Source organism: Bubalus bubalis, chromosome 7 (genome assembly GCF_019923935.1).
Source record: "Bubalus bubalis isolate 160015118507 breed Murrah chromosome 7, NDDB_SH_1, whole genome shotgun sequence".
NCBI lineage: Eukaryota > Metazoa > Chordata > Mammalia > Artiodactyla > Bovidae > Bubalus > Bubalus bubalis.
Genome location: NC_059163.1, coordinates 45,355,910 through 45,636,011, shown reverse-complemented (window position 1 = coordinate 45,636,011; position 280,102 = coordinate 45,355,910). Strand labels below are relative to the sequence as shown.

Sequence of the window (280,102 nt, the reverse complement as noted above, 5' to 3'; positions counted from 1 at the left end):
CAAACTATTGTGTATAGAATAAATAAGCTACAAGGATATATTGTATAACACAGGGAATATAGCCAGTGTTTTAAAGGCATATAACATTTAAAAACTGTGAATTTCTATATAATACTTATATAATACTGTGCATCAATTATACTTCAATAAAAAATATTGTACATCAATTATACTTCAATAAAAATAAATAAATACTTTCTACTTAAAATAGCCCAAATTTACCTTCTATTGCTTGCCACCAAGAACTCTGGAATGTTTGATATTTGAGATTCTACTGGTGAATGAATGAACAAATGAAATGATACTACAGTTGTCTGCAGATTTAGGGGAAAGGTCAGCAACACAGTGTCTCGCTGGAGTTGGCTGGAATGCGGGGGGCCATATCATTGACTGTCACTGTTCACTGGCTTCCTTGGTTCTTCTCAGTGTAGTCTTAGCTCATGGCTCCCTCGTTACATGTCTTCTCCAGTAGACAGCCAGACTGATGTGGCTGCTCAGGGCTCCCATGGCTATAAAAGCAGAAGCTACCACAACTTCTTAAAATTTAGGCTCAGAAAGTGGCATCATATCACCATCACTGCATTCTCTAGGTTAAAGCAAACCACAGGCCTAGCCCAGGCATAAGAGAAGGGGGAAGCATAGAGGGCATGGCTTCCAGAGAAGGTACAGTTCACTGGGGGCAACTTAGTACCAGGCAAATGGAGTATGTATAAGCAAAGTGCTACGGGACTGAAAGACCACACTAAGTATTATGAGAAATCATGACACTTAAAAGTATAAGAGGTTTTCTTCTTTCCTGGTTTTTGCTGCACTCCCTACCTTCAAACTACTGACAACAAAAACAGCTGTTACAGTAGTAAAATCTAATAAATTGAAAAATATAGGTGTAAAAAATAGTCAATGTTCATATACCAAAAACTGAGAAAAGAAAGTATATCAACTTGAAACAATACAGAGTGTATATATATATATATATATACATATATATATATTATTCTACATTGGAACTTTGTTCACTTAAAAATACTAAATTAAGGAAACTAATTTGATAAGTAGATCCTATCTTTGACAACATTTTGTTATGATTCTCAGTATAAACGAGTGAATGGTGTTAATGTTAATTACATCACAGACTAAGTTTTTAACCCACCAAGTATATTTTGATCTTTTTTCCCAGAGGTCTTTTATAAAAAAACCCAAAGTAGGACATCTATAGAAATTAGAAGAACATCGATATTCCTTTAATTAATAATTATAACAGGCATTAGGATGTGTTTCGTTCTATAATTCCTTGTAAAAGCATCTGTTGCTCCTATAGGAAGTAAAGTATGGCTGTTTTCCAATAAAGTGTAATAGACAAGTTTCTTAAACAAAATATAATCTTTAATATAAGACTATCCACAAGCTCAGTAACATAAAATGTTTTCAAATATCTCCTGTATATTCTAAGGACTGCACTTCATTACCTTTGTCACCCAATAAATCCAGACAATAAACATAATTATTTCTACATCCAATAATAAGCATTGATTCCCAGACCACAGGAGAAGAGAAAACTTCTCCAGGAAGTTCATACACACTTTGCAACTGTCCACTCTTAGATTCCAAGATCCACAGTTTCCCATCAGTAGATGCTGCTGCCAGTAACATTTCACTGTTATGGTTGTGGTTACGGAAAACAAAAGGCGTTGAATACACTCTTGCAGTAGTTTCAAATTTCCACTGGAGGTGACCTTTCATACTACAACAGTAGATAAAGCAGTCATGAGAACCAAAAAATATTTCTTGCTCTGATGCTGAGGTACATGGGGATGAAAAGATTGGTTCATTGGTAGAGAACTGCCAAACCTGAAGGGTGATAAAGGCAAAAACAATTCATTCATTTCAACAATTCTGTAGATTAAAGCTTTATGAAATTCTTAATAAAATGTGAGAGATGTAGGCTACTGAATGGTAAATATACATAGAGAAAATAATCGCTTTCTCTGAAAAGTAGCACCCTCAGATTAGACCTCTGTCCCAGCGGTAAAATCGAACATAAAAAACACCAGTGCCCTTATTACATAAATCACCACTAGGCATAATATAAATTCATTTCAAACCTCATCCAAAAGTTATTACTAATATGTTCAGAGACAATGATTTCTAAGATAAAACTGCACTGAGTTTCCAGTGTATCTTATTAAAAATTGTATCTTACTCTAGTCTCCTGATGTAGGAAGGAGGAGCTAAGTAAGCTGAAAAGAAAAGTTTATGTGCAATAAGTTGAACTAAAGCTTTAAACAAAGAGCTATGAGTTGTGTGTCTACACTGTAGATACATACTATTTGCTTATTTCAAAGCTACTATAGATTACCCTGTCAGCCAATATTTTAAAACACACAGGAAGACAAGGCCTAAGTCTAAGGTAATGTCCACAAATCCACAGTAGCAGCAAAATTTAAAAAGTGGGTATATTCATGATACATGGTGTGTAATCTCAATTTTCTTCCTGACTTGAACAAAATTACTTTAATCTTTCTTTCGCTTATTCAGAGAAGAAAAAAAAAAAGGAGTAAGAACCTTTGCCTCTTCTAACTATTTAGAAATCCAAAGGTGAGAATATATACAAATTACTTTCTAAATAAAAAATATTAAGTGAACTTAATAAAAGATTTCATCACAGGACTTCGCTGGTGGCACAGTGGATGAGACTCTGCCTGTCAATGCAGGCGACATGGACTCGGATCCCTGATCTGGGAATATTCCACACGTCGCAGGCAGCTCAAGTCCATGGGCCACAACTGCTGAGGCCGTTCTCTAAAGCCCTCAGATCACAACTATTGAGCCCCTGAACTGCAACTACTGAAGCCTGAGCGCCCTCGAGTCTGCTCCTGAAGAAGAGAAGCCACTACAATGAGAAGCTCGCGCACTGCAACAAACAACAGTCCCGCTCACCACTAGGGAAAGCCTGCACACAGAAAGGAAGACCCAACACAACCAAAAGCTTAAAAAAAAAGACTTAAAAAAAAAAAAAAGATTTCATCACAAAATAACTGTCACACAGAACAAAAGAAACTGCTAGTGTATAAGGGGCGAAAGCAGAATAAAATGCACCCAGACGCAACCATAGCCATCAATGGGCTAACCTGTGCTGAAGCTGGCACACTCAAGTCCACAGAATGATCCTCAAATCAAAAACACAGACGTGCCATAGTCACTTGTGGGTGAAGAAGTAGAGATTATTATCCTAACGAAAGATCAGGAGCCTACCCTGCTCCCCTGATCACTATACCCTGAACACAAAGTTGAAGACGGAACCTCCATACAAAGTACATTGGGTTCTGTAACAGATTTTGGTTTTCATAGAAAAAGCAGGGGTTTATTTCAATTTTCACAACCTGAATAGAGGCTATAATTAAGTTGGCTAAAAAATGGTAACATTTTTTACATTGGACAAAGAGGATGGCAAAATTAAAACAATGGATAGAATCTTTTAAATCTATTAGAGCATCATTCAAAAATTTAAAAATCCACGGGCTAACAATTAAAACAGAACTAGCTTTCAACACGATGGGTCAAAAAATGTTGTATAAAATTTTACTTTAGTCGTCACCGACTATTATGCTTTTGACAAAGATAAGTAAAACAGAACTAGACATTTTTTACCTGTTCTCCAAAGTGAGTAAAGCAGAGTAAATTTCCATCTACACAGCCAATAAAAACATACTGTAGGCAACACCGTGGAGAAGAAAAGAGTGGCTTTCCACAGGAATGTTTCCAAAGTCTGTCCCCAGTGGCCTGGCATGGGCAAAAGGTAATTCATAGCATTTAAATCATACTACTCATCAATTACTTTTATAAAACAAATTCATAAACCTCCCAGGGGTAACATCAGAAAATGCTACAGTAGCATGCTGACTATTATAAGTGAAGCTTCTATATTATAGCTTGATTATAAATGAAGCTACTGTACATATACAAAAATTAATGAGTGCTATTTATGAGAACTGAGATAAAAACCTGCAATAAAACCAGGAATGAAATAACTAGCACATAAACTCTATCCTTAGAATGGACACAAAGTTCTTGATAGAACTGAGAACATTCTGCCAATTTAAAAAACTGATAAAGGACATAACACAGAACTTAGATTTTTCTCATCACTCTAGACTTCACGTCAATGATTTTAGTGAATTCTGATCCAGTACTGTGTGGACTGTATCTAGTTTAGATCTACTTCGAATTTTCAGAATTCTAAGCAAAAGTAAAAAATATTAAAGAAAAATAGGTAATAAAATCAGTAAATATTATTTTATGCCTACAGGATTTATAGCCAGTAAAAGTCCTCCCAGTGTAGCAAAATACAAGTGAGATGGAATCAGGCTCAAACAAGGAGAAGAAAAAACAGTTCCTCCACATTTCGACTTCCAAACACACTTCTTTTTCTGTAAACAAGAAAGTAAAATTTTAAAAGAGCAAAAAAGAAAGCAAACTAATTGGTTTCTGAGGGTGAGTCACAAAATCAATATATCCTGTCCCTTTTAAAGTTACGTTATGTCTATCTCGTTAATATAATTTTATGTTTTTAGTATAAAAGTAATACATACTTACTGTGGAGAATCAAGTTAGTATAAAAAGAAGGCAAAAGGCAATACCCAGAGATTACTAACATTTTAGCATTTTTGCCTTGTGATCTTTTTGGCACACACACATACATACAGTTTAATATACCTGAGATCATTCTGAATATCATACACTTTGTATATAATTTAGCTCACTTATTCTGTAAAACTTGTTAAATATTATTGGATCATATCCCATATGAACATAAAATACTCTCTCTCTACCCTATTTGTAACTAATTTCTTGGTAGTATAAATAACTTGGAAATAAGATATTCTGGTGCTTACATTTATCCACGTTTCTGATTATTTTGCCACGACAGATTCCTAGAATTTTACTGAGTCAAAGGATATGAAATTGTTACCTATTCAAATTGTCAAACTGTCTTCCTCAAAAGCTTACCTCCCACAACTCTCATCAGCATTTAATGTTACCCTCTAAGCTAATAACATTTGCTTCTCTACCTTTAAAGTTTTAAATTTTCATTCCTTTGATTCTTAAACATTATATAAATTTATATACATTTACTAGCCATTTCTTCTTAAGGGTCCTGTCCATTTATATCCTTTGTTGAATATTTTTCTATCTGGACCTTTATATTTTTCTTATAGACTTATATTTACTCTTCATTTCATTTATACTTATGAGCTTTAACTATGTCATATTTGTTTCAAAAATTTTTCCCAACTTTTTCTTTTTAATTTTATAATTCTTAAATTTTAAAATTTTATGTAATTGGGTTCTTATATAAAATATCTTATTGATATTTTTGTGATTCTCTTCTTTCTATTGTCAATAGTAAATTCTAAGTTCTTTATATTTCAAAACTCTGAGCAGCAAATTTGTGAAAATTTGGTAAGGAAGTTAAAAATATCTTAAGAGATTAAGGCTGTTAATTAATCCCTTAATCTTCCCAGATCACAAACTTGGAAAATAGTTAATACCTGCTCCCCTAGTCAGCACCACCTGATAATTTCATGCTCTTCCATTTATGCTTATGGTGTAAAGCTGACAAACTGAATTCTTACATATATATCCAAAGCGTATGCATGCTGGTCATGAGATCCAATGTAAAGAAGTCCTGTGGTTGGATCCATGGTTGCTGAGCTTTTGACAGCATCCTCAGTACTAAACATCCAGTATTTTTCTCCACTATTACTTTTCAGAACATAAACTAACCCATTATAACAGCCTGTTGGCAAACAAAATATTAAAGATGAGATTCAGATATGTCACTGGAAAATAATTCTTTGGTTTAAATCATGACAACATATATTTGATGCTCTTCATGTGTACTTAGGCTTTATGTTTGGCTCAGATTTACATTTCAGCAAAACAGAAATGAACAGTAACCAATTATGTAAAAAAACCTTTTCAGTAAGTACACCTTACATTTTCAAGGTACTGAGAAGTGCTTTACTGCCAAGAAAACAATGAACATGAGCATGCCGCAGCAGAAAGAGGCTGTGCCAGACCTGGATTCAGATCTTGTCATGGCCATCCTTTGGGCAAATCATCTAGCATTGCTGGGCCTCAGATTCTTCTTCTGCTGAATGTGGATACAACTACATCCAGGGTTATTGTGATAATTAGGATAAATGCCCAGTACATAAAAAGTGTTCAATAAATGCTAATATTGGGACTTCCCTGGCAGTCTGGCCAAAAAAAAAGGAAATGCTGGGCTTCTCTGGTGGTCTAGTGGTTAAGAATCTGCTTGCCAATGCAGTGGACACAGGTTCCATACCGGGTTGGGGAGGATCTCAATACCACAGAGTAGCTAAGCCCATGCGACACAACTACTGAGCCTGTGCTCTAGAGCCTGGGAACTGCAACTACAGAAGACCATGTGCCCAAGAGCCAGTGCTCCACAAGCGAAGCCACTGCAATGAGAAGCCTGCACACCACAATTAAGAGTAGGCCCCGCTCACTGCAACCAGAGAAAGCTTGTGTGCAGCAATGAAGACTCAGTGCAGCCAAATAAATAAATAAATCTTAAAAAGAAATGCTAATATTAACAATATGAATATTCACTGGAAGGATTGATGCTCAAGCTGAAGCTCCAATACTCTAGCCACTTAATGTGAAGACCCAACTCACTGGAAAAGACCCTGATGCTGGGAAAGATTCAAGGCAAAAGGAGAAAAGGATAGCAGAGGATGAAATGGTTAGATGGCATCACCAACTCCATGGACGTGAATCCGAGCAAACTCCAAGCAATAAGTGAAGGACAGGGAAGCCTGGCGTGCTACAGTCCATGGGGGTCACAAAGAATTGACCACCACTCAGGAACTTAACAACAAATGTTTACTGACCTTTTATCTTATGGAGGGTACTACTGTTAGAATTTTATTCCTATTAACTCATGTAATCCTCACAGTGAAGTGTGACTATATGCACATTTTATAGAGGACAAAATTAAAGCACAGAGAGTTAAGTTATAGGAGAGTTATGGGCAAAACTACTCAGGTAGTGTGGCAGAGCAAGGATTTGAATTCAAGAAGTCAAGCTCCAGAGCCTGTTGTCTTGACAACCATAGTAGACTGATTTTTCCAAACTGCTGCTTGAATGAGAAGACAGAGCAGGAGTCTCTGACTTACTGTGGCCAAAAAAACCCTCCAATTGGAAGTGGGAATGGTCAAAATCTACAAAGTAAAGATCACTCAAGTTTCTGGAGTGCATGTAAGTCAGGGGAAGTGAAATCTAGGCATTGGCCCAACACTCTGGGTAGTTCCACCTATGATTATAACCACTGCTGCCCACTTGAGGCTCAATTTCCAGAGTATCTGCTATACTTTCTTCTGGCAGTTACTGCTCAGAAGGGAAAGGACAGCCTACTTAGTGAAGATGAAGAGAAATGTCCTATATAGTGGAGTACACCAGGAATGGCACCCCACTCTAGTACTCCTGCCTGGAAAATCCCATGGACGGAGGAGCCTGGAAGGCTGCAGTCCATGGGGTCGCTGAGGGTCGGACACGAATGAGCGACTTCACTTTCACTTTCACACCAGGAATAGCTGGTTAATGAGAACATTCTTTGGGTTTGGCTCCAGAAGAAAATGTTTTGTGACCTTAGGTTAGGCAAAGATCTCCTGGATATGACATCAAAAACAGGATCCATAAAAGAAATTATAAAGTAGACTTCATTGAAATTAAGAACTTCTCTTCAAAAGACACTGTTAAGGGACTTCCCTTATGGTCCAGTGGTTAATACTTCAGGCTTCCATTGTAGGGGGCATGGGTTTGATCCCTGGTCAGAGAACTAAGATCCTGCAAGCAGGGACAAAAAGCAGATCAGTGGCTGGTGGTAGGGATAGGAGGAGGAATGACTATAAAGTGAAACACAAATTTTTTGGAGTAACGGACTCTTAATTGTGGTAGTTGGTTACATGATAGTATGTATCTGTCAAAATACAGAACTGTATACCACTGTGTATAAACCATACAGTAATAAAAAAATAAAGTGATAGTTACCAACACTGAATTGGATATTTGAAAATTGCTGAGAGTGAATCTTAAAAGTTCTCATCCCAGGAAAAGAAAACAATAACTGTGTCAGGTGATGTAGGCTAACTAGACTTATTGTGGTAATCATTTTGCAATATACATACACATCAAATCATTATATTGTATACCTTAAACTAATAAAACGTCATATGTCAATTACATCTCAATAAACCTGGAAATTAAAAAAAAAAAAAAAAAGGACTAAGTGACCACCATGCGCCACAAGCTTTGGGTAGACACTTGGAATGCAAACAATAACTTCAATGAGCTGACTTTCATGGACTAGGGACTACTCATATTCATATGTATAACTGAAAGTTTCCTGTAGCAAAATTCTGAAAATACAGGTTTTCAATAGGAAAGGATCAAACTTAGATTCAAGTAGATCCTAGCCAGGATAACTTAAGTAGGAAGATATATTCCTAAGTATTTAGACTGTAAAGCTTTGGTAAACAGATTCCATGAGCACTAAAGTAAAACTTAATGTAGTTTTGGGGAGGGGTAAAAAGAAAGTGATAGTCAAGGAGACATTATACTTGAACCCCCGTATCTTTGTAAAGTAAAAGTCACCTGCACCTTAGGGAACGGAGTAGCAGGTACTAGCTAACACTCAATGAGCACTTAGTCTGTCCCTGAAAAAGAAAGTAAAAGTGTCAGTCGCTCAGTCTTTTTGCAATCACATGGACTGTAGCCCGCCAGGCTCCTCTGTCCATGGAATTCTCCAGGCAATACTGGAGTGGGTCAGCATTCCCTTCTCTAGGAGTTCTTTCCAACCCAGGGATTGAACCCAGGTGCCTTGCATTACAGGCAGATTCTTTACTGTCTGAGCCACCAGGTATGTACTAAAGGATTCACAAGCAATTATCACATTTAATCCTCTCAGAAGCTCTATGATCATTGTGGTAGTTTTAAAATATACCCACATATTCTTTGATACTCTTCCTTTCAAGAGGTGGAGCCAATTCCCCTCCCTTTGAGTGTGGGCCAGACTTAAATGATGTGCTTCTAATAACAGAATAAAGCACGAATTATGATTTACAACTTTAGACACTAAAAGTACTGCATTTTTCCTCCCTCACTCTCTTGGGTCACTCAGAGAGAAGCCCATGGGGCAAGAAACTGAAGCTTCCTGTCAAAATTCAGCAAAGAACTGGTCTTGTGTTAGCTGCACTGTAAGCCATCTTAGAAGCAGATTTCGCCAGCTCAAGTCAAGCCTTCACATGGTTGCAGCCACAGGAGAAACCCTGAGCCAGAACTTTCAGCTAAGCTCCTCCTAAATTCCTGATCCACACAAACTGTGAAATAATCAATGTTTACTGCCTTAAACCATTAAGTTTGGGAATAATTTGTGATGCAGCACCATGTTTTATTTATTATGCCCATATACTCATGAGAAAACTGAAGTTCTAGGGAGTTCCACAACTTGTTGAAGGTCACAGAGCGGGTAATAGCCTTAGAGCTAGGTTCAGACCCAGAAACTCTGACCCAAGGCCCACACTGTGAATTAGCATGTAATTATTATTCTTTGACAGAAACCAAACCCACTAAACACAGGTTTTTCAAATTTAACTTGGCTCTACTGGTATTTTCAAATGGTAATTCCATTTAACTCTATAAACCTCAAATTCAGAAACTTACCCACTACAATAAAGTTTCCACACTTAGATACACATGCTGAGGATTCAATGCGATCTCCTAAAATCTGTTCCCATTTCACCTTTCCAGAGTAAAGATCAACTGCTATCATTCTATGAGAATGGGAGCCAATGTACACAGTTGCAGATGACTTATCAATAGCTGGTATTACAACCAGAGGTGAAGCATCCACACATTTGCCTGTGTCTGACCTCCACCTCACACGAAACTCCATTTTCTCAGCCCTAATCACAGGTGTTTCCTCTTCAGAAACTTCTACAACACAGGATGGATCTTCTGACTTCCCAATAAGAGGTGGAGTATTTAGGCTTTCTCTATTTTGAATGTCAGTCTGTGAATTTAAATCAGAAGAATAGGTTGAAGGGCAATGTCCCAACTTAGTTAAATACCTATCAGTATTCAAAGACAAAATCTGATTCCCTCTGCTCAGTGCAATAAAAGCATTGATCTCCTTGTCACAATTTAAAGGCATGACAGTTTCCTGACGTAAAGATTTTCCACTGGTTTCCTCTTGAGTAACATTGCTGAATTTTCTTTTCATGGCATGATTCTTGCTAAGTGTCAGATCTTTATCTGAAAACACTGTTTGAAGGATGTGATTGTAAATCTCTAAAATAGAACTGCTGAGAATAATTTCCAGAAGCCCAGGTACTGATGTGCCAACAAGGTTTTCAATCTCATTGAGGAGCCGTATGGATTTCAAGGAATCTCCACCACTATTTAAGAAGAGTGACTCATCAGGAATCTTCAAAGCATCTTCTGAGAGACTCAGAACAGACTACAGATTGGAGAAGGGAGAAATACATTGATGTTCAAGGCCTAAAATCAGCATTTACACTAATATAAGTGACAGTACTTACATTAATGAGATGAACACAAAACACACAAAATAAATTTTAACATGATTTTCTATATAGTAAAGGAGACCCTCATCATCCTACCAACGGTGTGACAAGCCTACCCTAGGACTGCAAATTATACTTCCCTTTAGAGCAGTTTTCCTACCCATACAATAAGAAATGAAATTATAAAAACATCTGATTTACTAATTATAAAACCCACAAGATAATAACATCTGATATTTCTATAATATAGGGATAGTTATTTTCATTAACTTCACATATATATATATCAGAACTATTTTCCACGAATCTAAAAATGAAGTGGATAATACTTTTATTTAGATACCCTCTATTTTTCAGATAAGACTATACAAACACATCCTTCTTTAAGAAAACTCTGTATTTTAAGAAAAATTACACTGACCTATAAATCAAAGGTAAATATATATATATTTCAAAAAAGTTTTTGATTGTTTTATATATATATGTGTGTGTGTATATATTTATATATATATATATAAATAATATAAATTCCCTTAAGCAGAAACATACACATCATTGAAACTTCTGGAATAACGATGTTAAAGCCTTTATACCACAGGCTGTGGTACAGCAAGATTGGGCTATTTTTTCTACTCTGACAAGTGTAACTGTACTCGACTACCTTGCTTACGGAAAACTTACAGCAAGAGAAGTTTTGTCTACTTGTGCCTTTTATGACTACTACCTCACTTCTAATAAATCTCTATATGGGGAGCTTAATCTAATCTTGCATTACAGAACCTAACTTTTATTTTAATACAGATTGAATAAACAAAGCTATGCTACTTAACATCTGGACAGCAGTTAACATTCTTAGAAAATTTTATCAGACTTATTAGGATGCTACATTCCCCGAAGATATACAATGACTTCTTTATAACAACAAATTTGTATCTTAAAAGCTGTACCTTCCACAAATGGTGTAATTTTTCCCAAAGTTCCTCTTTTCCACTGAGCTTACACTCAGACTTCAAGTCTCTGTAGTTTAAATATATCTTATTTAACTCAGAAACATCAATTTTGCCTTAATATAAAAGAAAAAACCAACTTTTAAATTTCAACTTGAACCCTTCATATCTTCATTAGTCACAATAGACACATTTTTCATTGTTAAGGTTAGAAATCCTATAGAATAGTTTGTCATAGATAATCAATAATAAAGAAAGCAGCCCATGCTATCCAGAATGTAGTAAGTATCAGATAAGAAAGGAGGGGCTAATGGTCATCTCATTTAAAGAGTTAAAGAAATAGTACTATTTACTAAGCAATTACCACATTTTGAAATAAATATTAAAGATGAAATTGGGAAAGTAATAGAATTTGGTGATTAAGAGTACATGTTTTGAAGTCAAACAGTTCTCAATAGAATTTCAACTCTAGCAATGTGATTTTGGGAAAATTACTTAACCTCTTAAGCCTTATTTTTCACATCAGTAAATGGGAATAATACCAATTACTCACAGGATTTTCTGAGATAAAATGAATTACTTTTACAAAGTATTTAACAAAGGGTCTACCACAATATATATTAGTATTACTTATAACGATAAGGATTTAAGTGGTCTTTAAACTAGTTATGAACACAATTACAATCATTTGGCACTGAAACAAAGCAGCTTCAAATTATTTTACCATGAGATGTAAATGGCAGAGAATTAATTAACACAAGCTCATCTGGGATGGCATGACTTGGAAGATGTTTCTGCAGTTCTTCAAAGATGTGATCCTTTACTAAATCATTTTTAGTCACCATGAACAAAATCAATTTTTCCTGGTTATACCATGTAACTGCACAAGACTCCACTTGTTGAAGACCTTCAGCAATCTATGAGAGAGATTATCCAAATCTGCCAATGAGGACATTTAAAAATAAACTTCCTAAATGCTCTGAAATCAACAAATCAAATTCTGGAATTCCCTAGAGATTTAAAAAAAAAAATATTTCCTACCATCACTATTACCAGCACACAGGGTTCTTAATGTTTTCCAAAAATGATAGCTCCCAGAGCAAAATAAATTTACTTTCACAGTTATAAAAATCCATTTTGTCACTTATTTTAAAAAAAAGACAACTCTCTTCAACCTGAGAGTAAAGTACACAATGAATTATCCATGTCTTCTATTGTAATTCATCATTAATACAAAAGTCTTAAGTCTAAATAATACTGATAGAGAACCCTGGCAAAGCAAATTAGTTATGGCTGCCTCTAATACCTATGTATGTTAATAGATATTTAATATTTGAACAGTTCTACCTGTTGTACAAGTTCTATGTTAAGACGTTTGCCATGACGTTTGATCTGACTGTCGTTTCGTCCCAAGAAAAATATCTCTCCATCTTTCACAGTCACAAAGTCTCCTGTGGCTCTCATTGTGCCAAGTGGTACCGTCACTTCGCCATCGAGAAAACATACTCTATTTCTGCCACCTTCACAAGATATAAACACCAATGTAATAAAAATATTTCGGGAAAATTAAAACCATGAAATCAGAACATTTTCAAAAGCTCCATTACTAAGTTTAAAAGTTTTAATATATATATAAAATTGGGGACTCACTTTTAAATGTTATCTGATAAAATTATATATAATAACAACCTAGTAAAATAAGCAAAGTGATAAAATTTATTTCTAAAAATATATATGTGATTAAAAACATTTTAAAAATAATTTTAAAAATTTAAATATTCTAATTAAATAAAATCAGGCTATAAACAGAAATACAAACCACCAAGTTACAGTTCCCAAATTGCTTTTCTATCTTCCCTTAGAGTATTAGACACAGTTATCTAAAATAATCATGTAACTTATTAAATGTTTCATTGACTGTGATGAGATTAAAAATTACCATCACTGAAAAAGAGTACTAGACTTAAGAAAAACTGAGGAAAGAATAAAAACACAGACTTTTTTCCTTGGAAAAAAAAAAAATCATTTCCAATCAACAAATGTAGAACAACCTAAAAATACTTGGCCATTGCCTTCTTGAATTGTGAAACCATTAGTATCTCTGACTTCAACTACTGTTCCAAGCAGTGGGAATCCCAGTTGTACAGGCAATTCACATCTATGAAAACACAACAACCCAAACCAAGTTTTAAAATTCTCTCTTGAATAAAATATTCACCAATATATTTAAATCACATTGTACCAAATGAAGAAAAAAAGTTTCTGTTATAATTCAAAGACTGCCAAGTGGAAAAGGTTAGATGGAAAAGTTATCTGTTTAGTTTACAAAAAGCTTTAGCAGAATCTGTAGTATCAGTTTTTTGAATTCCCAGCATAGAATTCTAGATAAAATAGTGTTTCTAAAATAATGACTCCAGTGCCTATCAAAAACACTATTTGTGTTAAGATACTGGAAAAATACCCTCTCTCTACTCTTCGTAGTAACTGAAACCCGTACTTCAAAGTAGAGTTAAGAATCTTCTCTGGAATCCTGTAGAAAGTCGCCCAACTTGATACCTCTGTGATGCCATAAATATTAAATATTTGTGTTTTATTGCCCACTCCTCTCCAGCTTTTGAGAACAGTTAATGATGGAAATGCTTCACCACCAAGGGCCAATATGCGAAGAGAGGTATTGGTGGATAAAACAGTTGACTTGATGAGCTGAGATCCAAATCTTCTAAGCAATGTTGGCGTTGCCTGTAAATATATCAAAAATAAACTACTTTTTTCCCTTTCACTTCTTTAAAAAAAAAATGTAGTAATTAGTTCAAAGTTTAACATTCGGAGCTCACATGGAAATTAAGGCTGTGTTAACTAAATGGCAAATTGTATTTGGAAACCTACTGAAGCAGCATTACCTTTTTAATGTTGATATAAATTTGCTTTAGTAAAAAACTTAAGCACAGTATTGTTTCATTATGCAATTTATAGACAAAAAGGTTTAAAGATAAAAACAACAAAATCTATAAAATCAATTTACATTTCCTCTTTCATTATTTCTATGTAGAAAAAGTATATTAAGTGTTTTTAAAATGTGCTTAAGCAGCACAATGAGTAAAGACTTTAAAAAAGAACTTCATTAAGATAATACTGACATATAAATTATACATGTTTAAAGTCTACAAATTTTGAGATATATTGTTGGTGAAACCGTCACCACAATCCAGATAAAGAAAATATCCTTCAGCCCTAAAATTACCTATGTACCATTATAATTCTACCCTCCAACTGGACCCCTCCTCCAGCCAACTGCTGATCTATTTTTTGTCACTTATAGTCAGTTGACATTTTTTAGAGTTTTATAAAATAGAATCATACAACAAGTATTATTATAACCTGGCTTCTTTCATTCTGTAGTGAGTGAAAATGCCTTGTGATTCATGATATATGTATCAATAGTTCATTCTTTTTTGTCTCAGTCTATTCAGGGTGCTATGACAAAATACTATAGATTGGGTAGGATATAAACAACAGAAATGACCCACTGACTTGTCTTATACATGCAGATCTGGACTATGTAAACTACCAATATGTCACTTCAATGTATAACTTTTTGTCTCAAAAATGTATGTAACTGTGCTTTGACTTCTAACAGGCAGAACAGTCCTCAGATCTTTCTGAAAAACTGTCTCCTGGGCTATAATTCTCAAGCTAGCTCAAATAAAATTCTCTATTTCTTAGATTGACTAATTTTTCATCAACACATTTTATATTTCCTGAGACTTGTTTCATGGCCTAGCATACACTCTATCCTAGGAAATGTTTAATTTACTTGAAAAGAATGTGTACTCCGAATTTGGTGGATAGTGCTCTGCACATGGAATTTGGCTGAGAAGGTTCAAGTCTTCTTTATTGTATGTGCACTGATTTCTGTCTAGTTTTTCATTTAATTACTGAAAGTAGGGTATTAAAATTTCAAACCATTGAGTCAATTTGTTTTTCCTTTTAGTTCTGTCCATTTTTGCTTCATGTATTTGGAACCTCTAATTTTAGGCAAATATCATCTTGTTTATATAACAATGTACTTCTTGATGTACTGACCATTTTTTATTGTTATGAAATGTTTTGTTGTGGATTTCTTGTTTGCTTATTTGTTTGTAACTTGCCGGGCTGAATGTGAGTTCTGTCTCCCTTGTGATATGTGGCCACTAATGTTGCTGCTTAGTTGACTTTTAAAATACATATTCAGGAATTCCCTGGAGGCCCTGTGGTTAGGACTCGGTGCTTTCACTGCTGTGGCCCAGATTCAATCCCTGGGGGGGGAACTAAGATTCCACAAACTGTGTAGTACAGCCAAAACATAAATAATAAAATACATATTCTTATTTTCAAGTCTTACTTCCTTAGGGTCACCTTGTGTCTATATAGCTCAGAAGTCAACCAATGATTGGACAGATTGTCCATATAGATGAATCTGGGAATGGACTGCTGTTGGTACTCAGTCACCAAGTTGTGTCCGACTCTTTGTGAACTGCGGAAAGCCAGGCTTCCCTGTCCCTCACCATCTCCTGGAGTTTTCCCAAGTTCAAGTCCATTGAGTCGGTGATGCCATCCAACCATCTCATCCTCTGTCGTCCCCTTCTCCTCTTGCCCTCAATCTGTCCCAGCATCAGGGTCTTTTCCAATGAGTCGGCTCTTCACATCAGGTGGCCAAAGTATTGGAGCTTCCAGCTTCAGCATCGGTCCTTTCAATGAGTATTCAGAGTTGATTTCCATTAGGATTGACTGGTTGGATCTCCTTGCTGTCCAAAAGACTCTCAAAGAGTCTTCTCCAGTATCACAGTTCAAAAGCATCAATTCTTGGGCGCAGTGCCTTCTTTATTCAAAATTAAGTCATTTTCAAGTCTAATCCAACTTGTATTTTCCATGGGCCTTTTTATATCTCTTATGCATGCAAAAAGCCTCAGTATTAGCCAGCAATGTGTTTGCCTCCTCACTACTGAAACTTCAGGCCACAGACTCCCAGTTTAAAAACTCAGCAGTTTTTAAAAACATAACCACTTTTCAGATAGTTGTATGTCTATAGTTGATTTCCAAGTGTGGAAATGGCTATTTTTGTCAATTTTCTCCAGCTTTATAGTTGCTTTTTGGGGGAGACGATTTGCCAGTCTCCTTATTTGGCCATAGTCGCAGGTTCCATGTAAGTATTTTTAAATGGCTTCTTTCAATAAAAGCTAAAAGGACAACCTGAGTTTTAATTCAGGGAGGTTATTTAAGGTTATGGCATGTCAAAATATTTAAGTAGTAGGTTGACCCTACATCCCAGCATGTACTTATTGTTAAGTCAAGTTCTTAACTGTCCCACCAAGAGTCTTATCATAAGGAAAATCTCCTGTCAAAATGATGGCTGAGGGCTTCCCTGGTGGCTCAGTGCTAAAGAATCTGCCTGCCAATGCAGGAGACCTGGGTTTGATCCATGACCCAGGAATATCCTACATGCTGCAAGGCAACCAAGCCCATGTGCCACAACTCTTGGGCCTGTGCTCTGCAGCCTGGGAGTCGCAACTGCTGAGCCCATGTGCTACAACTACTGAGGCCCACATAACCTACAGCCCATGCTCCGCAACAAAAGAAGCCACTGCAATGAGAAGCCCACGCGCTGCAACTAGAGTAGCCCCCACTTGCCACAACTAGAGAAAGGTCTGGCAACGATAAGACTCAGAACAGCCAAAAATAAATAAAATCATTAAAAAAAAAAATGATGGCCAATGGTTCTGTTCTCCATTTTCAATAAGGTGAATCTGAAATATTCTGGCCTAATTTCTAGTGTTAAGTATAATGTCAACTTTGAATTCTATACATGAACACACAACTATCAATATTTAGCAAGGTAAAGGACAGTAACACTTTTCAGATACTCATATAAACGGAAATTATGAATTTAGTGGCACAATACAACTCAATATCCTTTGCAACCAATCGTCACAGGCATAAGAAAACAGGACTTAGCAAATGACAAGGGAAAAAAAGCAATTAGAAAATGTTACAGTTTCTTCTAAATTGTCTAAGTAGAAATTCATGTAAAAATGCAAAACACTTATATTGACAATTTGGTAGCTAGAAAGCTAAGATTCTGCTCTAAAACGTTTCACTTTTAAAAGGCATTAAATTTAAATAATGTAACATTTTTACCCAGAGTATGCAAAAAATGCCCAAATATACTTTAGGTTTGTGAGAAACCAAATATTGAGCCTTTCTTGACAAGAGAAAACTCCTTACTCCTGAAATAAAGAGGTTCTTAATTTCCTCAAACAGTCCATCTCACTTTAGGGCCTTTCTCCCCCACAATAATTCAAGATATTCTATTTTTTCAAAATTTTAAAACTTTAATAGCATATATTCTCTTTGAAAGCTTTTAAGACCCTTGCTTAGTATCCACTTAGATTTGGACAAGGTTATTAGCAAATAAAATCTATACAAGGAGGCCTTACAAACTCAAATGTGATCTGCTAATAATACTTCAAGTATATACCGTGAGTTATATCAAATCACGATTAAGTTATACGTGAAAACTGCTGTATTTTGGGAACAGAGTTAGTAAGTATGTATCCATTTCTCAGAAGGATCTATGATCCCAAAAGGGTTAAAAACCAATGCTAAAGTAAATTTATCTGAGACTGTGCTAAAACATTAAGCAAGGGCATCAGATTTAAAGAGGTGGGCTGCCGTCTATGGGGTCGTACAGAGTCGGACACGACTGAGGCGACTTACAGCAGCAGCGGCGGCAGGAACACACTGATGACATACAGGGAAATGTCCTTTCCTAAGTAACTGTCACTCAAATCTATGAAGGAACTTACAGGTTTTATACTCCTTGAATTTTATAGGAAAATAAAAGCTATATTAAAATCTTGCCCAGGTTCACAGAATAATTCACCAACAGATGAGAAAATTTATATCACTGATACCCAGCAAGCCACATTGCTATAATGATTTCATTTATGTATCTATATCTATACTTATATATGTGTATGATTTTTTTTAATAGGATGAAAAACACATTGCCCAAAAAGGAAAGTCAGCATCAAATTTTGTCTCTGGGGAAGAAATTTAATGTCCTCTCAAGTCTCATTTTTAGAATTTTTTATCATGATCTGCATATAATTCTATTAATTAACCACTTACAATGAAATATCTTAAGGCTAGTGTACCAGTCACATACTTTCAGATATATTTTTAAAATCTTTTAAAATGACAAATTTTAAAAATATTTGTTTTTTTAGATTAATATAAATATACTGAGGTAAAAATCAGAAAATCTATATTTCTAAGTCAATTATAATTTAACTTACTTAAAACCAATTTTTAGTGGGATACAAAATAAATTCAAAACTTTAAGAAAGGAGAGGCGTATCTCGACAGGTCTGAGTAAAAGTCGAGTTCCTTTAGTTATTATAATATGTACAAATTGCATAGTAAGAGAATTTTCTACTAAATAAACAGAATTGATTTTTTTTTCATTCTCAAACAAAAAGTGACATCATCAGGTGACAGCCCTTGATAATCTAACTAGATTACCATGAATCCACTGTAAAGAGCTATAGAAATACAAAATATATTCTAACACACTTACAATATTGAACAATGATAGACAAAACATTTTATTTGCTCATAAAATGTACCTGTAAAATAGTCACTCTGTGATGGGAAAACAGAACAGCAGCTAATTTTGATGGGACCATTTTGACAGAAGTTGGCACAATAAGCAAAGAGGCACCACTTGACAAAGCAACAAATATTTCCACCACAGAAGGATCAAAGGTCAGAGGTGAAGCCAGAAACAAAACATCCTCATGAGTGATTTCAAAAAGCACCCTAAGGCAGGAGAGAATGTAATTATGAGAAATGCCTAATGTTTAGTAAACATATATCCTAAAAAAGTATTTATGATCATTAAGTTTCCAGATATTAGCCTGATTTATTTTTCTCTCTTAAACAAAATGGTGCTATTAATTCTAGAACTCTTCTTTATAAATGTAAGGGTTAAAAGCCATTTTAAGCAATATCTACTCTTTACTATGACATATTTTATGCACTTAGGCACTACTTGGAGGGATTTTGTAGATATAATTAAGGTTCCTAATCATCTGACTTTAATCAAAAGGGAGGTTATCCTGGATTGGCTGGCTTTTCTCAGTTGGAAGGCCTTTAAGAGAGTGTTTAGGGGACTCCCCCAGAAGTCCAGTAGTTAAGACTTTGTGCTCCCAATGCAGAGGGCATGAGTTCAATCCCTGGTCAGGGAACTAAGATCCTGCATGCCACACGGCACCGCCAAAAAAAAGAGAGAGAGAGAGCGTGTTTAGGCTTTCTCTGAAAAAGAGACTCCACAGAGCAGCTGGGTCAGCAATTATTCTCCCTTTCCCCCGGATTCTCTTTCCTGACTTGCCTGTGGACAAGCATAGGTCTACTGGGTTCAGTCTATTCACAATCACCCTTTCTAATTGTCTACCCAATGGACTTCAGTCTTGATACCCAGCCTCTACAAGTATAAGTAAACTCCTTGTAAGAGATCCCTGATAAATCCTCCTGGTTCTGCTTTTCTGGTAGAATCTTGACTTACTCTATACTACATCTTCAGTGATGATCAATAGAGACCTGACTCCCTTTTCTCATTATTTGGCATTTTTTCTCAGTATCTCAACAAAGAGCAGAACAAAATATATGTGGTAAGGATATTACTGAGCATGGATGGTCAGTGATGAGATGAAGACACTGCTTGAATTTAAAGACAAAAAACTGGCAATTCTCTGGCAGTCCAGAGGTTAGGACTTGGTGCTTTCACTGCTGTGGTTGGGTTCAATCCTTGGATGGCGAACTAAGATCCTGTAAGTCACTTGGCACAGCCAAGAAAAAAAAATTAGCAACAAAAAACTCACTCTATCTAGAATTAGGAATTACCTTAACTTCAAAATATCTTAAAATATGGTATTTGTGGGGACCCACTTGGAACCCCAGAGTTGGTATAAAAATTATTTCAAGCTGAAGACATTTTGGCTTCAACAGATGCAGAAAATAGCCTTCTTGGAACTTTCCTTATCTGACTGACAGCAGAAACCTCTGGGGAATGAGACTGCTATAAATTCCATCTTCAGGGTGACTTTTACTCCCAGAAAGTGCACCAAGAATAAACCTACCATAAACCCCCTGTACCCTCTACAGGGGACTTTTATGGCCCCGAAGATGATGAAAACTATTCTCATGTGCACAGGTCAACATTACCACAGTTTATCTCCTTTTGTCTTTCCTAAAGAAACCTATTTGTATTTCCCATAGAAGCCTTTTCTCCCCCTCCCTTTCCCCTACTGTTATGTAGATAAGCTCCAATTTTAACCATTTCTAAGGAAGATGTATATCCACCCAGTACTTTAAATATCATCTCTTTCTATCTCATAGTATCTAACTCCTTTACCATATTTCTTCTACTTGATTATCCAAACCAATCCTCTCCACCAATTCTTTATGTCCAGCCTACAACTCTCCCATCTAAAAGCTAAGGAAAAAAACTACACCTTCCCATAATTCTTTCATTTCTATTAAAACTAGTTTCTAGAAAATAACACCTTATTTTTGCTGTTTCCATATCTTTATCCCTCATTTTCTTATCTCTAGCCTGTATAGTCTTCAGCTCTGGGCATTAGAAGCAAAAACTCATTAAAGACCAGAACTGTCAATTACAGCGGACACCTCTGCAGCATTTAACCATTCCTTCCTTTTAGATCTGGGCACAGAATATGGCAGCCGCTAGATACCAGTGCCTACTGAGCACTAATAATGTAGCTGCTCCATACAGAGGTGTGTAAAGTGTAAAATACACTCTGGAACTTGAAAATAACTAGTGTACAAAAAAGAATGTAAAATATCTCACTAATAATTTTTATACTGATTACATATTAAAATGATAATATTTGGGGTATACTGAATAATATTGTTAAAATTAATTTCACTTTTTACTTTTTAAATGGGGTTGCTAAAAACTTTTTAATTACATAAAATTCACAATGACATAAAATTACATATGTGTCTCATGAGGTTTCTAGTTCTACTTCTGTTTCCTCCTTCGATTTCCTAAACTACTTCTCTCTGTCTGGTTCCCTTCCCCCTCTATTTACAGAGATTACTTATCTCCCAGCCCTAACAGTAAAACCAACTCCACAATGCTACAGGAGTAAACTTAATGAAATGCAAACTTTTTAATGGTTCCTTATTACTTTTGGAGTAAGTTCAAACTTCTCCAACAGAGGACATCAGGCTCCTGCCCCTCAGGTCATAAGTCTCCTGCTCTTCAGCTCAGACCCAATGCACTCTAGCAAGCCAAACTCCTTTCTCCCATACCTCTGCCAGTACCTCTGCTAGGAATGTTTCCTTTCTTCTTATTAATAATTAAGAAGCAAATTTTCCAAACATATCATTTGCTATTTGGCTCCAGGTCTGGATCAAACGGGTAAAGCCCTACTCTGCAGAGAACTGAGGTTTAGATATAGCTGAAACAAGAGACCCAGGTTACTTAGGACTGTCAATAGGAGCAAGAGTTATAAAGAACAGACGGTTCAAAACTCATTTTTTCCTTTAAATTTCAAGTTCTGAAGAAGGATTCTAAGAACAGAACTTACCGAAAATGCTGGATGTTTGGCACTATACATGCATGAGGGACTCTGACAATCTTAGGTATCCCTGTAGTGCCTGACGTGTGGAGAACATAGGCCAAGCAGTGCTTTTGCCTCACATCCATGTGCTCTTCTGACTTTTCTTCACTGCTGCTCTCAGAATGCATATTCTTTGTCATCTTTCCTTTTTCATATTTCTCTTTTCTATCATTTAGCACCAGGCTCACCTCGACATTTTTCCAGTGAAGTCTGAAGAGTACTAGGTCATTATGTTCTACTGTAAGCATATCATAGTTCAATAATGCTTCATAGGAAGACTTGAATTTCTGTATTAAATGGGGAACAAAGTTTATTATTATATAGTTTAATATTATATAGAATATTAAGTTTAATATTCTACAGAATACTGAGTATTCATTTACTGATTTAGCATGACCTTTTTTTTTTTTTTTTTTTTTTAAGTATAACTGACCTTTGAACATGGGTTTGAACTGCACTGGTCCACTTATATGTGGGTTTTTCCCAGTAAATACGTATTACTCCATCTGAGTTAGATGAATCTAGGGATGTGGAACTACAACTGTAAAGTTATAGGTAGATTTTCCACTGAATGGGATTCGGCACCCCTAATCCCCAATTTGTTCAAGGGTTAACTGCACTTGCACTTTATCCAGGTATAAAAAGAAAAATAGAAATCTCCAAGAGTAAAGTGCTATCCTTATTTTAAAACTCACCTTTAACATAGAGACACAAAAGCACACATCTGCAGTGCAATGTGATGTGGTAATGAAATATGCTTCAAATGTGAATGAAAACAGAGAAGGCTGACCTTAACTTGCCTGGAAGGTCAGAGATTGATTCTTCATATGTAATGTCTGTGTTATAAACAGCTATTCTCCAAATAAAGAAAAGGGGTATTTAGAAAATCAATAAACAGTGCCTGACCTGACAATGTTGATGTTAGAACAGTAAGCATTCCAATAAGCTGCAAAATTGGGGGAGAGAGAGATGAGTAGTGCTGTTGACCAGAGATGAGTTGCTAATCCTTAATAATAACTATATCCTCAAAACCAAGGAGTTTAGATCGTAATCTGTGATAGGATCCAACTGAAAGTGGCAATAGCATAGACTAGACTTTGCTTGTCAAGAAGAGAATGATATGCAATTCTATAAGTGAGTGCCTTTAATGAACTTCCATAACAATTCAGATATGCTTACTCCTTGGAAGGAAAGTTATGACCAACCTAGACAGTATATTGAAAAGCAGAGACATTACTTTGCCAACAAAGGTCCGTCTAGTCAAGGTTATGGTTTTTCTAGTAGTCATGTACGGATGTGAGTTGGACCGTAAAGAAAGGTGAGCACCGAAGAATTGATTTTTGAACTATGATGTTGGAGAAGACTCTTGAGAGTCCCTTGGACTGCAAGGAGATCCAACCAATCCATCCTAAAGGAGATCAGTCCTGGGTGTTCATTGGAAGGACTGATGCTAAAGCTGAAACTCCAATACTTTGGCTACCTGATGCGAAGAGCTGACTCATTTGAAAAGACACTGATGCTGGGAAAGATTGAGGGCAGGAGGAGAAGGGGACGACAGAGGATGAGATGGTTGGATGGCATCACTGACTTAATGGACATGAGTTTGGGTGAACTCCGGGAGTTGGTGATGGACAGGGAGGCCTGGCGTGCTGCAGTTCATGGGGTCACAAAGAGTCGGACACGACTGAGCGACTGAACTGAATATCTGCCTGAAGAGTCTGTTGCAGCAGAAATGAATGGAAAGGGCCTATGAACAAAGAATCAATAGAGTCTGGTGACTTTCTGGACAGGGAGTGAGCCTAAGATTGCTGAATTTCTGGCTCAGTTATCTGGTAGATGGAAACAGATTAAAACAGAAGTTTCCTTTGAGTATATCTTTTTAGGTTGATAAATAGCAGCTTAATGAAGTATAACATGTTTTCACAATAAAGAAATTAATATAAATGAGAGGAAAAGGTCACAACTCAGGAGCCAGCAGTGTTTTCCGTTTGTACTTGTTTTGTGTTTATTAGGTAGAGTGTAGTATGTTCTATAATGTAAAAAAAAAAATTAAGGCCCACATATTCTTAAGACCAAGCTCAAACACTGTTCTCCATTAAAACTGTCCTATCTCTACTAGGTTATGTATACTTCGCTTAGGGTGATATCATATTATGTAGACCTTGCAAGTACTAATCTTTTCTCTGCAACTATAAAAGCAACTGCCAGGCAAGAATCCTGTCTTAGGTTACTTTCAGATACTAATAATATCCTCCCAAACACCCTGTTCTAGTGCAGGCTTTCTCAATCTCAACATTACTGACATTTTGGACCAGATAAACCTTTGTTGGGGTTGTACACTGTCGGATTTTGAGCAGAATCCCTGACCTCTACCCATCAGAAGCCAGTACCATCCCCTTTCCATCATGATGATAAAAAATATCTCGACCGGTCAGAATGTTTCCTGGCATGTAAAATCATGGCCAGCTGAGAACCACCACTCTAGGAGATCCTGGACATACAGTAGATGCTCAATAAATACTTCTGATTGCTCTTGTGTTAACTGACGGAAGAACACTTACACCACCATGAAAATTATGGAAAAGGAAGCAAGGTACTTTTTACAGGGTTTGTTATGTATCCAACTCCTTCCTACATGCAGTTATAAAGACTAGCTTGATATTGACAATTAATTCTTCCACCCAACCACCCCATCTACAAACCTTTCATCAAAGCTGTTTAAAAAACTGAACCTCACACTCTCATTTTAGTTTTGCTTGTGTGTGCGTGCGTGCTCAGTTGCTTCTGTCATGTCCGATTCTTTGAGACCCTATGGACTGTAGCTCCTCTGTCCATGGAATTCTCCAGGCAAGAATACAGGAGAGGGTAGCCATTTCCTTCTCCAGAGGAATCTTCCAGACCCAGGGATTGAACCTGGGTCTCCTGCACTGCAGGTACATTCTTTGCCGCTGAGCTACCAGGGAAACCCTTAGTTTTGCTTATCAACAAATAACCAATTTGAGGAACAGAAAACTGTGGTCAGATAACCATACATGTATATTCAGAAAATATTTATTTACCAAATTAATACTCACTGTCTCTTTCTGGAGGCCCTACTCTAATACCTATTATTCTATAGGAAGCCCCCCATATACCTGAAGCTCTTGAATTGTCTTACTGATGTACATTACAGATACAAATGCATATATACACAATAGGTGAAAGGCATTTAAGTTACTCTCAAATATAAAATGATTCATATAGGAAATGGTAGTAATAGGCTAAAATGAATATATTTTCTATAATTTTTTCCATGGTAAGGCAATATTTTATAAACAAAAAATGAAGAAATAATAATGAAACATGGGCTGCCCCTTGCTTAACATATAATACCAATTTTGCACCTAGGCAGTGTTTCTTGACTAGAAGTGACTCTGGCTGGCAGTCACTTAAAAATTTTAAAAATAATATATTTAGTTTCCCAGAAAGATCTGACCTAAGTGCCAATCTCTTTCTCAAAATCTAAGCTCAGATACAGTTCTTTAATGTTGCTGACTACTGTAAGTTGGCATAAAGATACAAAGATAAACATATCAAGTATTGGGACTTCCCTGGCAGTACAGTGGTAAGACTCCATGCTTCCAGTGCAGGAGGTATGGGTTTAATTTCTGGTCAGGGAACTAAGATCCCACAGGCTACATGGCCAAAAAAAAAACAAGTATTATAAAAGTTTCCTTTGGAAACTTTGGAAAGAGAAAGTAAATTCAAGGCAATTCACAATTCATTATTATAAGGGCAGAAGATATGTTCATGTCATTGAGGTTCTCAATGGAGCGTGGATGGTGGAGGGTACCTCCAAGGGACATTTGGCAAAGTCCAAAGACAATTTTGGTTGTTACAATTGAGGGGTGCTACTGACACCTGTTAGGTGAGGCCATGGGGTTACTAAACATCTTATAATGTAAAGGACACTCCTCATAACAAACAATTATCCAACCCAAAATGTCAACAGTGCTGAGACTGAGAAACTTTGCTGAATTAGTGAATTTAGAAATCAAGATGGGGATGGGACTCCCTTCAACTGAAAAGTAAATAAAACACATTAAAAAAAAAAAACAAACTTAAATAGCCACACTTACACTTATATGCACTTTTTCAACAAGGATATACTTCAGATTACATTTTTTCATAAAATGAATTGATAATGCTGGTGGTGAATCTGGATCAACAGGTACATAAGCAGCAGGGACTTGGAGAATTCTAAAGAAACAAAGGACAGAGTCAGCACAGGATATCTGTTGAAAATAATCTTACTTTAAGATATCAAATTTTCAGTTCTAAAAAATCTTACCCTAAAATCCAAGAGGGTAAGTTTATTGTAGGATGGCAGTAGAGACCAATTTCCCGAATTCCTTGAAACTCACAGTGTAACAGCAGAAAATTCGATAATGCTGAAGCAGCATTAATCACAGTCTTGTAGGTATAGTAAACTGGAGGCTGGTTGTTACATTCATCAAAACATACAGCTATTTTATCTGAATACAGGGAGGCAGCCTGATGCACCAATTCCTGAAGAGTCATTTCACTGATGCTTATCTGAACATCACTGGTAGCAAAGAACTCGACCTATATCAAGAAATGTTAGGGGAACAAGGAGTTTCATCGAGTTTGTTGCCGGGTGGGGGGGGTGGATGTTTGGAGAAGAAATTCTATATAATCACTCCTCATAAAAATGACTATATCAAAGACACAATTAAAGAATCACTGAACTATGAACTGTGTATGGTAACTTTGCTGAGAACAACAGGGTTGAAATTTTGATACAGTCAACCTAATTCCCTGTCAGAACTGGAAGCAAATATGAGAGGGCAATTGTATATACACAGATGAGGATGAAACAAGTAGAAATGCAGAATTCTCTCAAAACAGACCACACAGTAGAAAAGAAATAATAAGTAAATTATTATCCAGTAAAAACTAAATTCAAAGTACCATATGCTTAGTTTTTTCATTTTTCTTGTTACAGGTTGATTAAAATAATTAAAATCCTGTACGGAAACTTTGAAAAAGCTAATTCAAGTGAAGTCTGCTTTTAGGAACTGAACGAAGGTGAAAATAAAATCAATCTCTGATAGAAAAAAGAGAAAAAAACCCTTACATTTATCTAATTTTAGTCCTCTCTATATAAACTGTGATTATTATTATTAATATATAATACTTTTCAAAGGTCACAGCAAGTCACTTTTATAACTGTTAAGAACTAAGCTCTTCATACTCTAGTTTGAAATATATATATTTATAACATATATATTATACACACACACACACACACACACACACACACATATTGCAGGATCTTAGTTTCCCAACCAAGGATCCAACCCAGGGCCCCAGAAGTGAAAGCACAGAACCCCAACTACTGGGCAGCCAGGGAATAGCCTCTAATTTGATTTTTAAATTGCCAATAAATTCATTTAAATTTAGACTCTATAATATTACAACTCAATAAAGTATTATATCAATACAATGTTCTTTGAGCTTCTCAATGCAGGTCACATAAAAAGAAAATGTGAAGCTGTATTTCATCAAAAAAAAGTTAGGCATGATTGAACAATAACAAAAACCTCACAACTGTCTTATTTGAACTTATTTTCCTACTGATTCATCCACATCATTTAATTAATATCAGTTAGAGAAAATAAAACATTACTAAAGACAGCAAGGGACTTCCTTTGTGGCTCAGCTAGTAAAGAATCTGCCCGCAATGCGGAAGACCTGGGTTCGATCCCTGGGTTGAGAAGATCCCCTGGAGAAGGGAAGAGCTACCCACTCCACTATTCTGGCCTAGAGAATTCCAGAGTCAGACAGGACTGCACAACTTTTACTTCACTTCTAAGAGAGCAAAATGATAACTGCTGAAACCCATAGGTTTGGAAATACTCTGATTTCTAAACACAAACTTTTAAATATAAAATATTTGCAGTATTTTTAATAAGCTTTTCTACAAATACTTGCTCTTTCTGTGATGCACAAGATAAAATGAATTCTTTTTAAAAGCCATTTTTATGACAAATTACAACATTTACTATACATATCTATACAATTAATACATTTTTTAAACTTTCAATTGCCAGTTTTCTCTTTAAGAGAATTAAGGCCAAATCTATTCTTGTTGTCTAAGGTTTTCGTTTTCATTAACTGAATCATAAATACATTTGTTTCAATAGAGGATGCTAAATGGATGTCCAAACATTTCTGGGACCACAGAAGAAGGGGGAAAAAAAATTGGAAACTCTGGTAAACAGATTATGTATGTAACGGGATCATTAAGTTTTAAGATACTTGCAACTTTATGTCAATAGAGGCTGCTATTGAGTCATGAGAGGTCTTAGGGACTCTTGTAGGTTACTGGTTATTTTAAATACTGATAAATAACCTAAAAACTTTATTTTCCCATATCCACCGGCTTCTTAACGTTCATGAAGCGACTACGATGAATAATAATGCACTTTTTACCTTTCAACACGTTTTTCCAATTGCTTTTCGAAATCATGCTATTAAGAAAAGCTACCTTACATTTGAAATAAGGTGCAGAGTCTAATGCAGGGTGAGTGGAGAGAGCACAATGGTCAAGTTTAATCTTTGCACCACTCTATCCCTCCAGACACCACTACTTCAAATCCGAGGCCAACGCTAGCCCGGAAGCTAAGCAAACCTGTGTGCAGCCAGACCCAGATGTCGCCGTACTTCTCCTCCCTCACACATGTCCCTACTGGATACCGCCTCCTGTCGAGACCCACTCAGAAGGCCCAGAGGTGAGAGGGTAGCGGGGAGGTCTGAGCCCATCCGGACCTTCTCCCGCCAGCCCAACCCAAGGCGTCACACACAGCGAATAAATCAGTAACTCCCAAGGTTTAAATCTGGCCTAGCCTTCCGAGATGTGAATGGCCCGGGTTCAGCCGTAATCTTCCGCGTCGCCTTGCTGACGTCACACGAGCGACCCGGCGCAGAGAGCGTCACTCTGCCCCGCCCCGCCTCTTCCCCGAGCTCCGGAGGCCTCTGCCAAAAAGAGATGGCATTTTGCTGCTTGTTCTCATTTCAAATCTCCACTCCAGTCACGTTGGATTTTGGACATAGTTTGCGAGGACTTTGGAGTTGAAACCCTTGGAGTCGTACCCTTTCATACTTGCCAAGAAACTCGGAGCGAGAAACTTTAATTCGAAGCAACTGGCTCCTTGTTCGCGATGTGGCTGGCTAGAAAGAGATCGCTTGGAGTTGATGCTAAGAGCGATGAAATCACTGTGAAATACACGAGTGACTGGACTTCATCCACTGAACTTTTTAAAAAAAATAATAACTTGTCCTATCCTGCGGGGGACTATGCAGCAATGAAGCCTGCAAACGGATTCCTTGTCATAAGGCTGACATTTTAATCGGAAGAAGTGCATTTAAATGAAAACTAAGAACATTTCTGCTTTCAATAAGAGTTATATAGAAAACAGGTCTCAGGCAAGAAAGTTACTTAAGTTACTTATGCTCCTGAATAGCAGTCTTTTTTTAGAGGAGTTGGAGGCATGTAAGTTAATTATTAAAAATGTCAGGAACAATAATGGTGATTTTAAAAAAAAAAGATACTGTGCTGGTAGCAGAGAGGAAATAGAAACCGAGTTCCCCTAAAACCAACTTCCCTCACTGACATAACTGACATAACCTCCCTCCATAACTGTATTCCCTATCTTGTCTCCTCTGACATCAATCTTGGGCTGCTGCTGCTGCTAAGTCGCTTCAGTCGTGCGACTCTGTGCGACCCCAGAGACGGCAGCCCACCAGGCTCCCCCGTCCCTGGGATTCTGCAGGCAAGAACACTGGAGTGGGTTGCCATTTCCTTCTCCAATGCATGAAAGTGAAAGTGAAGTCGCTCAGTCGTGTCCGACTCTCAGCGACCCCATGGACTGCAGCCTACCAGGCTCCTCCATCCACGGCATTCTCCAGGCAAGAGTACTGGAGTGGGGTGCCATTGCCCTCTCCGATCTTGGGCTAACTGAATACTAATCAACCAGAGTCAGATGACTGTGTGTGTGAAATTGCTCAGTCATGTCCGACTCTTTGCGATCCCGTGGACTGTAGCCTACCAGGCTCCTCCATTCATGGAATTTTCCAGGCAAGAGTACTGTAGTGGTTTGACATTTCCTTCTACAGGGGAATCTTCCTGACCCAGGGATCGAACCCAGGTCTCCCGCATTGCAGGCAGACGTCTTACCATCTGATCCACTAAGGAATGCTATTTTTGATAACATCATTAATGTACTAAAATTGCTGTTGCAGATATGTATACATATACATATATACATGCACATATTTAATGTAGGTAGGTATATCATCAGTAACATACAAATTCAGGTTGTTTCTCTAGGACAAGATGAGCTCACAGACCTGTATCACCGGGCCAGGGAATTTTAAACTGCAGACAACCTGACTCACAAAACCAGATTAAGAAACGGTGGGGCTTCCCTGGTGGCTAGTGGTTGAGAATCTGTCTTGCAATGGAGGGGAGGTGGGTTCTATCCCTGGTCAGGGAAGTAAGACCCCACATGCCATGTAGCAACTAAGCCTGTGTGCCACAACTAGAGTCTGTGCAAAGTGAAAGATCCCACCTGGCGCAACTAAGACCTGATGCAGCCAAATAAATAAGTAAATAAATGTATTTTAAAAGTTAGAAGATGGTGATTAATCCCAATTTCTTTGTTCTTGCCCTTTAAAACATCCCTAACTTAAAGACCAAGAAGGGGTGCATCTGACACCTGTCTCCCATGCCCTTGCTTGGCATCCTGCAAATAAATCCTTAACTTTGCTGCAAACATCTGCTGTCAAAGAGTTTGGCTTTCTGAAGCACTTTCCCAGTTACAAACTGATCGGGGTTTTTGTTTTGTTTTGTCCAGGGGAAGGACTGAGGAAGCAGCCTTGTATCAACAAATGATGATATAAAGGAATGAGAACACAATGCTCTTGTGTCCTTAGGCATTGGTGGCAAGAAACTGTAGCAGTAATCGAAGTAAGAGATACCTCCACTTGCCCATGAGTATGTACCACCCATCTTTTATTTGGTGTGTGTGTGTTGAGGGGGTGGGGAACAGGGTCAGATGTGTATCTTTGCTTCTATATTTGGGACTGACACCATTATCCACCCAGTGAGTGGCGGAGAGAAAGCCTAGATACCCACCCACCCACAACTTCTTTTTACCCTGCTGTATGCAGTTAGATCTTCTGTCCTCCTGTCCCCAGTCTCTAGACCACTGCCCAGCTGGCCATATAACCCATTCCAGATTCTTGAATCTCCATTCCAAGAGGTTCTGAATTCGTCATCTACTGAGGGAGGGGCCTACAATCTGTATTCCTCCCCTGCCTGCCATCTGCATTTTTAAAATGCTAACTTCTGCTCTCTTACTTCAGGTGCTCTTGTTCAGCTTTTCCCTTAAGCTGTTCCAGTCTTGCGTGGCTACAGTAGGATAATTTAATTATCCTACTGCTACCTGCCAGGGTAATTTAATTCTGATATTAATGATAGCTTGTTTGAGTTTTTCTTCCCCTTTCAGTCTCTATTTCTTCTGTTGCTTTTGGACTCCTATGTTAGAGGCTTCCACAGGTGTCTGGTAATAATTGATTATTTAAAATGGGACATTTAAAAGCTGATTGAAAGTTCAGAGTCCGTGGGATATGTTTTTTGAAAACCAAATGAGAGAAAAGGGCTGCAGAGGTTGGGAGGAGGTCTCAGAATTCAGTATAAAAATTTTCAAGTGCCTGATGTCCTCTAATACAAGGACTGTTTTACTCTCTCCCAAATAAAAGGGCTTTCAGAATTGGGCTTTTAGGTTGATGGGTGGTATCATAAGGGTATAATTCATTCCCAAGGGAATTGCCAATCCTTTTAGTTACCCTGTTTATCCTTATGTGCAGAAGCCAGTTTCTCAGTTTTTTAGGGCCCTGATGTCTCAGTGGTAGGGGAAAAAAAAAATCCACCTGCCAATGCAGGGAGGGTTCAATCCCTGGGTCAGAAAGATCCCCCGGAGAAGAAAAGGGCAACCCACTGCAGTATTCTTGCCTGGGAAATCCCATGGACAGAGGAACCTGGCAGGCTACAGTCCATGGGGTCCTAAAAGACTTGGACACAACCTAGCGACTAAAACAAAATGATGTAAATAGTATTGTTTACTGGCTTTGCTCCCTGCTGGTTTAGTCTTTCAGTTCAGTTCAGTCGCTCAGTCGCGTCCAACTCTTTGCGACCCCATGGACTGCAGCACGCCAGGCCTCCCTGTCCATCACCAACTCCCGGAGTTCACCCAAACTCATGTCCATTAAGTCGGTGATGCCAACCAACCATCTCATCCTCTGTCATCCCCTTCTCCTCCTGCCCTCAATCTTTCCCAGCATCAGGGTCTTTTCAAATGAGTCAACTCTTTGCATGAGGTGGCCAAAGTATTGGAGTTTCAGCTCTAGCATAAGTCCTTCCAATGAACACCCAGGACTGATCTCCTTTAGGATGGACTGGTTGGATCTCCTTGCAGTCCAAGGGCCTCTCAAGAGTCTTCTCCAACACCACAGTTCAAAAGCATCAATTCATTGGCACTCAACTTTCTTTAGAGTCCAACTCTCACATCGATACATGACTACTGGAAAAAACCATACCCTTGACTAGACAGACATTTGTTGGCAAAGTAATGTCTCTGCTTTTTAATATGCTGTCTAGTTTGGTCATAACTTTCCTTCCAAGGAGTCAGCGTCTTTTAATTCGTGGCTGCCATCACCATCTGCAGTGATTTTGGAGCCCCCCAAAATAAAGTCAGCCACTTTTTCCCCATCTATTTGCCATGAAGTGATGGGACCAGATGCCATGATCTTAGTTTTCTGAATGTTGAGCTTTAAGCCAACTTTCTTCTTTCACTTTCATCAAGAGGCTCTTTAGTTCTTTTTCACTTTCTGCCATAAGGGTGGTGTCATCTGCATATCTGAGCTTTTCCAAATCATCTGAGCCCTTTGCTTTTGGTTTCAGAATTTTATCCCTTTCTATCCTTGAGTTTGTGACCCTAAAAAATCCTTTTACTGTCATTTTCAGGGGGTCTAAGAGGAAGCAAATGTAGAAGCAATGTTTAAGATACCATTTTTACCTGGTAATCTAGACTGATCATTCTAAAACATACATCAGAGCAGCCACAGCATTCTTAAGAAGCTTCAGTGGTCTCTCATTGCCTACATGGCATTCAGACTCTAGTAAGGCAAGTGAGATAGTTCATTATCTTTCTAGCCTAACCTCTCACAATTGACGACTGCTTCCTCACCCCACGCTCCACAGTCCCCACACCTGGTACTGTCAGATCCAGCTATAATAAGACCCTAGTAAGTCTTCTGGGAGAAGGCAATGGCAACCCACCCCAGTACTCTTGCCTGGCAAATCCCATGGACGGAGGAGCCTGGTAAGCTGCAGTCCATAGGGTCACTAGGAGTTGGACACGACTGAGAGACTTCACTTTCACTTTTCACTTTCATGCACTGGAGAAGGAAATGGCAACCCACTCCAGTGTTCTTGCCTGGAGAATCCCAGGGACGGGGGAGCCTGGTGGGCTGCCATCTCTGGGGTCACACAGAGTCGGACACGACTGAAGTGACTTAGCAGCAGCAGCAGCAAGTCTTCTGAGCCTGCCAAACCCTTATCAAGTTTCCACACCTGTGCTTCGGCTGGGTCACAGGCTAAAAATCCTTTCTCTCTCCACACTGGCTCAATGAACAGTTACTCCTCTTATGGAAACACAGCTTCAACATTGCCTTTCTTCAAACTTTGTATGAGAATTTAGCTATCCTCCTCCAACCCCCATCCCAAGAACCTAGCATACTGCTGGGAGCGATTGGCCATGGTCCCTGAGTGTCCCTGCAAATTCTTACTAAGTATGCAAAGAACACAAGGTACTGACTGCTTAGAGTGATCAATCTTCAGAGCTGAGGTAATGTCTTCCCCAAGTAGCAGGCTTGCTTCCACTTATTGTAAAAAGAATGAATCCCCCCAAACTTAGTACTCCTTTCCTGTAACACCACCCAGTTTGTGTGCAGACATCCATTTATGTCTGCCTCAGTCACCCAGGGGGACTTTGGAGGCTTGGAGAGCCATCAGACAGGATGCTCTGGCCACAAGTAATGAAATTCTCTAGTCTTTGACTCAGGAACCTCATGTGCGCTGCCATGAAACAGTAACAAGTTACCTTATTAGCTTTTAAATAGGGCCCAAGCCTAGACCCCTCCCAAACTGTGACTTAACACTTGTCGTAGATTCTATAGCAGCTGCATTGTTTCCAAGTCTGACCTAATTTAATCCCTCTTGACAGCAGAGACTCATGTGTTTTGCACCTGTTTCCTGAGTATCTTTTTATTCTTCTCCATCTACTACATGGTTCCCATTCCTGATAATCAAATACATACCCCAGTATTTTGCTGATCCTTTGCACATTTATTGGTACATTCCCATTTCATTGCTTCTCTTCACCTACTTCCCAACTCATCTCTCAGTTGACAATGTCATTGTTTCTTCTGAAAATAAAAATTATTTCAAAAAAAATTTTGAAAGTCCTTGATCCTACCCTGAGACAAGGTTAGGTCAGTTATGTGCTCCTGTAGCGTCATAGCCCATAACACGGTTGGGACTGTCTTGTGTGATTTATTCTAAGGGAGCTCAGCTGCTCAGTTGAAGTCAGAGGAAAGAGTGACGGGTGGTTGAGTTCATTCAGGCTCGGCACATTTGCCTGGTGACTGAAAAAACTGGAAGGATGAGGGAAGTCAGGTTGTTTGCAAGAGTGAGCCCACTAGAGTTCTCTAGAGAAACAGAACCAATGGAATAAATGGAGCTTAAGAAACTGGCTCAAAGAATTGCAGGGGCTGGCAAGTTTGAAACCCAGGGCAGACCCCCAGGCCAGAAATTCAGGTTAAGAGTTGATGTTGCAGCCCTGAAACAGCTTGGAAACTGGCAGGGTTTCTAGGCTGCAGGCCCAAGAATTCTAATTCAGGAAACTGCAATCTGTTCTTAAGGCCTCAACTGACTGGATGAGGCCTACCCACACTATGGAGGGCAATCTGCTTTACTCAGTTTACTGATTTAAATGTTTATTACATCTAAAAAATACCTAGACAGGTGTTTCAACAAACAACTTGACACCGAGAGCCTAGCCAAACTGAAACATAAAATTAACCACCACATCTAACATATCCATCACTGAAGCCAAACAAGCAATTTTCAATGATTGAGGAAGGGTGCAAGGACCAACCTGGGTCTCCTGTGTGTCATCATTTTCTGTTTGACATAGTGCAGTGAGAAATTCCAAAACAGTTAAAAGAATCGATTCCTGCCATCCAACAACTGAGCTACAGATCAGATCAGATCAGTTGCTCAGTCGTGTCTGACTCTTTGCAACCCCATGAATCGCAGCACGCCAGGCCTCCCTGTCCATCACCAACTCCCGGAGTTCACTGAGCCTCACGTCCATCGAGTCAGTGATGCCATCCAGCCATCTCATCCTCTGTCGTCCCCTTCTCCTCCTGCCCCCAATCCCTCCCAGCATCAGAGTCTTTTCCAATGAGTCAACTCTTCGCATGAGGTGGCCAAAGTACTGGAGTTTAAGCTTTAGCATCATTCCTTCCAAAGAATTCCCAGGGCTGATCTCCTTCAGAATGGACTGGTTGGATCTCCTTGCAGTCCAAGGGACTCTCAAGAGTCTTCTCCAACACCACAGTTCAAAAGCATCAATTCTTCAGTGCTCAGCCTTCTTCACAGTCCAACTCTCACATCCATACATGACCACAGGAAAAACCACAGCCTTGACTAGACGAACCTTTGTTGGCAAAGTAATGTCTCTGCTTTTGAATATGCTATCTAGGTTGGTCATAACTTTCCTTCCAAGGAGTAAGCGTCTTTTAATTTCATGGCTGCAGTCACCATCATAAGAAGACAATTTCTGCACACAAAAACAAGCTTACATTAAGGTTGCCGTTTACTCTGAAGTGTCTGTGCAGTTCTACTGTTGAGGGGTCTGGATTTTCTCTTTGGTCAACAAGAGGGCCGTTTCTCTTAGAGAAGTTGACTATACCTACTTGAAACCCAAAGAAGTCATGAGAAACTCACCGATGCTCTAGGGCAAGATTCTGAGAGGCAATGATACTAATATGATTAAGTGGATTAAGTCTGTCAAAGCACACTTTGCTAGATTCCAGGGAAGTAGAGATAATATCTAAAATTGGTACAGTAAGTAGTATGAGCTAATTATTTAAAACATACAGAGATTAATGACAAAAAAAATATTTAAAATGTGGATGCACTATAGAAGACTGGAGATGGCCTCTGCTTTCTTCACTTTAACTATATGCATCTATTTTTATTGTTTTTGTTTTTTAGAGGTAGGACCCTGGTGTCTTTAATTTTTGTGATTTTTTTTTTGGTCCATGCTGTAAGGCATGCGGGATCATATTTCCTGACCAGGGATTAAACCTGTGCCTGCTGCAGTGGGAGCTCAGAGTCTTAACCACTGAAGACTGATAAGTCCCCTGGTATCTTTATTTTTAAACAGACTGTTTTTAAAGCAGTTTTAGGTTCACAGCAAAACTGAGCAGAAGGTACAGAGTTCCCATATGCCCTCTGTGCTGTGCTGTGCTTAGTCTTATCCAACTCTTGGCAACTCCACAGGCTGTAGCCCACCAGGCTCCTCTGTCTATAGGGATTCTCCAAGCAAGAATACTGGAGTGGACTGCCATGCCCTCCTCCAGAGGATCTTCCCAGGGATCGAACCCAAGGATCTCCTGCATTGCAGGTGGATTCTTTACCAGCTGAGCTACCAGGGAAGCCCCCCATATGCCCCCTACCCCTACATATAATAACCTCGACTGTTATCAATTTTCCCCCCACCCCGAGTGGTCCATTTGTTACAGCTGATGAACCTACACTGACATATCATTATCACCCAAATTTTCTAGTCTACATTAGGGATCATTCTTGGTGTCATATGCTCTATTCAGTTCAGTTCAGTCACTCAGCTGTGTCTGACTCTTTGCGACCCCATGGACTGCAGCACGCCAGGCTTCCCTGTCCATCACCAACTCCCAGAGTTTACCCAAACTCATGTCCATTGAGTCGGTAATGCCATCCAACCATCTCATCCTCTGTTGTCCTCTCCTGCCTTCAATCTTTCCCAGCATCAGTGTCTTCTCCAATGAGTCAGTTTTTCACATCAGGTGGCCCAAGTATTGGAGTTTCAGCTTTAGCATCAGTCCTTCCACTGAATATTCAGGACTGATTTCCTTTAGGATTGACTGGTTGGATCTCTTTGCAGTCCAAGGGACTCTCAAGACTCTTCTCCAACACCACAGTTCAAAAGCATCAATTCTTTGGTGCTCAGCTTTCTTTATAGTCCAACTCTCACATCCATACATGTCTACTGGAAAAACCATAGCTTTGACTAGATGGACCGTTGTTGGCAAAGTAAAGTAATATATGATTATATTATTATGGATATATATTATAACCCAATATATTCTATAGGTTTGGACAAATATATAATGACATTTATTCACCATCATAGTAATACAGAAAATAGTTTGACTAACCTAAAAATTTCCCCTGTGCTTCACCTGTTCATCCCTCTCTCCCCACCAACTCCTGGCAACCACTGATCTTTTTATGTCTCCACAGTTTTGCCTTTTCCAGAATGTCATATAGTTGGACACATACAGTATGTACTCTTTTCAGACAGGCATCTTTCACTTAGTCATAGCCATTTAAGTTCACTCCATGTCTTTTCATGGCTTGACAGCTCATTTATTTTTAGGACCACATAATATTCTATTGTCTGGATGTACCACAGTTTATTCATTTATCTACTTTATTTTTATTTTAAAGAGTACTCCATTCCAACAACACACAGTTTGAAAATCTAAGCCTCCTCTTCTGTGACACCTTCCCTATTCTGGCTAGTGTTCCCCAGAATTTGGCCACTATCTTAGTGCTTACTTAGCACTGCATTTCTAACTATTTTATTCATCCCTTCTACTCCATCAGCAGTTTGCCTGGTTCATAAGAGATGTCCTATTATTGAAATGCCTGAATCAGCGAAGTAAGATATAACTAGGTGATGCCAAGAATGGATCCTGAGTATGACTGTCACTGTGCTGTTCACCATGATATACTACCTAAAAATCTTTATTTAGAAAAAGTATACACACATATTTAGATGTACTCATTACATGTATTTGTCACCAATGCATCACAAGGAATTCACAAAAAGTAGGCTTAGTTTAGTCCACAATATACATTCTGTGAAAACATATTTCTCATTTTCTCTGCATCTTACCATACCTATATAAATTTAAAGCAGCTAAACAACATTTGAGATTACACTGATATAAAACTGTAATTCACAGTTTAGAAACTTGTGAAATAAAAGGTCATGGTGGAGAAAGAGTCAGAAATCTGTAAAATTACTCAAGTGTCACAGTACCATTTTCTTTTCTAAAAACATCGCAATAAAACCAAAAACTATGGAAAACACAAAAGTCAAATCAGAGATTTTGGTTTAGTACTTTCCCTGAGTCTCTTGTTTTATTTAAAAAAAATCAAATGTAAAAAACGTAAGTAAGGCTAGTTCAAAAGCGACCCAAAGGTCTCGCCTCCTCCATGGTGCCACTAAGAATACCTTTAAGACCAGAGGCTACATACACAAATGGGCCCAGGGCGTTATTCAAATGCCAGCTTGCTTGTGTCCCCAGCACAGGGTTATGTGGCCACTGCTGCCTGCCACATACGGGCTTAAAGAGCTGCCAACAGTTTCTCTTGCCTGCCATGACACAACATAGGAAACTAAATATGGAACGAAGAGAAAAAGACTATGGTTATTAATAAATATTATAATTCTAGGTGGATTTGGACACTATGTACACCACATCAAGGTCAGTTCAGTTCAGTCAGTTCAGTCGCTCAGTCGTGTCCCACATCAAGGTAATGCACCTAAAAAAACACTTTTATGTTTTAAAAAGCTTACATAAGCAAGGGCTTTGGGCAAGTCACCTCAGATGTTAACAAAGTTAAAAAAAAAAACCTTAAAAAACTCTAATTCATTAGATCTCAGTAAAGTAGAATAAGTGGTAAATTAATGAGTCGATGCTTGGAATGAGATGAATACACTAAATGGAAAAGGTTGTTGTCTCCTTGATCCTTAAAACTGGCCCCTACAGTGTTTCGACTTGATCATCTCATTGCATACACGTTTGAAAGTGATCAAGCACTTCATTAAAAGACACATAATCCAATGAAGGATAAAACATTTGTTAGAATCTAAAAAAATGTATCTTTTACTTCAAATGTACTAGGTTACTTTCTGTGCTTCTACCATAAGGGCACTAAGTAGTATGGATCATATTAACACTTTCTAGTCAAATGTAGAAAAATTTTTTGCACAGACATCTTTTTACAGTCAGGACATTTCAGAGCTAGGTGGCAAACTGTGTCCCCCTTTTGAAATCTTGACTGCAGACCAACAGCCAACATTTCAAAAGCTAATTCACTGTCTTAACATTGGGAGGTGGAATGATGGCTCTAACACCAAAATAACTGCTAGTTATTGAATTTAATAATATAAACACCTCATCGCACAGGTGAGGAAAGTGAGGCACAAAAGGTTTTTTTTTAGAGAACTGTAGATGATAGATAACTTTGGGGTATAATGGATTCAAGTTTAACTGAATCTGATGTATTGAATCTTATGATATATAATGAACAAGGAATTCACATGTCCTGTTTGCATCTAACACCCTAGTCTAACCTCTTGCAAACTCTTTAAAGCATGGACCTGGCAAATGACACTTAACCACTTGTTTTCTCTAACCAAGCTAGCTAATGCTTGAGAGAAAAAAACCAAACAGAACACATATTGTTGTATGAAATGCAATTAGCAATGTTCAATTATGAAAATATTCCATAAATGAATTTCAATAACTCTTAAACATTCCACAAAATTTCCTAAGAACCTGTGAGAGTATAATACCTGGCAATCCTCTCTAAAACAGAAATTCACCTATCTGCTGCATTACTGCTGATGATCTGAAATGTACATAATCTCTAAAAAATAACAGTACTGAATAAAACTGAAAGGATCACCCAAGTTCCTACATAATACCGAAGTATTTATCCAGGATTACTGAATAAATCATAGCAATTTGGTATCCTTTTCAGAAAAAAAAAATCTCAAAACTTACAGCACAAGCATTTATTGTACCAACTGAGTAACAGTAAATGAAGGTATAACCACTACAGCTTCTTCACCAACTTTTTTGACCTGAAATATCATGTCTGCCTCTGGCAGCTACCATTCCAATTCCACAGGGTATTTTCCAGTCAGACAAGCTGTACAATGATCATTCTTTTCAAAACATTGCAGACCATTCTCATTTTCTTGAATCATAATATCTTCCTTTGTACAATGACCATTGTTTTCAAAACATTGCAGACCATTCCCATTTTCTTGAACTGCAATGTCATGCTTTTTCACTCTCTGTTTTTTCAATGTTCCTTCTTGTACAGATGAAACCAGTCCTTCTACTGACAGATACACAACACTGTTTGCTCCTAAAGGGGGAAAGAGGGGGAAAAGGTCATGACACTTCCTTTGGAAAGGAAGAACTGTCTAACAGAGAATAGTTACAAACAGAAAAACATAAGCCAGAATAAAAATTTCTCCTTTAGCCTCTCTTTTTTAATTTATTTTTTTTTAATTTCAATTATTTACTTATTTATTTGCTGCATGGCTTCTGGGATCTTAGCTCCTCAACCAAGGATTGAATCTGGGCCCTCAGCAGTAAGAGCTCATAGTCCTAGCCACTAGACTGCTAGGGAATTCCCTCCTTTAGCCTCTCTTAAAATAAAAAAAGGAGGGTAGTGGTGGTGGCTGGAGCATCAATAAAACACAGGATCTTTATTATTTTTTTAAATTTTAAATTGGAATTTAAGGGATAACATAATTTAAAATAGCACTGGAGAATCTGTGTCTAAAATGGATTCAATGGGCTTCAGGAGTCAGTTTTCTTAAATAATAGATTTTGAAGTCAGGAAGATCTGGATTCACATTTAAGCTCAAGGTCATTTACTTTTCCCAGGTCTGTATTTTTCATCTATCAGATAAGGGAAATACTAACTATAGCATTTTCATATATTATTACAATAATATAGATATGGTCCTGGCAAAGAGTGAGTGTTCACAATGTATCAGTTGCATAATGTTCAAAATACTTAACTGGTAAGGTAGAGACACAACCAGGCATGACCAGTCAAGAGAAACACCAGCCGTAAAGCAATGAATGTGGTGGACATACCATACATGGATGAACATGTAGATGATATTTATAGTTTATACTTCACCTGAATTTGAAAGGTAAATGTCTTCCCAGGATGACCTCCATCTGCAAGTCTTCTGACCTCATTGTTAATGATGAGTCTACACAAGCTTTTCACTTTTGATTTGTACCCACATCCAAATTGTTTTATTAGAAATCTGTGGTGAAAGTACTTGTTTTTCTTCTGATCTGAGCTTCGGGAGATGTGAACTGATATGCGGCTCTCTGCTGTGAAAGCCCTTCTTCCTTCTCCTCTAAACTCACCTGGCCTAGCTCTCTTATCACAGCACTCACTATGGTGTCCATATACACCAGGCACTCCCACTGTTCGTCTGCTCAACATACATAACGTCTTCTTTTAACAAATATTGAACACTCTTTTTCATGAAAAGTGTAAAGATTGATAAGCTTGGATTTTCTGTTAAAAAATGAATAAAGATCAACGTTTATAGAAATTTTGATACCTACCTAGGTAATCTGAAATATGCTCAAATTCTGGTTTATTGGCAATAAGCTCTTCTTTTGTTGGTATGTTTATTCCCATGAAGCATGGATATCTAATTGGTGGTGAAGCTACGCGAATATGTACCTTGGAAAGAAATCATTTCATGCATTTATTAGTTCGACATTCACTGGAAGAACAATTATGCAAAATTCTGTCACTGGCAAATGCAACATAAAATTGTTTTATAGAATTTTTAAAAACATATGGGCAGCAAAGCACACTACAAAATTTCTTTCAAAATAATAGGTAGAAAAAAATTATGTGATATACACACAGACCTCCAAGTGTTAAGTCAGAATTACTTTTAGAATTAACATAAAGAATGACCAAGAATCCTACTTGAGGAGCCCTGTTCTAGACCCTAAAGTGACCTGGACACGAATTCTGAAATGTTAGCCACTTTTAAAGGGCTCTTCATACAGAGCTTCCCATTGTTTCTTTCTGTCACCTACTGACAAGGACATTTCTTTCTTCTGATCTCTCATTTTTCATTTATTACATTCCTAGGACCACCTTCATTTTTCTAACACTTGAAAGGAACTTTTGCCTACCTCTTATTTTACCATTTTATTCGTAAAAAGAAAATAACACCTACCAGGATATTTAAAAAAAAAACAAAACCAAAAACTTACTATTACAAAGAGCTGTGTTTGTCTACTTTTTTTAATCTATCATTATTTTCTGACTTTTGTCAGGAAAATTTACAAAGCTATAATCAGTGTCCACATTTACTTTTTACCTTTCTTATAACAGCAAAGATTTCCCCATGTTTAGCAGTCTTTATAGTTTTTAATGGTTGCATTGTATTTCATCATACTGATGTATCAATTTACCAAATCATTTCCTGCTGGTAGATATATAAGCTATTTCTAGTTCTTGTATTTATTTGTGTCTTATTCTTTTTTTACTATAGTATGGGTGATGAACTAACTTTACACTTCTTTGTCTTCATTACATGATTTTCACAGAATTCCAAAGAGAGTATCATAATCATAACTCGTCATTAAAAAAGGCTAGAAATCTTAAGCATAATTATCTTAGACTGTCATATTGCTTTCTATATCATTTTCTCCACAATGGATTTTATTTCTAAATCTGATCAACTATTAGTAAATGACACATCTCATTTAGTAATATGAATTACTGAAGTATTTAGTTAGAATAAGCTTTGAGATTTGATAATATAACCCAATGGGTCAAATTATTACACTAGGACTGCTTCTACATCTTCATAAAAATAGTCATCAATATCCTACAAATTTAAAAGTATTCTATTTTGTGATTTGTTAGTTTTAAATTAGGTTTATAAAAATTTTAACATAAAATTTTACCAATTTTATCATATTGTAAATTATTGGTGCTTTAGCATAGGTGTTTTAATATTACTTACCTCTTTTGCACCAGATTCTTTGAGTAACTTGATTATGGGTGAGATGGTATTGCCTCTCACAATTGAATCGTCTACAAGAACAATTCTTTTTCCTTTAAAGTTGTCTGACAGTACTCCAAATTTTTTTGCAACACCAAGTTGTCTTAACCTCATGTTTGGCTGAATGAATGTTCTTCCTACATACCGGTTTTTACATAGCACCTCCACGTATGGAAGCCCACACTAAAAGAGAAGGAATAAAAGGACAATGAGCAGTACATATATGGAGAACGCAAGGGCCCTGTTTTCTCTAGGTCATGCTTCCATTAGAACATGTCTGTAAAAATTTTAAATGCAGTTATAATTTTGAGCTCTCCATCATCAGATTACAATTTTCCTTCACTATCTAAACTGTAGGGAAGACAAGGCAAAAAGAAAAATTATCAAAAGTTTTCTACTTAGTGGGAAAACAATTCATTTTACTAGAATTTGTAATGTTTCTTTCTTACATATTGTTATTTCTCTCTCTTGGAAGGAAATGCTAAGAATGTGAACACATGACAAAGAATAAATCACTATGAGAAAAAGGAACGTATTGTATGCATATTATTTCTTTAAAAAGTTCATAAACTGAACTTCCCAACACAATGAATGTTGGGTATTATACCCCAGAATCACTATAATTATATAATCTACTTGGTTATGAAAAATGCAGTTAAGCATAGTACTAAGAACATTATACAAAATTTTAAAAAATAGCTTTATTACTACCCACACTCAGCAGGAAAGAATACACCAGTGGCTTATGAGGGTACTTTAAAATAAGTAAATATTACCACTAAACTCAATAGATAGTATGATGTTATCTTTCTAAAATGAGGAGATCATTCTCCTCCTCTTTGGGTGAATTTTTTATGGATCCACTAAAAAACAGTGCCACTAAATGAAAAGGCTGGAAAATAAGTAACTCTTGTAAAGAAACAATGTCTTTTTCCTTACTCATAAATTGATGAGTTTCTCTTTATATACATGAATTTCTAATCCCAGTGCTAAATAAGCAGTTCACTGTGTGTTAATGAAGAGAAAATACCTTTGTTGCGTAACCAAGAGCAGCAGGTGTAGCGGATTCTGGGACAGTGCTAACCAAATCTGCATCCACAGGGGCTTCAATGGCCAGCTGCTGACCACAACGATATCTTACTGTGTAAACCATCTGGTCTAGAATATTTGGAAAAGGAAATAGATTTTTACTTAGTATAATATAGCCCAGCATATCATTATTGGAAGAAACTAGCTTGTTAGAACTCTATAGAATTGAGTACCAAAAGAAAAGCAAGACAAAAAACACTAAAGTGGAAACTCATAAATCAGAGGGAATTCACTCTTAGAAAAAAAAAAAATTAACCTCGGGATTCCCCTAGTGGTCCAGTAGTTAAGAATTCAACTTGCAATTCAGGGGACGAGGACTCAATTGCTGGTCAGGGAACTAAGATGCTGCAGAGCAGCTAAGCCCGTGCGCTCTGGAGCCTTCATGCCACAACTAGAGAGCCAGGCTGCTGCAACGACTGAAGCCACTAGACAGCCAGCGTGCTGCTGAGGCTGGCATGCTGCCCCAAGAGTCCATGCACCACAACAAAGATCCCACACGACATAGTGAAGCTCTGAGGGGCCACAACCAGGACCCGAAGCAGCCAAATAAATGTAAGTTAATTAAAAAAATTAACCTTAATACATAGCTAAAAATTATAATCTTTACTCCAAAAAGGAAAAAAATCTGACAGTCAGAGGAACTGTGATCTTTTCACAACGTATAACTGTGCCTTCAAAGCCTTTGGGCCCAAGCACTTTCTTGTTTCAATGAGATAACAGATTTATATCAATATAGAGATATTTTACTTACTTTCAAATATACTATCTGGTCTTGCAAAATAAACATATTCAAAGATGCAGAAAGCCATTGCGTTTCCTTCAGACCTTGGTATAATATCAAGAGTTTGGATTTTATGTCTGGATATCTCCACAATTTCTCCAGGCAAGACTTCACGGTAATATCTTGGGAAACAATGTTAAAGGAGACTTGAAGTAAACCAGTCCTTAAGGCTAATTATCTATTATAAAGTGCACAGAGTCCCTTTCCTTATAATGGAAAAAGGGTTCAATTTAATATAAAGTCTATTGGCTTAAAAAAGAGAGTATTCCTCCAACAGTAATTTCTATAAATCTGCTACCCTACACTTGAATTTAGAATTTTAAAAAATGAAAGTCCTGCATTTTATTGATTTGTAACAGAATGAAGGTTAAAGAGAACATTTTTATCCTGGCTTAAATTTTTTTGCTCATAACTATTCCTTGTTGAGGAGATTCTTCCTTTCTAAAATAAGTCTCACGGTATTTTGAAAACAAGATCCCAGTTCCAGGATGAGAAGGTACTACTGGCACGTTATAGGGTTTCCCTAGTGGTTCTGTGGTGAAGAATCTGCCTGCCAATGCAGGAGACATGGATTCGATCTCTGGGTTAGGAAGATGCCCTGGAGAAGGAAATGGCAATCCCCTCCAGTATTCTTGCCTGGGAAATCCCAAGGACATAGAAGCCTGGTGGGCTACAGTCTATGGGTTCACAGAAGTCAGACATGACTTAGCAACTAAACCAGGACATTAATGTTAGTGCAACTGCTGAGCACAATGTACACAAGAAACTGCATTTAAAAGCATGTGTTCTTGCAGACATCAGAAGCAAAACTTTCAGGTAAAAATTTTTTTAATTGACATGGAAAAGTTACGTTGAATGCTACAAAATTTACCTTGCACCGATAGATAAAAAGCTACAAGATTCTGAAGACACCACCCATCCTTCTGTTTCTGATGTTTTTTTTCCTGTAAATCACAAGACAATCAATTCAGTTATTGAATTCAAGACATTTAAAAGAGGCTACCTATTTTAGGAGAACAGTTAAACACCAATTTATAAACCAAAGAACTCAATCACTATCCATGACTATGACTTTAAGAACTCTTCATTTGACTAGTACCAAAGATAAGATTGCAAGCTTCCTTCAAACAAAATGATTTCATGGCTTGAATAAGACATCTGACAAGTCAAAAAGAAAATCACTGAAATCATACTGCACAAATGAAAAAGCTGGGCAAAGGATATGAATAGGCCGTTCAGGCAGGACAAAACAGGAATGCCCATTAAATGTATTAAAAGTGGCTCATCCTCAGAAATAGTCAAGGAAATATACTTTAAAAACTAAGTGCCAAGACTTCCCTGGCAGTCCAGTGGTTTAAAAGTTGGTGCTTCCAATACAAGGAGTACGAGTTTGGTTACTGACCAGGGAACTAAGATCCCACATCCTACCTGGAGTAACTAAAAAAGAAGAAAAAAATAAGTGCCACTTCTTTCTTTTTTACTTAGCTTTTTTATTCAATAAGTTCCTAATACCTAAAGATTTCAGGGTGTGCCAACAGTAGGGCAATGACTTGGAAAAGCATTATGAAATTATTGTATTTCTTTTGACGTTCATTACCTTTATCATTTATATCAGAAATAGGAATAAGACGACCAATGCATAGAGGACGATTTCCATAGGGATCTCGGACTGCATAAATCACATCTTTGTGCATTATAAGCAGAGAATATGCCGTGGGTGCTTCCTTCATTAAATTTTTAATCCTGGAATCAGTTAAATAATTCAATGAATAATTTTCATTATAAACGCATGCAAGACAAAGGTCTCATTATCACAGCTGCAAGCTCAGTCTACTTTTATAATTACCTAGCTACCCAGTCTGGGGTGTCATCTTGTTCCTGAGGAGGGGTATAAGCCAGTAGCTGAGTGATCATTTCACTATCAGAACTTGTTGACAGACCAATACCATGACGCAGAAGCTATTTAGAAAGGAGAAAAGTCATAATCATTAGAGGGGAAACTTCAACTCACTCTTCACCCAAGAGCCTGCCATCACAGAAAGAGATCAGATATTGTGTGGATGCTGTTATGAAATCCTGCATTCTACCAATGGTAGGTATATATATCTAATAATGTACTAATAATATACTGTATATCTACTGCTGGAGGCAATGGGAAGTCTCTGAAGCTTTTCAAACAGGGGGAAAAAAAGTGCTTTAGGAGGTATACAGGAAAGCCTTTGAAAACTAAGTCTAGAGGAATGTAGACCTGCAGTAGGTAGGTGGGGAGGCAGATGGGGACAGCATGAGGGTTTGGGATTGTGGTTCTAACTTTTTCAGTCCACTCCTGACAAACAGGACACATCCCCATAAGAGTGGCACACTGCAGTAGGGACTTTCAGCCCAGGTTTGCTGGCGGTGGTGATGGTGGCTACCTACCCTCACTGATCAGCCCCGATGCAGTGAAATGTGCTGAGATGAAGCTGAGTACCAGCCTAAGGGGTTAGGTCTAGAAATAATGAACAAGGTGTTGTTTGTAATTGAACTTTTGGTGGTGATCTCTAAAGAGTGAGTTTTAAAATAATTTTTACTTCATATTTATATTTTTGATTGAATAAAAAATTTGTTTTCATTTCATAGCAAAAAACTGTATTATTACAATGACAATGCCAGAGCCTAAGAAGAGGGTAGGACAAAGTTCTGGGAATAATTCAATCAGTTTTCCAAATCACTATTCCAAAACAATGCATCAGAATCACCTCAGGAGCATATTACACTGCAGATTAAGCCACCTCATTCCCACCCCAGACTCTGGGGGGAATATCTTAGAATTTGTAATGAGAACAAGTACTCCGCATAATTCTGTTACAGTTGTTCTTTGCAATTAGGTAACAGGTGGCAACAACAAGATAATACACTTTACCAAGATCCTCCATACTTCTTTTCAATAATTTATCACAATCATGAAAAAAGCATTAAAGAAAAAACACCCTTACCTTTTTCCTTAAGCGCGCAGCATTAACTAATTCGCCATTATGTGCCACAGCTATTTTTCCATGAAGTGTTTCAACAACAAAGGGCTGGCAATTTTCTAATTCACAGTTTCCTGTTGTGGCATACCTTGTGTGTCCAATTCCAAGATTTGAAGTATATAATTTCTTCAAATTGTCTTCAGTAAATACGTGATTTACAAGACCCATTCCCTTGCAAAGTCAAAATAAAAGCTCATCTTAGGAAAAAAAACACTAGTAGCACTGTTATTGGAGAAGGCAATGGCACCCCACTCCAGTACTCTTGCCTGGAGAATCCCACGGACAGAGGAGCCTGGTAGGCTACAGTCCATGGGGTCGCTAAGAGTCGGACACGACTGAGCGACTTCACTTTCACTTTTCACTTTCATGCACTGGAGAAGGAAATGGCAACCCACTCCAGTGTTCTTGCCTGGAGAATCCCAGGGACGGGGGAGCCTGGTGGGCTGCCGTCTATGGGTCGCACAGAGTCGAACATGACTGAAGTGACTTAGCAGCAGCAGCAGCAGCAGCAGCAGCACTGTTATAAGCTTCTGCTCAGACAATTCCAAATTAGAAAACAAAGTTCACTTAATTTCCCTGTGCTTCAGAATTCTAATCTTAAAACAAAACAAAACAAAAAACTAACCTAATTGTAAGAACTGTAAAGCATTAAAATATATATCTGTGGTGGAATTCATATAACAAAATTAATCATGCTTGTTTTATAAGATTGTTGTTTAGTCACTAAGTCGTGTCTGACTCTTTTGCCATCTCATGGACTATGGCCCTCCAGGCTCCTCTGTCCATGGAATTCTTCAGGCAAGAACACTGGAATGGGTAGCCAACCCCTTCTCCTGTGGATCTTCCTGACCCAGGGATTGAACCCAACTCTCCTGCACTGCAGGCAGATTCTTTACCTACTGAGTCACCTGTTTCATATGATGCTGCTAAGTCACTTCAGTCGTGTCTGACTCTGTGCGACCCCAGAGACAGCAGCCCACCAGGCTCCCCTGTCCCTGGGATTCTCCAGGCAAGAACACTGGAGTGGGTTGCCATTTCCTTCTCCAGTGCATGAAAGTGAAAAGTGAAAGTGAAGTCGCTCAGTCGTGTCCGACTTTTAGCGACCCCATGGACTGTAGCCCACCAGGCTCCTCTGTCCATGGGATTTTCCAGGCAAGAGAACTGGAGTGGGGTGCCATTGCCTTCTCCGTTTCATATGATACTTCTTGATAAAACATTGAAGAACAGATGTACTAAGTGGTAACATTTGTCAACTATAATCAACTAAATTATAATTTTAAATTCAAAGTATGTTAAAGTATTCAAATAAATGATAATTTGTCTAAGTCAATCTAGCAAATTATCACTGGGAGAGAAATGCACCATAGAAGAACAAATAAAAACGTTGACCCTTGAACAATACAGCTTGGACTGCACAGGTCCACTTATTCATGGATTTTTTTTTCCAATAAATATATCAGAAAAAAATTTTTGGAGGTTAGCCATGATATAAAAATACAGTGAGCCATGTAGCCTAGAGTAAAAAATTTAAGAAACTGAGTATGTCATGGATGCATAAAATATTTGTAGATACTAATCTATTTTATCATTTACTACCATAAAAATATACAGAAACCTATTATAAAATGTTAACATTTATCAAAACTTATTCACACAAAAAACACAAACCATAAATGGTGCTATTTGCTTTTTCAAGAAATGTAAACAAGCATAAGGGCGCAGTATTAAGTAACTGCATAAAATGAACTGCAGTCCATACTGCACTACTGATATTATTTTGGAGCCACCTCCTGCTAATATTGTGGGGAGTTCAAGTGTTGCAAGTATCCACTTGAATGCAAGTATGCCATCTGATGTTAATCACCTCTGGGTGAGCCACTCATCTCTACGTCAAGTTGCTTACTGTAGTGAAAAGTCTCCTCTCCCAGTTATTGAGTATTTGCTTCGTGTTCAGTGCAATACTGAACCTTGAGTACCACCACAGGACTCATACAAAGCGACACTAGTGACACTGGAAGTGCTCTCAAGAAGTAAAGCCGTGACTTGACAAGAAAAAGGTGCATTGCTTGAGGTCTACAGCTGTGGTGGCCCTGCCATTTCAAGATAATGAATCCAGCATAAAGACCATTGTAAAAAAAAGAAAGGCAAACACATGAAGCCATTGTTGCAGCTAGACCAGCTGGCACAAACACTAGGTACTTTTTGCGAAACACTCTTTTATCTCATATTGAAAATGTAGCTCTTAGGTGGGTTCAGGATGGCTATAAGAAAGGCATACCTATTTAATAAGATTTGAGAAAAAGTGTAGTTATTTAAATGATGACAATGCAAAAGGAAGGTGAAGGATCTAAAGCTGGAGAATTAAATGTCAGTGAAGGATGGCTGGAGATTTTTAGGGAGAAGTTTGGCTTAAAAAATATCAAGATTTAAGGCTGGAAAGGATGGACTAACTCTCCGGTTTTATGCAAATGCAGTAGTGTTTATAATTAGGACTGCCCTTATCTACAGGTTTCAAACCCCTGAACCTTGAAGGCAAAGGATAAACAGCAGCTGCTAGTCTTCTAACTCATGATTGAACCATAAAGCCTGCACAACATGAACTCTTTTTCTGGATTGGTACCATTCACTGATGCTTTATTCCTGAAGTCAGGAAGTACCCTGCCGGTAAAGCACTGCTTTTTAAAGTTCTGTTGATATTGGGCAATGTCCTTGGCTACTCAGAACCCCGTAAGTTCAACAGTGTTGAAGCCAAGTGGTTGAAGCGATCTGCTTGCTCCCAAACACGACATCTCTCATTCAGCCTCGATGTCAGGGGATCATAAGGACTTTCAAGGCTCATTACACATGGTACTCTATGGAAAGGACTGTCAGTGCCATGGAAGACAACCCTAACAGAAAGAACGGCATGAAAGTCTGAAAGAATTACACCACTGAAGATGCCGTTGTCATTATTAAAAAAGCTGTAAAAGCCATCAAGCCTGAGACAATAAATCCATGCCAGAGAAAACTGTGTCCAGAGGTTGTGCATAACTTCACAGGATTTACGATAGAACTAATCAAGGAAATCATGAAAGAGATTGTATATATGGCAAAAAATTAAAAATAACTGATGGAGATGAGTGCTTTCGAACCAGTGCCAGGTGATGAGGAAGAAAACATGAAAAAAGCAGTGCCAGAAAACAAACTGACATCAGACAGTCCAGCAGAAGGGTTCTGATTGTTTAAGACTGCTTTTGACTTATTTTATGATATAGACCTTTCTATGGGCACTAAACTAAAGCAAAGGGTAGAAGGATGGTATTGTACAGAAACATGTTTAGAGAAGTAAAAAAGCAAGTAAGTGAGACAGAAACTATGACGTATCCATCAAGCTACACCCAGTGTGCCTGCCTCCCCTCCCACCTCCACTATCTCCTTCCACACCCGAGACAGCAAAACCAACCTCTCCTCAGCCTACTCATCATGAACGATGACTACTAGGATGAAGAACTTTATGATGATCCATTTCAATTTAATGAACAGTGATTAACCGTCATATTGTACAGTTAATAAAGTTATCTTATTGTGGACTGAGTGACTTCACTTTCACTTTTCACGTTCATGCATTGGAGAAGGAAATGGCAACCCACTCCAGTGTTCTTGCCTGGAGAATCCCAGGGACAGGGGAGCCTGGTGCGCTGCCGTCTATGGGGTCACACAGAGTCGGACATGACTGAAGTGACTTAGCAGCAGCAGCATTGTGGATGTGTGAGAGGCTTTGTGAGAAAATCTAATAACTCTATGGTGAAAACCATATGGACATTTTTGTGTCAGTACCATCACCGTCACCTAAGCAGTCAATGTGTAGAACACTATGTGCAAGACTGGTGTTAAGGTGGATAGCCCAGCCTTACATTGGCATAAAGTAATGATATTTTATAACAATTCACTTATTAGTGTATAGGCTAGGCAACCAAAAAGCAATCATATTGCTATTTCTTTGTTATCAATGCATGAATTTTTATACCCTAAACAGGAATTTTTTCACATTATCTTTTCATTTTCGAGGTCTATGTTAGCAATACGTATACCGTCTATTGTGTTCTGTACCAACTTAAGACTATACTAACATAGATACTGACAACTTACATTATAAACAGTCAACATAAGCTTATTGTACCAACAAAGACAGTACTGTACTATAATTTCTATTCCTTATGATTTTAATATTTTCTTTTCTCTAGCTTACTTTATTGTAGAACACTATATACAATACATATGACATACAAAATAAGTTCCTATACTGTTAAAGGATCAACTATGCTTCTACATACAAATTATTTTTATTCAAAGTCCCCCCCTCCACCTCTATATATTAGCTGTCTTCTGACTATTGTTACTTTTATCATCAACACTTTTCAATGTTTAAATATACCTTGTGTGTTTTGAATGTGGGTATCGAATTTCCATCACTGGTCACAATACCAGCACTCTCCTGACCCCTGTGAAGATAAAAAGGTGTCAAACTGTTAAATTTACCTCAGTGATAAATTTCTTAATGGATCTTATGGAACATGCTTTTCTCAATAACATCCATGAACTCAGTCTGACACATTAAATGCCACTAGCACCAGGGCCACTTCCACTCACGATGATGACAATGATTAGAAGAGCAGATGAGACTGAGTTATGACTAATAAGCCGGCACTGTCTTAAGCATGTATACGAATGATCCAATTTATTAGGCTTTCAAAACAATCCAACGAAGTAGTAACTATGATTACTATTCACATTTTACAGATAAGGACAACACTAAAGAAACAGAATTAACTCATCCAGTATCACACAGAGAATGGTGGCACGGCCAAGATTAGGACACAGACAACCTGACTTCAGACCCTGTGCTTGTAACCTCTTTAATAGGTGACCTCTAAATAAGGTTGAGTATGTAGATATAAATTAAAAGCCCCAAATAAAATAGCAGGTAAAATGTTTGTGGGTACTGGAATCATAACTTTTTTTTTGTTTTGTTTTGCTTTTTTGCACTTCCCAAATTTCTTCTGACAAATAACTATCTCTTTTTTCATCAGAAAACAAATGCTGCTTCAAAAAGCCCTAAGCTGATCAGGCACTCTGTATCTCATTTCCTGACTTAGTGCTATCAGGTGAGGATACAGAGAAAGCCAGAAGCTAGGTTTCTAGCTCAGTAGGGTAGCACACTGGTAAGACTTTAAAGCATCTGCACCACGGTGGAGTATAAACTCAAAAGATAAACTAAAAGCTCCACTACTTAACAATTTTTAGTAGTTCTGAACATGTGCTATAAATACTAGGTGTGTGTTAACAAATTTTTGTTCCAAAGAATATGTATCAGGGTAGAAATAAAAGTAAATCTCTACCATATATACATTAACAATTACTAACATGATTTATTTGGTAGAAAGGATCTTTTCTAAAATTATAATAGGCATTTTAATGACAAGAGAAACTACAACATTAAATGCATTTGCAAAGTAAAAATCTAGAAAATTAAAAGTGAAGTAATTTTGCTAAATTACCAATGCATTAAATACCATGAACTATTATGCTGAAAACAGACATGCATAATACTATACATCCTATACAACTGAATAATTTGTGACTTAAGATTAATTTATTTGGTTAAATCATGTGGTCTTCGGTTAACCAATGTCAGAAGAACTAAGTGATTCATATCAGAGGGAAAAAAAATACCTTAGTCACAAACCTTTGTGGCAGAAAGAACCTCTGCCAACCATTTCCAAAACAAACAAGCAAAAAATCAACAATCATATACTAAATTAGAAATAAACAAACACAAAAAAGGTTTTCTTTCCCTTTTGTCTCAAGGGTAATTTGTTCTTTAAAGCTGAAATGAGTAACCTCAGGGATCTTTTAGGTCCAGGCTTCTTTAATCAGGAAGCCTGCTTATTTGGCAGGTTCTCAAGTTACTCCCCTAGGGCAGCTTGAACCAGTTAAACTAGATCCTTTCAGCTCTTCACAGCTTATTGACAACCAGCCGTCTGGTTTCCTAGGAAACAAAACCTTGGCTAGAAATAGTGAATCATTTCCAGGTCACTTTCAACATGGAGAGTGGAGCAGGAAAGCACTGGACTGAGGAAGAGGTTAAAGCTTTGCTAAGTGTCTGGGCAGAAAAAAATATACGAAAACAACTTTATGGAACACTGAGAAATAAAGGAATATTTATTTACATTGCTAAAAGGCTGCGAGCACTAGGAGTATACAGAGATTGGAAACAGTGCCGGGCAAAGTACAAAAATCTCAAATATGAATACAGAACAGTTAAATATGCCCTCAACTCTGGAGACAGCTCTAAAACTATGAAGTTCTTCCATGATTTGGATGCCATCCTGCAGTATGAACCTGCCACACCATTAACAGAGGAAGATGCAAATGACATGTGCCTGGCAACGCTGAGCCCAAGTGCAGCCCCAGAGACCACCGAAGGTAAAAAGAAAAAGTACCATTCTTTTGTTTTTACCTAACAAACTGAAAGAGAACCAGACTTCTGAGTTCATATGATAAATATAGCCTGAAATATCAAGGGTAAGAAAAACAACTGACCTGTATGTATATGCTATTTTGCACAAGGTAAAAATTAATTTTAAAAAATAATTGAAATAATGCCACCATTCAAAAAATCTGTAAAATAAAAAAAACAAACACATTAAAATGGTACCAACTGTTAATGCCAACTGCTCCTTACTCATGTCTGATATGGTTTTTGGAAAATAGATTGGGTTCTGAAAGTATTTTTAATCTTAATTTTATGAGTACTGAAAAAAATATATAGGTATTGCTCAACTGTTGTTTTCCCAGGTCCAAAATAAGACAGAACTTTCTGCTCTATATTAATGTTCCCACTTTCCTAAATTTATAAACAAAAGCACTAAAATACTAGTAACTGATAAAAATGTCATTACTAGTTTGGAAGAACATCTCCATTTTAACAGAAAGTAAAACATAGATTTGATAGGTTAAATTATTTATGTTTAAATGATTTAAATACTGACATACCTTGAGGATATTGTGCGTTGGGTTCTAGATCTCTGCAATAAAGCAAATATCCCAACAAAGCCAAGTCATACAGACTTTTTGGACAGGAAAGCCTGGCGTGCTGCAGTCCATGGGGTTGCAAAGAGTCAGACATGACTGAGAGACTGAACTGAACTGAGTGTATATAAAATTTATATTACACTATACTGTAGTCTAAAAAATTGTACATACCTTATTTAAAAAATACTTCATTGCTACAAAACACTAACCATCATTTGAGCTAACAGTGAGTTGTAGTAGTTTTCATTTAAAAAAAAAATTTATTTTGGCTGCACCAGGTCTTACTTGCTGCACTCATCATCTTTGATAGTCGCAGCATGTGAACTCTTAGTTTCTGCAGATGGGATCTAGTTCTCTGACCTGGGGTGGAGCCCAGTCCCCCAGCCACTGAACCACCAGGAAGTCCCAGAGTTGCTATTTTTAGGGCAGAGTTGTTTAGTTCAAAATCTGTGCTGTTGTGTGTGCTGAGTTGTTCAGCTGTGTCAAAATCTGTGGTATATACTGTCATTTCCCCCTTATATATGGTATAATCTACTACCTCTTCCCTGCTGCACAGCTTGTGGGGTCTTAGTTCCTGAACCAGGGACTGAATCTAGGCCCCAGCAGTGAAAGAGCCAAGGCCTAACCACTGGGACACCAGGGAATTTCCTACAACCAATTATTTTTTATGCAATTTACAATTATCCCAGTAGGATAGACTACCAGAAGTTCAATTTCCGGTCAACGTGTGGGGTATGATTACTTTGAAACCTATTACTAAAGTAACTTCTTTCCAAAAGAACTGTACTTTAACAATGAAACTGTACCTTTTGTAGAAGGGGGTGGTGCGGGGGGAGACTTTGCTGATTTAATAAATAATGGAGTATGCTCATCTGGGGCTTCCCTGGTGGCTCGGTGGTAAAGAATCTGCCTGCAATGTAGGAGACCAGGGTTCGATCCCTAATCGGGAAGATCCCTTGGAGAAGAAAATGGCAACCCACTCCAGTATTCTTGCCTGGAGAATTCCATGGACAGAGGAGCTTGGTGGACTACAGTCCATGGGGTCACAAAGAGTTGGACACGACTGAGCGACTAACACTTATTTACTTACTATGCTAATCTAATAAATGCATAGCCACATATAACAGTGTATGCAATCAATAACTGTTTACTTTGCATTTAATTAAAAGTGCTGTGGAACATTTTATATATATTTATTCAATTTTATGAACTGACTGTTCATGTCAGTTAAGGTCTTAGAAAAATTTGCATGACTTCCTTTCACCTTACAGTTTTGGCTGATTTTTATTTCACCCACAAAAGTCAAAAGTTTTAACATAGTCAAATAGCTTCTTTTCTAAGGCTTTAAGTGAAGTGAAGTGAAAGTCGCTCAGTCGTGTCCGACTCTTTGCGACCCCATGGACCATACAGTCCATGAAATTCTCCAGGCAAGAATATTGGAGTGGGTGGCCTTTCCCTTCTCCAGGGAATCTTCCCAACCCAGGGATCAAACCCAGAGCTCCCACGTTGCAGGCGGATTCTTTACCAGCTGAGCCCCAAGGGAAGCCCTTCTAAGGCTTAGAGAGCCCTTCTTTCTCCATTTCTGATTCATTTATGACATCTTCTGGTTTTTCCAAGATGGAACCAGCAGAATTTTTATTGGTGTATGGTAAAAAGAAGGCAAGGAAGTGAATGTGTGTTTTCTACTGTTGGGATCAACCTGTTTCATGCAAGGCGTCCTCTTTCAAGGACAGAGGATCTAGTCCCTTTTGTTAGGTAGCAGGTAGCTTGACTAAGCCTTGGGAAAGGACTCTAAGAGGCTTCATCTTCTAAAAACTATAATCATCCTCAATCTCAGAATACCTTTGGCCTACTGCTGCTGTACCACATTCCTTCAATGACCAATTTCCACTCTTTCCCTTTTCTTACTGTATACAAATGCATTAAGAATAATGATTTAAGGGTTTCGATTTAAAATCTCCACCGTGTGGGTCCCCTGCATACAATTTTGGGATTCTTGCTAGGAACGATCAACCTGAGGGAAAAAATTTCCTGAAGAAGGTGGAGAGAGGTATTTCTTTTTTGCCCCCACCTGTATGTTCAGCTCTAAGACCTTTTCAATAAACAGAAGCAGGCCCTAAAGCAGATAAAAGAATAGTAAGCCCTACCTTTCCTTGCTGTTCTCATCAAGCTCAGTCGATAAATTACCTGAGGATGTCAGTATCTTTTCTTCTTCTCTCTAAAGAGAGTTCTTATGTAATTTAAGATTTTTATTTTCCATATTCCCAACTAAATCAAAAACATTCCCTAACTGCAACTTAGCCTCAAATAATTGTGAAACTCAACTTTAAAATGACAATTTTTAAAATCATGTGCATGTGCTTTGTGCTAAGTCGCTTCAGTTATGTCTGACTCTGTGTGACTCCATGGACTGTAGCCCACCAGGCTCCCCTGTCAAATGGGATTCTCAAGGCAAGAATACTGGAGTGGGTTGCCATGCCCTCCTCCAGGGGATCTTCCCAACCCAGGGATTGAACCCATGTTTCTTATTGTCTCCTGTACTGGCAGGTGGGTTCTTTACCACTAGTGCCACCTGGGAAGCCCTTTTAAATTTATGTAACTATGCCACTTTAATTGAATTACGGGCTTCCTTTGTAGCTCAGTCGGTAAAGAATCTGCCTGCAATGTAGGAGACCTGGGTTTGATTCCTGGGTCGGGAAAATTCCCTCAAGAAGGGTATGGTAACCCACTCCAGTATTCTTTCCTGGAGAATCCCATGGACAGAGGAGCCTGGTAGGTTCCCAGTTCATGGGGTTGCAAAAGTAAGACACAACTTAGCGACTAAACCACCATGCCACTTGAAATCATTGAGACTTCCCTTATTTTTTACTTTTCTCTTTTAATATAAGAATCCCCAATATAATCTTTAAGATGATAAACAGTATTCCTTTTCTTATTCTTTAATGGAATACCTTGTAATTATAGTGGTAAATAGTGATTTTAAGTGAATGTTTATGATATTAAAATCATACCTAACATTTGATCTCATTCATGTAAAATATAATGCTAATTCTGTTAGTAAAACAGCATTAGAAAAACATGGGAGAAGGCAATGGCACCCCACTCCAGTATTCTGGAAAATCCCATGGACGGAGGAGCCTGGTGGGCTGCAGTCCATGGGGTCGCCAAAAGTTGGACATGACTGAAGCGACTTAGCAGCAGCAGCAGAAAAACATATGGAAATGATATAATCAAGGAGGGACATCTTCATCTTTTAAGGTTGGCAGGGTTCTTTTACTTTATCGCATTGCAGGATTTCTCTTTCACATTACAGTATCACTTAAAGGGCCTACTATGTTGAGGCACCTAAAATACAAAAATGAAAAAATATCTCACTTTAAAGACACAGTTTAACTTGAAAACTAACTGCGACCATCCTCAGAAACTTCAATGCTTGAGGGTGCTCAAAATGTCAGAACAGAATGGAGGAAGTTAGATTTCTCTTTATATACACAGATATTTAAACTATATTATACCACTATTTTAAAAAACATCTATCATAAATCTATGATCCTTCATGAATATGATCATATTCAACTAAAACTATTAGTGTTATCAGTTGTTAATCCAATTTTAATTTTCCTTGGCACTTATTTCTAAAAGGAATTCTCTCTTTTCAGGCAAAATGTCAGTTACATCAGAAGACAAGGAAGACATCTCAGGAAATCCTTTACTTTTGGTTTCTCAAGTCAGACCAATGGAACTAGGTAGGTATGGTACAGGCTGCTCAAAAATATAATGAAACTGATCTACATCAAATTGGAAAGTAAGACTGATATCAAATCTGAGAAAATGGGTGATTTTTTCCTGGTAGAAATACTTTGGAAATATTAGCTTCAAATCCCCAGTCTTTATGCTTTAAATATAGTATGGAATCTGATGGCCAAAATTACACATAGTAAGTGTGGTACTTAATATTTAATGAGCATATGACTTCAGCTATCCTGGAGGCTAAGAAAAGTAGAACTTTACATATGAAAGTAAATCATATAAAATCCATAATGAAGTCAAGGATGATTTTACTCACCCAAAAAGTCAACATAAGTCCCATTCTTGCTTATAAATTCTTACTGAAAGTTAATGCAAGTGAGGAAAAGTGCTTATTTGATTCAAGATGAAAAACATCTTAAATTTAAAACATCTTTAAATTTTTTTTAAATAAGAATGTCTTAAAATTAACATTTAATTTAAGATGAAAACCATCTTAAAACAAAGACATTAAACACAGCACAAAATAAAACACCTCCGTACCCAGGTAAACACTATGGTATTTTTTTTTAATGACTAATGTTATAGATGCTGAGGTCCAAACCACCTTTTTATTAAACATGAAACCTGAGTAAAATAATATGGTTGTGAAATAACTAATACAATGTCAAGAAATGTCTTTATCGTAAAATGAGTTGCAAAACTGTGCAGAGATCTAACACAAAGTTATTAAAGGATTTATAACTAAGTGGAGAAATTCTGCCTAATGCATTATGAAATTTCTGGCACATTTCATTAAAAGGATATAATACTTCACTTAAAATGGCATTTGGTCTTTAACCAATGGGACATCTTTTATATTCACAAAGAGTTAAGAAGCACCGATTATTAATGTGCTTCTTCTAAGTCCTTCATTCATGAATAGTCTTGGCTCTCAATCCTGAACTGCACACTAGAATCACAATCTGGGGATAAAGGATGGGGGCAGTAGTGTATAAAGGCTTCTCCAGGAGATTCTGACATGGAGCAAATGGAAATCATCAGATACAGAAAAGGCATGGGGAGGAGATAAATTGCTCACACTTATGGAAAAATTGTCTTCAACAAGCTGTTTTATACATAATTATATTGCTTTAAAGAAGTAAATATTACAAAATTATATATTCAACTTTCGCTATACACTGACATTAATCCCACATACTAAAGGAGCAGAATGGAAGAGAAAGAAATGCTAAAGAAGAAAGATGATCAAGATGTAACTAATTAAAAATACAACTTTATTAAACTCAGTCACCATCACAATAAGGAACAGATTCACGTTCTGTACTTTGATTTCCCAACTAGTTTAAGACAAAAGCTACATTATAATTTGCATTCCATTTCCCATAGAGAAAATTACTATCTTTAGTAATGTTGCATCCAATTATTTATCTTGTCTGATATATGTAACCCATATATCTCTTTTCCTCCCCACCCAACACAGGTGACTCTACAGCAATAATGGAACCCCCTAATAATTCAACTGTCATTCCAACTGTAGCAAATGAAGGAGGAAAACACTGGACTGTGCCAGAAGTCAGGGCTCTAATAGGCATCTGGTCTGATCAAGGAATACAACAACAACTAGAGGGAACAATGAGAAATAAAAGGATATTTGAACAAATTGCTGCCAAGCTTCAGAAACTTGGAATAGAGAGAGATTGGAAGCAGTGCAGAACAAAGTACAAAAACTTAAAACATGAATACAAGATTGTAAGAACAGCTAGAGACCTAGGCATGGCTAAAAGCATGAAGTTTTTTACTGAGTTGGATGCTATTCTGGGACACAAGAAAACAGAAAACTCACAACAGGAATCCCAAGATGAAGAGCAAGCCACAGGATGTGCCCATGTAAAGATGGAAGAGGATCAGACAGGTAGGAAAGCAAAGAAAAGTAATCTTAACATCATGCTACCATACAGAAAAATGTCAATAACCTGAATATAGTCTAAGGTAAATGGCAACCCACTCCAGTGTTCTTGCCTGGAAAATCTCATGGACGGAGGAGCCTGGTGGGCTGCCATCTATGGGGTTGCACAGAGTCGGACACAACTGAACTGACTTAGCAGCAGCAGTCTAAGGTAAATAGGTTTTACTAAATGAGATTCAACAAGCTAACTGCTCAATTTATCATGAAACAGATTTCATGCAAATTTGATCAGAACACAGAATGGTACCGAGTTACACAAAACAAGGAAAGAAAATTGGATTTCTAGAAGTTTAAAAAGACCAGTTTTACAGAAGCAAAAATAAAATTCTTGATGGCAGAAATTAAAAAAAATTTTTCATATCAGTTGTGGTAAAATTGTGAGTAAACAGAAAAAGTGCATTGAAAAACTCAGAAAAATACAAAACCTGTGAGAATGTGAGTTCTCTGAGGACACATCATAAAATTCTTCAAAATGAGTTTAACCTAAAGAATTGAGATGCAATTTACACAAAGACATAACTGCATGAAATAAACTGCATGCATTCTAGGCCAGGAGTCAGGAAATACAAGTTCTACCTCAGTCTCTGTGGAACTCTGAACTCAGGAGTGCCTCCTTCAGATTTGCTATGTAAAATGGTGGAATGGACGAGATGTTATTAAAGACCTCAGTGGCCACAATGTTTCTAGATCTTAATATCAGCCTTAAATGACACAGTCTTAATTCTTTATTTTTATTCTTAATTAAAGGATAATTACTTTACAATATGATGATAGTTTCTGCCATACATCAACATGAATGAAGTCCTAATTCCTAAAAGTATGAGTGGGAAAAAGAGGGAAATGACAAAAAGTTAGGATTGGGAAATGGTGGTGAGAAGTCCTAAAATGTTTCACTACAAAACAAAGAAAGAAACTGGTCTGCTAGAAAACTATACATCTCCTCCATTGAAATTAAAATATAAAATAACTAGTGATCAAGTAGCCCAAAAGCAATGGCATGATTGTGTTCATACAGTAACTACTGGAGATGCAGGTGAACATAATCTTGTCAGTTTTATGTCAAGACCTAGTTCAGTTCAGTCAGTCAGTTCAGTTGCTCAGTTGTGTCCGACTCTGTGACCCCAGGAATCGCAACACGCCAGGCCTCCCAGTCCATCACCAACTCCCGGAGTTCACTCAGACTCACGTCCATCGAGTCAGTGATGCCATCCAGCCATCTCATCCTGTGTAGTCCCCTTTTCCTCCTGCTCCCAATCCCTCCCAGCATCAGAGTCTTTTCCAATGAGTCAACTCTTCGCATGAGGTGGCCAAAGTACTGGAGTTTCAGCTTCAGCATCATTCCCTCCAAAGAAATCGCAGGGCTGATCTCCTTCAAAATGGACTGGCTGGATCTCCTTGCAGTCCAAGGGATTCTCAAGAGTCTTCTCCAACACCACAGTTCAAAAGCATCAATTCTTCAGCGCTCAGCTTTCTTCACAGTCCAACTCACATCCATACATGACCACTGGAAAAACCATAGCCTTGACTAGATGGGACTTTGTTGGCAAAGTAATGTCTCTGCTTTTGAATATGCTATCTAGGTTGGACATAACTTTTCTTCTAAGGAGTAAACGTCTTTTAATTTCATGGCTGCAGTCACCATCTGCAGTGATTTTGGAGCCCCCCAAAATAAAGTCTGACACTGTTTCCACTGTTTCCCCATCTATTTCCCATGAAGTGATGGGACCAGATGCCATGATCTTCGTTTTCTGAATGTTGAGCTTTAAGCCAACTTTTTCACTCTCCTCTTTCACTTTCATCAAGAGGCTTTTTAGTTCCTCTTTACTTTCTGCCATAAGGGTGGTGTCATCTGCATATCTGAGGTTATTGATATTTCTCCCGGCAATCTTGATTCCAGCTTGTGTTTCTTCCAGCCCAGCGTTTCTCATGATGTACTCTGCATATAAGTTAAATAAGCAGGGTGACAATGTACAGCCTTGACGTACTCCTTTTCCTATTTGGAACCAGTCTGTTGTTCCATGTCCAGTTCTAACTGTTGCTTCCTGACCTGCATATAGGTTTCTCAAGAGGCAGGTCAGGTGGTCTGGTATTCCCATCTCTTGAAGAATTTTCCACAGTTTATTGTGATCCACACAGTCAAAGGCTTTGGCATAGTCAAGAAAGCAGAAATAGATGTTTTTCTGGAACTATCTTGCTTTTTCCATGATCCAGCAGATGTTGGCAATTTGATCTCTATTTCCTCTGCCTTTTCTAAAACCAGCTTGAACATCTGGAAGTTCACGGTTCACATATTGCTGAAGCCTGGCTTGGAGAATTTTGAGCATTACTTTACTAGCATGTGAGATGAGTGCAATTGTGAGGTAGTTTGAACATTCTTTGGCATTGCCTTTCTTTGGGATTGGAATGAAAACTGACCTTTTCCAGTCCTGTGGCCACTGCTGAGTTTTCCAAATTTGCTGGCATATTGAGTGCAGCACTTTCATAGCATCATCTTTCAGGATTTGAAATAGCTCAACTGGAATTCCATCACCTCCACTAGCTTTGTTCGTAGTGATGCTTTCTAAGGCCCACTTGACTTCACATTCCAGGATGTCTGGCTCTAGGTCAGTGATCACACCATTGTGATTATCTTGGTCGTGAAGATCTTTTTTGTACAGTTCTTCTGTGTATTCCTGCCACTTCTTAATATCTTCTGCTTCTGTTAGGTCCATACCATTTCTGTCCTTTACTGAGCCTATCTTCGCATGAAATGTTCCCTTGGTATCTCTAATTTTCTTGAAGAGATCTCTAGTCTTTCCCATTCTGTTGTTTTCCTCTATTTCTTTGCATTGATCACTGAGGAAGTCTTTCTTATCTCTTCTTGCTATTCTTTGCAACTCTTCATTCAGAGTTCCAAACTCTGCTTATATCTTTCCTTTTCTCCTTTGCTTTTCGCTTCTCTTCTTTTCACAGCTATTTGTAAGGCCTCCTCAGACAGCCATTTTGCTTTTTTGCATTTCTTTTCCATGGGGATGGTCTTGATCCCTGTCTCCTGTACAATGTCATGAACCTCCGCCATAGTTCATCAGGCACTCTATCAGATCTAGGCCCTTAAATCTATTTCTCACTTCCACTGTATAATCATAAGGGATTTAATTTAGGTCATACCTGAATGGACTTCCCTGGTGGCTCAGACGGTAAAGTGTCTGTCACAATGCGAGAGACCTGGGTTTGATCCCTGGGTTGGGAAGTTTCCCTGGAGAAGGAAATGGCAACCCACTCCAGTACTCTTGCCTTGAAAATCCCATGGATGGAGGAGCTTGGTGCAGGCTACTGTCCATGAGGTCGCAAAGAGTTGGGCATGACTGAGCGACTTCACTTTCACTGAATGGTCTAGTGGTTTTCCCTACTTTCTTCAATTTCAGTCTGAATTTGGCAATAAGGAGTTCATGATTTGAGCCACAGTCAGCTCCTGGTCTTGTTTTTGTTGACTGTATAGAGACTTATAACACCAGATGTTTAGTGACCTAAGACTAAAATACGTTTAAGGATGGGGAATCTAATTACAGAAAAATAAACAACCACAGTTTTTAGTATCAAGTTCACTCTAAAAGGGAAAATACTATATTAGAGCTTAAAACATAGTTCTAAAAGTAAATAAAAAAACACACCGCCATATATCCCACTGTATTTATACAGTTATTGCTGGAGATGCAGTTGAAGATGCCTTGGTCAGTAATATGTCAGAAGAGCTGAGAGAGACAGATATGAGGCAAAGCCCTTGCACAGGTAAAACAATATTGTTTTTATGTGTGTGTGTATATAATGAAATACATGTTATTACAAGATGCTGCTGCTGCAGGTTGTGTCACTGCCAAACTCATATGTTGGAACCCTAATCCCCACTGTTACTACATTTGGAGATGGGACCTTTGGGAGAAAATTAGGTTTAGATGAGGTCATAAGGGTGAGGCCTGCAGTATTATGATGGTTTAATATACTTATATACATTGGGCTTCCCAGGTGGCCAAGTGGTAAAGAAGCCACCTGCCAGTGCAGCAGAGGCAAAAGACGTTGGTTTCATCCCTAGGTCAAGATGATTCCCTGGAGGAGGGCAGAGAAACCGACTCCAGTATTCGTGCCTGGAAAAATCTCAGTCAGAGGAGCCTGGCGGGCTATAGTCCATAGTGTTGCAAAGAGTTGGACATGACTGAATGCACACACACCCATTATATACATTATATAATAGCCACAACATCTAACATGTTATTATAAGAACATATACAAGTATGTTATAACATTATACAGTATTGTTGGATAATATTCACATTTCCAAAATGCAGAAATGGAAGGTGGAAATTATTAATGACAGTGAAGGTCCCTGTGGCTGCTGTTCATAGCAGCATCGGCATCATCTAGGAACTCATTCAAAATGCAAATTCTTGGGCCCCCTCTAGAACCAGAAATTTGGAGTGAGTTCCAGGAGTTCCATATGTATTTAAGGTGATTCTGATACATGTTGAAGTTTGAGAACCACTGCCCTGTGGTATAGGGCACTTAGGGGATGCAGAGTGTGTTTCCTCTCTGATAGTTTGCCTTTTAGACAAAATTGAGGGAAGAAGGGTGACCAAGCTTCTAAGCAGAAGCCTAGCCATCATAGACCTTGTGCTAGTCTTTCAGTCCAAAGCTTCATGCAGCACTGAAAAGTTTAAAAACCAATTCTGATCCAAAAACCAGGTGCCCCACAGTCTTGGCAAACTTCACATTAAAAGCTCAATGGAAGAAAAGGAAAGCGGCTAGAACACTCAGTGACAGGTGAAAATGGAGAGAAATTAAGGAGACTAACCAAACAGGAATGTGCAGCTGACTAGTGGGACAACAAAGGTAAAGAAAACTCTGTGCTCCTAAGGATTCTAAAGGAATAACTGCAATGACCCTTTGTCACTGGAAGTTAAAATCAGATTCCCACATACAGTGTTTAATAAGAAAGAAAGGTTTCCATGAAAAAAGTTTAAAAACTTTAGAATATCTTTATCATTTTTAAATCTTAAATTTTTTTTAAAGATTTTTCAAAAAAAATTCAGAAGATTAAAGCTCATTAGTCCTCTGGAGAGCTCACTTAAACACAACAACCTCAGTATAACTTCTTTTATGTAGAAGGAAAATATTAAGCCAGATGTAAACTGACAGGTTTTAAAAATGGTACATTTACATGTTAGTATGGAATATATCTAGAAAATATGAAACAGGATGTTTACAGTCATTTTAGAAATAACAGTATTTTAAACTTTCAAATGAATATAAAAGTAAAGGTATAAACCCACATAGATCCCAGCAGCTAAATATGTAAGAAAACACTATATATATACTTCATGATGCACAAGTTGCTAGTCCACTACTTGGAAGACTGTTATGTTAAGCTTAAAGACATGGATATCTATCTTTAGAAAAAATCAGGTCAATAGGTAGAGGTCAGCTCATTTTATTTTTATGTGCTTAGTTGCTCAGTCATGCCTGACTCTGCAAACCCATGGACTGTAGCCTGCCAGGCTCCTCTGTCCATGAGGATTCTCTAGGCAAGAATACTAGAGCGGGTTGCCATGCCCTCCTCCAGGGGATCTTCCCAACCCAGGAATCGAACCCAGGTCTCTCTCATTGCAGATGGAGTATTTACCATCTGAGCCACCAGGGAAGCCTATTTCATTTTTACATTTTACTAATAAATATTGTTATCGGAGTTGTCATTGCTCCAATATTGTTAACATTCACACTTGGTCATAAAACTGATCTCCCCAAAAGTAACACTTTACTATCTTAAAAGTATACTAAGCTTCTTCTTCTTCTTCTTCTTTTTTTTTTTTTTTGTATTTCAAGTAAAAATTCAGCTAGAGCTATGGACCCCCACATTCCAGATAACTAATTAGTTTCCAACTTAGAACCCCTGTAGATTTTGGTTTAGTATTATGTTGTAGAGTGGATTCAAGCTCCTGTATTTTTAGAGAAGATCATCAAGCATAGCCAAGGTGTCATGTTTTTAGAGAATAAAACCAGCAGAGGGCTGAAAAGAGTAACACATAAGATTCAATTTGATTCCAGTCAGGAGAAAATTAGCTACTTCAAGTAAATTATCACTTAAAATATGTATGACCAATGAAATAGGAAGAAGCTAATCACTGGAAATTATCATAGAACACTTAGGCTCTATTACAATAAGTAAAAGGAAATGATATCTTGGTATCTCTAATTTTCTTGAAGAGATCTCTAGTCTTTCTCATTCCATTGCTTTCCTCCGTTTCTTTGCAAAGTGAAGGCTTTCTTATCTCTCCTTGCTATTCTTTGGAACTGTCCATTCAGATGGACATATCTTTCCCTTTCTTCTCTGCCTTTCTTTTCTCTTCTTTTCTCAGCTGTTTGTAAGGTCTCCTCAGACTACCATTTTGCCTTCTTGAAAATTTCTTTTTATTTGGGAAGGTTTGATCCCAGCCTCCTGTACAATGTTAGAAACCTCCGTCCATTGTTCTTGAGGCACTCTGGCTATGAGATCTAATCCCTTGAATCTATTTGTCACTTCCACTGTATAATGCCAAATGGCCTAGTGAGTTTCCCTACTTTCCTCAATTTAAGTCTGAATTTTACAATAAGCAGCACATAATCTGAGCCACAGTCAACTCCTGGTCTTGTTTTTGCTGACTGTATACAGCTGCTCCATCTTTGGCTGCAAATATAATCAATCTGATTTCAGTGTTGACCATTAGTCCATGTGTAGAGTCATCTCTTGTGTTGTTGGAAAAATGTGTTTGCTACAATCAGTGAGTTCTCTTGGCAAAACTCTGTTATCCTTTGCCCTGCTTCAATCTGTACTCCAAGGCCAAACTTGCCTGTTACTCCAGGTATTTCTTGACTTCCTACTTTTGCATTCCAATCCTCTATGATGAAAAGGACATCTTTTTTTGGTGTTAGTTCTAGAAAGTCTTGTAGGTCTTCATAGAACCATTCTACTTCAGCTTCTTCAGCTTTAGTGGCTGGGGCATAGACTTGGACTTCTGTGATGCTGAATGGCTTGCACTGGAAATGAACTGAGATCATTCTGTCATTTTTGTGATTGCACCCAAGTACTGTATTTTGAACTCTTTCACTGACTATGAGGACTAATCCATTTCTTCTAAGGGATTCTTGCCGACAGTAGTAGATATAATGGTTATCTGAATTAGATTTGCCCATTTGTTCACTGATTTTTCAATTCCTAATTGACTCCTAAAATCTATTCCTAAAATGATTTAAACAAGGTAGAATACTTCAATACCTTGGTAATCAGGCCAAAGTCACTGCTTTCTAGTATAAGACAGTCACAGGTAGATCAACTCTGGCTCCAAGCGGTGGTTTGTTGTTGTTCAGTCACTAAGTCATGTCTGACTCTTTGCAACCCCAGAGATGGGCACATATATTCTATTAGAGGCCACTCTTATCATCAGTCCAAAAATCCTATGTGAAAGGCTACATGGCTCTTTTAAGAATAATCAAAAGGAAAAGAGTTCTATTTTCCTTTTGGCTGTAGTAAAATGTATTTCCAAAATTAAAATATTCACTATCCTGGCAATTTAACAAAAATTAGCAACATGATGGCCAGCAGAGGGCATTCAAATATCTATTGTTAGTATCTCAGGTGTGCCAAGCATCTTGTTTTCTCCAATTCATTTATTTCTTTTAATAGACTGAAGATTCATCTGTAGTTTTCTTTAAAATGGAATGTTTAATTACTTCTGTATATTTTGCATACATTTGAATAATCTTAGGAGTAAAACTGCTCACTTTGCAACCCCATGGACTGTGGCCCGCCAAGCTACTCTGTCTATGGGGTTTTCCAGGGAAAAATACTGGAGTGGGTTGCCATTTCCTCCTCCAGGGGATCTTCCTGACCCAGGGATTGAACCTGTGTCTCCTGCATGGCAGGAGATTCTTTACCACTGAGTCACCCAGGATGCCCAGCAGTAAAATTATTATATAAATTAATGTACTTTAGTCATATGAAACAACATTGAGAACCTTTAAAAAATTAAAAAGCTCAGACATAGGTAAGCTGATAAATTTAAACAGTCTACTTGTTAATTTAAAAAGTATAATTTCTATAATTCTTACTGTTTATACTTTAATCTTTTATTTTTTATTTTTTTATACTTTAATCTTTTAAAAAGCTGTGACAAAATAAAGCTTATGGCTGGTCTTTGCCCCTAGCTCCTGGCACAGAGTTTCAAAAATCTTTGGAATTTCTAATGGTAGAAGTGTCTTTTTGTTTTTTGTCTTAATGATAGAACTTAGTACATACTGCAAGTGCACACACACACATTCATAGATGAGTACAAACAAGATTCCTACATCATACTGGGGGATTGTAACCATGTATCTTTGAATTAACAGAATATTATGGTTTATAAAATGTTGTTGTTTAGTCACTAAGTCATGTCCAACTCTTTGCAACCCCATGGACTCCTCTGTCCATGGGATTTTCCAGGCAAGAATACTGGAGTTTGTTGCCATTTCCTTCTCCAGGGATCAAACCTGTCTCCTGCATTGGCAAATGGATTCTTTACCACTGAGCCATCACGGAAGGCAAAGTGTAGAAGGGATCGTTATTATTTCTTACAATTCTATGTGAATCTATAATTATCTCAATAAAATTTCAATTAAAAGACAAACAGTAGATTAGGGAGCCCCCGGTTGATGAAGCACAAGCTGGAATCAGGATTGCCGGGAGAAATATCAATCTCAGCTATGCAGATGATACCACCCTTATGGCAGAAAGCAAAGAAGAACTAAAGAGTCTCTTGATGAAAGTGAAAGAGGACAGTGAAAAAGTTGACTTAAAACTCAACATTAAGAAAACTAAGATCATGGCATCCGGTCCCATCACTTCATGGCAAATAGATGGGGAAACAATGGAAACAGTGACAAATTTCATGGTGACTGCAGCCATGAAATTAAAACACACTTGCTCCTTGGAAGAAAAGCCATGACAAACCTAGACAGCATTTAAAAAGCAGAGGTATTACTTTGCCAACAAAGGTCCGTCTAGTCAAAGCTATGGTTTTTCCAGTAGTCATGTATGGATGTGAGAGTTGGACTATAAAGAAAAGCTTAGCACCAAAGAATTGATGCTTTTGAACTGTGGTGTTGAAGACTCTTGAGAGTCCCTTGGACTGCAAGGAGATCCAACCAGTCCATCCTAAAGGAAATCAGTCCTGAATATTCATTGGAAGGACTAATGCTGAAGCTGAAACTCCAATACTTTGGCCACCTGATGGGAAGAACGGACTCATTTGAAAAGACCCTGATGCTGGGAAAGATTGAAGGCAGGAAAAGTGGACGACAGAGGATGAGATGGTTGGATGGCATCACCAACTCAATGGACAAGAGTTTGAGCAAGCTCTGAGAGTTGGTGATGGACAGGGAAGCCTGGCGTGCTGCAGTCCATGGGGTTGCAAAGAGTCGGACATGACTGAGCTACTAAACTGAACTGAACTGATATGGCTCTAGAGCACAACCTGTCATTTGAAGTCTTGATATTGCTAGAAGCTAAACTTCATCCTAGTCTCCTGGTCCAAACATGTCCTTCATAAGAAGATGAGGTCCTACCCTGATGTACATCTTCACACACCCACTGCGGCAATATGTTTACAGCCCTCTATCTATACTTTTGCCTCAAGGTTTATTAATACAAACCATTGTCTAATTGTAGAATAATCATTGCAAGTAACTATATAGACACCTATACTTACTAACATAGAATTCTTTTTTAAAAATGTTCAGTGTATAGGGAAGTACAGCTGAGACAAAAGAACACTACCATAACGTTGCTATACTTCAACATAGCAATCCTGAACATACACATAGGAGGAGGAGATTTCCCCAAATTACCAACAGCGCGGTTGTAAACATCCTGAACATATACTGGTCCACCAGGACAAATTCCTGTTACATTTACCATGCTAAGCATTTTAAGTTCCTTAAAATGTTAATCACTGTCTGCTTAATACCTCAATATAAAGACTGCTAAAACCACTTTAGAGTCTTTTATTCCTTTACATGTAGTGCAATAAGGATTATTCTTAGTTACAATGAGGACTGAATGAAAAAAAGAGCTGTAAGAGCTCTTTGGCAAGCATTAAAATGTAACGGTGAAAGCTGTTAAGGAAATTAGGTCACAAACCACTTTTATACTTTCAAACCAAGCTTCCTGCCTTGTGACTTTGAAGGCAGACTACTTTTCAACATTGTGTTGGTGGTGAATCCTCTTAAGGCCATCTTCAAATCTGGTTCAAGATGGCAAATGTTCTTGGCTTTGAGGTTACACTTTTGATGCTGGGATCCAGGCTTATTACGTTTTCAGTGTAGTCTTCACCTGCCAAAGTGCATTAGGGTTCTGTGAACAACACTGAAATTACTACTGTCTTTGTTTTCTGACAGAGGAAGACACTGCAAGTAATGCCTCAGATGAGGTGGGCGGCCCCACAGCACCACACGGTATCCCTGGGTCAGGTAAGGGATCTAAATTGTTGAATTTTAAATGTTCTTTTGATTTTTAAAGCCTAATATATACCAGTTGAAGTAGTTATAGGGAAGATGTCTACTATAGATGATCCCAAAGGCCTCATTATATTGAATACCTGAGTTGGTAGAGTTTATGGTAGGGGAGTAAAGAATTGTCTATTCCGACTTCTTACTAAAAAAAAAAAAAAATATGTAAATACCAAGACACTCTGTATTCATAAATATGCAATCAAGGATACCTGTTGATGAAAAGCAGGTAAATTATTCTCACTAATACTGGGGGTTAATCTGTCTTATTTTAAAAACTTTGAATGTATGAAAAAAATTTTGATCCTTATATTGAAATTCTCAATGCTTTACGTCAGTCCAGTTTGCTTTAAATGAATGATACTGAAATACAGGATGTATCTAATAATTGTGAATCATATTGATTCATAGGAAATCATATTCCTTTAGAAGATACTAAAAGTCATTTACAGATTATAATAGTGAGTGACACAGGCTGGAAAACACTGGTGTGACAAGGAGGTCAGAGCACTTATAAACATATGGTCTCATGAAAAAATTAAGCAAATGCTTGAAGGGGGCCACAAGAAATAAAGAAATATTTGAGGAAATTGCCAGAAGATGAATGCAGTTTGGAATAGACAAGAGACTGGAAACAATGTCATACCAAATACATAAATTTTAAATTATGAATACAGAGTTTTACAAAAGAAAAATGTCAACCCTCAAAGAAAAATGAGATTTTATGAAGTTGATGGCCTCCTAAGACAACCATCTCTCAGAACTGCCAAATGGAAACAAGGTTACTATGTAACCTTGGAATTAGACTTTTTAAGGTGAAAATTCTATAAACCTTCCTCTTTGTATTTAACTTAGCAAAAAATTCAATAATAAATTCCTAATACTATTTTATGTTCAAATGGCTCCCTAAATTATTATAAACCATATACCTATTAAGTCAAGAATTTCAATTTCAAGCCTTTCCTAAAGATTTAGGAAAGATTAGTACCAAAATCTGTAGAAGGCAATGGCAACCCATTCCAGTGTTCTTGCCTTGAGAATTCCAGGGACAGGGGAGCCTGGTGGGCTGCCGTCGATGGGGTCGCACAGAGTCGGACACAACTGAAGCGACTCAGCAGCAGCAGCAACACCAAAATATTCCTAATTCTTAAACTCTTTCATCTGTCCAATCACTTAAATATTCTAACTGTAGAATACTTGAATGCTTGCAAAACTAATGCACTTTTAAACAATGTCATATAATGACTATTTTCCTATGTTCTCTTGTTTAAGAATTATTTGAAAATCATACCAAAAACCCAAGAGAAAAGAGCATCAAGAGAAAAGCACTTGAAGATGGTAAGAGTCTGAAATATGCCAACTTTTCCCACACTGATTAAAACTTCTGTAGCTTTTTCCTGATAGATGTTTATTCTTGTCCTTGACAAATCAAGACTATTATTTATGAGCTGTGTGAGAGCAAAAAATGCTGAAAAATCATTTCTTTCATAGCTTATTAATAGGAAAGTAACAAAGTAAACAGAAACTTTCCCACGTCAAATTTCTGCACAATTATCTATCCTTAGCCTTTAAATTACACTTTTCTGTGACTGCCATTAGAATACTAGGATGTAAAAGGAAAACCCCCACAAAGTAATAAGTTCTGAATTTTGCTTTTCTCCAAAGGTAACAATGGCCATAACTTTTTAGTAATTCTACAAAAACTGAGAAGCCAGCTAATTATGAAGCTGTCATTCCAAACTGACCCATTATAAGTAACAGAAAAGGTTACTTATAATGTGGGTGCATGCTAAATGTCTTCAGTCATGTCTGACTCTGTGTGACCCTATGGACTGAAGCCCACCAGGCTCCTCTGTCCATAGGATTCTCCAGGCAAGAATACTGGAGTGGATTGCCATGCTCTCCTCCAGAGGATCTTCCTAACCCAGGGATCAAACCTGCATCTTTTACATCTCCTACATTGGCAGGCAATTTCTCTACCACTAGCACCACCTGGGAAGCCCAACCTAATAATAATAATATAGCATAAAGAAAAACAAAGACTATAAGAAAAGGCACTGGTCTGAGAAACAGAAAACCTAATTTTTCTAGTTTCTCTTTACCCTTAAAATTCAACATGGAGCAAATGACTGCATCTCTCTAGATTGCTAAAATAATCCAACTTTAGCATTTTATAGATTTATAATTGATCTAATTGTTTTGAGTTCACATAAATAGTTGAAGACCTCAGTTTTTACAAAGTGAAGACACCTGTGCACCTACCACTCAACTCAAGATCTAAAACACTACCAGCACCCTAAAGACCAGACCCCCCCCACTTCATTAATTATCCTGTTAGCCCCCATGCGTCCATGCTAAGTCGCTTCAGTTGTGTCTGACTCTGTGACCCTATCGACTGCAGCCTGCCAGGCTCCTCTGTCCATGGAATTCTCCAGGCAGGAATATTGGAGTGGGTTTCCATGCCCTCCTCCAGGGGATCTTCCCAACTCAGGCATTGAACCCGCATCTCTTACATCTCCTGCATTGACAGGTGGGTTCTTTACCACTAGCAGCACCTGGGAAGCCTGTTAGCCCTGGTAAAAGTTATCAATGTTCATTACCATAGGCTAGTTTTATTAATAGAATCATACAATTGTCTTTTCCTTTAGTATGTATTTTGTAATGTCAAGCTTCTTTCACACAGCATTGTTTGAGAGTCATCCATGATTTTACTTGCAGCAGGAGTAATAGGAACATACATCCCTCTACTTTCTCTATCCAATGTTCCCAGATTGGGGCTACTAAGAATAATGCTGCTATACAAATTCCTGTGCATGTCTCCCATACTGTTGAGTACACACCCAGGAGTGGGATGCAGGGTCACAGGGTATGCATATATCCAGGTAGTGTTCTAAGCACGTTATATATTAATACATTTAATCCCTACTACAACTCTCTGAGGTAAGTGATACCATTATCCCCATTTACAGAGGAGGAAATGGAGGCATGAACAAGTCTGCTCTGTTGAACCAGTTGCTCTACTGCCTCTCTGTGGGGGCAGGGACCATCAGCCTCGTGTAGCACAGTATTCCTAGTGTCAACCACAGGGCCCTGCATACACACAGGACGAGCTCAACAAATATTTTTTGAATAAAGTATTAGAGAATAGCAGGACTCCACTGTTCCCCAACCCTGCCCAACAACACTTATATCTCACGAAAGCTGAAAATTTTATTCTCCATTTTTTGACATAAATTACAAATCAGATGAGTTGCCTCATGTTTTCCTTCTCTCAATGCCCTTTAATGGATGTGCGACTGAAAAGGGAAACTGCTAAGGATTAACCACACGAAAGTACCATTCCCAAGGCACTGACTGTGCACCGGACCTTTAAAATATTCAAGTCTAGCCCAACAGGTGAGAAACAGAGTCAGAAATTAGACTTTCCCAAGATCAAACTATTACTAGGAAACCTAGTAGACTTCAAGTCTTATGTTAAAGAGGCTATTCCCAACACTCACCAAAACGACAAATCAGTAGTACCTTAAGATCCTTGGGGGATAAGTCACTTTTCCAACTAAGGGAATGTAAAACACTAGAGGAATGTAACATATTTGGCTATTATTTCTAAGAGATAAAAATAAAAAAAGTTAACCCCAGCCTTAATATGGCAATTCAAAGCAAGTTCTCTGATAATCTACTCCTGGGTTTCCCAACAAACTAAATGAAGACAACTGGAAACAAATTCCATAGGTTTGTCTGAGTGCATCCCTCCTCTCTACCTCCCAAGTGCCTTTCTAGTGATACGTTATATACTTTTTGCAGAATCAGCATCTATATCTCTTAAGAAAACTGCTTCTGAGACCGCTGCAAATCAGTTTCCTCAAAGAACAACAGAACCAAAAGATTCTTCAGAATATTTTTGCAGTCAGGAGACTCCCTACGTGACCCAACTTCATCAGGTAAATGTCATAAATTTTTAGAAAAGGTATGAAAATGTTTACCAGTTGTAGGGTTCAGTTCCTAACACAGGAAGATGATAATTCACTTGAAGGGCATTTTTGTCCCCTAACTAACTAAGGAAAGGCTAACTAGCTGATTCATGTGATAAATGTCTGAAATTTTAGTAATTCCTTTTATGGAATCTTCAAATATGTCCATGTCATTCTAGTCTCCATTAACTGGGACTGTGGTTTAAAGATAAAGATCTCTAATCTACAATGGGGTGTATGGTTTGTCCCAACTCTGCAAACCTCAGAACTCATTGATGTTTAAGCCCGAAAAAGTAATTGATTATATTTATCTGGCATAAACAAGCACACACACACAGCTTTATAGCTGAAGAGGACAACCAATTAGCTTAACACTGAAAATTCCCCCTGACAGAAAGCAGAGCTATGGTATAAATCTGCAAATAGCCAGACTACTAAAAAAGAAGGACTTCTGGATGAACCCATCTGGATTAAGCATCCAGTGCATGACTGTCTAGTAATTGATATTCCATTTGTTTTTATATATAAAATACATAACACCACAACATTCAGGGGTTCTGTCATCCCTGACACTAAATATCTATGCCTAAGAGAGAACCAAAAACAATGCAAAAGTGACAGACATTTCAGTTTCTAGAGCCTTCTGCAACAGATCACCACCAGCCAATGTACACTGTATATAACTAATTCTATATTAAATTATAACAACCCATCTAGGCTTCAAATTTTGACATTCCTTGATTTACTGTCAAATGAAAACATTTTTTGAAAATTTATTGAAGTACAGTTGACTTACAATGTTAATTTCTACTGTACAGCAAAGTGATTCAGCTATATTTATAACAAACATTCTTTTTCATATTCTTTTCCATTATGGTATCACAAGATATGTAATATAGTGTCCTGTGCTATACAGGAGGACCATGTTGTTGTTATCCATTCTATTAAAAACATTCTTTCTTAATCTTTCACCCCTACAGCAGCAGATTTTATCTTCTAGACATAAAGAAGTTTCATATTCTTAGAATCAGTTTCCCTAATGTATGAGGACTTTTGCTAATTTAAAATTGTGAACTGGATAGGGTTATGGGCAAGAACCAGCGCTCTCAAAGAATCTTAATGATTCTATGCCTGCTGCTGCTGCTGCTAAGTCACTTCAGTTGTGTCCGACTCTGTGTGACCCCATAGACAGCAGCCCACCAGGCTCCCCCGTCCCTGGGATTCTCCAGGCAAGAACACTGGAGTGGGCTGCCATTTCCTTCTCCAGTGCATAAAAGTGAAAAGTGAAAGCAAAGTCGCTCAGTCGTGTCCGATTCTTAGCTACCCCATGGACTGCAGCCTACCAAGCTCCTCCGTCCATGGGATTTTCCAGGCAAGTGTACTGGAGTGGGGTGCCATTGCCTTCTCCGGATCCTATGCCTACACAAGGAAAACTTAAATGGTTTTCCACTAATGCTTTTCTTCTCCAGAAGCTATTGAGTTTTTTGCCACTGTTACTGAAAGTATCACAAGGTCAATCTTCAACACCACAGTTTAGCAAATACTTGCTCTGTCAAATAAGCAGCCTGATAGAATCCATTAGGTTTTCTCTATCATCATGTAGTAATCACATTTTTATTGCCCTTCAGTTCAGTTCAGTTCATTCACTCAGTCGTGTCCGACTCTGCGACCCCATGAACCGCAGTACGCTCGGCCTCCCTGTCCATCACCAACTCCCGGAGTCCACCCAAACCCATGTTCATTGTGTCGGTGATGCCATCCAACCATCTTATCCTCTGTCGTCCCCTTCTCCTCCTGCCCTCAATCTTTCCCAGCATCAGGGTCTTTTCAAATGAGTCAGCTCTCCGCATCAGGTGGCCAAATGATCTCCACATCATTATTGCCCTTAGCTTGTATCAATATTATCTAATTTCATTAATTCTTTCACTTAAAAGCAACTGTAGATAAGTGCATATAATTAGGAATAAAGTTATTCATAAAAAAAATTACCCTACTTTTCTTTACACACACATTTAAATAGGAGATATTGGGGATGAACTTTATGAGTTAACTAAGAAAGTAAATAGTTAAAAAAAAACTCAAGGTCAGTCTCATATCTTCCTCACAGACCACCAGGCAACTCTAAAGATCCCTTGTGTTTGTACACCTCTTCCCATGTCAGGATATCCAAAATAACTTCTGTGAAGAATGTTATAAACTCACGGTGTTATGGAGTTCCATATGAATAGCTTTTAGTTTTTCCTTGGATTATATATATAATCCTCTCAATAACATTAATGTATTTTAAAATAAGATCTCTATTATGGTCAACCCACAGTTATCCAAAATTAATTCAAATTAAAAATATTCTTTTTGATTCATCCTAGAATTTTAAATTACTCTCAGCTTTTAGTAAACAAGGAATATACAAGATGTGAAACTCAAACCCAACTATTCTGGATCCTGAAAAAAGCAAAAAGCCTACTTCTACTTTAAGTTTGGTGGAGGGAAAGCTAATCATTTGGAATGCATTTATACATATTTCTCCCATATTGCTGATAAGTGTTATCACCAAGTTCCTTAACTGTTCTAGAAGTTGTTGCTGAGGTATCCTCTTATGGAAACTGTAATATTTTCAGTGATGTCAGGCTTAGGTTTATATTTCTTACCCTTAAGAAAACTGTTTATATTAAAACTTAGTTCAGTTAGTAGGAAATGGAAAGATCACAGAAGCAAAGTTATTTTTTAACTCAAAGGATCTATCAGTTTTTCAAAGTCAGTGTGTATCTTGTCATACAGGTTCTCTCCCTCTTTTAAAGAAGGGAATTATTTTGGCATTTCCTTACTACTAATCTTTTCATTCATTATCTAAAATGTTTACCAAAGAATTTTTTGCACATTCATTATTCCTCCGTGATTGGATTATTATCTGTTGGAATTCATGAGATCTAGAACCGGTAGTTCCTTTTGAACATCAACCGATTCAGCTTCCCCGGGTTTGAATCCTTACATTCCCATAGCTATAACTTCGTTCAAATACAGCATCTGCCCAATAGCTCTGCTCTTGCAAACAAAAGCTTGTGGTGGTTGCAGGCTCCCCGCGAAACCTCAAAGTGTATTGTAGGTCTAGGACTAGCAAACACCCCACACAGTTCTACCACAAGAACAGCTTCAGACTCTGGGAGATCAAAACGCGCAAGCAAACAAGGAAGAACCTCGACTGGGCTAGTCCAGCCGACTGGAGCCTTACAATCTGGTCAGATCCAGGAGGGGTGCACTACACCGGGAGCTCGGAGAGCCCCTAAAGACCGTTAAGGGTGGCGGGGGACAGGCTGAAGTCCAGGGAGACAAGAGAGCCCTGGCGCACGCCTTGGCAATCTGGTGAATGCCACAGGAAGGTACCAGTCCAGGTAAGAGAGAGGTCCGGCCCCTAGTTCTCAGGCGTCCGCGAGATCGCCAACTCCGGCCGCGGGAAGCGGATAGGGCAGATGGAGAACACGAGCCGCCATCCCCACCCCTCACCCAGTCGCTCACCGGTGCTGCAGCCCCACGAGTCCCAGAGTGACCACATGTGGTACGTCTAGCTGCGTGGGCCACTCTCCTGAGGCGATGCACCCGAACACGCCACATTCCTCTCGGATCCCTAACTCCTCCAGCTCCATGTCGCCGCCGGAAGCACGTGGTGGGACCCGCCGCCGCGGCAGGGTTCTAAGCACCAACCAGTAGACTGTTCGGCCTGCAAGCCTCCGAAGGTCCGACCGGGTACAGCTGCTTCCTTCGCAGCGGCTCGACCCTCGCTACTGCGGCGGCGCGTGCTTTCCCCTGAGAGGGATTTGTCTCCACCCCCTCCACTCTGCCCCGCCCCTCCGGGCTGGCCAATGAGCGAGGACGGAGGGCGAGGCCCCGCGGTTGAGTGGAGGAGTGACGGCCCTGTGGGGGTGGAGCTAGCCCTCCCCTGAGGCCTGTGGGAGGATAATTTTTCCGCATGTGCATCTCTCCGTTATTTTCTAGCATCCAAGACGGAGGTACTAGAACTAACGGGGTTAATGTCATTTCTCTCCCAGAGGATATACACTTTGTATGTCCCTCCTCATATGCTTTTCCCCGAGCCGTCACTACTTGGTATGCCCCAACTTCTGAGCCGCTCTCTCTGGCGAGGAGGGGCCCAGTCAGCGAGCGGCAGAAAAGTGGGGAGGGGCCGCCAGTGCGCGCCATTTTTCTTGCCAAGAACTGCGCCCGCGCTGGGCGGGGCGGGGGAGCCCGCGTCGCTGCGCCTGCGCGGCGGGAAGCCTTGCTCCGGCGTCCAAGTTCTGGGTAGGTTAGGGACCCGCGATATTCCGTGGCCGCGGAGATGTTCGAAGAGACCCGGAGGGGGCGCTAGGGGTCACGCGGCCATGCCAGGGCGTGCCTGTGGGCGGTGCCTCGCTCCCCCGCCCCGTGAGCCTCTCTGATCGCGTTTCTTTTCCAGAGTCCTGCGTCTCTTCCCAGCGCGGCCGAAACCCTCAGACCTCTCCGGACAATGACGGCAGTCGAAGGTGAGTTAATTGGCGTCCGCAGGAGTTGGGACTCCACGGTCTTTCCGCCTCTCTCACGCTGGCCTGTGCGCTCTTCTTGGCTCCCCACGGCATCCTTCCCCGGACTGTGCCCCGTCTCCCTGCATCCGCCTCTCTAGGCCACTGGGCGCGCGGGCACGTGGCCCTGACGCTGCGCAGCCGTGCGTTAGAAACAAAGCGCTCCGGGGCCTTCGAACTTTTTGTAACATCCAGAACTTCTCGTGGAATGAGGAAAAGGCGCAAAGGGTCATTGGAACGAGAGATGGCCAGAAATTAGAGAGATACCTGCAAATCGCGTTTGCAATAATAGGTATTGCAAAACAAACGCAGGAACATCTAATGTTGATTCCCGAAACCAAAGTCTTGCTTTTCCCTTTAGGTTAATAATAGCCTGTTTCAGAAAATTAATAACTGAACCTTCTGAGGATTTTTATATTTCCTGTCTAGATTTTGTTTTTAGCCATTTTATGCCAATGAGAGTTTCAAAGTGAAGTGAAAGTGAAGCCGCTCAGTCGTGTCCGACTCTTTTCAAAACCACCAGGCAAAAAGTTTATTGCTTCACTTTGTATTTATCATGTTACATATTTATAATCGTTTTGTCCATGCGTGATGAGGATCCTCAGGAAAGATAGTTTGTGCTATTTTTACTGCTAAATTATATCCAAAGTAGTACCATTTCAACGCATAAGCAATATAAAAATTGTGATTTTTGCGAGTTTAAAAAAAAATATTGAAATCCAGTGTGTATTTTACACTTACATCATCTCAATTTGGAGTAGCCACATTTCAAATGTTTCATAGGCACCTGTGGCTAGTGGCTGTCCTTTATTGGACAGCACCATCCTAGATGTTCTTATCTCTTTGCAGAAGTTCTGTAGTTTTCAGTACTCTTAAATTTCAATTCCATGAATTATTCTCAGTCCTCATCAGCCTCTTCTGAATTCATCTATGAATTTATAGCAAGCATTTTGGCACTGGTAGCAGTTGTCTTCTATGATGTTATGTTATTTCTATTAATGGATAGAAAAGCAATTAGGTAATAAATAATGATTCAGGGGATTCCCTAATGGCCCAGTGGTTAGAACTCCATGCTTCCATCGCAGGGGGCAGTTTGGCAAACTAAGATTCCACAAGCCACAGTGGGATGGCCATAAATAAATAAATGCCGATTCAACTAAATTGAAGGGAATAGCATTGGGTACAGACTTCTAACCTAGGCACCATCCTTAACTTTCCATATTTCCCATATTGAATCAATTGTTATTAAAACTTTTACCTTGTAAATAGCTTGAGTCTTATCCCACTTTTTTTTTCTTTAGCCCAGGTTATTTGTCACCTGGCTTGCTACTACAGCATCCTAACTGGTCTGTCATTTGGTGGTTTTCTTCCACCCAGCCCTGCCTCATCTCATTCTCCACACAGCAGCCATAATGGTCTTTGTAACAGACGTCTGCCATTTTACTGATGTGGTTAAGCTTTATGAGGTCTAAACTCAACCAGCGTGGTTTGTGAGACCTGAAGGATGAATAGTGGGATGGAGGGGGAGGAAACAGTGTTCAGGGCCTATGGAAGAGCATGTCAGAAGCCTGAGAGGAGGATTTAGAGATTACAGGAAGTTAGGGTTCTCAGTTAAGTTCAGCCACTCAGTTGTGTCCAACTCTTTGCGACCCCATGGACTGCAGCATGCCAGGCTTCCCTGTCCCATCACCAATGCCCAGAGTTTACTCAAACTCATGTCCATTGAGTCAGTGATGCCATCCAACCATCTCATCTTCTGTCGTCCCCTTCTCCTTGCGCCTTCAATCTTTCCCAGCATCATGGTCTTTTCCGGTGAGTCAGCTGTTCGCATCAGGTGGCTAAAGTATTGGAGTTTCAGCATCAGTCCTTCCAATGAATATTCAGGACTGATTTCCCTTAGGATGGACTGGTTGGATCTCCTTGCAGTCCAGGAGACTCTCAAGAGTCTACTCCAAAACCACAGTTCAAAAGCATCGATTCTTCCGTGCTCAGCTTTCTTTATAGTCCAACTCTCACATCCATACATGACCACTGGAAAAAACCATAGCTTTGACTAGACTGACCTTTGTTGGCAAAGTAATGTCTCTGTTTTTTAATATGCTGTCTAGGTTGGTCATAACTTTGCTTCCAAGGAGCAAGTGTCTTTTAATTTCATGGCTGCAGTCACCATCTGCAGTGATTTTGGAGCCCAGAAAAATAGTCTGTCACTGTTTCCATTGCTTCCCCATTTTTTGCCATGAAGTGATGGGACCAGATGCTATGATCTTAGTTTATTGAATGTTAAGTTTTAAGCCAACTTTTTCACTCTCCCCTTTCACTTTCATCAAGAGGCTCTTTACTTCTTTACTTTCTGCCATAAGGGTGGTGTCATCTGCATATCTGAGGTTATTGATATTTCTCCTGACAGTCTTGATTCCAGCTTGTGCTTCATCCATCCCAGTGTTTCTCATGATGTACTCTGCATATAAGTTAAATAAGCAGGGTGACAATATACAGCCTTGACATACTCCTTTCCCGATTTGGAACCAGTCTGTTGTTCCATGTCCAATTCTAACTGTTGCTTCCTGACCTGCATACAGATTTCTCAGGAGCCAGGTCAAGTGGTCTGGTATTCCCATCTCTTTCAGAATTTTCCACAGTTTATTGTGATCCACACAGTCAAAGGCTTTGGCATAGTCAATAAAGCAGAATTGATGTTTTTCTGGAATTCTCTTTGTTTTTCAATGATCCAGCAGATGTTGACAGTTTTGATCTCTGGTTCCTCAGCCTTTTCTAAATCCAGCTTGAACATCTGGAATTTTAACAGTTCATGTACTGTTGAAGCCTGGCTTGGAGAATTTTGAGCATTACTTTACTAGTGTGTAAGATGAGTAATTGTGTGGTAACTTGAGCATTCTTTGGCATTGCCTTTCTTTGAGTTGGAATGAAAACTGACCTTTCCCAGTCCTGTGGTCACTGCTGAGTTTTCCAAATTTGCTGGCATATTGAGTGCAGTTAGGGTTCTAGGAAGGGAATAAAGAAATCTGAATTTGGAGTGCTAAGTTAGTGCTACATCTTGGAAGGACCTTTTAAACCTTGTCAGTGAATCAAGACATCACAATAAGAGGATGGGGATTCATCCTCTGAATTATGTACCCTGCAGATGTAGCCATTGAGCTGAGCTGGTAACTGTTGAATTTAATGGTTATCTTCACTCCCTGTTGATGTGACCTCTGCCCCTTCTTCAGGTTTATCTCCTGCCTTTCCTTTGGACTTCTCAGCTGCTACCCCCAGCCCCTTCTCTGCCCAGCAGGAGTGTACACATACACACAGTGTTGCAAACTTGCTGAAGTTCTGCCATGCACTCCCTCACCCCCTGGTCTTCTTTCACTGCCACTCCCTACCTCTTGACCATTCCTTGGATCTCAGCCTAACCCTCACTTTGTTCTAGATGACAGAAGTTAGGTTAAGTGGTCCTGCTGTGAACCTGTGGTCCCATAGTCTCTGTATTTCTCACATTATACTTATTATGATGGTTAATTTCAGCTTCTCTCAGACTCTGGCCTCTAGAGAGCAGGAACATGGTTTACTGGTACATCCTTAGTACCTGGCACATGGACACTGAAAAATGCAGATGCTGAGAATGAGTCAATGTTTTGGAAGAATGAGGGGTGGTGATTTCTCCTCTTGGAAATTTTAAGTCCTTAAACTTCCATTATCCCTGATCTTCATCAAAATCATTCTTTCTAATGACCAAAGTCTACTTTTCTTTAAGTCTGATGACCTGCATCAATTGGATGCTCTTGTCCTTACTTCACACAGTTTTCTATAACTGTTAGTGAGGAGAGGGGTTCAAGGGTGGGGGGTAGGGAAGCAGGATTAGAATAATAGAAGTGCTTCCAGGTCCATTGACTGCAGTGGATGGAGGTGGCTCCTCTTGCACATCGACTTGAAATCAAGAAGACCATCGGGCTGAACTTGCCCATTTTGCTTGCCATGGAAAACAAAAGTCGGGGAAAATACAGCATTTTTCCTCCTGCAAGCTATTTTAGTTAATTGTATTATGAGTATATATATGAAATTACTAGTGTTGTCACATTAATCTTAATGTGTCTTAACTAATTCTACTTCAGTTCTACTGTGAGAGACAAATTGACAGTGGAAAGAGCACAACATAACATTAGATATCAGAAGACTTATGGTTTTTTCTGGCTCTGCCATTTCTTAACTATGCGGCATCTACCTTTTTGGTACTTAGTTTCCTAATCTGTATCAATTTGCATAATTGTAATTCTTGACAAAATTGTATGGATGAAATGTGATGGTGCGTTAAAATACTTTGTAGGGTATAAGGATCTATGCAGATGAGTTAATTTTTTATTAAAATTATTTAATTGCTCTGTATGCATACTGATTCATTATTCTAGATAATTTAATCTTCTCGATTATCTTTTACACGAAATTTCCTGAAATCTGATGTTTCCATTTTATTTCCACAGTACTGAAGATTGGTAAAAAACTCTATGAGGGTAAAACAAAAGAAGTCTATGAATTGTTGGATAGTCCAGGAAAAGTCCTCTTGCAGTCCAAGGACCAGATTACAGCAGGAAATGCAGCCAGAAAGAATCACCTTGAAGGAAAAGCTGCAATCTCAAATAAAATTACCAGCTGTATTTTTCAGTTGTTACAGGAAGCAGGTGAGTGGCTCTCCTAGTAGCCTCCCTGTTTGTGTCTCTCTCACATATACTTACTGGTCCTTTTTATTGGGAAATGACATTATTTGCGTTAATAAGATGTTGATTATCAGTAGATTTTTTTTTTCTGGTTGTTTTAGGAAGCAGGTAAGTGACTCACCTCTCATACACACCTCTCCAATCTCTTTAAGGAGGTTATTTGGATTAACAACGTGTTTGGGGATGCCTCGCATGCTATACTTATTTAAATTAAACCAGAAATTTAAATACCACTATAACACTTTACTTGGTTTGGAATTACTAAGTAGTATCATTTAGTTGAGAGGAATTTCATCAGTTTGCTACAGGTTTTGTCTGGAATGTATATCTTCTCTGCAACTTTCCTCTCCTAGGACATCTTAGGAAAGGCTTACCTATGAAGGAACTTAAGGAACTTAACCTGTGAAAGAAGCATATTCTGGTGTTTGGCAACTCTAATTGATTAATTTAATCCCTAAAATTCTGTGTACATAAATTTGCTCTGCCCCTTGGAGATAGTACAGAATTTCAAATCAAATCCCTCTTCCATTTGAAAGCCCTGAAAAGTAATTGAAGACTACAACCACACCTTCTCATCCTGCCATTCCTCACGTGAGGGATTTGAACTAGATCAAAGATCTCCAGGGTTACCTCCTACTCTAGACTGTTTCCAATAGTGAAATCTATTCGAAAGATGAAATCCAGATCAAAACATTCTGTGGAGGGCAATTGGAGTGAAAGAAACAAGATAATTCAAGTTAAATTCTTTCCATCAGCATGGAATAGGTTCTTGAGTACTTTTGCCTTTTCCAAAGTACCCTGTTTCCCATTTTTAATTACTTTGACAAAAAAATATGTTTAATTGCCAACCTAAATTGTCACCCATATCATAAATCGCTCTATACATTGAAGGTAAAAATACTACATAATTTTAAAGCACTTCCCTCAGTTCTTAAATACTGCAACCCAGGATTTTTACTTCATGGTTTCCTTGAGTGGTGGTTTTCCAGTAACTGAGTAGATTTCTAGAGAAAGCATCAAACTAGTGTTAGGTTCCGCTTGCAATAAAGATAAATGATCCTTTGATCTTTTTTTAACCTCACAAGTTAGCTCCTCCCCATACATGTTAAAATTTTTTATAGTTGCTTAACACTAAAATCCCATGGATGGAGGAGCCTGGTGGGCTGCAGTCCATGGGGTCGCGAAGAGTCAGACACAACTGAGCGACTTCACTTTCACTTTTCACTTTCATACATTGGAGAAGGAAATGGCAACCCACTCCAGTGTTCTTGCCTGGAGAATCCCAGGGACTGGGGAGCCTGTTGGGCTGCCTTCTGTGGGGTCGCACAGAGTCGGACACGACCGAAGTGACTTAGCAGTAGCGGTAACAACACTATAATTTGTTAACAATATAACTGGCTTCTGTATCCCTATAGTAGTATGTAGCTATAGGATTAAAGCAATGGAAGATATGTACAGGCCCGAGTTCTTTTATTTGTTTATTTAATAAGACACCATTCAGTGTACTTGCCAGGGCTTCAGGAGGGTGAATTACGGTGATGCAGTTTGACTCTGAAAGGCCTGCATCCAGCTGGGAAAGTTGGTCACACAAATGAAGTACTCCAGTAATTATCTATTTAGCACATGGAACATACCTAAAAGTTACTTGGTTCACAGAAAGTGTGGAAAGGTGCTTTCCAGGTTTTATGTACTGTGAAATTAAGGCAAATCTAAAAGTTTTTAAAATTCATAACAGATTATTAGTTTTAGGGCACAGATTAAGAGTTCTTTTAAGCCTTAGTTCTGCTTTATTGACTATGCCAAAGCCTTTGACTGTGTGGATCACAATAAACTGTGGAAAATTCTTCAAGAGATGGGAATACCAGACCACCTGACCTGCCTCTTGAGAAACCTATATGCAGGTCAGGAAGCAACAGTTAGAACTGGACATGGAACAACAGACTGGTTCCAAATAGGAAAAGGAGTACGTCCTGGCTGTACATTGTCACCCTGCTTATTTAACTTATATGCAGAGTACATCATGAGAAACGCTGGGTTGGAAGAAGCACAAGCTGGAATCAAGATTGCCAGGAGAAATATCAATAACCTCAGGTATGCAGATGACACCACCCTTATGGCAGAAAGTGAAGAGGAACTAAAAAGCCTCTTGATGAAAGTGAAAGAGGAGAATGAAAAAGTTGGCTTAAAGCTCAACATTCAGAAAACGAAGATCATGGCATCTGATCCCATCACTTCATGGGAAATAGATGGGGAAACAGTGGAAACAGTGTCAGACTTTATTTTTCTGGGCTCCAAAATCACTGCAGATGGTGACTGCAGCCATGAAATTAAAAGACGTTTACTCCTTGGAAGGAAAGTTATGACCAACCTAGATAGCATATTGAAAAGCAGAGACATTACTTTGCCAACAAAGATCTGTCTAGTCAAGGCTGTGGTTTTTCCAGAGGTCATGTATGGATGTGAGAGTTGGACTGTGAAGAAAGCTGAGCGCTGAAGAATTGATGCTTTTGAACTGTGGTGTTGGAGAAGACTCTTGAGAGTCCCTTGGACTGCAAGGAGATCCAACCAGTCCTTTCTAAAGGAGATCAGCCCTGGGTGTTCTTTGGAAGAAATGATGCTAAAGCTGAAACTCCAGTACTTTGGCCAACTCATGCGAAGAGTTGACTCATTGGAAAAGACTCTGATGCTGGGAGGGATTGGGGGCAGGAGGAGAAGGGGACGACAGAGGATGAGGTGGCTGGATGGCATCACCGACTCGATGGACGTGAGTATGAGTGAACTCTGGAAGTTGGTGATGGACAGGGAGGCCTGGCGTGCTGCGATTCATGGGGTCGCAAAGAGTCGGACACGACTGAGCAACTGAACTGAACTGATGCAGTTTTTACTTCTAATAGTTAAATGCTATGTCTAGTTGACCGTCAGAGGTCTGTTTAAAACTGCTTTCTTTATAACCATGGATATGTTCCAAATTAAGGTATTTCTGGAAATTTGAATGAGAAAAGCACCAAAATGAGAATCAGTAAATCAGGATTCTACTTTTCTCTTTGTCACTCATGAACAAACTGTAAAAGACTGCACAAATAATAGGTATAGATATAGGAAATAACACTGTACATCCTATATAGTGAAATAACACACAGGAATTTAGAAGTTCCTGGATTTAGTCTCTGTACTTAAAAATCAAAATTTAACCTTTTATGTTTCAGTTCCTTCTTGCACAGAAACCCACTGTGGTTACATTTAGACGTGATAGTAGTGATAGGACTAACAGTCTCACAGTTGTTAAACCACAGTTGGAGAGCTTGGAACCTTAATACAGGGATCAGGGATGGTGCCGGGATTAGCCGGGCTGATTAGCTGTCATACTTGGATGTTGTAATTCATAATGTGAAGTGACGAAGGCAATGGCAACCCACTCCAGTACTGTTGCCTGGAAAATCCCATGGACAGAAGAGCCTGGTGGGCTGCAGTCCATGGGGTCGCTAGGAGTCAGGCACGACTGAGCGACCTCACTTTCACTTTTCACTTTCATTCCTTGGAGAAGGAGATGGCAACCCACTCCAGTATTCTTGCCTGGAGAATCCCGGGGACAGAGGAGCCTAGTGGGCTGCCGTCTATGAGGTCGCACAGAGTCGGACACAACTGAAGCGACTTAGCAGCAGCAGCAGTAGTCTTGATAGGAGTTTTGAATTTTGTAAACAACTGAGACTAATGGGGGAAGTTCTTTGGTGTATGTGTTAGAAGCAGTCATTATACCATCTAAACTGAATCCCTTTTTCTTAGAAGCAGGTTTTTTTGTATGACTACCATAAGTTGATTCTGTAGTTTTGATTCCCTTAGATACAGGGGAGGACTTTCCTCTGAGTAACGGTAACTATTGTTTATGTTTAAGCAATAGATTTGGATACTAGTCTGTAAAGCTTGATAGACAATGAGCAGATATGACTACTGGGTAAAAAGAGCTCTTTGACCTAGTTATGTAGTTACCACCTCAAGTCAAGGATTGATTTAAATTCCTGACTGCCCAAGAGCCCAATCATTTGTTAAAGATTAAAGTGGCCTAAGTATTTTACATACACTTTTAGCATTCTTTCCCAGAGTTCCTGTCTATACAGTATCCAGCAGTTTATTCTTTTCCCTATTTTAATTGAATCTTCCTGGTCAAACCCAGAGGGAATACAAAGAAAACCATACAAGTTTCAGAACTGGATAGTGCATTTTAGGTCCAGGCTCCATTACTTACTAGCAGCATGACCTCACTTATTAAATTATTTCTGTTAGCCTCTACTTCTTTCACTGTAAAAAGTGAATGATAGCAGCTAGTTTAAAAATTTTATGTATGGTTAAATGAGATAACATGTAAAAAACACTTAGCATGCTGCAAGGTTTCCATAAATGTAGGTTCCCTTCACCTGTGGATACTTAACATACATACGTAAGATCAAAGATCTTCAGTCCTTTGGTGATAAAAATTTGATCTTATTAGAGGTTTAAATTGGGATTGGAGGTACTAATATTGTAGCCTAAAGATGAGCATAATTATGTTAAACCCATGCAGGTTTCCAGGAGATTTTAATTCACATTAGTGTGATGATATAATAACACCTCTAGGAGAGTATAGCATAAAGCAGCCTACAGAGTTCAGACAGTGTGGGTTGGAAACCCTGCCTTGCCTAGTAGTAGCCTACATAACTACTGTGTCTCAGTGTTACCCGTTTCTTGGGAAGATCATCACACCTTATCAGGTATTAGGAGGATTAAGCAAAAAGAAACCGAATTTATAGTGCCTGACCTAAGGTAGGTTGTGCAAATTGTGGTAAAATATACACACATAAAATTTACCATGTTAGCTGTTTTTAAGTGTACAGTTCACTGACGTTTAAGTCTGTTGACAGTGTTGTGCAACCCATTGCCACTATCAATTTCCAGAACTTTTTCATCATTCCGGACTGAAACTCTGATCCATTAAACAATAATCTCCCCAGGTAACCTCTGTCCTACTTTCTGTCTCTATGAATTTGCCTACTTTAGGTATCTCCTATAAGTAGAATTACAGTTTTAACCTTTACTTAACTTAGCATAATGTTTTCAGGAATCATCCATGTTGTAGCATGTATCAGAAAGTCCTCCTTCTTGTAACTGAGTAGTAATTCATTGTGTGTAAACTACATTTGGTCTGTCCACTCCACTTATCTCTTGTTGGACACTCTGGTCCTTTCCTCCCTTCTGGTTCCTGTTAATAGCCAAAACATTGTGAGCATAGTGAACACTGGTGTTCACATACCTGTTTGAGTCCCTGCTTTCAGTCCTTTTGTGTACATGTGGAATTGCTGCAACATACAGCTTATCATATATTGAAACTGTTATTAGAGAAGTTATTTTCCAAGGCCACCACATAAAGTAGCCCCAGTCCCAAACATCACAAGGCAGCCTTTTATCTTAGTTTCCCAGTAACAGTTTGAGAAAGAGAGAAGAGAGGAGGGAAAAATATTTTCTTTGCTTTTAGCCAGATTGGTCACTGTGTTCCTACTGGTAATCTGTTGAATGCCTTTTTCAAGGATTATTTGCTTTAAATATTAAGAGAAAAATGCTGTCCAAAATTTAGGGCTGTATCTGATTGTGATAAATTAGTATTTTACAAGGCCCATATAATACTGGACCAATGAATGTGACAGTCCTGCCACCAGATCTGATTTAGAGATAATTCAGCGCCATTTAGGTACTTACGTGCCTTGTGCAGTTAGGTGCACAGTGGTAGAGAAGACACTTAAATATTTTTTGAAAGAATGAATGAAGAGACACTGGAACTCAGATTTTTAGAATCCGTATATAATTTGCCTTGCAATGTAAAATGAATGTTCCTGAATATTTTGATAGGCAGTAGAAAGCCATATTAAAATTTTTTTCCTACTTCTGCCTGTTTAAAAAAATATATATTTATTTTTGATAGTGCCATTTAAGGGTAATGCATTGGGGTATGCAGGGTTTTTTTTTTTAATTGGAGGATAATTGCTTTACAATATTGTGTTGGTTTCTGCCATACATTGATTGGTATGTCCCCTCTCTCTTGAACCTCCCTCCTACATCCCTACACAGAGTTTTTGTTTTGCTTTTTATAAAGGGTAGAGTTTTATTATGCCTCAGATCTAACTTTTTAAATATAATTTTAATGCTTTTTTTTCTTTTTGTCATCAATATGTAGGTATCAAAACTGCTTTCACCAAAAAATGTGGGGAGACAGCTTTCATTGCACCTAAGTGTGAAATGATTCCAATTGAATGGGTTTGTAGAAGAATAGCAACTGGTTCTTTTCTCAAAAGAAATCCTGGTGTTAAGGAAGGATATAAGTTCTACCCACCTAAAGTGGAGATGTTTTTTAAGGTAATTATTTTATACCTCCCTGTCTTACTGTAACTGAGCAACAAGTTTATCACAGAGCCAAAAGATTTAAATACTATTTAAGCTTTGTTTTTTCTGTTTAAGTTTTTGATACTAAAATTACCATTCCAGAAATATTTGTGGTGAATGTACACTTCAGTTAGTAATGATAATTCAAAAATTTAGGAGAAAATGTCTTTGAAAATCTATTTATCTTACATTGGAACAAGACGATGAATAAAAAGAACACATTGAAATTAGCAGTTAGTAGGAAGAAGAGAAAAGGAACAATTCAGTAAATTTTAAAATCTACTGTTGAAGACTAATATGAGGGATCTTTTTATAGTCTGATACAGAAAATTGTTGTTAATGTGTCTTATAAGCAGAATCATACAACAAAAGATGTAGGAGTCAACAGTTATGAATTTGTATTGGTTCTCTTTACTGAAACTGCTTTTCTTTTTTCATGCTTTTAAGCATATTTCTTCTATTTCAGAAGCAGTGTCATTGTGTATCAGTGAACTGCACAGTTTAAAGCATTTGTCTTATGATTATAATTATACAAATCAAGAATCCATAAAAGAAAAACTTAATGTACAGTTGGGACACTACTTAAAATAAAATGAAAGTATTTTATTTTTTTTCCAATCTCTTTATATTGTATGAAGTCTCTTGAATTATCAAGTAACGTTCTTGAAGACTTATAGTCTTGTATAAATTCTTACCGAAAGTAAGGTCAAGGGATTATGAAAGTTGCTTTCTGGAAGGATTTTGTTCGAGTAGAATGTGTTTTGGTCTTCTTACCATCTCTGTTGACTGATTAAGAAAAAATAAAAATCATAAACTTCTATTTAAATTATTTATATAGAGAAAACAAATTCTTTAAAAGTACTTTATGACTTAGAATAAGTTACTCCAAAATATTGAATTTTAAAGTAGCTATTGAAAATAGAAAAGTTTAAAATGAATGTTGTGAATTAAAGAGTATTTTAAACAAAAATTAAATCTTTAACGAAAATGAATGTTTCTGAGAAATTCATCATGCTCAGTTTATCTGAAAATTTCAAATATTTTATATTTATATTTAAGTTACTTGTACTCCTATACTTTTTTCTCAGGATGATGCCAATAATGATCCACAGTGGTCTGAGGAACAGCTAATTGCTGCAAATTTTTGCTTTGCTGGACTTGTTATAGGACAAACTGAAGTGGATATCATGAGTCATGCTACGCAGGCTATTTTTGAAATACTGGAGAAATCCTGGTTGCCCCAGAACTGTACACTAGTTGATATGAAGGTACAAATAAAATGGTGATTTGAAAGTAAAGATTATAACTGAGAAATGTCTTTAGTAGTATAGTTTTGAAAAACTCTTTGTTGATATGCTGTTTCTAGATTGAATTTGGTGTTGATGTAATCACCAGAGAAATTGTTCTTGCTGATGTTATTGATAATGATTCCTGGAGACTCTGGCCATCAGGAGATCGAAGCCAGCAAAAAGACAAACAGGTAGGTTATACTTCAGGCTTGCTTTAATCCTTTGCAAGATCAGGCTGGGATAAAAGAGAAAGGGAAGATGGGAGGAAAAGGAAGGGCAGTTATTGTTTCTGACGACATGAGCCCGAGTTGTTGATTGCTATTTATTTTTAAAGATAAATATCTTCTATGTTTTATATATCCTGGAGAAAAGGATAGGAATAATACTTTACATTTATGAAGCAGATTTCTCATTTATTATCTCACACAGAGCAAATATTACCCTTTTTTGATTAATTAAAAACTAAGGCTCTAAGGTGATAGATATCTTCACAATTAACAAAAGTAAGTGACAGGGCTTGTCTGATAAGTGGCCTGACCTGAGGTGACCTCTAAAAATAGTTTGCTATTCACTTGACCCAGAGAACTCTACAAAATCATGAAAATCAAGGGGTTCAAATCTTCATGTTAAGAACACTCATGAAAATGCCCAGGGTATGCATATCTGAAAAGCCACCAGTCTGAAAGATGTCCCTTTATGGAAGCTATCTGTGTCATCCATCGTTACAATGGTGGAGTTGGTAGGTGTGCCGAAGCCAAACGGTGGGGCTGGATGCAGGGTCAGTGGCCCAAAAAGAGTGCTGAATTTTTACTGCACATGCTCAAAAATGCAGAGGGTAATGCTGAACTTAAGAGCTTAGATGTGGATTCTCTGGTCATTGAGCACATCCAAGTGAGCACAGTGGTCAGATCATCCCATACATGAGCTCTCCCTGCCACACTGAGATGATCCTTCCTGAAAAAGAACAGATTGTTCCTAAACCAGAAGAGGAGGTTGCACTGAAGAAACAAAGACTTAAGACCTGGGAATAATTGCTGCCCCCCTCCCCAAAAAAATGCAAGTAAAAGTTTTTAAAAACGAGCAAGTGGCAGATGTGGAACTCTATCCCAGGTCTTAAAGATCTTACCAAGCTCCAATTCTGTTCTTTCCTATGAAAAAAACAAAATTAGGGCAAGATCTTCTCTATACTTAATATGTAAGAACTGTCAGGGCAGCTAATTATAATTGCTCGTGTAGGAAACAGTTATCTTTGAAACTGCAAGAATTCATCACTATCTGAACTTTCTCTAGACTAATTAAAGAAATGAGTTTGTAGGCTCAGATATATTTTTCAGATTTATCTTTTGCTATGCAAACTTCATAATCTGTACCCTAAACTCAGAAACCGAGTCATTTCAGATAGGAAGAATATTACTAGTGGAATACTTTACCCAATCTCCTTTTCAGTCAGTAAACTCGGACTCTCCGAACTGACTTGGGTGTGGGAATGGGGTGCGAGGTCATGAGTCTCTATAATGGTGGCTCAGATCAACCTTCTCTGCTTGCCGGATGTAGTTGCTGGGTGTTTGGGGTTGGGGTCTCATGCATGTCTGGTATTTATATTCTAAGCTTTCTTATTTTCTAGTCATATCGTGATCTCAAGGAAGTAACTCCTGAAGGGCTACAGATGGTAAAGAAAAATTTTGAGTGGGTTGCAGAAAGAGTAGAGGTAAGCCTTTCATTGTCTTATGTATTTTTCTCCAAGAAAATTTTGCTTCAGAAAGAAGCAAAAATGAGAGGGTGCAGTGCTTTTCTTTTTTCCAGTGACTTTTAAAGAAAGGAGCACTTAAAAAAAATGTCCCAGCTGAATTATCCTCACTGGGACACTGGAACCCGCTGCAGTGAAACTGGCCAATCTGCTTCTCCCAAATACTATTGGGAAACCTGGAATCCTTTCCTCCTTGCCCCCTGCAGGGGAACCTTATATTTCCTACTCACCTTTCTGTTGCTACTCGGAGTCCCTAGCAAGAGTATAGAATTGGAACTCCATGTGACATTAAAATGTCACTTTAAAGTTTATGTTTTTATTATTGCTATAATTCCATGGAAAATGAATGGGGTTTATGGTTATCCAAGGATAATAACTACTTTTTAGAACATCATTTCCATGGGAAGGTGCATTTTGAATTCCACACAACTAGTTTACAAAGATTTATAACATGACTTCTATCTTGGCTGATTATGCCTTAAAACATGTTAAACAGAATGTACTAAAAATCTTCAATGAACTATTTTACAGCTTCCTGAATATTAATTGTTTTTTATTATAATAGTAAACAATTTATCTGATTAAAAATCAGATGTTTTTAATCACGTGTTAACTAGGAAGGCCACTTTCTTTTATATAGAGAGGTTATTTTGAAAAATCCTCTATCATTTTGTTCTGCTTGTCTTAAATTTGGTTTCTTAAGGAAATACTGTGTTAAGTTGTAATTTTACTATAAACTGTTCTTACAGTACTCATTCCCATATTTATCCATTTTTATCTTTGCCTTCTTTTGCATATTCATGTTTTTCTTTTCCAGTTGCTTCTGAAACCAGAAAGTCAGTGCAGAGTTATAGTATTGATGGGCTCAACCTCTGATCTTAATCACTGTGAAAAAATTAAGAAGGCTTGTGGAAATTTTGGCATTCCATGTGAACTTAGGGTCACCTCTGCCCATAAAGGACCAGATGAAACTCTGAGGATTAAAGCTGAGTATGAAGGTAAATGTTGAATAAATAGAGCATTTCAGGAAGTTCTCCTGATTCTGCCCCAAAATTTTATGTTTAGACTAATAATGCTGAAAAATAATTTTCCACATTTCCAAGGGAAAAAATTTTAAACTTTCAAGGTGTTTGCCTCCAGAATTTTTAAGGTACTCTAGGAGCTTATAGAAGAATGAATCAGGGAGAAAAAATGGAAAATGCAAACATGGGAGGAAAATGAAGACTAGAATTAGTCCTTACCTAATCCCCTCAAGCACTGTTTCTAGTACCCTGTAACAGAAAATAGACCCTACATCAGTTACAGAAGAAAGGGCTGAGGTTGAAGCCACAGGTCCTCTCAGGTATCTAATGGTTGACCTTTCCTGGGAGACAGTCAAACATGAAAGAACAATTTCAGAATTTAGTATATAAAAGAAATGTCTTGATGGGATAGCATCTAAAATAAGGAGCCCTATAGACTGGAATGATTCTCAACTGGAGAAAATATTGGTTGTATATTCCTTCTAAAAGTAGTTGCTATATAGGAGTATAGTTATTGAATTTTTAAGAGCTTTTTTGGGGGGTGGGTGGAGGTCAGACCTCTACGATAAGCTAATAAAAACCAGATCTCTTTCTCTCCAGAAAAATGCAAACATAAAATTTTGGGTTCCAAGTAGATTGCTGTAGGAAACAGAAATAACTTATGAATTTATGAAAGAATAAGATGTTTATGAGATGTGATAAAAAATTTATTGAAGGGTCTTAAATATTTGGGTACTCTATTATTGAATTCAATTCCTCAAGAAGTGTCACTCAACCTCTAGTCTCTATTAACTGTGCATCTCCCATACCCTGCTGGTTGGAGGACAGCAAGATAGATGCTGGTTCAGGTGGTGTCATTCTTTGCTTCAGTGAGCCAAAGCACCAATAGTAGAAGGGGCCTTTGAACATTCCTTGTCTCATACCCGTGTTTTAACACCTCCTTAATGCTACAGATCTCAAAGATCGTCAAAACTATTCTTGCTGCTTCATTACTTGACATCCAGTAAGTGGCAGGATGAACCTTGTATTTTGAATATATTTAATAATAGTGTCTTAATATAGTGCTTTATCTAGAGACTACTGTTAAAGGAACTCAGGCAGTTACTACACAGAGACCCCCCCTTTTTTTTTTTTTTTTTTAGTGATTAATTAGCTTCTTTTTTTTTTTAAATTTTATTTTATTTTTAAACTTTACATAACTGTATTAGTTTTGCCAAATATCAAAATGAATCCGCCACAGGTATACATGTGTTCCCCATCCTGAACCCTCCTCCCTCCTCCCTCCCCATTCCATCCCTCTGGGTCGTCCCAGTGCACCAGCCCCAAGCATCCAGTATCGTGCGTCGAACCTGGACTGGCAACTCATTTCATACATGATATTTTACATGTTTCAATGCCATTCTCCCAAATCTTCCCACCCTCTCCCTCTCCCACAGAGTCCATAAGACTGTTCTATACATCAGTGTCTCTTTTGCTGCAGAGACCCCTTTTTTAAAAATTATCTTGAAATCTCTTTTGAGTGCTTAGTGTAATTATAACTTGTAATTTACCTAGGAGATGGAATTCCTACTGTATTTGTGGCAGTGGCAGGCAGAAGCAATGGTTTAGGGCCGGTGTTGTCTGGTAACACTGCATATCCAGTTATCAGCTGTCCTCCTCTCACTCCAGACTGGGGAGCTCAGGATGTGTGGTCTTCTCTTCGATTACCCAGTGGTAAGATAACTAAATCTTCTAAAAGCTTTTATTCACAAGCTTCAAATATGCACAATGGTAGAGAGAATAACATAATGAAATTTTACATACCTGTTACCCAGCTTCAGAAATTCACATCTTGTTGCATCTGTAGCCCTCTTCCTGCTGCATTATATAAAGCAGATCTGAGAGATGATGGCATTTTATACTTAAATACTTATTTTCTAAGTGATAAAGACTAATTTTAAGATCATAACCATGATACCACATTCACATCTGTCCTCTGATATGTCCCCATAGGGACTGACTTTTCTTAAATTAATTTAATTTAATTTAATTTAATTTAATTAATTTAATTTAAATAGTTATATAGTAAGTAGTGGATCTGTATAAATTGAGTTATTAATACAAATTAAATATCCTTGTGATTTATACTTTATTCTTATTGGGGATCATGAGAATCAAAGAGCCTGATGAATTTCAAGAGTATTTAGGGAAATTGGAGCTTTTGTATCTATAACCTATCTAGTCCTTGACTCTAATGACATAATAGTCCCACCTGAAGAAACTGAAGAACTTACTTGGTTACCAAGGAGAGAAGGGGGTTATGGGATGAATTGGGAGGTTAGGATTGACATACACACACTATTATGTATAAAATAGATAACTAATGAGAACCTACTATATAGCACAGGAAACTCTACTCAGTGATCTGTGGTGACCTAAATGGGAGGGAAATCTAAACAAGTAGATACATGTGTATGTATGACTGATTGACTCTGCTGTACAGCAGAAACTTACAGTACATTGCAAAGCAGCTATACTCAAAAAAAAAAAAGAAAAAAGGCCACCATGGCTTTAGCTAAAGAAACCAAAACTCTGCCTGAGCAATGTGTGGCCCCCTAAGAAGTTACTTACTCTACTGTCTTATAGATCTGTTGAATTAGTATTGAATGTATAATCTAATATTTCTTATTTTGTGGATTTGACTTTTATCACTTCTTAAGAATGATTCAAGTGCAAAGACAAAAGGAATAGCTAGAAAATGACCAAAAGAACATACCTCAAGTTTGCCTAAGAACGGATGATTCTACCCAATTAACCTCATGCTTTATTTTATTTTGTTTCTGTTGGCCTTTTACCAGGGAGTTAAGGGATAGTATATATGGAAAGAACTTTGCAAAAGGTAAATTTCTTTGCAAGTAGATTCAATGAGAAGAATGATAGTTGTATATAAAATACCTGTTCCTAGCTGATGAATATTATTTATCACTTTTTCACTCCAGATAGTAAAGATGGAAACTCTATCCACAGATCCTACTTTAGAAAAGGATAATATAGTAGCTTTATTGTCTGTGGCTGGTGTGGCTTCTGAGAGTATAGAATAGTTTGCTAGGTGGTATTTTCATTTTATTAATTTACAGCTCAATTTTCCATCTTTTCTGAACCAATAGGTCTTGGATGTTCGACCATCCTTTCTCCAGAAGGATCAGCTCAGTTTGCTGCTCAGATATTTGGATTAAATAACCATTTGATCTGGGCCCGACTGCGAGCAAGTGTATTAAACACATGGATTTCCTTGAAGCAGGCTGACAAGAAAATTAGAGAGGCCAGTTTATAAGAAAGAACATCACTGCATTTTTTTAAGGAGGAAAACTATAATATTCTGGTTTATCTGCCCCCCCAAAAAAATCAAGATGAAAAGATTTTAAATCATTGAGAGAAAAATAAAATTTGTAAGTGAATAAATGCTTTTCTCGATTCATGGATTAATAAAATGTGTACATATTTATTAATGTCTCTTTATAAGGAGTGAAATTACTATACATGCAAAATTAATCTCTTACCCACATACGGTCATTATTAGGTAGACAGTATAATTAATTATATTTATTAAATGCTAATAATGCCCTGTTACAGAGCTCTAAAGTTATTACTTGACTTTCTATATCTCAGCCCATAAGTTTTAGAAATGTAAAATGGTTGTATCTTAGGGTGGTTAAGCACAATATAGGCCTTTATCACAGTATGATCTTAACAAAATTCTAAGGGCATGGTTTTTTATTTGCAGTCATTATGTCAGGAAATGATGTTGTATTTAGCTATAGATAGAGATGAAGTTTGGGTTTGACATTGCCTTTTTTTTGACAAAAGCCAAGATTGTTGCTAGGGCTAAGAAAGACAAGATGAAGGGGCACTGAGGACGCCATATAGAGAACTTCTGAGAACTTAACTGTTAACTGTTAAGGCAGTTTCCAAGGGGAAAAAAAGTAATTACCTTTGCCATTGCAAAGATTTAGTAAATCTTACTTGGCTCTGTAGGTCATAAAATTCTTTTCATTCTAATATATATTGTAGTCAGACTAACAATTCCCAGCCTACCATCATTTTCAGAAATTGGAATCTCCCAGTTAATGACCATAACTAGTTTCTTTCTTGTTAATAGTATTAAGCCTGGGCAGTATACCCAGCAAAATGTACCTCTAAAGGAGCAGTTATTACTGAGAAGTATTACAGTTCATCATGAGTCTATAAACCATATTTGGAAGTCAGTATTACATTATGCAGCCTTGGGAATTTTACAGATCGTTTAAAGTTTTATCCAAGTGTCCACACAGCCCTTAAGCTTGCATGTAAAAATTTATAAATGTTCACTTTGAAAAGAGGGCAGTTTTTACCAATTAATCAATGTCCCTCCCTCTCTTCCCACCCACACCACCCCCCAACCCCCAATGCTGAGTCTCTGCTACAGATGAAATTCTGAAAACTTTTGCCACTGGCCTACACTGTCTGTGCTTTTTCACCTTCCTGTCAGCTGTTAACAAGGTAGCATCTCATCACTTTAACATGTTCTCTTTAGGGTATAATTGACTTGATTATTCCTTTTCTTGGGCTAGACACCAAATACTCTTTCACTTAATTATTGGTATTTCCTGCTGTTCAGTCCATCGTTTACAAATAGTGCTAGAATAATCATCTTTATAGTGAATGTCTATGGACTTGTATTTTCAGCTTTCCATTTCCCTCTGAATGCTCCAAACTTAACCCATCTTCCAAGCCTATAGCTTGCTATACTCACTGTCCCAAATCAGAAGCTTGATTTTATCCTTGATAGTTTTCTCTGGGAGAAGGAAATGGCAACCCACTCCAGTGTTCTTGCCTGGAGAATCCCAGGGACGGGGGAGCCTGGTGGGCTGCCGTCTATGGGGTCACACAGAGTCGGACACGGCTGAAGCGACTTAGCAGCAGCAGCAGTTTTCTCTGACCTTTTGATTTTTAACTCATCACCAAGTCTTGAATTTACCATTTATCCATCCTCAAAAAATACAGAAATCTCAAGCAAGGGTCAAATTCTGTTACTAGCCTGGTCTAGATCTTCATTCTCAACCTAACCTTTTCGAAGATTGTCCAAGGACTTAGAACATAAACTCTTAAATAAGTTTCTTTTGCAACATAGACTCCTTTGAAAATAAGAACACTGCTGATCCTCTGTCTAGAAAATTGCACAGAATTTCTCAGTATGTTCCACTGGTTCCTGGGTTCCCTTGAAATCTGTCCATAGTCTGTAGGTTAAGAATCACTGATGTAACCTATCAAGGGAACTTGCTTTTCTCATAGTTTTCAGACTTAGAATGTCCTCATGTCATTAAAATTGTGTTACTAGGGCTTCATCTTCACTGTCTCCATTAAACCTTCCCTAATAAGCCTTCCTGTAGCAACAATGACTACAAGTACTTTCTCTGTTGGATTGTAAGTTCCCAAAGAGGAGAAAATATAGTTTTACAGTTTATTTACCTTATGCGCTGATGTGCTATGCCTAGCTGTCTGCTAGAAATGGGGGAAATTGTAAAAGTCATGTCCTGCTTAGTTTTCTACCTTAAGTTAGATCACATTAGATCACAAGAACAATTAAAAAGATTTGATCTTAACATCTTTGAACTTGGGTTTCTTAAGGTCTCTGAATACAGTTGTTATAGTTGTTGGCTGCTATTTCAGCTCTTCTGTCCCCACCTAGCAAAAGCTCTGACTGTTTTTGTGCAGTACATAAAAATGTCAAACAGACTGGTGGGTAGGACTGACCTCTCAATAGTATAGTTCATCAATGCTAGAGTAAATACTTGTTTAAAAAGTGTTTTAACTGTGTTCTAAGAAGTAACTTACACAAACCTACCTGGTTTGCCATCTTTGGATGTTTATACTTTGTGGGCTTGTAGTTAAAAAGAGGAAGAAAAATTGTGTCCAAATAACTCACTAGTTTATATCATAAAGCCACACTTAAAATTGCTTTGCTTTAATGCCTTCTGAAATGTAAACAATGCAGCCAAATAAAAGACAAAGATAAGCTCTTGTGTGAAGATTTATTCATTTATCCACGTGTGAAATACATGTTTTGCCTGATTTTATTCTAGGTCCTAGGAAAGTAACAACAGAGACAAGGCCTTCACGCTCACAAAATTTACATTTTATTTGGGATAACCATAAAAGATAAAGCGGATAGGTTTGAGGAAGTATAAGTGCACATGAAGAATGACCAAGGTGAGAGGACAGTGATTGGGTATGAGGAATGTTTTTGAGGCAAGCAGGGCAGGATGTAAAGAGCAAGCCATGCAAAGATACGGGGAAATAGTTTCCCAGACTAAGGGAACAGAAAGTAAAATAGCTTTGCCTTTTTGAGGACCTGCAAACATGCTAATACTGGCTTTCCTCAGAAAGCCAATGAAAACTTAATTTCAGTGGAGCTTTTCTCACAACTTCAAACATTTGGGGAAGAGTTGTTAACCTAGCATGGTGATACAGTAAAGATAGCAGTGGCCATGAGCTGGACATAGTTTCAGTTCACAAGGAACTCAGATCAGGGGAGAAATAAGCAAAAAGTCATTCAGTTAAAAAGTTGAGTACCAAGTATATGCCAGGATGTGGGCTAGATACTAGGGATGCTACAGTAAACAAGGCAAATATAGTCCATCTGGAGAGAGGCCTTAAACAATGAGCAGTGCTCAGAAGTAGAGAACTCCATTAGAGCCTGTAATGAGGAAACTTGCATAGTCTGCGAAGACAAAAGAGGTAACTTTTAACCTAGGACCAGATAAGATAAAGAACAGAAATAATGAAGGATGAAAAAGAATGAGTTAGATTGCTGGCAAAGACGGGGCAGGGCAGCGGCAGGAACTGGTAGAATCCAGACAAGAAATGAGTCCAGACTAGGCGTTCAATAAAATGTTCATTCTCATCAAGAGTACCCACCAAGGACTTCCCTGGTGATCCAGTGACAAAGACTCGGTCCTCCCAATGCAGGGGGCTGGGCTTGATCCTGGTCAGGGAACTAGATCGCATACACCCGCAACGAAAACACGGGACCCTCCCCCCGCCGCCCCCGCCGCCCCTACCCCGCCCCAACTAAGACCTGCCACAGGTCTTAAATGAATAAACGAAATTTTGTTTATACGAATAAATGTTTAAAAAATAACAAATATTAAAATATTCAATAGTATTCTGTCCTGACATTCAAACACATCTTAAAGTCTTAAAAAACCTTGATCCCCGCCCCATGTCTACTTGAGTGCTTACTATGCCAGAAGGCATGAAGTATCGTTTATCTCTGGAACGATATATCTATATCTATATATATATATATATTTTTTTTTTATGGAACACTTCACGAATTTGCGTGTCATCCTTGAGCAGGGGCCATGCTAATCTGAAACAATGATATATTATCCCTATTTTTACAGCCGGGAAAACTGGGACTCTAATAATACGGTCACAAAGCCAGGAACTGAACCTGGGTATTCTCACCTCAAAACACCTTTTTCTTACTGCTAACTGCTCTCGAAATGCAAAACAAAGGATAGACAAAGGGTTTTCACCAAACTGTTTTGCACTTGATTCTTTTCTTCCGTGCGTCTCCTCATAGTCGTTTCTCTGCGTGAACCTGACCCAGAACTAACCCGTTTTCCTAATCACCTTTCAAGATCCCCTTCAAATACCAATACCTCTATGAAGTATGCCCGGGCAGCAAGAAGCCGTCTCTCCCTCTCCCCTTCTCTCCTACTCTTTCAAATGGCTCCCTACAGTTTGTAGTTGGTATTTTATCATGCCGTAGACCTTTCATTTCATCTTCCACAGACTTCGGCCTCGCTCCGCCTTTAGTGACCTGGACACTTCTCCGCCCCCAGCGGTCGCCCCGGAAACGCACGCTACTTTTAGCTGAATCTGTTCGGTGAATCCTTTCAACCTCCTCCTGGGGTCCGACGCCTCATTCCCCCAGACCCACTTCATATAAGGTGTACCAACTCTATCTCCGCAAATTTCTAGCTACAAGAACTAAGACCGCTGTCTTCAACGCTGACTCCGGGATGGGGACGCTTCGGACTCCGAAACGCTTAGCAACCACCGGCTTCCGTCTTTGCTTGCCACCTCCGAGATCCTCTTCCGGGGCAGAGGTCGGCTCGCCTCTCCTCCAAGATGGCGAGCGGCGGCAGTGGGGGGGTTTCGGTGCCTGCGCTTTGGAGTGAAGTGAACCGTTATGGCCAGAACGGTGACTTCACGCGCGCTCTCAAAACCGTCAACAAGAGTAAGTGTCCGAGTAGCGCCGGGCGGGTGGGAGGATGCAGCCCCCTTGCGACGCGCGCTACCGTCTCCGAGCAGATGCGGGGAGGGGAGACCCCAGCCGCCCGCTAGGGCCGGAACGTCCAGCCGGCGGGGGTCGCCGTCCATTTGTTCAACCCAGCCAGCTCTGGGTCCTGGGTGGCTTAGAGCCACGTGTACTTCCCTCTTTAGCTCCCCCCCGCGAGAAGCGAGGGAGGGATTTAAAGAGACCGTAGCTCCCAGTGTCTTCTGTAAACTGTTTTTACTTTACTCCGTTGATTACACGCCTTATTTCGCAAATACTCCACGTTGCCTCCTTTTCGCTTTCCTTGTAGTGGAGTGATCAAGACAATATTGCTAAGGGAGCTTTTTCTTTTGGGCCGCAGCGCGGGGGAGGAACCTGCCTGGGACACGTAATTTGGAAGCTAGTGCTGACGAAGTGGAAGTTGTACCGACTCAGGGTAGAGGAAAGGGCTGGATCTGGATGTTAGGCCTGTCATTCCCACAGATAGAATCCCTCCAGCGTCCTAGACAAGAAAATGTGTGCGTGAAAGCACTAACATTTGAAATAATGTTGCAAAAAGGAAAGGTGTATTCTGTTTTTAGTCCAGTAACTGCTCGTTTTTCGAGTGAACTGTCTTCGATGTGACGTTCAATTCATTATATTATTTTATCATTTACTACCTAACTGTAATATAGCTATGCTTTTTAATGCTCTCTGTCGTGCTAAATTCTTTACTGAAGATACTGCCTGTATTTGTTTGGTTTGGAAATGTAATTAGCTGGACAGGGTTTGACTGTTCAAAGCAGTAATAACACACAAGGTATTTCTGTAACATTCAAGTATGGATTTTCAATAATCTATTGCTGAGTTAACGAGAAAAGAAGTGATTATGCCCACAATGCACTTTTTGTGATTTCACACATTGAGGGAAATAGCTACTAATGAGCGCTATTTGATTCTTAAATTTGTTTTGATTTAACTTTGGCCTTTGGCTAGACCTGCAACCAATATTAATCAGCACTGTAGTATTTTGCAGGCATTCTTTAATCAGCAAGGGCTGTCAGTTTGTTCTCCAGTATATATTTTCTTAATTGATAGAAAATACTCTGATTCTTAGACTGAGAGTTGAATTCCTATAGTTGCCCAAAAGCACGAGGAGTGATCCTAGTCGTTTTGACACTGAACAGCTCTTTAGCATTGACACTTGGCCATCTGACTTCTTCCTTGTGTTTCTGGTTTAGTTACATTAGCCGAAAAGGGAAATTTTGAATGGTGTTTGGAAATATTGCCAGCAAAATAAAATGTATATTTTACAGTATACAAACAATTTATTTATACAGAGTATTTTCATGTAATTTTCTTAATAACCTTGTAAAATAGGTAATGCTTTCATACTCATTTTGCAACCAGAAAGTTGACATTTGGCAGTCAAATGACTTGCCCAAGACCTCAAGGCAGTTAGTGACAAACTTATAATCAAACCTGTCATTTGCTGCTAAGTTCTGTGTGAATTTTTTCTTTGCCTATGAAGTAATGAAATATGTAGGATATAGCATGTGTCCCAAGATGAAAAAGCAATAGAAAATAGCTTCATTCTTTATTTCACTGTACTTTTTTTTACATGCATCTTGAGAAGCTATCTCACTGGAAAGGCTAACTAGCTCTCCTTATTGTCACTTCTTAACTTAAAGATCAGCCATTTAAAAAATATTTTGACCAGTCATTTCTGCTGCAGTAAAATTGGTGTTGTAGCTTCCTTAGGTGGAAATGTGCAAAGCGAATGGATTTAAACTTGCTTCCCTAAAATTGCTCTCTAGTACTGCAGATCAACAAAGATGACGTTACTGCCCTGCACTGTAAAGTGGTGTGCCTTATCCAGAACGGAAGTTTCAAGGAGGCCTTGAATGTCATCAACACTCACACCAAAGTGTTTGCCAAGTAAGTGATTTAATTAGTTGTTTGTGCATGTTTACCACAGCTATAACCATTTCCATGTTTTCCCCCCATTATTTTTTTTACCTTTTTCTTCCTTTCCTCTTTCTTCCTCTTGCTTCCCAGTGGTGTTTCTGAAACTGGAAGGAGCAATAGTAACCTCTGTTCTGTCATGCCTTAAGGAGCCTTTTCTTTACACCTATCTTCCCTTTGAAGGGAAGGGAAGAAGAAGGGAAACTCTGGAGGGGCATGGGCCATAAATAAGAGTCACAAGAGTTCTTGAAGGATGTAGGGACAGCAATTCAGCAGAAGTTTAATTTGAAAAAAGGGTTGGGGGACAGAGGAGGGCAGAACACACAGGGTAGGGATGTGTAAGTCAAGGTCTCTAGGATGGTTTGGCAGTCTTAGCCTGACCTCTGTGCCTGTCTCCTTTGAGAACTGTTTAGGTGAGTATGATATTAGGCCAAGATCTTTCAGAGTTCTTCAGCAGTCTTTAGAATATATAGTAGTTTTTAATTTATTACTGTTTATTATTATTTTGGGGTTGCGCCAGATCTTTGTTGCTGTGCAAGCGTTCTCTGGTTGCAGCCAGCAGTGACTACTCTGTTGCAGTGTGTGGGCTTTTCCTCGTGGTGGCTTCTCTTTTTGCAGAGCACAGGTTGTAGGCACACAGACTTCAGTAGTTGTAGCGTGCAGGCTCCAGGATGTTCGGGCTTCTGTAGTTGCAGTGCATGTGGGGTCTTAGTTACAGGACTTGGGATTGATGAAACCTGTGTCCTCCTGCATTGGCAGGTGGATTCTTATGCACTGTACCACCAGGGAAATCCAGCAGTTTTTTATTGTTATTTCATTTTTCATTTCGTGAAATGTGAACTTAAATTCTGAATTGTTACTGTAATTTCATTTTTCTTTAGTTATGCCTAAGCCCCAAATGAAATGTGTATTGAAATGAAGGTTGTATCATATTTATTCTTTAATGTTTATAAGGTACACAACAGTGTATTGTATACTTCCTTTTGTATAAGAAAAGGATATAAGAATTTCTATGTGTATTTTTTTGTATTTGCAAAGACAAACACTTGATGCAGAAGCAATAAATAAAAATAGTCACTTGTAGGAGGTGAGGGGAACACAGTAGATTTGAAGAACAGTGGAAGTAAAACCTTTCAGTGTATACTTTTTTGTTTTTTTACTGGGGCCAACTGCATGTATTACAGATTAAAAAAATTTTTTTAGATTTTACTAAAAATAAAAGTGTTATCAAAGGAAGCCCCAATAAAAGGTGTACTGTTTTCCTCTTATAAACATGTTTATACTAAAATTCAGTGTTTTGACTTTGGTGAGGGGGGGAAGTTTTCATATATTTTTTTGTTAAGTCTAGTGAGTAAAGGATATTGCCATCTGCTTGATACTGGTTTTTTCCGCATAGATTATGGTTGAAACTTCCAAATGAGTTTCACGTGTGACATTCATGTAGATGAATTCTTAAGTCGATGTGCAAAAGGAGTGTTTTTTGTAGTTGTGTGTTTACCAGTTTGGTTACAAGTGCTGTGCTTTTTTAAGATTTCTAGTTACTTTTTCTTTGCTGATTATTCTTTGACACGTTAAAACAGCATGTTATGGCTTATTATTTGATTAATAGATTTAAGAAACTTGTATAACAACACATTTAAAACAATGTTGAGATTGTCTTTATATCTAAAACAGGTTTTAGCTGATTCATAATTTCATTCTTATGTATTTGTTTCAAAAGGCCAGTAATTCTAGTAAGAATATCCATGAAAACAAGAGAGCCTAGGGTAATGAATGTAGTATTTTCTATCACTTTTGAGCTGTCTGATTTTAGACAAGTCACTAGTGTTTGTCATCTTATTAATGATTAAATAACTTAATATTATCAAGTGTGCTTAGAGCAGTATCTGGCTTATAGTGGGTGCTCTGCAGTGTTAGCTAATAATCACATATTGGTTTTTCCTTTTTCAGTAACTCTCTTTCCTTTGAGAAGGCATACTGTGAGTATAGGCTGAACAGAATTGAGAATGCCTTGAAGACAATAGAAAGTGCCAACCAGCAGACAGACAAACTAAAGGAGCTTTATGGACAAGTGGTAATTATTGCTTTAAAATCCCTGTTTGACAGTCATCCTAAGTGAGTGAGATTCTGCCTAGACCAGGGAGTGGGGATGAGGAACCCCAGCCCATCCTGATGGTCCATTAAACTTGCCACCAAACCAATTCAGCATATTCCCTCTTCTTGATCTTCATATGAGCAACTGCATGTGTAGTGTTCTATGAAAAAATGACTTCCTCCGGGTAGTTGGGAAATTAAGAACTATCCTATGAAATTTGAACTTTGTAGTTGGAAAGATGAAGGCCAGTAAGTTTATATACTATAGTTTTGAAGTAGTCTTTATAGTTTTTAACTGGTATTTTATTCTAAATGTAAAATGAAGAAAATCATGATGAATAAGAATTTGGATGAATTCAGATGGTTCATGAAATCTCTGGAAATACCTTATTTTCAAAGAGTTTTGAGACATACAAATAAGCCTATAGGGTTATTTATGATAAGAAAACAGAAATGTTATACTAGAACTAGCAAAACCCTCTTAAAATTTTTTAAAATGTCAGTTTAGGGCAAATACATTGAATTATATATTGTCCCTAAAAGGTAGTGTTAGTTTAACAAAGAAAAATTTGGCCATGTTTATGGATTATAGGTCCATAAAACACTTTTCATGTAAGCTGGGTTAGTTTAGGGTGAATGCCTGCATTTTGGTATTGATAAAGGGTACCCGTCTTTGCATACATGGTAGACGAATTGACCCAGAGTGGCAGTTCTCACTGCCCTTTGAGAACAACTTGAATGGAATAAGGAAGAATTATGTTGTATACACTTGATACTACCCAATACAATAGTTGGTTTCTGGGAAAGGGAAATGAACATCAAGTATAATGAACCCCTGGAAATAGTAAGCCCTTGTGTTGACATCTAATTTTGTTCCTGTTTACTAGGGCTTAGTAATCTTCTGGGGAATTTTTTTGTTGTTGTTGAGTCAGACTTAGTTAGCAAGGTTGATTTCTGCGGAATGATTTTCTTTTACAACCCACTTAGACACTTACCTAACCTCAAGATGGGAGTTGATACAATGGCTTTTCTCACTGAATCATGCCTACAAATATGTAGTATAGTAGAGATTCATTGTAAGTAACTTTTGGGAAGTATTAGTAGCATGCAGAACTAATTGAAAAGTTGTAAAGGAAAAACAGTTAATTTCCCACATTATGTTGAGTTAGGTTTCTTATATAACAGTTCCAAAAACGTTTTATACAGGGATAAGGATGTAACACACTACTTGTCTTCTCTGATTTTTGATCTGCTATTTATCTGTTCAGTTATACCGGTTAGAACGCTATGATGAATGCCTGGCTGTATATAGAGATCTTGTCCGAAACTCCCAAGATGATTATGATGAGGAGAGAAAAACAAATCTTTCAGCAGTTGTTGCAGCTCAAAGCAACTGGGAAAAAGTGGTTCCAGTGAGTATCTCTGTATATGCATACAGCCATGAAACATTGTTCCTGTCTGGTGTTTGACTGATGTTTTGCTCTGTGGCAGGAGAACTTGGGGCTCCAAGAAGGCACACATGAGCTGTGCTACAATACTGCGTGTGCTCTCATAGGACAAGGCCAGCTGAGCCAGGCGATGAGAATTCTGCAAAAAGCTGAAGGTTGGACACTTGTTAAAATTATATGTAAACACAACATGCATATAACTTTGCAAAGTATTTCCAAAACCTACATTTGGTTTCTGGGATGTTTTTAAGTGGAAATTATTGATGCAGTGGAAATTTCTCAGAATCCATCTAGCCCTTCACTTGGTATCCTGACTGTGTCTCTCTCTTGGTTTCTTACCCTTAAACCAGTCTACTTGTCCATATTCAAGTTTGTTTTGTCCATACTCAAAACTTAAATTTGAGTAGTAGGTTTTTGAACAAGTTGCTTTGAATTTTAAATGCAAGTTAACAGAGTTAATAAACTCTGTTATATGTTAATATGTTAATAAATTCTGGTAAATGTTATAATTATTATTGGTATTAAGTACGCAAGTACAGTAACAGTATGATGTGCCTGTGTGCGTGCCTGAGTATACACTACATTTGTGCACTGATAACACTATTCAAGCACATTTTCACTCCATTTAGTATGTTTCCATATACAGTACCTATATACTTGAAAGCTGTTACTAGAAAAAGAAAATAATTTATTAGAGAACTTAATGACTGGTCTCAACTCCTGAAATATTTCAACTTGCTTCTGCATACGTATTCCTTGGAAGCTATGAAAGTGATGTTGTAGAACTGCAGTGAATGATAGGAAGGAAAAAAAAATGAAATAGGGTCTGGTTTATTAATGCTGCTGCTGCTGCTGCTGCTGCTAAGTCGCTTCAGTCGTGTCTGACTCTGTGCGACCCCACAGAAGGCAGCCCACCAGGCCTTCCCGTCCCTGGGATTCTCCAGGCAAGAACACTGGAGTGGGTTGCCATTTCCTTCTCCAATGCGTGAAAGTGAAAAGTGAAAGTGAAGTCGCGCTGGTTTATTAATAATACTGATGGTTAAAATAAGGGCCAAGGTTAAAGCACCATGAGGTGTAAACTGTGTGTAAGAATTACAATTTCTGGATCATACCTAGCATTGAAGTGGTATGGAGGACACCCTTATACGTAGTTTGAGGTTTGAATATAATAGTAGAGGCTTTGCAGTGGGCAGTTTGAGGCAGTGTAGCAGATTTTGAAATTTGCATACCCTTGGATCTAAGAATTTCATTTCTAGAAATTTAAGGAAAAACTGGATACATTCGTATATGTATGTATGAATGTTCATAAGAACAAAAATTAAGAAACATGAGTTTCTGTCCTATTAGAGGACTAGCTAGTTTCGTTATAACCATAGAATAGATTACCGTGTGGTCATTAACAATATTCACGTTAAAAATAATAATGTAGATGTATCTGTGTTATCAAGATGTCCATAGTATGTTAATGGGGGAAGGGAGGTTTCAAAATAGTAGAATATCCCACTTTCATTTAAAAATGCAACTGTGCATTTACATTAAAAATAACTGAAATGCTAAAGAGTAGTTACTTCTGGGTGGCAGGAGTATTGTCTTTATACTTTTCTATAACTGATTTTTTGCAGTCAACCTTTGTTACATTTATAGATTTTTAATTCCCTTAAAAAAATTTTAACAGGGATTACAAGTGAAAGAAAATGCCAAAGAGCAAGAATAATCAAGGATTGATATTTATGTAATGTGTTTGATGTTAATGATAAATCTCAAATTTGCTTGTTATCAAAATTATCTTAAATCTTCTGCCTAAGAATTTTGTTTTTGCTCATGAAAGAAATGAGAGTTACCCAGCAGTGTTAATTTTAAAAACATTTTTTCCTATAGATCTCTGCCGCCGTTCATTTTCAGAAGACTCTGTAAGTATTCCACTGTGGTTAAGCCCAGATATTATACTGTAGCTAATATAAATTTGTAGAAGACTTCTTCGTAGTATTTATTGACTTTTTGAAATGATGCTGATTCATTAAATAGAAATCACAGAAACCTTTTGGGATCTTACTTGATGGAATAAGATCAACAAAAACCCTTATTTGATGAAATCTCTTAGAGTGATAAATTATAATACAAAAATTTTATATGCCTTATGCATTTCATTTTTAATTCATATAAATATAAATTCATTCTCCTGTTTTAGATGTAGGGCTCAAGTCTTTGAGTAAGGATCTATTCATGGGAATTCCATGCATATTTCTTACAGAATTCTACCCTCATGATCTCCAGGGGATTTTTAAAGTGTAATAGTATTTTAAAGATAGTCGTGAATTACTTTCACTACCGAATCGTTTTTTCACTGATCTCTTACTGTTTTCTTGCTCATACCTAATTAGATAGTAATTTTCTTTAGGAACTTACCTTTGTCAAATATTTCTGAACATTCAGCATAGTTAATCATTGAAGCCAGTCTCTTTTCTCACTCATAGTTTGTGTCTTACTATAATACTTAAGTTTTATAATTTTCTTATCAAACACAATGGCATAATGGGATTGGAAACAAACTGACACTCCTGGTGAACATATTCTTACCAGGTGAGAGTAGGAATGCCAAATATGGCAAAAAAGAGCAGCCTCTTAGCCTTGAGGATTCACTGTGTGTGGGCATCAGTCAGCTTCTCCAAAGGAATGGAAAATATAGATTCGTCTGGGGTATCAGTTAAGAGACTTGCTACTCTAATTACAGAGTTAGTTTCAGCTCTTGAAGTTCTTTACAAGTGATAATTCCTAGTTAAAATTTTGTAATCTTTGGATTAGAATTATATTAGAATTAAGAGTAAAGCATTCTGAAAATGTGTTTCTATGAGAACATTGTTTCCAGAATTCAGGGGTACTGTTGTAAAACCTTAAACATGCATGCTGGTTTTTACTGTTTTTTAATTCTTAGGTTTTAAAGAAGAAATGATCAATGAATAGTATTCCTGAACTTGTTACCATGTTCTTCCAGAATCTTTCTTTTTGCCATTCTCATTTAAGCTTCCCTGTTTTGATGGCAATTCCTAAATTTAACAAAACTGACTCTATAGGAAAATTCCTGAAAATTATATATTTTCTTTCTGTTTATATAGTCTTTTGAATATATGGATCAATTTGGAGAACTTATGGGGAAAATAATTTCCTTTTTTTGCTTAGGATGGGACTGAAGAAGACCCCCAGGCAGAACTGGCCATCATTCATGGGCAGATGGCCTATATTCTGCAGCTTCAGGGTCGTACAGAGGAGGCTCTGCAACTTTACAACCAGATAATAAAATTAAAGTGAGTTATAAAAATGAAGTGTCTTTTATACGGATAAAAGACCTTTCTTTTTAAAGGTCTCTTCCTTTTTAACTGTTACCTTTTGTAACCTTTAACTGTTACTTTTTAACTGTTACTTTTTTACCTCTTTTTAAAGAAAGAGGTCTTTTAAAAAGACCTTTCTTTTTAAAGGTCTCTTCCTTTTTAACTGTTACTTTTTGTTCACAGACCAACAGATGTGGCATTGCTAGCTGTGATTGCAAATAACATCATTACAATTAACAAGGTATGGACTATCCATGGTTTCCCTACACTTATATCTTAACACTAGAAGCATATTACCTCTGCCTTGTTCTAGGATAGATTTTTCCATGACAAAGTCCAGTTGCAGCAAAATCACAATGAGTGAGTGAGTGAAAGTCGCTCAGTCATGTCCTGCTCTTTGCGACCTCATGGACTGTGCAGTCCATGGAATTCTCCAGGTCAGAATACTGGAGTGGGTAGCCTTTCCCTTCTCCAGGGGATCTTCCCAATGCAGGGATAGAACCCAGGTCTCCTGCATTGCAGGTGGATTCTTTACCAGTTGAGCCACAAGGGAAGCCCAGGAATACTGGAGTGGGTAGCCTATCCCTTCTCCAGTGGATCTTCCCGACCCAGGAATTGAACCGGGATCTCCTGCATTGCAGGTGGATTCTTTACCAACTGAGCTATCTGGGAAGCCCAAAAATCACAGTGGGGAGTGTTATTTAACTCTCATAATGATTCTGCAAGGTGTGTTCAAATAATAGAACTATTTTGTAGCTTTATACACTGGACTTTAAAATCTTACCCTTTTCCCATTATTTATTAGAATTATCATATTCTATATGGTTATATTATTATGTTAATATAACTATAATAATATTTCCCATTATCATTATATGGAGAATATTTGTTAGAGAAGTAAATTGTTTAGACTTTGATTTCTTTATCTAGTAAGTCTGAATGCAAGTTTTCTGTTTATAGTTTTTGTCTTTACAGTGGTTTCTGTTTTGAGGGAGAAGAGCCATGGGCGGGTTTTCTCTTTCTCCATCGCCCTCCTCAATCCAAGCCCTGAGTAAAATATTACAAGCATGTATATAAACAGTCCTAATGAGTACTGTGTGACTCAGAATAAACACCTTTTGGAACATTGTTTTAATGAGAAGATATTTCAAGTTCAGATTTGAAATTGAAGTCAATAGAAAATTAGAAAAGTAACAATTGGTTTCTTTTGGTAGGCTGTGTGATTTTCCAAGCACCAGCTTATTTCATCCTCACAGTTACCTTTTTAGGTGACAATACTTGTCTCCAATTTATAGAAGTATAATCTGAAGCTAAAAGGAGTTAAGTGATTTGTATAAGATCACAGCCAATAAGAGGTAGAACTTGGATTCAGATTCTAGTCTCTGACTCCAAAGTGCTCTCCTTCTAGCCATGTATGGTATCTCTCACCTCATTTGGCAGAGATTCAGAGGGTTCACATATGTGGGATAGTGGCACTGAAAGGTAATAATTACAGGGTGTTGCAGGCCATTGTCATGGTGTAGGTTTCCAGAAATTGATGCTGGCATTTGATTCTTAGTTGCAAGAACTACCTGCTTACGTTCATGAACAATTTGAAATGCTAGTGAGGACAAATTGTTTTTAACTAATTTATAAATAGTGGGGAGGAATGTGTGTGAAATACTAAATATCTCAATCTATTAGATTAGTGTAAAAGTAATTACAGTTTCAGACTCTGAATTTTAAATCCTTGTAACTAGGCTCAAACACATCTTTATTAATAGGAACCATTACAGTCAACACATTTTTGCCATCGAGAAATAAGTTTGTTTATTCCTATAGCATAAAAATTCATGCTTTGGGATTTGTTTAATTCTTGGAAAACATTTTCTGCATCTTGCTTGCTGGTTGTGGAAGCATTTTCCTGCAAAAAGTGGTCGAGATTCTTGAAGAAGTGGTAGTCAGCTGGTAAGAGGTCAGATGAATATGATGGATGAGGCAAAACTTTGTAGCCCAGTTCGTTCAACTTTTGAAGCATTGTTTATACAATGTGTGGTCAGGCATTAACACGGAGAATTGAGCCCTTCCTGTTGACCAATGCTGGCTGCAGCCGTTGCAGATTTCTGTGCATCTCATCAGTTTGCTGAGCATACTTCTCAGATGTAGTGGTTTCACTTGGATTCAGAGAGCTGTGGTGGATCAGACCAGAAGCAAATCACCGAACAGGGACTATGACCCTTTTTTGGGTGTAAGTTTGACTTTGGGAAGTGCTTGGTGCTTCTTGGTCCAACCACTGAGCTGGTCATTGCTGGTTGTTGTATAAAATTTTCGTTATATGTCACAGTCCAATTGAGAAATAGTTCGTTGTTGTGTAGAATAATAAAATAGTACTTCAAAGTGACCATTTTTTTGACTTTTAGTCAGCTCATGAGGCCCCCACTTACTGAACTTTTCCACCTTTCCAATTTGCTTCAAATGCCAAATAACCATAGAATGGTTGGCATTGAGTTCTTGGGCAACTTCTCGTGCAGTTGTAAGTGCATCAGCTTCAGTGATCCTCTCAGTTGGTCGTTGTCAACTTCCAGTGGCCGGCCACTGTGCTCCTCATCTTCAAGGCTCTTGTCTGCTTTGCAAAACTTCTTGAACCACCACTGCACTGGATGTTTATTAGTGGTTCCTGGGCCAAATGCGTTGTTACTGTAGTGAGTTGTCTCTGCTGCTTTATGACTCAATTTGAACTTGAATAAGAAAATTACTCAAATTTGCTTTTTGTCTACCATCATTTCCATAGTCTAAAGTACATATGAAATAAACAGCAAGTAATAATTCATTAGCAAAAACTATAAAGCAGGAAATGTGCATTAAAATGATATATAACATAACTGCATTTATTTAAGAGTGTATTCAGTATCAGATAGCAAAGTTCAATAATACAAAACCAAAATTACTTTTGCACCAACCTAATAAATATATTTATATACTGAATTTTTCTTCAGTCAACATTTCTGAATTTTTCTTCAGTATATTGCTGAATCCATTCAGTTCAGTTCAGTTGCTCAGTCGTGTCCGACTCTGCGACCCCATGAACTGCAGCACGCCAGGCCTCCCTGTCCATCACCAACTCCCGGAGTCCACCCAAACCCATGTCCATCGAGTCGGTGATGCCATCCAGCCATCTCATCCTCTGTCGTTCCCTTCTCCTCCTGCCCCCAATCCCTCCCAGTATCAGGATCTTTTCAAATGAGTCAGCTCTTCACATGAGATGGCCAAAGTATTGGAGTTTCAGCTTCAAAATCAGTCCTTCCAATGAACACCCAGGGCTGATCTCCTTTAGGATGGACTGGTTGGATCTCCTTGCAGTCCAAGGGACTCTCAAGAGTCTTCTCCAACACCACAGTTCAAAAGCATCAATTCTTCGGCACTGAGCTTTATTTATAGTCCAACTCTCACATCCATACATGACCACTGGAAAAACCATAGCTTTGACTAGATGGACCTTTGTTGACAGAGTAATGTCTCTGCTTTTTAATATGCTGAATCCATTAGGTAATGCAAAATAAATACGAAACATGGTCTTAATCATTATGTAGCATTAAAAATCTCATTCTAGTTTTGAAAAAAATTGTGCACATTTAAATTTCTAGTCAGATACTTTGTAACTGTGGTATTTGGTGAGAAAAAAGATCTCTGAGTTGGCTAATTTGAGCAGAACCCTGAAGGAGGGATATGATTTGAAGGTTAAGCATTTCCCATGCCTAAGCATATGCAAATGACTTCTGAGGGGACAGTGAGAGCAAAAGATACATACACACTGGCTAGTTTCAAAAAAGTTTAGATTTATTGATGATCAAGTTGTGGGAGTCCTCAGAAAATATAAAATTTTATTAAGTGCCATGATGGCAATGTTTAAGAGAAATCTGGCAGTGGCATGCATGGTGAACTTAAGTATTAAAATAGTGAGATAAGAGTACCAACTAGAAATATAGTTTTCTTAAGGATTTATATGTTTCTTACTGTATGTTTAAAATAATTTCACATTGGATTGAAGCTTCACACTCAAAAAGTAAAATTTATTTTAGATTTCTTCTTTGCCTCCTTTTAGTCTTTAGTAGAAAACCTGGTTTTAAAAGCACAGTGGTAACACATATTTGCAAATAAATATTTAACAAAGCTAGATTGCTATGCTAGTAGACACTCAGATGTCTGGTTGTCCTTCTTAAGGTGCAGCATGACTTAGTCCCTTTCATTCTTACTCCATTCCATTTGTTTATGTATGACAGTATGTCAAAGAGGAGTAAGTTACGTTACTCATTGGTCATCTAAATTCTTAAGATTGTAGAATTTACAAATTTAGGTATCTTTGAATTTTAGTCCTGATTTTCACTGTAAGATTTGTGCAGCCCCTCTGTACTTGTAATCAAAAAGCTAAAAACAGGCCATTAATAGTGGAAAGATAAAACCAAGAACCCAAGCCAAATGTATATGCATCATAGTAGCATAGGCACCCCAACCAGGTATATTATCTTCCAAGCTCTCTTGTTGTGTTAACGTAAAATAAGGCCTTGGAGTGTTGAAAGAGTTGAAGTCTAAGATTGTTGTTAATAATGAGTGATCTTTTCTTTGTCAGGACCAAAATGTCTTTGACTCCAAGAAGAAAGTGAAATTAACCAATGCAGAAGGAGTGGAGTTTAAGCTTTGTAAGAAACAACTGCAAGCTATAGAATTTAACAAAGCTTTACTTGCTATGTACACAAATCAGGTAGGTAACAGAGCTCTAGTCCCCCTGACTAAACCTTTTGGAATATGGTACATGATCCATAATGACAGTCCAGTCTGTATTTTCATTTTTTGTCTTTAATTCATACATACTTCAGAATGTCATGTATCATAGATTTTAACTGTTAAATAAGTAATTTGCCCAATTCTTTGTAAAGGTGTGCAGTTGGTGGCTTCTAAGAAGAAAACACTGTTCACAGCTGTAAATGAGATAATTTTCTCATTACCTTATTTCTAATTTCTCTAAATTAAGGAAAAAATCAAAGGTGCTGGTCATGAGTATAGATTTAAGAGCCATCTTTCATTATAGTTTGTGCATAATCACCTCAAGCTATAAATGAGGTCGATTCTAACTCATGTGTGTAAATTCTAATTAAGTTATGATTTCGTACTCTTCTAGAGCAGGAGTTTTCAGTGGGCTGAGAGGCAGTAACGTTTTCATTATTTAGAACTGAGTCATATTCTTCTTAAATACTTTAGCAAGAAATACCTGTACATTTTGTTGCTTTGAAGCAAAGGGTGCCACTTGATATGTGTGTGTGTTTAAACAAAATTCTGGAATTTAAGCATTCAAATGAATATTTAGGACTTATTTTTCCTAAATGCTTTCAGAACCTGTAGTTTATATTCATAAATGGAAATCTTTTTTTTAATAAGAAAAAATTGAGGCTACTATAAAGTACCTCTCTCGACCTAAGCAGTTCTTCACCTACGATTTTGTTTCAACTGATTTCCTTCCACCTCCCCTATGCTTCTTTTCCCTTTGGTCATTCACTTAATGTTTGATTTAATTGACCAGCTTATGGTGGGGTGGGGTGTGAAATACTGTTTTTTAGGCAGAACAGTGTCGCAAAATATCTGCCAGTTTACAGTCGCAAAGTCCTGAGCGTCTCCTTCCTGTGTTGATCCAAGCTGCCCAGCTCTGCCGTGAAAAGCAGCATACAAAAGCAATAGAGCTGCTTCAGGTAAAAGAATTTTGAGTTTTTCATGAGATGTCAGATGGCTGCAGCCTTGTTTCATTTTCATTATGTTATAACAATGTAAGCCTTATAAATTTCATGGGAAAATGAATAAGTATTGATAATATACCACTAGATACATGCCAGAGTATCACTTCAATTAATTCTTGGGCTGCAGCTTTCTTTATATAAGTTTGCATTAGTAAATGTTTGCCATAAACTCTGAAGAATACTTTTTATTTGGAGATCAATTTAACAGTAGTTAATGATTTGTTAATGAAGAAGGAAATGGCAACCCACTCCAGTATTCTTGCCTGGAGAATTCCATGGACAAAGGAGCCTGGTGGGCTACAGTCCATGGGGTCGCAAAGAGTCAGACACAACTGAGCGACTAACACATACACACACACAATGGTTTGTTTTAGATTTAAAATACCAATAATGTATTCTCTAATTAAAGTCCCGATCCAAAACATCAATTACAGAAATACTGACTTGATTTTTAATTAACCAGAATGAAGTGCCAAATCACATTGAATTTCCTGAGAGTAGAGACCACACTGGAAAATTGGACAGTGTAAAATTAGGACCATCTTCAGGGGAAATGTTGCTGAACAGGGATAAGGAGTTAAGAGTCATAATTTTTTTTTTTTTTTTAGTATCTTAAAAAAAAATCTGCATAGTAATCTTAATTATTATTTTTCTGCTGGTGACTTCTTGGAAACTTGATGATATTTCACTTACTTAATAATTTTGAAGCCAAGAGCATAATTTTGAAGCCAAGTGGGTATCAAATAAAATTTTTTCAAATTTAAACATTTGTTCTGAAACAAGAAATTTAATATTCTAAAGCTAGATTTAAAATTTAATAAGGCTGAAATAAGCAGTTAGAATATGTACACTTAGTTGTGTAAATTAAATGTGATTTCCCCCTCCCCCCCAACTATTTAGGACTATTCAGATCAGCATCCAGAAAACGCTGCTGAAATTAAGCTGACCATGGCACAGCTGAAAATTTCCCAAGGTAGTCATGATTATTTCATCATGATCAAAATAATCATGTTAAGGGAAATATATGGTTGGAATGATTCTGAAGTATTTGTAGACTATGTGATTTTTTAAAATTTTAGCATCATAGTGAAGCATAATGTTCCAAATACGAAGCTAGATTGTACGAGCTCCAACAGATGTAGTAGTGAGTTTAGTAGGCCTTTTCTTGGGTTAATTCCTAAATTGTTAGACTGTTTCTCAAACTATGCCTTGAAAGTCTGTAGAAGCAAAGAATTCATCTGTTCTATACTTAAATTTCCTGGATATGTATGTCTTGTGTCGAAATGCTTATGTCTATCACGTGGTAGTGTTTGCATGAAATAAGTGTGACTTTACATCCTAGTTTTCAAAATTTCTTATTTAGTCCTTTATTCTTCTGTTAAACTTTATAACCCATATCTTTGGTAGAAAAGAGGCAAAGAAGTTTAATGAGAACTTAACATTTTTGAATCTTAAAAGAAAACTAGTAGTTTTTTTGTTTATGATTTTGAACCAATGTTGAGTGTGTGTCTAGAGCTGTGTTGTCTCTATTTGGTAGCCACTATCCATGTTTAAGTTTAAATTAAAATTAGACCAAGTTTAAAATTCAATTCCTCAGTTGTGTTGACCACATTTCATAAGTTTTGTACCCACATGTGGCTGGTTGGACTGCACAGATGGAGGATGTTTCCATCATCACAGAAAGTTCTGGCAGACTGCTGTCAGACAGCTCTGGTGTCGGCCATAAATCAGGAGGTGTATTCTCAAGGCGGGGATGATTGGTTTGGTGGGAGCAGAGCATTGAAAAAATTTTTTGGATATTATGATGGCTAGAATGAAAATTTCATGGGTAGAAGGGAGGGGAGTTGGCAATTAGGGAAAAAAAATGTCTAAAAAGGCTTCTTAGTAGGGAAATAATAATGAAAAGCAGGTTGAGACCAGCTTCCCTTTTCTCAAATTTCTTAATCTTTTGTTTCTTTTTCCTTTTCCCATCTCTCTTCTTTCTTTGTCTTGCTTTCCCCTTCAATCTTTTCTCACCCAGTATTCAGTTTATTTTTGTAAAGATAATTTATCATACTAATTACTGAGAGTGAATGTGTCATGGTTTTTGTTTTGTGGAAAGTTTAACTTACTGAGGTTTGCAATGAATAGAAAACTAGCGTTGCAACATTGTAGGACTACTGTCCATTGCACTCCTACCTACAGTAACAGTTTCAAGGCCTTTAAGGAAGGACTCCTGCCTTTAAGTTACCCTCTGAAAAGAGAGAAATAGGATTCAACAGGCTGAGAGTTGGGAGACTTTTCAGATAGCAGTTCTGTCATTAACTTTGTGGGCATGAGCAAAGTATGTTGTTTCTTTAGGATTTAATTTCCTTTGTTGGCAAACTGAGTAAATATTGATAGAATACATTATTTCCAAGGCTCCAAAGCTTGAGTATTTAGAGATGTTCTAAAATATGACTTTAAAATTTTCTGTTTTCTTTTTTTCTCCATGAGATGCTTTCTTTAATGTGATACCGATTTTGTTTTTGTTCTCTTAAGGTAATATTTCCAAAGCATGTTTGATATTGAGAAGCATAGATGAATTAAAGCATAAACCAGGCATGGTGAGTTTATAACTAAAATATTTTAAGACTGAAAAAGTAATGGCATTAATATAAGTTCACGGGTGTATCTGATATTTCTTTGTTTTCCCTTTAGTTTCTGCCTTTTTTATATATATATTCATAATATAGAAGTACTTAAAATAATAGCTTTCTGGTATAAATTTAATTTCATTTTATGCTCTGCTTTGCATTGATTTATTATTAAATGTGTCAGGAACTATTTAGGCCTTGTATTACCACTGAAAGCCAGCCTTAAATAGTCTAAGACCATATATAGGGAATTTCTTAGCCTCTTATTTTATCATGTCTTCTTTTGTTTTCTTTTAAGTTAAAACAATTTGGTAATAGTGACCAACAAGTTTAGGTTTTAGTTCTCTGATTATTCAAGCATCACAGGTTTAGATCACTAGTATAGCTGTGAACACATCTGTTTCACAGTAAAGACTAATTCTGTAGCCGTGGTATGTGCATTTATTGTACAGGGACTGTGTCATTCTCCAGCACAGCTTGTTTATAGATGGCACTCAGTAAATGTATAACAGTATTATAGTAGTGTTTTCTTTTGAAGAATCTTACTTTAAGACTGGACTGTGATTACTTTATGTTAGAATCAAATATAATATGTGGCTGAAAATAATCTTTAATATCTGCAGGATATTTTGTTTCTCTTATCTTTTTTTCTAATTAGTCTGGCCAGAGGTTTACTGATTTTTCCCAATGATACAGCTTTTTGTTTCTGCTTCCTTTTTGTTCTCGTCTCCTATCGCTGCTTCCCCTTTCACTCCACTCCAGCTTCACAAGCCTCCTTGCTGTCCCTCCAGCACACTAGGCAAGCTTTCGCTGGTTTTATATGGCTTATCATGGGAGTTTAACCATTCTACTGCGTTTATTTCCATGATCACGTCTTGAATGTCTTGGCAATGTCTTATACTATATAAACTAATTTTCTAAGTGCTTGTTATCAACTTCTGTATTTACCTTGTTGTGGACTGGTAACAAACCATTTGTCAACTAGCCTTAGAGGAGGTATTTTTTTTTTATAGGTAACCACCTTTGTATTTGGAAAGCCCCATTGTTGTTCTTGATGTTTCTAGTTATGTGCTAGCAATTTTTACGATGGATTGGGTACTCGCAGACTTTCTTTAATGTTACTCGTTTTCAAAAAGTTTATTCTGAGAGAGACAGAGGAATTCTGTTCACTCATTTATACCTTTGGCTGGGTAGGTGTCTGCATTAGTGACGATGTACAGCCATGAGGAAGATATTGACAGTGCCATTGAAGTCTTTACACAAGCCATCCAGTGGTATCAAAACCATCAGGTAAATAAATGGAGTGAAGTGTTATGAGGGTACATTTTTGTGTAAGAATAAAAAGCTGTAGTAATGATTTCATACTTAAGGCAAATTGAAACATTTCAACTCGCTGTTTAAAAAGTGGAATGCTATTAGGCTATCATTCAGTTTTTAAGAATACCAGGTCCAAATAAAGTTATTAGAAGTAAGAAATGGCTGCAAAATAAATTTTTTTTTTAAAAAGCACAGTTATATTTTCTGAAACTCCTGAGTGTTTGTGTCTGTTATCTCAAGAAAGAAGAATAGTAATTGTACATGACTGCATGTAAGAGAGCTCGTCTTTAGTGGCTCCCTAGAGTAGGGCCACTCAAGTAGAGCCCATGGATGGTAGTATTGATAGAACAACAGTACATGGAATGATTGTGCATCTCTAATAGGAACATCTTTGTTTTTTCCAGTATGGGTCTCTGGATAGGCAGTATCTAACTTATACACACAGGTGTACATACACACAGGTGACATGAATACTGTTAACACTGTTAGGAGTGAAGAGAGATCAGTGTTCTAGGAAGTATTATGTTAAATTAATGTTTGAGAACTATAGTGAAAAACTTGTAAGATTTGATTATGCAGTAATACTTCTAGTTGTAGACAAGACAGTTTAGATGGAGATAGATTGTATCCCAAATTCTTAAATTGGTCTTCACTTGTACTAATTATCTGTCCCACTGTGTGTGTGTGTGTGTGTGTTTGTTATTTTGTGCACTCAATAAAACTTAAGATGAGAAATCTAATGGATAGGTCCATTTTAAAGATCTAGTGAATAAAACTTCATTGACTTGCTAGATATGTAGCTTAACCTTTTTTTTCTTTCTTTATTGCACCTATAGCCCAAATCTACTGCTCATTTGTCCTTGATAAGGGAAGCTGCAAACTTCAAACTCAAATATGGGCGGAAGAAGGAGGCAATTAGTGACCTAGAACAGCTATGGAAGTAAGCTTTGAAGGGTGGAAGTGTAGAAATCCAAGTTTTATTGCTCTTATTTGACATGTGGGAGTTACTTTGCTTGTTTATATTACTTTCTCCAGTTTTATATAGACTGTTTAGTGACTTTTTCTTATTTCTTCTTTTAGACAAAATCCGAAAGATATTCACACCCTGGCGCAGCTTATTTCTGCTTACTCACTTGTAGATCCTGAGAAGGCAAAAGCGTATCCTTTTGATTGTCCCAGACCTCTCTCAAGTAGTGCACTAGATCTCTTCCTTTACCTGTTTTGACCAGGGTCTTTTTGTTATAAATTTCAACAAACAAAAGCCCTCCTCTAACTAGTAAAAGCAAAAATGAGAATTTATTGATCACTGTGCCCTAAAAATACAGTAATATTCACATGGGATACAGTTTGATTCAGAAGCAAAAATGCAGTCAGCAAGATGCAGCTTATATCACTCCAGGTTCAAGTTTAGTAGGAAAAAAATAAGAAAAAGCATATTTTATTGGGTGGTTGCATATGATTCTGAGGTATCATTCTGATTAATGCTCTTAGGTCACTTGCCCATCTCAGTTACTGATGTAAGAGGATTTAGTGCCCTGATTGGCTGAGTTTGGACCATGTGTGTTACTCCAATATGGGTGTGATCCCAAAACCAACGTGGGATGGTGGACGCTAACCAGCCCCAAGTCTAAACCTTCGCAGTGAGCAGATCTGTTTTATAAGCATGATAACTGTTTTGGAATCGAGTTTTTATTAAGCCTCCACTTTGAAGTACATTACCAAGTTAAGGAATAAATGATTAGGACTCCTTTCCCAAGTTCTCCTTTCACAATATAGTATCTATAATTGACCTTATGATCTGCTGACTTGTTATTCTATAGAAGACTTAATATTTTTTTGATGAAGGGAACCCAAAAAAAAAAGACTGTTTTCTACTGGCCATAGATACATTGGCAAAATATAAATGTATATATATATATTGTCTTCCTGAACAAACTCTTGTTCTGTCGTAGTCTTAGTAAACACTTGCCCTCATCGGATAGTATGTCTCTAAAAGTAGATGTTGAGGCTCTTGAAAATTCTCCTGGTGCTACATATGTTCGGAAGAAGGGTGGAAAAGTTACTGGAGACAATCAACCAAAGGAGCAAGGGTAATGTGTTTTATTATAATATTCACTAATGCCAACTTTAATTTATATAAGGGATGAAAAAAGGCATTCTTATAAAAATTCCATGTGAATAAAGTTAAAGTCCCTTTTGTTTCTTTTCTCCTTTGCTGTGCCCAGCTTTTTGTCCTTGTTACCCATCCCCCTTCCCCACCCAGCATTTACCTCTAGTACTAATTTAGTGTGTTTACATCTAGATCTTTTTCTTTGTGTTTACACATGAAACTGATCTTGGAATACTTTTCTTAGATTGGATTCTTTTCTGTTTTTTAATAGAAATGGGATTATATTGTATTTAACTATTTTTGAACTTTCTTTAATAAATCTTAGAGATTTTTCCATATTCTCAATGTAGACATATTTTATTCTTTTTGTGCATAGTACTGGGGCTTCCTGGTGGCTCAGATGGTAAAGAATTTGCCTGCAATGCAGGAGAACCAGGTTCAGTCCTTGGGTTGGGATGATCCCCTGAAGAAGGGGATGGCTACACACTCCAGTATTCTTGCCTGGAGAATTCCATGGACAGAGGAGCCTGGCGGGTCACAAAGAGTCAGACATGACTGAGCGACTAACACATGCATAATGTTCCATAGGCTAGATGTGCCCAACTTAACATTTATCTACCTGTGGGTTATTGATGTACATTTAGTACATCATTTAGAATTCGAAACCAAAGTTCAGATGAGGTTTAATTTGCTGATTTGGAGGAAACATTAGCCAGCTTCAGTAACTTATAAGAAGTCAAATTCTGATTCTTTACTTGTTCCCGTACATTGTCATCTCAAAAATAGCAGAGGCCTACTAAACAAAATGTTCCCTTAAGATTCTGTTTTTGACAGGATAAATAGAGAATGGAAGAGATACACCACTTTCCCGATTTTGTGACTTTCATAAATTTTCAGTCTTTTCTCTTTTGAATGACTTAAAATATAATTTTTCATAACTTAAAAAATATGTATCAGCAACAGTATATGATTGACCTCATTATGAGCCCTGTATTTGTTCCTTTTTAACTTATTAAATAAGGAATTGGCGTCTCAGTGATATTATTGTTTCAAATTTCATTGAATCATTGTCCCAACTTCAGGCCTTATCAAGAACTCCAAAATAATAAATTCAAACCAGATCTTGGGGGATTTTCATATAATGCCTATTTAAATATTTTCAGGGTTTTTTTTGTTTTTTCTTTTCCAAAACAGGGCTGGGTAATTAGTAAGAACATACAGTTCTTTTCTAATTCTTTAATCGTCTGTCTTTTCCCTTAGACAGTTATAAGATGTGCATTGACTCAGTTTCAGCACAGTATTTTCATTAGGCATTATTAATGCTTTTTTTTTTTTAATTTATGTTGACTTTTTGATACAAAGGATTAATTTCTTTTGAAGTTATATTGTGTTGCTGACAGAAAATAAATCATTGTCCTTGCCCTGAAAAGAACTTCAGTCTAGAAGAAAGAAACAAGCAGCAGTTGAAAACAAAGATTGCATGTGCTATCATTGTGCAGGCATAGAGCAGTACACCAGAGGAAATAGTCAGTCCTTCCTGGGAACAATGGGAGTTTAAGAAAGGCTTCATGGAGGAGGTGACTGTGTTGACTCTAGAGGAAGATGAAGATGAGATAGGCAAAATGTGAGCAACAGCAAAGAAGTAAGAAATGCAGAGACTCTTTGGGAAATCGCAGATACGGTTGTGGAATTTGTAGAGAGACAATCCCTGTCTGCCCTTTTCCTACCCAAGGCCACAGCTGATGTTAACTTACCTTGCATATCCTCCCAGAAATATTCTTGGCCTGTATGATACTTGTGCATATTCTTCTGGCAAAGATTTTAGATTACCTATTTACTAGTTTTGCCAAATATAAAGTGATTTACCACAGAACTGTAGATTTTTGTGCTTGTACAAATTTCTTTTTACATAGATTTAATATGTGCTAGTGTAAATTGTATCTCTTCTGTGAAAACAGTTGTCACCCATTTTCTAAAGCACCTTCCAAAAACTACAGTATTTGAAGCTTGATTAAATTTAACCTGAATAAATATCCAAACTGTTTCATTAGCTTTGGTGTAGTGACACCAAAACTTCTTCATGATAAAGTACCTAGCTCAGTCTTTTGCACATGCTTAATGCTCTGTAATTATTTTATCACAGTGATAATGATTTTTTTTCTCTTTGTAGACAGGGAGATTTGAAAAAAAAGAAGAAAAAAAAGAAGGGTAAGGCTTTTTTTTTTTAATCTTTAGATTTCTTTCTATAAAACGCTTAAGCTTAGCCTTACATAGAACTCTTCAGACATAAACTTGTCCTCTCATATCTTTGAAACTGAGTTTTGACTTGACTGTGGCTAACATTTATTTTAAATTTCTAACTTTAAAAGAGTCCAGTTCTGAAGTTTGCCTGAATTCAAATTGTTGCTCTAGTAACATTGCTCTTTTGCTGTGACTGTGAACAGGTTCTTAACATACTTTCCTGAGTTTTTCATCAGTAAGATGAAATATGATAGTATATACCTCATAGGATTAAATAATATGCTGCATATAAAAAGCTCTTAGAACAGTGCCTAACACACAGTAAGCTCTTACACAGTAGAATGCCTTTGGCTACAAGTACCGTAGAACTCCATCAAACTGGTGTAAGAAAATTGACTTTATGAAACCGACAGTGTAGAGGAAGGTTAGCATTGAGGTTGGTTTCTCCTCTACTGTACATAAAACTGAATCCCATTAGAGTAATCAGATGTTTATTGGAAACAGGGCCACATTCTTGGTATCCAGAAGGACAAAGGGAGCCTCCCTGAATTTGGCAAGTCTTTCCCATTAACCTGACTGGGGCAACATAGGTCCGTGTCCAGCCTTAATACTGCCAATTAAATTGCTTTCTATAAGGACTGTACCAGTATGTACCAGTATACACCTTCTGCCAGTATTGTTTGTTTCCCATAGTCTCACCAACACTGGATATTCTTCTTCTTAGAATATTTTATCCTTTAAAATTTTTTTTTTTTTTTGGCTGTACTGCACAGCCTATGGGATCTCACTCAGTTCCCTGAACATGATCCAGGCCGTGGCTGTGAAAGCCCAGAGTCCTAACCATACCAGGGAACTCCCGTGTCCTTTTTATTTTTCATCAGTGAGGTCAAGCTCTTTTCACATGGTTAATGACTTTTATTTCTCCAGGCTTACTCTAATTACAGCTATGCCCCTTTTCTATATATGATTTACCTATTGATTATCAAAAACTAATTCTATATTAAGAATATTAATTCAGTTACATAGTATTCAAATGTTTTGTTTCTTTTGAAAAGTATCTTTTACTAAATGAGAATTAAAATTTTTTTATACAGACACATCTATGAAATATTATTAGGGCTTCTGAATTTTGTGTTATGCTTAGAAATAAGGCCTCTTCTGCTACTAGATTATATAAATAAAACTTTTCTCAGATAAATCTATTTCAGTTTTAATGTTTAGTCCCAAATTTGGGCACAGTGTTTAAACAAACTGTCTCGAAAGCATTATGCATAGATCTGTCATTTCTTTATCAATTAATTGTTACACAGGAAAACTGCCTAAGAATTATGACCCAAAAGTGACCCCAGATCCAGAAAGATGGTTACCAATGCGTGAACGTTCCTACTACCGAGGAAGAAAGAAGGGTAAAAAGAAGGATCAGATTGGAAAAGGGACCCAGGGAGCAACTGCAGGAGCTTCCTCTGAACTGTAAGTCACTGTTCCTCAGTTGAGCATAGGTTGCTTCTTTCTGAGATCGACTCAAGGTCATTAGTAAGAAATTTTTAAAATACATTTTCAGTATGAGAGTTATAGTCCAATAGCCTTTAATAAATGTTTTGTAATATGGTTATGTAAAGGAAAGAAAATGGGTTGTTTCTGGTTTGGTTGTAAATACTAGAATTGTAGGATTGTATTGCAAATATTGGGATTATAGTACCTTCAAAAAGAAACTAAATACACTGAGTAATTCAAGTAACTAAATATCTAGATAAACAAATAATTTGACTAGAAAGCAGAATTTTAAAATGTTACTAAATGAGTTTATTTCTACATGGTAGGATTATAGACCATTAAAAGTTTTTTTTTTTCCTAATCTTTCTAAAATTTGACATGTACCATCTATTATATTTTAAAATTAGAAAGCAGTAAAAATTGTATTCAAGAAAAAATGGACAGGGAGTTGAGGAACACACCTTAAAAGAAAACGTATGTGGGGTCTTCCCCCCGATGGTCCAGTGGTTAAGGCTCCACACTCCACTGCAGGGAGCATGGGCTAGATCCCTGAGCAGGGAGGCAAGATCTCGCATGCCGTGTGGCACAGCCAAAAGAAAAAGAAAATACGTATGGGAGATTGTGGGGGGTGGTTTCCTTTGTTGAATGTATGAATGACCAACACTTCCCTGATCTGATGATTTCAGGGATGCCAGTAAAACTGTGAGCAGCCCACCCACCTCGCCAAGACCTGGCAGTGCAGCCACAGCGTCTGCATCTACAAGTAATATCATACCCCCGCGGCACCAGAAACCCGCTGGGGCTCCAGCAACAAAAAAGAAACAGCAACAGAAAAAGAAGAAAGGTGGAAAAGGTGGCTGGTGATTAGAACATTTGTGTTGCAGGCCATTTTTAAACTAGCCTCAGTGACACAAGGAACATAAATAAAGGTAACACAGCAAGAAGCACAGAGCTGCTCCCTCTCCCCTCTCTACATTTTCATGAAATTATTTTGTTGTGCATCAAACAGAAAAGCATCTTCCTTCAAACTCTGCCTAGTCAGACTTGGCCTGCTTGTACCACCTTGCTTCGCACAGGTGATGAGGACGCAGAACAGTTGGGCGTTTACCCACCTTGATATCCATTGCATCCTTTCTCTTTGTGTGCTGATCTGGTGGTGGTTTCCGTTTCAGAAACAAGGCATGTTATCCAACGTTTCCTAGGATATAAACAAAAACTACTTCTGTTTCAACTAGAGTCCAAAGATACTTGTTCCTTCAAGTCCCATTTTATGTCTTAGGAAGCCTTAGGAGACTGAAAGTGGAGTCTTCTGAGCATTCCAAATATCTGCTTAGAAATAGCATGTAATAAAAGGGACCTTATTAATACACTGGTGTTTTCACTTCACTACATGAGTGGCCACAAGAAAACTAAATTAAATGTCTTGATTATTCATGAAATTCTGTCATGTGATACTGGAATATGGGCTACTAAATATATGTGGTAATGAAAAGTATGTGTATGTATATACATATATACACACAGAGATATAAAGTAGGACTTCTTTGTGCCCCCATGTCATTTTCAATTTATGATAACATTATGCTAATTTAGCACTATCGAAGATAGCAAGAGAAATACATCAATGTTGCAAGAAGTTGACACTTAGACGCAGTGTTCTGAGGTCAGATGGATTTGGACCCTCTTGGTCAGAAAGATTTAAATGGCCCTTATCGAGCATGAACATTGACTTCTGACAGAGAGAGGCAATCAGTGCCAGAGTTGAGGAGTTGGCAGTATTAAAGCTTAAAAGAACTGTTTGGCCCAATTAATAGATCTCAAATGACTCCTCTTTCTAGTTGCAGGGCATGACCATTCATTACCCTTCTCAAAGTAATGAAAGTCAGTCCATGATATCAGTGTCACTTTGTTCTTGCCTTGCTTACAGGTCACTTTCTTGAACAGGTGTGAGGCAGACACACTGGCATGCCTACCCAAGTTAGTGTTCATTTTATGCTGCCCAGGATAGCATTCAGTTTAGACTTACATGTATTTCTTGTGATCGTATTGCTCTGTCCTTGTTAATGAAATGCTGCTGTGTTTAAACATACCTGCTAAAACTTCACAGGGTTTTTTGAAAGTTTTTCCTCCTTTACCAGAGTAAGAAATGTGGTGCTGCCTTTCTGTTTAACATAATCTGTGGTGGCATCTAAACAAGAGACCCTCTTCTATGAATGATTTATTATGGCATTATACTTTTTGAGCTCTCAGAATAGTCTTTTGGTAAGAGTGACAGATATTTATTCCTTCTGAATATAAAGCCCACTACAAAAATAACTGTTAGTAAATTTATGATTTTAGGATTCTGTTAAATTTCTATAGTGAAGGATAATCAGTTCTTAGGTTACAGAATTTTGGTGAAATTTATCCATCAATGAAAATTTTGACCCAAGGCACAACAAGAGAAATTTCCAGTTCTCTATTTAGTCATTGTAATTGCTAGTTGTTTTTATCATCAATCAGTACTAGGCAACTGAAACTTCAGTTCAAATAAATTGTCATTGTCAAATGAAGTGTAAACACCTATGTTAACTTCCTAGTAATTATTTCTAATTTTGGACAGGTTTTTAACTCATGACATATATACTTTGTGTATATATGTGTGTGTGTACATTTATAAAAAATCAATATGGATACATCCATTCACTGTGGCACATTTTAAAATAAAAGAACCTAGCAGTGAGTATTGATTGGATTAAGATGTTTGGGGGTATTGGCATTTTGCAGAGGCATCCTGCTAGTACATATAAGAATTTTTTAAACTGAGCATCTAAAATTACCTCTTGCCCCTTCCTGCACAACCAGAAAGTTAAACTAAGGTATTGAGAGAACATAGTTTTCACTGAAAATTCATCATGTGGATACCTGTACATAACCAAATTGAAGAGTAAACATTTTTTAAGTTTTGGCTTTTGAGGAAAAAAAAGCTGACACCTTTATTGCCTTTGAAGAAGGGGATCACTCAGGAGCTCTGTTGGGCAGGCTTCGCACTGTGCAAATGGCGCTGGCTTAGCAGATGGCACTTCAAAGAATACTTCGGAAACTGCTAACCTTAAAAACAAGCTTTCTGAAACCTGTTCATTGGTTCTTTTAAACCTGTTCAAAACTTGGATCTGATGAAGCAAAGTCGGCTTACCACATTAAGATAGTGTTGTTAGATTGTGGACCGTACTAAAGAATGCTGCTGCTACTAAGTCGCATCAGTCGTGTCAGACTCTGTGCGACCCCATAGACGGCAGCCCAACAGGTTCTTCTGCCCCTGGGACTCTCCAGGCAAGAATACTGGAATGGATTGCTATTTCCTTCTCCAACGCATGAAAGTGAAGTCGCGCAGTCATGTCCGACTCAGCGGCCCCATGGACTGTAGCCTACCAGGCTTCTCTGTCCATGGGATTCTCCAGGCAAGAATACTGGAGTGGGTTGCCATTGCCTTCTCCACTAAAGAGTGCTGTTGAACGAAATAATAAAAAGGACCATCCGTACACTTCTCACACCACCTTTGCAGAGCCCCATGGGTATCTAATTTACTATGTATTCGATCATTGGGAACAACAGTTTTGTTTCAGTTCAGTCCCTCAGTCGTGTCGGACTCTCTGTGACCCCATGAATCGCAGCACGCCAGGCGTCCCTGTCCATCACCAACTCCCGGAGTTCACCCAAACCCACATCCATCGAGTCGGTGATGCCATCCAGCCATTTCATCTTCTGTCGTCCCCTTTTCCTCCTGCCCCCAATCCCTCCCAGCATCAGAGACTTCCAATGAGTCAACTCTGCGCATGAGGTGGCCAAGGTACTGGTTTTAATGCCTGGTTTTACCAGTAGCCGTGATCCTGGCAGACTTATCTCCAGAGCGATTTTTTAAAGCGAAATGTAACATTTAAAATAAGGGAACCGGTCACATTCCTTTTTCCCTTAAGCCTCCTGGATAGCGGCTTTAGACGCTGCTGGTGGACTTAAACAGGACGGGTGAGGAGGGGAGAGAGATCCAACTTCACCCTCCAGACTTGTTATTAACGAGGGGAAGGCAGGAAAGCCTGGGGCTCTCAGGACTAGGGCGCCTTCTCCAGCGCTCCGGTAGGAGACACACGGGCTGGAAGGAGGCCGGGGAAGTGAGAGGCTGAGATGGGCGGGCGAGAAAGGCCTTTCTGAGACGCCTACCCAGTCCGAGCGCATCTCGCCATGGCGCGCGCTTCCAAGGAAGCGACACCTGGGGACGCTTTTCCTGCTTCAGCGGTCTTTCCCAGCTCCCGCGGGCGGGTCTCCCGGGTCCCCTGGCATGGGCTCGCCCCTTCTTTAGCTCCCACGTCTTACGCTCTTCAATCTGTCTCCCACCCCCGATTCGACGAATCTGCTGCGCGCAGCCCGCTGGCTGGCGAGCGAGCGCAAGATGCCCAAGCTGCAGCCCGGGGCCCTGGGGTGGGGAGGGGCTGGCGGTTACCGCGGGGGCGGTGTACGCCACGTGGAGCTACGTCTCCCCCGGCGCTGCCCCCACCGCGGCGACCACTCCCGCCCGCATCCCGCCCCGTAGCTCCGGCGCGCGGGCGCGCGGGAGGAGGGAAGGAAACCCAGGTGGTGGGGATGGAGAGGGGGAAAGTAAAGAGGGAGAAGGGCAAGGAGCCGGAGAAAGAGAAAATTCAGCAAAAAGGAGAGGAGAGAAACAAAAAGAAGGTGGAGAAGGAGAAAATTAAGGAGAAAGAAAAGGGGAAGGAGGAGAAAATTAAGGAAAAGAACGGGAAGGAGAAAACTGGGAAGGGGAAGGAGGAGAAAATTAAGGAAAAGAACGGGAAGGAGAAAACTGGGAAGGGGGAGGAGGAGAAAATTAAGGCGGAAGAAAGGGGGAAGGAGGAGAAAATTAAGGAAAAGGAGAACGGGAAGGAGGAGAAAAGTAAGAGAAATGAGGATGAAAAGAGGCAAGAGCGGGAGACGGAGAAAGAGAAGGAGCAATTCAAGGAGAAAGAGAAGGACAACAGCACGTTGATAAAAATACCGCTGGAGTCGCTGGTAAGAGACCGCTGCCTCGGACCCTCACCCGAGGCCATTGTCCAGTGTTTCGCCGGCTCTGTTACGTGCGAGACCCCCGGTGGGCTCGCGCCCGAAGGAATCCGGTCTCGTTTGCCGGCTTTGTATCCGCGGATGGAATCGGAATGTGCCAAGCTTCGAACGACTCATCGCGAGCCCCTTCTCCTCAGCCGCTCGCCCACTCACCCCTAACCCCGACCCTGTGTCCAGGTCTAGTGTTGAAGAAGACACCTTGTTGATGTTCACAGCGGTGCTGGGAATAGCCTTTTTTCCAGCCCCATCTCTGGCCGGCGCCGAGCGCTAGCCCCCAGACCCTCACCACACGTGCTCTCTCTGTTCCAGTCTTTTCTGCTTTGTGGGGGCGGGGGGGTGGGGAGGGGAAGGTGTAGGTTTCTTGAATTTGTGCAGGATGTGTTTTGGGACTGCCTGGACCTTTTCTGTGGGCGCTCTGGTTACTATTACTTACATTGTTTTCATATCACCAGCACCTAGAAGAGAGGGTCACAAAGGTTTAACTGAGAGGTCTCAGAAACCAGCCTTTTAGTCATAAAAGGACAGATACGTATGATTCTACTTAGATGGTTTACCTAGTGTATTCAAACTCAAAGAGCAGAATGTTGGGGGATGGTGGGGGTGAGGAGTTTAATGAGTACAGTTTGTTTTACAAGATGAATAGTTATGGCTAGTGGTGATGGTTACGTGGTATTATGAATGGAGTCGATATCACTCTGGGTTTAAACATGGTTAAGATGGTAAATTTTGTGTTGTGTATGACTGTGTGTGACCTGTGGATGGTGTCCCGCCAGGCTCCTCTATTCTCCAGGCAAGAATACAGGAGTGGATTGCCATGCTTTTCTCCAGGGCATCTTCCTGACCCAGGGATGGAACCCACATCTCTCATATCTCCTACATTGGCAGGGGGATCCTTTATTACTAGCGCCACCTGGGAAGCCCTTTATGTTGTGTACTTTGCCACAATTTAAAAATTAGGGGAGAAGAAAAAAAAAACAAGCATTATTTGGCTCAACTTAGTGTGCTTTGTACTCCTGGGGTTCCTGGGCTCAGAGCTGCTTTCTGATTCTAAACAATATGAATTATGAACAGAAATTTGCTCTCTGGTAAAATAGCCAAAGAACTGATGCTTTCAAACTGTGGTGTTGGAGAAGACTTTTAATTAAGAGTCCCTTGGACTGCAAGATCAAACCAGTCAATCCTAAAGGAAATCAACCCTGAATATTCATTGGAAGGATTGATGCTGAAGCTGAAGCTCCATTACTTTAGCCACCTGATGTGAAGAGCCCACTCATTGGAAAAGACCCTGATGCTGGGAAAGATTGAAGGCAAAAGAAGTCAGCAGAGGATGAGATGGTTATATAGCATCACCAACTCAATGGACATGTTAGAGCAAACTCGGAGATAGGACAGGGAAGTCTGGTGTGCTACAGTCCATGGGATTGCAAAGAGTTGGACGCAACTTTGAGACTGAACACACAAAACAGACTATATAGATTCATTATAGTTAAAGGAATAACTTTTAACAAGGACCAGTGGTGTTGAATCATATTTCATGTCTGAACTCTTGGTTTACAGTAACCCCAGCTTTTCTAAGAGATTATAAACGTGAGGAACCTTGTATTTTAGACTAAAAAGTAAGCAAAATGTAAAGCATCAGTGACTACAGAATTTCCAAATAGGGTCAGGTTAGTGGCAGTGATGTGATTGGAAAGGGAATAGGGAATGGTTTTTATTCACAAAATTCACAAGATCCAAGATGCCATTATTTTAGGTACCACAGAGAAAGGAAAAAAAATGCTTCCAGCCAAAATATGACATACTATAGATTGTAAAGCCCTCATTTCAGAGATGTTAAAATGTGAAAAAAGAAATCTTGAAACCGATAAAATATGTTGGGGTAGCCTGAGTGTGGAGCCATTGGTGGAGATAATGAGGGGACACAGTCTACATCTTGCAGCCATTTCTTGGTCACCATTGCTTTAAAGCATTCATTTAAAACCAACCAATGACATCCCCTTAGAGCAACATCTAGTCCCTTTTCCTTACCATGACTCTGAGAATGACACTATAACATTTAGATGCAGATGGAAGAGAATGGGGAGGAAGCGGGGATGGATATAGGAAACACCTATGGAAGTGCCATTTGCTTTAAGAGCCGTCAATAATTCACTCCAGTAACAAACATTTACTTTAAAACATTCTGTTACTCACTAGACAGGTTTCATAAATGATTCCCCGTACATAAGTCTCTATTACAGCAGACCTTAGAACATCTTATTTTTACACAGATCTTCTATATTACAGACAGGAGGGACATGGGATAGACGTATAGTGCTGTTGAGGATCACTTTTTTAACAGAAATCTAGTCTAAGGCTTCCCTGGTGGCTCAGACAGTAAAGAATCTACCTCCAATGTGGGAGACCTGGGTTCGATCCCTGGGTCAGGAAGATCCCTTGGAGAAAGAAATGGCAACCCACTCCAGTATTCTTGTCTGGAGAATCCCATGGACAGAGGAGCCTGGCGGGCTACAATCCATAGGGTCACACAGAGTCAGACATGACTGAAGTGACTTAGCATGCAGTCTGTGTCTAATGACCTTTAGTGTTCAAGCAGAAATGTATAAGATTATTATTTTTAAACCAATGCCCTTGAAGATGTTTCCAAGTTTTGGTTTTTTTTTTCCCCATATATGAGAAACCTCTTTGGTAAGCTGTTTGAGAAATAGAATTCCTGTGAACAGTCTGACTGGGTTGCTCATTTATTACTGTTTACATTGAAGTTTGTACACTAAAAGCCACCTTTCTGAGCACTCTGAACTTTCTGTTTCTCTCTTCATGCCACTCTTGCCCTTCTTGTCCCTCAAACACTTGTCATAAAAATTTCTAAGGCTGGTGGAATACTTCTTCCTAAAGTTTACATCTAGTTCATCAGGTTTTAGCATGAGATTTTAACTAGTTTAACAATTTTTATAGTCTTTGCCTTTTCATTTAATATTTATATTAAAAAGTACAGGAGAGAGTAACCTTGCCCTAAGAACTTTTAATCTATGATTCAATTTGGGGAGACAAGACAGATTAATATTATAAGACCTTAGATGCTTACATGCAAAGTGGCAGAGTCAATACATAGACCAAGAAGGTCCCAAGACCCCAAACAACAAATTGAATTCTCGTGCAGTCTCCAACGGACATGAACTAGGGAAGCCAAGTGAAGAGTGAAAATTGGCCCTGAAAATATGGCACCTCCTATAAATCCTGATATATATAAAATATTTATTTGATAAATTGACCAGGAGTTGGAAGATGGAGAAAGGGTATACAGTTAATATCATGTAAGTAATGACTGATTATATAAAATACAAACTGACTAGTACAGTTTGTTCTAGACCTATTAAATTTTTTTTGCAAAGTTTTATACAATTTCACAAATATTGGCAAGCGCACTTCCCAGAGCCAAGAAAACAAGGCCCTGATAGCATATTATTGCCTTATCTTTTGTTTCACAGGAGAAAAATAAGCAGATCCTAGTGCTGGGCCTGGATGGGGCAGGAAAGACCAGTATTCTCCACTTTCTAGCTTTAAACCGAGTCCAGCGCAGTGTGGCCCCCACCCAAGGTTTCAATGCAGTGTGCATCAGCACTGAGGACCGCCAGATGGAGTTCCTGGAGAGTAAGCGCTCTTTCTCAGTGGTTCTGGGGGTAGCTAATAGCTTATATAGCCACATGATTGTCGAACCTTAAGCCAGATGCGATGTCAACATCATGTGGGTCCTTGTGAAATGAATGATAAAATGAATATGAAATGAATGATAGGTCCTTATGAAATGAAACCCTGGGTCAATTTTCCTAGACTTTTAGAATGCATATGTAGATGAATGCTAGGGTGCAATGTGGGTAAAATCACTTTCTGTTCTTTTTATTTTGTCCTTTTTCCAGTGGTGGTGATAAAAGGGAGTTGAGAGGAAGGCTTTAGCACCCTCTCCTTTAACAGCCTCCCTCCTCCTTACTACCCCCCCCATAAAAATCCAATCTGAGTAAATATAGTGTGCTTCCTTCTTGAAAATGCAAATATTCACAAACCTCTTATGACCAGATCACAACGTATATACTCTTGTAATCAGATCACAACCCAGAAGCCCCTACTCTAAAGTAATTCTGGAGTCACTGCCTCTCAGAATATTGCTGTTTCCCAAAGTTGTATCAGATCCTCTTATCCTCTCTTTACACTCTCCCAAATTTATCTATCCAGACAAACAAACCCGAATGTCACCTGACATCTCTACCTGGCTGTCTCATCAGCCTCTCAAACCAAACATTGTCCAAGCAAATGCTTGATATAGCTCCATATCCGTTCCTGTCCCTGTAATCCACTGATCAGTAAATGTCTCCTCACCCATCAAGATGCTCAAGCCAGAGGACTGGGCATTTTCTGCACCCCCACCTCCAGTATGCAAGGAAAATGCTATGAATTTTTGCTTTCATCCAATTGTGAAGAGAAAATGGTGGGCAGAGAAACTGTTAAACCTGTCGGCAAATCTTTCTGATAAAAGCATTATTAGGAATAGAGATTTCAATTTTCTTAGAAGCTATAGAAGAAATAATATTTTTAATGAAATAGATGGCTAAGAAAAGAGTCTCAGAATATAAAAAGTGAAAAAGGGCAGGGTCGGGGGTGATGGGAAGGAAAGGAAAGAGAAAAAAAAGAAAGGAAGATAGGAAGAAAAAAGAAAAGATTCCAATTAAGGGGGAAAATGGACAGATCTGTTGGAGTGAGGAGTTTCAACATGTGTTTGTCAATTATTAATGGAATCAAGGAGAAAAAAATTGCAGAGAGTAAATAATGTTTGAACACAGTCAACCAATTTGATCTAATGAACAATATAAAATTGTCTAATTCTTCTCAAATACCCATGGAACAGTAAACAAACACGGACCACTGCCTGGGCCATATAGCAAATCTTAATGGAGTTTTCAAAGAGGCATCATATAAACTCTGTCCTCTATTTTACCATTAAATTAGAAGTTAATATCTAGAGACTTCCCTGGTGGTCCAGTGGTTAAGAATCCACCTTCCAATACAGGAGATATGGGTTTGATCCCTGGTCGGGGAAGTAAGATCCCACATGCCACGGGACAACAGAGCCCATGCGCCATGACTACTAAGCCCAGGCCTGCTCTGGGGCCCTCACTCCACTGATGGAGTGTAGCCTCTACGACACAATGGCGATCCCCCACACCACAACTAAGACCTGATGCAGCCAACAATAAGTAAATGAATATTTTTTTTTCCAGTCCTGTGCCCTCCCCAACTAATATTTTTTTTTAAGTTAATAACTAAAAGATAACAATTCCTATTATAGATGAAATGTCATGGTGTTGGCAAAAAAAAAAAAAATGGGAATGCCTGTTTAAGCTCGTATGTTAAAGGATATGAATTACTTAGATTACATTATTTTAAAAAATTAAAACACAAAATACTTCGAAGAATGACCAGCTTGGCTCTCTCTACAAAGGAAAACAAAGGAAAGACAGATAAAGACCCTTTCCTATTAGTTTTTCAAATGTTTTTGTTAAGTGCCCATAACAGTGGTCTGCATACTTTTTCTGCAAAGGACTCGAGAGTAGATAACGTAGACTTTGTGGCCACATGATCTCTGTGCTGCTGCTTAATATTGCAAAAGCAACCCAGAGACCATGTGTGAACAAACCTGCATGTCTGTGTTGTCACACAACTTTGCTTGTACTGAAATCCAACTGTGATATAATGTTCATATGTTACAAAATGGTAATTCTTTTTTTCCCCAAATGTTTAAAAATGTAAAATCCATTTTTTGTTCACGGGCTGTACAAAAACAGGCAGTGAGCCAGGTTTAGACTGTGGGCCATGGTTTGTCAATTTCTGTCCCAGGAGAAAAATAAAACTGAATTCATTGTATCTGGGAAACTTTCTTCTGGCAAGCATCAGCAGAATGAAATAACCCAAAGACATTTTTTTCTTGGGGCAACTATTCTTAAATACCCACAGGATCATATTAACTTTTAGTGCAAGATTAAAGAGAGGAAATTAGATTTGGGATTTTGACAAAGGAAAAAAGTTGTGCAAGAGAGGCTAGCCAATGACATTTAAATCAGTCCATTTAAGACATTTTAGAGAAACGTGTTTTAACCCACCACCCTGAATTCTTTTAGTAGACTACTCCTGTTTACTGATCCATACTTGATAGACATGCACTGGCTGTCATGACTGCTCTGTATAACAGATCAAGAGGCATCCACTGTGGTATAAATTTGCAATGTAGGACACCTGAGTTTGATCCCTGCCTGGGTTGGAAAGATCCCCTGGAGAAGGAAATGGCAACCCACTCCAGTATTCTTGCTTGGGAAATCCCATGGACAGAGGAGCCTGGCAGTTCGTGGGGTTGCAAGAGTTGGACCCGACTTAGTGACTAAACTACCACCATGCTGGTCCTTTGTGTTCCAGAACTTAATGAACCGCTTGTGGAGGGTAAATATCCCCACCAATCATTTCCCCAGAAACATCACTCTGGTTGTTCTCAGAATTGGGTCTAGTCTCACAGCGGTCTTTTATCAGAAGACCTGCCAGTGTTCAGAAATTATCAAAATGTGCCTTACCTGGCTGCCTCGATGGACTCTTCTGAGATTTGTGTGTATGTATGTGTTTTCTTCCTTTGCTTTTCTTTGTAGTTGGCGGCAGCGAACCTTTCCGTTCCTATTGGGAAATGTACCTGTCCAAGGGCTTGCTGTTGGTATTTGTGGTAGATTCAGCAGATCACAAAAGATTACCTGAAGCCAAGAAGTACCTTCATCAACTAATTGGAACAAACCCAGTCCTTCCTCTGGTTGTGTTTGCAAACAAACAGGTAAAAATCTGTGCAAATATAAAGTGTACTCAATATTTTTTTATTAATGCAGTAAATAGAAATTTTACTTTTTGAATTTGATCTTTTAAATTTATTTTTTTAATTTGATTTTTTTAAAATTGGAGGATAGTTGTTTTACAATGTGTTAGTTTCTGCTAACAGAAGTGAATCAGTCCTAATACACAGATACCGCCTCCCTCTTGGACCTCCCTCCCACCCCCTATCCCCCCCTCCCCCCGCCGAGGTCATCACAGAGCGCTGAGTTGAGCTTCCTGTGCTTTATAGCAGGTTCCCCATTAGCTATCTATTTTGCACAAAGTAGTGTATATTTGTTGTTGTTCTTTAGTCACTAAATTGTGTCTTACTCTTGTGCTACGCCATGGACTGTTGTAGCCTGCCAGACTCCTTTGATGGGATTTCCCAGGCAAGAATACTGGAGCAGGTTGCCATTTCCTTCTCCAGGGGAGCAGAGGATCTTACCCACCCAGGGATTGAACCCGCGCTTCCTGCATTGGCAGGTAGATTCTTTACCAATGAGCCACCTGGGAAGCCTGGTAATGTATATATGTCAGTCCTAATCACCCAATTCATCCCACGCTCTCCTTTCCCCTCTATGTCCACAAGTCCATTTTCTCCCTCTGAGTTTCTATTCCTGCCTTGGAAATAGACTCATCTGTACCATTTTCTCAGATTCCACATGTATGTGTTAATATACGATGTTTTTCTCTTTCTGACTTACTTTATTCTGTATGACAGACTCTAGCTCCAACCACATCTCTGCAGATGACCCAAAGAAACGTCTGCTTTTAAGAGCTAAATATTCAATAATATGCTGTATGTTCATTTCAATTTATACTATTAGGTCTCCTGGAGTATACAATCAGCCCTCCTTTCAGGGGGAAAAAAAATTCCATAAAGTTCCAAAAAGTAAAACTCCTCTTTGCCACATGTGAGCAACTGTTTTCATAGCATTTACCTTGTATTAGATATTACAAGTAGTCTAGAGAAGGCAATGGCACTCCACTCCAGTACTCTTGCCTGGAAAATCCCATGGACAGGGGAGTCTGGTAGGCTGCAGTCTATGGGGTTGCTAAGAGTCGGACATGACTGAGTGACTTCACTTTCATTTTTCACTTTCATGCATTGGAGAAGGAAATGGCACCCCACTCCAGTATTCTTGCCTGGAGAATCCCAGGGTGGCAGAGCCTGGTGGGCTGCCATCTATGGGGTCGCACAGAGTCGGACACGACTGAAGCGACTTAGCAGCAGCAGCAGCAGAGATGATTAAAGTATATGGGAGGATGTGCATAGGTTATTTGCAGAAATGACACCATTTTATATAAGGGGCTTGAGCAGATTCTGATGTCTTCTACGGTCCTGCAACCAATCCCCTCACAGATACCAAGTAAAAGTGAAAGTGTAAGTCGCTCAGTCGTGTCTGAATGTTTTTTGACCCCATAGACTGTAGCCTGCCAAGCTCCTACGTCCATGGAATTCTCCAGGCAAGAACACTGGAGTGGATTGCCATTCCGTTCTCCAGGGGATCTTCCCAACCCAGGGATGGAACCCAGGTCTCCCGCATTATAGGTAGATTCTTTACTGTCTGAGCCACCAGGAAAGCCCACAGCTGTAAATTCGTTCAGAACAGAGACTGTCATTCACCTTTGTGTCCCATGTAAAACCTAGTATACTACCTTGTATATAGTAGGAAGTCAACAAATCTGTTAAGTTTAATCAAATAAACATTTATTGACTGTTGAATTGATTTCAACAAAATCTATGAGTGCTTACTATGTATAATGGGCTTCCCTGGTGGCTCAGATAGTAAAGAATCTGAGAGACCTGGGTTTGATCCCTGGATCGGGAAGATCCCCTGGAGAAGGGAACGGCAACCCATTCCAGTATTCTTGTCTGGAGAATCCCACGGATAGAGGAGCCTGGCAGGCTACAGTCCATGGGGTCGCAGAGGCAGACACGACTAAGCGACTAACATACACACACACACACACACACTATGTGTCAGTATACAGAATTAGTTTTAGATTAGCTAGCCTGACCTGAATTTCACACATATGCATTAAAGTATTGAACACTCATGAAGAAATGGTAACCTTGTACAGTGTTGGTGGGGATGTCAAATGGTGCAGTTGCTGTGAAAAACAGTATGGCAGTTCCCTATGAAATTAAAAATAGAATTTTCATATAGTCCAGCAGTCCCACTTCTGGGTATATTATCAATAGAATTGAAAGCAGGAACTCAAACAGATGTTTGCACACCCGTGCTCATAGCACAATTATTCCCAGTAGCCAAAAGGTAGAAGCAACCCAAGTGCCCATCCACGCATGAACGGATAAACAAAATGTGGTGTATATGTACAGTGGATATTATTCAGCCTTAAATGTGTCGGGAAATTCTGACACATGCTACACCATGGATGAACTTGAAGGACATTATGCTAAGTGAAATAAGCCAGTAACAAAAGAACAAATAATGTATGATTATACTTTTATGAGGTCCCCTAGAGCAGTTAAGGGCTTCCCTGGTGGCTCAGATGGTTAAAGAACCAACCTGCAATGTGGGAGACCTGGGTTCAATCCTTGGATTGGGGAGATACCCTGGAGGAGGGCATGCCAACCCAGTCCAATATTCTTTCCTGGAGAATCCCCATGGACAGAGGAGCCTGGCAGGCTACAGTCCATAAGGTCGCAGAGTTGGACACGACTGAGCGACTAAGCACAGAGTAGTTAAAATCAGAGAGACAAAAAAATAGTAGTTGCCAAGGGCTGAGAGAGGGAGAAATGGTAAGCTATTGTTTAATGGGTACAGAGTGTCAGTTTTACAAGTTGAAGAGTTCTGAAGATGGTGTACAATAATGTGAATTTACTTAACTGTACACCAAACTGTACATTTCAAAATGGCTAATATGGAAAATTTTGTTATGTGTATCTTGCTACAATAAAAGAAATTTAAAAAAACATTAAACATCTATAGCATTGTGCAAGCATACCTAATTTTATCACACTTCACTTTGTTGTACTTTGCAGATATTGTGATTTTTACAAATTGAAGGTTTGTGGCAACCCTGCATGGAGCAAGTCTATATGCGCCATTTCCCCAACTTCTTTTTCTCACTTTATGTCTCTGTGTTGCCTTTTGGTAATTCTTGCAATATTTCCAACTTTTAGAATTATTATATTTGTTATGATGATCTCTGATCAGTGACCTTTGATGTTACTATTATAAAAAGATTACGACTTGCTGAAGGCTTGGATGATGGTTAGCATTTTTTTAGCAATAAGGTATTTTTAAATTAAGGTGTGTACATATTTTTAGACATAATGCTATCACACACTTAATAGATTACAGTAGTGTTAAAGTAACTTTTCTATGTACCAAGAGACAAAAAAAATTCATGTGACTCACTTTATTGCGGTATTCACTTTATCATAGTAGTCTGGAACCAAATTCACAGTATCTCTGAAGTGTGCTTGTAATGCTGTAGCCTCTCTCTCAATTGCCAGGCTTATCAGTCATAAGAGAGCTCAGTTCCTACCCTTTCTCCCACTCCTATGAGTGAGTGTTTATGGAAGTAAAATAAATCATTATAAATGATGATCTAAAAGTAGGAGCCTATATTAAAGTCCAGCATAAATGCTAGTCCAGCAGGTTATTTTTTTAAAAAGGCTGGAGGTTTTTTTGTTTTTGTTTTTTTAGTTAACATCTTAAGTACCACAAACTGTGATGATTTAGAAGATCAGGGTAAATGTAAGTGAGCTGTATAGTATTGCATTGCATGAATATACCACCACTTTACCATTTTCTTGTTGGGCATTTGGGTTATTTCCAATTTTTCATTGTTGTAAAGAGTTCTATAGTGAATCTTCATGTATGTGTCTTTTCATAGATGTGTACCAACAGTTCTCTAGTGCATGAGGAATTGCTGGGTTTGGGGATTTGTACCTTGTGGCTCAGCTGGTAAAGAATCCGCCTGTAATGCGGGAGACCTGGGTTCGATCCCTGGGTTGGGAAGAGCTCCTGGAGAAGGGAAAGGCTACCCACTCCAGTATTCTGGCCTGGAGAATTCCAAGGACTGTATAGTCCCTGCGCCTTTTACTTTTCTTTCACATATTCAGTTTTACTAGATATTACCAAGTTGCTTTCCAAAGATATTGAACCAATTTATTCTTCCTACCAGCAGTATATGACAGTTTTTGTAGCTCTACACCCTTGTTAATATTTGATTTGTCAGACTTTCATTTTTGCCAGTCTCGTGAGAATGAAATTTTATCTTATTATTCTAATTTGCATTTCCTTAATTACTAGTGAGGCTGAACATTTTTTTCAGATGTTCACTGGTTATTAGTTTCAAATTAGTTTCATTCTTTGAAGCAAATTTCCATATCTGTGAATTAACTTTTAATATCTTTCCCCAAATTCCTATTGGGTGTTTATCTTTTCTCATTTGAGTTGTAGGAGTCTTTCATATATTTTGGAAAAATAATCCTATTTCTGTTACATGTATTACAAATATCTTCTCTAGCAACCTATTGCAGAGAAGGCAATGGCACCCCACTCCAGTACCCTTGCCTGGAAAATCCCAGGGATGGGGGAGCCTGGTGGGCTGCAGTCTATGGGGTTGCACAGAGTCGGACACGACTGAAGCGACTTAGCAGGAGCAGCAGCAACCTATTGTTAACATTTTACTTTGTTATGCTTCTCTTTTTAATACACTGGTTTTCATTTTTAATAGTCCAATTTATCGATACTTTCCTTTGTGGTTTATATCTCTTCATCAAATTGAATAAACAGGACCATTTGGTGTCAAATTTATAACTTTTACTGGGGTTTAATAATAATATGTTTGGATATTCTCAGATAGTAAAGAATCTACCTGCAATGCAGGAGACCTGGGTTCAATCCCTGGGTCCAGAAGATCCCCTGGAGAAGGGAATAGCAACCCACTCCAGTATTCTTGCCTGGAGAATTCCATGGACAGAGGAGCCTGGTGGGACACAGTCCCTGGGGTCACAAAGAATTGGACTCAACTGAGCAGCTAACACACATTCTAGTTTAAGGTCATCTTGGTTATTACTCCTTGATCAAAGTAACTTAAGCTTTTAGATGACTCATTGTTTCACATTATTACATAAATATTTTTTAAAAGTCATCTTACTATCGTTATTCTTTGAGTGATGACGTCTATTAAGGCACAATTATGTGAGAGTGGAATACACCTGATATTTATCCCTGATGTTCTTTTATCATTACAAGGAGCCCCTCCTCCCTTCCAACACCCTTCTATTTTCTTCCTCTCCAATTCCATTGGTGGCATTTCTTTTAACTTGAGACATCGTCCACATGACTAGATTCATTAAAACAATTGCAAAATTCACTACATGCTCTAAGACTAAATGAATTCAGGTTTCAGATAGGCAATAAAGTGGAAGAACGAGAAAAGGTAATGATACCACATGAAGAAAACCTCACAGACTTACAAGAATTTGATAGGTTCATATTGGTACAAGAAAAAAATGACAATATTGTACTATTTTAAAACTTTGGGAGAACACCATGAAACAAAAAGCCAATTACAAATTCAATGTTAAGAGTGAAAATGTTTAAACTTTTGCAGAAGACTTAAAAACTGTAACTGAATCTGCATATGTATTTAGGAGAGGGAATATCAGAGGTTATTTGCCATAAATAATTCTTGTTGTGTGAGAGGCAAAGAAATATGTTTCGATCTTAGCATGCAGCATAAACACATGCTTTTTGTCTCCTCATTTTAATCTCTCCCCTCTCTGCTTCTTTGGATGGGTTTTCCTCCTTTAAGCCTTCCCCACTTCTCCATCTCATCTTTCCCTCCACCTGTCCCTTGCCTCTCAGCCTTCTTCACCTACTACACCATTTTCTAAACTTTTTCTGTCCCTGATCCCTCTCTACCTCCCTCCATCCCCCCAAATTTGATGTAAAACTTTTTGTTCAGTAGAAATAATTTTTGCAAAAGAAAACTTACATTTGGCAAATGCTATAATCAATAAAATATTATATGGACAAAAACCAATTAATGAATCAAGCTTCTATTGTAAAGACAAATTAAAAATAATCTTGGAGGGCTTCCCTGATTCTTCAGTGGAAAAGAATCTGCCTGCCAATGCAGGACACAGGTTCAATCTCTGATCCAACAAGATCCCACATGTTGCAGAGCCATTAAGCCACAACTGTTGAACCTGTGCTCTAGAGCCTGAGCTCTACAGCCTGTGCTCTGCAATAAAAGAAGCCACGAGGATGAGAAGCACCACAACTAGAGAGTAGCCCCCACTCACCACAACTAGAGAAAAGCCCATGCAGCAACAAAGACCCAGCACAGCCAACAATAAATAAATAAATAATTTATTATATAAATTAAACAACAATAAATAAATAAATTATTAATTATTTTAAAAAATTAAAAAAATAAATCTTGGGAAAATTCAGGCAAAATTGGAAAAACAAAACTAGAAGCAGACTTCACTGGTTAGGAAATTGATTAAGGTATTATATTGGCTTAACTTTGTTCCAGAAAATACTCTTTTGATAATAACTCATAAATGCTGATATAATTCCAATGAAAATCTTTATCAAACAGCCTTTAGGATCCTAGTAATGGGATTACAATAGCCTTGATATTATAATGGAGGTGCAGTCATTGAGAGCAATAAATGTATCTATCCAAAAATGTTGCAAAATAACCAACTTTTTTTCAATTCTTTTTCCATTCTTCTGAAGGATCTTGAAGCAGCCTATCACATTACAGATATCCATGAAGCTTTGGCATTATCTGAGGTGGGAAATGACAGGAAGATGTTCTTGTTCGGAACCCAGGTTACTGAGAATGGCTCAGAGATACCTTCCATCATACAAGATGCCAGAGACCTAATTGCACACCTGGCTGCAGACATGAGTGATCAGGCATAGCCCACTGCGAGACTCACAATTTGGATGTCACCAGGGAACGGGATGTGGCAGGCTGGAAGCCAAAATTTCCACTTTCAAATAAAAAATAAGCCATTTCCTATTTTCTCAATGCACGACACATATACACATATAAGATAATGTTAATTGATTAAAAGGATCTCTATTTAGATTTTGAACTTTAAAAGTATTGGTAAACAATGTATTTGGAGGGATTTGGATTTTTAATCAACAAAATTAAAGTGAAAATTAGCAAGCATTCATCCCATTTGTAGTTTCTCGGTGAAATGACATTTACATTAAAATATTCTAATAACTTTCCTCTTTTCAAGTAAATTCAGGTGTCTTTCCTTTAAGTGGATCCATTTAACAATGTGGGAAAAGAAATCAGGATAGGGCAATAAGAAAAGTAAACACTATCAAAGTCACATAGAAATACAAATTAACAGCATTTAGAAAGATTTAAGAACGGCTTCTTTCTAAGAAACTACCACTAACAGAACACCGTAGGGATTTGTGTTTCAACTTCTTGATATTTTATTTTTTTATATAGATAAGCTTTATCTTTCCTAGAAATATTTAAGAGTGATAACTCTGCTTACCTACAGATATGATACAAATCCAACTTTTAACCTTAGTGTCTTGTCCTGATTTCTTTTTTTAGAAGACTTCCAGCTTCCAGTCCAGCATGTAAGAAGCTTGGAAGCCATGAGATCATTCTAACAAGTAAAAAGCTGAACAGACTGAAAGTTCAGCATTGGAGAGACTACCAGAATACAGAGAATAACAGTTTACCAGAGCAGAGACTCATAATGGGAAACTCCCCATGGGAACCAGTGCCTGCCTGTTAGTCACACACTTGTGTCCAGCTCTTGGCCACCCATGGGCTGTAGCCCGCCAGGCTCCTCTGTCCATGAGATTCTCCAGGCAAGAATACTAAAGTGAGTTGCCATTCCCTTCTACAGGGGATCTTCCCAACCCGGAATTGAACCTGAGTCTTCTGCATTGCAGGCAGATTCTTTACCACTGAGGCACCAGGGAAGCCCCACTGGCAACTAGTGTCAGCGTAGAAAAACCAGAACTATAATTGATGAATTGCTGGTTGCTCAGACTACTCTGAAAATTAAAAAATTCTAGGGGAACCCAGTCATAGGAGGGCCCCCAATTTTTTGAGATTTACCTCCAGGACCTTGACCAAATTCCCTCAATAAATATTAGAGAAAAATCCCCTGGTGCTTCCAAGGGAAGGGAAAAAAAAACCTTTTGAAATATGCCAGAGCATTCTGCTGTTGTTAACACGGTCTGCCCTCAGGAGAAACTAGTTAACCAGTGCCTAGTCTGGAGTCGGACATGACTGAAGCAACTTAGCAGCAGCAGCAGAAGCCTGCTGGAGTATTACTGTGTTCATGTGTGCTTGCTTGTGTCCTCTGCAACCCCATGGACTGTAGCCCACCTGGCTCCTCTGTCCATGGGATTTCCCAGGCAAGAATACTGGAGTAGGTTGCCAGTTCCTTCTCCAGGGGATTTTCCCAACCGAGGGATCGAACCTGCTCCTTCTGCATTGGCATGCAGATTCTTTACCACTGAGCCACCTGGGAATCCCACTCTGGTATTACCAGAGAGTAATCAGAGCCTAACTGACCTGGAGGAAAGGAAATACCCAACTGTAGTCCACTCCAGTCATTCTGTTCCACCTAAGAGGGCAGGAAACTAAGACTCAAGTCTGCAGTCCAGAGGCACGGAGTCTCTAAATGGCTGAGCCCTCATCATAAGACTATAGAATATTCTCCCTTCCCCCACCCCCATCTCACCAACACATTGCTAAAGGCCTGTTTACAGAAGTTCCTTTTACCCAATACATCATGCCTGGCTATCAGGAAAAGCTACAAGACATAGTAAAAGGAAAAAAACACAGAAGAGACACAGCATGCACTGTACAGAAATGAAGAATGTTTGATGGGATTGTTAAAAGACTAGATACAGCTGAGGAAAGAATCTCTGAGCTTGAGGATATCTCAATAGAAACTTCCAAAAACTGAAAACCTAAGAGAGCAAGGACTAGAAAAACAGAACAGAATATGCAAGGACTGTGGGACAACTATAAAAGTGGAAATATGTGTTTAATGGGAAACCAGAAAGAGGAGAAGGCAATGGCAACCCACTCCAGTACTCTTACCTGGAAAATCCCATGGATGGAGGAGCCTGGTGGGCTGCAGTCCATGGGGTTGCTAAGAGTCGGACACGACTGAGCGACTTCACTTTCACTTTTCACTTTTATGCATTGGAGAAGGCAATGGCAACCCACTCCAGTGTTCTTGCCTTGAGGATCCCCGGGATGGGGGAGCCTGGTGGGCTGCCATCTATGGGGTCGCACAGAGTCGGACACGACTGAAGCAACTTAGCAGCAGCAGCAGAAAGAGGAAAGAAAGGAAGAATAAATATTTGAAACAATGACTGAGAATTTCCCAGAGATCTCAGAAATACAGAGAATATCAAGTAGGATAAATGCCCCCCAAAAACAATGCATGGGCCTATCACTTTTAAGCTGCAGAAAATCAAAGATGAAGAAAATTTAAAAACGCAGAAAAGAGTCAGAGGGAAAAACACCTTACCATGAAGGATCAAAGATAAGATACATTAGACTTCTTAGAAACTATGGAAACGGAGAGTGGAATAAATATAGCATTGAGAGAGAACATTCAGCCTAGAATTCTGTACCCTGTGAAATCCTTCAAAGGTGAAAGGGCTTCCCTGGTGGCTCAGTGGTAAAGAACCCTCCTGCCAACGTAGGAGACATGGGTTCTATTCCTGATCCAGGAAGATCCCACAGGCCACGGAGCAGCTAAACCCGTGTGCCACAACTACTGAGCCTGTGCTCTACAGCCCAGGAGCCGCAACTGCTGAAGCCCGCGTGCCCTAGAGCCTACAACTAGAGAAGCCCCCACAATGAGAAGCCTGCACAGTGCAACCACAGTGGAACCTCCCTTCTCACTGCAGCTGGAGAAAAGCCCACACAGCAACCAAGGGCCAGTGCAGCCAAAAATAAAAAAGTCATTAATTAAAAAAAAATTCAAGTGAAGAAAAAAGAATTTCTGAGACAAAAATTGAGGGAGTTTGTGGCCAGTACTTCTGCATTGCAAGAAAGATAGAAGAAAAATAATAGAGTTCAGAAATTTGAATCTATATAAAAGAAGAACACTGGAAAAAGAATAAGTGAGGATAAGATTAAAACTTATTTTTCTTATTCTTAATTGATCTAAGAGATTACAGTTTCTTCAAAATAATAACGGCAACCACTGTATTTGAGCATGTGTGTTTATGTGTGTGTATAAGCGTTATGACAGCAGTGATGGAAGGAATTAGGATTTAGTCATCATAAGGTTTTCACACTACTTGTGAAATGGTATAGTGTTATTTAAAGTAGACTTGGATTTGTTGTTAATATATATCACAAACTAAGACAACCACTGAAAAAATAAAGGAAGTTATAACTGATATGCCAAAAAAAAGAGAGAAAATGAAATCAAGTAAAATGCTCAAAACCACAAAAAGGAGAAAAAAAGTGGAAGACAAAAAGAGAAACAATGAACAAGGACAAAACAATAAAAATATGGTATCTATAAATCCAACTAAATCAATAATCACTTTGTAGGTCAAGGGTCTAAATGCACCAATTGAAAGACAAATTGTCAGGGTGGATTTAAAAACAAGATCCAGCCATATGTTGCCTACAAGAAACTAAGTATAAAGAGACATATGGATTAAAATTAAATGAATGGAGAAAGATATAACACTAATCAAAAGAAAGCAGGAGTAGCTATATTAATTTCAGACAGAGAAGACTTAAGAGTAATGAAAGTTACCAGGGATAAAGAGGGCAATTATACGTCAAGCACAAAGAACATCAAACTAAAAAGCCTCTACATAGCAAAAGAAACCATCAACAAAATAACAGCCAATGGACTAGGGAAAATATTTGTAAACCACATATCTGATAAAGGGTTAATATTAAAAATATATGAAGAACTCATACACTCCATTACAGAAAAATATGAAGGACAAAGGACCTGAACAGACTTTTTTTTCCCCAAAGAAGTTCTTTTATAAATAAGTACATGAAAATATACTCAACATCACTCATCATTAGGGAAATATCAATTAAGCAATGAGATATCCCCTCAAGCCTAGTAGAATGGCCATAATCAAAAAGGTGAGATAACAAGTGCTGCCTTGGATGTAGAGCAAAGGGAATCTTTGGTATTGTTGTGGGACTGTAAATTGGTACAGCCATTGTGAAAAAACAGTATGGAGGCTTCTCAAAAAATTAAAATAGAACTACCATATAATTCAGCAACACCACTTCTGAGACTATAACCAAAGGAAATGAAAATACTAAGTCAAAAAGATATCTGTACCACCATGTTCCTAGCAGCATTATTTACAATAGCAAAGGCATAGAAACAATCTAAGTGTCCACTGATGGGCAAATGGATAAAATAATTTTTAGTGTGTATGTATGTATTATACATACATGCATACATATGGTGGCGTATTATTTAGCCATAAAAAGGAAATTCTATCATTTGCAACATGGATGGACCACGAAGCATTATGCTAAACGAAATAAGACAAGCAGAGAAAAGCAAATATTACATGATTTCGCTGATATGTGGAATTTAAACAAAACAAACACAAACTCGTAAAAAGAAATCAGATTTGTGGTTACATGGATAGAGGGGTGTGGCCGGGGACAGGGTGGGTCAAGGAAGGTGGACAAAAGATACAAACTTCCAGTTATAAGTTAGTACCAGGGATAGAATGTACAACATGATGATTACATAATTTACACTGCTGTATGATATACAGAGGACAAGGAGGCCTGGCATGCTGCAGTCCATGGGGTGGCGAAGAGTCAGACACAACTTGGCAACTGAACAACAATAATATACAGAAAAGTTGTTAAGTGAGTAGATCCCCTTAAGTCTAGTAGAATGGCCATCATCAAAAAGATGAGATAACAAATGCTGCCTTGGATATAGAGCAAAGGGAATCTTTGGTACTGTTAGTGGGATTGTAAATTGGTACAAAATTTTCATTACAAGGAGAATTTTTTTCTATTTATTGTATAAATATGAGATGATGGATGTTAACGAAATCTATTGTAATCATTTCATGATATGTGCAAATCATTATGCTGTACAATTTATACAGGGATGTTTGTCAATTATTTCTCAATAAAACTTGAAAAATAATATTTTTTTTTTAAGAGGGGGATTACATGGTAAAGAAGTTAACTCTCTAAGCAGATATAATGATCCTAAACGTAAGTGTATGTTCTTTGAAACAGACTTCAGTTCAGTCGCTCAGTGGTATCTATGACCCCATGGACTGCAGCCCGCCAGGCTTCCTGTCCATCGCAAACTCCCAGAGCTTGCTCAAACTCATGTCCATCCAGTCGGTGATGCTATCCAACCATCTTATCCTCTCTCGTCCCCTTCTCCTCTTGCCTTCAATCTTTCCCAGCATCAAGGTCTTTTCCAATGAGTCAGTTCTTCGCGTCAGGTGGCCAAAGTATTGGAGCTTCAGCTTCAGCATCAGTCCTTCCAATGAATAGTCAAAACTGATTTCCTTTAGGATTGACTGGTTTGATCTTCTTGTAGTCCAAGAGACTCTCAAGAGTCTTTCAACACTACAGTTCTGACTTAACACCACAGAAACACTTCAAGGAGGCAAAAACAGTAGGTCAGGAGCCCGCCCCTCTTCTCCTTTTCAACCGCTTCTCATTTCTCCCGGGAGGAACCCGGGTGGGCCCAGCAGCTTGGAGTGTCCCCTTGGCAACCTGAGAACGCGCAGAGAGGGGCCCAGGGGGCGGGGCTTGTCGGGCGGTGGCCGCAAGCGGGTTTGGCTCGCTGGGGCTGGGCGCGGGCCGCCCGCATCCTCTTCCATCTTCTGGAAGGTGACTGGCGTCCGGCAGTCAAGCAGCGGGAGCTCTGGGCCCCCAATGGAGAGCCAAGAGTTTTCCGGTCCTTCTGGGCTGTCCGATGGGCACCACACGGCAGAAACATCCGCTCTCTCCGAAGCCCTCCAGAAGCCCCTTGTCAGGATATTCGACAAGTACAAGCAGCTAGAGGAGTCTGAGGAGGCGGGGTTTTCCGAGGAGGCCGACGAGCAAGACCAGCGAGGCGAGTCCGAGGAGTATGCAGAGTCCGAAGAGATACCCAATCACCCCAAGGCCTATGAGCTCTACCAATCCTATGAGTCCCACAAGCCTCTCAAACCCCATGCACCTTACGAGCCCCATGCGCCCCGTGAGGTCCGCAAGCTCCGCGAGCCCCGAAAGCCCCAGGGGCCCCCTGTTTCCCGCGAGCCCCATAAGTCTCAAGAAATCGAGTTGCTTTCTAGAGCCGGCGTAATGGTCTCCCCATCTCTGCTGATGAGACTCCCGCCACAGATTCCGCCGTCTTCCCTGAGCGGTAGGTGTTGGGGTCTCTCCGGGGCACTGAGCAACCCAACCGCATCTAGACCTGGGGGCTCTAATGGGAAGGTTTGTCTGCAAGGGCGCATTTTGATTTAAAGGAAGGCGATACTTAGGTCATTTACCTACTGCTTTTCAGTGCCCTGTCTTTGGACCTAAAGAAGCCCTGACAGGAAATCGAGACTCTTGTTAATGAAAAATCTCCTTTCTGCCCTCTCTCCACCTGGTGACTTACTAGCAAAGAGTACATTCACTAAGTGTTTACTATATGCTCAGTCTTCACCAGGTTCACAAGATAACAGGGCTGATGGGATTTTGGGGTATAAACATCCAGCTCACTTACCGCCTCTCACTGATGACTTTACCCAGAACAATTCTTATCCACGCTGGGCTTCCAGTCTCTTGGCTGACCATGTTTTATCTCATGTTCTTCTTGACTTTTCTTTATCAGTCTGGATTCTATGGTCTGTCATTTCAGTTGCTTACTCACAACATCTTCCACCACCCCACTGGCTCTCTAGGAAAACCTCAATTTTGGTTAAGCCCAACCAACCACCCTTTGCCTACACCTGAGCAGCTGACTCTTTCTGTACAAAATCACACAGCCCTACTGACTGCTTTTATTTCAGTTTCATGACAACAGATCTCAGCTGGTCACTTGGCACTGCCTAGCAAGCCCATTTTATTCACCTAGCAAATTAGTTCCCCTCCTTGGAAGAAAAGTTATGACCAACCTAGATAGCATATTGAAAATCAGAGACATTACTTTGCCAACAAAGGTCCGTCTAGTCAAGGCTATGGTTTTTCCAGTGGTCATATATGGATGTGAGAGTTGGACTGTGAAGAAGGCTGAGCACCGAAGAATTGATGCTTTTGAACTGTGGTGTTGGAGAAGACTCTTGAGAGTCCCTTGGACTGCAAGGAGATCCAACCAGTCCATTCTGAAGGAGATCAGCCCTGAGATTTCTTTGGAAGGAATGATGCTAAAGCTGAAACTCCAGTACTTTGGCCACCTCATGCGAAGAGTTGACTCATTGGGAAAGACTCTGATGTTGGGAGGGATTGGGTGCAGGAGGAGAAGGGGACGACAGAGGATGAGATGGCTGGATGACATCACTGACTCAATGGACGTGAGTCTGAGTGAACTCTGGGAGTTGGTGATGGACAGGGAGGCCTGGCGTGCTGCGATTCATGGGGTCACAAAGAGTCGGACAGGACTGAGTGACTGAACTGAACTGAACTGAATCTGTGAGAAGATGTCTAAATGTCTTCTTTACATCTCCTCCAGCCTTCACATCTTTGACTCCAAACAGCTGAAGACTTTGCCTCACACTTGAGAAAATAGAAGCAATGTCATTAACTCCCTTATTTTCTTACCACTAATCTATTGCCTTTCTTGAATCTGCATCCATGGATTCTGTCTCTTCTCATACTGCAGGGAAGAGTCACACCTCTTTCTATGAGAAGCAAATCTTCCACATGTGCTTTGGAGCCCACTCTTGTCTCCTGAAGAACTTTGTTCCAGCAATTATTCCCCTCTCTCCTACAGGATCAATTTCTCCCTTTCTAATGAATCAGACCCATGAGCATACACATACACTCTAGAATCTTCTGTCTTGAAGTAACCCTTAACCTCAGGTCTTCTTCAGACCTTCCTCCTTCAATCAGCTCCATTTTTCTGCAAGTCATTGCAGAGCTTGTCAAAAGAGTTGTCTGTACTCACTGACTCCTTTTTCTTGCCTGTAATTCTTCCCTCAACCCATGTAGTCAGGCATCTTTCTTATCCACTCCACTGAAACTGCTCTAGTTGACTGCCTTTCTGTCCACTGCCAACCCTGTTGTCATGCATGGAGATTTCAGTATCCATATAGGTGATCCATTTGGCTTCTTAGTTCTTTGACCTCTTCACCTTGAATGACGGGATCTTTCACCCCATCTTAGACATCCACCGCACTGGATTTTGGTAATGCCAATTGCTGTACCATTTCCAAAATATCTATTTCAAGCACTCTAATCACTTCCCATTTTTCAAGTTCATTTACTCTGACTTGTACCCTCTCAATTCTTCAGCTTCAAAGGGACCTCTAATCCATTGATGCTATCAACTGTTCATTATATATCACTCACTACCTTATGTCTTTTTGTCTCTCCTTTCTCACTTTACAGTCCATGGTCTACCAATGGAATCACTTCCTTGCAACTATTGGCTTCATTGTCTCTCCCTCTATCTTTCTTGATTATTTAAATCCAGTTCTTGGCTGCACTTGAAAAGATGAAAAAAAAAAAAAAAAGAGAGAGAGAGAGGAAAAAAAACGAACAACTGTGTTGACTGGTCTTTAAATCCATGTCTGTAAACTTCAAGTGTGCTTTCAGTGGTGCTTAGCAATGATACTACATTTCCCTAATCAATTCATTATCTAACATGGAACCTACTAAACTACCAGGTTCTGTTATACTCTAGCTTTTCTTTTGTTAATAATAGACAAACTGTCTTTGTTCTTACCAGAGGCCATTCTCTCAACCTTTATGTTAGATCCTGTCCCACCTAACTTTAAGCTCTTTGCTCCTCTCTTTCCTGTATCATTTTATTTCACTCTCAACTGGATCATTCCTATTAGCACATGAACTTGCAGCAATAACTCCTAGCTTGAAGAAACCAAACCTCCCCTTAGCCTTGTGTATCCTTCCTGGTACCACTCCTATTCCATACTCCTTTTTAGAGAAAAAAAAATCCTCAAAATAGTTGTTTATGAGTCATTATTTCCATGTTCTCTCTTCCCATTCTCTTGAGAACCTACTTAAGCTTTTATCCCCTCTACTTAGCTGAAGTTGCTCTAGTTGAGGTCACAGTGACCTCTGCTTGCCAAATTCAATGACTGATTCTTCATCCTCATCTTACTTGTTTGATACCTTCACTCCTTTTTTCTTGGAGGTCTTTCTTTATTTGACTGCTGGATGCCACTGCCTTCATCATTATCCTACCTCATCGATTGTTCCTGACTCAATTTCGTTTGTTAGATCATCTGTCTCTTCCCAGCCTCTCAGTTGAAGTGGGTGATGACTCGGTGCTCTCAGATTCTTTAGACTTTCCTTGTTCCCTAGGTAGTGTCATCCGTTCTAGCTTTAATTGTGTGCTGATGACTTCCCAAATTATCTCCAGCCTCAATTTCTTTCTTTCCAGAATTTTATAACCAGTTGTCTTTTAACATTCCTACTTGACTATCTAGTAGGAATATAAAATTTAACATATCCATAACTAAACTCTTACTTTTACCCCCAAACTTGATCTTCCTCCATTGTTCCCCATTTCAGCAAATGACACCACCATTCATTTATCCAGGCGCTCAGGTCAAAAACCTGGAGTCATTCTCAACACCTGATTTTCCTTTACACTTTGCCTCCAAGCCATTAGCAAACCCTGGTTTTGAAATATGTCATGACAATATCCATTCTTAACATCCAAGCCTTCACCACCTTTGTAAACCACTGTCATCTCTTGCTTGATCTGCTGCAGTAGCTTCTACTCTTGCCACATTCATGCATCCCCCACTCTATTCCCACCAGTTCATGCTTCATGTAGCAGTCTCAGGGATCCCTTAGAACATAAATTATACGCAAATTTTCTGCTCTCAGCTCTCCAGAGAGGTTCTCATGTCATACAGTTTGTAGTTGAAAGTCCTAAGCAGGCCTACAAGGCCTGATCTGACTGTCTCTCCAGCCTCCTGTCCCAACACTCTCCCCACTGTCTCTGCTCTCCAGCCACATGGGCCTCCTTGCTCCTAACTCAATTGTTTCACTTGCTTTTTCCTCTGTCAGCTTGCTCTTCTCTTAAGTATTTGTCACCTCCTTATAAATATGTACCAGATCACTCTGTCAAAAATGCTCTCTTTGAATCACTACAAATGACCCAATTTCATTCCTTTTTATGGCTGAGTAATAATCCACTGTATATATGTACCATATCTTCCTCAGCCATTCATTTGTCAGTGGACATTTAGGTTGCTTCCATGTCCTGTCTATTATAAATAGTGCTGCAGTGAATATTGGGATACATGTGTCTTTAAATTATATAAACCCAACTTTCTTAGTGCTTACTCAGCTGCTAATGCTATCTTAATATAGATAAAATCAGGTGAAATGAAGCATATATTTGAAAATAGAGAAAAAAGCCACGAAAGTACAGACTGAGGGGTATGAGAGGAGACATAGCTTCATAGGTAGTTTGGGGAGGTGATATTTTTGAGCTCTAGTTTGCATGGAGGTCCCAGTTTTTGCTGTTGTTACATCAGACAGAAGAGCTTGGCCTCGTCTGCCTTCTCACCGGCAAGCAAAAGCCTTTCCCATACTCTCCCATCTCTTGCCCACATGACTCAGAGCTAAGACAGTGGGGAGCACAGTGTGAGGGAGCTGTGCCTAAGAGAAGATCAAAGAAGGATGAATAGTAGTAGCAATTATATAGCTTAATCTGTCATGTCAAAGAACATCCCAATGTCTGTTTACATGGTCATACCAAGCATAGAACTCGACTACTTTAAGACCAATCTTCAAAATCATCATGTACCTAAAACAAGCACAAATTTTACTTCAGAAAGCTCTGAGAAGTAATGTAGGTTTTACTGGAGTATCTTCTAGGGAATTACATCGTCTCATACAGAGCAAAGCAGGCTAAAATGTTCTTGAGACACATCTCTTCCCAAGTCTCTGCCACCATGACAGCTGTTCCCCACAGACACCTTTCCTCTTCCTCTCAAGTGCCAGCTTGCCTCTCTCTTGCTCCATAGATCTGTTCTGAGAGGTGCTCCCTGCCTCTCAGATCCTTGATAGATCAGTGGTGTCCTGGTCACACCTGAAGGCTGAGCAGCTCAAACATGGGCTCCTTAAGAAGACGGGGTAGAAGGCAAGGTGGAGAATAGTTATACTTGGGTACCTCATCCTTTTCATGTTACAAACACTTACTGCTACATGCGGAAAGAATCCGGTGTAAGGAGTGCCCCAGTCCCCATCAGGGAACAGCCTTGATCATGCTTCCTCCCAGCAGATGGCAGCCTTCCCCAGAAGATGGTCTGGAGCACAAGCCAGCTCGTTCCATTTGCTGGCTTGTTGGCAACGTGAGCAGTGTAGTTTGTGTGCTATGGAATAAAATACAGATATCTAAAGGGCATAGTACAGCAATAACTTTCTGATTATCTCTTAAAGCGAGATGCTTTTCATCATCCTGCTCAGAATCCTTTCGGGGCTTCTTCCTGTCAGCCTTAGAATAAGAGGTTCCTCCAGGGCCCATCGTGATCTGACGGTGAAAGTTAGTCGCTCAGTCATGTCCAACTCTTTGCAAGTCTTTGGACTGTAACTCACCAGGGTCCTCTGTCCATGGGGTTTTCCAGGCAAGTGTACTGGAGTGGGTTGCCATTTCCTTCTTCAGGGGATCTTCCCAATCCAGAGATCAAACCCACATCTCCTGTGTCTCCTGCATTGTAGGCAGATTCTTAACCTGCTGAGCTAACATTGCTGCATGCAAACTCTTTAGTTGCCGCATATGGAATCCAGTTCCCTGACCAGGGATCGAACCCTGGCCCCCTGCATTGAGAGAAAGGAGTCTTAGCTACTGGGCCACCAGGAAGGTCCTTCTTGTATCACTCTGCAAAGTACTTTTTTATTTTCTTCCTGAATGGGAAACTTTATTTTGTTGGAGTAGTAGGCAGGGGTCCAGTCTTAGAACTTCTGAAATTGCATCTTGGTGCCAGCAGCCTTGGCGAACTCCATATTGAAGCACATTGTCTAGCTCAGAGGCCAGCACTCACCCACTGTGGTAATGTTGAGGATCCTGACATCCCTAAAGCAGGAGGAAAGGTGCATGGACATATTCTTATGGTACGAAGCTGTTGGTGCTTTTGGGTAGTGGAGATAGTCTCAGTGATGCCAGTGGTCCTCTGCATCTTCATCTTAGCCACTAAACATGATCCATGCTTGGATGGAGATGATACAATTGGAAAAGAAAGAGCATTTCTTCTGCATATAAGTACCCCCCAGGCTTCCTTTGGTGTATTGAAGACCAGACCAATGTTCTTGTTGTATCGTGGGACTGTCTTCTTGCCAGTTTCTCTAAGCAGGACCCTCTTCTTATTTTGGAAAATGATTGGTTGTGTTTCATAGGCATGCCCAGTCTGAATGTCTGCCATCTTCCTGGCCACTTGAAAAAAGGCTCTGCAAAGTATTTTTGTCCTCAGCTTACAGAAGAGGAATCTGAGACTAGGTAGTTTGTCTGCAGGTGTGTAGTGGTGGGACCAGTGTTCAAAGCCCTGTCAGTTTGATCCAAAGCCTGGAATATCTCAGGGACTAGACTGGAGTGAGAGTGGGGATCAATGGGAGAGAAGAATGGTGGAAAAAAGTACTGTTGTTAATCTCTAGGAAAAAGGAGCTGGGAAATATTTTAGGGAGTGTTACTAGAGTCATGCTCAGGAAGGTCTACCCAAAGGATGGATTGGATGTGTACAATCCTGCCCTCGCCCCCAAAGAAATATGGCTGCTTGAACCCTGCTATGCCCGAGTCATGGCTCCAGCCACATTCTGGGGATTTCAATGCAAGCCCATACTTAGTAGAAGAGGGAGCTTGATGCTATTGGAAAGAGCACTAAACTAGGAGGTAAGAGATTTGGAAGTTACTTTTGGTCTTGTCATAGATGCATGTTTCCTTTCTAGTGAAATGAGATGCGTGAACTCACTCTCTACAGACACTTGTAAATGCTGAGAGTCTGGATGTTAATACAACTGCTTAATTTGATACAGCAAGGTGTTGCCACAGTGAGATTACTATAGATTCTTGAATATACGGAAAGAAAAAATTCTGGCCAATTTGAATAGATAATCTTTTAGGGAGAAAGACAGAATAGACAAACGTTTGTTTAGAATTGTGTTAACTTCGCTATACCTATAAAATTAAAATAACATTGAAATCAATGATATAATTTAGAAAGTTATTTCTAATGTCATATTTCATAGAAAAACAGTTTTATTCAACTTTTTCACTTACATGCTTAATACCACTATGGTTACCTCTTGACTAATTTAACGTTTTTCCAGAAGAATCATTTTTATCTCTACAGCTTTATTATAGAAATATTCAAATGCACCCAAAATAGAGAATGTTATAATACACCCCCATCTAGGTTTAATATTTATCATTTTGCTAATCGTTTCATCTAGGCATTCTCCTGCCAACCCTTCCTACTGTACACACACACGTGGGCACATGCACAAGTGCACACACACACACACATTTTTGGGCCTCCTGTAGGACAAATTATTTTAAAGAAAATACTAGACAGCATGTCATTTTGCCCATTATATCTTGTATGCCTTTCTAATTACTAAGGACTTTTTTAAAAAATGTAAGTATCATGTCATTATTTGCACTTCAAATCTACAATTATTATTTAATACCATCTAATACCCGTTAGAGATACCAAGGGAACATTTCATGCAAAGATGAGCTCGATAAAGGACAGAAATGGTATGGACTAACAGAAGCCGAAGATATTAAGAAGAGGTGGCAAGAATACATAGAAGAACTGTACAAAAAAGATCTTCACGACCAAGATAACCACGATGGTGTGATCACTCACCTAGAGCCAGACATCCTGGAATGGGAAGTCAAGTGGGCCTTAGAAAGCATCACTACAAACAAAGCTAGTGGAGGTGATGGAATTCCAGTGGAGCTATTCCAAATCCTGAAAGATGATGCTGTGAAAGTGCTGCACTCAATATGCCAGCAAATTTGGAAAACTCAGCAGTGGCCACAAGGCTGGAAAAGGTCAGTTTTCATTCCAATCCCAAAGAAAGGCAATGCCAAGAATGCTCAAACTACTGCACAATTGCACTCATCTCACACGCTAGTAAAGTAATGCTCAAAATTCTCCAAGCCAGGCTTCAGCAATACGTGAACCGTGAACTTCCTGATGTTCAAGCTGGTTTTAGAAAAGGCAGAGGAACCAGAGATCAAACTGCCAACATCCGCTGGATCATGGAAAAAGCAAGAGAGTTCCAGAAAAACATCTATTTCTGCTTTATTGACTACGCCAAAGCCTTTGACTGTGTGGATCACAATAAACTGTGGAGAATTCTGAAAGAGATGGGAATACCAGACCACCTGACCTGCCTCTTGAGAAATCTGTATGCAGGTCAGGAAGCAACAGTTAGAACTAGACATGGAACAACAACTGGTTCCAAATAGGAAAAGGAGTATGTCAAGCCTGTATATTGTCACCCTGCTTATTTAACTTCTATGCAGAGTACATCATGAGAAACTCTGGGCTGGAAGAAGCACAAGTTGGAATCAAGATTGCTGGGAGAAATATCAATAACCTCAGATATGCAGATGACACCACCCTTATGGCAGAAAGTGAAGAGGAACTAAAAAGCCTCTTGATGAAGGTGAAAGAGGAGAGTGAAAAAGTTGGCTTAAAACTCAATATTCAGAAAACGAAGATCATGGCATCTGGTCCCATCACTTCATGGGAAATAGATGGGGAAACAGTGGAAACAGTGTGAGACTTTATTTTTGGGGGCTCCAAAATCACTGCAGATGGTGACTGCAGCCATGAAATTAAAAGACACTTGCATGACAAACTTAGCATATTAAAAAGCAGAGGTGTTACTTTGCCAACAAAGGTCTGTCTAGTTAAGGCTATGGTTTTTCCAGTGGTCATGTATGGATGTGAGAGTTGGACTGTGAAGAAGGCTGAGTGCTGAAGAATTGATGCTTTTGAACTGTGGTGTTGGAGAAGACTCTTGAGAGTCCCTTGGACTGCAAGGAGATCCAACCAGTCCACTCTGAAGGAGATCAGCCCTGGGATTTCTTTGGAAGGACTGATGCTAAAGCTGAAACTCCAGTACTTTGGCCACCTCATGTGAAGAGTTGACTCATTGGAAAAGACTCTGATGCTGGGAGGGATTGGGTGCAAGAGGAGAAGGGGATGACAGAAGATGAGATGGCTGGATGGCATCATTGACTCGATGGACATGAGTCTGAGTGAACTCCGGGAGTTGGTGATGGACAGGGAGGCCTGGCGTGCTGCGATTCATGGGGTCACAAAGAGTCGGACACGACTGAGTGACTGAACTGAACTGAACTGAATACCCGTTAAATATTTAAACTTCCTTAATTGTCTCTGCCTGCAATGCAGGAGACCTAGGTTTGGTCTCTAGGTGGGGAAGATCCCCTGGAGAAGGAAATGGCAACCCACTCCAGTATAGTTGCCTGGAGAGTCCCATGGACAGAGGATCCTGGTGGGCTACAGTCCAGGGGGTCACAGAGAGTTGGAACAACTGAGTGACTAATTTTCACTTTTAGTTGTCTCAAAACTGTATTTTTACAGCTGGTTCATTCTAATTAGGCCTCAAACAAGGGTCACATGGCTCTTCTCTGTCACTCTTTAACACTAACTCTAATCCTCTCTCCCCTTTTAAAACACACTTGTTAGAAAAATTGGATGAAATATCCCATATTCTGAATTTAATTTGTTTTTTTTTGTGATGTCTTTAACTTGTTCTTTTAGCTCCTCTGTTTCTTGCAAAGCATATAGACTGAGAGACTTACTTAGATTGAAACTAAATTGTTTTGAGCAAGAATTTTTCATAGGTGGTGCTGACACAGAGTGCCAGGCTCTCCCATTTGTGGTGATTCTCAGGTTGACAAGTGAGTTCAGATGAGGCTGGCTCCATCCCTCCTTGGTAAAGCTCCTGTCCACATTTCAGCAACCAGTTTCAGTTTTTGCCTAGATTCCATCATAGCATTAGGGATAAGACAGGTCCCTTTTGGATCTGTGTTTGATGCTGTTCCTGGCTATTGTTAGGAACCCATTCATGTAATGTAACAGAACTCTTAAAAAATTCATTCTGTAGCTGTACTTTTATCTTCACAATACAATCACCTCATTCTTTGTGTTTTGTCTTTCTTTTTGCTTTTTAAAATGATATCCAACATCCAACGCTTAAGATTATAAAATTATATCACCAAAATAGTATTAAATCTGTTTTAAATTTCTTTACCTCTTCCCCCTTTCGTAAAATACAGATTCAAACTTAAATTGTATGGAGAGCTCTATAATTATTCCATTCTATCATTAACTGAAATTATTTCAGGCTGCTGTGTTTTTGTTTGCCATTTCTTTGTTGGGAAAATAAAGTAATTGAGGAAGTGCTTCCTAAGATGAGTTCTTACAAGGACTTGCATGTAAGGTAACCTCTTTCCTGAGAAATAATTTTTGGGAACAAAATCTAGCCTTATATTCAGTTATGATACTTTACTGAAAACTTCTTATTTTTTTAAAAATTTATCTTAGTTTCATGTAATATATATATCAAAAATAAAATTTGAAGAAGGAAAAATCTAAGAAAATAAGATTTTCTTTATCTTATCATTATCAAGTCTTATAATTTATTTAATGTGTGTGTATATAAAACCATTGAGAGACCTCACAAGAGAAGTTTCTTTCAGATTCCATATTAGGAAAAGTTTACGGCTTTTGCTTTCAGTGGTAAAATGTTCAGATATAATGGTACATGACTTTATTTTACATTCTTCATTTTGTATTTTTATTTCCCTTCTTCGTCCACCTTTTTTCTACCTGTTTTCCTGAATTTTTCATCTTAGATAATATCCTGTTATGTGTTTATGTAAGCAATCTCAAATCCTTTTAGAAATGAGGGGGAGGGTATAAAGGCATAAAGAAATCAGTGAAAATACATGTTAATACAGGTTCACAATTAGGTTCTCATTGCATTAATATTACTTTTCATAGTTGGAACCCTTAACAGTAAATTATTTAAACTTTACAATTACTCAAACTTAATAGTTACTTAAACTTTTTCTTTACTTATAGACATTTAAGCAGAATCCTAATTTAAAAATTTTTAGTATTCCTCTGGGTCATCCCAGTGCACCAGCCCCAAGCATCCTGTGTCATGCATCAGACCCGGACTGGTGATTCGTTTCACATATGATATTATACATGTTTCAACAGAGGGATGGTATGGGGAGGGAGGTGGGAGGGGGCTTCAGGATGGGGAACACATGTGCACCCGTGGCGGATTCATGTTGATGTATGGCAAAACCAATATAATGTTGTAAAGTAATTAGCCTCTAATTAAAATAAATAAATTTATATTTAAAAAAAGAAAAGAAAAATTTTTTTAGCATTAATTATTTAATTTTCCCAAGATTGAACAGTTGAGTAAGTAACAAAACTGGGGTTTGAGCCGTGTCTGTCTGATGTCAGAGCACACCCACTTTCCTTTACCCTGAACACTCCAGACGGTAGAAAATGTTATTTCAGAGCTCCCAGATATGGTTAGAAACTCCCCAGGAGAAACTGGAACAATTTGTCCTAAAGAGGCCTACTATAATAGGCCTTAGGATAAGGCCTATCTATATTTGCCCACATTAAAAAAGAACTTCTAAACATGAATTTTAATTTGCTTCCATTTCATCTGTTTTGGATAATACAGGTGTATCCAGATTTTTACTGCTGAAGATACCACCATTAACATTTTTGTGCATAAGTCTTTGCCCACACTTGTAGTTACTTCTTTAGAGGACTAAAGAAAGTGCTCTGAAGTACTTCTAAAGTACTCTAAAGTACTTCTATTTTAGAAGTAGAATTAGGTTAAGGAAGGTAAGTATTGCTGACTCATATACCAAATTATTTTTCACAAAATGAACTAATTTAAATATCCACCAGCAGCATGGAAGTACTTACTTCATCTGATGCTTCCAGCATTGTTATCCTTTGTAAAAACTTTTTGCTAATGTGATAGTTTTTTTTAAAATCTCATTCTTTATTTGCATTGTTTTGATTACAAGCAAGTTTGAACTTTTTATGTTTATTAGCTCTTCATATGTCTTCCTCTTCTTTGAACTCCTCTTCTTTGTCTGTTTAACTTTTGAAACCTTTTTAGTGTTTTTCTTATTCATCTGTACTTTTATACTCTTCAGATATTAAGACTTTATCATTTTGTTACTACATATTTCTCCCAATTTTTGTTTTCTAAGGTTTATTTTTTGACACATTTTAAGTTTTAAATATTTTAATCTGTATGTTTCCTCTCTATCTTTCATCACCTTTAATGCAGATTAAAATAGTAGATATTCTCTTATTTTTACTCTAATTCAATTTTTTAAAAAGAAAAAATTTAACTATTTGATTTACTTGTGGTTTGCTTTGGTAAACTGTGGTTTGATTTACTGTGGTTTACCAAAGTAAACCACAGTGCTGTGCTTAGTCTCTCAGTCATGCCTGACTCTTGCTACCCCATGGACTGCAGCCTGCCAGGCTGCTCTGTCCATGGTGATTCTCCAGGCAAGAAGACTGGAGTGGTTGCCATGCTCTTCTCCAGGGATCTTCCCAACCCAGGAATCGAACCCAGGTCTCCTGCATTGCAGATGGATTCTTTACTGTCTGAGCCACTTTGGCCTTTCCCCCAAATAGCTATTTTTCCTAGTCCCTTTGTTTATTGATCTGTAATGGCTATTTTTAACCATATCTTTTATTTTTAAAAAACTTATTTATTTGGCTGCCATGGGTCTTAGTTGCAGCTTGGTAATCTTTTAGTCTTCTTTGCAGCATGCTGGTCTTTTTTAGTGGCATGTGGAATCTTTTAGTTGTGGTGTGCGGGAATATCTTTGATTCTTATTGAATCTTATTTTTGCTTTTCCTTTTCCTTTTGCAGATCCTGGTCCTTGCGACTTTGTAAGGAAACGGTAAGAGTATAGATATAGCACTATTTTCCCAGACTTTACTAGCTGAAAGGGGCACTCAATCTGGGGCATTTGAAGTGAAAGCCTATCTTGGGGGTTTTGAGAAGATTCCTGTTCTTTCCCTATGTCGTAAAGGCCCTTTTCTAGGGGCAATTCCCTTGGGAAAAGGAAAGAAGAGAGAGACGGTGGTTAAGATAGAGATGTAGGAGAATTCTCGCTCAGGGCTTACTTGTCGCTCAGTGCTGTGTGTGTCACTGAATAGGGCTGAACCTAAAGGTTCAAGTCCCTAAAGGCACGTGGGATTCTGCCCTGACCATCTCATGTCACAGATTTTGTGAAGTTCCATGTTAGTGTATCTCAATCTCCTCTTGCCTCTAATTCAAAATTCAGTAGCAAATGAAATTCCAAGAAAGTGCCGTCTGTGAAGAAAAAGAAATGTGTGTGTGTGTACATGCAGTGTGTACACTAGATGTCTCCTGAAGATAGATGCTTATTCTTGATTTGGTTAAGATATATTTAGAAGAGGTAGTAGAATAAAATCATTCAAGGGAAAATACCAAAGGTTCATATCGATGAGAAGTAAATAATACCAGATTTTATTTTTTCACTCTTTTAATAAGTACTTTGAAATTATTCATATTGTTATTGTTTACCATCTACATTTATTGTTATTGGTTGGACTTAGTTTGCATTTTCTAAGTACTATATTTTCTAGTTGTTTTTTCCTCACCTCTTTTAGGCATTAAATACTGCTGCCTTATTTTTATGTACTACTTTGCTGTTTAAATTTTATTTTCTCACAAGAATCCTGAGAAGTTGATAGGGTGGATATAATCAACTAGATTTTCTGAGAGAAAGTGAAATTCAGAGTAATCATGTCACTTTTGTAAGATGACTAGGCAGCAAATCTGGTAGAACTAACCTTTACTGAGTATTACTGAATATCCACTTAAAATACCAAGTTACTGCAAATAAATGCATGCCAAGTGAGCAGACTCTCCTATTACTAAATAGACAGTGAAATCATTTACATCTGGAAAGTTTTTATACTTAAAAAAAGACTGTGAAGAGTGTTTCTTTAAGTGTTTCTGTTTTTGTTGTTATATTGTTTCTTGCTTTCATTTGATTGGTTAATTTGGTTTGACTCTGAGAAAATTTTGTTCTGTATTATCCATGCCTGTCCCAATTCTCTAAATAATCTTGTTAAACAAACGTGCTGTACCTGATGGTTTTAAAGGAAATATTCAGTATAAGCAAAATATACACGGGTGTTCAGTCACTCAGTCATGTCCAACTCTTTGCAACCCCATGGACTATAGCCCCCGCCAGGCACCTCTATCCATGAGATTTTCCAGGCAAGAATACTGGAGTGGGTTGCCATTTCCTACTCTAGGATAAGCAAAATAATCAAGTGTAAAAGAGTATTCTGACTGAAAGACAGAATTATTTGGATTACCCCATCAATTCAGACATGAAATTGTTTCCTAATTGTTGTTATATAAACATATACTTATTGCTCTGCTCCTAAGGTAAGAATTTCCAAAATTTTGTTAGCTATTGGCAAACTACAGGAGATTAATTATCAGTGAAGACATGGAACAGCAAAGTAATCCTCATTAAAAAAGAAATCTGCCTTCAAGAGTTCAGATCCCTCCACCACATTCTTTTGTTTCTGCACAGGATCACGAGTAGATGTTGTATAGTCATGTAATACTTGAGAGAGAAGGCAAGCCTGCATTAAGATGAAGAGATGTAGGTTGACAATGCACAATAAGTGAATGAAAAGGAGAGATTAGTCAGACCTTCATGATTAGCAGGAGTTAATGAGATCATTTCCAATTAAAGTAACAATACAGTTTAACTATCTATATAAATAAATGGAGAAACTGTCAGTAGTCTTATACATAAAATGATGCATTAAAATAATATTATTTAGGTGGTGAAGAAAAGGTAGAAAGGGAAAAACCTGGCTTAGAGGTGATGATGGAGCCAGGAGCTAAATTGCCTGCAAAGATTCATATATAAGAAGATGTTTTGTCTGCACTATAGTTTGCTTTTTCTTCCACCTAGCCATCCTCTCTGAAAAGTTGGTTCAGGCCATCATAGCAGGGTTCGAACAGTGCTTGCACAGCAAAATCATTTTTTTTAATTGAGTAAGGGTGTAGTTTTTTTTTCCCTGGCAGTGGACAGTATCTTCATTGTTTCTAGACAATAGCAGACATAGCTTGGGGCAGGGTGCATTGTATCAATTACATATGTGTGTGTTCAATCACTCAGTCGTGTCCGACTCTTTGTGACACCATGGACTGTAGCCCACCAGACTCCTCTGTCCATGGGATTTTTCAGGCAGGAATATTGGAGTGGATTGCCTTTTCCTTCTCCAGAGGGAGATCTTCCCTACAGAGGGATTGAACCTGTGTCTCCAGCATCTCCTGCCTTGGCAGATGGACTCTTTACCACTGAGCCACCTAGGAAGTCCATCAATTACATATCAGACCTCAAACATTTAACTGCTGAAGAATCTTTTGGTTATCTCAAACCACCATCACAATCTCATGTCTGGAAAGATTTGTTATTATTGTTCATTAACTTCTGCTGAGGATAGACATAATTAATCACATAGTTTCAGATAGCTGCAAAGGAGTCTGGAAAATGTAAAGGAACACATGGATACTTGGGGACCACAAACTGTCTCTGCTCTAGGTGGATTCAGGATAGTCAGGGAAGTCCAAGGGAGCAGAATAGAGCAGGATGGAGGTTGAGTGGTACCCAAAGTATATTTTGCCTGTTTCATAGTTTACCTGAAGCCACAAATTCTGTCTGAAATTTTCCTGTACAGTCTCTTCAACATCTAGTGCTATCAAACATTTACAAATTTACTTTCTATGAAAATTGAGGGTTTTTGCCATTAAGTGTACATTTTACTTGGATTCTTCTGGAGACAGTACAGTCTTGGTTATATTGTGTATTTATTGTCTTTGTTTTATTGTATAGTATATTTTTAATGATTTTAAAAGTGAGAATTTGGGGTTCACAATATTTTTTAATACTTTTAGCTTTTTTTAGCACTCTTCAAATCCTGTATAATAGGACCTTGGTTTTTATTTCTCCATCAGATGAGATTTGTTTGATTACATCTAATGTAAACATACTTGTTAAGCATCCTCATTGAATTAATCTGCTGGTATTTGTTAGTTCTTTTTCTAGGAAGAGAATTCAAGATCTTTCTAGGCCTAAGAAACAATGGCGAGCCCCAGATAGGTAAGGTAATATTATGTAGTCTTGTTTGTGATGATTATTCCTTACAGTCAATAAGTGTTATTTTTACCTGCCACTTACTCTGCATCCTAGCCCCTCTGTGCTCATCTGGAGCCACTGAATCAGTATTGTCACCTCAGCTGAGTCAGCACATGGAAAGCGAACCTTAGGTCAGTAATTCTCAAATTTGTCTGCACACTGGAGTCATCTGGAAAATTTAAAAGCTACTGATGCTTGACTCACTTGGCCTGGGGCACAGTCTAGACTTCAGGAGTGTTAAAGACTCCCCAGATGATCCTAACAGGCAGACAGGTTTGAGAATCACTGTCCCAGGGCATTATTCTACACGCACGTGACACACTTGTGTCCATCCTCCAAGTTCCGGTTTGCCACTTCTCACATCTGGTCCTGTGTCTCTAAGCCTCTGCCGAGAGCATGCCTGTTCTCTGGGGTCTCCAGCAGGCTGGACCCACTGGCTTTCCACTCCTGGTCACAGGATGTCCCCTTTTCTTTCTTGGTTCCTGAACAAAGCCTGATTTTTTCCCTAATCCATTGCTCTTTTATCTTCTAAATTAATGGATTTTATTTTTTAAAACAGTTTTAGACTTACAGAAAAACTGAAGTACAGAGAAAGTTTCTGTATTACCACCCCTCCTCTAGTTTCCCCTATTATTAACATTATTAACTTGCATTGAAAAGTGACAGTTCAGTCGCTTAGTCGTGTCTGACTCTTTGCGACCCGTGGATCGTAGGCTACCAGGTTCCTCTGTCCAGGGGATTTCCCAGGCAAGAATACTGGAGTGGGTTGCCATTTCCTTCTCCAGGGGATCTTCCCGACCCATGGATCGAACCCAGGTCTCCCACATTGTAGGCAGACACTTTACTGTCTGCCACCAGGGAAGTCTAATAACTTGCATTAGTGTGGTACATTTGTTACAGGTAATGAACAAATATTGAACATTATTATTAACGAAAGCCTATAGTTTACATTAGGGTTTACTTTTTGTGTTGTACTGTTCTCTGAGTCTTGACAAATGCGTAACGTTGTGTATTCATGCTATATTATTTTACAGAATAGTTTCACTGCCCTAAAAATTACCTGTGCTCCACCTATTGATCCCTCTCCCTCTTTCCCTTCTCTCCAAACCCCTTGCAACCACTGATCTTTTAACTGTATCTGTAAGTTTACCTTTTCTGGAATGTTATGTAGTGTCGGAATTGTACAACATATAAATTTTCAGACAGGCTTCTTTCACTTAGCAAAATGCCTTCAGTGTTCCTCCATGGCTTTTCATTAATAGTACATTTCTTTTTAGCATTGAGTAATATTCCATACTCTGGATGTACCGTAGTGTATTCACTTACCAAAGGACATGTTGGTTACCTCTGACTTGGTGCAATTATGAATAAACCTGCTGTAAATAGTCATATGCAGGTTTTTGTGTAGATAAAGGTTTTCAGCTCATTTGGGGAAAGACCTTGGAATACGATGACTGGATCACATGGTAAGACTACGAGCTTGGCTTTGTGAGAAGCTGCAAAACTGTCTTCCAAAGCATCGGTACCGTTCCTGCCACCAACGAATGAAAGTTCCTGTTGCGTCACATCTTCCCCAGCGTTGGTGTTATCAGTGTTTTCTATTTTAGCCCTTTTAATAAATGTGCAGAGGTGCCTCATTATTTTAATTTGCAGTTCCCTAAGGACATGATGTTGAGCGTATTACATATGCTTATTTGCCATCTGTGTATCATCTTCTCTAAAATGTCTATTCACATCTTTTGTCCATTTTTTAATTGGGTTGTTTGTTTTTTATTTTTGAATTTTAAGAGTTCTTGAAATCCCAAGCCCCAGTGGGATGGTATCTGGAGGAGGGGTCTACAGGAGTTAATTAGATCTGACCACCTGGCACAGTGCTTCACCCGAGGTGAGGTCACAGTGTGGATAAGCGATGTGCTCATTTTATGATGATCTTACTGTAATTACAGCATCCATTACATGATGGCAGAAACAACTGTCTCTAATAGATTCATTTTTGGTCATCACCTTTTAAGACAGTAGATAAAACAGTCTTGTTCTTGTTTTAACTTCCATAAGTAGTTTATCAGCTCCTGATGCCTGGAAATTGTAAAATTTTATAATAGAGATAGTTCTTGAAGTGAAGTAAAATCAATAGAGAAGCCACCAAGAGCCATTTCTAAGATGTCAATTATCAGTGAATTTTCTTACCATTTCTTTTCCTGTTTTTTAACAGAAAACTGTTTTGGGGAAATCAAGATCCTATTCGCCCTGTTTCCCGGAGTGCTTTGAAGGCTCAAATGACCCAAAGATTAGAGAATCTTGCCCAGCCTAAGGAAGTCTCCCACCGATATGTACCTAACAGGTTAGTATTTGTGTATTACCAGGTTATGTGTTTTCAGAAACACAAAATTTACTAAAGATTAGGGATTCTATATCCATTTCCAATCTGGTGCTACAGCAAAACTTTTCCAGAGCAACATCTAATATTTAGCTACTGCAGACTTGTATTACACCTTATAGTTTCTTGGCTTATCATGATTTTGATTTTTTAATAAAATGAGGGTGTTATGCAAGGATATGTACCATAGATGGGCTTCCCAGGTGGTGTTAGTGGTAAAGAACCCAGCTGCCAATGCATAAGAGATGAGGGTTCAATCCCTGGGTTGAGAAGTTCTCCTGAAGGGCGTGGCAACCCACTCCAGTATTCTTGCCTGGAGAATCTCTTGGACAGAGGAGCCTGACGGGCTACAGTTCATAATGTCACAAAGAGTTGGGCATGACTGAAGCGACAGCACACATGCCATGTACAATATATAACACTATTGTGTTATATACTATATATAGTACAATATGTAACACTTATTTTATTCATAAAACTATGAATTTTGTATAGCACCTATGGGCTTGGTTATAATGAGTTAATTAGGGCATCTAAAAGTAATAATGTTGTTAAGACTTTTGATGCCCTTTGCAAATTTGTTTTCATTGGATATTTGTTGAATGACTGGACTTTCCTAGTTGGCGCTTTGAGGAAAGATGATAAGGTGTGGGGAGGATGGGTACAGGCATGAGGGAAGTTAAAGTAAAGAAAAAAGTGAAGATAACCATTATTTGAAGTTTGGTTTATATGATAATTGAGGTAGCCATTTCTCTACCTCCTTCAATATACAGTTTAGTTAAAAGTCAGCAAACTTTTTCTGGAAGGGGCCAGATGTAAAGTTGGCCATAAATTGTCTGCTGCAACTCCGAGAAAACACCTATAGACATATGTAAACAATTGTGCCTGTGTTCCAACAAAACTTTAGAATCTTTGCATCTATATTCATAAGATATTGATCTGTAGTTTTCTTCTAATGTCTTTCTTTTTGTAGTGTCTTTGTTTATGGAAGAATCAGTTGGAAAATGTATCAAATTTATTACTTCTTTGTGGGCTCCTATTACACTATTAGGCTGCTTGGATTTGATCATTCAAATTCATGCCTGTTTCACTTACTTTCTCTTCTACAACTTGCAGGGTTCAATATTATTATAGCTGCGGCAGAGAGTCTGTAATCTGGGAGATCCCCTCTCCTGCACTGTTTTGCCAACCTTCCAAAAGGATCCAGAAGCTGGCACAGCCCAACAGATCCAAGAATGGGTACCTGATAGACAGGTAGAGTACTTTGAGAATCTCTGTAAAGTGTCATCTGATTTGGTGACTGTCACCATATTGTTGTTCTTATTTGAGTATATGCAATTTCACAAAATAGAAGTCCACTTGGTTTTCAAGGGATCAGAGTGAAAAATCAAAAGTTTGCAGCAATTGTAGGTAATCAGAAGGTCATCATCAATAATTACATTTGACTCAAATTGTAGTGAAGCTAAAATTCACACCATCCTCACCACTGTCAGCCAATCAAAAATATTCAAATGAAACATAACAGGTTTTTGCAATTCATGTTCTCTTATGCCCCTGTGACTATAAATGCTCTTCCTTTCCCTTTAAATGCTGGATTTCTACTTGTCTTTAAAAGAACTCTGGGTTGGGAAGATCCCCTGGGGAAGGGAACAGCTACCCACTCTGGTATTCTGGCCTGGAGAATCCCATAGACAGAGGACCCTGGCAGACTACGGTCCATGAGGTCACAAAAAGTCAGTCACGACTGAGCGACTTTCACTTTAAAAGACGGGTTAGGTGATACCTGCCACATGAGAACTATGATTGTAATGAGGTTATTGGAAAAAATGTTAGGTTGTATTAGTGGAATATGTACAAGGTTCACATACAGGAGTGTGATACTACTACTGTGCACTACTTTAGAGCACATTAGGTGTGTATGTCCACTCATGGATGTTATACCTTAGGAAACTGATAATAAATTTGAGACTCTTCAGATGGGAATGAATAAGATGTTGAGTCTTCTGAAAAGTGCTATGTGAATAATAGTTAGGAGAAATAATATGTTTAGCTTAGAGAAGACACCAAAGAAACAGTGATAACTGTGTTTAAAAGGTGATAGCTGGGTTTAAAAGGTCAGCATCTGAAAGAGGAAGGGAAAATCAAATTAAAATTACTTAATGTTGATTCTAGAACTTGAAGTACAACAAGGAATTTACAGGGCAGCCAGCGTCACCTAAGTGTACAGAAATCTTTCTGATAGCTATTCAGTAGGAAAAGTGTTTATCTGGAGAAATCAACTGCTGTCTCCACCCAAATCCCTGAAAATGTTCAAGCACAAACAGGGATGATGACTTTATGTGGATTTTAAAAAAGATTCCTGCATTCAGGGAGTGGTTGAACTGGACAACTTGAGGCTTTTTCCATCATAAAATCCAGCAAAAGTGGCCCGGTTCCTCCACAAAATTTGCTTATTTATCAACTTACTCAATAAAATCTGTTAATTTAGTTAATATATACATGTACATATGGTAATTATAGATTTCAATCTATAAACTAAAAGAATACTTATCTGTCACCAATTTTTGAGACATTTTTGATGTTTCATATTCACCTACAATACCTAACTGACATTTATAGGACAGTATACCCAATAACAGGAGAACACACATTCTTCTCAAATGTACATGAAATATTCTTTAGGATAGATCATATATTAGGTCATAAAACAAATGTCAATAATTTGAGAAGAATTGAATTCATACAAAATCAGTTCTCTGACCATAATGAAATGAAATTAGGAACCAATAGCAGAAGGGAAATTTTAAATATGTGAAATTAAATACCCTCCTAAACAAAAATAATGGGTCAAAGAATGAATCACTTTGATATTAATAAAAATGAAAACACAATATACCACAACTTATAGCTAAAATAGTGATTAGCAGGAAATTTTAGCCATAAATGCCTACATTAAAAAATAAAAGATTGAAAACCATAACTTAATCTTCCATCTTAAGAAATTACAAATGAAAATCAAGCTAATTCAAAAGTAGCTGCTGCTGCTGCTAAGTCACTTCAGTCGTGTCCAACTCTGTGCAACCCCATAGACGGCAGCCCACCAGGCTCCGCAGTCCCTGGGATTCTCCAGGCAAGAACACTGGAGTGGGTTGCCATTTCCTTAATAAAGATCAGAATAGAAACAAATAGGAACTAAGGAGATGGAGAAAAATCAACAAAATTGAACGCTGGCTCTTTGAAAAGATAAACAACAATGACAAAAACACTTTGGCTAGACTTATCAGATCCCCTAGAGAAGGAAATGGCAACCCACTCCAGTATTCTTGCCTGGAGAATCCCATGGACAGAGGAGCCTGGTAGGCTACAGTCCATGGGGTCGCAAAGAGTCTGACATGACTGAGCGACTTCACTTCACTTCATTTCACTTCATCAAGACAGAAAGATTCAAATTACTAAAATCATGAAAGAAAGGAGCTTCCCTGGTGGCTCAGTTGGCAGAGCATCCACCTGCAATGCAGGAGACCCAAGTTCAATCCCTGGGTGGGGAAGATCCCCTGGAGAAGGAAATGGCAACCCACTCCAGTACTCTTGCCTGAAAAATCCCAAGGACAGAGGAGCCTGGTGGACTATGGTCCACAGGGTTGCAAAGAGTCAGACACAACTTAGCAACTAAACCACCATGAGAGGAAGAAGGGACCTTTCTAAAGAATCATATGCAAAAGAAGAGTTACTACTATTGACCTTATAGAGATAAAAAAGGATCATAAGGGATTACTCTGAGCAATTATAAGGTCAACAGATTAGATAACATAAATGAAATGGACCAATTCCTAGGAAGACAAACTACTGAAACTTACTGAATAATAGAAAATCTCAAAAGACTCATAATAAGTAAAGAGATTTAATTAATAATTTTTAAAAACTTCCTACAATCAGCTCAGGAACAGATGCCTTCATTGATAAACTTAGTGATATGTGTAGAGAAGAACTAACACCAATCCTTCAGTTTCCTCTAAAAACTAGGTCATGAGATCCATATTATTCCTGACACCAAAACCAGGAAAGGTCATTACAAGAGAACAAAATGACAGACAATATCTCTTATATATGTAACAGTTCATATCAAAATACTACCAAACCAAGTCAAAATATACATGCAGCAGTCCATACCAGAATACTGGGAAAACAAATCTAACAACGTATAAAAACAATTATACACCATGACAAAGTTGAATTTGTTCCAGGAATACAAGAATATGTTGAGTTCAGCATTCTGAAATCAATGTAGTACACCAAATAGAACAAAAAACCTTCAAGAGATGGGAATACCAGACCACCTTATCTGCCTCCTGAGAAATCTGTATGCAGGTCAAGAAGCAACAGTTAGAACCAGACATGGAACAACAGACTGGTTCCAAATTGGGAAAAGAATATGTCAAGGTTGCGTATTGTCACCCTGTTTATTTAACTTATATGCAGAGTACATCATGCAGAATGCTGGGCTGGATGAAGCACAAGCTGGAATCAAGATTGCTGGGAGAAATATCAATAACTTCAAATATACAGATGATACCACCCTAATGGCATAAAGTGAAGAGGATCTAAAGAGCCTCTTGATGAAAGTGAAAGAGGAGAGTGAAAAAGCTGGCCTAAAAAAAATAAATAAATAAAATAAATAAAAAACTAATATCATGGCATCTAGTCCCATCACTTCATGACAAATAGATGGGGAAACAATGGAAACTGACACTTTCTTTTCTTGGGCTCCACAATCACTGCAGATGGTGACTGCAGCCTTGAAATTAAAAGACGCTTGCTCCTTGGAAGAAAAGCTATGACCAACCTAGACAGCATATCAAAAAGCAGAGACATTACTTTGCCAACAAAATTCCATCTAGTCAAAGCTATGGTTTTTCCAGTAGTCATGTATGGATGTGAGAACTGAACTATAAAGAAAGCTGAATGCCGAAGAATTGATGTTTTTGAACTGTGATGTTGGAAAAGACCCTTGAGAGCCCCTTGGACTACATGGAGATCAAACCAGTCAATCCTAAAGGAAATCAACTCTGAATATTCATTGGAAGGACTGCTGCTGAAGCTGAAACTCCAATATTTGGCCACCTGATGGGAGGAACTGACTCATTGGAAAAGATCTGGATGCTAGGAAAGCTTAAAGGCAGGAGGAGAAGGGGATGACAGAAGATGAGATGGTTGGATGGCATCACCAACTTGATGGACATGAGTTTGAGCAAGCTCCAGTAATGTACAGGGAGCCTGGCATGCTGCAGTCCATGGAGTCGCAAAGTCGGACATGACTGAGCGACTGAACTGAACTGAACTGAGCATGATTACCTGAATAGACTCAAAAAAAGAACTTAAAATTTAACACACATCATACTCAACAAACTAGGTATCAAAGTGAATTTCTTCAACTTGATAAAGGGCATCTACAAAAACCCATAGCTAACATCATAATTAATGGTGAAAGACTGAATGCTTTTACCCTGAGATCAGGAGTAAGACAAGAACATCAGCTCTTACCATTTTTATTCAACATCACGTGTGCATGCTCAATCACTAAGTTGTGTCTGACTCTTTTGCAACCCCACAGACTGTAGCCTGCTAGGACTCATCTGGCCCTGGGATTTACCAGGCAAGAATACTAGAGTGGGTTGCCATTTCCTACTCCAGGGTATCTTCCCAATCTAGGGATCAAACCCGTGTCTCCTGCATTGGCAGGTGGGTTCTTTACCACTGAGCCACCAGGGAAGCTGCCATTCAACATCATACTACAGACTGAAGTCAGAGCAATGAGGCAAGAAAAAGAAATAAAAGGTATTCAGGTTGGAAAGGAAGAAGTAAAACTCTCTCTGCTCATACATAACATGATCTTATATATAGAAAATCTCAGGAAATCCACGTAAACATATTAATGTAGTCACTAAGTTGTGTTTGACACACGATCCCATGGACTGTAGCCACCTCCTCTGTCCATGGGATTTCCCAGGCCAGAATACTGAAGTGGGTTGAATAAATGAATTCAAGGAGGCACAGAATCCAAGATCAATATACAAAAATCATACATGCGATGGAATAAGAATACATGCAATGGAATTACTCAGCCTTGAAAAGGAAGGAAATTCTGACACATGGTACAACAGGGATGAACCTTGAGGATATTTTGCTAAATGAAATATGCCAATCACACACACAAATACTGTATGACTCCACTTATACACAGGACCAACTGCAGTCAAATTCATATACAGAAGGTAGGATGGTGATTGTGAGGGACTAGGTGATGGGAAGAATGAGGAGTCATTTAGTGGATTTAGAGATCTGCATGGAGAAGGCAATGGCACGCCACTCCAGTACTCTTGCCTGGAGAATCCCAGGGATGGGGGAACCTGGTGGGCTGCCGTCTATGGGGTCGCACAGAGTCGGACACGACTGAAGTGACTTAGCAGCAGTAGCAGAGATCTGCAAGAGGAAAATTGTTCTGGAGGTTGGTTTCACAACAATGTGAATACATTTAACACTACTGTATTACACACTTTAAAATTATTAAAATGGTAAATTTTACATTGTATGTATTTTACTATAATTAAAAATAAAAACAAAATACTTAGGAATAAACTTAACAAAAGAAGTATAATATATGTACACAGAAAATGACAAACATTGTTGAAAGAAAATTTAAAAACATGGAAAAACATTCTTTGTTCATAGATTGGAAGTCTTGATTTTGTTATGACAATTTTCACCAAATTGATCTACAGATTCAATTCAATACCTATTAAAATGTTAGCTATCTTTTTCGACCTCATGGACTGTAGGAGTCTATCATGCTCCTCTGTCCATGGGATTTTCCAGGCAAGAGTACTGGAGTGGGTTGCCATTTCCTTCTCTGGAGGATCTTCCCGACCCAGGGATTGAAGCCGGGTCTCCTGCATTGTAGGCAGACGCTTTACCATCTGAGCCACCAGGGAAGTCCTAGAAATTGACAAGGTGATTCTAAAATTCATATATAAATGCAAGAAACCTAGAGTAGCAAATAAACAGTCTTGAAAAAGAAGAGCAAAGTTGTAAGACTTACAGCTTCTGATTTGAAAACTTGCTAAAAATCTGCTATAATCAAAACAGTGTGTTACTGGCATAAAGATATAGATCAATGGAAAGATCAAAAGACATAGAGATCAATGGAAAAGAATTGAGAGTCCAGAAATAAACCTTTATGTTTATGTCAATTGATTTTTGACAAGGATGCCAGGAAAATTTAATTGAAGAACAATAGTCATTTAAACAAATGGTGCTATGATAACTGATTTTTTTTTTAAAGTCACTCAGTCGTGTCTGACTCTTTGTGATCCCATGGTCACCTATTCCAGACTATTCCAGTCACCTATTCCAGACTATACAGTCTGTAATTCTCTAGGCCAGAATACTGGAGTGGGTAGCCTTTCCTTTCTCCAGGGGATCTTCCCAACCCAGGGATCGAACTCAGGTCTCCCGCATTGCAGGTGGATTCTTTACTAGTTAAGCCACAGGAGAAGTCCAAGAATATCGGAGTGAGTAGCCTATCCCTTCTCCAAGGGATCTTCCCAACCCAGGAATTGAACTAGGGTCTCCTTCATTGCAGGAGGATTCTTTACCAACTGAGCTATCAAGGAAGCCCATGATAACTGGGCTTTTCATTCCTTGTATGTTTGGTGTGAAGTAGGGGTCCAACTTCATTCTTTTGCAAATGACCCCTACTTCACACCAAGCATAAAAATTAATTCAAAATGAATCACAGACCTAAATATAAAAGCAAAAATTGTAAAACTCTTAGAAGAAAACATAGGCATATATCTCTATAACTAAGAAGTGGCTTCTTAGATATGACCCCAGAAACACATGTGACCAAAAAAATATAATAAATTGGACTTCATCAAAAGTAAAAACTTTCTTTGCATCAAAGGGCACTCTCAAGGGAATAAGAAAACTCATACATTGGGAGAAAATATTTGCAGATCGTATAAGGGACTAGTATTCAGAATATATATATATATAAATAATTCTTCAGTTCAGTTCAGTTTAGTCGCTCAGTCATGTCCGACTCTTTGCAACCCCATGAATTGCAGCACGCCAGACTTCCCTGTCCATCACCAACTCCCAGAGTCTACTCAAACTCATGCCCATCGAGTCAGTGATGCCATCCAGCCATCTCATCGTCTGTCATCCCCTTCTCCTCCTGCCCCCAATCCCTCCCAGCATCAGAGTCTTTTCCAATGAGTCACCTCTTCGCATGAGGTGGCCAAAGTATTGGAGTTTCAGCTTTAGCATCATTCCTTCCAAAGAACACCCAGGACTGATCTCCTTTAGGATGGACCGCTTGGATCTCCTTGCAGTCCAAGGGACTCTCAAGAGTCTTCTCCAACACCACAGTTCAAAAGCATCAGTTCTTGGGCGCTCAGCTTTCTTCACAGTCTAACTCTCGCATCCATACATGACCACTGGAAAAACCATAGCCTTGACTAGATGGACCTTTGTTGGCAAAGTAATGTCTCTGCTTTTTAATATGCTATCTAGGTTGGTCATAACTTTCCTTTCAAGGAGTAAAATTGTACAAAAAAGACAACCCAATTTAAAAAATAGGCAAGGGACTTGAATAGACATTTCTCCAGAGAAAATATACAATAAACCAAAATGCACATGAGAAATGCTAAATATCATTAATCATCTTGGAAATGCACATGAAAACCATGAGATTCTACTTCACACCTCTAGAGTGTCAATAATAATTAATATACATAAAATAACTTGAATTGGAGAAATTGAAACCCTCATACATTGCTGATGGGAATGTAAAATGGTGAAGCTTGGGTGGAAAATAGTTTTCCAGGTCCTCAAAATGTTAAACATAGAATTATCATATGATCAGCAACGCTACTCCTAGGCATGCACGGAAGAGAATTGAAAACATGGTCACACAAACACTTGTACATGGTTATTCACAGCAGCATTCCAAAGTAGCCAAAAAGTGGAAGCAACTCAAATGTTCATCAGTGGGTGCATGAATAAACAAAATATGACAAGTCCATATAATATGATATTATTCAGCCCTAAAAGAAATGACAACTGATACATGATTTTTGAAAATATGCACAGTAGAGTAAACCACACACAATAAGCAACATATTTATATGATTTCATTTATTTGAAATTTCTAGAATATGCAAATCCATAGAGACAGAAAGTAGATTACTAGTTCTAGGGATGATAAATGGAGTAATGGGGAAGGACTGTTAATAGCTATGGGATTTCTCTTTAGAGCACTGAAAACATCCTGAATTTAGGTAGTGGTGATGATTGCACAATTTTGTGAATGTTCCAGAAAGCACTGAATTGTACATTTCAAAAGGGTAAATTCTATGATATGCTAACAATATTTCAGCTTTTAAATCTATCAGACTAATCCTAGAGGGCAATTGTATTTATTTGAGAAAAACTTTTTACATACTATGTTTGCAGGTTTGTTGCTTGACAGATCTGTGTTCTGGAAAAGGCATACATAGGGAAACCACTATGATAATCGACCAGGTTGCTGGGAGTTATGGCCAGTACTCTCAGACTGCACTGCAGAGGAGCCTACCACAGAAGGTTCTCGATAGTGACTGGAATTTTTATCTCAGGGTTTTAATATGAGGTTTTGGTAGACAGTGAAGTGTTTTTTAAACTGCAAGTCTCAACCCATCAGTGGATCATGAAACCAATTCCAATTATTTTTTTAATGAAATCAAATGAAATTTTAAAAAATCAGAATATATTGCCTAGGGAAAGCATCGTTTCATGATCATTTAGTTTCAGATATGCAAATTTAATATACTATATTATAATATAAAATGTACTTGGTACTGTGGATCATAGTAAAACAACTTTGAGAAACACCAATCTAATAGAAAGAGCATGAATGATTTTGGGAAAAGATGCTTCTGAGATAGAAACAATATATATATATAATTGATTGGAGGTTAATTATAGCAATGAAGAATGGAGTTATGGTTCTTCCAGTGATTATAATATTTCATGTTCCATTTGCCTATAGACCGTTCAGTGATTACTTAATAAGAGATTCTCTTCAATTCTCTGATCCTTCTCCTCGGATATTACGACTCTCAATAGCCAAAGCCACAAATCCAAACTATGTTCCTCCAAAAAGTGTAAGTGGGTCTATGTGAAAGAAACAGTTCCTATAGACTTTGTAACCTGATTGTAACTATAATGTGCTTCCCTCTTATTTCTAGGTGGGTATTTTTCTTTTCTTCCTGTTTTTTTTCCCCTCTCATCAAATGAACTTTTCTGTCTTCCCTGTGCTACTATGTAAGTCAGGATTTGATGTGAGAAGCAGATTCACAATGAATATTATGTTTAATTAACCTTAAGAAATTATGGGAGCTGATGAGAAGTCTATGGAAGACTGTCATAGCAGCTGGGGCTTGGGTCTGGTCATAAATCTAGGAGAAATAGAGAGAAGAGGCAAATCAGCAGTTCCCTGGAAAATGCTTCAGTGGCCATTTCAGATTCTTCAGTCTAGGAGAGTCTCACCTCTTCAGACAAGGGAGGAAGGCTCAGGATACTCAAGGGTACCCAGCTTCACTGGAATGTACCCTTATGTTTCAACTCCAATTTTCAAGGTCCAATTCCTTCTCAATCATTGCCCTAACTTTAATATAGAAGACGATATAAGTTTGGGAATTAAATTTGCACTGAACTACACCTATTCACAGAGGTAGATTTTGAGTTTGGTTTTCAGTATTTTCAGTCCTGTGACCATAGGAGATAAGGATTTATTTTGGGTTAGTCACAAAAACTTTTCCGGTCTCTTAACTACACCTTTGAGTGGGAATTTAAAGCCCTGAGCTGATAATTATTTTCTCAATTTGTCCAGTGCACTTAGAGGCAATAAACCAACCCCATATACTTCTTTATTTCATTAAAAAGATTTCTGTCAGCAGCTGCTTGGTTACCCAAGTGTTGCTTTCTGTTTTGTCAGTGCATGCCATGGACTACCAGTGTCTTTTTTTTTTTGACCCCTGGCAATAGGATCATTAATAGCTTTAAATCTAATCTGCTCAGAGAACAAATTCCAGATAGTCTAGAACTAATATAGGTATACTTCGGAGATATTTTGGGTTCAGTTCTAGACCACCCCAATAACGCACATATTGCAATAAGACAAGTCACATGAATATTTTTGTTTCCCAGAGCATATAAAAGTTATGTTTATACTACTGTAGTCTATTAAATATGCAATAGCATTATGTCTAAAAACCCAGTGTATATACCTTCATTAAAAAATATTTTACTGCTAAAAATTCTTAACCATAATCTGAGCCTTCAGTGAGTCATAATCTTTTTGCAATATTCAAGTCAAAGATCACTGATCACAGATCAGCATAATATAACAGTAATGAAAAAATTTGAAATGTTATGAGAATTACCCAAGTCTGACACACAGATTCAAATCACACACAGATGCTTTGGGGGGAATGGTGCCTATAAACTTGCTTGGTGCAGAGTTGCCACAAACCTTTAATTAAAAAAAAAAAAGGACAGTATTTGCAAAGTGCAACAAAACACAGTATGCCTGAACAGAGGACGCATCCTTAAGTTCTGATCTGGTTGTCTGTTGCTTTATACCAAACCACACCTCAGAATCTGCCTGCAATGCAGGGTTCAGTTCCTGGGTTGGGAAGATCACCTGGAGAAGGAAATGGCAACCCACTCCAGTATTCTTGCCTGGAAAATCCCATGGACAGAGGAGTCTGGCGGGCTACAGTCTACAGGGTCGCAAGAGTCGGACACGACTGAGCAACTAACACACTAACACACACCCAAACATAGTGATGTAAAACAACAGTTATTTTGTTACGCTCAAAGATTCAAAATAAATTTGTTAAAATGTATTTATTTGTGGCTGTGCTGGGTCTTTGTTGCTGCTCAGGCTTTTTCTAGTTGCAGAGTTGTGTCCTATGTTGGCAGGCGGATTCTTTACCCCTGAGTCACCAGGGAAACCCACTCTGCTCAAGGATTTTATGAGTCAGCAGCTCTGACAAGGAAGCAGGTATGACTTGTCTCTGCTGCATGATGTCTGGAGCCTCAGCTGGGAGATTTCTAATAGCTTGGGTGTCTCAAATGGTAGGCAGCTGAAATCAACTGAAAGCTCCATACCTGCCTTGCTTGGCCTGCTTTTAACAAAATACCGTAGACTGGGTGGCTTGAGCAGACATTTCTTTCTCACAATTCTGGAAGCTGAGTAATCCAAGATCAAGGTGCCCTTAGATTCTTTTCTTAATGAGGACCCTCCTCTGGGTTGTAACAGCCATCCTTCCGATATGGGTCACATGACCTATGCTTTGTATGTAAACAGACAGAGTTCTGATCTCCCTCCCTTTTCTCATAAGCACACTAATCTCTTTATGGAGGTTCCACCCTCATGACCTCATCTAAGCCTGATTATCAAAGCCCCCACCTCTAGTGCCATTCCAATGGGGGTTAGGATTTTAACATATGAATTTGGCTGGAGGTTGGAGGGGTGTTGAGGGGATGGATATAAACATTCAGTCCATTGTTGTTATTTAGTCGCTAAGTCATGTTCAGCTCTTTGCGACCCCATGGACTGCAGTAAAACAGGCACCTCTGTCCTCCACTATCTCCTGGAGTTTGCTCAGATGCATGTCCATTGAGTCAGTGATGCTATCTGACCATCATATCCTCTACTGCCCCCTTCTCCGTTTGCCTTCAGTCTTTCCCAGCATCAGGATCTTTTCCAATGAGTCGGCTCTTTGCATGAGGTGGCCGAAGTATTTAGAACTTCAGCATCAGTCCTTTCAATGAATATTCAGAGTTGATTTCCTTTGACTGGTTTGATCTCCTTGAAGTCCAAGGGACTCTCGAGTCTTCTCCAGCACCACAATTTGAAAGCATCAGTGCTTCAGCACTCAACCTTGTTTATGGTCCAGCTCTCACAGCCATATATGACTACTGCAAAAACCATAGCTTTGACTAGATGGACCTTTGTTGGCAAAGTAATGTCTCTGCTTTTTGATATGCTGTCTAGGTTTGTCATAACTTTTCTTCCAAGGAGCAAGTGCCTTTTAATTTCATGGCTACAGTCACCATCTGCAGTGATTGTGGAGCCCAAGAAAATGAAATGTGACATTGTTTCCAATTTTTCTCCATCTATTTGCCATGAAGTGATAGGACCAGATGCCATCATCTTCATTTTTGAAATGTTTGCCTTTAAGCTATTTTTTTCACTCTCCTCTTTCACCTTCATCAAGAAGGTCTTTAGTTCCCTTTCACTTTATCCCATTAGAGTGGTCTCATCTGCATATCTAAGGGTGTTGATATTTCTCCTAGCAATCTTGATTCCAGCTTGGGATTCATCCAGCCAGGCATTTCGCATGATATACCCTGTATAGAAGTTAAATAAGCAGGGTAACAATATACAGCCTTGTCATACTCCTTTCCCAATTTTGAAATAGTCAGTTGTTCCATGTCCAGTTCTTGATCCACATACAGGTTTCTCAGGAGACAGGTAAGGTGGTCTGGTATTCCTATCTCTTGAAGAATTTTCCACAGTTTAATGTGATCCACACAGTCAAAGGCTTTAGTGTAGTCAATAAAGCAGATGTTTTTCTGGAACTCCCTTGCTTTCTCCATGAAATGATAGCTTGCAATTTGATCTCTGATTCAGTCCATTACAACAACTATTTGTATTGCCCCCAACTGGAATGACTTGAAGGTTTAAACTTAGCTGGGACTATTTACAGGGTCACTTTTGTATGGCCTTCCTATGTGGCTTAGACCTCTCTCAGCATGACAGCTGTATTCTGAGAAGGAATATCCTAAATTGTAATGTTCCAAGGGTGAGCCTTCCAGGAGAATCAGGTAGAAGCTCCATGTTTTTCTTATGATTTGGCCTTGGAAGTCACATTATGTTTCTGCAGGCATATTCTGTTGATTGATAAAGGTACAAGTCTGGCCAAATTCAAGGAGGCAGGGCCGCAAACCCCACCTCTCCATGAGAGAAGTGGCAAAGAATTTATAGGCACTTAAGAAAAACACTTCCACACCCAGTGATGTGAGTCTTTTGGTATCCTTGAGCATGATTTTTGTATGAAGAAAAAACTGTGCAAAGGTATGCTCTTAAGTAATTAATAGCCAATTTTTAAAATTTCAAATTAGAAAATCTATTTCTTAGACTTTTAAGTTTAGTTTGGTAGTTTTATTATTCTATTTATAATTTTAGCAGTTTTTGACAGTAACTTTTAAGAGTCCTAAGTAATATTTGATATACAAATTTAATTCATTCAAATAGTTTATATTTATACATGCTTACTTGCTCAGTCGTATCTGACCCTTTGCAACCCCATGGACTGCAGCCCACCAAGCTCCTCTGTCCATGGAATTTTCCAGGTAAGAATACTGGAATGGGTTGCCATTTCCTTCTCCAGGGGATCTTCCCAACCCAGGGATCGAACTTGCATCTCTTGTGTCTCCTGCATTGGCAGGCAGATTCTTTACCACTGTACCACCTGGGAAGCCTAAATATATTAAATTTGATTTTTTTTTAGGTTACTTTATGTCAACCATCTACATTAATAAAACCTCAAATATTAAATATTTATTTAAAAATGTAATACATTAAACTTATAAACACAGTGAACCTGAAGTTTTTTCTTTTTTTTTTTTCTGAATTTTTTTAATGTAAGAATTGATACTGGCCCAGGTTCTTGGACTATTTAATCAACAAATTGATAAGAGGCCAGATAAAAAATTGAGGCAAGGCTTCATCGGGACTTGTGCTGCAGCAAGGGGGAGGGAAAACAAGTAACAGGTGCCCTTGCTTGCTTCCTGAGAGGGGGTGAGCTGCTCCCTTAAACAGGGTGAGGGTAGGGGCAGATGACGTTTCCCAGGTGGCTCGGTGGTAAAGAATCTGCCTGCCAGTGCGGGAGACACAGGTTTGATCCCTGGGTTGGAAAGATCCCCTGGAGGAGGAAACGGCAACCCACCCCAGTATCCTTGCCTGAAGAATCCCATGGACAGAGGAGCCTGGTGGCCTACAGACCATGGGACTGCAAAGAGTTAGACTCAACTGAGCGACTGAGCACAGAGGTAAATGACAGGAAGGGTGGCTTAGGTGGTCTGCCAACTCCCTTGGTGGTGCTGTGTGCAGGGATCATGCATAGTATCCTGCTTTTGCTCCTGGTATCTCAAATTGGCAGTTGAATTTTGGCCTTTTTGTATCCTCTACTTATTCATAATCTGCCCCGGCTGTGCACATAAGCAGTTCTTTTAGTCCCCTTGTAGTTTCTCTGGATTCTGTTGCTCCAGGAGGCACTTGTCGAGCTGCAGGCACTGCAATAAAGGGTCCCCGGTCCCAGCCTGTTCCAGAATGACAGAAAGTGAAGATTTCAACTGAATGTCATCCTTCTAAATCAGTTTACTCCATGATACACTGCAAATTGCAGTTGTAATGTTATCATTCTTACAGGCCAAATTCTCTTAAAACGTGTGCCTACTTTTATTTTAATATACACTTAGTTTTTGTTTTTATTTCAAATTTCAAATTTACTGACAATCTGCAAAAATTAAAGTCCATTGGCTTTGTCATTCTCTCTCCTCTGTATAGGGTGTGTGTGTGTGTGTGTGTGTGTGTGTGTGTATTTAATTTTTTCCCTGCATCACTTTTCAGTTCATATGTTTTTCTTTTTCGGCCACCCTGCACAGCTTTTGGGATCTCAGTTCCCTGACCAGGGATCATACCTGGGCCACGGCACTGAAGGTGCCAAATCCTAACCAGATCATCAGAGAACTCCCTCCCTGAATCATTTTTGAAAGTTAGTTACAGACGTCGTATACCCCTTTTCCTCAGTGCTTTATTGTGTTTCCTAACAATAGGATATTATCTTTTAGAACTACAGTAGTGTTACCAAGATCAGGAAATTTAACACTGATATAGTACCACATCTATTCTACGGTCTCTGTTTAAATTTCATCAATTTTTGTACATCCTTATTCTGAAGACAAAGTGTTATTTCTATGAGTTTTATTTTCTTAGCTATTTGACAGTTAATTCTAAATCTTCTAAGAGTTTAAAAATAACACACGCCCACAAAAGAAGTCAAGTTACTATTACAAGTGCCTGAGGTTACTTGCCACCAAAGACTTCTGATGGATACACTGTAGGAAGTCCTTTTACCTCTATGAATGTCTTACTAAGTCTCTTTTAATAGTAACTGTTAGGACTGTTGTTGTTCAGTTCTCCCCCATTTTTGTTTAAAAGTAAGTTCCAAAACAGCTGAGTTTGAATCTATACAACCTAGTTTCAGAAGGATGGAAATTGATCCTTTTGGCTATAATCATGGGTTACTACAATATTCTCTTCTGTTGAATTTACTGAGAAGTCTGGTCCAGCAATCAGATGCTACTTTGTAACTATGATCTAGATAGTATTTAGAGTTTGATGCTTATAAGTACTATTTTCTTTTTCCCCTCTAGATTGAAACCAAGATTTTGTCATCTACCCTGACTGCTATTGCAGCTCCTAGAATTGTAGACCTTGCCCATCCACGGATCAAGATAGAGGGTCTGTGCTTTGAAAGAGAAAGAAGTGAAAAGCCCATTCGTCCTGTAAGCCGTCACTACCTTGGCATTCTTCGGCTCACTTTCTGCTCTTTTCCAGGTGTTACTTTGCCTCTGTAAGGCATAGACCAAAGTCACTGGATACGAAAACCTTGAAAGAGTGGTCTGTGGCAGGAAGGAAGTTCTAGCTGCAAGATACGAAGAGAGGTTGAGGGTGAAGAGCATCATGGATTTGGGAGTCAGTAAGGGCTGGGTTCAGGTTCCTGCCTCACTACTGATAGTTCTATGATGTTGTGATAACCTTGAGCCTTATTCATTCAATAAGGATTTGAATCTCTACTGTGTGCCAGACACCATGCCCATGAACACAATGGAGGGAGACCAAAAAACAAACAAACAAACAAACAAGTAAACAGATAAGATGATGTCAAGTAATGATAAGTGCTATGAAGAAAATGGGAAAGAAGTGACTATGGCTGAGGTTAGAGAACATGATTCTTGTGTATGGTAATCAGGGAAAGCCTCTCAAAGGAAGGACTATTTGAGCTGAATGAGAAGGGGTCAGCTAAGTGAATGAGAAGAGAAGAGAATGTTCTAGTAAAGGGAAGAGCACATGCCTAAGTCCTGAAGTTGTGATGGCATTGTGAGCAAGGGGATTGTCAAGATAATAGTTCCCAGTTTCAGGACTGTTGTGACTTGTGATAATCAATAAGGCAGGTGTTTAGCACAGAGCCCAACACCTTCAGTGGTTTCCCTCACTCTTCCTCCCTGACACTCCCCTCCATTCACTATAGTGGCTACTTGACTTCTAATCCCAACTGAGTTTTCAATAAATACCTAATGATCATGTTGCCAAAGGAAGTCAGACCAATTTCATCATTATAGGAATCTGAGCATTAGATGTGGAATTCTATTAGGAAATTCCCTAGAGAATCAATAAAACCTTGGGAGAGTGACTTGAGTTTGCTAAAATGACTTGTGACCTTTGGGCAAATCAAAACTTGATTCTCAGTTTTCTTGGTATGTGATTATAGCCATCTTTAATTGCTAGAATTGTCTGGGGGGTTTAAAAAAATCTTTTAAAAAAATGATTCCAATGTAGATGAGGCTTCCCAGGTAGCTCAGTGGTAAAGAATCCACTTGCCAATGCAGGAGACGCAGGAGATGGGGGTTTGATCCCTGGGTCAGGAAGATCCCCTGGAGAAGGAAATGGCAACCTACTCCAGTATTCTTGCCTGGAAAGTCACACGGACAGAGTAGCCTGGTGGGCTGTAGTCCATGGGGTCACGGTCAGACATGACTGAGCGACTGAGCATGCACCACTGCAGATAATCATACTCTTGAGAGAGAGAGAATAGTAGCTATATGTCATCTTTCCTATTTTACCAATAAAGCAACGTAATAGAAAGGCCTCCTGGCAGATGTGGTTTCCAAAGTAAGACCAAAATGAGTCAATGAGTCAGTCAGTCAACATATCTTTATTTGGCAATAATTATGCACCAGAATCTAGTCTAGCTTTGGTCAAACAGGTATATCTCTCAAGAAGCTTATATTCTGGTGGGGAGAAGCAGACAATAAACACCCCCAAGAATAAAATAAATGAGCTAAGGCAGGTGTTGGTAAGTTCTGTGAAGAAGATTAAATAGGGTAATTAGAATGGCCGATATACCTTGGATGGTCAGGGAAGAGCTTCTTGAGGATATGATGTTTGAGTCTAGAGACTTGAATGATGAAGAGGAGGCATGACAAGAATGGGGAAAGAGAGTTTCAAGCAGAACTAGCAAGTGCAAAGGTCTTGAGATGGAAAGAGCTGGGCCAGAGAGGCCTGTGTGGCTGGGGTCTTAGTGATCAAGGGAGAGATGGAAGGAAGGTGAGGTCATGGAGGATAGCAGGCAGATCATGTAGGGCCTTCTTGACCACAGTAAGGAGCCTAATTCTTAGAAAAATGGAAAGCTGCTGGAAGGTTTAAACCCTGAGAGCGACATAATTTGACTTGGGCCTTGGAAAGTACATCCCTCATCAAGTTATTATGGTGATTGCATGGGAATGATACAGGCAAATCACTGAGAACACTCTCTGGCTCATGGAATACTCTTGTTAAAATGCACCTTCTTGCCCTCAGTAACTGCTGTGTGAAGGCTGGATTGTATGGGGCAAGAAGGGAAACAGAGAGGCCAGTTAGAGAGTAATCAGGAGAGAAATAATGGTGACTCGATAAATGCTATACCTGGAAAGAGAGATGTGAAATTTTTGTGTCATTTTGTTTCCACTATAGATCTCCCACGCTGCCTTGCTGGCCCACCCCAGCCCTCGAATACTAGCTCTAGCTAAGGCCAAGCCTCTTCACAAAGATTATTTACCTCCCCGCGATGCCCTCTGGCCGGTATCTTATGCTGCTATCCATTCCAAGATATCTCCCAGAATTCAAGAACTAGCTAACCCAAATACAAGGTATGTCAATTAAAGGCTAAGATTGGACAGGAAAGCCTGGGGATACTAAGGAGAGGGAAAAGTTGATCTAGTAAGGTCAGTGAAATGAATTGTAGGAAAACACTACATTTTTAAAATCATCTCACTTATTACATTTATTGTGGCAAATCTATGGTCTTCTTACCATGAATTGTTGGTAAGACTACAATTAGTTAGTGGACTAGTATTGAGCTTTAGACCTAGGATACAACTCTGTTATTAAGGATATGGGATTATTTATCTATATTATTAAGGGAATAATCTGTCTCTATTGTTGGGACTTCCCTGGTGGCTCAGGTGATAAACAATGTGTCTGCAGTGCAGGAGACCTGGAGTTGATCCCTGGGTTGGGAGGATCTCCTGGAGAAGGAAATAGCTACCCACTCCAGTATTCTTGCCTGGAGAATTCCATGGATAGAGGAGCCTGTTGGGCTACAGTCCATGGGGTGACAATGAATGGGTCAGGGCTGAGCAACTAACACACATCTATACTTATATTGTTAAGGAAAACAAATTATAGAACAGAAACATAATTGTTACAATTTCCTACATTGCAGGCAGATTCTTTATGGGCTGAGCCAAGGGGGAGGTCCCCCTTATATTATCTCAGAGGAGTACATAATAAGCTGGTAACAATGGTTACTTTGGGGGCCTAGGGAACTAGGATGGGAGGAAGACTTATTTTTCCCTAAATAGACTTTTGTAATTTTTCAACATTTTTGCATCATGTACATGTATGAACTATTAAAAATAAATCAGAAAATATATTAAAGAAAAACTTGCCTCTAATTCCTATTCATTTTTAGAAGACCTCTCAACTTGCCTGAACCTCAATTCATTTCATTACCTTCAAGGGATAATACTTGATCCCCTTTTTCTAGCACCATCAAGAAAGCATAATTGAAAACGTTGTAGTAGTCTTGAGCTCATGGAATAGGAAATATATTCAATCTTATATAATAAAATATTTTAAATTTTTGCAATAAGTTTTTCTTAAAAAAAAAAAAAGAAATTAAACATCAAATGAAATGACACGCATTCTCTGTACACTGACAAAGGCAAGGGAAGAGTAAGATCAGGTACTCAAGATTCTATCCTGGTAGCAAAATTCTTATTTGGTGGTTAAGGATGGAAACTTCAAAAAAACATAATTTCTTCAAGTTCACTGGTGAACTGTCTGGCTTTGTTTTAACACTGCCAAATTATTGAGGAATTTCCAGAATTTGCTTTCTATGGAAAGAGGAAAGGCTTTGGAATCTGACACAAATCTAGATTTGACCACAGGTCATTCTTACGACTTGCCTGAGCCTTCATCTCCTTATCTGTATAGTGGAGGTCAATGATACCTGTTTTATGAGATGCTTATGAAAATCAAAACGGGATAATAACACAGTGCCTGACATATAGTGGATGCCTGAGGAGTGTTCATTCTCTTTCCCTTTCATCCTATTTCAAGTTGAATCTTTTTTTCCATTTCAGGACTCCTGTGCATATTGTATATTATGATCCAGAAGTCTTTAAAGTCAAGCCAGCTGCTTTGAAAACACAATGTTCTCCGAGGATCCAGGAGTTGGCAGAACCTATTACACGTTAAAAACAGAAAGCCACAGTTCCCTAGTCTGGTGCTGAGAGTTTGTAGTCCCCACCCGCTCAGTACACACTGGACCTCTAGGGAACAACACTGCTGCTGTTAACTTGCAATTGTGTCTTTACCAGGTCTGGGGACTCCAGCATGCTTTAAAGAGAAAATGAATGCCCGCCTTACTATCCTTACTTCTCTCCTCATGCATGTCTTAGCGGTCTCATTGTTCTGACTGACCTGAAAAAACAAAACCTCATATATTTGCTGGTTTTGCTTTTCTTTTCCCAGTGAGATCTCTGTTCTCCAGTAGCTGATCTCATCTCACTGTCTTCTCAAATAAATCCTGAAGACTGAAATCATTCTTTGTGTTACTTTTCCATTGCCCCCTCATTACTGAGAAGTAGCACTGAAAAATGGTGAAGCCTTTGTGGATAAGTCAAAATGCTTTCTATAATCTGTAGGTGAAATTTAGGAAACAGGTTACTATATTTTTTTGAATGAGTAAATGAACATTTATTAAATATTTTTGTGACAAGTGTTACACTAGATACATATCAGGAAATACAGTAACCTTGAGATAATGATTATCATCTTCAGTTTACAAGCGAGAACATTGAGATCCAGAGTTTATATGCCTATATTATATTGCCATAGAGTTATAAATCAAATTGCAACTTTCAGCTCCAAATTGAAGTATAATTTTATTTAAAATATAGTTATATATTAAAATCAAATTATTGATAAAGTTGGTAATTTCTGCTTACTCTGGATCAGAATTTTTTAACCTAGAGTCTGAAGACAGCCTTTGCAGGGTCCATAAATCTTCTATGAGTTCATGTACAATTGCATGTATGTCAATTTGCTGGGAATAGCACCCATGTTTCTTTATTTGGCTGTGCTGGGTCTTCTTGCTGCTTGTGGTCTTTCTCTAGCTGCAGCACTCAGGCTCTGTAATTGTGGTGTGTGGCCTTAGTTTCTCTGGCAGCATGTGAAATCTTCTCAGACTAGGGAATGAACCATGTCATCTGCATTGGTCGTTGGATTCTTTTATCACCAGACCACCAGAGAAGTCCACATCCGTGGTTCTTATCATAGTCTGAAAGTAATTCATGACCTGAAAAAGGTTATGAAGCAGTGTTCTAGATGATAGCTTTTCATTTCTCAAAATATTTGGTTAAACCAGTAGACTTTATGTTTTACTACTATATATTTATCACCACAACTGGAAGCAGAAGGGAGCCTTGGGTAGCTTTTGTAGCTCAAAAGAGGACTGAGTCTTCTGGGGAATAAGGTGATGGAGCCTTTTGGTTCTTCTTGGGGTTGCTGCGGTGGAGTGTTTTGGTCTCCATTTTGCAGAAGCATAAATGTCATGCAGCCAATGGGGAAGGCAGTGCTGCTCCCCCCCTCCCCCACGCCAAAAGAGTGCTGCCTCATGTTTCCATAGGAAACAGAGTACTTTAAATGATTCCGTCTCCACCAGCCTCTTCCTTTTCTCATGCTCAGTGTCATTTATCATGAGTGATAGAAACTAGGCATTTGGTAAGCACTATAATGCTTTGTTAAATTGCATCCACCCAGAATTTTTTTAATTTAATTTGTTTTATTATCTCCCTGGATTAGTATTTTATGGAGTAAACTAACTTTTATGGCCTATCTAGATTTGAATGAAAATGAGCTTGTTTGGAAACCAGTTTTACAGGTGATTGAGCTCTATCACTAAAGCCTTTATGGTAAGCTAATGACTAGTGTCATGGAGAAGTAATACCATGTAGTAGTTTTGGTTGTTTTTTGTTTTGGTTTGATTTTGAGGGGTTTTGTTTGTTTGTTTGTTTTTGTTTTTTTAGATAGAAGGAAAAGGAAAAAAGCTAGGTTTATTGGTTAGAACGAAATATGGGGAATTCCCTGGTGGTTCAGTGGCTAAGACTTCATGCTCCCAATGCAGGGGGCCTGGCTTCCATCCCTGGTCAGGGAACTAGATCCTCCATGCGGCAACTAAAGAGTTTGGATGCCGCAGCGAAGACGGAAGATCCTGCATGCCACAACTAAGACCTGGTACAGCCAAATAAAACAAAAATTAAAGTTTCTGAAAATGACCCTTAAGACAAGCAGCAAATAAAGAAACATCTATTCAAGGATATCTATGAAAATTCAATAAGAAAATTGAGAGTCTGTGATATTCAAATGACTTTTAGGCAGATTGTGTCTTGCCACAAATTCCAGTTCTGTCTTTAAATCCCTAAATTGTATTCACTTTTTACCTGTTTCCTCCTTTGACTTGCACACAAGAATCTTAGAGCTTAATGAATGTAATGTTCAAATGTGGTGAGCCCCCTCAGCAAATAAAATTCCTGGCATCATGCCTAATCGTAGCAGGAAACCAAAAAATAACAGCTGCTACCATCATCACCTCCACCACTACCCCAGGAGACTGCCAGCTTGTCTGTGCCGCTCTTCTGCTTGGTTTCTGGTATCAACACTTTAATCTGAATTTGTTTTTACTTGCTCCCTGGAGTAGATATGTGTGTCTATGTTCATATGATGTGTGCCTGTCTTTATTATGTGTTTGTGTATAAATTGAAAGTTTCCTAAATCCTTTAAAGAAGCAGTTACTAAATAAGATCATTGAGGAATTATACAGAGGCTTATGATTAACTACCAAAAGTTATAATAATTTCACTAAGAAGCTCAAATGTCTTCTCACCCCTTTTAGCTGTCAAGTGTAATAGCTGCAAATGTTCACTTTTCTGTAGCTTTTATTCCCAGATGGTTGTATTAATCGTTTCTGTTATGCCTTGGAGTGATTTTCAGCTCCTTATTAGCAGAAAGGTGGAGAATATTATTATTAGATTTGTGAAATTTGAGTAAGTTAATACTGTCCATTTTGGAAAATGGCATCAGTGAGACTATTCATAGTCTACCAAAACTATCAAAGGATTTTTTTTTTTTTAAGCCCCTAGTTCAGAAAGGCCTGAAATTTCTCAGGACACAGGATAAAGATTAAAACTGTTTTATTCTGCCTCTGATGATATTCCGTCTTTCACTCCTCTGGTTTTAAGACGAAAGCTTAATTGAAAGTTCTCATTAGGGAAGCTTAGTTAAACCATATTAAAATTATATTTTATGACCGTATTAAAATAAAGATGAACATATCAGTATTTTATATTAAGACTTTTTTTAAACTAAAAGTTCATTTTTTCCTTTTCATATAAAAAGAACTAAACCATCTTTGTAAGTTCCTAAAAGTATTGTGGGCTGTAGGTACTGAGCCTGCTGTGCCCTGTGGGGCAGTCCACTGCGTTCAGGTAGGTAGTCCTTGGGTCTGTGTGGCAGCGTAGAGACCTGAGAGCGGCCAGAGATACACACGTGCAGGTCATCTCAGATAGCTGTGGTTGGGACTGGGGGTTGGTGAGAGGTAGGACCAGGAGACGAGGAATCCTGCTTTGGTACTTGCTGGTATTGGAGAAGTGCTGATGATTATGTTTAGGAGGGTATTGATATGGTGATTATGCTTTTAAAAGTCTTTTAAAAAATATTATTTTTTAGCTGTGCTGGGTCTTTGTTGCTGCATGGGCTTTTCTCTAGTTGTGGTGAGTAGGGGCTGCTCTCTAGTTGTGGTGTGCAGGCTTCTCACCATGGTGGCTTCTCCTGTTGCGGAGCATGGGCTCTAGGGTCCATGGGCTTCAGTAGTTGTGCATAAACTTTAGTTGTTCTGAGGCAGATGGAATTTTCCCGAAGCAGGGCTTGAACCCGTGTGCCCTGCATTGGCAGGCAGATTCTTAATCACTAGGCCACCAGGGAAGTCCTGGTTATGCTTTTAAAAGCAGTTCTTTTTGAGATGGAAGCTGAGACATTTGTGAATAAAGTGATATCTAGAGTTTGTGTGTGTGTGTGCTAGGTTGATTCAGTCATGTTCAATTCCTTGCAACCCTATGGACTGTAGCCCGCTAGGCTCCTCTGTCCATGGGATTCTCCAGGCAAGAATACTGGAGTGGGTTTCCATGCCCTCCTCCAGAGGATCTTCCCAAACCAGGGATCAAACCCACATCTCTTATGTCTCCTGCATTGGCAGGCGAGTTCTTTACCACTAGTGCCAACTTTGGAAGCCCTATCTAGAGTTTGCTTTACAATAATCCCAACGGAAGTGGATGAGAGTATAGATGAAACAACTCTTGGTTATGAGTTGGTGATTGTTGAAAGTAAGTGATGGAAGCATAGGGTTCATTGTAATAGTCTCTCTTCTATTAGACATGCTTGAAGTTTTACATAATAAAGTGGCAAGTCCAAGGGGAGCAGGGATGGACAGTTATAGGTCTTGACAGAGGCTTGAGAGGCCTGAGCAACACAAAACTCCCCCAACACTGCACACCACCAGCCTGATCTGCTTGCCTCCCACACAGTTGGTGTTAGGGCTATTTAAGTGGGGAAGTCAAGGTAATTTGTCTGTATTCCATGGCTGGTGTAGGGGAGAAACAACACATACAAGATGGTGAGATATTTTATAATTTGGTGGAAATAGGATGGTGGAGTAACAACCCACTAGAAATAAGGTAAAATGAGATAAACTAGTGTTCCTACCCCAAATCCAGGGGAATGGGCGAGACTTAGAACTTTCACCACACTTCTGGTGGGAAAGGGTTTTGGGCCAACTCTAATTGAATTTTCCAAGGTCGGGATGCCTCTGTTGACATCTGGGTTGCAACTGCTTGACTCTCAAGAGGTGATGAACAAATGGGAACAGAGAAGAAGCTGACTTCTGTTTGTTAACCTGGATTTGGTTGAAGGAAGGAAAATTGGAGCATAAATGTCACATGGCTTTCTGCAATCTAGGAGAGAGGGGGTGAAGGCAGTGCTTTTTCTGTTCAAGGTTGTTGGCTCCAGAATGAGGCTTCACAGAGTATTAGCTGTGCAACCTTGTACAAATTACTTCTCAATGAAAAGGAGCTAATAGTGTGTGCTGTTGAGATTTGAAAGTCTCCAATAAATTATACCTGTCCTTTCCTTGCCTTAGTTCAGAAACAATTGAGAAACCCAGACAAATAGAGTTCAACATAACTCCTTTACAACCAATAAAGCGGTTTGGAAAACGTGATTTTAGTGAACCAATTGGATTTCTAAATACCCTTCCTCCAGGCACACCTGCCCCCAGAGCAGACAGAGCACACTCTGCTTATGGCTCTGAGATCTCAAGGAAGAAGAAATGCACTCCTTCTTCTAGATTCACCAGCAGAGGAGTCACTGCTCCCGAGGGAAGGAGGAAATAGGGGTGGGTGAGGGCAAAAGTGAGGGAATTCTTCTCTGGGGAACTCTCCTTCTCCACATGGAAACAGGAGCATTGGGAGATGTTTATCACTGGGTTCTTGTGAAGTGCTTAGCACAGTATCCAGTACATGGTAAGTAGGCTTTGTTTGCTTGAAGTGAAGTGGCTCAGTTGTGTCCGACTCTTTGTGACCCCATGGACTGTAGCCTATCAGGCTCCTCCGTCCATGGGATTTTCCAGGCAAGAGTGCTGGAGTGGATTGCCATTTCCTTCTCCGGGGAATCTTCCCAACCCAGGAATCAAACCCAGGTCTCCCACATTGCAGGCAGACGCTTTACCGTCTGAGCCACCAGTTTGTTTAGTCATTATTAATAGTGAATATTAAGAAGCTTCGCACATCTTTGTGGATAAAGGAGTCACTTCCTCATTGTACCCCCAGTGAAAACACAATACCCCTATCAAGAAGTGTAGTCCAGTCCCCCACGCCTTGAGTCTAGGGTCCCTGTGACTTGCTTAGACTGACAGAAGGTGGCAGAAGTGACACTGTATGACTTCCAAGGCCCCAGGGAACCTTATGGCTTCTGCTGTTGCCTTCTTAGATCACTGCTCCAGAACAGCATAAAGAGAAACCCTTGAGAGACCTTGAGACACCTCCTGGAAAGAGAGGTCCCGTCCCGGTGGCCAGATCGCCCTCTGCTGAATGCATTCACATGATCGATCCCGCAAGACCAGCAGAAAGACTGCCCAGCCAATCCACAGAATTGTCAGAAAAGAAAATGGTTATTGTTTAAAGTTCCTGTTTGGGGTTGATTTGTTATTCAGCAATAGTGAGCAAACAGGTAATAAGCTGGTGGAGCAAGAGACTGAAGCTGTGGTGGGTAGGGAGGGCCACAGGGGTTGCTGATTGCAGTGGGCTGATTTCCGTAGTTTGTGAGCAAGTCCTTGGTTCAGGTCTGCTAAATGAGTCAGCACACACTTCTACCTCAACTAACTGTTGTAAGTCCCTTCGTTGACATGTGTGATCTAACCTGTAGCAGACCTGAACTTAAGTGGCTCCTGGTGGGTCGGTAAGAAGCTACATGAATTGAGGCAGAGGAGTGTACTGGTCACTGACAAAGCTGAGCCCTCCACCTTACCGAATTTCCCCCAGAGGATTTTGCTTCCTAAGGACCTATCTGAGGAGGTCCTGGCCTGAGACCACTCTTAACAGCAGAGATGCGGCCCAGGCAGTAGGGAGAGGGAGCCCGAAGGCACACGTTCTTCCAGTTTGTGTTGGGTTTTCATCTCCATCTGGGAGGTGCCGCCAGATTGGAAAGCTTCCCCACCCATTGCTGCAGGCGTCTGCCTGCCTGCTCTCTGTTGCCAAGGCGTGGTCTGCAGGAATTTCCAGGACGTTGGACTTCCTAGTTTGCATTGCAAGACAGGGCTGGCAGCAGGCTGGAGACAGAGAAAGTGGACTGTGGGGTGGGGGAGCAGAAAGAAACTGCTGCTCTTCAGTGTGAAGTGGAGAGTGAGTTCACCCTGGGACACCAGGGACACGATGGTGGTGGGCGGGCAGTGCTCTGTGAATGGGCAAGGGTGCCTGAGGCTCAGGCAGATGGGCATCAAAGGAAAGCAGTAACAGACCTCAGGTAACACACTGCCTTTTCTGTAATGATCTCAGCAGGCAGGAGTGTCCTGGGGCTTGTATAGTTTAAAAGAATCACAGTCCTGGCTTCAGCAAAGCTTAAAGCATGGTGTAGGTCAACAGCCATCCATTTTAAGTTCTGGCTCCTCTGCGATTTTTAAGTGACCCATGATTGTCAGGTTGGGGCTTCCCAGATGGCACAGTGGTAAAGAATCCTCCTGCCAATGCAGGAGATGCAGGAGATATGGGTTTGGTGTCTGATCAGGAAGATCCACTGGAGAAGGAAATGGCAACCTGCTCCAGTATTCTTGCCTGGGAAATCCCATGGACAGAGGAGCCTGTGGGCCCCGGTCCATGGGGTCTCAGAGTTGGACACGCATACACACTATTGTCTTGTGTGAAGCTGCATGAATTGAGGCAGAGGAGTGCGCTGGTCACCGACAAAGTGGAGCTTCCCACATTACCTAACTCACCCCTCTTTCTTCCAAAGGGTTCTACAACCTATCTGAGGAGGTCCTGGCCTGTGACCACCTTTGTCAGCAGAGACACAGCCCAGGCAGTAAGGAGAGGGAGCCTGAGGGCACATGTTCTTTCACAGTTTGTGTTTATTGTTCTTGGTTGATCCTTGGTAGAGGAAGAATAAGTGACTGTATTATATGATTTCAAATGTAAGGGGAGGTGGTGTAGATGTGGCTGAGAGTGTGCTTTCTAGAATCAGAATGGCAGGATTTGAACTCTGGACCCACCACTTACTAGCTCTGTATCTTTGGATACATTAACTAAGCCTCAATTTCCTAATTTGTAAAATGGATATAAGCATGGTGCTGTCAGATGCTGCTCCACAGGGCACCACCAAGGAACTAGTGGACAAAGCAAAGCTGAGTTTATAGCTCACTGAGATCAGGGCAATCCCTTCCTCGACAGAGTCTTAGCAGCATCTCGTGAAAAGAGGGCAGTGGTGGGATATTTATAGGTTTGGGGCTTGTTTAGGATTGAGCAAGGGTTTAACAGACACAGCAGGGTGAGAGTTTCTAAAGGAACCTTTGAGAATTGATGAGACCCATGGAATACTTTCAGGACAGTAGCAAAAATTGTGTGTAACTTCATCTCCCTGGGCAAGAGTTTCCTAAAGCATATTACTGGAGGCAGTGGTGAAACTCATGCTAATACAGACAGTGAACTGTGTGGGTACAAAAGGTTTAGGTTCAAGTTCTTCCGATTTACTTCCAGCACTGTTGTAAGGATTAAATGAGACAATGGATGAGGTGTTCAATGTAGTCTTGAGAGTGCTAAGTCGTTTCAGTCGTGTCCAACTTTTTGCAACCCCATGGACTATAGCCCACCAGGCTTCTCTGTCCATGGGATTCTCCAGGCAAGAACACTGGAGTGAGTTGCAATGCCTGTCTCCAGGGAATCTTCCCAACCCAGAGATTGAACTCACATCTCTTCCATCCCCTGCATTGGCAGGCAGAAATACTCAGTAATAGTTACCATTAGTAGCATTATTTTCCAGTCCAGCCCCCATTTCTCCTGCCAGTTTGCTAGTACGTAAAATGATTTCACCTTCAGAATTGTTTTCTCATGACCTAAGGCTTTATCCCTCTTTAAAATGCAAACACAGGAAGAAAGGGCTCACCAAATCTAATCAGGTATTTACACCTCAGTTTATAAAATCCTAAACAGGAATCCTGGAAGCTTAGAATATAAGCTTTACTAAGCCCTCAGAGAAATGGCTCTATGCATCATTAAGCTGTCTGAAGGACCCTTGCACATCTCCAGTCCATGTAAGACTAAGGACCATAACGCTAGGTCCAGAACCCCTGAATTTCCCCCTTTCAATCTGGTGTCAGGCTGGTCCCATCTAGTAAGATGCTGTTACCTCCTTGGTGTTTGTGTTTGTCTAAGTTTTTCCAGAGAAACAGAAGCAGAAAGAAATCTTTCTTTCTTCCTTTCTTTGTTCCTTCCTTCCTTCTTCTTTCTTCATATCTATCTATCTAAATGGAGTTTATCATGAGGAATTGGCTCACAAGATTACGGAGGCTGAGAAGACCCATGATCTTCCATCTGCAAGCTGGAGACCCAGCCAAGTTGGTGGAATAATTCAGTTGGACTCTGAAGGCCTGAGACCCAGGTGAGCTGATGATATAAATCTCAGTCTGGGGACTTGAGATGATGAGTTGAGATGTCTGAGCTCTAGCAACAAGGCAAGGGAAAAAGGGACAAATTCCACCCATTTCTGCTTTTTGTTCTACTCAGACCCCCAGTGGATGGGATGAAGCTCAACCACGTGGAGGAGGGCCATCTACTGAGTCCACCAATTCAAATGGTTAATCTCATCTGGAAACATCCTCACAGACACATCTAGAAATAATGTTTGGTCTGGACACCTCAGTCAAGTTGGTACATTAAACTAACCATCACTCCAAGTCATAGAGAGGAACTGAGGATTTGCAGGTACAAGAGAGATGGGTCATCATTTCTAGAGGAGGAATCCGTCTTGCTCTTGAAATCATACACTACTGATCAGGCCTCTTATGTTAGGAGGTTAGTAATCTGCCTCAGTTTACCCAAAGTACCTACACTCAGTCATCTCTTCTGCAGGTTTCCAGACCATGTCAACAGGCTCTAGACCTGGAGAGCTCAGCCCAGGCTGTCCCTTAGAGTCAACAGGGCAGCTTTAGAAAATATCTAAACCAGGTCTGCCCTTGTGGACACTGCCCATTCGACCCTCAACCAGCTGAACCAGAATGCTATGGTGAGGCCCAAGCACCGCTCTTTCACCAAAGTTGCCCAGGTGATGGCTGATGCACAACTTGAGAAACAGTACTCCAGATCAGTGCTACTTAAACTTTAGCTGCATAGATATCATCCAGAGGACTTACTAAAACACAGATTTGGGATTTCACTCCCCAGAGATTCTGATTCGGTGTGTCTGAGTTGGGGCTTGAAAATGAGTACTTCTAAAATGCTCCCAGGTGATGTTAATGCTACGTATTAGTTTCTGAGGGCTGCCATAACAAAGGATCACAGACCTGGAGACTTAAACAACAGAAATTTATTTTCTCACAGTTCTGGAGTCTAGAAGTCCAAGATCAAGGTATCAAACAGGGTTGGTTTTTTCTGAGGCCTCACTTCTTGCCTTATAGACAGCAGCCTTCTTTCTCCCTGTACCTTCACAAGTCTCCCCTCTGTGCATGTCTGTGTCCAAACTCCTTAAAAGGACACCAGTCATATAGGATTAGGGCCTATACTAATGACCTCATTTTATTTTTATTTTTTTTTTTTTTTCGGTTCTATAGCATGCCTTTATTTATTTATTTATTTTTTTTTTTAATTTTATTTTATTTTTAAACTTTACATAACTGTATTAGATTTGCCAAATATCAAAATGAATCCACCACAGGTTTACATGTGTTCCCCATCCTGAATCCTCCTCCCTCCTCCCTCCCCATTCCATCCCTCTGGGTCGTCCCAGTGCACCAGCCCCAAGCATCCAGTATCGTGCATCGAACCTGGACTGGCAACTCATTTCATACATGATATTTTACATGTTTCAATGCCATTCTCCCAAATCTTCCCACCCTCTCCCTCTCCCACAGAGTCCATAAGACTGTTCTATACATCAGTGTCTCTTTTGCTGTCTCGTACACAGGGTTATTGTTACCATCTTAATGACCTCATTTTAATTTATCTCTTTAAATACCCTACCTCCAAATATGGTCACATTCTAAGGTCTTGGCAGGGGATAGACACAATTTAGCCCCTCACATTCTGTCTACTGAGTGTGTGAACCCCACACTTTCAGTAGCAAGGCTCTAAATTACACAGATCACAGAAATAGTATGTGTTCACCAGGTAATATAAGGTATAAGTGTTAATAGCTCAGTCATGTCCGACTCTTTGTGACCCCATGGACTGTAGCCTTCCAGGCATGAATTTACATTCCAAAAAGATAAAACAAAAATAAACAAGTGGGACCAGCTCAGCCTCAAATGCTTCTGCACAGCAAAAGAAACAATCAGCTGTGTAAAAGGCAATCTAGAGAATGGAAGAAAATATTTGTAAACTGTATATCTGAAAAGGGGTTAATCTGGTAAGGGATTAATCTCTAAAATATGTTTAAAAACTCCTACAACTTCATTGTTTTAACTCGTCTCCATAGGTTTGATACACATGGAGTGGTTCTCTTTTTTTTTTCCCAACTTTTTACTCTGTATTGGGGTATAGCTGATTAACAATATTGTGATGGTTTTAGGCAGCACCTGAGAGTCACAGATAAGGCTGGCAGGCTGGGGTTCTTCAGCATCTACATTACTGAAACAAATGTAAGAAGTTAGCTGAAAAATGGCTGTTTCAAAGCCTCTTCCTGCTGCAGCAAGTTGTAAGAACTGCATGGGAAATGGCAGACCATAGCTACAGCCTGCCTCCTATTTCTGCAAAGTAACTCTCAAGGAAAAGAAAATCACAGCCCAGGAATCAGACTGATTCTTACATAGCCAGGACAAAGCCTTTTTAAATCAGTTGCTGTTGTTTAGCTCCTTGGAAGTTTTTCATGTTGAAAAAAAGAAAATCCTTGGATGTTAAGTAGACATATCGTGGTGATCATTTTGCAATATATACAAATATCAAATAATTATATGTGCTCTTGAAACTAATAGGCTTAGTCAAAGCTATGGTTTTTCCAGTAGTCATGTACGGATGTGAGAGTTGGACCATAAAGAAGGCTGAACGCCAAAGAATTAATTGCTGTTGAGCTGAGGTGTTGGAGAAGACTCTTGAGAGTCCCTTGGACTGCAAGGAGATCAAACCAGTCAATCCTAAGGCAAATCAATCCTGAATATTCATCGGATGGATTGTTGCTGAAGCTGAAGCTCCAATACTTTGGCTGCCTGGTGCGAAGAGCTGACTCATTGGAAAAGACCTTGATGCTGGGAAAGACTGAAGGCAAAAGGAGAAGAGGGAAGCAGAGGATGAGATGGTTAGATAGCATCACCGACTCAATGAACATGAATTTGAGCAAACTCCGGGAGATAGTGGAGGACAGAGGTGCCTGGTGTGTTGCAGTCCATGAAGTCAGAAAGAATGGGACAGAACTTAATGAACAACAACAACAACTAGTATAATGTAAATTTTCTTAAAAAAAAAAAAAGTAACACCTCAATTTTCTTTTCTTTTTTTTACATTTGAATAGAAAATTTATTATTTTCATTTTCCAAGTGTTTTCTTTTTCTATCAGGGGGAAAAAAAAATCTTAAGGACAGTTGTCACTTGCTGCCAAATCGAGGGCAGCCTTTCTCTGGTGGTTTAGTCTCTAAGTTGTGTCTGACTCTTGTAAAACCCCATGGACTGTAGCCTGCCAGGCTCCTCTGTCCATGGGATTCTCCAGGCAAGAATACCGGAGAGGGTTGCCATTTCCTTCTCCCTCAATTTTCTTAAAAAAAATTTTAAAAGATTACATTCCACACACACAAAAAAGTGTTTTTTTGATAATCAGATAAAATGAGTTGCAGCTTGAAGGGAACAAAACAAACTTCTAATGTTTTTAAGACACATATGAAATTCAGTGGGGCAGGCTGAGGGCTGCATTCAGCTGTGGAAATGCATGGTAAGCAAATTTGATTCTTGTGCATCTAAAATGTTAGAAAGGAAAAACTTCTCTACTCTGAGGTTTAGTGTCTGTAAGCCTGTGAATTAAACGACACAAGAGAGATTAACAAGAGAAAAAGGCTTATTTGTATGCAAATGAAAACCAACAAAAGAAGCAGTTGGTTCTTCAACTGGTTTAAGTTAGAGGTTTATAGACTTAGCAGGGACAAGGGAGGGGGGGAAAAGGCTTTATGAGAAGACAAATAGGTTTCTTCAGGAAAGACAAGTGGGTTTTCAGGAGAACAAATGGGATAAGACATTTGTAATAATGTTTGTTTATGGAGGTGCAGTAGTCTTTCTGCCTTCAGAGCCGCACAGGAGATTTATGGCAGCCTCATTTCCCAGAAGCTACTGCTTTTAGTCAGATAAGGGAAGCTCTGAGAAGGTTTCTTTCCGCATCTGCTGAATCTCAAAGATCTTCAGTTTAAAAAAATCTTTGTATCAACTCTAGGTCCCAACAATGGTAGTATGATACAGAAGTACTGTCTTGCTGCCTAAGGAAGTGACTTGTAAACTGTTCTCTCTCCTGGCAGAGTCCTTTTAGCTGGCAAGCTGTGGTCTTCTTCATGCTCAGCGTCAGCAGAACTATGGTTATTTGAAGACATCTGGAATTCTATTTGTAATTTTAGCATGAATTATATTGTTATTCTGACATGCCTGCATGCTCAGTTGTTCGGTTGTGTCTGACTCTTTGAAACTATTCTGACATACGCTATTTCTATAATTTGAAAGGTTTTATAAATCCTATAAAATACTATTCAAGTCACGATATTGCTAAAACTAAGCCTTGTAAAACACAGCTATAAGTCAAAAACTACAGAATAAAAGTTATATATGATAAAATGGTATTTATAAGGTCATCGACCAAATTAATACTATGCTATTAAGGCTTCCCAGGCAGCGCTAGTGGCAAAGAACCCTCCTGCCAATGCAGGAGACATAAGAAGAGACGTAAGTTTGATACCTGGGTCAGACAGATCCCCTAGAGGAGAGCATTGGAACCCACTCCAGTATCCTTGACTGGAGAATCCCATGGACAGGGGAGCTTGGCGGGCTACAGTCGATAGGGTTGCAAAGAGTCGGACATGACTGAAGTGACTTAGCACACATTAAGAGATAGCCTTGTGGGAAATTTTTTAAATATTGCTTAAAAATTAAAAGGAACATTAAGGTAAAAATGTGCTGCAATAGGTACAGATTTTTGTACTCTAGGAATGAACTCCTCATACACTATTCCTTTGGGAAATAAACTTGACCTATGAGAGAACTACAAAAGCTTGTTCCTTGAGTAAAATATGGACAAAAACTAAGACATCATTTAGTTTGTGAGTAAAGAATCAATTCAATGGCAAGTGTTTATGTAGAAGAGCTAGAAATTTTACAAACGTCTAAAAACTGTAGGGCAGTTAATCCTGCGAAATCATGGCAACTATGAAGTAATTCATCTTTAAAATTATGACAAGATTAGAGATGATAAGTATGTGAACTCTGGTTGTACATGGAAATAGATCTCTGAAATAATGTTGACTGAAAACAATTAGAATTAAAAATAGTACAGTTATTTCAACTATGGACAAAATACAAGCTTGCCTACTGGCAAAGATGGGGACTTAATTTAAACCTATGTAAATGGTGCTTATATTTACAAGGGCCTTATTTTCTCCTGAGTTGTGTTAATGATAAAAGTCAATTGGAGAGGTAGACAGTTAGGGGAGGGGAAGGGAGGAAGGATGATCTGATAGAGCACAGGGGATTTTTAGGGGAATGAAACTATTCTGCATGATACTGTAACAGTGGATGTGTGTTATTATATATTTGTCAGAATCCGTAGGCTACACAACACAAAGAGAGAACCCTAATTTAAACAATGGACTTTACTTAATAATAATGTATCAGTATTGGCTCATCAATTGCAACAATTGTACCACATTAATACAAGATATTGGGCTTCCCTGGTGACTCAGACAGTAAACAATCTGCCCACAATGCAGGAGACCTGGGTTTGATCCCTGGGTCAGGAAGATCCCCTGGAGAAGGAAATGGCTACCCACGCCAGTATTCTTGCCTAGAGAATTCCATAGACAGAGGAGCTTGGCAGGCTACAGTGCTTGGGGTTGCAAAGAGTTGGACATGACTGAGCTTAGCAGGAGAAATTGTGGGGTGGGGAGTAGCAGTGAGGAAGTATATGGGAACTCTGCACTTTCTGCTCAATTTATCAGAAAATGCAAAACTGACCCCCTGTTAATAAAGTATGTTAATTAAAGAAAAGAGGTAAATTGGTGGATAAAGAGATTGCTGAGTCTTGGGGAAATCTTGAATCATCAAAACTAAAACATGCTTTCAGTTCTTTGTTTATTTAGCCTAAAGGTGCATTGTTTATTTTGCAAGGGCATAGTTGGCTGCCGTCTATGGGGTCGCACAGAGTCGGACACGACTGAAGTGACTTAGCATAGCATAGCAAGGATTAAGAACAAAATGAGAGCAATAGAATGTCTTGCTCCCATTGCCAAAAGAAACTTTCTCATTTGGGTGACTATTATGAACATTGAATCGATCTATTCAGAGGAACAAATTTTACCCTTTATAGGATAAGTTCCAAATCTTCTTCAGTTGATTTGGTAAGAAAACACTGTATCTTAGCAATTCTCACTACAGGATTCACCATATCAGCAAACATATTTGAAGGTGTTGAACAAAGTGCTTTTCTGTTAGTATCTTGTTGATCAGCAATCTCACTTCATCAGAACACAGCTTTTGCTCAGGGGAGAACCAGTTCTGTAATCCTTTCTCTGTAGTGGAAACTCCATAATGCTGGAGAATTCAAACTCATTCTCACAATCAGACCTCAGTCTCCTCCAGCCCTGGAGCCACTTACCCACTCCCCGCTCTGGCCACTCACCACCTTCTCTGCCTTGAATCCTGGGCATAAACTCAGGTCTACGAAACAAACAAAACCCCAGGTCTTTATTCTAACTCAGCTTGCTTTCTGACCTCAAGCCTTACTATGCTGAGCTGGTGGAAAAACAGCCTCCTGAATGCCAAGGAACGCTGGAATGCCAAGGAACCTCTGAATGCCAAGACGCTGAGTGGTGGGAATGGGGTGAGGTGGGGAGGATCCTCTGGGCCTTGGCCCATGCAAGTTACTGCTTAGACATGTCATCTCTCTCCACCAGTTCCTTACAGGTCTTCCCGCTTTCTGCTGGTTTCCCTTGTGACTGGTGTGTGGGAGTCTTTGGCAGGGCTACCTCTGATCCTATCTGTCTCGACAGCCATCTTCCCTCTGGGATTGTTTGCCTGAGCAGTGACTGTGCTGCAAAGTCATGACTGTAACACACAGTGGTGCTGTGTGCGAAGTCGCTTCAGTTGTGTCCGACTCTTTGAGACCCTATAAATTGTAGCCCACCAAGCTCCTCTATCCATGGGATTCTCCAGGCATCTCTTCCAGGGGATCTTCCTGACTCAGGGATGGAAGCCGTGTCTCCCGCAGTGGCAGGCAGATTCTTTACCACTAGCACCACCTGGGAACCCTGCTGCAAAGTCAGGCACAGATCTTTTCAGCTCCTGGAATCCACCACCTCTCATTTTTCCCTCTTGACTCCCACCTGTTAAAAACACCTTCCAGTCTGGGTGAAAGGTTGTTGTTGAATCACGTGAATACACTGGGATTCTTGGCCCCCGGAGGAGAAGAATTCAATCCGGGGCCAGAGACGAGGCTTGATCGCTCAGAGCTTTTGTGTAATAAAGTTTTATTAAAGTATAAAGGAGATAGAGAAAGCTTCTGACATAGGCATCAGAAGGGGGCAGAAAGAGTACCCGCTTGCTAGTGTTAGCAGTGAAATTATATACTCTCCAATGAATCCAAAGAATGTCTGGAAGTTGTAAAGACCTCATCAGACCTACTCCCATAATTTACATTTTAAAGTAACACTGTCCTCAGGCAAGATACATCCTTGTAAAGACCAGGTCTACTCCCATAATTTACATTTTAAGATAACAGAAGGTTGAATCCAAAGACTGTCCTTAGGCAGGGTCCATTATTGTTATATAATCCTAAGGAATGTGGAGAAAGAAAAAAAGTTTGTCCTTTCTTCCTCGTTGAGAATTCCAGACCCCTATCTCCTTGGGGACCCCTAGACTCCCTATCAACCTGCCTAGGAACTGACTCTCTCATGGGGATGACATGGATTCTCTTTCTTTAATTTTTTCTGCAGTGCCCCCCACCCCCAGGATTCCCTAAACGATTACATTTTTGGAATAAGAAGCAAAAATACTTTCAAACTATATGTTTCCTCCCATGAGCAACCCTTCCTCAAGGCAATGAGGCCAGAGCCTACTGTGATGGATGGAAGGGAAAGGAGCCCTAAGAGAGAAAAAGGAAGAAATCTATATTTGAAAATATTATTTGGCCACATATTTTATTTGCACGGAGGCTCATCTCTGTTAATGTATTTTAGGCTGTCTGATAGCGTGACTGGTTTTCTTATGTCCTCCCCAGCACCTATGGAGTGAGAAGGTATGCTCCTGACGACCTCTGGTTGTTCTTCCTTTGACCTTGCCCAGCTTTGAAGCTAGCTCAGAAGTGCCTCTGTGGGGCAGTGATGGTCACATCCCGGCCACTAAATCCTAAGATTTCCCTTCCTAGTCATTGCCAACAATTACATTTTTGGCCACCTTTGGAGACACTGGATACCTCTGAACACAGTTCACCAGATCAGGTGGATTTTTAAAACTGTTTTTCAGTCAATGGAAAGGCTTGAGTCCAAATCATTAAGAGAATGGTGAATGTAACAACCACATTACTATGGCAAGGGGATGGAAGGGGTGGAAACCTTACTACATTGCGTTTCCTACCCCTAAATGCCACAGTGCTTCCCCAGCAACCTCACATCGAATACTCTTCTAAGCTGAGGCACCAGAGGCCTGTCTTAAAATGTAAATGTGCTCTTTGGTGATGCTCTTAGATGACGTCTGTCTGATACTCGGCAGAGAGGAAACCCTGAAGGAATGAGACACTGGACAAGTAAGTTTTGATGGAAGAAAGTGAGAGGGAGGAAGGAAAAGGCCACAGGGCCCCACCCTATCCCCGCCCCCACCATGGGAGACTAGGGCAAGAAATGGAATGGGAAAGGGTCTCAGAAACCAGCCCAGAGGTTTGTAACTTTGTCCAGGATTGGTTAAGCCCTGCATCTGTGGAAAGGGCATTGTGTGAATCCATCAGCTTTCTTTTCTGTGAGTTGTCCAATGACAGCTTTATTCATTTTCTGATCAACTCCTTAGGGAGACTGCCGCTATGTGTGAAAGTGAAAGTCACTCAGTCGTGTCTGACTCTTTGCGATCCCATGGACTGCAGCCCACCAGGCTCCTCTGTCCATGTAATTCTCCAGGCAAGAATACTGGAGTGGGTTGCCATTCTCTTCTCCAGGGGATCCTCCCAACCCAGGAATCGAACCCCAGTCTCTTGCATTGCAGGCAGATTCTTTACCATCCGAGTCACCAGGGAAGCCCCTGCTGCTGTGCATATTGAGTGGTATTTAGCTCCCCAGGGTTTTGGCTGTGTGGGCTGGAGTCCCAGGGCTCTGGGTGGCTCCCCCTGGCGGGTACCGTGATGATAGAGAAAGGGGAATAAGCTCTTCTCTGCTCCAATTAGAAGGCAATGGCATCCCACTCCAGTACTCTTGCCTGGAAAATCCCATGGATGGAGGAGCCTGGAGGCCTGCAGTCCATGGGGTCGCTAGGAGTCGGACACGACTGAGCGACTTCCCTTTCACTTTTCACTTTCATGCATTGGAGAAGGAAATGGCAACCTACTCCAGTGTTCTTGCCTGGAGAATCCCAGGGACAGGGGAGCCTGGTGGGCTGCTGTCTATGGGTCGCACAGAGTCGGACACGACTGAAGTGACTTAGCAACAACTTAGCAACTGCTCCAATCACTCACTTCTCCTCTCCTGCTTTCACCACCTAGGGCTGATGGAATTCTCCATGCCCTCCCCTGCCCCTCGAAACCCTGAAACTTGTCAAGGCCATTAACTGTTTTTTCAACTATATCAATTTAAGAATTTTTTATTCAGATGTAACTGACATCTAAAGTTATATTAGTTTCAGTTTCAGTTGTACAACATAATGATTTGTTATTTGTATGAAACGTGGAGGCGGGGTGTTGAGCAGCCTGTCTAGTGAGAGTGGTCCTGGCCTCATTCATCCCTACATCCCCATGCCCAGCCCTGTGTCTGCCACCTGGGCGCCATCCCCTCAATGTTTACTGTATTGAAATGAGCTGCATTTAGTCCGTGTTTGTGGAATTTGGGTGTACCTCACCAAGCTTTTTAATATCCTCTAATAAGTCACAGATTCTAAAAAAGATAAATTAATTTTACCGAGTGACTCAGATGGTTCTAATTCCTTGTCTTTGCTTTTCTAATTGTTCTCCATGCTCCTCAAGCATCAAGGAGTGCAGTGGACAAAGGAACAGAAAGTGAAGGAAAAGACCCCTTATTATCTTCAGACCAGACAGTCATGTGCTTTTATGGAATAAGTATTTTATACCAAGACTGGACAACAAAGTGGACTCCTGATAAGAAGAGATGAAAGGAATGACCTAGTTGGCTAGGGCAGGAATACCAAAGGCTCTCTTTCCTCTGGCCAGCTGCTCAGCTCCTGGAAGCAAAACAACCCTTCTGTCTGGGATTTGTGTTAGACCTGACCCTGCCGTGGCTTTTCTCCCTGACTGTGTAAGGCAAGTTCCCTGCTTAATATCCTTGTTTAGACTCAGTTAAATTCATAAACAGGAACTCTTAGGTTGCTGCTATTTTGAAACTTTCTGGGCTTTTGAAGATGATCTATGACTGGGACTTCCCTGGTGGTCCAGTGGCTAAAACTTTGTGCTCCCACTGTAGGGTGCTGGGGTTCAATCCCTGGTCAGGGAACTAGATCCCGCACGCGGCAACTAAAGACTCTGCATGCCGCAACTTAGACCGAGGAAAGCCAAATTGAAAAAAAAAAATGCAGATGGTCTATGACTGATTTATTAATTACCAAACCTCTGTTCTTGTTTCATTAACTCAACCCTCATAGCTCCCAATTATTGGTCCAAATGGAGTAACCTAGTTGAGATGCAATTGAATTATTTAAACTTGCAATAGATTTTAAATGGTTGCTGTTTGACCTTGTGGTATATATGTGGCAAACTGTTTTCTTAACGTGATAAATGTGATAAAGGAGATTTGAAATCAAGACTGTCTTGGGAATGTGTTGTATGGTCATTTTATTTATATTGCATATTACTTGGATAATGAAGTTATTTGCCTAACCTTATTTTGTTTAGACAGATATTATAACTACTTGTATTCTGTAACCTCATGCCAATTTGAAGGTACTGCAGACAGTCGTGGGTAAGAGGAAGAAGGGAAGAGATAAACTGGTTGAGGGCTTTGAATGAGTGTTTCAGAAATATGGGTACTATTGATCTAAAATTAGTTATTTATATTTTATTTTTATTACATAGCATATATTAATATGTAAATCTATTTACATGTATTAAATTTAATGTATTATATTAATATACAGTACATTAATATATTGTGAACATATGCTTAATTTATTAATAGATACATTACTTTACATTTACTATATTAATATATAATATAACATATAATGTATGTCATATTCAGGGCTTCCCAGGTGGCTCAGTGGTAAGGAATCCATGTGCCAATACAGAAAGCACAGGTTTGATCCCTGGGTTGGGAAGATCCCCTGGAGGAGGAAACGGCAACCCACTCAAGTATTCTTGCCTGGCGGGCTACAGTCCATGAGGGTCACAAACAGCTAGACATGACTGAGCGACTGAGCATGTTACATTAAATATAAATTATATATATATATATGGCTGGAAATCCCTTTAGTAAATAAAACAACTTGTGCCGTGATGGCTCAATGAATACCATTTGCTTAAGCACCTGAATTCCAGTTGCCAGATTGTGCTGGTGGTTAAGAACCCTCCTGCCAATGCGGGAGATACAACAGAAGTGGGTTCAACCCCAGGGTTGGGAAGATGCCCCAGAGTAGGAAATGGCAACCCACTCTGGTATTTTTGCCTGGAGAATCCCATGGACAGAGGAGCCTGGCGAGCTACAGTCCATAGGGTCACAAAGTATGTGACTGAAGTGACTGAGCACTTCAGAGGCAGGAGTACTTTGCTGCCAGGGCTTTAGTTTGGTTGATCATTTTTCCTTGTTTTGCCTTTGCAGAAAGTCAAATTATGAGTTATCTATTGATGTGTAATAAACTACCCTACAACTCAGTGCCTTCAAATAATAAGTGTTTATTATCTCAGTTTCTGTGGGTCTGGAATCTGGGTGCAGCTTAGGTGGGTGCTGTAGCTCCAGGCTGACTGTTGACTGGAAACTTCCCTCAGTTCTTGGCATGTGGGCCTCTCCACAGGCAGCAGGATCCCTCAGAGTGAGTAAGAGTGAGCAAAAGAGAGTAAGCAGCAGTCTTTCTGTCACCCAATCTTGGAAGTGACACCCAATCACTTTTGTCATGGGTACCACTCTTGTGGAACCCCGTACCCCTGACTGGGTATGGGGTTCCACAAGAGTATGAATCTCAGGTGTAGGGATTTGGAGCCATCTCAGATGCTGCCTGGATGAGATGGCTGGATGGCATCACTGACTCAATGGATGTGAGTCTGAGTGAACTCCGGGAGTTGGTGATGGATGGGGAGGCCTGGCGTGCTGCAGTTCATGGGGTCGCAAAGAGTCAGACACGACTGAGTGACTGAACTGACCTGAACAGATGCTGCCTGCCCCAGCTAAAGAGAAAAAAATGACTATGTTTATAAAAATTAGTGTCACTTAAATATGATACCAAATACACAAGTAATCAAAGAAAAATAGGTAAATTGGACTTCATCTAAAAATGTTTATGCATCAGAGGACACTATTGAGAAAGTGAAAAGACAATCCATAGAGTGGGAGAACATATTTCTAAAACCATGTATGGAATAAAGATCCAATAGCCAAAATATATAAAAAGCTCTTATAGCTCAACAATTAAAAAACAAAACCAAATAACCATTTTAAAAATAGGCAAAGGATTTAGATAGACATTTCTCTAAATATGGTATTCAAATGACCAATATGTGTATGAAAAATGCTCAGCAAGTTATTCACCAGGAAAATGCAAATCAAATCACAATGAGTACCACTTCATAGGCACTATATATTATTTTAAATGGAGAACAATAAATGTTGACAGCAATACGGAAAAACTGGAATCCTCACACGCTGAAGTATAAAACGGTGCAGCCACTGTGGACACAGTTTGGCAGTTCCTCCAAAGGTAAATACAGAATTACTGTATGACTCAGTCATGCCACGTCTAGGTGTGTCTTCACTCATGAGAAATGAAAATATACATACACACACACACACACAAAAAAACTTGTACATGAATGATCGTAGAAGCAATATTCATAATCATTGGAAATAATGCACACGTCCATCAACTGATGAATGTATACCCATGGAATGTTATTCAGTCATAAAAAGGAATGAAGCACTGATACACGCAACATGAATGAACCTTGACAACATTATACTAACTGAAAAGACTGACACCAAGGCCACATACTGTGTGATTCCATTTATATGAAATGTCCAGAACAGGTAAATCTACAAAAACAGATTAAATGGTTGCCAGGGGCTTGGAGGAAGGGGGAATAGGGGCTGTCTGTTAATAGATACAGTGTCTACAGTGATGAAAATGTTCTAAAATTATATAATAGTGCTGGTCACACAACTCCGTGAGTATAGTAAAATCCAATGAATTATATACTTTAAAATGGTGACTGTTGATATATGGCAGAAACCAACACAATATTGTAAAGCATTACCCTCCAATTACAAATAAATAAATTTTTAAAAAAATGCTGAATTTTATGTTATGTGAATTTTATCTCAATAAAAATTCTTTTTTAAAATTACTATGACCAATGGTAACAAGTATTTACTGAATGTTTGGTAGCCTGCTAAGTTCCTGCTGGGTTCTGGAGCTTAGGTCAGTGGTTTTCAACCTTGGCGGCACATTGAAATCACGTGCGAGATTTTAAAAATCTTGATGCCCAGACCACAGCCCAGACCAAGTAAATCAGAATCTCTAGGGTAGAATCCAGGCCTCAGTGGTTTTTAGGGCACCATATGAAATCCCAACGTGCAGCCAAGGTTGAAAACCACCAGCCTAGAGCATCAAACATGCATGCATGTTCTGTCGCTGAGTCGTAGCCGACTCTTTGTGACCCCATGGACTGTAGCCAGTCAGGCTCCTCTGTCCATGGGATTTCCTAGGCAAGAATACTGGAGTAGGTTGCCATGTCCTCCTCCAGGGGATCTTCCCGACCCAGGGATCAAATCTGTGTCTCCAATGTCTCCTGCATTGGAAGGCAGACTCTTTACCACTGAGCCACTTAAGAAGCCCAGAGCATTGTGACTTCTTAGCAAGTTGGGTTCCTTCGAGAAGTGACCACTGTCATGTCCTATCTTCTTTCCATTAACAGTAATCAGCAAAGAAGGCTGCTTGTCCTCAAGGACAGACTCCTCCTCCAAGTCAAGAAGGTCACTTGGTTTCTCCTAATTCACCATTATTTTCCTTTCTGTGGGTGACTCAGAATGTTCAGTAATTTAAAGAGGGATATTTGAGGCTTTGAAGTTTTTTCTTAGTTTGGATTAGCTTGGTATGACTCAACTGTGGGCAGAGAATCATTTGTTCCCTTTGGAACAAAAGTTGAATTCTGTCCAAATGTGTTGGCACTTTTGCCCTGAAAAACCTGAATTTTATAGTTTGTGAAGTTCTGAGCAAAAAGCTAAGATGAAAGGAGCTAGAAATGTGAGGACTTTCATGGGCCTATGTGCTCTGTTTTGTATTTCTTATCTAACTGTGGTAGTTTATTTAACCATCTTCATCTTGGCTTCCCAGCACCTTAGCCATTAGTGTCCTAAACCCTCTGTTGCCAGCAGCTCGCCAAGCTGCTTTTGCACGGCATTCATTCTGTTTGGCAAACCTATGTGGACTTGTGTCCCAAACCACAAGTGGTCCTGGTTAAATCCACCAATCAAGGTACTAGAAGCTGAAGCCAATTCGTGAAAAAGATGGAAATGGGCAAAAAAAAAAAAAAAAAAGGAAATTAGAAGATTTCAAAGAGCCATAAAGAAAGGATCAGCAACAGCTACATTTTGTTACAGAAGGGCAATGAGGTTTTAGCTAGTAACCCACCTGGTGGTAGGTGATGGGGGTAAATATAGTCAGACCTCTGAACCCCAGGGTTCCACATCCACAGAATCAATAAACCACAGAAACAACAAACCATGGATCAAAAGATACTTGAGAAAAAATTCCAGAGTTCCAAAAAGCAAAACTTGAATTTGCCATTTGTAAGCACCTATTTATGTATCATTTACTTTGTATTTGCAACAATCTATACAGTGTTTATGGGGCTTCCCAGGTGGCACTAGAGGTAAAGAACTTTCCCACCAATGCAGGAGATGTAAGAGACATGGGTTTTATCCCTGGGTCAGGAAGATCCCCTGGAGGAGGGCATGGCAACCTACTCCAGAATTCTTGCCTGGAAAATTTCATCGACAGAGAAGCCTGGTAGGCTACAGTCCATGGGGTTGCAAAGAGTTGGACACTACTGAGTAACTGAGCACACACACATACCAGCACCATAGGTAATCTAGAGATGATGCAAAGTGTCTAGGAGGAAGTACACAGACTATTTGCAAATACTATGCTATTTGATATGAGGGACTTAAGCAGCCAAGCATCTGGTATCTGTTGAATATCCTGGAACCAATCACCCAAGGACGCCAAGGGACAATTGTACAAAGGATCAAGTGTACACAGAATCAGGTGTTCATAGGACAATTGGACTCAGGATAAAGTGTACATGGGACAATTGTACACAGGATCAGCTCTGGCACCACTTGCAGCAACGAGAGAAAACTCTAGAAGGGAGATTGAACAGAGACTGGCAACTGCCGAAAACTTCCAGTAAGAACAAATGAAACTGCAGAGGCCTCTGGAGTGGAGGAAACCCAGAAAAGAAAGGACAGGGAAGTAACAAACAGAGGCATGTGGATCTGCCCCTAGAAGGTAGTAGAAACCAGCCATATTTCTATTAAATGAAGTAGAATGCTCAAGTCTTAAATATTTAACTCGATGAATTTTTACATATATACACCTATAAAACCACCAGCAAAATCATTACTTAGAACATTTCCAACTCCCCAGAAAATTCTCTCATACTCCCTCCAGCTCATTAGTCCCCTCTCCTCACCCAGAAGTAGCCTGTAATTTTATTCATATCACTGTAAATTAGTTTTGCCTTTTCTTGGTAATTCATATGAATGGAATCATACAGCATATATTCATTTGTGTATGGCTTCTTTTGCATGGCCTAATGTTTTGGGGATCCATCCATATTGTTATGTGTATCAATTGTTTGTGCTTTTATTATTACTGTATAGTATTTTATGATATAAATATGCCATAAAACTTATCCATTCCTCTGTTTATGGACATTTGGGTTATTTAAAGTCTGGCGTCATTCGGAATAAAGCTGCTATGAACACTGGGGTACATGCCTTTTCATAGACATACACATTCATTTTTCTTGAGGATATATCTAGGAGAGGAGTTTCTGGGTCAGAAGATAGGTTTAACTATCTTTAGTTAAACAGAAGATATGTTTTAACTTTAGTGGATACTATCAAACAGTTTTTCAGAGGTGACTGTATCATTTGACACATTCACTAACATTGAGAACTCCAGTGGGTGTTTTGAGATGAAAAGAAAATCAGTAAATACCTTAACCTGAGCCAAGTTCCTGGCTGCATAAAATTTGCCATGACCTGTGGGGTATGAACTGGCCATGCTTTTCAGTTGAGTGATGAAAGAAAAATAATACACAGAGGCCACGGAGGGCACCTGTAACTCTCCCACCCCAACCAATGCAGCAGGAAGAAAACCCTGCAGCTATTTTGGGGTGGTTTCCTAGCAGGGACATTAGCTAGTTATTAATAAAAGGGAAAGGGAGTTGACAGAGTGGGAGATGCTAAAGTTGTTTCCAATTTGCCTGTTGAAAATGGGTGATTTTTTTTTTTTTTAAACAGGCTAAGTAGCAATGTCCCTCGAACTTTACTGGGAGGAAAGCTAGTTAAAAATTCGGAATCTGCAATTTTAAAGAGATACCCCAGGGATTTCCCTGGTGGTCCAGTGGCTAAGACTTGGTGCTCCCCATGCAGGGGGCATAGGTTCAATTCCTGGTCAGGGAACTAGATCCCACATGTTGCAACTAAGAGTTCACATGCTGCAACGAAGATTGAAGATCCTGTGTGCCACAGCTAAGACCAGTCATGGCCAAATAAACAAACAAATATATATTTTTAAAGATACCCCAGGTGATATCACTGGTGTTTCAAATACTACTCCGAAACATTGGTTAGAGGTTCAGCAATACTTGCATGTAATGTGTGCTGGGGATAATAGCAAGAATATTTCTGATTCATTTTACATCAGAGTACCTTGTTGAACTGATCTTTTTGATCCTTAAATGTTCTGTTGAGTATTCTTTTTAAACACATAAAAATTGGGGGAAAGCTTGCGCCTTTCATTTTGCCCCCTGGGTGTCATCTTCTTAACAATGCAGAGTTTACATACGAGAGTCAGCTTCTTTCCTCCGTTCCTCGTTGCCAAGGAGGACGATCAACGTAGGTGACCCCAGTCCTCTTTTAAAAGGATTTACTGTTAGTTTCAGTGTAGAGCTGTGAGGAGATATCAAAAATTACTGATACATCTTTGCAAAGTTAAAGCTATTTTGGCACATAGTAGGTATTTGATGCTTCCCTGGTGGCTCAATGGTAAAGAATCTGCCTACAATGCAGGAGACCTGGGTTCAATTCCTGGGTTGGGAAGATCCCCTGGAAGAGGGCATGGTGACCTGCTTCAGTATTCTTGCCTAGAGAACTGCATGGACAGAGGAGCCTGGCAGACTACAGTCCGTGGGGTCACAAAGAGTTGGACACAATTGATTGACTAACACTCACTCGGGTACTTGACACACATTGAGACGGTTACATTTACTTCACTAAAAAAATGTTTAAGATTTTGATGGAGGAGCAAGAAATAGAATGGGGTATTGGGGGCAGAGAAACAGCAGAAAAAAAAAAATTTAGCCACCTGTCATCGCTGCCTTCTTGGGGTAAAAGGCTGCTGTTGAAGGAATTCCTTTATGTGGCTGTGATTAAACCAGGGAGGGTTCGAGAGATGGTTATTTCAAAGAATAAAGGAAGAGCCCAAAGAGTAAAATATTTCCTAGTATAATGAAAAAAAATGCTTTAAGTGCCTGTTGTGTGATAGGCACTATACTAAAGCAAGGAATCAGTTCAGTTCAGTCGCTCAGTCGTGTCTGACTCCTTGCAACCTCATGAACCGCAGCAGGCCTCCCCTCCTTGTCCATCACCAACTGCCGGAGTCTACCCAAAGCAAGGAATACCTGGTGGGAAAGAGAGAGGAAATTTCTATTTTCAAGAGGTTTTCATTCTAATGTGGAACTGTGTTAGTCAGGGTAACTTCACTAACAAAAACACACAAACAAACAGCTAATTCTCAGTGGCTTAGCACACATGCAAAAAAAACCAAAAAACAAAAAACAGATTCTTCAAGCATGAAGACAGGTGTTCTGCTCCATTCAGCCAGCAGATCAGAAAGAGAGTTTAGGAGCCTGCATGGGTAGTTTTCATAATAAGGCCTAACCTGTAAGTGGCAAACATCACTTTACCCACGCTGCATCGACCAGACTGAGCCACGTGGTCACACCTAACTGCAGTGGAGGTTGGGAAACATAGCTGAGTGCACAGAAGAGAAAGGAAAGAGTTTAGTGAACACACTCAGTCTCTACAGCAGGGGTCGAAAGAGAAGTACAATCTGGTGTGGCAAGTGCTCTACTATGGGGAGGTAAAGAGTGCTTTTGATAATACACGGGAAAGGCACCTAACCCAGACTGGGTCGGGCAGAGACTATCCTAAAGGAACTGATGTCTCAGCTGGGGAAGAAAAAAGTTCATTTATCTCTAGAACATGTTACTTTCTCCCTTAATAAGATATTACTCCCTTGCATGAACAATTTGTTTAAATCCAAAGAACGTTTTTTTTTCCCAAATTAACCATTAGAGAGTAATAAGCTCTTTCTTGGGTTGCTTTTTTTCTCTGCTTTAAGAAGAAATGGTGTGGGAATTCCCTGGTGGTCCAGTAGTTAGGACCTGGCACTTCCACTGCCAGGGCCCTGAGTTCAATCCCTGATAGAGGATCTAAGATCCCACAAGCCACTTGATTTGACCAAAAAAAGAAAGAAAGAAAGAAAGAAAAGAAATGACTTGGACTTCTCTGGTGGCACAGTGAATAAGAATCTGCATGTCAGTGCAGGGGACATGAGTTCAATTCCCGGTCTGGGAAGATTCCACATGCACAGAGCAACAAGACCCCTGTGCCACAACTACGGAGCCTGTACTCTAGAGCCCGTGAGCCTCAACTACTGAACTTGTGTGCTGCAACTACTGAAGATCGAGCACCTGGAGCCTGTGCTCCACAACAGGAGAAGCCACCGCAATGGGAAGTCTGAGCACAACAGTGAAGCGTAGCCCCAGCTCCCTGCAACTAAAGAAAGCCTGTACAAAGCAACGAAGATCCAGCCCAGCCAAGAAATTAATTAATTAAAAAAAAGAAATTTATATATAAATATATCTTTATATATAAATTTTTACCTTCATCACAAATGGTGATAAAGTAATTGTTTTTGTTCTATATTTACTTGGTGCAACGTGCCTGGCATAGACATTTTCTTGCTGTAAAAATGTATTTTTGCCTTTAAGTAAATCTATAATAAAATTTAAAAAGAAAAAAAAAAAAGAAATGGCTTAATGTGGCATATGCTGTTCGCTGACTGCTCAAAATCCATTCCTCCCTCCTCCTTTTTTTAAAAAATAATTTTATTTATTTATTTTTGGCTGTGCTGGGTCTTCATTGCTGCACAGGCTTTTCTCTAGTTGCGGCTAGCGGAGCCTACTTTATTAATAGTTGCCGTGCACGGGTTTCTCACTGCAGAGGCTTCTCTTCTCATGGAGACAGGCTCTGGGGTGCAGGCTCAGTGGTTGTGGCACGTGGGCTCAGTGGTTGTGGCGAATGGGCTTAGTTGCTCTGAGGCATGTGGGATCTTCCCAGACCAGGAGTTGAACCCATGTCCCCTCATCAGCAGGCGAATTCTTTACCACTAAGCCACTAGACGAGCGGCTTCCTTCTTTGATAAGAAAATACAGATTTTCTTCTGCCACCCAACAACGTGTTCTAGGAAAATGAATTCTAGGAAACAGACTGTAATTAGTCTAAGGCAACCTTGGCAGTCCAATTCACCTTTCATTTATTTGGCAAATGGTAAATGAACTCCTTCTATGCACACGTCTGCTCTAAGTGCTGATTATCTTTGCCAGTTATAAGCGTGGAGTGGGCATGTGGTGCAAATTCCAGACAATGAGGGGCAAGAGGAAGACTGCTGGGGGCTTCATTTTGGTCGCTAGACAGAATCTGCCCTTGGATGGAGCCATTACCAGTAAAAGGGCATTTCTTGTCAATGTAGTTGCCGTCGATGGCTTCCTTGGGTGTCTTGAACCCCAGACTGATGTTTTTGTGGTATTGTGGGAACTTCTCCTTGCCAGTTTCTCTAAGAAGGACCCTCTTCTTATTTTGAAAGATGATCGGTTGCTTTTGGCACGCATGCTCAGTCTGAATGTCTGCCATCTTCCCTGTTCCCTGAAAAAAGGAAGGCCTACCTTTCTTACATGAGAAAATAGAAAGCCTGGTAAGACACTTTCAGTTGGATATTCACTCACTTGTAGCCAAAAGCATCCTGACAAAATACGCATGATTTTGTTGGCGTTGTTTGCTTTGTATTAGAATGAGTGAATATTTTAATAAATGGATGATGACTCATATTTTTCATTTTCTTCTCCACTGCATTGTTTGATCTTAGAGGAATTTATATTTCATTTATGGATGAAAGTCATTTTCTTTGATCTGTCTTTTCCTTCAGCCACTGCAGATCCCTCCACAGGAAGCTGACGTGTCTGGCAGCAAAGCTTCATTGTCTTCTGGGTTCCCTAGCTGTTTGGCCTTGGGGAGCACTCCAAATTGAGGGTATTTTGGTTTTTTAATGTGGAAGAGGCAGCTTCTCGTTTGAAGAATCACCTTTCTTACTATGAATTTGATAGGCAGTTTCGTTCCTTCCTCCCTCCCTCCCTCTCTCCCTAACCTTCCTCGTTCTCGTCACCTAGCCCCCCACCCCACCATTCTCTCTCACACACACTCTCATTTGCAATTTTTTCTCTTTCCTTCTTTTACCTGAGGTGAGTGAGGCTGTGAGCTGTACTCTTTGTGACCTGTGAAATTTTTGGAGGCTCTTTGAATCTTGTTCAAACAGAAACCTGGCAAATTCCATGTTGTAATTCAAAGCTTCCTGGCTGAACTCAGTGGAACGCCAGCTAAGGAATTAAGTTGGTAAGCCAGTGATATTAGAAATGAATAATGGAGATATTTGGGGATAAGCTTTAATTTTGGAATAAGTGGGTCAAATAGCTTTTGCTGGAACAATTTTAGTGTAAAGTTTTAAGATGCCACTTGGCTTCTCACCATCTTGATGATGCCAATAGAGGGGATAGATTTCCTGTGCACTATGAGATCTGGGTGCTAATCCCTGTTTGCTCTTTTATTACATTGTTGATCTAAAACATCATCACCATCCTTCTGAGATTTTCACATCTGCCCATTTCTTATGTCATTGCTTATTCTGACTAACAGCTATAAGTCCAGGGAGGAGTATTCTATTGGTTTGGGTACTGACAGGAAATAGATATCAGAAGTAATTAAGAGAAGGACATGAGTTTGAGCAAGCTCTGGGAGTTGGTGATGGACAGGGAAACCTGGCGGGCTGCAGTCCATGGGGTCACAAAGAGTCGGACATGACTGAGCTACTGAATGAAAGGACTCTACAAGGATGTAAGGGGTATTAAGGGAACCAACAAGGAAGTGAAACATGAGGGCTGGTAACAGTTATTACCTCTTGGATTAGAATGGGTCAAGGAGAGGAAGAGGTTACTGGAAGCTGAAGAGACTTATAGCTGTGAAAGGACCCCCTGCCAGAAGCTGCAGCCTTGACTAAAATATAGATCCATTCATTAATCTATATGCCGTTATTGCTTAGGATAAAAGCTAAGCTCTATAATAAGAGATCCCCAACACTGTGACTTAGGCAATATGTAAGTTTATTTCTCTACCAATTATCATCCTGCATAGAAGTCCAGGGTTGGTGTAATGACTTGATGGTGTTGAGTACTTTGGTGATTGTTAGTTCCATGAAAAAGTGTTTCCAGTCTTCTTCCTCTGGGAATAAGGAAGGAATGTGCTTCTCTGCTGCTTGGGGTTAGTTGTGGTCATGCAGCTTGCTTTGGCCAGTGAAATGTGACAGAGGATGAGATGTTTGGATGGCATCGTCAACTCAATGGGCATGAGTTTGAGCAAACTCTGGGAGATGGTGAAGGACAGGGAAGCCTGGCGTGCTTCAGTCCATGGGGTCACAAAGAGTAGGACACAGCTTAGCTACTGAACAACAACAATAATGTGAGTGCATGTGAGGTGTGTCACCGAAGCATTTAGATGCCAATGCGAGGCTCTCGTGATTGTTTTCCCTTTCCCTGAAATTTGTGGGAGAATTATTGACATGAAGGACAGCCATCCTGAAGAGTTTCTCTTCAGAAACTCTTGCAGAAGAGAACTGCATCAGATTTGTGGATGTGAGAAATACAGCATTGCTCTCAGGCCTCTGAGATCAGAGGTTGTTAGCACAGCTAAACCTGGCATTTCCTGACTAATCCTGAGACCCAGGCTCTTTCTGTTCTGTTGCCCTCCCGAGCCTAAGGGCTTGCAATCATCTGCATATCTGAGACAGCTCACTACCTTGTGCGGATGGCACTCAGTCGTGTCTGACTCTGTGCGACGCCATGGACTATAGCCCCCAGGCTCCTCTGTCCATGGGATTCTCCAGGCAAAGATACTGGAAAGGGTTGCTGTTTCCTACTTGAGAAGATCTTCCTGACCCAGGGATTGAAACATGTGTCTTTTGCATCTCCTGTGTTGGCAGGTAGATTCTTTACCACTGGGCCACCTGGGCTTTCCACTTACTAAGATACTCACATCCTTGATCATGGGAAGTGGGAAAAAGTAACAAGAGAGCACTTTTACTCTTTTTAGGAGCATTACCTGGAAGTAGCACACATCACTTCATTGGTCACACCCAGTGCTTTAGTTATCTATTGCTGCACAACAAATTATCCCAAAGCTTAGCAAACTAAAACAACAGACCTTTATTCTATCAAACAATTTCAAGAGCAGCTTAGCTGGGTGGTTGTGGTTCTGAGGTTGCAGTTATCTAAAGGCTAGACAGGGGCTGGAGGATGCACTTTCAAGCCTACTCATAGGGTTCTTGGCAGACCTCTATCCTCACTGGCTGTTTTCAGGGGTCTCAGTTCCACATGGCAGCTGCCTTTCCCCAGAGCAACTAATCCAAGAAGCAGAGGAGGGGAGAGAGAGAGAAAGAGAGAGAGAGAAGCTGCAGTATCTTTTAGAAACTAATCTCAGGAGTGACACATCATTTCTGTTTTTTTTTTTTTACTGGTCACACAGACCAGCCCTGGTTCAGTGTGGGAAGGGCCTATGCAAATATGTGAATACCAGGAAGCAGAGCTCGTTGGAGGCTGACTAAAAAATCTATCTACATGGGAAATGAGACTATTTAGTCTTTAGCTGGACAGCCGTTCTCCTCAGATAAAGTTACAGGAAGAAAGAGAGAAGCGCTAGTGTACACACAACCAGCTAAACAAAAACCCAACAGCTGCTGCTGCTGCTGCTGCTAAGTCGCTTCAGTCATGTCTGACTCTGTGCGACCCCATAGATGGCAGTCCATAAGGCTCCCCTGTCCCTGGGATTCTCCAGGCAAGAACACTGGAGTGGGTTGCCATTTCCTTCTCCAGTGCATGAAAGTGAAAAGTGAAAGTGAAGTCGCTGAGTCTTGTCCGACTCTTAGCGACCCCATGGACTGCGGCCCACCAGGCTCCTCCGTCCATGAGATTTTCCAGGCAAGAGTGCTGGAGTGGGGTGCCATTGCCTTCTCCAAAAAGAGAGAGAGAGAAGGCCTAAGGGGACAACCAGTGTTCTCTGCCTCAGCTCTCCCCCTGGAGAAATGGGACATAAATATACGTGCTTACTCCTCTCCTGGTTCCTGAACACACATTCTGTATCTTGAAAAGATTCTGTGCTTCTGTATTATGGTTCCTATGCTCTGCCTTGAGGATTCTTATCCTCAGCATCACTATCACCAGAAACTTGCCTTCTTTGTTCCCAGGTACAGAGTTTTGTGTTTTTGGTTGTTTTGTTTGTTTGTTTGTTTTTTAAAGCAGGGGGAGAGGGAGCTTGCATCTAGAAGGAGAAAGAAAATCCTTCTGCACTGCTCATCTGGAGCTCCAAGGATGAGTCACATGAACTGTGAGTCAGTGAGTCATGAGTATTTCGGTAGTTGGAGGCGTTACATAAATTGAGATTCAAGTCCAATGTTTCTCATATTTTTCTAAGTAAGAAGTCACACGGAGCCTAATGTTTATAGGAGTACATCCCCAGTGGAGCAGTGCTCAAATATTTGTAAGATGACAGCTGATGGTGAAGCTGAAGGGAGACTCTGTCTAGAAACCTTCACTTCTTCATGCCTATAATTGTTCATGGAGACCACACCATCAAAGCCCCGGGCTTCATAAAACCAAGAAATCTTATTCTCCTGCCTTGTCAATATGAGCATGGCTCATGTTCCATAACCTTGCCTGACTTCTGTGCACTCGACTACCTCCTAGTACTTCCATCATGGGAAGAGAATATGAAGGTTTTTTTTAAATTATTTATTTATTTATCTTTTGGTTGCACTGGGTCCTTGTAGCTGCAAGCGGGCTCTCTTTAGTTGCGGTGCACACGCTTCTCATTGTAGGGGCTTCTCGTTGTGGAGCACGGGCTCTAGGCAGACGGGCTTCAGTAGTTGCAGCGTGTGGGCCAGCGGTTGTGGAGCATAGGCTTAGTTGCTCCATGGAATGTGGGATCTTTCTGGATCAGGCAAATTCTTATCCACTGCACCACCAGGGAAGTCCGAGAATATGACATTTTAAAATGACTTTTCTTCTTACTGTTGTTATTGCTAGTTACTCTGGCATTGAGTTTGGGCAGGGATATGTTTGAAACAGTTTGTTGAGGTTTTCAAATGACCCTTTAGTGTAAAGTGGAATATGTGGAACAAGATTGCTGCATGGAGACGGCCAGGGTTGAGGGAGAGCGGCCAAATGTCTGCAAGAAAGTAACAAAATTCTATCTATCAAACATTTGCACTTAATTACAAAAAGTATGTATTTAATGTCCATAAATTATCTACCTGTCAGTGGTCATCTTTTCCTTTAATATGCAAAAATAACCTTTTTCTCAAGTCCCCATCAACTGAGAATTGTCTGGTGTTCTGTCTGGTTATTTTTAGGGTTTGTTGGCCTATGTATTCCTGGCTTTCTTTTACTTTGAATTCCTGCTTCTTCTGGATTCATAGTTACACAAGTGGCCAGTATTCTTCCTTCTATGCACTCCTTTCTTCCTTTTTTCACTCTCCCATTAGTTAGGGTTCTTTTTGTTGCAAATGGCAGATACACACCAAGAAGGGGTTTGCTAGTTCACGGATCTAGGAAGGCAGGGATGGAAGCGTGAACCTAGTGCTCTCTCACTCTCTGTGTCTCTCTCGTTCTAACTTTCATCTCTGCCTGGCTTCATTCTCTCTCATGATGTTCTCTCCCTAGCTGGGTCTATGGCTGCCTGCAACCCCAGGCCTCCACCCTCACAACTTTCTAAGCACAAGGACAGTAAGGAACTACCCCTACCATTCCAGTTGGGAAAACTCTGGTGAGGGACTTTAATTGGCCCAGCTTAGATCCAAAGCCCATATCTTGGTTAAGTCCCCAAGTGCGAAGGGCCATGGCGTTGTGCTTGTCTGGCCTGGGTCGTGTGTCGAACTCTGAGTAGGGCGGGGAAATGGGGATGCTATGATTAACCGCTCTACCGCATGAAGTGGGAGGTGTTCCCCAGATGTAAAGAGGTGTTGTTACCCTTTCACAGGAAGACAGCCGACAGAAACAAGTGCTTCTACTGCCCACTCTGGGCCACAGACATGGCCCAAGCGGCTTCTGCCCTCTCCACCCTGCAAAGCATCACCAAGGCAAGGCCATTTTGTGTAATAGCGCCATCCTCGAGGTCACGGATAACAAAGAGCAGTGGCGGAATGGTAGCCACCGTACAGTGTTAATATAAAATGGCATTTAAAAGTCCCTGAGCCAACCCCACCAGCCTTTTGGGTCAGCGGGCATGTTGCTGGAGCTTGTGCTCTGTCCCAGATCATGCTCTTCCGTCTCTCCCCTCAGTGCCTGAGAGCCCCAGCTAGCTGCCCACCTGAGCATCCATGGGACACAGTCCTAAGTTTCTGCTTCTTTCTTGTGAACAGCCACTGAATTATTCATTTTCTTCCCTTCTAGGCTTATGTTTTATGGCCCCCAAAACTCATCAAGGTGTTTTCATAAACAAAAGAGCAAATTCTCCCTTAGGAAGAATCTTTCTAAGGATATTGTGATCTTATGATTATTAATAAGTAATATATATGTTTGCTCTTCATCTTGCTCCCGGCACGCAGATCCCAAAACCCTTGTAATTTCCTAAGTAATAAGAGCAATGGGAACGTCTTACTATTTTTTTTTAATAATATTTGGTCTTTTTCCCTCAAATAGCTCCAGTTCCTGAAGTAGCTCCAGAGTGAGAAAGGCAAAAGAAACCTCTTGTCATGAATAACTAGGACTTCCCTAGTGGCTCAGATGGTAAAGAATCTGTCTGCAATGCAGGAAACCCGCGTTCAATCTCTAGGTCAGGAAGATCTCCTGGAGAAGGAAATGGCAACCCACTCCAATATTCTTGCTTGGGTAAGCCAATGGACAGAGTAGTCTGGCATTCCATGGAGTCGCAGAGTCGGACACGACTGAGTGAGTTTCACTTCACTTTCAACCACACCTGAGTTTGTGTTATGGAGGTGATTTTTGGAAAGCCCTTAGATAACCACAGGATTGGGGACTGGTCACCAGGGGAACCAAGCAGGTGGTTAGAGAGGTGGAACTTTCAGCCCCCTCCCACCCTCCCACTGCTGACCTCCAGGGAGGGGATCGGGGCTGGGGATTGAGTTTAATCATGATTAGCCAATGATTTAATCAATCACACCTACATAATGAAGTCTCTGTAAAAAGCCCCTAAAGTGCAAGTTTCAGAGAGCTCCTGGCTTGGTAAAAAGGAGAAGGTGCTGGGAGAGTGGCGTCAGAGCCAGCCTGGGAGCTCCACATTCTTCCCCCAAGCTTTGCCCTCTGCATCTCTTCCATCTGACTGTTGCTGAGTTACAGCCTTTATAATAAACTGGTAATCTAGGGAGTAAACTTTTCCTGAGTTCTGTGAGCTGCTCTGGAAAATCAATCCACCCAGAGGAGAAGAACATGAAACCTCCAATTTACAGCCAGTCCATCAGAAGGACAGACCGGGCTTGTTCCACTTGCTGAACATTAAATCAACGTTAAGGCCGATGACAACAAGAAATGAGGGCAGTGGGTAGACCGCCCTGAAACACTGACAGAGACAAAAACCTGGCATAGTGGTTGGTTGCAGTTGTGTGGTGGTTAAGGACTATGACAACAATATCATCAAGGAATACTTCAAATGCACGAAATGAACAATGACCCAAGTTAGATACATATATTAATTGAATAATTAATTTGTTAAAGGATACTTGATCTTCATTCCCTTCCAGCACCTGCCATTCAAGGATTCGACTCTGGGGCCAGATAAACACAGGAAGTGATCCTCTATCATAAACATGCTTCTCAACTCCAAGCCAAAGGCGCACTTTCTGCTCAGCTGGTTAACTCTTCTCGTTCTGGATGGCTTGTTCTTGAATCATTTCTCTGGTGTGTTGGATAGACTTCTGAGCTGGGGCTTAGACCTGGTTTAGTATCTCTCTCATTGCCTGACATGGGCACGTCCCCATGCTCTGTCTGGGTTTGCTTTGCCTACTGTAATATTAACAGTGCATTTTTTCCCTGTTAGACCGTGACTATGAAAGCGCTTTGAACAGTAAAGAATGCTCTCTCTATGCAGGTGTTTATGAAGTGCACACATTCCTGTGCATCTCCCTTCTTTCTTTCCAGAACATGATGTCAGCATCCAGCCATGTGCTGACAGATGCTCCGACTACCACCGACTGGGCTGCAGAAGAGTATGCCAAACGAGGCAGTTCTGCTTGGATGCTGGTTCACTGTGTGTTGTTTAGAGAAGAAATGTTTTAAGGTAAAGGGGGAGGAAGCTTGCCGAGGATGTTTAATGGGATCTTGTAAACATTTGTATTCCAAATAACTGTTACTGTTTCTTATTCTGGGCTCTTTATAAAGAACTGAAAAGACTGTGCCCGCATTGTAGATAAGAGTTCAGAAGTGCACACCAGCCTCGTTCTGGGCTGGGTTGACAGATACTGCTAGTGGCCTTTCCAATATCCATCCTCCCCTTTCTTCTTCCTTACCAAGAGAACCCTAATTTTTCTTTAGGCAGTATGATGCCCAATTACATATGCTCACCTTCCCAGACTCCCTTGCAGTTGGGAGTGACCGTGTGACCCAACTCTGGCCGATGAGATGTAGGTGCAAGTCCCTAGGTAGGGGCCTCCAGAAACTTTTAAAGGGAAGAGTCTTACCTAGCATTTGCCCTTTGTTTTTTCCTTTTTTATTTAAAACGCACCCATCTTGTCTCCATGAACACAAGAGCCACATGCTAAAGATAGGAAAGTAGGAAACCAAAATGACTGCAGTTTCTTGTCACCCTTACCTGCTGATGTCTTATGTAAAAACAGTCAATTAAACAAACATATAGAAAGCCTACTTGGTTGATCCATTGTAATTAAGTTACTGTTCATGCACTCAAACATAGACCCCGCTAAGCCGTTTCATGTGCTATGTATAATAGAAAATGGATGCAAATCGACTGTAGAGTTTTTAGATCAGTGCTGCTCAAGCTTTCATGTGCATGTACATCACCTGGAGAGCTTGTTGAAAATGCAGATTCTGATTCAGTAGGTCTGGATTGGAGTCGAGATTCTGCACTTTTCTCACAAGCTTGCAGCTAATGCTGATGATGCCAGTCCTGGACCACACTTTGAATAGCAAGGATTAGAAAATGACAGCTCTTTTGTCAGGCTGCTCTTATGCTGAGCTATTCTGCTTTCCTTTGATATGCTTATTATTCAGTTAAAAATCTGCAGAGGACTCAGTGCATTTTCACAAAATGTTAAGGTTTTATTTGGAACATCATCTCAGAGACAAAAAGCAGTTCATTTTGTTTAGCAAAATAAATTGACAAATGTATTTAAATAAGGGAAATTCAAGACTTTTGTGGATTTTCCCCCTTAGTTATTTGATTTTTGCCAGTTGGGATTTCTGTCTTCCAGCCTGAGTGCTTTCCAAGTTAACTCAGCTATAATCCAAGGAACTGCTTTATGAAATCCACATGAGTCAAAGTCCCTCTGTATTCTCACTCAATGTATTAAATGAAACACAAGGAAAATGACTTAGGGAAGTGGAATTAGAAGGAAAAGTGTCTTTCTCTTGGTCATGTTATCTTTTCGACAGAAGCCTTGACCATTCTGAAATGGATGTTGACAGTAAATTGTTATGGGGAGGTGATGGTCAAAAGGAAACTTAGGTGGTTTTTAACACCATCTGTCATCATGACTCAAAAGGAAATGCCAGCCACACCATCTGCAGCCACACCTCTGCCTTACACAGAAGCTGCTGCACACAGCTTCCTATGTGCTTGCACATAGAAAAATTGTCATTATCTTCTCTAGTTATGTACATTAAAAAAAATACAACATTGTGTTAAATAGAAGGACAGCTAACAGTGGGACATAATAACGCTACACTGAAAAACAAAAATAGCTTGATGAAGCTGAGAAGAGAAACAGCAGATGGTCTTCATGAAGGGGAGCACCAATGCCCACCATCTCCTCAGTCTGTGACGGATCTGCACTCAGAGGGTAGGCCTTCAGACCGCCGCCACTGGGCCAGGCGCTGCTTGAACCATTTCTGGAGGAAGAAAATGTGCAAAAGTACTTGTCACATATTGAAAAATGTCCATTCCCTTTCTCAAAGTAGCTTCTGTGACCCAGTTGTAAAAAAGGAAAGTAAGAACTGAGCCCATAGGGCTGGTTCTTCTCACTGTGATACCTATCTTTCTGCCTCAGGACCTTTGCACATACTATTTCCTATGCTTAAATAAAACCTTCTCATTGAAGCCTTCCCTGACCATTTTATCTAAAGTAGATTCTCTATGCATCTTCTTAGTCTCTATTTTAATACTTGGTTACCTTCACAGAACTTTGAATATCTGCAATGAATTCATTAACTTGTGCATTCCCTTGCTTTTAGTCTACATTTCCTTCTAAAAGATAAGAGCCATGAAAGCAGAGTCTGCATCTGTCTTATCATTATTAGCCCCTAACGTAAGGGCTTAACAGAGATTAATCAATGTTTGTTGAATGATAAAAGAAATCAAAGCATCTCCTTGTTGCCCCAGATAAATCTATATAACTGATTTACCTCATCAGTGTGGGATGATCCCAAGGGCCTTGGTCATCCACAGTGCTTCATTCGAGTTTGTTAAATAAAATGAATGAAAAACCAAACACTGGACAACCTTGGGGCACTTCTTTTGGGGGAATCTATGGAGTAGTCTGGCCCAATCTTCCTGCTCCAGGGCCACTGAGCAGTGAGAAAAGATAGAGTAGAACTCCCAGTTTACTCAAAATCTTCTAGATTTGTGTAACCCAAATATTCATACCTCATAAAATTAACCATGGATTTAGAAAAACCCCAGATGGGATAGTTCTAGACATGGTACCATGTGAAGGCTAAAACATTCTTCATATGTTGTAAAATTGCCCTACAACATATCAGTCAGTTCAGTTCAGTCACTCAGTTGCTTCTGTCTCTTATTGACCCCATGGACTGCAGCATGCCAGGCTTCCCTGTCCATCACCAACTTCTGGAGCTTATTCAAACTCATGTCTATCAAGTCAGTGATGCTATCCGACCAACTCATCCTCTGTTGTCCCCTTCTCCTCCCACCTTCAATCTTTCCCAGAATCAGGGTCTTTTCTGATGAGTCAGTTTTTCACATGAGGTAGCCAAAGTATTGGAGTTTCAGCTTCAGCATCAGTCCTTCCAATGAATATTCAGGACTGATTTCGTTTAGGATTGACTGGTTTGATGTCCTTGCAGTCCAAGAGACTGTCAAAAGTCTTCTCCAACACCACAGTTCAAAAGCATCAATTACAACATAATTACACCATTGAGATTATACCATTGGAGAAGGAAATGGCAACTCACTCCACTATTCTTGCCTGGAAAATTCCAGACAGAGGAGCCTGGAGGGGCTATAATCCATGGGGTCATGAAGAGTCAGACATGACTGAACATGCTTGTATACCACTGAGGTGTGGGGAATTCTGAAAGGAAATGAGGAGATCCATGCTGGGGAAGAGTCTGGGGTATGAAGCAGGTTGGCCAGGGACCTGGATTTTTAAGAAAACAACATTGAAGAGAGAAGAGTGAAGGCATAGAAGCAGCAAGCATTGATCTACACGGGAGATGATGAGTAGAAGGCTCTATGGGAGGGACGGAACCTCTAGGCTTTATTCTCCTGTGCTTCCCAACCTTTCACACAACAGGGCACACTTTCTCCACCTCACTGCTTGAGTAGGTGACCACTGGGGGCTCTGTAGTCCTGGGCCCTGCCAACAGGAAGCTCTATTCTAATCAACTGGCTCTGAGAACTTAGAGCACCAGTCAGCTCAACTATAAGTGAAGAGGGAAGCTTAGGGAGTTTCTATTGTCCTAGTTAGGGTGTCTAACATTTACCTATTCCTAGGACTTCCCTGGTGGTCTGGTGGTTAAGAATCCACCTTGCAATGCATGGGATGCAGATTCAATCCCTGGTCAGGGAACAACAGGGAGCAACTGAGCCCATGCACAACTAGAGAGTCTGTGCATTGCAACTAAGCCCCAATACAGCCAAACAAATGAACAAATATTAAAAGATAAAATGAACTTAAAATGTACCTATTCTAGGGGCCAGTAGATGAGGGGACAGAAAGGAAGCAGAGAGAAAGAACACAGCTGTGGGATGGACACCAGACCTGGGATGTGCTGATGGAGATGGTGTGGAGATTGTGTGGTGACACCTAGATGTCTCTGACTTAGCACAGCCTCCCAACACACAGGGTGGGCTCCAGGGCCCTCATCTCTACAGAGATCTAGGGAGTCAGCATACACCCAAGATGAGAAGAAAGGGCGAGGACCACAGGGGAAGGAGTGCTTCTGTGTCTCAAGGCCTAAGAGCTAGAAGGAAGCGGGGAAACAGGATGGTCTAGGGTCTGCACCAAGGCTCAGCTGGCTGAACAGCAAGGGACCACGCCTGTACTTCGCCCTAACTGTTCAACAGTTTACACACTGAAGTCCGTTACTCAGCCACTGAGATCTGTGGTCTCATATACCTGTGTACTGTGGATGTGACAGCAGGGAAAAGAATTGAAAACCAGTGGCAGCAGATTGCTCTTAGGAAAACCCTCTCTTAGGGGTTGCTTTCTGGATGCAGTATTTCACTCTTAGGGGTCTCCCTCCTTAAGGAGAATAGAGAACTCATGTGTTTTTGGTGGCTTTAACCAATGTTCTGGGCTTCCCTGGTGGCACAGATGGTAAAGAATCTGCCTGCAATGCCAGAGACCTGGGTTCAATCTCTGGGTGGGGAAGATCCCCTAGAGAAGGCAATGGCTATACACTCCAGTATTCTTGCCTGGAAAACTCTATAGGCAGAGAAGCTTGGTGGGCTACAGTCCACAGGTTCAAAAAGAGTCAGACACAACTGAGCGACTAACACTTCACACTTCAGCCAATGTTCTACAGCTAAAGATGGGCATATGCGCTTTGGTGATCCATGTGTGTATTTAGTTAACTCTGGAATCTGGTTCCAGTTTCATTAATGAAGTGCCTCTGCAGGGATTTTGAGGCTACAAGGTCTGATTCAACAGAATTTCCAGTTACTAGAACTGAATAAATGGCAGAGTTTTACAGACCAACTAATTAAAACTTGGAGGGAGAAAGGCTCATTTTCTATCAGGATTCATTTAGGACAAAATGATTGAGCTGGACTCATTCAGAAGAGCCAATTCTTACATGAGTAATGAAGCAGAATATTAATATACAGTTACTGAAAGTAACATCAGCAATGACCACATTTGTGAATTGGTGAGTTGGCATCCCAATGCTTAATAAATTGAACCCTAGCATTGGGGGATGGGGAGAGGCTCAAGAAAAGCTCAGCTATTTTCTGAAGATATATTTTAAATCACACACATGTATAATAATTTAGCAAACCAGTTGCTCTCCAACAAAAACCATTAAACACCTTGCTTGCTTTTTTTCACCTTCAGAGCGGAATCTCATCACATCTCACTCACGTTGAGACTAATTTTCCACCTGGCTTTTCTCCGTCTCTTCTTTGCTTTGGTCGGTCATCCCCTGGGAAAGACATTCATCCTTTGCTTGCTTATAAACGGATGCCCTCATTAGCCTCACCCATTGATGGAGATTTATTTACTCCAAGGGAACAGATGATAATTAGACCCTGTGATGTGGAGGGGTTGAGGCAAAATAACACTGTTCCTGTCCTTTTCTCCAGTAACTAACATTTCATTCTTTCTAGGAGGAGACCTTTAGAGGTCTTTTTCCACTGATGAAACATCTAACAACTGAAACCAGGGTTCTGGGAAGAATCCCAGGATATTAAGAGGTGATAAAAATTCTGGAAACCAATCTAAGAACCAATGCAACTACACTGGGGTTGAATCGGTGATAATAGAAAATGGCAGATCATCCTAACCTCCCAAGGGGCTGATGAGAGCTTTCCCAGCCCCTTCTCACATTGACTTCAAAAATAATAAAAGACACAGGGGTTGGGATTCTGTAAAGTTTATCTAATTTAAATATAGGGGAAATCTAATTACTGTCATGAGAAAAAAATCCATGCTGGGACTGAAGCTGAAGCTGCAATACATTGGCATTCTGATGCAAAGAACTGACTCATTAGAAAAGACCCTGATGTTGGGAAAGATTGAAGGCAGAAGGAGAAGGGCACAGCAGAGGATGCGATGGTTGGACAGCATCACGGACTTGATGGGCAGGAGTTTGCTCAAACTTTAGGACCTAGTGAAGGACAGGGAAGCCTGGTGTGCTGCAGTGCACGGGGTCGCAAAGAGTTAGACACGACTGAAAAACAAGGACCCCAGCAAATGCACCTTAAAAAGTTATTTACATTAGAGCATCCTTCACCTCATGCTGGGTTCCTGTTGGTGTCCCCTCCAAGTAGAGAACACTGTTCTACAGTGAGACAGTTACAAAGGGGTTAAAGTCCCCAGTCAGGGAACAGTTTAACCTTTTAGTCTTACTTTTGCCAAAGTATCAGCAGTGTGAATCAGCTTGTGTTAACTGTTAATATCTCACAGTAGCATAGCATGCTTATTTTTCTTTTCCTAGTATTTCTTGTTCTAGGAAAAAGAATATGAATCCAATTCTGGAAGTGGGTGGTATTAAGCATAAAGAGAGCAAGCATGTGAAATAAATATTATCTTGGCTTTGATGACCTTTTCTTATGGAAAAAGGCAACATTAATAAAAGAAACAGAGAAAGTATTGATAGCAGACACTGCTTATGTGCAGGCCCGGCACACCCTGGCCTCCATCAGTTATTTACAGGGTCCCTCCAGGGAGACCGTTCCCGCCCACCAGTCCCCATGGGGGTGGGACGGTTGGCAGGGGGTTAAGGGGATGGCAGGTTGGGGGGAGGATGGGAAGTTGGAAGATGAGATCCGATCTGATAAGAGTGGACAGAGGGTCACCTAGGAAGCCTCTTCCTCTGAAATTGCTCAATTTCGCCTCTCTCTGAGCTCTGGGGTCTCAGATGCTTCCTTGTGGTTGGTGCTGGAAGACAAAAGGGTAAAGCCAAGCTGTGGCAATGTCGGGGAGGAAGAAGGTGTTGGCCTTGAGGCAGGAAAAGGAAGCAAAGGGCCCTGCTATGAGGCTGACTCATCCCCGCAAAGGCTCACTTCAGAGCTGGGTCGCCCATTTGCCCATTTGAGGGTGGGAGAAGAGGTGAGATGGGAAAAGGGCTGCCTGAGAGGGTGGAGGAACCTGCTGTGCAGGGGTCTGAACTGGCTGACCTTGATTACAGAAGGCTGCCCTCTTTTTCTTCCTGCCTCAAACCTGATTTTAGTGCAGTTCTCTCATATAAGGTGTATCCTGAGGAAAGACTGAATGCAGCCTGAGATGACTGTCATTTATGATATAGTTTTTTTTTTTTTTTTTAGGAAGAAAGAGAACATAAATTGAATTTTCAGTCCTTTCCTCCCATCCCATCCAGTTGTTTCCATTTCTTTTCTGTGGAGATAAAACAGCATGGTATTTAAGCATCCAGGCCAGGGGGCCAGACTGCTAGGCCACAGATCCCAGCTCTGCCGCCTCCCAGCTGTGGCCTTAAGCAAATTATTTAACCTTTCTGTAAATCAATTCCCTTATCTGTGCAATGGGGCCAAAAGCACCTACTTCACAGCATTGTTGTAGAAAATAAAGGATTTAATACTTGGAGAATACCTGGAACAATAGGTGGCAAGCATCATCTCTTATAAAGGTCAACGTAATCATTCTGCTTTACGGATAAGGGAATGACAGTAACTTGCCAAGGGAGAATCTGACTCAGATGATAAAGAATCTGCCTGCAATGTGGGAGACTCAGGTTCAATCCCTGGGTGGGAAAGATCCCCTGGAGAAGGGAATGATGACCCACTCCAGTATTTTTGCCTGGAAAATCCTACAGACAGAGGAGCTTGGACATGACTGAGTGACTAACACTTTCACAGAGCCCACAGTGAATCCACAGCTTTCTTTTTAAGAAGTTGAGTTACTGTCTCTGTGATCACTCCTCTTTTCTAAATATAGCGTGGGATTTTAAATGACAACAGTTCAGCAGGCTGCCTCCTGGGGAAAGAGGGGCTGGTTCACAGAAACATGAGCTGTTAGACTTGGGTTACACTAAATCACTAAATTACCTTCTATTAAGTTCTGGTTCTGGTTAGCCAGACAGCTGTTTCCTTCTCTAAAAAGATATGTTTGACTTTCTGTTTGACCTAGAAATGGGAGGATCTCCTACAGGCAAATTCTTCAAAAGTGTTAGTCGCTCAGTCGTAGCCAACTCTTTGCAACCCCATGGACTGTAGCCCACCACGTTCAAAGGCTTAGTTAGTAAAAATCATTTTGGACTTGGGATCCAAGAAGTATCTTGGGGTCTTGATTCTAGGATCCACTGAAGCACCCATTACAAGCTCTTAAGCTTCATCTAAGTATGATTTATGGTGAGGAAAGAACAAAATGTCTGATGCCCTGGTCTATAAAATGGGAAGAATAAGAAAGTCTCTGCTTTAGACTTAAGACTAGTGGTGTGAAGTGCTTTGGGTTCCCATGGGAGAGATGCTAGAGGAGTTCCAAGTGGTATTATCAGGCATAACTAATTGTCTTTCCATGACCAAAGGGAAAATAGAAGTCAGAGTTTAGGCAGGGGTTAAAAAAAAAAGTCGGTTGAAGGAGCCAGTACTCCTTCAAGCCAGCTCCTAGTGGCTAAAATCCTGGGCAGTGTTACATTCTCTGTCCTAAACGATTTTCAGGATAATACAGAAGTTTTTAAAATAGATAAATAAATCAGTGCACTTACAGTGACATCTTTCTTCGCTCCCTTCAGTTGTAATGTTAGATGTCTACCTTGTAAGAAAACTCCAGAAAAAGAAGATCCTAGATCTCCTTAGAACCGTGGAATTTTTAAAAATCGGAACCAAATCTCCCTGACTCCCTTCAATTTTAGCTCTGCAGCTGAGCGGAAGCTGCAGCGACATGTGGTGGAAAGAGCATGCATAACGACCTGTGCCATCATGACAATTCCCTCCCTCTGAACCTGTTTCCTCGTTTACCAACCCCGAGGACTGAATTTATAGCTTATCACTAGGATCCCGTCCAGCTCTGACACTCCCGCTGGGAATAGATTTGTGGACGCTGGGCTCAGTGGGCGAACACGGCGCCTCTCCGGCAGGTTTCGCTCAGAGCCCAGAGGGGAACTAAACCTGGGAAAGCGAGAAAGGGACCCACAAAAGTGGGTCCATTGACGCGGCTCCCAGCCCGGCGGGAGGAGAGAGTGCTTTCTCTGGCTGTAGGGGAGAGAGGAAAATCAGACGGGAGGGCGAGCGTGGGGTTTCTAAGCAGCTTCTGCGGGAGCCACTTGGCTGGGGTGCAGGGCAGACCCGGCGCGGGTGGAGCCGAGAAGCAGGGATGCTGCGGTGGAAGCGATGCAGGTCTGGGCTCCGGAGTGCAGGCAGAAACGCGGATAGATCCGGGGGAAGAAGGCCAGGCGGGAGCCGAGGGTGAGGGAGGCCCTCATCTTCTCGAGATCAAGGCTGTCCGGAGGGGCGGGAGCTTGGGCTCGCGGGGCGCTCGCCGGGGCTTACCTGGGTCTCCTCCTCCGAAAGGCCTGCCTCTGCCGCGATCAGGCACAGCGTGGTGGGGTCCGGGTGCTTGTTGACCTTGTTGAAGTTGTACTCCAGGATCTCCACCTGGTCCTCAGTGGGTCCGCTCGCGGTCTCGGTCGACATGGTCCCGGCACGGCTGCTAGAGAGGGAGAAGCGGCGGTGATGAGCGAGGCCGTGGGCAGAGCGCAGGGAGGAACGGCGATCCGGGGTGCCCTCAGCCCGCGGGCCTGCCCGCGGTGGCACGGCGCGCGGGTGTCCCGCGCTGCAGGCTGTGCCGGGAGCCTGCGCGGGGCCCTTCCGGGGGCGCGCCTAGGGGATCCTTGCGCGTCCTTGGGCCTCCCTCCTGACCCCAATTTTTACAACAGGTTTCCCCGGAGCCCCTGCTCTAGGGCAATGCGAGGAGGCGGCGGCCGCGCCCTCCCCGCCTTGAGGCTTTAAGAAAGGAGTGGAGGAAGAGCGGCGGTGATTTTTGAAAAACCGCCTTCAAACGCTTCCTCCGGGCAGAGGGAGCTGCTCTGGTGACAGTCCTGACGGATCGCTGGGCGGGCAGCCGGGTTCCACGGTGGGACGCCTCACCCTTGCAAGCCCTGCTGCCTCTAAAGCGGTTTAGCACTTTGCAGCCTCTCCAGGGAGGGCGGTACACCCCACACCTCCTTCAGAGAAATGACCCAGAGGACAGAAGTTACTTTTCACAGTTGGGGAAATGGGGGCGGCGCTTTTAATCTCTGCCTTTTACAGAGGTGGAGATAGGTCTGCAGCGCTTCACCCCTGCACTTCCCAGGGCCAGGGACTGAGCAGCAGGAGAAATTTCCACCTGAGGGCTTGTGTGAGTCACCCTGCAGTCTGCAACCTCCTTCATCCCTCTACCCCAGGTTTTTCGAACTAAAGCTGTGAGTAGGAAGCTTCCTGCCAACCGGCTCTTCATGGCCCAGCGTGGCCTGGACATGATTCCCGCAGGGTGCAGTAGAGTCCACTTCACTATGAGCCTCTCTAGATGAGGATTTCCAAGACAGAGCCCAAATCCAGCTGAGGAGGATCTACAGCAACTATCTTTTTAATCAGACATCCCCTGTGATTGTATTAAAAATAACTGCAAAGTCAAGAGAACAGGTGTTTGACCAGCTTCAAGGTCTTTTATATTTCCTTACTTTAGAGCCAAATAGTGCTCTAGCAGGGGCTTCTCAGGTGACGTTAATGGTGAAGAACCACCTGCCAATGCAGGAGACATAAGAGATGCCGGTTCAATCCCTGGGTCAGGGAAGATCCCCTGGAGGAGGGCATGGCAACCCACTCAAGTATTCTTGCCTGGAGAATCCCATGGACAGAGGAGCCTGGTAGGCTGCAGTCCATGCGGTCACAAAGTCGGACACGACTGCAGCAACTTAGCATGCATGTATGGATTGTTCTAGCAGATTTGAGGCAACATGACTTCCTGCTGCATATCTCATACCTAAGTAGCCTCTGAAACGGGGCTAAAAAATGACAGATGTGCACCCCTCCCCTTCCCCCAGTTTAAGATGTATTGAGATACAGGAAGTTAGAGTGTTCAAGTTCTTGGCTGAGGACTTGGGACAGACAGGTCAGGACTTGCCATCTCTGACAGTAAAAGACAAGCACATGTGTGGGAAACACCTTGGTTTGTTGTTTTAACAAACAATTGCAAAATCAGCCAGCACAATCCCGAGTGGATTTTTGATGTAGTTTCTACCTGGGGATGAGCTGCACTCCACTGACCTGCCTGCATAATGTCCCTGAGGCTGTGATAAACTTTTCTATTGTGACCTGCATCCCGGGCTCCCTAAATGTTTTTCCTTCTCCTCTTGGTCACTTGAAGAGGTGAGACAAGAAATCATTCTACTGTGAGAGATCCTGGGGTCAAACCAGTTGTTGGGTTGTAGTGAAATCTTGGTGTTTTTAGGCAGTTCTGTGCTCCCGAACTTTAAAATCTGTCCCAGTGATGCCTGTCCCAGTGGTGAGGCAGGATGAGGTTAAGCCAGGTCGTAAATGCCTCTTCCCCTGTTCGTACCTGTCCCCCTCTTTCTTTGACACAGAACTTCAAAGCTGGAAAGAACCTTGATGCCCAGCATCCTAGAATGGAAAAGCCTTGGCTTCTCTTTCAGTACTGTGCTCTTCTAGACCCTTCTCAACAGGCCATCCTGTCTTTAGTTTGGCAGAAAAAATCAGACAGGGGCTTGTTGCTATTTTGAATGGGCATTGACTGACCTCATAGGATACCAACCTGCCAAACCTGCCCACTGGAACCACCCACCACTGCTCATTTTGCCTGGAAAAAAAAGAAAACACAGGCGAGAGGAAACTCCTGCCTCTGATTTTGTTTCTTGCCCTAAAAAGAGTCCAACTATTTCCAGTGACACAGTTACGGTGGCTCTTCCAGGAAAATTTTTGCTGCTTCTTTGTAGAATTCCCAGTCTTTCAGAAGTGTTCATCAAATGCACAAATTTCTAAACTGAACTCAGATTCAAGGACTATTCCTTGTGTACTTCTTTCCCTCTTTTTTTTTTTAACCATTATTACATGACTCAAAGGTGACACATTCTTAATCAGGTGCATTTTCTCTTATATTTTTGTGGCTCCCTGTTACAGGACTTTGTAGGAAGTTTTATGGATAGGTCCACTTGGCTTTAAAGTTCTCCTTGAGTTATTTGACTAGGGCATTGGACTTGGTAGGTTGCTATGGGAGGACCATTAGAAAGTACCTACTTCTCTTATGAACACCAAACAAACTTGATTTCTAGAAATGAGGATAGAAGATCTAATCACAATTGAGATATCTACCTTTTATTTCCCCACAAAACTCAGTCTCTGTTGTTTCAGTTGTCTTTGGTTAACATGTATTTGCTGCTGCTCCTCCATTTCTTCTTTCCCTCTCTTTCTTTCAAAGGAAATTTATAAATCACATCACCTAGTAACCTTGGCCTTATAAAACTTCTCAACTCTTTCCAGTAAGGAAACTGTTGAAAAATATCTCTGAAGGTAGTCTAAACAATGTCAGATGAAAGGGACTAAAAATATTTTAAAGCTTCTTAATCTTTACTCTGAGCACAAGTTGTATCGTTGCTGTGGTTATTAATATCTTACGAAACATTCAAAGAGTCCTGTTGTTGTGTTTTCGTTTGTGGTTTCAAGAAGACAATGCATAAAACTTTGCAAGAGGTTAAATGAAAGCTGCTGGCTCTTTTGTAAATTTCAACGCCTGGATAGACATTTGTGCCAATCTTACAGCTTTACCTTTGTCCCTTAATCCTATAGTCATTTATTTATTTATTTATTTGAAAGCATCTACCTATATGAACCAGCTCATGGAGAGTGCTACTAGCTGGGACGTGCAGAAATCTCTTTGGGCTCACATTTACCATCTTCTTCTCCCCTTCCCAGCCATTCTGATCTCTCTGTAATGCCGAAAATACCAAACTAAGAGAAAAAGGTTATCAGTGGCATGGGACTTCCTGGACTTTTCTGGTGGTCCAGTGGCTGAGAATCCTCGCTCCCAATGCAGGGGCCCTGGGTTCAATTCCTGGTCGGGGAACTAGATCCCATAAGCCACAACTAAGACCCAGCACAGTAAAATAAATATATTAAAAAAAAAAAAAGTGATCAGTGGCAGATACTCCTTATAAACCATCCCATGGTGAACTGACAAAACAAAGAAAGTAGATGGATCATTCTTTAGGGTCATCTCCCAATTTACTTTAGCTTGTGTCTCTGTTATGTTCACTGTGAACTTTCTGGAAGCAACACGCTCTTGAACCATTCTGTATTTTCTTAAGTGAAAAAAATAACATGCCACCATTTCTCCAAGGAAAGTGGTGGGTCTTTGGAAGCAGAGTTTTCTCCCTTATCACTTACTGAGCCACTCTGGATGGAGTGCCAGGGGGGATCACCCAGGCTGTCAGTGTCTCTCAGAAATTGACACATAGAAGTAGAATATGGATCTGCTTCCTCAGGCTAACACAAGGCTATGTTAAAGGAAAGGACTTTTCTTGTTTTCATTTGTTCTTCAAATATGAACCTGGTGGTTAATGTCTTTAAGCTTAGAACAGTAGTTCTCATGCCTGCTGGGGCTTACAATCACCTGTAGAAATGTCCAGGACCACTACAGACCTCCTGAACCAAAACCACACTGTAGGAAGCCAGCATGGCAGAGACACAAAAAATATTTCAGCTCTCACAAGATCTTGCAACTTAATTGTTTTTTTTTTTTTTTTCAATTTTATTTTATTTTTAAACTTTACAAGATCTTGCAACTTAATTGTTAAAATCAACTATAAACATTTAGGACCTCTTATTTCTTATACTGTAAAGATGCTTTAAAGTATCTTCTAATTCTGCTGCTGTATATCATCTTAACACTTGAGCAGACGATAGGTTGAGGTAGTTTTAAAGGAATAAACTTCTAAAAATATACATTGGAGAAGAAATTTAGACATTACACTATTTACCTTTTGTATATATGGTCAGGAATGTGGAAAATGTCTTTAATTTTATGAATTATTAAGAGAAATTTCACTATGCTTTGAAAAATTCAGAAATAATATAAAACCCTTTAAAAATCTTTTTCAAATAGAACATATTCTTGGGCTTCCCTGGTGATCCAGTGGTTAAGAATCTGAGATCCCACGTGCCAAGGAGCACCTAAGCCCATGTGCCACAACTACTGAGCCCATGCAGCAGGACAAGCCATCGCGATGAAAAGACAAGCCACCGAAATGAGAAGTCAGAGCACACAATGAAGCGTGTCCCCTGCTCACCTCGACTAGAGAAAGCCTTCATGCAGCAGCAAAAAAACCTGCCACAGCCAAAAAATAAAATAAATCTTAAAAAAAAATTCAATTTTCTTTGAAGTTTTTTCTTTTTTTAAATTGGAGTACAGTTGCTCTACAACGTTGTGTTAACTTTCTGCTGCATGACTAAGTTTATACATATATCCCCTCCCTCATAGAAAAACACACTCTTGTGTTGAGATTAGAATTTTTTTTTTAATTTATTTTTGGCTGTGTGGGTCTTCTTTGCTTTGCACGGCTTTCTCTAGCTGTGGTGAACATGAGCTACTCTTTGTTGCGGAGCACGGGCTTCTCGTTGCGGTGGTTTCACTTGTTCCAGAGCACAGGCTCTAGAGCTCGGACTCAGCAATTGTGGCACATGGGCTTAGTTTCTCCACAGCATGTGGGATCTTCCCAGACCAGGGATCCAACCTGTGTCCCCTGCATTGGCAGGCAGATTCTTAACCACTGCAATACCAACGAACTCTAAGATTGGAATTTAAGAAAGCAGACCATCATAAGGAAAATTCCTTCTACCTTATTACCATTCAAATTTCCATAATTGATTTAGAAACCAAAGATTACAGTGGAAGAGATTTGCCAACCTTGACAAACGATTCTCTAAATTCTTGAATTTTCCAATGCAGGAAATGCTAAAGTTTAAGTTATCATTTATATAGACAATTTATATAATACAACTTAAAACTGAACATTAGATTATGAATATACCTACACACATAGCATCATTGCTGTCTTCAGATAAACAAACTTCCAAATCTAAATAGGAAAAGGCTTTTCAATGCTATATTGATTACAATTTTACTTGTTAAAAAAAACAGAGGAAAAGACAACAAAATATTAACAGTGTTTATATCTAGACTGTGGGACTACAAACCTAAAATTTTTCTTTTTTATATTTTTCTCTTTTTAAATATTTATTACCTTGAAATTAGAAGATTTAGTATTTTTCTTTAAAAATTATTCTTTTTATATTTATTTTTAATTTTTAAAATTAATTTATTTTTTAAATTTGAGGCTAATTACTTTACAATATTGTGGAAAAATTAGTTCTATCACATATGTATGCATCCCTAAAATAGCTTTTTAAAAAGTTTTTATGTTTTTGAGATCTATAAAATGATATCACACTGTATATAATTCTTCTGTAGATTGCTTTGTCTATCAACATGTTTTCAAGATTCATTCATATCTCAGCGTGTAGAGAAGTTCATTCATATTGGGTTGTTTCCATTTAGTGAACGTACTACAATGTATATATGTGTTTTCCTGTTGGTGGATATTTGGGTTGTCTCCAGTGTTTTGCTATTATGAACACTGTGTCTCTGAACATTTTTGTACATGTCCTCTGAAGCACTTTTAGGAAGATTTCTCTAGGAGTGGAACTGGTCATAAGGTATGTGACTGGTAGCTTTACAACATTATACCAACTTCTTTTCCAAAACCGTTGAACAAAACTACACTCTACTCCTCATACATACACTATTGATACTGTGTATAAAATAGATAACTAGTAAGAACAGGGGACTAATATAGCACAGGGAACTCAATGCTCTCTGGTGACCTAGATGGGAAGAAAATCCAAAAAAAGGTGGGTGGGATATATATGTATAGCTGACTCACTTTGCTGTACAGTAGAAACTAACAACATTGTAAAGCAACAATACTCCAATAAAGATTAGTTTTAAAAAACTGCAAATGAAAAAAAAAAGAAAAGAAAAACTGTACTGCTACCAGGAGTGGATAGCATTTCCTTTTCTCTACATTCTCATCAACACTTGTCAAACTTTTTAATTTTTTTCCAAAATGGTTAGATTCTTTTTTTATCCATGAATAATATCTAAACCTTCTTAAAGCTGTTTGTGTTTCCATCCTGCTTAACTTGACGCTAAAAGTTTCCATACGTTTACTATTTAGTGTATAAAAAGAGTGTTTCCTGCTGGAGCCCAGAAGGAGATTTGAGGTATTTTTGGAGAGTTTAGACTGTCTTCAGGCTAGCTCGTTATTTCCACTGGTCACCAATAACAATACGAAAGATGGATGGAAAACTAATTACAGCAGACCTTTTGTCTGTATAATGCTAAAAATGTTTCTATCTTCCCTTCTACAGAGCTCCTAGGAGTCAGGACTTCACTCTGCACTTAAGAAATGCGTTAGCTGTATCAATTTATTGTTCCCTCACTCTTAAAGCAAATATCAAAGTCTCCAGATAAAAACGACAGAGATGGACTTAAAACAACTGAATAAGGAAGAAGAAAGGATGTAGGGATAGGCAGGAAGAATAAAAGAGATTATTTGGCTGTGGGCTTAAAATAGAATATAAACATGTGAGATCAACCAATGTGCTCAGTGTTCGAACTGCAATACCATAACCATGGGGGTACTGCCTTCCAGTTTAAAAGCGGGTTACTCTTAGTTCTTTCAGTTTTGCTCATGATCCTCTCTTAGAAATAGAATGGAATTGGTCCTGTTTTGTGGTCAGGAAAGGTTAACTAACTTATCTACAGCATCAGAGGAAGACTCAGAATTCCCCTTTTTATTCTGGCCCCAGCTGTAACATCAGCTCTTGATGTCATGAGCAAGATTGACACCTACTTCCAAAATGCAGTCTCCTTACACTCTTTTGATGTCACAGAAATTCTAAGATATGATTAAATCACCTGCTTGGATCTTTGAGCTCCAGTTTTGGTCATGGTCTTTCCCTTAGGTGAAGAACTGGAACTGGGGCAGCCAGGCCATTTCTGACTGACTGGTCTCTCCAGCCTCATTCCCTTAGTGGCTGCCACAGCCCAACCCTCTTGTAGAATTCCTCACCTCTCCTGGGAAAGCCCTAGTGTCTACTTGACACCAAGGCAACAGAGAGAATGAAATCACCCCCTTTCAAGTTTTGTTCTGACTCCACACTTTGAAGTACATTTTGGGGAAATGTTCAAGTTTGTCTGGTATGATCTGAACTCTTAACTTCTGATCCAGTGTAACAGCTATGGACACACTCGGAACCACCTGCCTGCTCACAACGACAAGCACGCTTTATTCTCCCAAATCATGCTGCTCTTGACTCCACGGGCAGGAAGGCTTAGGGCTTGAATTCATTCATTCCAACTGGTCACTAGCAATGCTACCACCGCAAGTACCTCTCACTTCTCAAAGTTTTGTTAGGCGAAGGTATCATCAGATTTAGTTTTCAGCGTTTCAGCCCTGCTCTGGGGTTGCGTATCTCTTAGGAGTTAAGCCAAGACTTAAAAATATGAAATGCTGCCTTGCTTTAAGTTCTGTATATCCTATGTCCACTTTTATATGTGTCCTGTGTATTTGCTAATCCGGCTTAGTCCTTTCCAGGTCCTCCTCTTTAGACTTGCTTTCCTCTTGCCTTAGAAGCTCCTCTATTTCAGGAAACCCAGCAGAATTAAAAGCAAACTGAAACTTGAGCCAATGTAGTTAAAAGGTCAAATAATTAGAAATCTTGAGCACTAATCGTTTGAAATATCACTTTGCTGAGCCTCCATTTCTTTCATGGAAAGAAGGGGTATAATAATACACACCTCAGTCTAGTTCACAGCTCTGTTGTAAAGTTCATATGATATTGTTTTAAGGAAAGTATTTTCTAAACTGTTAAGTGTTTGCTTATGGAAAATACTATTTTTTTAAGTAACTAATTTATTTGGCAGTGCCAGGTCTTCCTGTGACATGTGGGATTTTAGTTGCAGCATATGGGATCTAATTCCCTGACTAGGGATGGAACCCAGGCCCTCTGCTTTGGGAGTGCAGAGTCCTACCCACTGAACCACCAGAGAAATCCTTATGCATGTGTTCATGCTAAGTCATTCCAGTCGTGTCTGACTCTTTGCCACCCTATGGGCTCTAGCCCGCCAGGTTCCTCTGTCCATGGGATTTCCCAGGCAAGAATACTGGAGTGGGTTGTCATCCCCTCCTCCAGGGGATCTTCCCTGACCCAAGGATAGAACCCATGTCTCTTATGTCTCCTGCATTGGCAGGAGGGTTCTTCACCACTAGCCCTACCTAGGAAGCCCCAGTCTTTATACTATTGTTTTTTAAAAACCATAGTTCAGTAGGGCATCTTCTGGGTAACAAACTGGTAAGAATTGTAAGTTTCACTCTTTCTGAGTTTCAATCCCTTTTTTATCTTTCTGGAATGGTAATGCACAATGGTTGAAATCAGAACCTTTTTTTGAAAAAAAAAAAAAAAAATCAAATGCTGTATATATTGCTCCATCTTAAGAGATATTCCTAGATGGAACGTCTCAGTACTAACCAGATGAGGGTGGCAGGTTTTCTCATGAGCAGTTCTACACGTTGTATATTGATTTGAACTTAGCTGTTGATATTTTCCATAAAATATTAGTTTCTTTGCTCATTCCTCACCACCACTCCCTAACATACTTTCATCTACTAATGAGAAAGCATTACTAGGACAGAAGTTGAGTAGTGAGGAAGTTAATAAGCAGGAACAATTATTCTATGAATTGGTGAGTAGAGTTTTTGAGGCTCTCTTGGCCTATGAGAATAATGACCAAATTGAAGTCGTTTTGAAATAATTTGTTCATGGGCTTGTCTTCCCCAACAAATTATAGGCTTTCCTTGGTGTTTATGTCATCTCTTAGAGATTTCCATTTCTCCAGCATTCATTGGGTGTGTCTACCACTTAATAGGGGCTCATTGTGCGTCTTTTGAACTGAATGTAGCCGATGGCATCTGGCCTGACTTGATTTGGGACAAAAGTTAGGAAGACAGTGCTCTGTGTTTTCAACAATCAGGACCTGCCGTGTTCAAAACCAAAACATAACACTGGAAAAAATAACATTCTAGCCTCCTAATAAAGCCCTTTGGTTCTCACTGCCCCAAACAACACAGAGCTGATTCCTATTTTTGAATCAGATACAGAAACCTCACAACATATGTATTGAGTAATTATTATGTGTCAGGCACAGTCCTAAATGTCTTAGACATATTGACTCGTTTAAGTGTTAGAAGAACAATAACACTACGTGATAGACACTCTTATTGTCTCCACTTAATATATGTGTAAAATGATGGAAATTATACACTTTCCCCAAGGAGAGGTATATAACCTTCTCCAAGTCACAAATCAAGTGAGTGGCAGAGCAGGCATTAAAACCCAGAAAGTGTAATTTCTGCATCCATGTTTTTAACCATTACACTGCCTTTCCTCTGTGTACCAAGTAGCTAGGTAGATAGAAGCACCCTGATAGGTGGTTGATGGAAGGGGGGCAGTCAAGCTGAGTGGTGCTCCTGGGACAGGAGTGAGGCTGTGTCCCCTGTCTGCTCCAGCTTCCGTGGGGTGGGGCTGGTCTGAGAGCAGAGCTTCCTCCCTGTGACATTTCTCAACCCTGGTGACCAGACATGACACTGACCCAGCTAAATGGATTAGTTGTGATTTCAGTTAATACCAGCAGCACCACCAGTCAGGCTAGCATTTTTTCCCCCCACACATGCTCTTCTTTAATTGGTACAGATGTACTTGAAAGATGACATTATATGAATAATACAGTATACAAACGAGAAAGAGTTACAGCATCTGACAGAATGGGTCAGATGGGTTGGCTCCAACCAGATTAGCTGGATCTTAGGGAGTATTTCTGCTATTTTAACCCCTACATGTACACAGTTTCATTGACTTAATTAAGGAACTTCCTAAGACTATTGTTGGAACAAATCCTTCAGCAGTCCAGACCTTCTATAGCCATTTACAGAAAATAGCAAGATATTATGAAAAACTGTTGGAAGTGAATGACTTCCAGCAGTGAATTAATCATTAATTAACTTTGGACATAAAATTCTTTGCCTGAACACTGAGTTCTTTTCATTGATAGCCCAACTCATGTTCTAATCCAAAGATTTGTATGTGGAAACATAGGAAAACAGTGAAAATCAATAATAAAACCTTATACTCCTTTTGCGAAACAAGTGGAGCACTCAGTCTACTTCCTTAGAAATAAATGGGCAAATGAAAGAGGGCAATCCCATTTCCACAATCTTCTTAGAGGAGATCTCCATTTTGTAAGCAGGTTGCTTTTCAAAGGTTTATTTCTACTATTATTGTTATGAATTCAGAAATTTTTCTCTAGAAATAATACTGTAAACTATAGTATTATAGTTATAGTAAATAGAATCCCAGGCTAACCCACAAAAGGGAATGTAACTGAAATGCTATATAATTCATAACTGGAAAAGAATAGAAAATAATCCTGATAAATTATCCTAGTGAAATTTAATAAGAAATCATTTCTTTATTTTGAAAGCAATGCTTAAGAAAAAGGAGTGTTGATTAAAATTTGACTTGAGAGAGATGAGGTTTTGGTGCAGATATGAAAGGGGTTTGGCAGGGAAAGTTTTGAGAATATTAGAAGCTTATTAGAGGCACAACTTTGATGCCTGTGAAGTATGCAGAATAGTTCCTGACACTTCGTTGGGTGTGTAGTTAAGGCTTATGATCAAATGCATGTTGATTGAACTTTATTTTCAAAAATCACGGCTTCTCTTTGTCTTGATGAAGGCATAGTAATTAGAGCCGCATTTTGCCTGTGTGTCCTAGAGGAACTAAGGAGGGGGAAAGAGGAAGGAGAAGAAAAGGGGAATGTTGAGAAGGACTGATGTGAAAAGCAGGTCATCTGAGATACGATTAACGATGTGAATGGTAAAGAAAAAGCCAGAGGTTACTTTGCATGGTCCTCTTCTCCTCATCCTTTTAGCCAGTCCCTAAGTGGCGCTGCCAGGCAAGAACAGTTTAGTTGCTGGCCAGAGCTCTTTGTAGGTGGGAAGGGAAAGAGAAGCAGAAATAAAGTTCTCTCAAAAGAGGGAATGTTAGTATTTCTTTAACAGATGAATTATATGTAGGGGATACATGTTAAATCCTCATTAATGAGTGAAAATACTAAACTGGTATGGAATAATGGAAGGATCACTGAGCAAGAAGTCAGAGCTGATTTCAACTTTAACGCCTCTATTTAATAGTTACATTATCTTGGCTGAGGTTTGGTTTTTTTGGTTTGGGGATTTTTTTTTTTTTTAACTTATTTGAAATCTAGTTCTCTTCCCTTCTTGCCTATTTACTCTGGTTGTGATCCAGTGAAATTACTGAATATTATGTTCATGAAACAACTTAGAAAGCTGTAAAATAACATACACATTTCCAAGAGTGTTATGATTATTTCTTCAGCCAGAAAAAGTGAAGTTATTGGGTCAGATGACCTCTGAGATCGTTTCTCTTTTTAAATTCTGATGATGAGAATGGCCTGAGTTTTGAATTTTCATGTTATTCTTCATCAGCAGTTTAATGATGTCATGGACCTGAGAAAGGGGAGTACAGTGTCCCCCTAGAGCATGTCCATGATCTACTCAGCACTTTGTACCTAGTTTCTACTTCAGAGGACAACTGAGGGACCCAAGAAACATTTTGAGCCACAGTGCTTTCTTAATATTCAGTCTATCTGTTAAATTAACATGGCCATATAATTTGTCATCACTTGAGTGGTGACATTTAAGTGTAAAAGGGATACTTGAATAATTACACCAGAACAGCAGGCATATATGAAAAATGTCCAGGCAAACCTGGATGTCTAGTCCCCTCAGTACATGTAAAATGTTAAATTTCTCACTTTGGTGTGGGATAGTAAAAATTCTCCTTTGAATTTAGGAATCTGAGCTACTGTTATGTATTAGCAAGATGCAGGCCTTATTAGGATCTTGAGGACAGACTACATATACCTACCCAAAGTATTGAATAGGAGGCTGCTTTTTGCTATCAAGAAAGCATACTGTTGCAGCTCTATGGTTAAAAGGTAAGAGGATACACTATAGCTTCAAATTTCCTAACTTTCATTTTTATTTCAGTTTAAATACACAGAATAGAATTTATCTCACAGGGTGAATAATGCTTGGGCTTCGGCCTGCTTTGGGTATTGTTAGCAGAGTTGTACTAGAGCTTAGTAAGTGTGAATACCTATTACACATCAAACAGAGATTGGTCCTATGATCAAACATAAATAAAATGAAAATGGCTTGTACTAGAGATTTCCATGATACAGAGCCAAGCCTTTTCAAACCAGATAAAACAGGAGGCATGAGACTTGTGAAGAAAACAAAATCATCAAGCTTTCTGTTTGAAAAATGTCTGATGCTCTAACACACGAAGAAATTAGACTTCTGTTATGGTATTTCTAAAGAAAACCATTAAACATAAAGACAAATTTGCACTACTAAACTTAGAATCAAGAAACAAAAGATCAACTTTCTGAAGTTTGTGGAGAAGAAAAATGGCACAAATAAGTCAAAAGGGCAGATTAACATTCTTTTTATGTTTTAGAGTATATTTTTAATATTAGTTTTTGTGTCACCCATTAAGCTTCCTAATTATGTTTTATCTAGAACATTAATTATATTAAGTCAGTATTGAGGGGCATGTGTTGGTTGCATAGAAAAGGAAGGATGCTCAAAAACTTGAAAGTTGGGACTTCCTGGTGGTCCAGTGGTTACGACTCTGCCCTCCCAATGCAAGGGGTCTGGGTTCCATCCCTGGTCAGAGAACTAGATTCCCCATGCTGCAACTATGATCCCTCATAAGACCTAGCACAGCCAAATAAAAATAAACTTGAAGTTCTGATGATGGAAATCAGTCTGGTATTTTAAAAATTTGGTCCCTCTAAACCATGCATAGATAATTCAGAATAAAGTAGAACTGTCATATTTCTCTGTGGTCATTCTGTCACTTTAGAATGTTAAAAAATTAGTTTCTGTCTGAAAATATTCTCACTCCTGTGCCTGACTCTGAAGAGGGCTGTTCATTTGTAATTCTGGAGACATGTCATCATGATTTATTAATTTTCAAAATGTATGCTGGGTTATATAGTGTGTTTGCCTGAGTCCTAATTACCTAGTAAGGAACAGTAGTTGGGCACCTTCATGGGACTACACATGCATGATCAGTAGATGTTCAGGCTGCTGGCTCATAGGCTGTTGAAACCTGCCCAGTGCAAGCAGGCGAAACTTCCTCCGGTTGTTTGTGCATTTGCTGGAAAGGTTCTTTGATAGAATGGAATTATCTCTTTGCACAAATACACTTGAATCAATTATTATTTTTTATGGTCCAACTACCATTCTTATTTTATGACTGTACTTTAAGTAATGGATAAAATGACACACACCTGGTTTCTTTGTAGAGCTCCAAATTATGCCAAAGTCCAACCATGCATGCTGCTTGTTGCCATGATACTCAGTTATATGGGCCTTATTTTTCCCCCATTGAGTGGTTTTTATGAACAGGTGTTCAGCTAATGGGATAAACAGAGGGCGTGCAGCTCTAGCCTAACCATTAACATCACAAAATAATTGGAAAGGACAGATATACCAGAAAGCTAGCTCTGAACCTACAGTAGATCTTTTCTCTGAGCATCAGATATAATTTTGCAGAAAGAGCCTGGATGGAGCATCAGAAGACCTGCATGCTCTTTCCAACAGTAGCACTTAAGTCTCCAGGTGACTTTGGACAACTCACTTAATTGTTTTGAACCTCCATTTCTTCGTCTATAATTGAAGCTATAATCCTACTCCACCTGTCTCACAGGGTTGTTGTAGGATTCAGTGAGACAGATTAAGTTTATGAATATCACTATAAATTATAAACATGGTATAGATATAAGATACCACTGTGAAGGTTCTAATCCAGCTTTCAGTGGTTCAGGATACAACGTTGGGCAACTGATAACACCAGCTTTTGCGATCATTAATATAGCAAAACACCATAAAAACTTCACTCTGCTTTATTCCTAATAAGATTTCTTAAAATATTTCATTTGCTTTGTCCAGTAATCAGTCAGCAATACAAAGAAATGAAATGCTTCTAAAACTGCCAACTCAAGTTTAAGAAAATAACATTTTGAGAAGGAGTGATTGCTGAAGATCACGCTCTTTAAGTTCTAGAAAATTATTTCAATCAGTTTTTAAAGTCTTATAAAAGAAACTTAGTGAAGCTTCTAAATGTTTGAAATACTAGACTACTGCTGCTGCTAAGTCGCTTTAGTCGTGTCCAACTCTGTGCAACCCCATAGATGGCAGCCCACCAGGCTCCTCCGTCCCTGGGATTCTCCAGGCAAGAATACTGGAGTCAGTTGCCATTTCCTTTTCCAATGCATGCATGCATGCCAAGTCACTTCAGTCGTGTCCGACTCTGTGCGACCCCATGGACAGCAGCCCACCAGGCTCCTCCATCCACAGGAGTCTCCAGGCAAGAATACTGGAATGGGTTGCCATTTCCTTCTCCGTGAAATATAGACTAGAAGTTACAATATCAGGCATCTCCATTTTGTATGGGCAACTCAATATTCCATATTGCTTAGAGAAAACACAGGCCATCTAGCCCACTCCACTCCAATCCCCTGTCTTCCACCAACCAGATCTAAACGGTGCTTGACTATACCTGTGAGGGTATTCATTATAGCGACGTTTGTGAGAATTGTAGGCAGAAGAACTGTCTAAAACTAGAGGATTAGATAAACCAATGGATCAAGTAGCAGACTATTAAAATGGAGTTAGAAATAATGCATTGGAAATATTGGAAATATAATTGGCAACATAGGTAGACCATAAAAATGTGGTGTTGAGTTAAAAGAGAGAGCAAGAAAGAGGGAGACTGGGAGAGCAAAAGAAATAGAATAAGATATAAAACCTAAGAGTCTTGTGTGTACTATGAATTAAGGAATATGTTAATTCAACATGAGCCTAAAGACAAAACAAAAAAGACTTTGAAGATGAAAATATTGTTGGACTGCCCCATCTTTCAGAGCTTGCCTGTATAATTCTTTCCAATGTATTTGCTGCATAATGAGAGACTATATTACAGCTTACCTCATACTCTTCATGTGCAGACTACCTGGGCTGGCTTTTTACCCCAAAGGGCAAGGTGAATAGCTGGTCACTGACCTCCAGGTCCACATACTCCATGCTTTTCAGTGCCATCATCAAATGACTCTCTAGCCCTCTCTCACCCAGTTTAAACAGCATAGGGTCCTTTTGCCACTCCTTGTAGACTTGTTTCTTTTGAGCTAGTTTGAAAGACTCTCTTTCCTTTTAAACTGTGGAACCCTGAACTGGGTACCAGGCTAATGAAGGCAGGAGAAGACCTCCCTCTTTCTTCACACATGCTTCATAAACCTCAGTTCTAGTCATCTCCAAAGGATGCTACTCTACTATTCACAAAGAGCGTGAAGAACATATAATAAAGTGATAGACACTTCCAGGCATAAATTATTGAATTAAAGATTTTTTAAAAACATATTTCACTCCTGGACCAGTAGACTAGAAATCTGGAAAGGAGGGAGGGAATATAAGCACTAGGGAAAATCGTTTATGTACAATTCCTCAGGGAGCAAGCACACAGGAAGGAAACGAAAATACATCAACAAAAACTAGACTGTCTAAACAGATCTGTCATGGCCTTAAGAATTACAGGAAGCTTCCTTCGTGATCCATCTAGATGTAATAGCTGGAATGAGCGCCATTAGTTTCCTGCCCAGTGTACACAAAGAGATTAGAGTGGATCAGTGTCTGCCTTACGTTGTATGTGACTTTGTTTTTGTTTTAACATATAAAGATAGAATAGTTCATTCATGAATGATCCGACTTGATTTTTATGTTTGATCACTTTTTATCAAAACCACCAGAAGTAAATCATGAGAAATTATACGAGGATGGGTAAAAGTAATATGCGTGCTAAGTCTCTTCAGTTGTGTCCGACTCTTTGCAACCTTGTGGACTGTAGCCTTCCAGGCTCCTCTGTCCATGGGATTCTCCAGGCAAGAATACTGGAGAGGGTTGCCATGCCCTTCTCCAGGGGATCTTCCCAACCCAGGGACCGAAACTGAGTCTCTTAAGTCTCCCGTATTGGCAGGTGGGTTCTTACTACTAGTGCCACCTGAAAAGCTTAACTTCTCTACTTTCAAAAGAGCTTCTATCATGTTCTAAACATGGCCGTGCGCGAACAAGAGCCTAAAGCAAATATCAGAGTAACTTGACCTTGTGATTTGTTGATCACAAGTTTCCTTGAACCCCTAGCATTCATTTTGAACTTCTTTTTGGTGCGCCAATATAAATAAATCAGCTCTCCGGCCGGGCAGGATGGATACAATGCTTCCCACAGGGAACCTGAGTCACTGGGGAGTGAGTGACTTGGCAGAGAGGCCAGAATGAGGAGTGGGGAGGCCTGGGTTCACAGTCAGCTCAGCCTCCAACTAACCCAAGATACAGGGCAACTCACCCTACTCTCTTGTACCTTCATATACTGTAGTCACAGATGACCAGATAGTATATTGCTCAAGGTCAGGTATTTTTTAGAATGAAAGGAGGCACTAGCAGTAATCCACTGGAACAACTGATGTTTTAGGCTTTCCCCTCCCGCTTAAAATTCCATAATAGCTGAAGTGGAGCTGAAAATATAACAGGTTCCTGACCCCAGACTCCTGCTCTGCTTCCCAGGCTAGGCTGTCTGCCCTGTGAGGACCTGTCTACCTTGGAGATCTGTGGAGGAGTGTTTACTGTATCACCTAAAGATCAAGGCACTTCCCCAGTCATTAAAAAGGACAGCCTGATCTGCACCTGCTTGGTCAGGCACTCATACGACCCAGACCCTGCCTGTGCTCAGAATCAACAGCACTGGAACCCTAAAGCCACATCAAAGTCACTGGCAGGCAGGGGAGGCTAAGGGAGCCGGGCCAGGAAGAGGGCAGATGCAGGCAACCACTGTGTGGGGACAGGCCCTTTCCTTTGCAGCCTCAAGCCTGTTCTCCACTGGCCCAAGGCCTGTGGACAGGACAGGTGTGGTCCAGGGGCCACCTTGGGATCCTCAGTTGTTGGGGGGTGCGGCACCACATGGAATTCAGGATCTTAGTTCCTGACCAGTAATTGAATCTGTGCCCCCTGCATGGAAGCACGGAGTCCCTCCTCAGGTGTTGGTTTTTAATAGGCAAGTTGCTGCTGCTGCTAATTCGCTTCAGTCGTGTCCGACTCTGTGTGACCCCATAGACAGCAGCCCACCAGGCTCCCCCATCCCTGGGATTCTCCAGGCAAGAACACAGGTTAGTACTTCATAAATCACTTCAGGCCACAGGCCACCCCTCTAACAATTTCATCATTGCATAGCCCTGTTCACCTGGCTTTTTCAATTTGGAGGAAACCATCAACAAAATCCAAAAACTGATCTGGGTGACAGATCATGACACAGCCTTAAAATATATATGTATATTCAAGAAAAGTAAGCCATTCCACACAGAGAGAATTTAGAAACAAAGATGAAGGGGAAATATTCAGACATGTCACACCAAGAAGGTAGAAATTCTGTCACTGTTTTACAACCCTATTTCATCAGTGGTGCAAACCTGTCACTTATTTTTAAAAAAAAATTTTTTTTTTTTGGTGAAACTGAATGGTAAGAAGAAGAAACATTTGGCTTCATCTGCAGCATTAAACCAAATTTGAGGGTGCTACCCTGGTGGCAACAGTCTAATCCTTTACCCCAGAGCTTGGGTCTTCTGTCTCCTGGTCCCCAGGGGCCCAGGACAATGCTCACCTTTCCCCTCCTCGCTCACGGCTGCTCTCACCAGTCAGGACTCTGTGCCGTGTGGCTCCTGTATCTGGCAGACTCTGCTTCCCTGGAGTGAGGTTCAGAACACCCCGATCATACCCCTCTTCAGAGGCTGGCCCTACCTAGTATAGCTGCCACTTGCCAACAAGAGCTGCAGCAATCTGAGCTTTCCAAACGGAAGAAAGTCTGTCAGAGTCACAGGAACTAAGGGGACACCTTGCCCCAGGCTGCAGGACTGGGCCCCCAAGGGAGGAGGCCCCTTGTCGCTAAGCCTGGGCAAGTTGCTCTGCCAGTGCCAGCCTTCTGCCCTGAGAAGGAAGCAGGTAATATCTATAGAGCCCTGGAAGCAGAATTTATTGACTTCTTAATCCCTACTGTGGGGGAAGGCAATGGCACCCCACTCCAGTGCTCTTGCCTGGAAAATCCCATGGACGGAGGAGCCTGGTAGGCTCCTGTCCACGGGGTCGCTAAGAGTTGGGCATGACTGAATGAGTTCACTTTCACTTTTCACTTTCATGCATTGGAGAAGGAAATGGCAACCCACTCCAGTGTTTTTGCCTGGAGAATCCCAGGGACAGAGGAGGCTGGTGGGCTGCCGTCTATGGGGTCGCACAGAGTTGGACACGACTGAAGTGACTTAGCAGCAGCAGCAGCAATCCCTACTGTAGTGACCTGACGGTGACTTTCCATTTCTCAGAAAGATAAATGAAAGGCAGCCATCTCTGAGGAGGATGAATGCATTTAACAAAGAATAGACTCATTCATAAAAAGAAATCTCTTAGGGCCCACAATGTGTAGGAAGGTCCATATGGGAAGTGACTGCAGGACTTCTATTGAAAACTCCCAATTTTGGTATAATTTCCCCCAGCAAGTTGCCTGGGATTCTGAGTAATAGGGATATGGTGACGGTGATGGTTTAGTCGCCAAGTTATGTCCAACTCTTTTGCAACCCCATGGACTATAGCCCGGCAGGCTCCTCTGTCCATGGGATTTCCCAGGCAAGAATACTGGAGTGGGTTGCCATTCCCTTCTCCAGGGGATCTTCCTAACCCAGGGATTGAACCCAGGTCTACTGCACAGCACATTTTGCCTAAAACTTTGATTCTGCTGATTACTCTCAATGGTAATTATATTGAAAGAACTCCCAGATGTGTTATCTTGCTGGAACCTATGTAATATACCAGGGAGGGACATAACTCATTAAACAATCATTGTCTATTAACATTATTACTTTAATTAGTTTTCCAGAACTGGGTAAGCAAAGCCCTAAGGGGATGAGACCCTAGAAATTATTGGACTTGGAGGAGAAATGGAAGAAACCACCTGAAACATGGCAGGTGGCCCCGGCAGAGCAGGTGAGGCTCTGTGGCCCCAAAGGCAGACTCACACCTGCCCCTGCATGGACACAGGTGCCAAGGTGAGGGCCCCAAAGGAAGAACAGAAATCACAAACTCCACTCCGCTCATGTTTCTGCCCGAGCTGCCCTGGGAATCATGATGAAAAGACCCGTGGTGCCAAACAGACTCATCCCAATGCTGAGAACCCGGGCTAGCTCCTGAAAGACCGACTTGGCTGTCCCCCAGAGCAGAGCGCCTGATGCATCCGCCCTGATTCTTTTCAATAATTATAATCCCCTGGCTTAGATTAGATATTATGTAGGAAACAAAAGGAAGCTTTAGTTTTGAAACATCCCTTCTCACACGTTAGCACAATCCTTAAATAATGCACCTTTGAGGCTCTGACTAATTCGTCACGCCTGGCACTGGGAATATGTCTGGGTTCCAAGAATTTGCTGGAAATGTGCCGGATATCCTTCCTTAGCTAGAGTTGGAAGTGTGGTGCTGAAGACCCAGAAGCAGTGGTCTTGGGAGTCCCTCATCCTCTGAGGTCCTATCACTATCCAATTGGGTCCCTGGCACACGATGGTCGAGGGGTTGGGGGTTCATGTGGCCGAGGGCAGGCCCTGCCCTGTCCATGGATCTCGTGAGTGGTTTGGGTTTCACTGGTTCCCATCCCCAGCTGCACATTAGAATCCCCTGCAGAGCTTTAAACAGTATTACTGGAACCACCCATTCCTGGGTTCTGATTTAATAGGTTGGGGCAGGGCTCAATCCCAGGTATTTTTCTCCAGGTGCACAACCACTGCCTGAGATGATCTCTGGGACCCTTCCAGGTCTATAAAAGTCCACAATCTTGATGGTTTGGGCCTTCACTTTATTTACTGAGTTAATTTTTCCCCCAAATACTCGTTTTTCATTTTCATTATGTTGCATAGGCAGATTATTAGAAATGCTTTTAGTTATCTAAAAAAAGGTGAATTGTTAAATTATTGCTTGTTGAGTATAACTGGCTTCTAACACTGCACGTTTAAAGTGTGCAATCTGATCAGTTTTCACAAGTGAGAAATGGTTGCCTAATCATGATAGTGAACACACGCATCATCCCCAAACCCTCCTAATCTGCGTAACTGTCTTTCCAGCTCCCCTGTCTCAGGTAGCCACTGAGCTGCTTGCTGTTCCTATAGAGTAGTTTGCATATTTTATCATTTTGTGCCATGCAGTCTGTACTATTTTTTGCTTGGCTTCTTATATCCTTGTATTTGAGATTTCAAACTCTTTAAGAACAGAAGCCACCTTATATTTCTTTTTTCTTCCTCTCGGCCTCCAACTAACCTTTGCTCAGAGAAGCCCCTTAATCATTATTTGCTCGATGGAAATCAGACCTTTATGACCTTACAACTGAGCTTCGGTTTGGTGGCAAGAAGTGCCTGCTGTGTTAATGATCTTGACTCCCCACTACCTCTCTGTAGGTTCCTAGTCAGCAGCTTCAGCTCAGTTAAAAAATTATGCACTTTCTTAAATCAGAGTCTTTATTTAGGGTCATGGATTGCTGCTGCTGCTGCTAAGTCACTTCAGTCGTGTCCAACTCTGTGTGACCCCAGAGACGGAAGCCCACCAGGCTTCCCCATCCCTGGGATTCTCCAGGCAAGAACACTGGAGTGGGTTGCCATTTCCTTCTCCAATGCATGAAAGTGGAAAGTGAAAGTGAAGTCGCTCAGTCGTGTCCGACTCGTCGCGACCCCATGGACTGCAGCCTACCAGGCTACTCTGTCCATGGATTTTCCAGGCAAGAGTACTGGAGTGGGGTGCCATTGCCTTCTCCGCATGGACTGCTAGGGATCCAGAAAATGAGCATCCAGATGAGTACTGGGGGCAGAGGGCAGGGGAACTACATGGAAAGAGCTCTTGGATTTCCCCAGATTCTTCATCACCAGACTCTTGATCCAAAAGGAGGAACTATGGAATTCCAGGTTTGATCCCTGAGTTGGGAAGATCCCCTGGAGAAGGGAATGGCAACCCACTACAGTATTCTTGCCTGGAGAATTCCATAGACAGAGGAGTCTGGTGGGCTACAGTCCATGGGGTCGCACAGAGTTGGACACAACTGAGCTACTAACACACACACATGGAATTCACATCATGTTTCATTCCTTATTCTAGTCCTATGCATTTATGAATATGATGTCTAATTATATACCCCCTACTATCTGCTCCCCCTACTTTTTCCTTCCCTAATCCCCAGTACCTGTATTTTGTTTTCTGGACTCTGGGTATTCTTAATCCTACTGAACTAAATACACTCCAGGGCCCTGTTGACTGTCAATGCTACCTCATGGGAATTTTTTGCATTCCTCTTCTAAGATCTTCTCACCTAAGCTTTGTGGTATGTTGTGCCTTTTAATTCTTATTCCACTTTACTTAACAATCTGCCTAGATACCTGGTGCTCAAATATCACAAAGTTACATTTCTGCAAAGCCCCAGAGCCTATTTATTTTCATCTTAAACAAGATCAATGTTTTCATTGTTATAACTGATAAGGATTATGAGAACCAGAAGTAACAACAAATAGCATTGCAGACTCTCAGCGGAGCCACCTCTAATCAACCCAGAGACACCTCCCCTTTTGGAAATTTTGACTCCTTTTGGGTCAAAAAATATTTTTAAATGATACTACATCTGATTTTAGACTAAGGTGTAGAATAGCAACATCGACTTCTAAAGGATAGAAATTCATATGCACTGAGCACAGTCCTACAAGCGCTGCTTTCACTATGCCTTTCAGAAATAGGAGAGAAAAAGAAAAACATCTCACCTGCTAGTCAAAAGGTCAGCACAGACTCCCCCTGGCTCCAAATTCCCCTCCACCCCCAGGCAGGGTTGCCAACGTCTGATGCCTCACACCCCTCAGCATTCTCTGGCTCCCTGCTTGGGGCCAGCTCTTTAATTCTCCCTTTTGTCTCTACCTTTTCCCATCAGAATAGCAAACAGGGTCACGACAGCATTTCAGTCCTGTCTCTGCACAAGTTCATTCCTCTGCCCAAAAGGCAAACCTCTGAAAGTTACTTACGTGGAAGCGGCAAAGGCAAGCCCTGGATTTGGATGCTGAGTTAGCTGATGCCAGCCTGCTTAAATAGCTGGGTTGGCTGACGCAGGCTGTGGATAGCACGTTTATTTACGCCTGTGAGTGCACGCTCAAGCAGGGACCTGAAAAACCTGCAGCGTGGGCAGGAGGAGAACAGCCGAGCATTCCATCTCTCCTGGTAATTCAGGTTTGGTATTCAGGCGGTGACTTCTGAGAGTCTCGTGGAACTTTCTTGGCACTGCCTTCTTATCTCTGATCTCTTTCTTGGCAAAGGAGAACTCTTCACCAAGATCGGATGAGAGAGGTGCAGCTGAGAGAAAAAGGAAGAAATGCAGGACCCTGGACCCTTGGGCTGAACTCCTTATTTTGAATGGACTTCCAGTTAAATGTTGCCTCATTTCAAAGCATAGGCTTGAGGTTGATTTTGCAGCTCCGTGGACAGGATGACAAACTAAAAGCCTGGGCAATAGCCCAATCAATGAAAAGTTGTTTTTTTTTTCTTCAGGCACAGAATGTACAAATAAGTTATAAGGGAGGATCAGGCAAGGATGATACAATGTGAGGTCTCCTTTGAAAGAGATTTTAATTTCTTTCCCTCTGCATCTAGACTGTCCTCCCAGTTGTCCCTCCTCTCCCTTTGTTAATGAAATTCCTAGCTGAGAGTTGCAGGATTCCCCATGAGAGCTCAAATAAGTAACCAGTGTGTGAGCAAGGCTGTGGGAAGATGCACTCTCAGGGTGCATGTTCAGTGGTTTGTGTGGCCATCAGAGGAAAGCTTCCTAAGGGTGAGGGTATGTGTGTGGGTGTGGGGACCCAGGTAGTCAGTGTTTATCTGGATTTTACAGCTAGATACAGGAGTTAATAGTCAACTGCATGACACTAAACACATTAAGTGGGTTTGATTTTAAGAGGATGAAGGGAGACAGGGTTTGGTGAGATCATTTATGAGAGCATCTGTGTATATTTGCTGGTACGTAGCCCATACTGGTAAGTACCATCCAGATAAACACAACCTATATTTTTCACTTCACTGGAGAAAGAAAAGGCCCACTTGATTCTCTTGGGAACAGCGGCTGTAGGTGAAAGAAGAGCAGCAATCATTCAGAATATTTCTTTCTCTCTTGGAAAAGGGGATAATGGTCATAAAACATGTGTGGGAGAAAAGCGGAGACAGGGAGCCTAGCCCACCCCATCCCTGGTTACCAGAGGAATTCTTTTGTTTCTCCTAATTCATTGCCTAACTTCTGACTGTTCTGTGGCCAAATCTGGATTCTCACCTCCCAGGTTTCTTGAATACAGGGTCTATGTCTTGTTCATCTTTTGACACCCACAGTGCCTGGCACAAATTCTTGTGACAATGAATATGATCATCGTCATCATCTAGGATCTAGAGAAACTGACTACGTGCCAGCACCTGGGCAAAATGGTTTATAGAGAGTTTGCTTGCTTATTTAATCCTCACAATTCTATGAGTTAGTTTTTTTAATATCATCATTTCACAGATAAGGGAACTGATACTCAGAAAAAATTAAATGACTTTCCCAAGGTCACAGCAAGTGGTAGAGGTAGAATTTGAATCCCTACCTCTGGTTCCAGCGTCTGATGATACTCAGGATTGATTTGAAGCAATATTTTGAAAGTTGCCTAAGAATGTTTTCGCCTATTCTTATTTGTTTACTTGTTTATCATTAGTCTCCCAGAATGTGATTTCCTTGACTTAATGACCTTGCCTACTTGTCCAATCCTGTAAACCCAGCACCCAGCACAGTGTACGGAACAAAGCAGGTGCTTGCTCAATAAATATATGCTACTTGTTCAGTTTCTAAATTCCTTTGAAGGCTGTGCATCCCAAGAGATAGAGTCTGACATCAGCAGAGTCTTATCTTGCTCCAGACGCATTTTTTTCGCTCTTGTATAATGCACTGGTTACAAGCTGTTTCTCGTTATCCAGTGTATCATGGGGATGAAACTAAAAGTGGCTGAAACCATAGAGCAGTTTTACATCAATTAAGAACGCTGCAGGTATGTGGTTTCAGTTTGTCCAGTGGTGCAATGAGGTCCTCAAGACCCAGACTTTTTCTATTTTTCATCTGTAGCCTTCAGAGTGGCGGTGTTACCACCTCTCATGGTGGCCAGGTTGCTGCAGTAGTTTGGCACATTTCATCCTTAGGAAGCTGAAGCTCTACTACTTTAGCCACCTGACGTGAAGAGCTGCCTCACTGGAAAAGACCCTGATGCTGAGAAAGACTGAGGGCAGGAGGATAAGGGGGAAACAGAGGATGAGATGGTTGGATAGCATCACTGACTTAATGGACATGAGTTTGAGCAAACTCTGGAAGATCTGAAGGACAGGGAAGCCTGGCGTGCTGCAATCCATGGGGTTGCAAAGAGTCTGATATGACTTAGCAACTAAACAACAACAAGACAGGTAGGATGTGATGTGGGCTTTCTCCTTAGTATCTCTCTTTGTCAGAGAGAAAAATCTATCCAGAAACCATTAGCAAATTTCCAGTTATGTCTTCTTGCTGAGAAGTCGATCACATGAATACCACATTGGCTAAATCCATCATCTGCAGGGAGGAAATGAATCACACTGATCAAAATTTATCTCATGAACCCAGAGGAAAGGTTCCATATTCCTCAGACAAGTTTCCCTGTTATCTAAACAAAATCAGGGTCCAGTGAATAGAGAGGTAGTACAGAAGTGCTACCAACAGTTCTGTCTATCTCAGAGGTCCTTTGAAGTATGACAACCTCAACGGCTTTAGTGCTTAGGAACCATCCAGGACTCAAAAATTGGATTTTCAATTTGTGTGCGTGTGTTTTAAGTGGGGGCTTCCCAGGTGATGCTAGTGGTAAAGAACCCGCCTGCCAATGCAGGAGACATAAGAGATGCAGGTTCCATCCCTGGTCAGAAAGATCCCCTGGAGGAGGGCATGGCAACCCACTTCAGTATTCTTGCCTGGAGAATCCCCATGGACAGAGGAGCCTGTCGGGCTACAGTCCATAGGGTTGCAAAGAGTTAGACACAACTGGTGACTGCAGCCATGAAATTAGAAGACGCTTACTCCTTGGAAGGAAAGTTATGACCAACCTAGATAGCATATTCAAAAGCAGAGACATTACTTTGCCAACAAAGGTTCGTCTAGTCAAGGCTATGGTTTTTCCTGTGGTCATGTATGGATGTGAGAGTTGGACTGTGAAGAAGGCTGAGCGCCGAAGAATTGAACTGTGAAGTTTTGAAATGAATTGAACTTTTGAACTGTGGTGTTGGAGAAGACTCTTTAGAGTCCCTTGGACTGCAAGGAGATCCAACCAGTCCATTCTGAAGGTGATCAGCCCTGGGATTTCTTTGGAAGGAATGATGCTAAAGCTGAAACTCCAGTACTTTGGCCACCTCATGCAAAGAGTTGACTCACTGGAAAAGACTCTGATGCTGGGAGGGATTAGGGGCAGGAGGAGAAGGGGACGACAGAGGATGAGATGGCTGGATGGCATCACTGACTCAATGGATGTGAGTCTCAGTGAACTCTGGGAGTTGGTGATGGACAGGGAGGCCTGACGTGCTGCGATTCATGGGGTCGCAAAGAGTTGGACATGACTGAGTGGCTGAACTGAACTGAACTGAACTGAAGCAACTTAGCATGCATGCACGCACCTGTTTTAAATGAGAAAATCTTGCTTTGGCTCTCAGCAAAATTAAAACGATTTCATCAACCCATAATTAAGGGAAGTAGCTGACCACAGTGGTTTTTTTCCTATGGATTTAGATCCTAGGTCTTTATATGACCACTGATTTTCTGCATATCCAAGGAATAGAGTGCAATCTGTTAGCCTCTCATCTTCTCCTATGTCAAATGGGGTTGATAGAGCTGTTGACTTCTTAGAAACATCAAGTCCAATAATGCAACTAATTATAAAAAGGATTGCAAAACAAGGTATGGGGGTTTAAGGCTCAGTTTCCTGTTCCTCCTCTTGTTTATTATTTTTTGGTGAACAACATAATCCCACATGTTGGCATCTGCCTCTGCCTGAGAGCTTCAGCTTTTGCCTGGGATGTGTGAATTAGAAATATATGGTTGATACAGTAATTCGCACATGTGTTTTTTTTTACTCCTGGTGGTTAACACACTTCAAATTAACACCTGCAGATGGGTAATTACTTTCCCTTGCTTTGCTGTTCTAGACCTCTTCCCTGCGGTGAGCTTCTGGAATTATCTGTTGTCACCATCAAGAGAATTAGGATGGCTCTCAGCCTTAGTGCCATCTTCTGAGAAACAGCAGAACGAAGTGGAGGAAAGAAGTGAAAGTGCAGGCTAAAGCACAAAAGTCTTAGATGAGGCAGAGGTCCAAGTAAACTTGTACACCATAGAAGCCACCAAAGCAGAAACAAGAGAAGCCAGAGGCCAGGGGCGCTGGTACGAATTGTTGAATTGCCTACTATCTAGAACTTGTCTCAGTGGATCGGGAATGTCTATGGCCATTCTTATCCCCTCGACCACCTTTGGGAGACTCGCCTTGTTCACATGAAAGCTGTCCCTTTTGGTCCTTTGCCCTGGACCTGTGACATTCTGGGCTAGTTCTCCTCCCAGTTGTGGCTGAATGTAACATGTACAATAAATCATCTCTTTTGCTGTCTTAGCAGAAGAAAAACAAAAGAGAGAGAATTGGGATAAAGGATGAAGTGAGCTAGTTATTATGCTTTACAAGGAAGGAACAATGTCCAGGAATTGGTAAAAAAAAAAAAAAAAAAAAAAAAAGTGTTTTTGACAAGCTACTGGAAAAATGGTAGAAAGGAAAGAGTATGGGCTCCTGAATCATACAGACTTGGATTTAAGCCCCATCTCTGCCACTTTCCATCCATGTGACCCACAGAAAGTTGTGTAACTTCTCTCAGACTTAGTTTCCTCAGCTGTAAAATGGGAATAATGATGCTTATCTCACAGGTTTGCCATAAAGACCAGATATAATACAGGTAAATTACAGCATAGTGCCTAGAACATGGTATATAATCAACAATTAGTAGCTACTGCTAATACTTAAAACAGGACCCCAGATTTTCCTTGGTCTTCTTTGTGGAACCCACACATGGTGGGCATAAAGTATTTGAGCCTAAAACCCCCAAGTACTACAACAAACAAAGGTGTTTGGTAGGGTCACATAGAAGGCAGTGATATCTGAATAGCTGTTGTCTTCCTGCCCAAAGCTAGACATCACTGGGGGCATCCCTGTATGAATGGGGAGCACATGCAACTGAGCAATAGTGCAGAGAGAGAAGTTATTCCCTGGGAGTCAGGAAACTATCAAAAGCATTTAAGAAAATTCACTGTGAAGGATACAAACCTCCCAAAGGCCAAAATCTGACTTGTACAGAAGCAGATGGGGAAGGGGAGGTAACTAAAATACAGAAGCATACTTGCTGGAAGTTCTGCCCTCAAGGTATGAACTTGTAGACAGAGAGACTGAGAATTCTCTACAGATGATGTGGAAGTTCTGACTCCTGCATGCCCTTCCTGGTCCAGCCTGTCCGGGGTGCAGAACAGAACAGCGTGGGAGGCAGAAAAGGATCTGCAGACGACAGAGAACCTGGATCCAGAAGAGGATGCCAGTTGGCCTGGGTAGGAGGTGTCTCGCTTGGCTGCTCCCATCAGTGGGTGTCACAGTTTCCCTGGTGAAGTGGGGCTGGCAGTTACAACATAACCACACTCTATTCGTTGTAGTTTGTTGTATACCTAGTAGTGATTAGGTCATTTTCTCGGTGAACCATAGGTATTCCATCGTCAGTGTGGAATCCATCATCTTACCTAATCCATCTGTTGTCCGTACAGAGTTCTGAGTCAGCGGATGACTAGGGGTGAGAATGCTGCCGCCTGTAAGCAGCACCCATTAACAAAGTGGCCTGGGTAAGGCTGTTCCATCTGGTATGGCCTGTGCTGCTTTTTCTTCTCATTCCATTTAGTTTCATCCAGAGTCTAATAAATGGGGAGGGAAGGAGCCTTGTTTTCCTTTGAAGTTCCATTCAGCTAATGGTCAGAGGAGGGAAAGGCCCTTGGTAATGAGGAACATCACCCTGTCTGTGGAATGAGGATGGAGGGGGGCATCTCTTCAGCCCAGATGCCTTGCTTCACCCCTGCCTCCCTCAACATGAGGACCTACCATCTCTGACATGAGCTGCAAGAGAAGCAGCATGGTGACTTTCTCAGGGTGGAGCCTCACTGGAGAGGCTTCCTGGTTCATGAATAATGGGAAGATGTTGCAGGTTTGGGGCCACCTCAGCCTGCTCGTAATCCCCTAACACATGGGGTGAGGAAAGAGTCCCCACACCCACTACTGAAATTTCAGGGATGGGCCCTGTGCTTTTAGAAAACAGGTGATGGAGACTGGAGTAAAGAAAAACAAAACCCTTAGGTAAAAACTTGCTTGACTGGGTGTCCAACCCAGGCATAGTCCACGTTCCTGACCACTGCATGGGATGATCTTTACAGCCATTTCTCTTTTTTTAAATAAATAAGTCTATTTATTTACTGATGGTTGTGCTGGGTCTTGGTTGCTGCTGGGCCTTTTCTCTAGTTGCGGTGAGCCTGTGAGCCACAGCTATTGAGCCAATGTGCCACAACTACTGAAGTCCACGCAACCCAGAGCCCATGCTGCAGCCTCTTCTAACAGCAACTCGCAGAGCCCCAAGAAGGAGAGGAAGAGTGGCCCCTCCTCCTCCCCCCCGTCCCCCCCAGCTCTGAGCTCCATCTATTTAAGACACCTGACTTCCGTGAATGATTTGAGCTGGGAACAGAGAGGAAGAAGAAAGGACAGAGCTAACAAAAATATGATGTTTTAAGACAAAACAAAACAGATAGATTTGCATGTTTTATATAGTGGAGGGAAAAGGGTTGAAAATAATTCAGGCTAAAATTACGGATCAGCAGAAGGGAGAGGAGAGTTTTGATCAGAAGCTACAGACCTTCTTCCTCCTGCCTCCTCCTCTCCACCCCAGAGGCGCCCGTGGACTCCCGGCCTGGCCGTGTTGCCAGCTCTCAGCTCCTCCCCTGCCTCAGCCCTGTGTGAGGAGGGAGTCCAACTAAATGATCTCTTCGAAGCCCTTTCTGTTTTAATTTTCTGTCCTTCAAGAAGACAGAGTCAGGTGTGGGTGGGTGGAGATGAGGGACCCTCAGCAGCTAGAGTAGAAGGATGGCTCCCCCACTTAGGGCTGAGAGAAGACTCAATACCCAGGCCCAGCTTTACCACTTGTTATAACGTTGAAACCTGCCACTCCCGTATCATTGGTAAGTATCCACTCCCTGGTCCTCCCCCTCAATAACCTGGGACCCCCTACCCTCCTAGGATCCAGCAATGAGAGGGTAACACCTGACACAGTGAGTGTGTGTGTGTGTGTGTGTGTGTGTGTAGGGGGACCACCCACTCAGGACTGGGCTCCAGTGACACTTCCACCACGTGTTTAGTCAATCATCGTTTAGTCTGCTGTCATCCAGGGAGACACCTTGAAAGAGAAAGCCTGGGGGTGAGGGTGGTGCGGGGAGTAAAGAGGGAAGGGACTGTAGATCATCCCTGAAAAAAGTATGCTGTGGTCTGATTTTGTAAACTAATTCAGCTCAATCCTGCTCTGTGCATTTCAGCAAAAGCCTGACTCCTCCATGGCCTTCTCTGAGGTTTCTGTAATGAGGCCCTGGCAGTGCAGTGGGCAGTGATTTGAGGTCTCCTGTAAGTGTCTCATGATGTGGGGAATTGCATAAGTGCTGGTGCGTGCTCTTGTGTCTGGCGTTCACCTCTCTGCAGAGGGAGCTCCCAGACTCATCATCCTGGTGGTTCTGAGGAGCCTGCAACTGGGTATACCGAGCTGATCTCTTAAATCCGACGGCCCTTTGTTCTCTGACTCAAAGGGAAATGAACTCTGCATTTTGCATCGTGTCCAAACTGTTCCAAGGTCAGAAGTCAGGCTGAGGATGATTCAGGGTTCAGGGGAAAGGCTCTAGAGACCTGGTTCAACCTTTGGGCAAACAATCTTCCTTCCTTTCCCAGCATTGTCCTGGTTTTAGCTCTCAAAGTCCCTTGTCCCAGAAAACCCTCTAGTCCTATGTAGTCTGGTGTGGTCACTTGTCCCTAGTTCTTTCACTTCATTGAAAGTGTCAAACTGTTAGTCCGCTCAGTTGTGTCTGACTCTTTGAGACCCCATGGACTCTAGCCCGCCAGGCTCCTCTGTCTACAGGAGGCAAGAATACTGGAGTGGGTTGCCATTCCCTTCTTGAGGAGATCTTCCCAACCCAAGGATCAAACCTGGGTCTGCCCCATTGCATGCTGATTCTTTACCGCCTGAGCCACCAGGGAAGCTGGTAATTTAACCTCTTTGAACATTTGTTTCTCCATATGTGAAATGAGGATAATGGTAACAGCCTTATATGGTATTTGAGGGCTGGTGTTGATATCCACCCAGAGATTGTTCAGGAAGAAAAGAGGATTGGGTGAGAAAAATTATATCTTTCTTCCTCTGGTCCCAGAAGGAGTGGATGTCTCATCTCCCCAGGCGTTTTTCCTTTTCCAGGTGTAGGCGTGAGGACAGCACTTGAAGATCCTGGAACAGTCTACAGAAAGTCTTGCAGGCCCTGGCTAATGCGAAAGGGCAGATTAAGGGCTCTCCCAGCTCTACGATTATCTGATTAAGTGTAAATGGCAGAAGCAGATGCCTGTTTGCAGAAGTCACTTTTAGCAGCTACCACTTGGAAGGCACAAGTAAGATTATGAAGCCTTTTCAATTTCTTTGCTGCCCCTTAGCTATTGTCTGCAGTGTCTTACCTAATAGCCATGTTCCGAATATCTCCTTGTAACTACTGTTTCAGGGCTGAAAAAGGAAAAGAAGTCAGTGTTTTCAAAAGACTCCTTTGCGAGGCATTTGCAGCACAAGGGTGGATTTCAGAGGCATCTTAATCCCTGGCAGTGGCTGAGGGCTGTCTTGGAGACCAGAAGCATCAAGCAAGAACTTGGATGACAAAAGAGAGGCGGGGTGGTGGGGGTGGGGGGTGGGGATTGTGTATTCAAATGCCCTGATAATAGAAGGCCTTAATCAAAGACGCTATTATAGAAAACAAGCCATAGGCTGATAGGGAGTATTTGGAACATGAAGGTGTCAAAGGGATCCAGGCTTTCTCTGAAAGGAAGGAAATGACTGGGGAAGAGTTCTGTCAGTGCTAAGGACAGGAGGAGGCCCTTTTTAGGAAGATCCCAAGGCCAGGGGATTATTTAAAGTACAAACATCATCACCACCCCAGCCCTCTCACCCTGACTGCAAATGAAATAAGAATCATTACAATTAGTGCCAGGGTCTAACTGAAAATAGAAGTCTTCAAAAGTTGGAAAATTCAGCATGCAAGACTCTGGCACAATAATAACTAACTAGCTTGTGTCCAAGGCAAGTGTCAGTCACTCAGTTAGTCGTGTCTGACTCTGTGACCCCATGGATGGTAGCCCGCCAAGGTCCTCTGTCCATGGGATTCTCCAGGCTGAAATACTGGAGTGGGTCGCCTTTCCTTTCTCCAGGTTGTCTTCCCAACCTGACGATCAAACCCGGGTCTCCTGAACTGCAGGTAGGTTCTTTACCATCTGAGCCACGAAGGAAGTTCAAGGCAATTGATGGAATAATTTTGCATAGTTAGGACACCTTTGGGAGTAGAAAGAAAAAAGAACTCTGCAATGAGGAATTTACTGATGTACACAAACAAGAGTATAACCGGAGGTGTCAAAGCCAGCCTACAGTACCTCCTTCACATTTTCGTTCTCAGCCTCCTTCACAGGTCGTTCTCTAACAAAGGGGAAGAATGTCAAGGAGAGCAACAGTGCTGTCTTAAGGGAGTGTACAAAACTGCCCCCCAGATTCTGGGGAAATCTGAGAAGTAGATGTTTCTAGGTTACCAGATCATCTTTTCTCCTATGTGCTCTACTCTTTTCAAAAGACAATTAAAATCTAGAATAATTAGTTTAAAGTCAAGAAATTTGATTATCAGAGTAGCCTGTTAAGCCATACCCATTAGCAGCATAGTGCTCAAAGGACAAAGAATCTGACTACAATGCAGGAGACCCAGGGTTGATCCCTGGGTCAGGAAGATCCCCTGGAGAAGGAAATGGCAATCCACTCCAGTATTCTTGCATCTCCTAAAAACCTTCTTTAAATTTTAAGGAAAGGTTTTCATTAAGGCTGTTAATGTCATTAGAATATTTTAGGATTAAATGTCCTTTTTGTTAAAGTGTAATGATCAAATGTTATCTATGGGATTTCATTCCCTCCCAAATTTTCTATCATTCTAATGTCCCTAGTTATGTAACTTCACATGGCATAGAATTTTTCATGACTTTCAGTTCAGTTAAGTTCAGTTGCTCAGTCATGTCCGACTCTTTGTGACCCCAGGAATCGAAGCACGCCAGGCCTCCCTGTCCATCACCAACTCCCGGAGTTTACCCAAACTCATGTCCATCGAGTCCGTGATGCCATCCAGCCATCTCATCCTCTGTCGTCCCCTTCTCCTCCTGCCCTCAACCTTTCCCAGCATCAGGGTCTTTTCCAATGAGTCAACTCTTCGCATGACGTGGTCAAAGTATTGGACTTTCAGTCTCAGCATCAGTCCTTCCAATGAACACCCAGGACTGATCTCCTTTAGAATGGACTGGTTGGATCTCCTTGCAGTCCAAGGGACTCTCAAGACTCTTCTCCAACACTACAGTTCAACCACTGGAAAAACCATAGACAGACCTTTGTTGGCAAAGTAATGTCTCTGCTTTTGAATATGCTATGTAGGTTGGTCATAACTTTCCTTCCAAGGAGTAAGTGTCTTTTAATTTCATGGCTGCAATCACCATATGCAGTGATTTTGGAGCCCACAAAAATAAAGTCTGACCCTGTTTCCACTGTTTCCCCATCTATTTCCCATGAAGTGATGGGACCAGATGCCATGATCTTCGTTTTCTGAATGTTGAGCTTTAAGCCAACTTTTTCATTCTCCACTTTCACTTGCATCAAAAGGCTTTTGAGTTCCTCTTCACTTTCTGCCATAAGGGTGGTGTCATCTGCATATCTGAGGTTATTGATACTTCTCCCGGCAATCTTGATTCCATCTTGTGCTTCTTCCAGTCCATCGTTTCTCATGATGTACTCTGCATATAAGTTAAATAAGCAGGGTGACAATATACAGCCTTGACATACTCGTTTTCCTATTTGAAACCGGTCTGTTGTTCCATGTCCAGTTCTAACTGTTGCTTCCTGACCTGCATACAGATTTCTCAAGAGGCAGGTCAGGTGGTCTGGTATTCCCATCTCTTTCAGAATTCTCCACAGTTTATTGTGATCCACACAGTCAAAGGCTTTGGCATAGTCAATAAAGCAGAACTAGATGTTTTTCTGGAACTCTCTTGCTTTTTTCATGATCCAGCAGATGTTGGCAATTTGATCTCTGACTTTTCGAAAACCAGCTTGAACATCTGGAAGTTCACAGTTCACGTATTGCTGAAGCCTGGCTTGGAGAATTTTGAGCATTACTTTACTAGCATGTGAGATGAGTGCAATTGTGTGGTAGTTTGAGCATTCTTTGGCATTGCCTTTCTTTGGGATTGGAATGAAAACTGACCTTTTCCAGTCCTGTGGCCACTGCTGAGTTTTCCAAATTTGCTGGAATATTTGGTGCAACACTTTCACAGCATCATCTTTCAGGATTTGAAATAGCTCAACTGGAATTCCATCACCTCCACTAGCTTTGTTCGTAGTGATCCTTTAAGGCCCACTTGACTTCATATTCCAGGATGTCTGGCTCTAGGTCAGTGATCACACCATCGTGATTATCTGGGTCATGAAGATCTTTTTTTGTACAGCTCTTCTGTGTATTCTTGCCACCTCTTCTTAATATCTTCTGCTTCTGTTAGGTCCATACCATTTCTGCCTTTATTGAGCCCATCTTTGCATGAAATGTTCCCTTGGTATCTCTAATTTTCTTGAAGAGATCTCTAGTCTTTCCCATTCTGTTGTTTTCTTCTATTTCTTTGCATTGATCGCTGAGGAAGGCTTTCTTATCTCTCTTTACTATTCTTTGGAACTCTGCATTCAGATGCTTATATCTTTCCTTTTCTCCTTTGCTTTTTGCTTCTCTTTTTTTCACAGCTATTTGTAAGGCCTCCTCAGACAGCCATTTTGCTTTTTTGCATTTCTTTTCTTTGGGGATGGTCTTGATCCCTGTCTCCTGTACAATGTCACAAACCTCTGTCCATAGTTCATCAGGAAGTCTATCAGATCTCATCCCTTAAATCTATTTCTCACTTCTACTGTATAATCATAAGGGATTTGATTTAGGTCGTACCTGAATGGTCTAGTGGTTTTCCCTACTTTCTTCAATTTAAGTCTGAATTTGGCAATAAGGAGTTCATGATCTGAGCCACAGTCAGCTCCCGGTCTTGTTTTTGCTGACTGTATAGAGTGTCTCCATCTTTGGCTGCAAAGAATATAATCAATCTGATTTCGGTGTTGACCATCTGGTCTCCTTGTAACCTGGGTTTCACATATGCAGCAACCTAATTCATTTAAGGAGGCTTGAACAATTGGATGGCATCACCGACTCGATGGACATGAGTTTGAACAAGCACCAGGAATCGGCGATGGACAGAGAAGCCTGGCGTGCAGCAGTCCATGGGGTTGCAAAAAGTCAGACATGACCGAGCAACTGAACTGACTGAAAGAAAAATCTATTGATTTGGGGGATTTGATATTGGTCTCTCTCAATATTATACACACATTTTAAATTTTATTTTCTTTGTATGTCTAAAGCAAAGAAAAAAAAAAAAAAGGCTCATCCCACTGTCTCATTAGGGAAGCCACAAGTCTTTGGCTTTCCTGACCTAGCACTTACCTTGCACTTGTTGTTTTCAAAATACCATTCAATCATTAAATAGCCAGTTCCCACTACATCTTTGTAAAATGTGAACATTCTTGCCATTTTTAGTAAAGGAAATTGAAGCCAAGGCACCAAGGTGACCTGTGCAAGGTGATGTAACAAATCAGGAGTAGATGCAGAGGTCTGCCATTCCCTGAACTAAAGCTTTGTCCAGGGGAAGCCCAGGGACAGATTCTCATGGCCACATCCTTATCTTCTCTTCCCAGAAGCCACATGCCCACTTTCCCCCTTGCTGTGCAGTCATTAGAGGGGCAGCAGGAAAGGCAGAGTTTAGCCCATGCCCAGCAAACAAGGAGGATGACTAGCAGATGCCCACTGGGAGTAGGCTTGTTATTAGTGTTTGTAAAACTTCCCCCGTAAGTCCCAGAAATCTTAAGGAAAGACTTTGGAATATGAGTCAGCAGGTGGGCATCCCAGTGCAATTTCTTTGGTACTTACTGAGTAGTGAGATCTGGGAACTTCAGGCTATATGATAATAATACTACTGAAGATACAGAATGTGTTCCTTCTAGTCCTATAATGCTGTCATCTTCTTGATCACGGACTCTATTAGCAACAAGCCCCGCCCCCAGTACTTTGGTCTTGTGTTATGCCAAAAACAATAATTATGCCAAAAACAATAATAGCAACCTTTATTCTTAATTCAAGGAAGTTTCTGCAGGAAAGAGTTCCAGACATCTTATGTGGCAGCCTTTCCCTGAGGACTGGTAGGCACCATAATGCCCTGTAGTATTTGCAAAGTTCTCTGTTATTTCTCTGGTGAGGAAAGATTGCATGTAATTGGCTGGTCTTATACTTGAGTGAAGGGAAACCAATGGCATGCACATTATCTTGTTTAAAATAATTCAAGATGCCACTCAGACCAGCATGTTCCTCTTAGGCAGACCATTGAAGCAAAATTACATTTACTAAACTGCATTCTCCTCTCCTGAGGTATCAAACATACCGTTTCCTTGCTTTTTTCTTTAGTCATTTACTTTAAAACTATGACTGGCTTATTACTAGGCAGAAGTATATTTAGTAAGGTATGCTTCACTTTGATTATATGATACTTTGATTACAGGAGACAGGGATCAAGACCATCCCCATGGAAAAGAAATGCAAAAAAGCAAAATGGCTGTCTGGGGAGGCCTTACAAATAGCTGTGAAAAAAAGAGAAGTGAAAAGCAAAGGAGAAAAGGAAAGATGTAAGCATCTGAATGCAGAGTTCCAAAGAATAGTAAAGAGAGATAAGAAAGCCTTCCTCAGTGATTAATGCAAAGAAATAGAAGAAAACAACAGAATGGGAAAGACTAGAGATCTCTTCAAGAAAATTAGAGATACCAAGGGAACATTTCATGCAAAGATGGGCTCGATAAAGGCAGAAATGGTATGGACCTAACAGAAGCAGAAGATATTAAGAAGAGGTGGCAAGAATACACAGAAGAACTGTACAAAAAAGATCTTCATGACCCAGATAATCACGATGGTGTGATCAGAGCCTAGAGCCAGACATCCTGGAATATGAAGTCAAGTGGGCCTTAAAGGATCACTACGAACAAAGCTAGTGGAGGTGATGGAATTCCAGTTGAGCTATTTCAAATCCTGAAAGATGATGCTGTGAAAGTGTTGCACCAAATATTCCAGCAAATTTGGAAAACTCAGCAGTGGCCACAGGACTGGAAAAGGTCAGTTTTCATTCCAATCCCAAAGAAAGGCAATGCCAAAGAATGCTCAAACTACCACACAATTGCACTCATCTCACATGCTAGTAAAGTAATGCTCAAAATTCTCTAAGCCAGGCAATATGTGAACCATGAACTTCCAGATGTTCAAGCTGGTTTTAGAAAAGGCAGAGGAACCAGAGATCAAATTGCCGACATCCACTGGATCATGGAAAAAGCAAGAAAGTTTCCAGAAAAACATCTATTTCTGCTTTATTGACTATGCCAAAGCCTTTGACTGTGTGGATCACAATAAACTGTGGAGAATTCTGAAAGAGATGGGAATACCAGACCACCTGACCTGCCTCTTGAGAAATCTGTATGCAGGTCAGGAAGCAACAGTTAGAACTGGACATGGAACAACAACTGGTTCCAAATAGGAAAAGGAGTACGTCAAGGCTGTATATTGTCACCCTGCTTATTTAACTTATATGCAGAGTACATCATGAGAAACACTGGACTGGAAGAAACACAAGCTAGAATCAAGATTGCCGGGAGAAGTATCAATAACCTCAGATATGCAGATGACACCACCCTTATGGCAGAAAGTGAAGAGGAACTCAAAAGCCTTTTGATGCAAGTGAAAGTGGAGAATGAAAAAGTTGGCTTAAAGCTCAACATTCAGAAAACAAAGATCATGGCATCTGGTCCCATCACTTCATGGGAAATAGATGGGGAAACAGTGGAAACAGGGTCAGACTTTATTTTTGTGGGCTCCAAAATCACTGCAGATGGTGACTGCAGCCATGAAATTAAAGGACGCTTACTCCTTGGAAGGAAAGTTATGACTAATCTAGATAGCATATTCAAAAGCAGAGACATTACTTTGCCAACAAAGGTTCATCTAGTCAAGGCTATGGTTTTTCCTGTGGTCATGTATGGATGTGAGAGTTGGACTGTGAAGAAGGCTGAGCGCCGAAGAATTGATGCTTTTGAACTGTGGTGTTGGAGAAGACTCTTGAGAGTCCCTTGGACTGCAAGGAGATCCAACCAGTCCATTCTGAAGGAGATCAGCCCTGGGATTTCTTTGGAAAGAATGATGCTAGAGCTGAAACTCCAGTACTTTGGCCACCTCATGTGAAGAGTTGACTCATTGGAAACGACTGATGCTGGGAGGGATTAGGGGCAGGAGGAGATGGGGACGACAGAGGATGAGGTGGCTGGATGGCATCACTGACTTGATGGACGTGAGTCTGAGTGAACTCCGGGAGTTGGTGATGGACAGGGAGGCCTGGCGTGCTGTGATTCATGGGGTTGCAAAGAGTCGGACACGACTGAGCAACTGAACTGAACTGAAGGTAGAATAGTACATGATGTGGACTTCTTTATGAGCAAGAATATAAACTGAGGCATCTCATATTCATATCAAGGTACCATCTTTGTGTCTTGCACACAAATCCTAAGCATGTGGATATAATCATTTAGGCCTATTTTCATAATCACTACTAGGAAATTCATCCTATTGCTCATTTCAAATTGGCTGCTGAGAAACTCAGAGCCCAATTTAGTGCTCAGCTTCATTATATAGTCTTAGTTTAGGTTTTCAGTTATAAAATCTTCACAATGTTTTACGTGCATGCTAAGTCACTTCAGTCGTGTTCAACTCTTTGCAACCCTATGGACTATAGCCCACCAAGCTCCTCTGTCCATGGAGTTCTCCAGACAAGAACACTGGAGTGGGTTGCCCCTTCCTACTCCAGAGGATCTTCCTGACCCAAGGACTGAAATTGCCAGCATTGTCAGGCAGATTCTTTACCACTGCACCAATTGGGTTGCTTTGTGTTATTGAAACCCCCTGAAATGCTCTCAACTATGTTATCATCCTTAAATTGAAAGAACTGAATCTCAGAGAAATGAAGAAATGTGTCCAAGGTGACAGAAATGTGCCATAAGAAATGTGCCCATGCTGGTAACAATCAGGGAAGATTTAAATTCCTATCTTTGACTTTAAATCCATGCTTTCCCTTGTACCCTAGATTCTTCTCTGGAGGAAGTGGGACTTTGCAGCAAAGAAGAAAGAGAAGACAACTAACTGGCTGGTCCGGGTACCTTGATAGAGACCTCTCAGAGGATGGCACACAGGGTTCCCCTCTGACTACAAGAGTCAGAGGTTCTGTTTATGACAGTATTCTCCCATCACTCACCCTTAAAAACTGGCAGTCATTCCCAACCCCTCCTGTTCCCTCGATCCCTGCTCCAGTCACCAGTCACCTCATTTCTGCTCTAGCGATGCCTCTCATGTCCTTTCCATTCCATCCATACCTTATGCTAACACTTCAAGTTCACATTACCTCATGTCCAGACCATTTCGAGGGCCTTTTAGCCCGTCTCCCAAGCTCCATGTCACCCCTCCCACCACCACATTATTCCTCAAGAAACTGCTTCCATCATGTGATTTCACTGTTCAAAACCCCCTAATGACTACCCAGTGTCTACTGAATACAGCTCAGCTTTCTAGAACAACATTCAAGTTTCTTTTTAATCTAATTCCAATCTTCATTTCCAAATGCTTTCCTCAGGATTCCTCTGTAAGAATCCTATGATTTAGTCAGGACGGTTTCCTTGTTATTCCTTAAACATGCTATTTCCTTCCTCCGAGCCTTTGGTGGTGAGTTCTCTTTCGTGTCCAACTCTTTGTGACCCCATAGACTGTAACCCTCCAGACTCCTCTGTCCATGGAATTTTCCAAGCAGGAATACTGGAGTGGGTTGCCATTTCTTTCTCCAGGGGATCTTCCCGACCCAGGGATTGAAACTGCATCTCTGCATTGCAGAAGGGTTCTTTACCACTGAGCCACCTGGGAATCCAAGCCTTTACCCACTCCAGTCCCCACACTTGGCTCACCCTCCTCCAGCTGCCACAGCCCAGCTCACTCTCTCCCCACTGTGATGCCTTCCCTTGCTCACTCCAGGGAATGGAGCCTCTCCCTGTTCGAATCATACCGCACATTCAGCACTCAGCCCCTACTGCCTCATATTACCAATTAGCCTTTAGCATATGCTTTACTTTCCCTGTTGTGACTGTCTTATAGCCAGAGGACTGAGGGAGAGGGGTGGTGGGAGGCCTGTGACGTGGGCTATGGTGGTGCAGATGGGTGGTTATGCTCTTGGGCTCAGAAATCACATAAGGTGGGTTCACCTCTCAGCTCTGCACTAACTAAGGACACACTCTTATTAAGACACCTAATCTTGGGCTCCAAAATCACTGTGGACAGTTACTGCAGCCATGAAATTAAAAGAACTTGCTCCTTGGAAGAAAAGCTATGACAAACTCGATGGACATGAGTTTGAGCAAACTCCAGGAGATAGTGAAGGACAGGGAAGACTGGCATGCTGCAGTCCCTGTGGTCACAGAGTCAGACACAACTTAGCAACTGAACAACAACAGATCTCTCAGTGTCTTCATCTGTAAGATGGGGATAATGACAGTCCTTTCCTTATAGTGGTGTTGTGAGGATTAAATGAGTGAATATGTAAAGAGCTCTTACCCAGGACTGACACATATTAATAGATAAAGCTCAGTTAATATTAGTTACCTTTATTTTCATTATCAAACAAAAGAAGGTTTATGATGTATCAATACTAGACACTGTATA

General features: G+C 40.0%; 7 protein-coding genes, 1 long non-coding RNA gene and 1 pseudogene across 27 annotated transcripts in view; 5 read left to right on the top strand and 4 right to left on the bottom strand.

Annotated features, from left to right (window-relative positions):
- Window positions 1-1,361: 1,361 nt before the first annotated feature.
- AASDH (aminoadipate-semialdehyde dehydrogenase) lies at window positions 1,362-29,283 on the bottom strand. 9 transcript variants are annotated; one of them, XM_025290016.3, is made up of 15 exons: window positions 28,738-29,283; window positions 26,573-26,847; window positions 26,361-26,481; window positions 22,210-22,529; window positions 19,222-19,414; window positions 14,019-14,296; window positions 13,609-13,715; window positions 12,905-13,077; window positions 12,282-12,474; window positions 11,558-11,673; window positions 9,748-10,543; window positions 5,634-5,797; window positions 4,305-4,427; window positions 3,649-3,780; window positions 1,362-1,848 (listed from the first exon to the last, which is right to left on the bottom strand). In XM_025290016.3, exons 2-15 carry the CDS (start codon window positions 26,800-26,802, stop codon window positions 1,426-1,428), a joined length of 3,369 nt encoding a protein of 1,122 aa, XP_025145801.2. In that variant the 5' UTR covers window positions 26,803-26,847; window positions 28,738-29,283; the 3' UTR covers window positions 1,362-1,425. The 9 variants fall into 9 exon arrangements, 8 of the variants coding, with proteins under 8 accessions (XP_025145801.2, XP_025145802.2, XP_044801797.2 ...); XM_025290017.3 differs by having other exon boundaries at window positions 28,937-29,283; XM_044945862.2 differs by having other exon boundaries at window positions 14,055-14,296; window positions 28,738-29,242.
- Window positions 29,284-40,493: 11,210 nt separating this feature from the next.
- PPAT (phosphoribosyl pyrophosphate amidotransferase) lies at window positions 40,494-79,589 on the bottom strand. 3 transcript variants are annotated; one of them, XM_025290012.3, is made up of 12 exons: window positions 79,272-79,589; window positions 55,029-55,106; window positions 52,861-52,927; window positions 48,411-48,617; window positions 47,282-47,394; window positions 47,033-47,178; window positions 46,307-46,379; window positions 45,406-45,557; window positions 44,596-44,723; window positions 43,527-43,748; window positions 42,100-42,220; window positions 40,494-40,867 (listed from the first exon to the last, which is right to left on the bottom strand). In XM_025290012.3, exons 1-12 carry the CDS (start codon window positions 79,397-79,399, stop codon window positions 40,605-40,607), a joined length of 1,698 nt encoding a protein of 565 aa, XP_025145797.1. In that variant the 5' UTR covers window positions 79,400-79,589; the 3' UTR covers window positions 40,494-40,604. The 3 variants fall into 3 exon arrangements, with proteins under 3 accessions (XP_025145797.1, XP_006058415.1, XP_044801796.1); XM_006058353.4 differs by lacking the exon at window positions 55,029-55,106 and having other exon boundaries at window positions 79,272-79,583; XM_044945861.2 differs by lacking the exons at window positions 55,029-55,106; window positions 79,272-79,589 and adding an exon at window positions 54,159-54,299.
- Window positions 54,515-98,970, top strand: PAICS (phosphoribosylaminoimidazole carboxylase and phosphoribosylaminoimidazolesuccinocarboxamide synthase). Of its 5 annotated transcripts, XM_006058346.4 has the most exons (16): window positions 54,515-54,911; window positions 59,180-59,266; window positions 60,751-61,182; window positions 64,915-65,004; window positions 71,677-71,748; window positions 73,060-73,125; window positions 75,592-75,728; window positions 80,206-80,272; window positions 84,787-84,984; window positions 91,223-91,401; window positions 92,517-92,696; window positions 92,795-92,908; window positions 94,342-94,425; window positions 95,282-95,462; window positions 97,041-97,199; window positions 98,633-98,970. In XM_006058346.4, exons 1-16 carry the CDS (start codon window positions 54,530-54,532, stop codon window positions 98,797-98,799), a joined length of 2,595 nt encoding a protein of 864 aa, XP_006058408.3. In that variant the 5' UTR covers window positions 54,515-54,529; the 3' UTR covers window positions 98,800-98,970. The 5 variants fall into 5 exon arrangements, with proteins under 5 accessions (XP_006058408.3, XP_006058410.3, XP_006058413.3 ...); XM_006058348.4 differs by lacking the exon at window positions 64,915-65,004; XM_006058351.3 differs by lacking the exons at window positions 54,515-54,911; window positions 59,180-59,266; window positions 60,751-61,182; ... (2 more) ...; window positions 73,060-73,125; window positions 75,592-75,728 and adding an exon at window positions 79,744-79,762.
- Window positions 98,971-103,594: 4,624 nt separating this feature from the next.
- On the top strand, window positions 103,595-130,704 carry SRP72 (signal recognition particle 72). Its single transcript, XM_006058355.4, has 19 exons — window positions 103,595-103,752; window positions 105,588-105,708; window positions 107,686-107,809; window positions 109,098-109,241; window positions 109,321-109,432; window positions 111,156-111,187; window positions 112,455-112,579; window positions 112,787-112,844; window positions 117,210-117,341; window positions 118,195-118,323; window positions 119,269-119,341; window positions 120,889-120,953; window positions 122,178-122,273; window positions 123,137-123,240; window positions 123,381-123,458; window positions 124,253-124,390; window positions 126,581-126,618; window positions 127,962-128,121; window positions 128,832-130,704. The coding sequence occupies exons 1-19, from the start codon at window positions 103,644-103,646 to the stop codon at window positions 129,007-129,009; spliced, it is 2,016 nt and encodes a 671-aa protein (XP_006058417.3). The 5' UTR covers window positions 103,595-103,643; the 3' UTR covers window positions 129,010-130,704.
- Window positions 130,705-132,656: 1,952 nt separating this feature from the next.
- Window positions 132,657-147,327, top strand: ARL9 (ADP ribosylation factor like GTPase 9). The gene is made up of 5 exons (XM_044945859.2): window positions 132,657-132,852; window positions 132,997-133,185; window positions 136,725-136,887; window positions 139,923-140,098; window positions 146,868-147,327. Exons 1-5 carry the CDS (start codon window positions 132,763-132,765, stop codon window positions 147,054-147,056), a joined length of 807 nt encoding a protein of 268 aa, XP_044801794.1. The 5' UTR covers window positions 132,657-132,762; the 3' UTR covers window positions 147,057-147,327.
- A 5,311-nt stretch (window positions 147,328-152,638) lies between these two features.
- THEGL (theg spermatid protein like) lies at window positions 152,639-183,173 on the top strand. Its single transcript, XM_025290010.3, has 6 exons — window positions 152,639-153,526; window positions 166,252-166,282; window positions 169,475-169,540; window positions 171,789-171,917; window positions 173,070-173,207; window positions 182,041-183,173. Exons 1-6 carry the CDS (start codon window positions 153,055-153,057, stop codon window positions 182,171-182,173), a joined length of 969 nt encoding a protein of 322 aa, XP_025145795.3. The 5' UTR covers window positions 152,639-153,054; the 3' UTR covers window positions 182,174-183,173.
- On the bottom strand, window positions 159,238-222,007 carry LOC102395427 (annotated as a pseudogene).
- Window positions 222,008-230,685: 8,678 nt separating this feature from the next.
- HOPX (HOP homeobox) lies at window positions 230,686-262,289 on the bottom strand. 6 transcript variants are annotated; one of them, XM_006058359.3, is made up of 3 exons: window positions 261,852-262,289; window positions 239,012-239,168; window positions 230,686-231,495 (listed from the first exon to the last, which is right to left on the bottom strand). In XM_006058359.3, the coding sequence occupies exons 2-3, from the start codon at window positions 239,153-239,155 to the stop codon at window positions 231,418-231,420; spliced, it is 222 nt and encodes a 73-aa protein (XP_006058421.1). In that variant the 5' UTR covers window positions 239,156-239,168; window positions 261,852-262,289; the 3' UTR covers window positions 230,686-231,417. The 6 variants fall into 6 exon arrangements, with proteins under 6 accessions (XP_006058421.1, XP_006058419.1, XP_044801793.1 ...); XM_006058357.4 differs by having other exon boundaries at window positions 239,012-239,171; window positions 261,852-262,280; XM_044945858.2 differs by lacking the exon at window positions 261,852-262,289 and adding an exon at window positions 261,597-261,711 and having other exon boundaries at window positions 239,012-239,171.
- A 6,646-nt stretch (window positions 262,290-268,935) lies between these two features.
- The window catches only part of LOC123465993, a 12,244-nt gene continuing 1,077 nt past the window's right edge, over window positions 268,936-280,102 (top strand). Inside the window, exons 1-3 of the long non-coding RNA XR_006641270.1 lie at window positions 268,936-269,146; window positions 270,421-270,608; window positions 278,484-280,102. The exon at window positions 278,484-280,102 is cut by the window's right edge and continues 1,077 nt beyond it. This is a non-coding gene — a long non-coding RNA (uncharacterized LOC123465993). The remainder of the gene's footprint in view (window positions 269,147-270,420; window positions 270,609-278,483) is intronic.

Excerpts from the sequence above, each read along its gene's own strand:
- AASDH (XM_025290016.3), bottom strand. The coding sequence starts at position 26,802 with ATGACTCTTCAGGAATTGGTGCATCAGGCTGCCTCCCTGTATTCAGAT. Across the intron at positions 4,428-5,633 it reads CATACGCTTTGGATATATAT|AAAAAGAAGTGTGTTTGGAA; the intron begins GTAAGAATTCAG and ends TCTTGTTTACAG. Across the intron at positions 3,781-4,304 it reads TTTTACTGGCTATAAATCCT|GCCACTGGGGACAGACTTTG; the intron begins GTAGGCATAAAA and ends TGCCCATGCCAG.
- PAICS (XM_006058346.4), top strand. The coding sequence starts at position 54,530 with ATGGAGAGTGGAGCAGGAAAGCACTGGACTGAGGAAGAGGTTAAAGCT. Across the intron at positions 65,005-71,676 it reads GAGGCAAAGCCCTTGCACAG|AGGAAGACACTGCAAGTAAT; the intron begins GTAAAACAATAT and ends GTTTTCTGACAG. Across the intron at positions 71,749-73,059 it reads ACACGGTATCCCTGGGTCAG|AATTATTTGAAAATCATACC; the intron begins GTAAGGGATCTA and ends CTCTTGTTTAAG.
- PPAT (XM_025290012.3), bottom strand. The coding sequence starts at position 79,399 with ATGGAGCTGGAGGAGTTAGGGATCCGAGAGGAATGTGGCGTGTTCGGG. Across the intron at positions 44,724-45,405 it reads ACCAGATAGTATATTTGAAA|ACCAGATGGTTTACACAGTA; the intron begins GTAAGTAAAATA and ends CAAATATTCTAG. Across the intron at positions 43,749-44,595 it reads CTCTTGGTTACGCAACAAAG|TGTGGGCTTCCATACGTGGA; the intron begins GTATTTTCTCTT and ends CTTCTCTTTTAG.
- SRP72 (XM_006058355.4), top strand. The coding sequence starts at position 103,644 with ATGGCGAGCGGCGGCAGTGGGGGGGTTTCGGTGCCTGCGCTTTGGAGT. Across the intron at positions 124,391-126,580 it reads AATCAACCAAAGGAGCAAGG|ACAGGGAGATTTGAAAAAAA; the intron begins GTAATGTGTTTT and ends TTCTCTTTGTAG. Across the intron at positions 128,122-128,831 it reads GCAGGAGCTTCCTCTGAACT|GGATGCCAGTAAAACTGTGA; the intron begins GTAAGTCACTGT and ends TGATGATTTCAG.
- ARL9 (XM_044945859.2), top strand. The coding sequence starts at position 132,763 with ATGGAGAGGGGGAAAGTAAAGAGGGAGAAGGGCAAGGAGCCGGAGAAA. Across the intron at positions 136,888-139,922 it reads CCAGATGGAGTTCCTGGAGA|TTGGCGGCAGCGAACCTTTC; the intron begins GTAAGCGCTCTT and ends TTTTCTTTGTAG. Across the intron at positions 140,099-146,867 it reads TTGTGTTTGCAAACAAACAG|GATCTTGAAGCAGCCTATCA; the intron begins GTAAAAATCTGT and ends ATTCTTCTGAAG.
- THEGL (XM_025290010.3), top strand. The coding sequence starts at position 153,055 with ATGGAGAGCCAAGAGTTTTCCGGTCCTTCTGGGCTGTCCGATGGGCAC. Across the intron at positions 171,918-173,069 it reads CACCGATATGTACCTAACAG|GGTTCAATATTATTATAGCT; the intron begins GTTAGTATTTGT and ends TACAACTTGCAG. Across the intron at positions 173,208-182,040 it reads AATGGGTACCTGATAGACAG|ACCGTTCAGTGATTACTTAA; the intron begins GTAGAGTACTTT and ends ATTTGCCTATAG.
- HOPX (XM_006058359.3), bottom strand. The coding sequence starts at position 239,155 with ATGTCGACCGAGACCGCGAGCGGACCCACTGAGGACCAGGTGGAGATC. Across the intron at positions 231,496-239,011 it reads TTTCGGAGGAGGAGACCCAG|AAATGGTTCAAGCAGCGCCT; the intron begins GTAAGCCCCGGC and ends TTCTTCCTCCAG.